General features: G+C 38.3%; 1 protein-coding gene across 2 annotated transcripts; it reads right to left on the bottom strand.

Moving 5' to 3' along the window:
* Nucleotides 1–16,904: 16,904 nt before the first annotated feature.
* Nucleotides 16,905–183,699, bottom strand: nrg3b (neuregulin 3b). Of its 2 annotated transcripts, XM_068305567.1 has the most exons (9): nucleotides 182,534–183,699; nucleotides 97,565–97,700; nucleotides 41,406–41,479; nucleotides 36,265–36,291; nucleotides 32,085–32,187; nucleotides 29,998–30,124; nucleotides 25,206–25,315; nucleotides 21,193–21,375; nucleotides 16,905–18,123 (listed from the first exon to the last, which is right to left on the bottom strand). In XM_068305567.1, the coding sequence occupies exons 1-9, from the start codon at nucleotides 183,441–183,443 to the stop codon at nucleotides 17,361–17,363; spliced, it is 2,433 nt and encodes an 810-aa protein (XP_068161668.1). In that variant the 5' UTR covers nucleotides 183,444–183,699; the 3' UTR covers nucleotides 16,905–17,360. The 2 variants fall into 2 exon arrangements, with proteins under 2 accessions (XP_068161668.1, XP_068161669.1); XM_068305568.1 differs by lacking the exon at nucleotides 36,265–36,291.
* Nucleotides 183,700–230,604: the final 46,905 nt, after the last annotated feature.

Genomic DNA, 230,604 nt, shown 5'->3' with positions numbered 1-230,604 from the left:
TCCAGCCGTGATTAAGGAAACAAAATTCTGTATTTGTCAATGAAATGAGAGGAAATTAGGAGCAAAATCTGTTACTGTATATTCGAAATGCAACAGTCAAACAAATGTAGAAATGTAACATTTGTGTTTTTCATGTGCAGGTGCAACATTTGTTCTGGAGATTTGGATGTATTTGAGATCATGATTGTGACCTTAAAAACCAAAATTTAAACTGACTTACATTCAATTAAAACATATTTTTCATTCATATCCAGAACATTTTTTATTTTTCTTCCTCTTTGCACCATTGGATAGTTCCTGTCATGTGGAAATTTAATAGCCTTCAGAACGGTTACAACAGGGGATCTTTTTAATGAGTATAACAACATCAATCATTACAAGCAGTTTTCAGAATTTGAGAGAAATGATATGATTCCTGTGATCCTTAACTGCTTTTATTTATCTGTTATGATGGTGGTCACCTCCTCTTTCCAGTTATTCCAAAAGATATTAAAGTTGCTTAATGAAATCAAGTCTGTCAGACTTTTTTGAACATAATATTTTTGTATCTACAGCAAAATTGATCTGAGAAACCGAGTAGACTTAATATCTGATAATGTTTTAAACCCTGACAAGGTTCTGCATCGGCAAATTGGAAATTAAAATTGATGTTGAAGCAGTGGAAAAGTCACTCCAGTCTGCTAGACAATGACTCCTTAACCAGTGTGCGCACTTCTTCATTTTCAAAGTATTACACTTTTTCTGTCAAATCTGTCAAGCATTTCTTACAAAGGAGGCTCTGTGCTATGCGCACAGGGTGCTTTCAAAGCTTCCAGAGTCATTCTCCATATAACCCGATTAGAGGCACTCAAGAGGAGGATTGCACTGTTTAAATCAAAGACATAGTGGAGGGAGATAAAAAAAAAGGCATCAGAAAATTTACCACAAACTGCTGCAATGTAGCAAGAGATTGGATATGACTGCTTGGTAGCAGTCCCATTTTAGTCCAGGATTTTTATTTTTTTATTTTTTTATTAAGAGTTGATTTGGGGGTAACACTGTTGCCTCACAGCAAGAAAGCTCCAGGTTCAATGCCTTTCTGTACAGAGTCAAAAGTAAAACTTTCACTTCCATCATATCAAATTTGTTCATTTATGAAAAAAAACATTTTTTGGGGGGGGAGATCATTCCATCCAAAACCATTTAGTACTTTTTTCTTGACATGTCCTTATAACCATTGATTTAAGCAGGGCTTGTATCTATTAATTGACAATTCATAGTATCTAATGCTTCTGGAATTTTCTAACAAAAATAACTACAAGGGACTACAAAAGAGAAACAGCTGCCATGATGTTTGGGGTGAGAGCCTCCTGTTGGCTCTGGCTCAAGAGTGAGGACTTCAGCTGGAAGCCTGGATGAGAGGGACAGTTAGTTGGCCGCCGTTACTGACCTGCCAACTAGAGACTGTTTTGGATAAGGGTCAATACACTTGGAAGGTTGGATGCTACCTGACGACCTCTTCTCCAACCCAAGGCTATATTAATTTAAAATGGTGTCAACACAGCATCTCTGCCTCAATTAAACTTTTCTGTTTAATTATTTTGTGATGTTTTCAGTGGTTTTCTTCCCTCAAATCAATATAGACATTTCAGCTACACCTTTGGCCTGGTGTTAGTGTGCCTGAAGTAAGCCTAGAGGCTTTTGCTTGTCTGCAGTTGACCAGTTCTAGAGGTCTAGAGCATCTGGCATTCACCTTGAGTTTACTATTTCATGACTGTGCACCGATAATCCTCACTGTTGTTTTAAAAATGAAGAAGGCCGGAGGGAGAAATGAAATCCTTCCCTTGTGGGTCAAAATGTCCTACTTCTAAAATCATAAGAAAGTTTTATTTGTTCTACTTTTGGGTCCTCCCTGTGCTGGTTTTCTATGTAACCTTTCTTCTTGCACTGTATTGAAGTTCCCCCTGGTTGCTATAATGCCCTGGGCGTTTTCAGGAATCATATTTTCTATTGGCATATACACTTTAAAAATTTCTCCCTTGTTGTTGGCATTACTGTAATAAACCTCCAAAAATCAACTACATATACTTGAATTTCCCACTCTCATTTTATTTTATTTTTTATATTGACCTCTTGACAGGCATTTTTCTTGCAAAAAGAGCTATTGCACATTATAGGTCCTGTAGTTCAAACAGACCTGTTTTTTTCTTAAAGCCTCAATTTCAACACCTTTTACCTGAAATACAACACATGCCTGATCTGATGGTTAAATAGTATCATTATGATTAATCTTTCATTATTTAAATGTGATTACTTCATGTTAACTTTGGATATTGTTACACTCTGTGCTAATTTTTTTTTGATCTTTCCAGAGCAGCACATTGGTGCATCAACTGTACCTGTAATTCAGAAAGTCTAGGATTCACACTCAAGACAGAACCCAGCAGAGTTTCAGTGCTGCCCTTCAAGACTTTTTCTTTCCACCACCACTTCCACAGGTGACTTTCTTCGGCCCCCAGCTGACTTGACGGGGAGAAGACAATGTCATTAAAACCGCTGCATCTGCTGAGGGAGTGGGCAGGAATGCAAAGTATCCTGAGATTTGCCACTTAATGTGACAAGGGCATTTCAACACCTGACACAGAAAAGGGGACTTCAGCCTAAATAGTGGTGCATTGTGGGCCACGCTGTGAGCTTTACCTCTAAATGCTCTTCAGTTGTCTCATCAGTTTTTCTTATACCTTGTATTCCCTTTGTCACTCATGGTCAAGGCAGCTCTCTTTGGAATCAGAGTTTTGCCCACATGCCTGAAATATATGTGTGAGGTAATTACATGGAAAGTCTGTACATATTAGGCTGATACTGAAAATAAAATCTGTTCTTTCTTCTGGAGAAATTAAGAAATCTTATAGTTGTCTTTATGAGTATCAGCTCGCCTTCATGTAGGAGTCAGTCTTGCAACATGTATGTGTATAGCAATTTCTAAATAAATTAGACATGAGATTAATATACCTTGCTGTGCAACAGTCTTTTTTCAAAAATAAAAGAGTAATCTTTGTACTTCTTGCAATGCCCATATAGTTTGTATTCTGATTGATTTGGCATTGCCTCTTTTAATTTTGCCCTATTACAATAAATATTCCACTTGCGTTCTTCAGATAAAGTAAAATATAATAATTGTTTTCTTCTAAAATGTCAAATACCACAAAAAGCAAATAAACAAGTACAGTAGAGATGACTTGAAAGTGTCTGCGTTTGAGTAGGTGTATTTTACGTGCCTTGTTAGATGTTCCATCTTCATACCATCTACTGTTGCTATGGTGATCAGTATGGCAATATGACTTTATATCAAGCTGTTATAGCATTGATTGAAGGTCCCTGTACATTCTGTCAGTGAATGACAATGTTAACTGTAGATTTGGTGTTAATTATGTGTTTATGAAAATGTATTCCTTAGACTTAGATTTTCTAAAATTAAAGCAAAGGAGTACCATTATTATTTCCCATATCTTTTGAGATTATATCACACTTCTTTCAGGAGATTATTTGCTGCTGCTGTGATCTAAAGCATGAATGACTCTGAACCTGACACATTCTGTTAACAATCTAGCTGTGCTTGTACATTAATGTCCTGAAAATTATTGGTTAATTTTGTATTTTTCAAAATTGAAGTGAGTTCTTTACCATTTTTGCAGACTGATGATCTGAGAGAATATTGATAGCAAACTCGCTGCTGAGGAATTTTGTTCCCTAGGAGCTCACACTATGCGGCCTTGCTGCTATTCCATATGCAACCATTGCCCGAGGGCAATGTCATTCTAGGATAACATGAAATTGGCCTCTCTATTGGCCTTCGTGTGTGTGTGTTTCTGTGTGCGTGCGTGTGTGTGAGTGTGTGTGTGTGTGTAAGTGTGTGCCTGCCCTGTCCATAAAGAGCTTCTTGACAGTGTTTACAGAGAAACAGAACTGGAAACAGAAATATGTACATCCCTTATGGAATCTCTGCGGAATCCCTCTTTTGTCAATATTTAAAAGGTAATGTTGATACAGACAGTGGTCATGTGATCCTCATAACCATTATGTAGCTGGACAAATCACCATTGTTCAAATTTTAGAGCCAGGAATAATATTTAACGAGATAAGATCCAGAGAAAGACCCCTGAAACTACTGAAACCAGAACATATCTGAGCCAAGGCCTCCGTAATATAAATAAAGCCTCATTCAGTTAAAAAAAACCCCCCAAACAAACAAAGAAAACCCCTCTTTATTTATGAACTTGAATGATAGCCTCTGGATTCATAACAGCCACTATCAGTTAACAGTTAACATTGTGTATGCATTTCTATCTAGCTTTAGATCTCACTAACACTTGAAGGCACAGTAAAGTCTGAGCAAGTTGTTTAAAATTATTTCTGTTAGGCTGTTGCCATTTTTTAATTTAATTATATTGTATTTAAATTTAAATTACATTAAATTAACAGTGCAGCAACCTTCAGGCAGAACCACTTTTTTGGTAGTTGGTAACCCCTTGTAACGTGACACAAGTCTTTTGAATGAACCGGTAATCAGTGGTTGACTCATCATTCCCTTAATTTCTAGATAGGTTTGGTGACTAAACATCAGTGCCAGCTGATCCAAGTGTTTTAATGTTCTTTCATCTTGCCTGTGCCAGAGGACAAGACGATACTGTTCTGGTTGGGAGCAAGACCAGTTTCAACCTGAGAAAATAGATCCATTTGAATGAAGAGAACCGCGGATGATGGGACTCTTTACATTTACATTGTCAATTCTAATGAACATTTTGTCATTTTGTCAATTCCCCAACGTATCCAGCAGCACAGTCTACAAGTGTGCAAGCATCCAGCTGAAGAATGACGTTGAACCCACCCTGGTGGCCATTAATGGAAATGCAGTGCTCCATTTGGCTGCAAACTCCCATCTGCTTCAACTGCTGCCTTGCTGCTGGAGCATAAGGCTGGAATCAATGCTCCACATAAAATGATTGTTGCTTTTATCCACAGCACATTTTGTAAGCCACAGACCTAACCCCAAGATATTTGGATCATTACTTAAAATAATTAAAACAATTGTGTTCTGCATTATTAGTTATTTCACCTTTATTAATTTGTAATAAGTCTTCTACCAAGGAGTCCTGGCCAATACAGATGGCAAAGAATTACATAATACACAAAGACTAGGCCACAAAATATTATACGAATGACACAGTACACACTCAAGTACACTTGATTAGAGACGAGTATAACAAACTAACAGAGATCTAAAAAGTTCTAACTGGTGCACCTGTAATGAAGCGCAGGACTGAGTGGTAAAATACATCTAGTTGAGCTGGAGTGCATACAAATTATGTCACCATAATCCGACACTGATACAAAAGTTCTCTGCACTAACCTTTTCCTTGCTGAATATGGAAAAAAATTTTCAGTCTAAAGAAAAAAACTTAACTCGGGTGTTTTTTCAAAGGCTGACAGTATGGAGTCCAAAAGACAGCTTATCATCCAACCAAATCCCAAATTTGTAGGATGTAGTATTGCACTGCCACCCTGCACAAAGGTAGACCTGTGCTTGCCTCAACTCCCTACCTAGGTTATTTATGTAAATGGAAAAAAATAAAATGGGGTCCAAAACAGACCATTGTGGGACACCCATTACTTCTAATAGCGACAATGTGAAATTATCTAGTTCTACGGATTGAGTTCTGCCACGATGTCTAATCCCCAGACAAGTCAATAAATGATACAACACAAGACTTCTTGTTATCTGAAGCATTTCTGTTATCATTTGTTACTGAGGTTACAGCTGTAATTGCACTATGGTCTTTTCAGAAAACAGATTGAGTAGGATTTATAATCACGCTGTCAGTTAAAATGTTTAAGTTGCTCATTCATGGGTCTCAAAAAGTTTGGCCAGGACAGACAGTTTAGAGATTGGACGATAATTGTCTAAGACAGAAGGAGCTCTAGAGGTCGGAGTTGAGTTTAAGTAGGTGAACCTTTTTGAGATGGGAAGCAGGTGGCTGTAGCAACAGGTGACCAAAATGAGTGGATTGAGTGGGAGTAAACCTATTCAATACTGGAACTGGGACCATTTATTAAATTAACAAGATGATAGCAACTAAAAAGTATTTAAGGCATCTGTGAAAAATTCTTAGATGACTTAGTTTACTCTATCCAAATGCCAACAGAAGGTTTGGTGAATTTTCAGCAAAATATTTGTGGAGGTTTACATGAAAAAAAGAATGGCAGGATTCACTTCAAAAAGAGAATAGCTCATTTATTTTTAATCATAAAACTCCCACAAATGAAAGCCAGTATAAAATGAGTACTGTACATGGATCACAGCTTAATTTGTCTCTAGGATCCAAAGTAATTTGAATACTCATTATTTACACCAGTTAACAAGTTGACACCTAGATCTAAAAATATTTACCTCACCATGTGTTTGCCTACTACCTGGAAACTCTGGAGTTAATGTTTATGTACTGTACATGTTGTGTTGGAGCGTCACATGTTAATGTGCTGTGGTATGTGTGAGGCCAAGAAAAGAATGGAGCAAAGGAAAACAAACGGAAAGAGGAACGATGACATTCTGATCCATTCTGTGACGCTAACATCAAACCAGATGGAGTGGTGTCTTTTCTCATTCAGGAACTCAGTTTTTTTTCTGTTTCCACGGCAACAATTGGGAATTTCAGTCGGCCTGTAACAGCCTAATATGTGTTTCCAGATCACAGAGTACATCTCAGATTACATCTTCTTCGCTTATTTTTGCTCCTGGTTGATTTTATTTTCAACTGACAGCAAAGCTGAAAGAGTTGGCCTTAATCAGCTTTCAAAGATCAGCTTTCAAAGTGCTAGCATGAAGACTTCCTAATTAATCAAAATCAATGCAGTGAATTGTGAGGGGTGTATTAGGCTCCCTGCTGTCAGCTGTCACAGTGTCACACGACTTAGTACAGTGAAATTTGTCAGTATCTGTTCAACTCTCATGACTTGATTAAAGAACTACCTAAGCGAAATATAGCATTGTCAGTCATTTTGCATACTACACAGGCTTTGATGGCCCTCATCTTAAACCCTGCAGGACAGGAATTGAGTTTCCTCTGGAAAATAAACCCATGCTGGTTGCTTTCATGTTTGTCAACAACCCCTAGGGATAATGTTAATGGCAGAATACTTGGAAAATGAAGGATAACCACCTGAATGTTAAAAACTTCATCCTAAGTGTGTAACGACTTACAAATGTTCATTTTCATAGTACATTGGGGTAGCTCATAATGAAGGAATAATGCTGAAATAAGTATCTCAGAAATAAAAACAAGAAATACATTAAAAATAGAGAATAAAAACAACATTTTGAGGTGACAAGCAGTTTTGGTCCCTCAACCAAATCATTGAAAGATTTGAGCTTTTAGAAGGGAAGTCTTGTATCTACATTGTTTTTGGAAAAGATTGTTTGAAAATCTATCCTGTATTTAATAGACTAAATTAATTCATTGATAGGGCACAATAGATATGGATTCTTAATAACTTAGTAACAAATACGAACTGTTGCGATTAATTAATAAGGATATCTCAGCATTGAGAATATCTGAATTATTAAATGCTTGGTTTGTGTTGTCAGAGATGAACTTTGATGTCTGTCATTTTCTTTTAAAAGAATTACTAAGAATTTAATGGGCTAGTATCTCATTCTACATGTCTTCAAATATGCTAAATAAGTTTTCACACCCAGGTTCAACTTCCTATACCATAAAGAAGTAGGGGAATATCTCTATTTTTTTTTTCTTGTGTATCATCTACTTCTTTGTGTCAAAGTCTAAAACTATTTCAAAGAAAGAAGGTCTCCTCTGAATTCACTTCACCCAGAAAATTAAAGGGGAATCTTATTAGCATGCACTTAATGGTTGCATCATTAGTTTAACTGAATGAAGCAGACGGCCTGTTTCTCATTAGTGAATCATATGAACGATCTTCACTTGGTACAATGTCTGTATTACTAGGAAAAGCTGGTGTGTAAGTGGTAACATGAGAGCAAAAATGAGTGTGTCTAATTCTGTGTATTATCTCAACATCTCAGCATGAGTTCAAGGTGAAAGTAAAAGCTATGAATTCAAAATTTTAGCTTATTTTAATTTGAAGTAGATGAGGCCCGTGTTTGTTTGTTTTTTGGAGTAGGTATATTTTAATGTTGAAAGAGATATTAGTGGAATATTTATTTTCATTTGCATTAAAAAACAGCTGTAATGTCACCTTTTTTTAGTAAAAGGCAACAAGACTGCACGAAAATAATAACTAAATTATAATGTGTGAAAACCTCCAAGGTAGCAGGAATGCACCTTTGCACAGACAGAGACCAGCAACCTTAGGGGTGTAAGAGTCACTCAGGTTAGCCTGCCAGGCGCCACTCTATCTGACAGATATAGACAATACCCCAACAATGGCCAGTGACAGTCAAGGTACTTGGCCTGTTTGGGAACTTCGTCCACCTATCAGCGAGAACCATGGAAAAATGAGGGATACCCCCTTCCTCAGCGTGGAGAAGGTCACAACTCAGCGAGTGGAAAGTGCCCATATGGCAAGGGGGATGTGTATACCTGCTGCTAAAAATGCATGCTTGGTTACCCCTGTGATCTAATGGGGCAGGTAGAACTGAGATGTTGGTCTACGTGGATGTTCCTGTGCAAAACAGTCAGGAACCATGCTGGTAACCCTGGGTCAAAATGTATGACACAACTGGCTGAAAAGGGGCAAAGTGGGTGCCTTTCCGGGTCCAGTTTCCCTCTGTTTATTGGGAGGATAGGTCACAGTTGGGCTGCTGTAAAAAACGCATGGAGAAAGGCACTTCTACACCATAATTTGTGAAAGTACTCTCCAAGCAGTGTTAAGACAGACAGTTCCAAGACTCTCAAAGGGGTCTACGCTGTGGTGAGTCAAAACTAACTTCCAAGGATGCCAGGCACGGACTCTAATATGACCACAAAATGCCAGAATCTTTGTATCTCCAAAATTGTGCATTGATGAGTCAACAGTCCCAGAAAGCCTGAACTCCTAACATCAAAATCACTTTATGTCCGAAAGTTGACCAAATTTTAAACAATTCCAGATTTTGTGTTTTTTTCCTAAAACTACAAACTGCTTCATTGGGGTCATAAGCTGTGTGTGTCATCTTATCGATTGTACAAAGTTGTGTGATTTGTGCTGTGGTGTTGCTGGAATTGTGACTCAGTCAACAAAAAAGGAATGAATTTTATGGAAGAAGGCAGCATGTATTGCATTGTACCATTTGGGTTTCTCTCTGTCCATGCATGGTGTCACTCCCTGTTGCCTCTCTTGGACTGATTTGCTGGGACTATGGTAGTCAAGGTAAGGAGATAGGAGTACTCTGGTAGTTTACACTTGCAGAACTTTGTATTATTTATGAGGACAGCATTTGTAGCTGCTACATGGCAACACTCTGTTTGTGTGCAACGGCTGTCTACTACTCTAGCTATTAGTTAATAAAAGAAGTAAATTCAAGAGCACAGAAACACACAACACAATTTCCTTTGCTGTTCTGTGTCATATCTATTGTCCCATTATTGCCAAATATGTAAAAAAATGCGATGGCTCATATAAGCCATTGTATTATAAAAATTTGAGAAGGTCTGGATTCCATAGAACACAGCAAGGCTTTTACATCCATCAATATGACCGGTATTTAAAGATGTCTTTTGATTTTTGTCCTCTTTCATTTTCACATTGTGCTTCTTCTTTTCTCTGGAGATGATCCTACCATTCATCTTCACTAATATCACCTGCTCTAGAGGAGCGAAGCCATCAGTCATAGTGGTCTCTCATGGGAAGAATGAATTAGAAGCTCATCTTATGAGATTCTTTGACACATCCTCTATAAAAGAAGGAGAGGGGATTGCAGTGTTGACATTCACTAACAGAACTCACTATCAAGCTGCTGAAGTAGGAAGGGAGCTTACTTCTTCCTTTCTTTCCAACTGATCCTGCACGATCTTTGCTTTCAGCACTCGTAGACTTGACCCAGGCCACTCAGAAGCTAAAAGGTGTCAGAGCCATATTCATGCAGTTACTTCTATTTTTCAAGTTCCACATGGTGGAAATGAGATTTCTTTTTAGACCTCACAGGCCTTTGTCTGACCTACATTACACATGAGTGTAATCGACCACCGAGCCAACATAAAACCAATTTTCACCCCAGTCCTTATTTTTTCTAAAAGTGCTTAAAAATCTGGTCATCACTGCTGAACCTGGTGCAGAATTCTTTTTTTTTACTCTCCAGCAAAGGAAAAGCAACATTCAAAATTGCATTTGATGTGATAATGGCCTGATGCAATGAGGCTGCAAAGCTTTGATTCATTTCTTAAAATGGATCACTTCTACCATCATTATTGCATTTTTGCTGCGCACAATCACATCTGCAAGTACATTTTTCATCTGTATGAGAATATAGTGTTAACTCAAAATCATACCTTTTATACAGTTTCATAAAATAAATTTGTTCAATTAAAAAATATATACAGCTATACAGTGTAGGGCAACTCATTTGTACAGTACTGTTTTGTTTCAACCAAGAAAAACTGATGACCCTGAAGGGCAGGGCAACTGATGGAAATGAATTAACTGGCTGGTAATCTGAATCAGGGCAGAAAAATCTCTCTTAATAACTCTCTCCTATTCAATCGGTAGAGCAGGAAGACTGACAAGAGTTGTCAGGAGAGTTTTTCCTTAAATAGACAAGAACAATTCTCAGCAGTTGGTGAGTAATCAGGACACTGCAGAGCAGGTGAAATAGTTAATCTACATACAATTAGGAACTATTAAGGGGAAAGGCCAAGGCATGATGTAATCAAAGCAAAATATTAGCTATGGGTCGTATTTCCAAATGCCTTAGAAACACTTTTGCATGTTCCAGATTAGAACTAACTCCATGCCAGCTGGTGGCAGTTGTCTCTATTCTCTAAAAAAATGAAGCCAGAAAAACATACGGCAGGACAGCAAATATATATTGTTGTGTTGAAGCACTGTTTTCCAACCATTTCACCCCACTCTTGTGCAACACTTTTCAGATGGTCATGCAGCGCTGACAATATTTGTGCTTTGGAATGATAAAGGAAAATGAAGAAAAACCTCTCATGCAAGTGCTGTCTTGATTGTAGTGTCATGCTTGCTTTCTCACTTCTGTTTCCTTCTCTATTGAACTGATTGGTTGTCAGCTAAAAAATGAATCAGAATGATTTCTCTCAATGATGAGCTCTGTTGCCAATATAAAATGCTCAATCAGCCAAAAAGCCGCAGCTGGGAGATGTCTCAAAGACTGGGGCCACAGACACTCAGTGATTGGCCAGGTTAGTCTCTTGCCATGACACTGCTTAATTAAATAGTGATACATTCGCAAAACCTTGAAATATAAAGGGGATTTCTATTTACAGTAGTTAAAATTATAGTGACCTTTATGAGCAATTCTGATATTTCTGGAATATATGTTAATTTAACTGAAAGTTAATTTTGCAGAATTTTGCTGTGCCAAAGTGAAGTCTGGAGGTGTAAAGATCAAGATTAAATAATAATCTTTCTACTGTAATGAACAGCTTTTCCCTTGGATGATTCTTAATAATGTCTTAGAAAAAAGTAGAATTGGGGAGAAAAAAAATAATTTCTCTTCTTTCGCTCAATGTCTTATGAACTTTTTTGCACTTTGCACTCAGCAGAATACTAAAGTGACAGCCTGTGCAAAGGATGTCAAGATGCAGATATGAAAAAAAGTTAGAGGTCAGGACTGCAATCTGTCTTGCACGCTGACTTCGGAGTCACAAGGGAACAACAGGCCTTTGCCTGTGAATATCCCAGTAATCATAACCTTGCCTTTGGGTTTACAGTATACACTGCATGTGCTGTGGGGAATCCACATAAAAACATGAAGCATGTCTTCTTGTCAGCAGTTTAGTAGTGTATAGACTACAAACATTGCAAAAAAAGATCCAAACTTGAGACAAATGTTTTGTGAAGAGTTTTTCCTAGAGTCTGAAAGGATTTGATTTTTTTCTTCACTGTACAAAAACAAGATCGGTGTAGGTTTTTGAAAAAATTGTGTGTTATTTAAGTACAGCACAACATGAATACATGGACAGATCCAGGGGCCGAGCCAGAGAGGCACTAGGCCCCAGTTAAAATCTGCTTGGCCCTGAAGTGCCCCTGTTGTGTCACTTATCTTTTGTAAATGCAGAGTATTTTCACCATTTCGTTGTGTTCATTTGTCTCTTTCTGAAACACCTACAGTTGTGCTCCAGTTTCATCTCTGTATGCTTGTTAAAGTTTTATCTAGGTATTGATCCAGCCTCTTTTCAAAGACACGAACAACATGCACCAGCTACTGTTTTAAGATTTTCTACTCTCTTTATTTTATTTCAATTTCTTTGCTCCTGATTCATAATGTGACACTTTTAGAGGTACTGTAGCATCACTTCCTTCCACCTCTTTGGGCCATCAGCAGGTATAATTAGCAGGTTTAAGATAGTTGTCCTCGTGGTATACTAATATTTTCTAATGCTCTATAAAAAACAAAGACCAGGTCAGGGTGATTAGACTGTCATGATGTAATTATTTGATATTTTATTTTTCAGCATGACGCTGAAAATTCTAAAATTTAGCATACTGTTTTTATGCCTGAAATTCTGAATTTCAGAGGCATCTCATGCTTTTCTGCTTGTGTCATATATGCAGGCAGATTCAAAAAGTGACAGCACTATTGAGACCAGCATCTTGGAATTTATTCAGTAACTTTTTAAATTACCCTGATGTGTTACCTTTGTTTGAGCTCCTGTCCATTCCATTGATAAACGACCAGTGGGTTTTATTGTCCTGTTAATCTCTGTGAATCTAAATCTCATGCTACATGAGCTGATACACTGTAAGTGTTCCACAGTGGAAAAAATTAGCTCTTGTTTCGCCTTCATAAACAGTTAACCATAACTGCCATTGGATCTTATGAGATATTTCCAGGGCAGCGATGCTGGAGTTTAATGGGGGAAGGAATGAGCTGTCAGAATAATCATTGTCCAGCAGCCACAAAGAAAGAAACCTCTTATGTTAAAAGCAGTGGCATTAAGGCCCCGACACCGCAGACACAAAATTGGTTTTGACCTATTTTGGTTGATGTAATATGAAATATTTTCTAATTTAAAAAGAAATCCTTTCTCATTTTTGTAACTAACGAACTCACACTACAAATGGAGAAAAACAAGGAAAAAATGTTATAGTAATGTTTGGTGCAACTGAATGTAGGGTTATACAACAGGGTTTTGAGCTAACATTGTTTCCTGAACATTCTTTAAATGACACACTGACGGACAAGCAGACCAATCCGCCCTGTAAAACCATTGCTGTTTTGCACAGTAACAATATTTTATGAAAGAGTCTTGAACAGTGCAGAGAGAGTTAAATTTATGTCCTTCATATGCCCCAAAAATTTCACCTCTCCTCCCACACTGGACAATACAGCTAGTGGATCTGTTGCAACATTCTATTTTTGCTGAAGGTGAGAAGCACAAAGGCAAAGCAAAATCACAGATGTTTAAAGCATTAAACATTCATCAGCTTTAGAAAGAAGCCATATCAATGCATCGTGTAGACAAAATACCCAGCCATTTAATGTTACTTTTGGATCTTACAAGTGGAGATTATGCTTGAATTAATACATCGGCTTACACATTACCACAGCAGTTGTCAGGTAAAAAAACAAGCAAATTGTATTTCATTTCAGGAAAGGAATGTTCGCATGTATTAACACCACCATGGAATATGGTAAATATCACCTGATGTCCCATGTCACAGGGAGCTGGTGAGAAATGTAATCAGACATCAACATCGGTTGGGCTGCATTACACCTGCTGGCCTGCTGGCCTCAAAATCTCCATGGCATCTGGTGGGGAATCTCATTGTCCCTCTGCACCTCTGGCATGTGAGTATGCCTTTCTCACTTATAGAAGAGCATCAGTATGTGTGCAACAGTCCTTAGAAAGATAAAAGAGTCAACACTACTGAGAATTAATCAAGTGGCTATCGCTCCACCCCCTTTCAGATAATGAGGACACCTACTTTTTATTCTTTTTCTTTGTTGTGCGAATTGCAACACCATTACAAAGATGCTCTCCTCCACATTGGTGAATTCCAGCCTTTGTTATCCCCCACCAGGAAATGGTGAGGTGAAGGATCTAAGAGTTGGTTCCGTCTCTCCCATTTGACATGGTTCATTTAAATTTTAAACCTGATTCACAAATAAAAGTATTTATTTAAAGAACTGTCTTCATACAACCATGTACTGGTTGTGCCTTTTGTGTTGCAGTTTTTTGGCATTTGTTTCACCTTCAAATGATAAGTTCCATTTCTTGTCCTTCTTTCAATGATTTTATTATGGTTAAACACAACCTTAGATGTGACCTGATTTTAACATAATATAAATTCTCTTGAAGTATAAGTCTTTTAGAAAATATCTGAGTGCCCATTCAATGAGTAACAATGTGTCATTATAGATCTGTCTTCGATTAACTGAACCTTGGCTGCTACTCATTCCCAGTATTCTCTTTACAGAGTCTCAATTACAGTAACAGTGTCAGTTCAACAATTCATTGTGGCTTCAGACAGATCTTTTCTTGGTTCCTTTGCTCAGTTGTCAGCAGGAGAAGCCAGCCAGCAAACATCAAGCTTAGGCATATTTTGAGTAGTGTTTTCAGCATACAGCACAAGTTGTGATCAAAGACTGATCCCTTTCCTTTCAGTTTCACTCAGCTTCTTATTAGTGCCACATAGTTTCCAGATTTTATATATTTTAAGCTGCGTTTTCGTTCCGGATATCTGCGTTGTCGTGTGGACAGAAGGCGTAAACGCAACAAAAAAGTGGCGTTTTAAAAAAATCTGTCATCGTGTGGATGGGGCCTTAAGCTGATGGTGACCTGTAAACAAAGAATTGCTTATTCAAACACATTTACCATATGGGTCAAAGTAACCATCAATTAAAATTATGTTTAATGGCCATCCGGAGAACATAAAAAAAAAAACCAAGACTGTGGGCCAAAGGCAGGCTGTCAATAAGCATCTGTGGCCCTCTCCTTTGTCGGTGTGTCCTGTGCAGTTGGCAATAGTTGTCTTTGCATTTATGGCCAATTAGACATGTTCTTTGGCAAGCCCACTGGTGTCACTCACTGGAGTTGATCAGTTAAATCTGAATCAGTGCTAGAGAAGAGAAAATGAGAGTCAGACACTGCTCCGTCGAAAAAAAAAAAAAGCTTCCCTTTCTAACTGCTGAAATTACCACCATCAGCTGGTACGGAGGGAAATTCCTCACAGAGACTTACATGCCAGTTGGCCACTTAGTATAAGAAATCTTCGAGACGCATTCAAATGTAACTTATAGGCCCCATCAAAGGCTAGGTGAACCAATGGAAGCTTTGTTGCTAGTTTTGCACCGTTTTGTGTTTCCTTCGTCTCTGCCAGGCTTTTAAGCTACTTAATTCTCCAGAATCCAGAAGCTAAAGCGTAAGTGTGAGATTCTTATTTTCCGGTGCAAATTTGTTGTGAATCTTTACATTTGTCATTCAAGCCTTGGTGCTTGTTGTCTTGTGTTTGTTTTCTTGAGATTTCTAGAAATGGTTGTTGATCCTACAAATGAGACTTGACTGTATTACATTAGCTTGGTCTGTTTCCCATCAGCTCTTTGCATTTAATCTCAGTCAATGACAATGTTGCATGCAACAAATATTCAATCTCAGTGCTCCTTGAAATAGACTGGGTGTAGAAAAATGCTGCTAGAATAAACAACATAATTCCTTCAGACATTTCCTTATTTACTGTTTTGATGAAGAAGGTGGGAAGCTAAAGTCTACCATTTCCCATATGCAGTCGGGTTGAGAACAGATTAGCAAGCATTGGATGGCCTCTCGAGCACCGCGTGCAAGTATCTGCATTCAAGATATTTCTCCACTTATTTATTTGGGTTTTCCTTTAATACGGCACATATGTCTATTTGCACACCTTCCCTTTGTAGCCATGCATTGCAGGGTAAATACAGGATGTAAATTTATAAACGTAAAATAATAAAATTAGTGAAACGTGAGAATTCTGTCAAGCAGATAATCATTGTTTAAAAACCCCTTAATATTTTCTATTTATGGTAATTTTGTCTTTCTTTTGTAGCATGCTCGACTCAATTTGCCCCTAGGGGTCAATGGAATTCATTTTAATCTTCATAAAAACATTCTTATAGACCAATATATTTTTATTGTGGAGAGTAGTGATGAAGAAATCCAAGTACTTGCCCATCTGAAAGTATTGAACAACTTACCTTACCAGTGAAAACCAGAAACTAAGCGAACACAAATATGTTGAATGAGACTTTAAATGAGGCGTAAAGAATGAGCTGTATGATAACATGCCGCTGTGTTTCAGATCCATCTACAAAGCTCTTGGTCATTGTTATAATGCAAGGATCTCCTGTCTTTGGAGCCTCAGGATTCTCTGTAAAGTGCATCTTGGGAAATAAGGAATATATAATGAAATAGCTTTTTTCTTACTTATGGAATCTGTTCCATATCATCACTTTAAATAGTGTCCTCTTCTTATTTTGTTCCTTCAGGTTGAGATTCAGGTTTTGAGAAGAACTTAATGTACCTTCAGTAATTGGTGTATCCGTCAATTGTATTGTCACCAAGATGAGGGAAAGACTCCATGCATATTTTATGTCTGATGTGATTCGAACATTTCTGGCAATTGTATTGATTCTTTTGTGAACTGTACTTCAGAAAACAGTTTGCTAATACAACATCCAATATTTTCAAGCTCTTGTAATCAAAATGAGATTGAGATCAACAAAGCCCTTAATTAACACTGTTATGTTAGTCTTTATTTTGTCACAATTGTTGTCAAATAAATATACGTCTATATGACATATATTATATGACATATATAATTTTATTTCTTTACAATAGAGAAACAACATAGAGATGACACACTATTTTGGTTTCTAAGTAGAAGCTCCATTAAATAGTGGCATGTTTTTTTAATACACTGTTTAAGTCAAGCTCCCACTCCCCAAGTCATGTCTCTGTTGATTGAGTCACATTTATTCACAATACTTGTGTTTGTTTGTCTCTTTTTCTTTATAATTTGATGTCTTTTGTTCTTGTCAGTATTATTTTTTTCAGCAGTTCTATTTGTGTTCTTTCAAAATCAACAGCCATCTGTTATTGGTCCTTGTGTCACCACAGATGGTCCCACCTGCTAACCATCGTGTGCCATCAGCAAAGGTATACAGTTATTGGAAACACTGTCTTTGAAGGTTTATGGAGTTAATCCAATCAGCTTGAAGAGGGCTTGGCATAAGCATTTCCAGCTTTGCAGCTGGGTCCTTTGGTGGCCAAGGAGCAGTTTTCGCCTCCATACACAGGGGATGTCTGACCTTGGCTCTGTCCCTGGGCTTCTCTTTGGCCTGCCGCCTCCGGAGCTCTCGTCTCACTCCCTGTGTGAGGAACTCTCGACGAATATGTCTTGGATTTCTCCTCTGACTTCTGCACAGTCCCAGCCTCGAGGATGTTTGTGCCACTGCGGAGGACCTCGCTCTGAAACCAGGAAATTTTCATGGGGCTTGAAAGGTTTTTCTGTTTCAATTCCTGTGTGAGTTTCACTTTGATTTCAATTGAGCATGGTGTTTGTACATTGCTGAGCTTCTTCTCTGACCCCGGTGTAATGGTGGCGGTGGTGGCGGCAGCAGCAGGAGGGGTAGCACTGTTGGGCATAACACCAGACACCAGCACAATAGTTTCACAGGGGGGAGAAGCAAAATTGCTAATGGGCACCGCTGTCTTTTCAGCCAGCATGGGGCGCCACTTGAGGAGCCCCCCTTGGATTCGGCCACATTTGTCCATATTCCCTGCCTCAGGGTCACACGCTTGGAGTGATGGGATGATGGGCACAGATTGTGTGCGTAGGGTAGTAGGAAAGAAGGTTGTTCCCTTATCCAGGCGGGTGCAAGGGACCTCGGTCCATCCCTTTCTGGATGTGAAGTGAGAGAGCGAGGTCCTGCTGAGGAGGGAGCCGACTTTCCCGCTGGCAGAATCACACCTTTAGGCAGAGGACAGAATAGAAATGGTAGGTTGAGAATGAGATACCAGACATTCATTTAAATGGTGATATGTCCTAAGAGATTGAGTGATGCAGCACACAGATATTGACATTTTCTTTATGACCCAGTGCTGCCTTAATTTTCAGAAAACAATTATCTTGCACCAGTAAAACAATCTTATTTCGGTAGTGTCTGCCAAAATATTGTGTTATTTTTTATAATCCTGTCTGCATTATTATTGTGTGAGTGTTTATCTAAAAAAATCCCTTCTCTTGTGACTTAATTACTAAAGCTTTAAGGCTTTAGCAACACAGCTGCTGGATTCTTGAACCTGGCCTGTAGGAGCATGTTGAAAAATTGTGTTCATAGTCACATTAAAACTTGTCTGACAGACATTTGATATGATATGTAAGTTCCTGTCTGTAAGTTCCCTGTGTGTCTGTATTATTACATGATTATGATTATATTAAGCTTGTAAGGTCTCTCGTTCAGTGTGAAAATAATGCAGTATTGCTTATCCTGTCAAGTGGGTGAGTTTGCATTCGTGCTGAAATTGCATAAGAGTTAATATTGTTACAAAAAGTCTCGGTTCACATTGAGAATCATCCTTGCACAGCCCTAGGAGACAGCCAGTGTTGTCAGCCTTCAGAGACTGTTTGTAGCATAACCAAGTTTAAATGATTGAATTACTCTCCCAGTCCTCCCGTGGTATTAGAAGGGCAAGCTGGAGTTAAATCGAGCAGATCATAACATATCTAAAAATAATTATGACAGCAAATTTTACTTCATTTCCGTCCTTATCTGCGATGGGTAAATACAGTATATGTTTTGACACTAGATAATGGAGCAGACGATACCCTGTAGGGATTTGTTGTCCTAAAATGTTAAACTTTGTAGAATATTTTCATGTTTGCGCCTCCATCTTTCCCCTCACTACACTCTCATCATCTCAGCACAATCTTCATTCTTTCCTCACTTTCCCCTCTCACGTTTTCTCTCACTCTCTTTTCCATCTCCCATTTCTCATTTCCAGAGATGAGAGGGTGTATCCATGGCAACAAGGGAGAGGTAGTGGCTGGAGAAGGAGGGGGCTGCATGCTTGGTAGGTTGTTGTGTGGCTCCTAAGCAGAGAAAGTACGTCATTTCACCCTCTTGAAGGCCAGAAAAATATGTTCCACTGACGGATTTGTGAGGGAAGGATCAATGGCCAATGATTTTAAGTTGTGTAACTGCACAATTTCAATTGTGTCCCCAAAAAGAGAGAGGATATTTTATTTTAGCTCTTTTACTACATGTTTGAACCCTGTTTAATAGCTTATAGCTGACGGAATTTACTTTCAAAAAATAGTTCTTAGTTTCCTTATTAGAATATTTATTGTTCTGCCGATGTGTGTCCTTTCATACAGAATTGAGTGTATTTGCATTAAGAAGGAAATAGTTTTGGCTCCTGTAGGATCTCTCTCTGCACTCTTTTGAAAGAACTGCTGAGCTCCATGGAATTTTGTTTAAAAATGTAAATTATGGAAATAGGTCACACAAAGACTTTGGCAGCTTACAGTTTGTCTTATATGTCAGTCTAAAACTCAATCAGTTTGGCATGCTAATAGGAACATTGATAGTCACTTTTAAGTGTTGTGGAATGCACGAGGGACATTACTGCCTTCATGACAGATGTCTCTGATAACACTGTCATCACTCACGTTGCACAGGCTGAGAGCAAATTAGGCTGTTTCTGAGTCATACGTTAAACAGAAACACTTAACCCAAGCTTTAAGAAGTTTTTGTTGGCATCTGTAAAATATTTCAATGTTGTTAGGGTTTAAAAAGACAAGCGAGTAGAGTAGCTTGATTTTGTATATAGAATCTATACACATGCACAAAGTGAAGCTGCTCTACTAGCTTGTAGACATGCCTGTTCTATACTACAGAACAAGCCCCTCAACGAAAGGCGTACGATAAATCTGTCTGTACCTTCGGTAGGAGCTACATCACAATATATCTTATTCATAACCGAAGAAAATGATTGTACTGTTAGGAAATAATGTTCAAAATGGTCTCTACATGGATCATCTCCTTGACGACACTGGCTGAACACTCCTCTTTAAAAGCGGTGCTGAAGAGTATTTCACACCAGGCTGCTGTTTTTTTTAAATCTATGCCAGTAAAGATCATCAGACTGTACTTTTCAGATGTATAAGTTATTCCAAGGCTCTCCATAGCCAACTGCCATGAGGAGGCTCTGGCAAAAAAATCTTTCCTGCTTTAAATGCTTCCTCAAACAGCAGTAGGGACTGCGCTTTGCTTTGGATAGCTGTGAAAATTTGGCAAAGGTCTGTCCTTACTTGACATCGAAGTGAATTTTAGGTAAATTAAAAATGTGTAAATGCCTGAAATGAATCCTTTACATTAGTACTGTTTCCCAAGGAGTCTGGCTTCAACAACTACCATATTTTTAGTTTGTATGTGACAGAAAATCACATTTATTTGACATATCATCCAGAAAGCATGCTTAAGCATTAGCCCAAATTTAATTACAAACAAACAAACAGTATATATATATATATATATATATATATATATATATATATATATATATATATATATATATATATATATATATATATATATATATATATATATATATATCATATATGATTATATCAAAACAAAAACAAACATACATCCTCATTCATTACAAGAACCCAGTAGCTCATTTGGTATTTTAGGCTCAGACTCATATCTTGGACTTCCCCTAAACAATGAGACGCTGGCATCAAGTGCGTTCTTCCAATTAATTGTGACAATCCGGTTGAGGAAGAACTCAACAGATCTCATTTATTTCCCTGGATCAGATCGCATAAGCTAGTTCAAAGATTTGAACTTATAACAATTGATTCACACAGTAATTTCACCCAAAATTATTATTCTGCCATTCTAAATTAACCTCAGTTAGTCCAGGGGCTTGCATCATTCAACCAGCTATTTGACCTCAACATAGAGGGGACAAAGGGAATTTTCTCCTCCGGGGTTAAGCCAATATGACAAAACTAATAAAAGAGACATTTCACCTTCCTATGGACTCCACGTCTGTTGATCCTTCCTCCTGCAAGTGCTTGTAGGCATGGCCAACACCCCTGGGTCCATCAATGAGATTAGTTGTTATTTTGTGTTTTTCTCTAGGAATCGGTGGTGTCCTGAAATAATTATTCTCTCTCCGTCGTTGAGTAGGACTGAGTGAAAGGGAACTACTCCTGTAAACAGAAGGGAAACATAATAATGGTGATGAGGGAGTCAACACCAAATAGTTTTACAGTACATTGAAAAAGCTCTCATTAACGATTTATTGTGCATCACATATGTCATCCCTTGACCAACAATGTAAAATGGACTGGAATGCATGTCTTATGTATTGAAATTTAGGCCTTATATTGTGCATAATATTCTCATTCATTTCTGTGGTAGACTACTTCAATAAAGTTCTTCTCTGAGCTTAATACCAACGTCATCAGGCTACAAGGCTCCCCAAAACAATGGAATTAGTTAACTGTGGGATTATGCAGTAATTACTGTGGTAGCTAGGTGTGTTAGTATTGTAATATCTATTAAATACCACAAACAATGTACAGATGATACTGAAAGTTGTTGGTTTTACAGGTATTTGACGTAAACATGTTGCCTTTGTGTAGCTGTAGAATAAAAAACAGGTTTAACCCAAAGACCAGTGTGATTTATGGAGTTACAGATGACCAACTAAGCCACAGCGGCACAAATCTTGAACGTCTTATAAGGCAAATACCTCTGAAACGAACCATATGTAAAACAGTGCCTGTGGCTGCAAATCTACAAAGACATGCTTCACCCATCCACACAAAAATATTATTTTCTGATACAGTGCTGATATTTTTCTGGATGTCCTGCAGCTGTTGGAATGGAAGTGAAATAGGTTGAAAGCCAGTTTTAATAGAAAATAAGCACCCCCTTATTACATCCCGCTTCAAAGCAGTGATGTATTGTGATTGTCAGTGTTCGTGGGTCTGTTCGGTCGTTTGGCCGTCATCCGTTAGTATGACCACCTAATATCTTCGCAACCGTTGCAGATAGAAAGATTAAACAAAAAGCACATTACTCAGGCGGCAAAGGGGATGGAAATGAGATGATGACCTTGACCTTGAGAAAATTCAGGGGCAAATTTTAACTTTGGTACACTCAGGAACCGGATAATATAGAAAGACTAGTGAGAAAGGCAGTGTGAGTAAGACCATAGATTATAGCTAGTGTTTTGATCAACGACAGTAGGTCAGAGCACAAATTTTGATCTTTGACTTATGCAAGTAGGGCAGGGTAAAATTTCGAGTTTAGGTGTATCACAGGATGTAGAAGTCTCTGACTGCACTAGTTCTTGTTCTTGTTGAATTTGACTCCTTAATAATGTGTATGTTCTTTAAGTACTGCCACACATTGTAAAATAAGAAGTGATAAACTTAGTTTTAACACGAGTCGAGATATCTAATCTCATTTAATCAAACTGTAATTCCTTTTAATTCATAGAGTAAATTAATCAGACCACTGAATGTTTGGTAATTGTTAGTTCACTGGAATGCTGTGCAGAGCATATTCAGCTGTAATAATTTCCAAATGTTTGTGGCTGCGGAACAATAAGCATGGCTAATGTTGGCTTCAGTCTTTGCCAGCAATAGCTTTTGTAGTGCGAGGTGGTCTAAAAAGTTGATGTGAATAAACCTGAATTTTGTTTTCCTGGCTTTTAGAATGTAGATTTTTAAAAAAATTAGGATTGACAGAACGCTGGAAAGATTGAAATAGGTTTTCGTGTGCAAAATTACCAGACTGCTGTAATTTTGCAACATCAAACATTTAAAGACTAAAATTAAAAAGCAGCTGCGTATCTATTGATTCCTCCTGATTTTGAATTTTAAATGTGGTCGATTGTGACTGTAATCCAGCTGATTCTACCCGGTTCTACCTGTGTTGAGGATTAAAATTTTTAAAAAAGACTGGGAGATGAGCATGAAATAATTCAAAAACATGTCACATTAAGAGATTTCCTGGGTATGTCATGTCTTGTGTATCTGTTTGAAAAACTATGCTCAGAATATTGATCGTCACAAAATTCCTCTTAATCATAACAATGGAATCTTGATGATGAAAACAATGACTGACCACTGGTGGTGTGATGATTATACGCTGAGTCAGTTCATTAAGCAACAGAACAGAGTGAGTTGTGACAAGAAATTGATAAGGGATGTAACCTAGATGAAAAATGATTGATCAGTTTAACCTAACACAATACGTTGAAGGCTACACAGAGAGAATTTTTTGTCGTAAAATTTAGAATGCAATTAAGAACCATGAACCATATGACTTAAACCCTAAAGAACCCACACCCATTTATCCTTACAGGAAAATAAGGATAAATGGGTGGGTTATACCACTGACCAAGTGGACTATATAAAACACAATTCTGATGTTTTTTTCAGAATAAATAAAACTCACTTTTATTATTATTATTATTATTATTAGACATAAAGCTTTATAACGAAGAGACGGACATTCAAAGCGCGTGTCACACTGGTGTCACTGTGGGTCCTCTCGGGTTAAAAATGTCTCATTTGTGTCTACACTAAAATGCTCAACAAGAAAAGCTTATAAAAGTTTGTGTGCTACTATGCCAACTAAATATTTACTCCATTATACTTGCTGAAGATCACAGTGTTAGCCTTGTCTTCCAAGTATTCATGGCCTTGCATCTAAATACAACCTCAACGTGTTCTGCTCTTCATCTCCGGCTTATTTTCTGTCATTTCCAGCTGCTGAATCAATCTGCGTACGCTCATGCACAGCGACAAAGCCAACGCTACACAGGTAACCTTTCGCAGTAATATTGATGGGCCATATTGATGTGCTTTTATGGGGCATTTCTCCTGATAGTTCACAATGTGGTCCAGTTTCTCAGGTCAATAGCTGAAAGCGTCTCAACATCATCCATCAAAGTCTCATTCCTCTCCCTGCCTCCTCAGACTCCAGGAATAAGCTCAACAGATGATTGACTGTCAGCTGCCCTCCGTGAAGCACCTGCCCGCCGCTGTGGAGAATAAGGAGTCAGGATGATGTGGCAAAGTCCCTGAAGCCACACATGACAATCTATAGGACACACTTTGCTCTGTGACACAGCGCTGGCCCATTAAATACAGACTGACTGCTGCGTCAGTCGGGTTTGTCACCATGGTCAAACACACAACATTTCCACTTTTACCCCTTCAAACAGCACTGCCTCCTTTCACTTACAATTAAACCTTTTTATTGCTAAACATAGCAATGTAATGCGACTTGAAATAACCGTGCCCTGAGTGAGTATGCTCAGGGAAATAAATGTGTTCCTGTGCGTTGCCTGTCTGAATGTGTTTTATTGTAAAAAATGTTTGCACCCATATAATCAAAGAAAAACGGAGCTTTTCTGTAAACATCCCAGATAGGGACACCACAGCATGCTCTACACTCTCCTCCCTGTGTTCTTCTGAGTATTTAAAATGGCAGCATTTGATACTGACTGCGGTAATCACAAAGCACAACCGCTTCTGAGATCCCTTGGAGCCAAATGTTAATTTAGTTGAATCTTCTGTCAATTGAAGGAGGTAAATGGAAGAGGAAGTTTGTTGAATCAATGTTTAACTCGTGCATTAAAATTCACATCTCCTCAGAGGATGTCTGCTGTTTCTTATATGCTCTTCCCCATCAGAGAGCTAGCAGTCTTTTCAGAATCTGCATGAGTAGACATCTATTCATTCTGAATAATTTACTGAGCATGTCATGTAAAATAAAGACAACCATTGCACTTCCCAACAATGTTGAGAGTTTTTATAACACAATAATAGTCATTTATATATGTGATTATTCATATAATCACTAAAAATCTTACCAAAAACCGATCCGTCTATTATTTTTAGGTCTTTATACTCTGCCAAATTGCAGGATGATTAACATTTCTCGCTCGGCTGTCTCTCATGTGTGGACAAAGTGAAATACATGAAACAGGGTTGGAAATAAAAGGCTATCACTTTTTCACCTGAAGCGTTTTCCTTTAGACCGTGCTCTGCTGAGAAGAGGCGGGGCAGCTGGGGATGCGTCTGGTGCCATGCTGTCGTCCTTTGCAGATGATCCATGAGAACTACAGCTCTGCAAGAAAAGAGCAGCGCATATGGTAAAACATGGTAATTTTGACTTCGGGGCTTACTCTCACACTATGAAAAGTCAGTTTACCTTGGATTAATTTGCCATAATGGTCAAAATCAAAAGCAAGACGTACGGGTACAAGACATTACGTTTAGTAGAAAAGGAAATAAGCACAAGTCCTCTCTCAAGTTGAGAATCTTCTCTAACTGACTTATCCTTCTCTAGTCAGGCAGAGTTTCTTAAATTACACTTTACATTTTAAACTGCAGATTAGGAGGGCACACATTGTGAATAAACTAAACCATGGCCTTCAAAGCACTAAAGAATGAATCCCACACAAGATTACATTAATGGTTTCTAAAAAAAAATCCCCCCTCAATTCTTTTCCTTTTTTTCTTATCAAAATGAACACCATTATCTGACAGCAGGGCCCAGACAGAGCTCTAGAACAGCAATCATGAATACCCCAAGAACCCCTCCTGTAAAACACAAAGTCATGAGATAATTTTGCTATTCCACTTCCAATACTTCCTGCTCTGCCCTGTCTGTCTGATTGTACATCATTAAAGCAATTTCATGTGACTTAGACTTAGAGCTGGTTCAGGACTCCTATGCCCGATAAGCCTCTTTTTCCTCCCTTGCACCCCTGACTCCCAGAGGGAGCTGTTACTGTTGTTCAATAGTTGAGCAAGACAACAGGATCATTTTCGCCACCCTCTCATGTAGCCTGCGGGTGCAGCAATTGCTATAGCAAACTCTCCTGGAGGATGATATCAATGTCAGGGGATAAAATAAATAGCTTGTGGCTGACAATGGTAGACCTGCATGGCATAACCCATCTGACTTGTTCCCTCCTATCTCTCTTTTACCTTGTTTTATGCCACTTGTGAAAGCCTTGGATAAACACAATGCAACTTGGATTTATATCAAGGAGAGGCAAAGGGAAAACATAGAAGCCTGATGGAATAATAGGAAAGTCTACATAAGAAGAAGAGAGGAGAGGCTATGCATTCAGAACAGCATTAATCCTCCTCGGATTTCAATCCAATCACAGGTCCTGAACTGCGAATAATGGCGTATTTGACCATTCTTCTTGAAGGACATGCATTGAGCCAGCATCAGCACAAACCATTAGACAGAGTTCACAGTTGAAACAGTGTCGTCCCTATGAGCAGCTGCTGCAGACGACAAAACACAATTTTGGCTTTACCTGCTATCGAAATGTTGATCAAATGTTTTGAAATATACAATGGCATGTACATTAGCAGAGTTTGTAGGAAATGACAGCATTATTAATTTTCAAGCACCACTGGGTTGTCCTTTTGTCAATCATGGAGATAAGAACAGAATCATATCATCTCTTGAATGAGTGGGTAATAATCTCCCTCTAATTTCTGTTCATAGTGATTAATTCTATGAAAACATGTTGGCTTCTGCTATTTAAAAGTAGAAGCTATTTTATGAAATATAACTTTAAGAGACCACCCATTTTGCAAATGACTAATTAGCCTATTCTGTACATCCAACAGCATAATCATTAAAAGACACACATTTTTCTATCCCGGGCGGCATTGTGGCACAGTGCGTAGCGCTGTTGTAGCACAGCAAGGCGGTTCCGGGATTGTGTCCCGCTCTGTGTGGAGTTTGCATGTTCTCCCTGGGTCTGTGTGGGTTCCCCGCCTCACACCCTAAGACAGGCTGGGAAAGGCTCCAGCTCCCCTCGATATGCGCAAGTGGATGAAGTGGCTTGAGAAAATGAATGAATGAATGAATTTTTCTATCCCAGTTTTGGTGTTTTTGGAGTAAATATTTTTGTAAAGAATCACACAATCGCAGTTCATATTATGACCTTAGAGGATTGTAAAATTGACTTTGTTGTAACAGAACAAAAACTATAAATGTTCTGAGATCAAGTTTCTGTGGTTTGGTATGCAGGGCTTTATTCTGTGGCCCTTACCATTCTCCATCCTCATTTAGAATTAATGCAGTATGCTTGCTGGTAGCTTTGCTCCAACTGCTGCAGGTGACTCAGTCTCCTCTTGGACTCATTCTAGACTAGTTATTTACCACCACACTGGCTTCCAGCTGATGGGGATAGAGTTTCTGTGTCTTGCTGCCACAGTCTGTGTGCCCCTATTCCTTCATGTTGCTGTATGTCTCTTGCTTCGCAGGGTGTCATGAGCATGGAAGCTATGTCTCTTTAATTGAGCTGCAATTCTATTGCAAGAGGCAGAAGTGTGATCCGATTCTCCAAGGAGGAAGGGTTTAACTATGACATTCCTCTGTTTTTTGGATGCATTCCCCTTTAAAACACCTTAGAAGCAGTAACACTATCATATGGCTTCTGATGCAGTGAGTTGCTGGAGTGTGTGAACTTAATATGGCCATTAAAAGCTAGAACTACAGATGGAGGAAGCATATGCGCAATGTCTCCAGATGTGTAAATATGCATAGATTGCCAACATGAAAAGGTAAGTTAGAAATGTGGTATGAATCAGAAAAGCTACAGACACTGGAGTGGTGCATCAATGAGTGATGCACCATGGTATAGAAGAGACTGACCAAAACAGACTTGAGTTTCATCATGCCCACTGCACCTGTCTCAACAGAGGCAGCCATTTGTTTCCAGCTCACTGTGCTCATCCTCTACTTTACTGCCTCAAACTCACACAGTGGAAAACGTGGAGCCTTGAGCATTATTAAAAACTGCAGATCTGCTCTTACTTCTGCAGCTTTTTGCTTATTTTCCAATTCAAACCTACCCTTGAAGTAAAATACTCAGGGAATTTACATGAATACACCACACACAGCACATATCTTTTCCCTGGATGGTTGAAAGCTGAGGGAGTGGGTGGAGAGAAGCAGTGGTCTGGGGTCGCTGTGTTAAATCTGTGGAAAAATAGGTTTCACTTGTTTATCTTTCCTTGTTTGTTTGGCTCATGCCCCCTACTGTGAGCTCATAGCTACAGATCTTCTACATTCCACCTCATGTTTTCTTCACACTAGGCTATTGTAGCTCATGTTTTTGTGTTGCTGTGTTATTACTATCTTATATTTTTGTCTTGCTTTCCTTCAGGCTTCCTCCCCATGTCCAGCTCTGAACATTTTGTACATGGTACTTGGGTTCCACATTACGAGGACTCATATGTTCCTGTCACCATTCTCTCACAGCCATTGTGTAATTCGATAGCAATGGGACGTTAGGCCTCCATCCAACTGAAAAAACCCCGCCAAAACTTGGTTCTGATGTGATGTGAGCTGTTAACATCATGCACTGCCTAATTCCATATTTGAGTTTCTTTTTTTTTTTTTAATTAAATACTACGCCTTCACAGCAACAACATTTATACCAAATGTTGTACAACTCCTGAGCTGTCAGACGTACACACACATAATGTCCAACAACACGCTCAAAAAGCTTTCAGATTACTCAAACTGCAGTTCCGTGGGTGGGGTTTGCTTGAGGGGTGTTTGTTTCCGTGTGTGACACCAGACACTGTTATATTATTAAAGAGCCTCAGTGAGGGCTACATTTGGCAAAGTACTTAAGCAGGGATGACAGAGCAAGGCTGATCTTGAATGAGAAATTTCAGACAACTATAAAATAGAAATGCTCTCAAGCTGATGCAACACACTTTATTTGTGACTACTAATTATGCTCGCTACCTACTATTTTATTTTTTGCAAGCAGATGTCAGTGAGATCCATGCAACTTTGCAGAGGATGCGAAGGATATATTTACTGTATTATCTTGCAATGTGGGATGTGACTCTCTCATAAAAGAAGATTGCAACAAATGGAAAATATATATATTATGTGAGTATTTTGCTAACACTAAACAAAGAGAATCCATTCAGCTAAGTGCCAATACATTAGGCACACTTTCACCTTTACAGACACACATTAGTCTGTAATTACCTGGTGACTCTGTGGAGGGATCAGCAGCATCAGTGTCATCTAATTCCGAATGTCTAGGTCAGTTCTCTTTCCTGCAGCGTTGTGGTGGCTTCTAATTTATTTTAAGCGCCTTGTTTGTTTTTATGTTTACCCCATGCTGGTTTAGTTTTACTTCTTTCTCTTAATGCAAGAAAAGAGCTGCTCAAATTAGATTTCTTTCAACATTGGCTCATGAAGTTTCTCTCCAAAATGTCTAAGGGTGTCTTTCAACTCACTTAGTCAACACACACTTATTTTTATTGCGAGGAAAATGCATTTAGCAAAAAACAAACTGAAAAAAAAAATACTGTACTGTATATGTCATACTCTCATCCAACAACAAATACAGTCTTAGCATTTGAGTATTTGTATTAGTAAAATACTGCAATCCAGGTTTAATGGTAGTTGTGAAATGTATTATTGCTGTGCTTGCAAGGGTTGTGACATGTTACATATAATTTCCAATCTGCAGTTTTTCACAGCAATCTGTCACTGTGGAAATGACAAGCAGATTTTCCCTCTACGATACATGATTTATTTATTTTAAACTATAACAACACTTTCTCTTAGCCCCATGTCAGATATGAGACTGAACAGAAACCTTCAGCCACTAGAGAAATTATTAGCAAACACTACATACATCATCCTGTCAAAAGCTGTGTTTCTAGAGAAGTATTTCACATATTAAGATGAAACTGATCATGACGAGAATTAAAATTTGACTGGGAATGAATCAGAAAAACATCAACCTTTTGGAATTGAAGGTTGTAATGAAGCCTGGGAGTGGATTTAGACATGAGGCCAGAGGCGTTGATGCTGCAGTCCCTCAGGCTGCGGGTATCAGAGAAATGAGCTTGGAGTTTTTCCCTGTGTCTTCTGTGGATGAAAGCAGATCAAAAGAATAGAGAGAGGTTTTGTCATAACTAGAATAAAGATGATGAAGTAAAATTAGAACAGATTTTTTTACAAGACAAAAACAATATTCCAAGGGTACAATCTAAAATGTCAGCTGTATACTTCACTTTAAACCACCATAAGGGCAGTTCCTGCTTTCTGTCCAATGAGACTCATTTTCTACAACCCACTTTGTCATCTTTTATACATATACTTTTGATAAAGCCATGCAACGGCAAGGTATGTCATCATATTTATTGATCGGTTACCCTTTAATCTCAACAAGAATGTATTCTTCCAATTGGGTGTGTGCACGCAAAAAAACAAAACAAAAACAGGACTGTATCTGAAACATATGCTTAGATATAAACTATTTAAACTGCCCATTCAGGCAAACATTTCACTTTACACATTTTCAGTGGAGACAGGCGAGTATATTGTTACAATGACAAAAGATATGAGAGGACTTGTGATTTGTCTTATGGCAAAGGAAAAATCTGTTTATATTTGTCAAACTTGAATTTATGAGCATTTTGAAAAGGCCAAAGTGACAATTATGTACTGGTCAACTGCAACTGAACAATGTATTTTTTTCCCCTCGAAACTATAGAAGATGATTTGATGGGGGGACAAAAAAAGGTTTCAAATGGTTTCAAGTGAATGAATATTTATTTTTCCTCAGGGGTTTCCCATCTAATAAGGATTTGTAATTACCGTATATATTATGGTAAAACATGAATTATACCGTGAAGTGTACAGTCCACAATCAGATTAGAAATGTAGTCAATATAGTTAAATATCCCCCTCTTTGCTGTACACCTTGTAGAACCCCATTAAAGAATCCTTAGGGTCCCTGGAGCCCACTTTAAAACCCAGTGGTTTAGATGATGTTCAAACATATGTTCCAGTAACTGTCACAAACAAGTGTTGACAGAACTGGGTAGGTGTTGATGTATCCTTGTATTTGCACGCTTTATAAATAGTATAAAATATTGTTACCCACGTAGAAAAATTGCCTTCCCATCTTCTCCCATCTTGTTTGTTTCTTTTGGATTAAACATTGATTGGATTAAAAATTGATTATGTAGACTTTTGGATTTAATTTTTCATTCATCATTAAAATGTTAATTTTTAGATGCTAATATAATAATAAAAATAATTAACTAGACTTTTCTAAAAATGTAATTAAATAGAATATAATGAACCCAAGCAAAATGCTCTGTATATTTTTCTAATGCTATCAATGTCTCATTCAAGTCTATAGAGTTTGTTTAATTACACTCACTGCCAGAAGGGGGAGGCATACGTTCTGCGCTGTAGCTTTAAGTATTAGCAGATGCAATCTTTTACAGCTTCAATGGCAAACAACATTTAAAGAGATTCAATTTAACAGGAACCCTTCAGCTTGGATCATATACATTCATTTGTAGAACCAGGACTCTGCTGTCTTGCTTGGCGCTACACAAATTAGACCACTACCATGCTGAAAATAAAAGCTATTTTTATTTATCAGGCCCAATTCAATCAACACGTCCTACATTAACTTCCCCTCTGTGCCCTTCCATTCCTTTCCTATGTCTGTATTCCTTCTTTTCTTCTACCCTACAGCGAGATCTGACTTCACCAGGTTGGTTTCACGCTGCCCTCTTCCAGTCGCACGCATGAGGCTAATGTTTTTAAACTCTAGCCTCATCTTTGTTTCCTTTTTTTTTCATGAAATGTTTTGTGAGACACTTGCTTGCTAAAACCACTTTATAAATAAATCTTACATGAATGTCTGTCTCTCATGGATTCTGCACAATTCAGATTTGATACCCTGCAAAAAACATCCTCTAGCTGACTCACACTTAGAATTTCATTGGGCCCCATGCCATGATAGTAAAGTGCTCTTTCTGCACAGCCGGGGGCATACTCTAATGTAGTGCTGGCTGGCATCACTCACTTGTTGCGGCGGTAAAGAGCCATACATGCCACTCCGAGAAGACCGATCCCTGAGGCAATGCTGAAGATGGACAGCACCTGCCTCTGGTAGGTGTCACCACTCTCTGTGGAGGAAAGGAAGACAGTTCAGGCAACTGAAACGCTACTGTATCAAAAAGACTATGAAGAAGAAGAAGAAGAAGACATGCATCAACGTGCTGAACTAACACAAACGGTGGATGGATATGCACACACAAAACCTCGCAGAGAAATGTGCCCACAATCTGCATTAGCAATATCACTGTCAGTAAACGTCAGTGTTTGAACTGCGATAGGGAGATTTCAGACTCAGGCGGGGCTCGGTGACATGTGCTTACTGAAGTGTGATAATCATTTCGTTCAGACAAGCCCAACAGGACATTCTGTTGGGGCATTTGTATGTAGTGTATGTGGGTCAGGATGCAGAGACTGATGGCGACAGGGAATTAACAGCAAATGAATGCACCCAGAGCTTCTTGTCAGGCCCCTGCACATCAGTAGTAGAGGCTTAAGGTTGCAAGCAGCTGGGACAAGTAGCAGTTGATCCTTGAAGATATCCATCTGACTGAGCCGCTGGATTGTGGAGTTGCACTGCTTACCTCGGTGTGTGGTGTGTAGAGTGTGATGTGTGGGGGCGTTATGTTGATGCATGTGTGGGAATCCCACCAAATCATATGATGATCAGTTAGACCACGCAAACCCTGCACCTCGTGATGTGTAACTAATCCGCAACCATCCTCTGTGGAGAGTTACAAAGAAGCTCTACTATCATTCACAAACATGAACACAGTCTCCTGTGACATCTCTCAATCACTCAAACCCCCACTGTGTAAGTTCTTGTCATCTTGACAAGGGTTAAGTGCAGAAACACCTCAGAGCAAACTGTCAATGACCTTGAGGGGTTTTCTGAGGCTTCAGTGCTGTCACCTGAGAACTGTCCCAGGTGGTCATCATTATCTGTACCTGTCTAAGGTTTAGCAACTCTTTTTGTTTTTTTTGTTTTATTTAGTTTATTTTTTTCTGGACATGTTAATATAACAGACGTCATACCTTCATCACATTTACAACATCAACAACAACATCCAAAAAAAAAAGGGCTGACGGCTAGAAGCAAATAGGCTTGTGAAATTCCCATCCCCCAGAATAAACAAACATATCTCTCATTACAATATGTTGTCAACAAACTCAGACATTAAATGTTTTCAACCAGTTCATCCATTGAATTTTGACAGACGTTCATACTCTTATCCACTTCCTTATGTTAGTCTTTGTCCTATAACCCAGAGCATGACCATCTTTACACTCTTCCTAGGAACAGCAAGGTTTGTTAACGTTATAGATAGTCAAAACAATAAGTTGACATTACCAGTGTTCTTCACAAGAATATCATGATTATATTCACTTTTCAGTAGACAGTGTTTATCCAAGATTTAACCAGTTTGTTACAGACACTTAAAGAGTTACACATGCTACTATATTGTAAAAAGATATCAACACGGTCTTTAAAGTCTCAAACTTAATATTATCCCTCCAAGCAGAAATCCATGTCTTTTTGTTCATTAATTCATGTTTCTGACATTGATGATGTTGAATGGTTTTTTCAACTGTTCCATGTAATACTTTATGTGTCCAAAATTGGTGTGGAACTCCCACTATTGAAGTGATTCTGTTCCACTGATCTTTGGTGTAGTAACAACTCTTGTCCATCTTTATTGCTCGTATTTCACCAACTCTTCTGCACTCCTGATCACCATTGTTTTCATCTGCTCCAGGTCCTGGAGTTGTTTGTCCAGTTGTTGTCGATCAATCCTTTCTTCTTCAGTTGTCGAGCTTTTCTATCGATATCAGCATTCTTTTTTTGAGGATCTCATTAATGTAGACATTTTTTCCTTTCAGTTTGAAGCCTTGTTTCAGAAGAGCAATTTTGTGTTTATGATTCTGGAATGTTAGCAGCACTGCAGGTGTTCTTCTACCTCCAGATGGTAATGGGTAACATGTCTCAATCTGGCCCGGATCTTTAGTTATCTCCTGATCCCTCAGCTGAGAACTCACTTGTTGCTCCACAGACTCGATGTCAGTGCTGTGCTCAGTTCAGTCTCCCCTGGCGACAGCATGTGCGTAATTCCTCGGCTTGATTTTGATGCCATTGATGATCACATCTTTCATACGAATGCGTTGTTCCAAATCATCGATTCTTTGTTGTCCCTGTTATAAGGCAACTATTCTTCGGTCTTTTCATCTATGTCTTTCCACATTTTCTTTATTTTGTCCTTCATTTCTTCCATGGCATCTAGCACCGGTTTTTGCTTTTCTTCCAACGTTTTATCAAAGTCACTCCTTATCTTATCTAAGTCACTCCTTAACTTATCAAAGTCGCTCTTTAACACGTCTTTAACTCTTTCATAGAAGAGACCATCTGGTCTAGAGTATCCTCCGATTTTCTTCTTCCTCTTGTCCTGGGTTTTGTATCATTTACTAACAAATTTTACTTAGGTAAAACTTCTGGTTGGTGGACTCACCAGTCCTTGACCCATTCTACAATTTGCCACCAACACATCAGTTGTTTTTTTCAAGCGGTACTTTCGCAGATGAAAAAGAGAGGTAATAAGTCACTTGAAAATCTGTGACCCAACAAACCCTGCGCTCTTTACCATCTGTGAAATGACACCTCTCATGTCTGAATCACTGACAAGTATTGGAATGCAGAGCACGACCTGAGGGAAGCCTCCATCTCTTTTGGTCAAAACAGACATTTCCATTCAGTCTGAACATAAGAACAGCTGTCTACAAAGCTCTGCTCAATAGCAGGATGGAAAACAAACAACATGCAGTGTGTTTATAAAACCATTACAGTCTTTTCATGGCTGATGCCTGCAAGGCGTTCTTGAAATGAGATGTAGGAGCATTGCGGAAACAGGACAAACTGAACAGCTTCAGTGACACTGTCTCAGCCTTGTCATATTAACACAAGGACAAAACAATCCCATATGGCAAGCTACGCCACAGCAACCTATCCACAGACAACTAGAAATAAATGCTATCATGAAGACCATGCTAAAGTATCCATGACAAAATGGAGTATTCAGCCTGAAATGCATCAGGGCAAACCGGCGGGATACGCAGCGCTTCAACTGATGAGCCAAAGAATGCGAGAATATAAAAAGACAAGATCATATTTAGAGCACTCAATCCCACTTCAAACAGCTTTGTTCTATCCTGACTGACTGTCTCAGACTCAGTCTGTCACACATTGGACTTATATAACAACTATCAAAAGATTCATTGCAAATCAGAAGAGGAAGCCATAATGGGATGCAATGAATAAGCAGTGCTTACCTTCAAGCCCCCAAAACACTATCTGTGTTACTGCCTGTCATCTGCTATCAATCGATCAAACCCATTCTCATTTTCTTTGATGCATCCGCCCACCTGCAGTAGCATTCTGAACTAATTTGGTCACCAGATTGAAATCACTGAACTGAGGAACGTTTGTGTGCAGGATGGGCTTCTTTCTCTGAGTGTCTTTCTCCATCCCTTCTATTTCCAGAGTGGGTGCAATGTGACGGTGGCATTCGCCATCTTAATGGAAAACTTCACAGCATGCAGCGTTGATTTTTACGTATGCGCAGAACTGAGGCAGAATGGGAGGAAATGATGGCAGAGAGAAAATGAGAAATGCTGCAAATGTGGTAGAGCATGTTCTTGGAGACTGCTTATTCCTCTGGACAAAGAATAGTGTGTCATTATTTCAGAGATTATCTATATCACGAGTTATCTACATAGTTTAGATCACTTCTTATGCACAGTCTGGTATACCTCAAGAAACAGATAAACATTTTTCACAGAATTATCAAGTGGCAGAAACTGCAGCTAATCAAATACACAATAATGTGTGAGTGAAGTAGACATAAATTTACCCATGGACTGCCTGTCTTCATTTCTCTGTCCTCATTACATCACTCCTCTAAAAGTACTGTTCTTCATGCAGACAGAATACACCCAATTCACCACCATGATGTTTCCATGGCGACTGGTCTGCATTAATATTTTCCAAGGTGAGCGGCCTTGTTGTGCTAGATCGTAGCATTTTGTGTGGGACGCTTTGTGGATGCGATATGAGAGACTGAGCACTGCACACACGGTCAATAAGAAAATTGTCTTACCCATAAACTCTATCCCAAGTTCATCTGCTGCTCCATTCACAAGAGGGTTGCATGGGAAAAGGAAGGGGTTGGTCAAAAGAAATAAGAGGGGGGTGAACGAGGGAGACAGAAAGAGAGAGGAGGATACAACAGTTAAAACATAATGGACCTCTATCTTACTCAGAATTCACCTTAGGGAGACACACATGCTGTAACTAGACCATAAAGTTGGTTCTGACAGCTTCCTCTGACACGGCCCTCTCTCTCTGCTGCACCAGGTAATGAGCCAGTCAGCCCTGCATGTTTGGTATGCTTTTCTGCACACTCTTTTCACACAGCCTGCAGTGGCTTTGTATGAGAAGAAGAAACAACAAAGATACGGATGCTAAGAAAATTAGAAGGGGATCATGAAAATACAAGTTTAAAATGACATATCACATAGCTTTATGCCATGACTTTGTGTTGCACAGCCCTTTTATATTAATTTGAGCCCAGGGCATCACTGTAATTGTTGTCTGTCTCTGAGCATGGCTTTTCAATATTCACAAGCTGGTTGCTTTGAGATGTGCCACATGCATGCACCACCATTAACATGTACTCTTGTCTACATGTCTATGTCTTTTGTGTGCACACATTGACATACACCCGCTGTCTTTCTGCATCACACACACAAGCAGACACACATACGGCCTTTCGTCATGCAGTTAAGTCTACCCGACCAATCCCATCACTGGGGAAACAGATAAAAAGGAGCACTCATGTTTTTTCCACCCTGACAGTGCCCCTTTTTCATGTCACTGTAATGTAATCTCATTTAAATTAAAATGAAACCCTCACTAGTAATTGCTTTTCTGACAGAGGTGGTCTGAGTTTTAAATAGAACGGGACTCTTGACAGATTATTTGTGGGGACACACAAAAACACAACTAACAGCAACAAAAAAACAAAAAACAAAAACTGTCCTTGTTGCATGTTCATTGTTCCATGAGAAAATTCTTCAGAGCTCTGGGTATACGAGCTCGAGGTAAAAAGAAAAAAAATCACTCTGAGGTGAGATTCACACATACAAAACAACAAATGAACATTAGATGACAGTATTATAATAATTGCGCAGGATTATTTTACCCTATTAGGGCTGCAATTTGGGGAGATAGGTCTTTTTAAAATCAGTTTTAATGTGAATTATCAAAATTGAAAATTTACTTTTCAAAGTTCTGACATTTACCAAATGTTAGTTTTATGGAGCAGTTTGACCTGCAAACACTCAGATAATTAAGTACAAAGTCTTGACTTTACTTACTGCCTGATGAGACTAGGGGATTTCCACAATTACCAGAACCTCATAAGTTGAGATAAGATGAGGGAAATTAATTCATGTTTATATTCAAACAGGAAGCAGGTGTTACTTAACATTCAGTATGTGATAAAGCTCTCTATGCATCATGACATACATTTTCTGGACAGACTGCATTTATATCCTGACAGGTGCACACAGGCATACAAAATAGTAAGATTCAAAAAGTCTGAAAAAATTAGTATTTATCAGAGCTTCTTGATTGGTCACAAACTGGTGATTAATTCAGCTGAGCTAATCACTTGTGACCGGTGGATGTTACACTTTCTGCAGATAGGTAGCAAATGCTTGGCAAGACCAAAAGAAATGAATGAATGCCATATCTGATACTGATGTTGCCTGATTTGCATTGTCTAGTCAAGCTTTAGCTCAGTCATTGCCCATGGCAGTAGCCAGCACTTTTCAACTCTAAATCGCTTTGGCTGTCACATCTTGTGCAGATGATGTCATTACAACTCTGATACACATCCCATCCTCAAGGACTGTTGTGCTTGGTGACATTTGCCAATCATAATATGAGCAGGCATTCCAATCCTTCCTAATGGCAACTCAGAGCACCATGGGGACCTGTTTACGGTGTCTTACGGCAGCCTTGAGGAAGTTTGTAGAATACCTGTGCATCATGTCAGATGCTCTTGGCCCGATTAAGAGGCTGAAATCTTGTACGGGTGGGAGAGACAATGACGGGAGTGAATCAAATCCTTAATCCCCTCCTTCACTCGGGTGAGCAGGGACCTGGGGAGCCAATACGCTTCTCTGTATGTGTGTCTTTGTGTGTGTTATTGAAACAGAAATACAGCATAACTACTTCCTTTAAGCCTAATATCTACTGGAGATAAAATTCCTCCATGCTTTCTTCTTTTGAAATCAGCTGGGTAAAGCCAACTTGCTTCCCTTTCCTTTTCAATCTTCTACCAAATATTTTTCCTGTTTTGTCCAATGTACAAGTGTCTCTACTGAATACCATTATAGGGATGCCTGAAACTCCCATACAGCTAAGGAAAACTAAGTCTAATTCTTCACCAGGCATAAACTAAATCGCATTCTTCCAATTCTCCTATACCTCCAATTAAAGACGCATCAATTTCTGGCTCTGCAATATCTCATTACTGAAGCCAATGTTCTTCGGAAATTTCAAAGGAAGGCTCCTTTTCTTTTTGCATTTGTGTTTTTAAGATGTGATTCATTTGTCTCTCTGGCTTTGTGAGAACATGTATTTGATCTGTTTTTTGAGTGGCTTGCATTGTTACCACAAACACATAGGATTAAGAGGCATGTGAATGTTAAATTGAATGGTGCAGAATTAAAAGAACGATTTTAAATTCTGATTACAAGAGACAACCTAATACAAACAGACACGAACACAAGCATTAAATAAGTTACACTGTTGGCTGACCCACTTATGGTTGTTGTCTGTGTGTGCATAAATTTGTGTATGTTATGACATGATTTGGGTTTTGAAAGGATAATCCCAAAAACCCTTGGTTATCTGGGTAAATTTTAGATTACTTGGTATCAACACAGATCAAAATAGGCTTCATTCTGCTCTGAAATCTCCCATAGTACATGTATCTGTTGGTGGCTGGATATGTAGAGGCCTAAAGATTGTTTTCTGTGATTCACATGCAATTTTGTACACAGCTGTCAATAACAGACTGTCAATACAAATTTCTCTATCTAAAAACAAAGGTTGGATTTGAGGCAATGGATAGACACTACAAAACTGAAAACACATATTTCTTTAAAATACTTTGAAAAAGCTTCAGAATGCATTTTTGGTTAATGTATAGCCAATTGATTATCATTATTATTGATTATTATGCCCTTTACTCTTATTCTTCCAATATGAGACAATAGAGCAATGACTCAATTGAAGCAGAACAACTTCTGCTTCTATTCTTCTACTGTTGTAAAGTATATGTATGAATATGGAAATGATTCACATCTATTTACATCTAAGTATTCTGGCATCTCAACACATCTACATGTAGTATTTCTACTCAGAAACTTTCAGCAATTTTTGACTGCTCACACAATATCTGTATATACATGTATACTATACAGTGCACCGTCCTTCCTCGCGCTTAATGCGTTCCGGGAACCACATGCAATTAACAAATTCTGTGATAAAGCGACAAACTATTTATCTTATTATTTACGGTAATTTAAACTCTTATGAACCTTCCCCATACTGATATTAATCCACCTTCTATCTGTATTACCTTTTCCCACACTTTTATCAACTGTTTAAAGCCCTTTTGTATCTCCAGTCACAGTATCACGTGACTGCCTACCAAAAATCTGCAATGAGATGAAGTCGCGAGCGTTGACGCACAAATGCGCGAGGGAGCACTGTATACTATAGTTCTAGTTAAATTTCTTTCATTGCACAATGTGTTTGTTTGCTGCAAATATAACTTTCTATTTTAGGAGATAATGCTGTTGTCTGAGAGATTCATCCATTAATATGCAGGTGTCCTTTTCCAATATGTTCATTAAAACATTTTATTAGCTAAACTCTATGAAAAGGGTTCTCACTGGATATTGGTATATTTAATCCACTGACGAAATCCATTTAAATTTTCTGCCTCAGTTACTTATTTATTTTGAAATAAGGAATTCACTATAATTCTTCCTCTAAGAGAGTTTTCAGTGCATCTACACAGTAAATTTACTTTTTGAGTATGTAATTAATGACAAATGACAAACAGAATATTTTTAATATACATTCACAAGTAAAACACACATAATTAGACAAAGCCTTTAATTTTTTTTAAATTGTTTTGTGAATTTTCAATTCAGTAAAAAGGCACTATATATTTATGTGCTTCTGATGATGCTCTTTTTTTGTGAAACACATTGATATTTATCTCATCTCGAAGGAGAAAATAAACATCACCTGATCTTGACACATGGGGAAATTGATGTCTACCAATAGAAGATAAAATAAATCTTATTGTGAAAAATGCATGCCACGAGGGAGCATGAAACATCCTTCATGACACCAGCTTGTGATCCCATTAATGGACTCTCAGCGGGCCTTGCGGTATCAAACAAAAGACAATAGAAGTTTTGTTTTTTATCTGACTCTACTTCTGACTTTATTAACTAAACCACATGGTTGTCTCAAGCATCCAAAGACTACAGGTGAATTTTTTTTTTTTTCATGAACAATATGAGGCCAAATTCTTTCTTTCCTTTGAGACTTAAGCAAAAACAAGACTAAAGATGTTAAAAAAATTAAGTAGATGTTATATTAATTGTAACATTTGAAAGATGATTATGTAGTCTCTGATACAAAGTGTCTTTTACGTTTTATTACTCTGATCATCACCATATGCATATTCACATGAACATACCCACATATTGATGTCAATCTATAATAGAGAAAAGAATAGGAGAAAAATCTTGAAGCATGACGAGAAATATTTCAATCTTTCAATACACCGTGCAAGTAATGAGAAGTGCTTTTTTAATTTTAGCACACTGACATTTTATTTATTTTATTTTTATTAATGAGGTAACAGTAAACTGAGAACCAATCATTGTTTATACCAGAGACATTGTGATCAAAATTGGTTTCTTAACTGTGCAACCCATTGTTCTTGCCCTGAGGATGACACAAAACTGTGCTGTAAGGGTTAAATATAATACCAATTTCAGTCATGTGACAAATATTTATCTTGCTCACTGATAGTAAGGGATTTTCCCGTGGGATTGTAACATGCACTTTCAATTAATGTGATTTCACGCTGCAGACCAATATACAACAACTGAGGGATGTAAAAATAGAAGAAAAAAGACGTACTTGGATCTGACAAGATAGCATCTGTCTTGGGTACAAACTGGTCACAGCGCAGTCCATGGTAGCCCTCCTTACACCTGCAAGGAGACAGGAAAAAGAGACAGATGTGAGATAACACAATACGATGAGTCAAACCGAGCAAGAAGTAGCAAAGTACAGCATGAACTCCTGGTTGGAGAGACATACAGATAAGAGAAGTTGAGAACAGGGAACCTAGAAAGAAGAGTGACTGGCCGGTAAAATGGGGAGTGCTCACTGAGGAATAAGGTGGTGGAGGGAGATACACAGAAACCATCGAGAGAAGAAAGAGAAGCAGGGGAAGATAGTTGGGCAGGCCTAAGCAGTGCCTGCAGCCTCAGCGATAGCACATGACTGACAGGAATGCCAGGTCCTAGGGGAAGAAATTGGGGAACTGGGATGGGAGAAGTCTTGGCATAAAGTGAGCAGCTGAAGATCTACAGTGGAAGGGAAGCTGCCATGGTTGGATCACTCATATAAACAAAGTCCTGGCAAAGTACGGATATATGCCTTCCTTGTCAAATAAATAACCCTGCATTGTTGACTCCTGCAGATCCTTCAGCAACTGTCAAGAAAACATCCGATGAAACTATGTTGTCACAAATTTTGCTACAGGTAATGCAATATATCAGACGGTAAGTATGCCACATATTAAAAGAATGTTTTAAGCAAACCAAACAGGTGGATCCTCTCGAAGTAAAAGCAGCTGTTAAAGCTACAAAACGATTTTGAAGTTCTCATCAATCAAACTTGTTTTTTCTCAATCCTCAGCACAGTGTGCCCTCGTTCCTCACGGTTAATTCGTTCCAGGAACCACACGCGATTAACAAATTCCGTGATAAAGCAACAAACTTTTTATCTTGTTATTTACAGTGATTTAAATGTTTATGAATCCTCCCCATACTGATATTCAACCACCTTCTATCTGTATTACCTTTTCCCACACTCTTATTGACTGTTTAAAGCACTTTTGTGTCTCACGTAAGTCAGAGACTCATGGAACTTAGCGCACTTCTGGATGCCGTCAGCCAATAGAATGCGCGTACAATATCATGTGACTGCCTACCAAAAATCCGTAATGAGGTGAAGTTGCGAGCGGTGATGCGCAAATGCCCCTCTCCCTCTGCAATGGCGGCCGTGCTGTGATCACATTCGGACAACTGATCCACCCCTGAGCTATTTCACAGCTTACGGGAGACAGTTGGTAGATTTGCTCTGATGTGTAGGATTCATCCTAAATTTCGGCATGAGGGAGTGATGTGTCAGAGTTGTCTATTTTTCCACGATTACATCAGTGTCGTGACATCTTTTAGGTAAACCTGTGGGATTTACGCTCACACATTGTCCATCAATATCTGTCCTAACATTTCCAACAGCGTCACCCATCCCACGCACAATGTTAGGCATAGGGATGAGTGACACTTAGAAGTGATGATTGTATTTTTTTCAGACTGGATTGACCTGGTTGGGTAAAAAAACAAAACAACAAAAATAAAACACATCTAACAACAGTTAGTTTGTTAATTAAGGCTGGCATAAGAATGAAAAATAACTAGATGTTCTTGGTTAACATTAAAAACTGCATTATTACTCCAATAGTTCCTTGTATTTCACTTAATTATGGGCAGTTTCTTATCTGTCTTGCCTTTTCTACACACAGCATGGAACTGCACGTTCCACGAAAATGAAATTTAGTACACGGCTCTCTAATTTCATGCTGCCTCAAGTTTATGGTAGCACTAATGCAGCCGCATCTGTGTTTTAATTAGGTGCAATTATTTCAGTTTTCGTCCGTTTGGTGATTTTGTGGCTTGGAGAGAAAAAGCTCCAGCCATAGGAGATTGAGTGTCATTGGAAAGACTGTGCTGTGAAGATTAGGTGGAAAGCTCCAATTTTGGTATTTCTTGACACAAGACTGAGTTTGCATTTCCATAAAGAGAAGCTGCCTCTTAGCATAAGACTCAAAAAATTCATTCAATAGGACATTCAGAATTTCCTGATGAAGCTTTTACCCTGTATTGACAGAATGTTTTGGCTATACTTTGGCTACTCGATTTAGCAGAAATATAAATACAGCACTGATATGGCAAAAACAAACAAACAAACAAACAAACAAACAAACAAGCAAACAAACAAACTCTGACAGCAGACAATGACATCATCATTAATTAACAATCATGTTTCTGTCTACCTGGTAACTGTACGCTCAAACTGTGAAAGCACCCGGGTGTCAGATTTAATGTACATAATGTATATTTGTAAGACTGTAAATTTAGCTGTCCCTTTTTTCAATAAAACATGATCCCACTATCTATCCATCTACCCAAATACCCAACAGAGGATAAAAATATCTGCTTTTGTTTTGGGGTACTATGAAATTAATTCCTTTCTCATTTTCCGATCCACTTTCAAATACACATTTCATCCATTATCATGATGAAAATAAAGAGTACAGGCATTGAAATTAAATTTAATGATGAAAAAAATGATTTGGTGGGTATGTCAGATAGACTGAGGCACGATCACTGATTTGACCAATTATTTGGTAATTTGTAGCTGCAAGAGCTCTCTGTGTGTTTAACTTGTGGAGCTTATTTACTGTACGATTGACATGCGAAAATTACCCTTGAAACAAACCTTTGGAAACAAAGCCAAGCTCTTCCTTCATATTGTCCTTAAATAATGAAAAAAAAAAAAAAGAACAAGGCAGTCAGAGACTGCAACATCCCGCGGCACTCCTGAATTCAAGATTTTACCCTGACCTACACATTTTTAAGCCTCTGGCTTCCTGAAAGTGTTTTGTTTTGTGATTATATCTCATCAGGTTTCAGAGATGTGTACCTAAAAAGGTAAAAAGTGAAAATTTGACCTTAACCTAATTTTTCAAGGTCAAAGTTGTGATGTAATTTTCATCTCTTTGTCTACCTGAATATAATGCCTTTTGTTTCGTCTTTCTATCTTATCCGGTTTCTGAGATATGTGTAAAAAAATGAATTTGACATTGACCTGGTTTTCTTAAGGTCAAGATCGTCTCATTTTCATGCCCTTTGCCGACCAAGTAACATGCTTTTTCTTTCATCTTTCTATCTGCAACAGTTGGGAAGATATTTGTTGGATGGACGAATGGATGGACGAACACACAAACACTGACAATTACAATACATCGCTTCACGAGATGTAGAAATATCTTATAGTAGAGGCAATCTGGGAAATAATGAACTTTATTCTCTCCTTCCTTGCAGACTTCTAGCTCTTTGTCGGCATGGGGAAAAAATTGTAATTGTGATATTCCCCAAACCCTCTTTCAAATCCTTACTTCACACACCCACAAACATAAAATTGGGTAAGGATTTGTCATCGTAGAATACAGAAGAGGTGTGCACTGACAAATGTAATATTTTGGGATAAATTTATATACTGTATATCACGTTTTTGCTGTTGCAAATGTGTTGTCTTTTCTGTTTATTATGTTTGACTGTTACTTTGGCAGGGTGTCTCTTGTAAAAGACACATTATATTTTTTCATTAAATCTCAACAAAAAATCCATCCTTAATAAAGGTGGAATGAAATGCATTAAATAAATAACAACATACAATTTATTAGACAACTGCCCTTAGCTGGAAATAGTTAGCTAATACACATAAAAAACATTACGTTTTTTTATTTTAAGTTCATGTGAGCATAATACAGATTTAGTCACATGTGAGAACTTGATTTTGGTGCATTAGTGGACCAGGAGAGTGTTCTTTAATTCCACAATATGGCATCGAAAAAATCAAGTTTCTGTGCTGAACAGCATTAAACTTATTTAGTGAACATACTGTAAATCAGTGTGCATCTTTAAAAGTAAAACAACAGAAAACAAGACAAGTCAATGATTTGTGATCCAAATAAGAACAGAAAAATTATAACAGCAAGAATCCATTTAAAAACTTATCATTAATCACTATCACAACAGCCCATTAAAACAGAATGAACATTTCATAGTGAAATGGAATATGCAGAAGAACATGGGGCCATATGATGCGTAAAGCGCCGGTCCAAGTGACAGATTGATATCAAATTAATTACCAAATTAAAGCTGCTGCCGTGGAAGATAAATCAAATCAGGGGCCACCGTGGAAGAGGTTTAAAATGTAGGAAAATCCCAGGAGAATTTGGAGTTTAATAATCACCTTAAAGCTAACATTAGCCTAACATGACTGTGTTAACCTTTTGTAAGACAAATCAAATGTATATCACTTTAAAACAAGGAGGATTCAACCGTTTGAACTACTGATGCTTATGCTATCTCAGCTATAATGTGTAAATGTCGCATCTGTATGATCGCAGATAAAAACAGATTCCTTGATTTGGTATAAAAGACAAACACCATCTTTCTTTTTGTCAATGTTCCAATCTGACTTAAACAGCCAATCTCATCCTGCAATGTCAGGGAGGAACCCTGAGGCGACCACTCAGCTTTCAAGGGTAAATTGCCTCTCCCCTCCATCACTTGGCTCTGCCCTACATCACACCTTCTGTCCCTGGGTGTGAGTTGAGACGCCTAGTTGATATTCTGAATCACAAACCCGAAGGCAGAGTGGCGGTCTGGCTATCTGTTTACGTCTGGGCTCCCTTTCTGTTTGTCTATCCTCCTACCATCTTTGTTGCACTGTGAAACAAGCTCAGCCATCCCTCAATGAGATGCAAACAATGCTTCGTAAATGTGTTTGTGTGAACATGGCGTCAAATGCCTGAATGAATGACAAACAATGGGAGATAATGGTGTGCTTTGAGGATGTGGTCGGGTGTGGATCTCCGACGGGATACGCAGAAGAACAAGAGCATGTATTTATGTATGTGAGTTTTGGTGTGTTTCAAGAAGGGGAGAATATCTGAAAAGTAGTCCAGATGTTTTTGTGGATTGGGCACATATGGCAGCTTTCTTGATTATGTGCACCCTGTCCTGCAGCCACATTGTATGTGAGCAGAAGCTATAGAATCTGTGCATGTTTTCCCCCTACTGCTTCGAAGCTGTCTGAGAATACCCAGCTGCTTTTACACATGTTCCAGTCGTGGAGAAAACATACCTCTGAGTCTGGAAGATGATGGAGGGGTGTGGAGCACTGCCTCATAACTAATCACCATCCTGCCTATTAATTAGCATGAAGAAAAATGGTGGATAGCTTGAGAGCAAGGGGTGGGAAAAGAGTTTCAAGAAGGAGGGAAGGGTTTGGGTTATGATCGTGTCAGGCAAATATTTAATTTACCTTCTGACACCCATGCATATTAGCTTCCACATGTCCTGTGAATTAACTTTATGAGGGCTATGAAACAGAAAGGAAGAATCACAGCTTGCTGGAAAAGAGACATGTAAGAGCACATAAATACACATACCAACTTGAACTCGGGATTGACTTTGAATGAACAAAGTCACCTGCAATGACACAGGGAACTCTGGAACAGAGTACAGTCAAAGCATAGTAAGTTTAGCTCAAGTTAACAGTTCATGATTTGCTTTGGAAATAGTAGATCCGGTTTTAAATTTATCTGAACACTTTAAAGCCACAGCTCAAACGAAAATGCGCATTTTGTTGAGGAGACTGAACTTCCTTGTCTGCCATGGGAGGTAGTTTTAGTTTTAGTCTAGGATAAGAATTGGATTAAGGGGAAAACTTTGCACAGGAAATAGTCAATCACACTAACTTTTTATAAAGCTACAATGCAGTTTTCACAGCTCACAGTTTCTTCAACAAATTAAACAAAGAAGATTTAATATACTAATCTGTGAACTTTAGAGAGGCAAACGTTGTAGCCTTTGGAGAACTGGGCTCATATGCTAACTAGCTCCTGTCTGTCGATTCATATTTACTGCATTTATTGAATATTTTTATCCATTTTTTTTCCCAAACTATTCCTTGAAAATATTCATGCTGCCTTTTTCCCACACTCTTATCGACTGTTTATAGCACTTTTGTATCTCATGTAAGACCAAGACTCAAGGAACATAGCGCACTTCTGGATGCCGTCAGTCAATAGAATGTGCGTACGATATCACGTGACTGCCTACTAAAACTCTGCCATGAGGTGAAGTCGCGAGGGTGCACTGTGTATATTAAAACTGATGTCATTATTAAAATAAAATCATAAAAGTATTTGAATTGTTGAAAAAATAGTTTGTATTATTGTAATAGTCTAAAAAAATCTGATATTTCATTATAAAACAAAATTTAGTGAATATACTCTTTGTAGCTCCATATATTTTCTCATAGGCAGGTCTCTTTTTTTGTGGCTTGAAATATAAAATTCTGACAACAGTTAAGTGACATAAATTATTCTGACTGAGGGTAAATACTTTTCTGAAGTCACTTTCAGCTTTGTAGAAAATCCAGTCTTTGAATGGAACATTTTGCCTCATGTAGTTATAAAGGTACTTAATAAGAAAGGTTAAAGGATGGTTTCTGCGTCACTGTCTGTCTGAAAAGCCCTCAAACCTCAAGATGTGATTGATCTTGGTAACATGTGTATGACTAAAATGGGTCAATCCTGAACCGTGGGACAAGGCTATCCCTAGCCTTTACACATTAGCTCTTTTTGCTAATGTATAATATAATAATAATTTGGGTTCCTGGAAACAATCTTTAAAAGCCATCATTAATTGGTAGCAGGGGCTCCCATCAACCACAACAGACACATATATTGTAATACACCAAGTGTTTTGATATATTTATTTAAATTTACATGCTAACTGGTGCAATTCTCGTTAAGAATTACAGAATTGGATGAAACCCCTAATTCCAACAGCCTGCCCTGCATTTCTCACATAATGGAATCCTTATTTCCATATTGTAAGCACAGCCACATACGGTTCTACTGTAATAATTAAATGTTGAAAAGATTTAATTATTTTTTTTATTAAAATAATTAAAAACTGTAATATCCACTCCCTTTAGGGGTCGGAGGACACTGTACTATTGCAATTTCAATTTTCTCATTATTGAGATACAGCAGAGAATGTAGAGTACTGTAACTTCGTTTTCTTAATCAAGTATTTAAATGATGACCATCAGGTGGCTGAGGACAAACAATCCTGACTCACATCCTTTTTAAAGAGCATTTTTTTCCCTTGCATTAATTCCTTTAACGAATGAGAAATGTGTGCAGAAATATACTGCACATATACGTAAGCAGCCACACAGCCATCCCTTCGTTGTCCTCGTATCAAAGCCTAATCAGCGGCGGCCACTTCTCTCATTGTTACAGATGGGTTGTGAGGGAGGAATAAGCAATTGTATGTTACAATCTGTCTGAATTGTTCGGTGATTAAAAAAACAACAACATTTTAACCAGTCTGGATATTTCTCCCAAGATAGACATTTTTCTATCTGGCTTTTGCAGTTGTACAGTGCTAATATATGGCAACCATGATTCATACCTTGGGCACGTTAGATGAACATAATAACGCATGTGAGGTGCTTATGAACGTGAGTTTTATGAGGAAGCTGCATTCACACAGAGGAGGTCAAGAACAGGTTAACGAGGCAAAGCTATAGAAATCTGATCAATGATCACTTTTCTCACTACCGAAATAAATCATGAAAATAAGAGTAAATAACATGTGAATATAAACATAACAGCAGTTAAATAATTATTGTCATAAATTTATTTTGACTTAATTGTGTTGTAGACAAAACAGAGGACATATGACAGAGCATTAACACCGTTGTTTCATTTGCATGGCATATGAAAAGTGTGAAGCGTGATATAAAGTGCAATAATATTGTGATTAAAATTGAGATTGTCTTTCAAACAACAAGCTGCAGCTATTGCACATGTAAATGCAGTTAATTAGATCTTCATTAGGCCCCTGATTAATGAACGTGTTGCTGCTGGGCTGTGTAAGGTCACATTGTGCTCATTCCTGCCATAAGGTTCTATTATTATTTGGATCTTTTCTTGAATGCATTTTGTTTCTCTGGTGAACAATGTTTAAAGTGTATTGTATTTTTTTGAGATCCGCCCGGGTATAATTGCTGCTGCAATGTTCCCCTTTTGTTGCAGGGATCATTACATTTTCATCAGCTTAGACAGTAAACAAGGATGGCTGCAGCCATTTCATTCATCTAGATGAACACATACAATTTTGCTATTAATTTTCATCCCAATAAAACAGTGAAATAACACTTTCAATACAACACAAAAGACCACATAGAGCACACAATGTCCTTGTTTGGCGTGTGCCTTCAACTATGCCACGAGACATCATTTAGATCTTAGAGGATGAAGATGTCCCAGCTTTTGTTTTCTGCCTTGCAGGGTTAGTATGGGAGACTTGGAAGCTGGCGCTGCATCATGCAGGAGTGCACACTAGATCATGACGGAGCTCCCTAGCTGCGAGTCTGTAACAGGTGCTGTTTCAAAAGACTAGAGATAAAGGGGGAATAAAAAGGGTGAGGGGAGATGGACACAGTGAGAGACGGGTTGGGGGGCTGCTGAAAGGGATGTATTCCTCTTCATCTTCAGAGATTCCTTTTTGCTTTTCTTCGTGTGTGTGCATGCATGAGTGCACAAGTGGAAAAGAAAAATATTGGCAGACTGGGAAATTGCTTTCTGTTTTTCAAGACAGTAATACTTTAAGCTACACTCTTTAAGAATATGAATGGATTTTACCAACAATCCATGCAGGTAAAATATTCAGAAGATTCCTTCTTCCTATCTGGGATAATACTAGACATCTAGCTTGTGTTCCAGTAACCCCTACAAGTCACATTTTCCTGGCATTTTTTATTATTTTCCTGCATGTGATTCATCACATGCAATGTTTTAGTGTTGCCACACTGGACTGAGAGAGCCAGTGTATACTCTAATGTGCTGTGATGTTTTTGCAGTGGCTTTTATTATAGTGGAAGTACAATGGAGCACTTATGGCAAAAATAAGCTATCATCCATCAGTGTGCCTTATGCTGGTTATCCTGTGTGTTCACAAAACACTTGTAACACATAATCATTCAACTTGGTCTGCACAGCTTGTGAATTTTTAAACGACTTTAAACCCTTTTTATATGCTTGGATATTTAATTACCAGAACCAGAAATAATTTAAATTTTTTTTTCTGGTTTGTTTTTTTGTTTTACGTTCTATTGTATTTTTAATCATTTATTGTATTTTTATTGTCATTGCTTCATGCTTTAATGGCCTATTTCATTTTTATTGTCAAGCACATCCCTTGCTGATTATAAATGTTTTTTTTCTCATTCTCCTTGTCTGCACTAGGATTACTACTTTTATACACAAGAATCAGCAATATGTTTCTTTTAACAGTACATTGTGAGTCTGCTAGGTGATTCATGCCACATGGCCATGACTAACATCTTCTGTATTTATTTTTGGTAAAGGTTCGAGATAAAAAAATAAAGGGTTGAACTTCTGGCGGTGATTGTTAATCAAAGAAATCACATATGTGTACAAGCAATACTAATCATACTATACTGTAGTTATTTTTCCATGTCTGACCTAGTTTAACGGTAACCAACACTGTCCCAGTTTTTTTATTTTCATGCTGGGATTTCCAGGTTGATAAAAATGAGCTGTATGAATATTCTGGCAGAACTCATCAAGACTAAAAACAACGCAAAGACCTCATGAGAGCGGCAGAAGCAATATATTAATGAATCACCAGCCATCTCTGTGACCATTATTCATTAGCTGTCCTTTTGCAAATGTCTGCCAGCCACAACATAGATTGTTGGCTGCCTCAAATATGATTCAGCGAATTGTAGATTTAACAGGGGTATTTGAACTGTACCTTGAGAAAGAATAATGTGATTATTAAAGAGGAATAAAGAAAAATGGCTAGAGAGAGGGGAAATTGCCCACTAGGGTCCCTTGCTTGTCAACAAGGTGTGTGAAAGCCTAACCTCTTTGATATCATTTACATGATCCTTTAGGACATGAATGAACAAAGACGCAACTGCCAGGACCAGAGAACATATACTGTATGCATAACTTGCTACTTATAAGTGTTTAAGTGTTGTTGTTGGGTTTTTTTGTAAATTAACTCAAACCTCTTATTTTTGTAGGTTTGAGAGGAAGGGTAAATTTTGACAGATCACCACAGATGACAGAGTGGAAAATTCTATGCACAACTACACATTATAAGCACACCTATGTGTGATATAAAGTCACCAGTCCACCCAAACTCTGTGTTTCAACTGTGAGAACAAATTTCAACACAAGGAGAACATAAAATCCCTCAATAAAGGTCAAACGTCAAGGTTCAAACCACAGAACCTTGCCGTGACAACCAGGACTTGTAGGTGTTGTAGATTACATCACCGCAGAATGGGGGGTGTGACCTGAATAATTCACCTCCTTCTGGTGAGTAAGTGAAGATGCATGTAACAAAGCCTTATGTGAACACAAAGTGTTAAAAGGGGCTTTTGTCTTTGAGATGATGATCCTCCCAGAGTAATGTAGATCATTGGCTTGTCATATAGAGGAAACATGACTTGAACGCATTTAAATCTCAAATGGACTCCAATGCCTAATGGCTTACAGAGCTGAGAGAGAACCCACACACTTTTCACATGCATTTGCTTGACATCATTTTAAATATGTTAGAAATATGTGACAAAAGAGACGTTTTAAGAAGTGATTCTATATGACAGCCATTTAAATGTGTTGAATTATTTCAGATGGAAAGACCTCTGCATACTTACAGTCACGTTTGCCTATGAAATCTCTACCCCCGTAAACCGCCTTTATTAGTCTAAAGCTTCCTTAATTTCCTTTTCATGTGAACAGCAATGAAGTGGTGGACAGATAACTGAGAAGCATCCTTCTAAATAAGCATTAAGCACTGTAAATTCGCAAAGTGGTAAATGCAAATTCAATATAATAGGATATGAGGGATGTTTTGCTGCAGACTAGCAATTCAGTCTTAAAGGAGATGTCATTTAAATATGATTGGACTGTGATTATAAGATGAGAATCTCTGAGGAGTAAAAGTCACACCATTCATGCTGTACATACTGTATGTGTGACACTTGGCACAACCTATCAATTTAGTTTCAAAGCCTGTTATTACTGACTGTTAGGACCAAAACCATTACCCTATGTCATGTAATGTAAGTCTACATTTCTTGAACCCATTGTCTCAGGGTTCTTTATTTCAACAAGTCAAATGCTCCACCTCTGTAGGTAATCTTTAAATGGATCTACTGCTGGATGGACATCTGCTTAAAAGCTGACCACTCACATTGCTTTCTGATGTTTTATTCTCCCAAAACTACAGCATTTATCATAGATATATTCATCAGATTGGTGAATACTAACAGTAAACAAAGCTGGAAAAAGTTTGCTTGATTTTTTTGTCTCTATGTCCAGAGCCACATTCCCTCTTGGAAGACTCCTAATAAAAACGGTGACGAATATTACTCTGTGGAGGTGGCCTTATCAAAGCAGCTTTCAACATCTGTGTGAGATTGCTCAGTGGGTTGAAGCATGTCTAAATCTTTTTCAAATTCTAGTTCACAGACATTTCTTATTTCTTTCACCTATGGAGAGCCTTTCTATCTACACTTTTAAACATAAGCTTCAATAATAAATAATATTGAATTCTATATTTTGTAATAAATATAATATTAATATTAACATCTATTAATAGCTGTATTTTCAGTGAATAGTACAACCTCAGCTGTTTGACATAGTGCCTTGCCCGAAGATGTTAAAACACTGACACTGTAAATACCCTCAAGACCAGCAAAATACCACTATCATATACACCGGATTAAGCTGTGGATTTTTGCATGAACATCAATGATATTAGTCACGCTCAATTCCCCGCTTCATGTCTTGCCCTACATAGTACAAATCTGGCTCTGTTTTTCTTTAGGTATCTGGGGGATAATTTTGCTCTGTGATGCATAACAGAGTGCAAAAGCCACGGCGCCACTTGGCTCCAGGTGTTTTCACCGTTCTGCATTCATATTTGAAGCTCATCAAATAGGTCGAGTTAACTTTCTGTTTGTCAGTAGCTGAGATGTTTCTATTGTTTTCCCCACATGGAGACTCATCCAGTATTTTGTTGCGACACTGCAGGATAATTCAAACTAAAAACAAATTGTTTTAAAATAAGTAAATTGTGCTTTGTTCTCATTGTTTTGGATGCGGTCAGCATCTGCATCTCCATCTTAAATTCAGTGTGCTACATTCTGCCTGATGGAGTTCAAAACATAGCAAATTCTAATGGCTCAAATGGTAACTAAGACACACACACACACACACACACACACACACACACACACACACACACACACACACACACACACACACACACACACATTAGAGGCTACAACACAGTTGAGGGAGAGCTTTGTCTGTAGATGTCTTGAAGCGAAACCCTGTGGCTCACCTACACTACCAACAGTAAAAGATGGATCATAGGGCTCTTTAACTACTCTCACACTGTGACAGAATTTAATGAGTTATATTTGTGTATTTATATGTGCACTACTGATGAAAGTGTACATCTTAAAGTGACTGGCTGCACACTGCTACTGTGCCTCTTGTATGTTGAATAGGGTGTGTTTACTTCTGAAAACTGCCAACAAGTGCAAGAGTTTCAGAGGAATGTGCTCTGATAGAGGCGACTGGAACAGCTTACGCAGCGCCCAAACAAGTGTCTAGGGAAGAAAGAGATTACTCCCATTGTGATCAATCTGAGTGTCTTAGCCAACCTCTCTTGGATAGTCACATTTCTTCACGCCGCCATACCATTCCATGTCATACAAATGACTGCCGTTATTAACTCACATTTTGCCTGTAGTCTTTATAGTTATGTATGTGCAGTTTCTCACAGTATATTACTCTCTGAATGCATCCTAAATGGTTCCAATCATAAGCAGCAGGAAGGAGGCAACGCATTGTCATAAAACCATGATTTAGTTCGCTTATTACTCATGCAAAAGTTCCTATTGATCAATGTGAGACTGGTAAACTCAAATGATTGATTGATGCAACGACAGAGTGACATCTGTGGGGTTCACACACCTTTAAGAAGATTTAAGGAACCTTTCAAACACAGACATTAATTGAACTGGACATAATGAAGTAGCAGCAAGGAATATGAGGTTTCTTTTTTTGTACATTTCAACCCATCATCCACAGTACATTTACATTACAGTACAAATACAGAGAGTTTTGATTGACTAGCTGGTTCATTAATACTCTATATGTATGGACAGTACGAACAGATACATTAGACAGTTTTAGATTTCACGTTCTAAATTAAAAAGAACCAAATGTTTTACAACTTTGAAGCCTATGATTGTTGTAGGCATCATGAGCCACATGCATCACTTTTTGCGGGCAGATCTGCTTAATCATCAATTATTATTCCATCCATGACACCTTAGAGAAACAGAAACCAAAACCCAAATTTAATTTAGAATGCAATTCATAAAAGAGACAATTACCACAATATGCCCAAGAAAAAAGAAATGCACACACAAAATACAAACAAAGGAACACTGCCTCCTCCCACATGCCTAGAAATCTGAATACACCATTGTTCTAGCTACAACTTGGATCTAATTATAAAAATTTCAATCAGTAAGTTTAATCTAAGATGTTTTTCGACCAGTAAAATTATATCTGCTGTTAATGTTTTCTGCTTTCCAGAAAAGCATATTAATTCCGAGACATTTTTTCATTTCATATCCTACTTGAAATATCCCACTTAAACTGTCATTGGGCATTTAATATTAACCACATTAGAAGTAGGTCAATGGTTTCACACAGCAAAATAATATCAGACCTGGGATCCAGCTGGAATATGCAAAAAAGATATATATATGTTTTTGACAAAATAATCCACTGAAAAAATTAAGGGATGGATTTTCACATTTAGAATTGAAAAATTAAGCCGGGGAGGAGAGTTATAGCTGTGATGCTAATTAGAGAATCAAGCCAGAGAAATAACCTCACAGCGTCACTGCAGATGTTGACCATATAGATTTTCTGTGAGGAAGTTGATCTATATCTTTGCTATACACTCTGTAAGTACCCCAATATTTTATGATTTACCTATTGGAGAGTTTTCCAAATGAGTAAATGCTATTTTTTTAGTTTTGGACAGATATGAATTGGTATTGACTAAATTCTAATTCAATTCCTTTCACTGAAGCTGTTAATGCCAGCAAAAGATGCACCGCCTGTCAAGGCAAACGTAGTTGTGGGACAGAAATAGATGACCTCTATTGCTTAAATTACCCTTGATCCTATGCAGCTTTGTCAGTGTGGTCTTTTCTACTGCTAGACTGAGGATTCTTTTCTTTTTTGATTATTATAGCACATGGTGGAGACATAGTGTAATTAACTAGAAAAAATGTTATCTATTGCCTTGAGTTAAAATGTAGCAAATGTGGTGGATATGCCATGGTTGTTTCGCAGTTGACATGAGAAAGCAAAATTCCGACTATGCATTTATCAGTGAATGTGTGTCCATGTTTGGTTAAATTGACTATATTTGTCTTTGTCACAATTTAGAATCATGGCGAAAAAGAGAACATGTAAGTGAAGGATGGTTGAGTCTGAGAGCATAGAAAACATCAACTTGGAGTTCTTCAATGTCAGTCACATTCCATCCCCACTGATGTTGGCTAATTAGATTTTCCCATGCTCAACAAATCATGGTAATAGGGAGAAACACTTTACAACTCAACAGCCAGCTGACGTCTACCGATAGCATTGTCAAGAGAATTGGCTGTGCAGCTTGCTAAAGTGGTACAAACAGGAATCAAGGTGATATTACAGATACAAGTTCAGTTTACATACAGTGACAGGTGTTGCGGAGGAGGCTGGTCGGCTTTAATTGCAAAGGATTCAAAAGAGATACAATACATTTTTTACAGCAGCTGGTGCCAGCAAGGATGTATGGCATGGCTATTGTGGTGCTGCTGAGTGGTAAAAATGTTCCACTGTTGTCCTCTTGGCCAAGATTTCCTTATAATTTGGAATCCAAAAGGACCAAGACGATTCTTGGCTAGCTTTTTATAGTTAGCTTTTTTATAGTTATTAGAGAGGATGAATAAAAACAACAAAAACAATGCAACCGTGACTCAAAAGAAACAACTAATGATGATATTTTACACCAGTAGGAATTTTTTTATTTGATGCATTTTCAGTTTTAGTCCATCCATCCTTCCATCCATCCATGTGCACACACACATACACATGCACACACACATTTTTTCAACGAAACACAGCTCTACCTATTAATTGTTGTGGCACAGATTCTTGATAAGCCTGAAATTTGTAAAAATGAAGGACTCTAATCACTTCTGCTGCTTCTGAAATGACAAACACATCTGCAAAATCAATTTGATTACACCCATAAAATAACCAATTTCATGAATAAAAATCAACGTTTTGTTGTTGTTCAGCTATGAAACCAGCAATCCCCGATGCACACTCTATCCTGCCTTATCCTTTCAGTTTGAACTGACGCTAATGCAGAGATTACACTGTGGAGTAATCAAGGATAACCTTTAATGTTTTATCTCTGTAGATCAACCCGCTTCTGGTGCTGACACAGTGGAACAGTGCACAGTCAGATGTTTGATATCGTACTGGCATCAAAACATTTGAAAAGACTAGTTGTTTCTGCTAAGTTTCTAGTACACATTTATTAATCTCATGCATTTTGAAGTGAAGCGTTTGTAGCGTTTGCTACAGTGAGCTTTGAATTAGAGAGCAGAAGCACAATGTAGGATCCTCGGAGGCTAACTTGTTTGCTTGGAGGACTGCTGAACACAGCGATGATTCTGATGAAATCAAGTCACTGTCATATTCAAACAACAGCTTAATCAAAAGCCACAAAAAATAAATAAATTCTTATTTGGCTCATTAAGTTGTAATTTGAGTACCAATTGAAATTCTGTCACTTCAATTAGAACAGTATGAAGGGATCACTGTCTTTCCTTTATTGTTTGTGCTTCTATATGTGTTATCACTTCTTGAAACATTTACCCATTTTTTGAAAATTACTTTAACTCTGGATATAAAAGTCTGATCACGCTAATCCAAACACCCTTACTGCAGTGAAAAAAAACCAAACGGACCAATTTAGTGACAGATATAAATGATGAACCACTGAAGGCAATCCTTTGCTTTCTGCAGAGGACCACTAGAAAATGTCGTCACTCCAAAGTGTTGCTTCAAGTTCAAAGTTCAACAATTAATGTCATGAATTAAAAACCCAAAAACCTAATTTTCATACATGACAGCCTTAGTTTAACAGGTAATATAATAAAGAGTGACTGTTATCAGGGCTGTTAACTGAGCAGAGCTGCACAGGTGAATGTATTCCACTCCTGACTTCTCTTTGATGAAAGCAGCAGGAGCCTTCTCACTCCCCCCCTCTTACTGCGCTGTCAAGCCAGCGTGCTCACATGCGGCGCTTGCCAGCAGAGAGGACACTGCTTGTTAATGGCAGTGAGCTGGAAATGAGTCACAGCACCTTGTCACGTGGCTGATCTGAACCCCCCCAATGGTGCCCGCTCCTCAGGAGCTAAAGAACATAGCTATGCTCGCTCTTTGACATTCACTGCCGCTATCGTGACTGCTGTTCTCATCAGATTGAGGGAAAAGAGCAAACGTGCACCTTGAGCGAGATGTGGAAAATTGAACTGCAGGCGCTAGCGAGAGAATAGATCTAGTAGCTTTTGGGCCAGATGATTACATTATGGATATATTGAAAAGGCCATTACTCATTTAAAATTCTCCATGATTGGCAACCCAGCTGTGAAAATAAAGATAATCATGTCGCCTTAAAAGAGTTCCAGGAAATTGTTTCCATCAAAGAGTCATTGTTAATAAATTGATATCTCTTCTTGAGCAAAACATGGAAAACAAAAACTGTGACACTGATAATCACCGTTATTCTAGTCACCGTAGCTTAAAATAGGTCATAATGATAACCTCAAGGTAAATAGAAAAGTTTTTGTTAGCATATACAAAGTTGTTTGCAGTACAAACACAGAAGTTGTGCAGCAGAACTTCAGTGATGCGTTGGCGTGCTGAGACTATACAAACATGCATTCTGACACAGTTCATTTGTCTCAAATGGCTCTGTTTTCAAAGGTGGGTTTTGGAAATATTTGATATAATGAGGTTAGATTACACATTTTTCTAGACTTTTGTTTGGAAGATCGAAAGTAGTTTTTTGAGTGACTTCAAACCCTTGAAGAAAAGTCAAGCTCAGAGAAAAAAAGACAAGTGCTAGGATATTGTTGTAACCTAATTAATTGTATAATAAATGTTGATTAATAAATTGCTTCTTACACTGTTACACTCAGTTGAGCCTACTTGTAATTTGTAGTCACTTGTTTCCATGAGATGAACTTGTGGTGAAATGTCATTTAGCTCGTTGATGAAACCACATCCTATCAGTCTGATTTCTCTCCGCTCCATTTAGTCTATATTCAAAAATGAAGTCTGGAATAATTTTAACCACAAATGATCTTCCACCAGGTAAAGATGGGGACATATGCCTGCATTTACTTAAAAGGGATAAACAAATCATCTCCTGTCACATACACACATATACACATACATGAAGTCATGGTTTTGATGTATATCAATATATACTATATACAGAATTAATAATTAATGTATTAATTCCTTAGCCCTACCTGCAAATCATGCAAACAAACAAACAAGCATGAAAGCAAATGAACAAACAAAAAAACCTCAGCAAACTGCATGCATGTCTAGAAAATACCATGTTTGTTTAGTTTTGATCATTCCAGTTTAAAGCAGATGTCACAAATCCAATCTAATCGAAATCAGAATCAGACCATGTCATGTTCTGTAGCGGCGGTTGTGTATCAGGAAGTAGTCCACTTATTGGAACATTGGGGTTTGATCCCAGTCCCCTGGGATCAAACCCAGGGACTCTCCATATAGTGAAGAGTCCCTGGGCAAGACACCAAACTGCTGATTGTTGCGGATGTGTAGGTTATTGTGTGAATGATTATCGCTTGGGATACTCATGAGGTACCTTGCATGGTAACCTCTGCCCCTACTCCTGTGTGTGGAGTCATAATATGCTGGTAGACAAACTTATTTGCATTAACACAATAAACACAACACTCTCTGTCAGCTCAGTGTTACCATGGTTCTGTCTTTAACTGAGGGTCAAATGTAAGAGCAAACCTGAAATACACATAATAAACAGCCTTATGTTGTCCTTCCTCTCCCTAATCACATGAAAAAAAGCTGGCTATACAATTCATGTGTTTGTTTTGCTACTGAAGCATGCCACACTTTGATGCCATGCAAAACATTTACCAATAATATGGTGACACACTGTCACCACAATGTAGCCGCAAGAGGACAAATGTAGCCGCAAGAGGACACAAGCCAGTGTCTTATTGTGCCGGTCCCAAGCCCGGATAAATACAGAGGGTTGCGTCAGGAAGGGCATCCGGCGTAAAACTTTTGCCAAATCAAAGATGCGAATCAAACATATGACTTCCATACCGGATCGGTCGAGGCCCGGGTTAACAACGACCGCCATCGGCGCTGTTGACCTACAGGGCGCCGGTGGAAATTGGATTACTGTTGGTCGAAGAAGGAGAGGAGGAAAGTGCGTTCGCTCGAAGAAAGAGAAGAGAAACACCAACAGTATAGGACTAAGAGTAGGGACGTTGAATGTTGGAACTATGACAGGAAAAGGTAGAGAGTTGGTTGACATGATGCAGAGAAGGAAGGTAGACATACTGTGTGTACAGGAGACCAGGTGGAAAGGTAGCAAGGCTAGAAGTTTAGGAGCAGGGTTCAAGTTGTTCTATCATGGTATAGATGGGAAGAGAAATGGAGTAGGAGTTATCTTGAAGGAGGAGTTTGTTAGGAATGTCCTGGAGGTAAAAAGAGTGTCGGATAGAGTGATGAGTCTGAAGCTAGAAATAGAAGGTGTGATGGTCAATGTTGTTAGCGGGTATGCTCCACAGGTAGGATGTGAGCTGGAGGAGAAGGAGAAATTCTGGTCGGACTTTGATGAAGTGATACAGAGCATGCCTAGAAGTGAGAGAGTTGTCATTGGAGCAGACTTCAATGGACATGTTGGTGCAGGAAACAGAGGTGATGAGGAGGTGATGGGCAGGTTTGGTATCCAGGAGAGGAACGCAGAAGGACAGATGGTAGTTGACTTTGCAAAAAGGATGGAAATGGCTGTAGTGAATACTTTCTTCCAGAAGAGGCTGGAACATAGAGTGACCTATAAGAGTGGCGGTAGGAGCACACAGGTAGACTACATGTTGTGTAGACGGTGTAACCTGAAAGAGATCAGTGACTGCAAAGTAGTGGTAGGCGAGAGTGTAGCCAAACAGCATAGGATGGTGGTATGTAGGATGACTCTGGTGGTGAGGAAGATCAAGAGGGCAAAGGCAGAGCAGAAGACGAAATGGTGGAAGCTGAAAAAGGAAGAGTGTTGCATGACTTTTAGGAAGGAGTTAAGACAGGCTCTGGGTGGTCAGGAGGTGCTTCCAGATGACTGGACAACTACAGCTAATGTGATCAGGGAGACAGGTAAGAGAGTACTTGGTGTGTCATCTGGAAGGAAAGTAGATAAGGAGACATGGTGGTGGAATGAGGAGGAACAGGAGTGTATACAGAGAAAGAGGTTAGCTAAGAGGAAGTGGGACACTGAGAGAACTGAGGAGAGTAGACAGGAGTACAGGGAGATGCAGCGTAAGGTGAAGGTAGAGGTAGCAAAGGCCAAACAAGAAGCCTTTGATGACTTGTATGCTAGGTTGGACAGTAAGGAGGGAGAGACTGATCTATACCGGTTGGCAAGACAGAGAGATAGAGATGGGAAGGACGTGCAGCAGGTTAGGGTGATTAAGGATAGGGATGGAAGTCTATTGACAGGTGCCAGTAGTGTGATGGGAAGATGGAAAGAGTACTTTGAAGAGTTGATGAACGTGGAAAATGAGCGAGAAAAAAGACTAGAAGAGGTGACTGTTGTGGACCAGGATGTAGCAAAGATTAGTCAGGATGAAGTGAGGAGGGCATTGAAGAGGATGAAGAGTGGAAAGGCAGTCGGTCCTGATGATATACCTGTAGAGGTATGGAAGTGTCTAGGAGAGGTGGTTGTAGAGTTTCTGACTGGGTTGTTCAACAGGATCTTAGATAGTGAGAAGATGCCTGAGGAATGGAGGAGAAGTGTGCTGGTGCCCATTTTTAAGAACAAGGGAGATGTGCAGAGTTGTGGCAACTACAGAGGAATAAAGCTGATGAGCCATACAATGAAGTTATGGGAGAGAGTAGTGGAAGCTAGACTAAGGGCAGAAGTGAACATTTGTGAGCAGCAGTATGGTTTCATGCCAAAAAAGAGTACTACAGATGCAGTATTTGCTTTGAGGATGTTGGTAGAGAAGTACAGAGAAGGCCAGAGGGAGCTGCATTGTGTTTTTGTAGATCTGGAGAAAGCTTATGACAGGGTGCCCAGAGAGGAACTGTGGTATTGTATGAAGAAGTCTGAAGTGGCAGAGAAGTATGTTAGAGTGGTGCAGGACATGTATGAGGACTGTAAGACAGTGGTGAGGTGTGCTGTAGGTGTGACAGAGGAGTTCAAGGTGGAGGTGGGACTGCATCAGGGATCAGCTCTGAGCCCCTTCTTGTTCACTATGGTGATGGACAGGCTGACAGACGAGGTTATACAGGAATCTCCATGGACTATGATGTTTGCAGATGACATTGTGATCTGTAGTGAGAGCAGGGAACAGGTGGAGGAGAAGCTAGAGAGGTGGAGGTTTGTCCTGGAAAGGAGAGGAATGAAGGTTAGCCTCAGTAAGACAGAGTACATGTGTGTGAATGAGAGGGACCCAAGTGGAAGAGTGAGGTTACAGGGAGAAGGGATCAAGAAGGTGGAGGATTTTAAGTACTTAGGCTCAACAGTCCAGAGCAATGGAGAGTGTGGAAAAGAGGTGAAGAAGCGTGTACAGGCAGGATGGAACGGGTGGAGGAAAGTGTCAGGTGTGATGTGTGATACAAGAGTTTCAGCTAAAATGAAAGGAGCAGAGATGAAGATGCTGAGGTTCTCTCTGGGAGTGACCAGGAAGGATAGGATCAGGAATGAGTACATCAGAGGGACAGCACATGTTAGAGGTTCTGGAGATAAAGTCAGAGAGGCCAGACTGAGATGGTTTGGACATGTCCAGAGGAGAGATAGTGACTATATTGGTAGAAGGATGCTGAGTTTTGAACTGCCAGGCAGGAGGCCTAGAGGAAGACCAAAGAGGAGGTTTATGGACGTAATGAGGGAAGACATGAAGGTAGTTGGTGTGAGAGAAGAGGATGCAAAGGACAGGGTTAGATGGAGGAAATTGATTCGCTGTGGCGACCCCTGAAGGGAAAAGCCGAAAGGAAAAGAAGAAGAAGATGGTGACACACTGTACATACGCCATTAACTCTGTTGGTCAGGTAATAGATAGCCTACAACACTGTTTACGCAGATAATAGGTAAAACCCTCAGGCTCCTGCATCTACATGTTTCCAAGTCTAATTGGTCAGCAGACAAAAATAGACTAGCTTTGATTAATGAAAGCAGGTATCTTTCCACTGGTGTGCCAACATAATAAATCTGTAGTTAATTAATGAACTTTCATGCATTACTTCATAGAGAAGAAAAACAATGATTAACGGGAATGAAAACGTAAAAATGCAATAGCACAACTGATAATGCATGGTAATTAAATGGGTAAATGGCAATTACCAGAAAATGACTGCTGATTAAATTAATCAATAATTCATTTTCATTGTGTTATGACTCAGACTTAATTATAAAATGTATTCGACATTATATTGTTAATCTGATTGTGTGAAGAAATGTATTATTTCTACCTGGTCTTCTATATGTAACACAATCCTATTTCTGATTCACAATTACAAGCCTCCGCAGCCATAGAATGAGTCACATGACACAAACTATTTTCTTTCCTCTCTTAGTGGCTATTATGGTTATTGTGACTTAACAATGCATGTCTATATTGATGCATAACATCAGAATGACATGTACAGTAAATAGATCCATATCAAAGCAATCACAAATCATGAGACATGAAAAAAAGTTGAGTTGAAAATGATTTGTAGGTTTAAGTTTGAAATCAGGATAAGGAAAACCAGAAAGGACTGGAATTTAAAAAAAGTGGATCAAGCTGCATTTAAGCAGTGGGTTGGTTATTCAGGGGTTGATCTACTTTATTGTAATGGCAACAGATTATACTAACATTTTCAACTAGTTCCAATGACCTGTACACTCCTGTGCAGAGGATGCACAATGTTTTAGTGAATTTCAAACTGCTCAAAACAAACTGACAGCATTTTATTTTTGCATTTAAACTGGAGAAATCCTGCTGCTCTGAGGACTTCACCAGTGCTTTAATTATGATGGCAAATTTGCCATATTTCAATTGTGACGATCTGGGCCCTTTAATAATACAATTAACAGCCTGTTCACTTCATCTTGTTTATACTTGAGTGAGAAGTAGCCTCATTGATGACATTCTACCCTTGTTTAATGAACCAGTAAAGCAAAAATAGGCACGGAGCTACACAGGCTGACTGTCACTTTGGCTGAGTTGTTCATTTTGTCGAAGCTGCACTGATCTGTATTTTTATATGAAAATGGGTCATATCTATCCATCTGTGATAAGGGTCGCAGCTCAAGTTCAGTGACCCAAATTTATTGAGATGATGCCTAATAGACAACTAGCAGCTAGCTGTCACTCAGAGCAATCAAGCCTTTAATTATGCATAACCTTCAGCCTAAATATACTGTAACTCAGAAAAGGCAGTTGTGTAAAAATTCAACATCTGAATAATTGAAATGAATATTGAAATTTGCTTCTTTTTTCTTGCAATCATCTGTAAACATTTATTTCTACTGTATATAATATGGCTCTATGGGGACTGACCTGATTTGAGCATTTCAGTGTTCAGGTTTTGGCTCCTGAGGGTTCTGCATGGCTTGCACTCATCTACTCGTTTTTCAGCAGCAGCATGGGGCTGAGTTTTAGTGACAAAAATCTATCAAACACCGTTGAGAAGCAGACAAAGTTAGCTTGTTGCTGGCGAACATAGCTAAGCTTTTAGCAAGCTAAAGTATTTTTCCATGTAGGAAAGAAAGTTAAGATTTAAAGTGAGCTACAAGTAGAGTGTATATAGAATTGAACAGAATGCTTTTATTATCATCATACAGAAGTATACAATGACATTTAAACCAGATTTCCATTTACTAGGTTGTAAGAAAAGACAATTAAATGTTAATAATGTTCCATTCATCTTAAAGAGATTGAAACTTTAATCCTAAAAATGCAAAATAGAAATAGGTAGCACTGAACACAATTACAATGAGGTACACATCATTTTGAGGTGTTAGCAGGGAACAAACAAGAAAATACTCCTGTCAAGTCATGGCCATCATGTGAACATTAGCGAAACATTCATGACATTTATGAAACTTAACTATAATGGTATCCTATCTTGAAATCTCAGTGACCTTTTAATTACAAGTGATGCATGGCAACACTATGATCAACACCAGGTATCTAATCAGATGCAGAGCAGGTGACAGGCAATGAAATAATTATGTAAATTCAGAATTGCATATTCAACACGTACTGAACTGCTTGAAAGTCAAGCGGATCGTCTTCTGACCATGAAAGACCAAAGGAGAAAATAATAGTCACTATATGGAGAAAAATTAGACTGAAAATCACTAACGTTCACTAATGTTTATTAAATGATTTACAAATGAGAACTTGGATTTACTAATGTGTACAATGATTTCTAACTAATCCTGGGTGCTCAAATTAATACTCTATGTACAGATGTTTAACTTTAAAATGGGTAAACAAATTATTCAAATGTATTCAGATTGTGATGTATGAATTTGCCAAGCTGTTGCATGCGTGTTCAAACCAAAATAGAGACGGAGAGAATATGAATTTGCATACATTTGTAATTCTTATTTTTCATTCGTACATGGTGGGAGACAGGATTACAACTTTGAGACCAATTTTCCTCAACATAATCATTCCTTCAGGATAATGCATGAGAGCAGGTGCTAAGGTAAGTTATTTAAAATGACATGGACACCTGGAATCTAGCACTTATTTTATATAACTCATTGGCAAAAAAATAAAATAAATGAAAAATTAAAAAATCCATGTGAAATATTAATTTACCCATCAGTGTGAAGAAAGTGAAAGCCTCCAATTACAATCAGGGCTTCCTCCAAATATAGGCTGGTGGATGTGAAGGCAAATAAATGATAAGAAAAACCTTATTAAATACAACACTAGTAGAAAGTGTCAAGGGACTTAGAGGCAACTCAAGAAAATATGTGTTCCATATCTTCAAATGTTGCAAATGTTTTTAATTTTATTCTGACAGAATGATAGCACTGATGTGGTGTCTCTAATTGGGAGCGCAGATTCAACCGACTAATTCTGTTTTGTTACAAGATCTCAAGGAAGCCCCAGATGTCCCTCCATCAACTCAATGTCCCGAGGATGTCCTAGGTAGCTCTTATCAGTACTTGAATACATCGCCTTGCCAGCCCCCACTACAGATACAACCCCTCAGTCACCTTAAAACTAATGGCACACTGCCCACCGTATCAGTGAAGGGGGCCTTCAATCCTGACAGAGCGTGAAGAGAGGGAGAACAACAAACAATAATTTATCCAAATAGAAAGGGATACAATTGATACTACAATATTAGTAATTTAAAGAAAGACTTAATTCTCTGCCACAAATGAAACTGACAGAATTGGAAAGAACTGAAAGAGAGTGGTATGTAGCTCAAAATGTATATGTAAACTCCAAAAGTCTCATTTTTATGTTGATATTTTGAAAATTAATAAAAGATTCCAAAAATACACTTAAAAAAGTCGTTTTATAGTAACTCCCAATGTGTACTGTTTCTTACTGTTAAATTTTCATGTAGTTATTGCCGCTTGTATTTACTTATTCATGCCTTCATATCCTGTTAGGGAAAAAAACTATAAAAATATAGATTAAACAAATGCATTTTAGGAAAAGAGTATAACATATAAAAAAACCCCCAGTTTTGTTCAAGTTAAATGTTATATCAAGTCCTTTTGGAGAAAAAATGTTCTGATGTTCCTACCCTCTGCATTCACACTCCTGCTGAAACCAAACTAAACCTAACAACGAAAGTAAAGCATTCCATAATCTGCAGGATTGATAAAAACAGGATGATTCCATGCATGTTTGTGCTGGTGAACTCTAACTTTAATGTGTATCTGCTTCTCCTTGACTGAAAAAGCATTGATGCATGCACTTTGTGCTTGTTTATTACTGTGTGCTAATGTGCCCATGCCCATCGTGACTGATCTCTCCCTTTTTCACAACCTTCCTTTCTGTGGCAGAGAACCTGCTAATGAATAATTTACACCGCTGCTAACATCCTCAGATTAGACAGAGAAAATTGTTTCGGGAACACATGAATGTTTAAAGACGAGTCACTGAACCTCTGTGGCGTCTGGAGGGGCCTTGATGGTGTCATTAATTTGTGCCCATCCTGCTATCAGGAGGTTGAAACGACAGCATGAGTCTCCATGCAAATTTGTGAGAGAAAATAAAAATAAAAACACTTTTGACTTGATTCGAGGAATCATTTGTTTCTGAGCTGATGCCCTTACAGGCTGATACAAAAGAGAAAGAAGCTTTACGTTTCAATGAAAAATGCCAAACTGCTGTCATCAGTGAAGAGGAGCAGTGGGTAGGCGGGTGAATTTTTAAGCCACCTCTTAGCATCGTTGGCAGTGTGTCTGCATGTTTTGGCAACAGTACATGTAAGCTCTGCATACAAGGATTCACCGTGCATGTCCATACTGGGCATGTGCACACAAACTCTTATCGCCATCTCAGTACTGTGCATGATATTTATATCAAAATAACCAAATGAGAAACGAAATTAGAAAATAAATGTCGCTAGAAATGTTTTCATCCTTCACATGCTGATGTACTGCACACAATACCCTCATGGTGAATAAAAGAATTATTGACACACAATGCATTTTTGTCTGCTAAGTCAGGTTGACTTAATTTACAAAACAAAGTTTCATACCAATCAGATGTTTCCTTTAAGATGAGCAATGCAGTTATATTTCCAGTGCGAATAAGTGGACGGAGTTGTAGCAATCTCAGTTTTTAGCGTCAGTGTACAGTTCTCAAAAAGAAACCTCTCATGACTTGGTTGTCTACGTTGCACTTGCAGCAGCAACAAATAGCCCTACTGTCTGTTTTTCTTAAGAGCTTGCCTCCTGAACTCAAAAGGAAGGAGTTTTCTTTCTGGCTTTCAATTGTATCTCCAAAGCCAGAGTGTCATTTCCTGAAAGCATACTGATGACAAGATCATCAGAACCCTGCACATCACCCTAAGAATTCCTTCATGATTTCAGCGGTGCCTACCGGCTGAAAGAAGGTTGAGAGTATCTGAGAAATGGTTAAAACTTCTGCAGGAGGAACTGAGGACTACATATTTTATTCAAAAACTTTATTATTTGTGTTCATTCTGTAGTGTAGTGTATGTTCCTTAACCGGCTGGTGGGGATAAAGGGAAAAAAAAACTACCTGATGAAACACAAAGCACCAAAAGCAAAGGAAAAAGTAGGGAGCCAAGACACTGCACAAGAAGAATCAGTGTAACTATTGGTGTGCTGCAGCCATAATACCACTTGATTTCCTCTCAGTTCCTCTTTGAACAGCAACAATAAGTACCATTATCTATATTAATATAAATAATAAAATATAAATATAAACTATTCATAATCAGGTAAATGTGGTATATTTGTTTTAATTGTATTCACTGTCACATTTTAAAAATTAAAAATAAAAACAATAATTTGACTGTGCTGGAATGATTCCAAGGATGAAACACTGCAGAAAAGCATTTCTGTTGAAGAAAAAATATTGACTTATCTGTAATGGTGTGGGTTGTGTTTGTCTGAGACAGACAATAATGAAAAGTAATTACATCTGGTCGTGGCTACCTTCTAAGAACTAATTTCTTCTCTACATCCCATTTGGATTGTGCTTAAATATTCATCATTAGAAAACATCCCAATTATATATATTTTTTGTCTCAGAATGTGTGATAAACAGACAGCTATAATAAATCACTGAAATAATAAGTGTCTGTAAAAATACATAATCACTTGATAGGCCATGCATATGAGAGCATTGAATATGGTTTCAACCTCATGTTTAAAATATTTAATGGTTCATTATATTGTAATCATCCATAAAACTGATGCATCTGCAGTTTTGCTGGCGTATTTTGAGGTATAAAAGCCATTTGAGAAAACTTCTTACAGTAAACTGAAGATTAGATTGAGAAAGATCAAATATTATGACCTCATTTGTCTCACATGACTCTGGAAACTGCTGCAGACTCACTATTTATGCATGAAATAGGCACACACAATCCTCAATTCGGTAATGGTGTGCTCAAGAGTTATTTAAGTTCCTTGTGATCTAATATTAAGTCTAATCTTTCCTCTCTTGATTGCATTTAATGACAGGCCTGCAGACTGCTTTGAAGAAGGGCAAAGTTGTATAATCATTGCCGTACCGACCGCTACAGAAAATCAGTCATCTAGCATGTGCAAAGAATGATGTGATAGAAAAACTGGCATTTTTCTCAAAATTGAGTTTTTTTTTTGAAACACAACTGATTGTATAAGCTTATCCCTACATGCAGAGACGTGCTGACGTGAAAGGAAACAACGGGCAAGTGAAAGAAGGATTTAAAGATTAAAAAGCAAACTTCTGCATTTTCAGAAGTTTTTGTTTTTCGAATATTTGCTCTTGGGTTTGTAAATCAGCCTCTCAATGGTCAACAGTTTACATCTTTTCTCACCCATAAAATGACTTTTTAAAGTGCAAATATGACCATCTACTTCCCAGAAGGTAAGCCACGTCTACAGACAAGCTTTACTTTTTACATAGGAGATTGGCAGGCTGCCAAATGAAATGGGTAAATATAATGAAATATTTAACAGATTTTTTTCTGTAAATCTAGCTGGCAGACATGATGAGAGAAGAATTTTGAAAGATTGGATGTTTCGTCTAGCTGTGAAATGCAGCTAGCTTGTGACTTTTCGTGGCTGTAATGCTTTTCCATCTGAAAAATAAAGTAACAACATAATGTCTTGTCAGTCCTACTTCCAGTCAGAAGTTTGGACCGACAGAGAGAAAAGGATAAGTGGCTTCCTGGTGTTAAACGTTTGCCAGATTACATAACAATAAAGGATGAACATTGTAAACCTTCTAATACAAGGGGATATACTCTTGATGATTTTTATTTTCTCTTGCATATATAAAAGAAATCCTGCAAATTACCAAACACCAATTTTGTGTGTAAGTTCCTGTGATCCATCTCACATCATTACAAATCATGCAAAACAAGCAGGACGTTATTGTCGCAGATATGTGTCACATCTTGTAGAACAAAGAGATCCTGTCACAAGCGTGACTTTGAAGCTATGGATTTTTGGGTCAATTTTCAATGCAGTCTGAAACTGCTCCACTTTAATACATCCTTGGAATAGCTTAAGATAAACATCTCACTTCCTGCCCTAAATTCAATGGCATGACAACCCCATACTTGTGAGAAAAGCGGAGCAGTGAAATCTCTTCCTTAAGCAGGACTAAATGTTCAATAAGTTTGACCCGGGTCATATTTAGCTGAGCCTAACCTCAATAGCAGACAGAAAAAAAATCCTCCTGAATAACCTCACCAATGATGAGGATAATTAGGATGACTGGAATTGTTCTCACCCTGAGGTTCTTTTCAATACAAACTGTCTGTCATGCTAGCAGACATCCACAGACATTTCCACATACATAAAAATCAGATTTTGCTTGCAGTTTTACTGTATTATCAATATCAAAAATGAATGGCGCCAAGTTGAGACAGTAATTAGTTTTCTGTATTTTCTGCTCGAGCTCAGAACCCATGTTGCACATCCATGTTGAGATGCTGTGAGAGGAAAAATAAAGTTAATGAAGGCATAGATGTTGAGGTGCGTCACCAGATCATTAACAACAAAACAGCCATTTGTGTCGGTGTTGTTGATAATCACTACATTGTATTTTAAGTATCCTTCATTCAATATTACATAAAAATGGCAAGCTAATCAGAAGATAATTCAACAAGAAAAAACCCCCCAATGTGAGCGATATATTTTGTTCTTTCAGCATCTACAGTAGAGCAAAAACAGTCGGCAGAAGGCATTGACTTTACAATTTCATTTCAGGTTTTATGATCTGCAATACTATTCAGTGACTTTACAGTCCAGAATGAGCAGCATCAGCCTTCCATGTCACTCAGATTTTATAGGAAGAATCAAGGAGCTCTCTGTGGCCAACCCAAACTCCCCTGCATTGTATTGATCTGTCACTGACATAACGGTAATGCAGGACACTGGCACTAATGGAGAGTGATAAAGTAACTATAAACTCACTGCAACTCACCGGTGCATCACTGCAAATGTGGGTAGCAGGAAACAAGAGCAGCAGAAAGCAGAAGACAAACAAATAGGATTCTACAGTTTTTATGTTCTCTCCATAAACGCAGAGTCCATTTATGGATCGTTGGTGAGGATGACAATGAGAAAGCATTTCAGCGTAGAAAGCAACAAATGTAAAGTGAACAATTTGGGAGGTTGACTTTATGGTGCCCGGGAAAACCATGAACTCAATGTAGTGTTCTCTCTCCCCGTGGTTCCTAAATACACACGTGCTAAAAGCTTGGTAGGGAAAAATACTTGGTTGTAATGTTTGTTTCCCATGCCTCTAGGGAATTTTTCTAAAATGGCTAAAGAAAGCCAATTACTTTTATTTGACTACTTCTACTCTTTCACATTTAGATGCATGTAAATTTTAACTGCAATTATACTCTTCTCATGTAATTTTCCCATTAGTTCTCAGAGAAATGCACCCTCACAAATAAACTTAAAGTGATTTAATTCAACTGTGATATGATCCAACTGCTTTAAGGCTTCACTTACTGCTGCCCATCCAACAGTATCACTCCAGAAATGAAGCTCCTGCTATATTCCTCTGTACACTTACTAGCTGATTCTCATATGATCCTGTCATTCACATCCCTCAGGCATGCTTACTTTCCTGCTATCAAGATCTGGTGCTGTCAATTCAGCTGTTCTCCTTATCTGGTCATATCTATCTAACAGCATAGTGACACAGCTTCACGGTCACTATCAACGTGCTGCTGTCATTTTAAATCCGATTCTCTCCAACCATTTCATTCTGCCCCTTACCCTTCATCTCACCATCACTGGCAAGTCTTTGCAAGACCACAACCTTGATCTTTTCATCAGTCTCATCAGAGCCATTGGCCGCCACCACCGGTGTGCGGACTGCATGAAGCAAATATGCTTTGATCACAATCTCCCTAAGACAGGCTGACAGACTAATTATCACGTCATCTGCTGCAATAAACATCTTTATTTCATTCAGTCATCTCTCCCAATTGAAATACTAATGTGATGATAATTGATCACAGAAGGAAGCCAACTTTCAAACATACTCTCTTTGCTGTCGGGCAAGAGTCTTGCTGAAGATGTTTTCCTTTCTTTGTTGAGTTGAACAATCATCACTCTTATCCTCTGGGAATGAATGTCACCATACATTTATTGCTTACAAGATTAGGGCAGTGGGAGAGGGCTGTGCTAGATGACACACTTGAGGGTTCACGAAGTGTATGTATGAATGTTCACACTGTATGTGTGAAACTTCAAGTGTGTGAGAACTCTGGAGAACTCTGATATGTTGGGTTTTTTTTTAATAATTACTGAGGTTAAGTGAATGAATGAACAAATAAACAGATGAATGAATGAATGAACAAATGAATAAGTGAATGCTCCAAAAGTAAAAGGTACATAGTCAACTAAAAACTGCAGTGAGAACAAAATATTTGACTTTTCCATGGTCTTTTGTTTCCATGGAAGACAACCACCAGAAATTCTGGCTCCTAGAGTTCCCATAATGCAACTCTTTAGCATTTTCATGTTGAACCCAAAATACTATCTAATGCTCACAGTTTTCAAAGCCCCCACCTCCAGGTTGTGACAAAGGCATCTGTTAAAGGTGATAAAGCCACCCACCTCATGACATCAGCAGTCATTATTTTTTAGTGACTCTGGAAAACTTCCCTCAGAGATAAAGAAAGTGCTTAAAAAACATTTTCCCAGTGCTGCTCATGAAGATTAAACGGGTCTTTATGTGTAAAATTTGTGGCGTGCCCTTTTAAACTCCAGTGTATGGTATTTATCTGGATCTATTGGCAGAAATGAATCTTAAGTTTTCATTAATGATCACCTGGAAAATGTAAGAATACTTGTGTTTTTGTTGTCTTGTAATGTCTCTTTCATATCTTCACAGATGGAAGCCCTGAATGGACAAATCAAACTGCAGCTCTCGAGATACAGAGACAGATACAGAGATCATGATGAAGGTGTGTTTACACTGGAGGTAGATAAAAGTGCGATCCATCTCCTCCATATGTTTACGGATGCCTTCCACCACTGGCTGAGATGCAGAGGAATGTCACCTTCCTGACAGGCCTTTTTTTCACAGCCATCGTAGGTTCTCCTGCATGCTTGAAAAGGAAGGATGAGTTACAATCCAGTTGTAACTGCATTCAGAAGAAAGGCTGAAGTAATCATTGCTGCTTTTAGGATGGTGAACATTATGCTACTTCTTGTTTTTTATGTGTAAATACTGTACCTTCCACTCATTAGTCTCATACAATGACATTTGGATGAGGTTATGTCATAAATGCTATTTACAGTTTACAGAGTGTGTGTGTGTGTGTGTGTGTGTGTGTGTGTGTGTGTGTGTGTGTGTGTGTGTGTGTGTGTGTGTGTGTGTGTGTGTGTGTGTGTGTGTGTGTGTGTGTGTGTGTGTGTGTGTAGGTGGCATGTACTCTTATTGTGCCCTCCAGTTGCATTATTGCATTTGTTGAATGTGACTTGGGATTATGCTGACCTTGGCCTGAACATTAGAACTGTCATCACACGAATTGGACCTCAAAGCCAGCAATATGTATTCAAACACAAGCCTTACAGAAGCTGGGATTGATAGTAAATTCTTTAGGTATTCCAAAATTTCAAATCCAACCTTGACCTTAGCATTGAGGAGCCATTCGTATTACACAGGCTTTAATTTGTTCAGCAGTACCTCCAATCATTCAAACACTACAGTCATTCATATGGTATTCATGCAAGAAATATAAATTTTGTCCTTCAAGTATAATTTCTAACAGAAAGACTGAAACAGGAATCATGTTGAGTGAGGGCTCAGTTAGAATCTGGGCTCTGGTTTATAATACACAGCTTATGAATTAATATTATGTGAGTGCGTAAAATAAGAGATTTTAAAAGACTGATTTGGTTTATGACCATTTTTATGTAGAAATATTCATACAGTAATTACAGAGAAAATCAAACTGGCTTATTCAAGTTTTACTTAATGATAAATGATTGTATTTTAGTAGAGGACGGTCAGCAGTTAATTGCAGTTTTTATATATTATATTATAAGCTGTAGGTAGTTGTCATTTCCCATAGACTTTCTGCAAGTCTTAAATGGGTGGCCAATATAGATTCTATTAAGATGGCGAGGCAAGCTTTATTTTTTGTCTAAAGTGTTCTGTCAGACTCTTTAACAGCATTGTAACATTTATTATAGTGTCTATTTCTTTAATATGTTTAACTCCCAAGAGGCCTAACTTCAATTAACATCATTCTTCACACTATCAACACCTAGTAGAATAGGTAGTGATATCTTTCCATGCTTTTTTCTGCTGTCCTTCCTACTTCCATTTCCTGCTCTTCACACTCTTCCTCTGTTAACCATGAAAAAAACCTAAATCGGTATATCTGTCCCTCACTATTTTGACCTTGTCTATTCACCTACGTCTGTACTTCCCTGTCAATCCGTCTTACTCATTGCTGTCTGAATCCTGAATCCAAATTGAGTGAACATGAGCTCAGTGCTGAATGAGAGTGGCTGAAACCTGGCTTACCTGATGACCTTGATCACTCTGATCCTAACTTTCTTATTGACCCTTATTTCAGCTCCTGTATCATTCCTTCACGTGCACATCATTCCTTTATTGCTAAAGCCAGGGGTTCCAAACAAATAATTCTCTTCATGACTCTTTGCAAAACAATCCTCTCATTTATGAGGATATCTACTTTGATGAGGAGTTTGATGACATTTGAAGCTCTTTCTCCTAACTAGCCACTGGTCCTGTCCTCAATTCCCCCCCAATTCCCTGAGAGTACTGACTTTGGTTTAAATTATCTCTGTCCTTTCTCCACAGATGAGGTCCTGGGGCTGATTCACAGTCTTGCCACTTTTCTTGATTGCTATCATCAGCACCTCTCTGATGGTAGACCGATTACAATCTGCCTTCGCGTCAACTGAAGTACTGCTGTGGGAACACTTTACAATGATGAAACTTTACAAGCTCTAAAAAAATGAATCCATATCATTTATATGCTTATAATGTAAACCCATCTGTAGTAATATATCAAAACCATCACACTTCATTTGAGTGTTAAGAGAGCCAAGGAGCTGATGGAACGTCAGGTCTGTATAAGGTTTATTTTTTTTCAACACAAGTGCTACCCATCAATACTTCAAGAGTAGCAGGGGTTCATTTTATTTGTGCTGAAAAGAATACATGATCTTTCAAGATAAAGACTGACCTTGATATTAGAATATTGGACTTGATGTGATTGAAATACTTTTTTTTCCTGATGGTAGTCCTATCCTGCTGTCCAATTTCTTGGAAAGCATTTCAGTAGTTTTCGTTTAATTCTAGAAAATATACAAAATGCCACAATCTTAAGAAAATATACCTATTCATGCAGTCTTCTGGTTTCGAGCCAACAAAGCCACTATTTTGGTTCACTCTCATTGCTCCATCAACCTATTTTCAGCAAGAGATTAACCTGCTTTACATTGACTATTGAGGAGAGGAGAATTTTGTTTCCCCCCAAAAACCCTTAAACACATTCCCAGCTAGAAAAAAATGTGTGATTAATCATATTACAATTACATGGCAAACAAATGATTACCATAAAAATATTGAATTTTCACATTTCATTTATATATTGCTCCAACATAATTCAATAGAAATAGAAAGAGTTACTTAGTACGTACACTTTAAACACAGTAAAGGGGTATTTACTACACTTTTATTTTTAAACATTCAATATTTGTCTGTTTAAGTCACTGTACAAATGGTAATCAAAAAAATCCATTAATAATCTTATAGCCTTTGCTAATATTCTACAAAGCATTTTATCTTTTTTAAGGCCCCTTTTCAAAAATATTGAAAAAATTAGACTTGAACCATGGCAGTTTCAGATGGAACATTCTCAACGGTCTACCTGAAACCTTAACAACTGTTATCAGCAGTGAAACAAGATTGAGAGAGAGAGAGAGAGAGAGAGAGAGAGAGAGAGAGAGCGAGCAAGAGAGAGCGAGCGAGAGAGAGAGAGAGAGAGAGAGAGAGAGAGAGAGAGAGAGAGAGAGAGAGAGAGAGAGAGAGAGAGAGAGAGAGAGAGACATTGCTTACATAAGACATGGTAAAATGATCACACACCCATCCAAGCAGAAATTTACAGGGAATGTCAGTGGCCTACGGTGAACATGGACCAAACCATAACCAACCAAGCCGAAGAGCGAACACCAGGGGCAACCAGTGACTGGTTTGTCTGGCTGGGGTGTGTGTGTGTGTGTGTGTGGGGGGGGGTGTTCTCCATCTTCAAGACAAGAATGAATGCTAGACCACTACATCTAAGATTATGCTTTACTTTCCAGAGGTCAGTAAGATATGTTCCACATCATCACAACCATAGTCATCAGAAGTGTATGCTCTTTCACACATCTGGCCAAGACTGACGCAGCAATACCATATACAAAACATTTTTGCAAAGCTACATATGTTATGATTGTGAATAAGCTAATTAGAAACTATGCATTAAGTATACATTAAAAAAGATTTGCACATGCAACTCCTGATTTATTTAAAATAAATAAATAAATAAATAAATAAATAAATAAATAAATAAATAAAGATTAATAAATAAATAAATGCAGAGGCTATTAAACATTAACTCCTTGCATTTGCTTTTGTGCTCTATGGGGCTTAAAAAGCATATCCAGAAAATAAATAAAACACCTTCTCACCTTCTGATATACAGAACTGGCTGATTTTCCACTTTATTCTTGTTTTTCTCTTCTGGTTCATTTACCTCCTGTCCTTTGAGACACATTATGCTTTCATGAGAGGCATAACTGCTGTCAGTTTTATGTCTGTAAACCTTCGCTGGTGATTTTCATTTCCTGATCAGACACCTCTTACTAGAGTGTGATGAATTCGAGGATGTAATTTTTTAATTTTTGTTTCACATTCATGGAATAAAGTAATCAAGCTGGTCTTAATGCCTCACCCAAACTGTATTCAGCTGCATGTTGATGAAAAACAAACATTAGCAAACAATATAGTAATCTCATCTAACAAGCTGCAGCTACACGCTTTATAAATACAAGAAAGTGCGCTGGTTTGGGCACACAGTCTAAACATATTCATGCATGAATACAAATTTATGCTGATCGTTAAACTGCCACCCTACAATAGCTTTGTTTTCTGTTTACACTGTTTCTGTCACATTCATTTTCTAATTTTCATAGTTCCACACATTCCAATCAACTAATGTTTATTTTAACATTATTTGTATCACCAGTAGCGGATCTAATCAATTTAGTGAGATCTTTCCGTACACTACCTTAATGAGAGTGAGAGGCTTTTGAAGTCATCTGAGGCTTTGCTATCGCACATGTGAAAGTGTGGAATCAACTTTGTTTTCAGACAAAAAGAATAGTCAAATGGGCATGAAAAACAAAGATGTATAACAAGCTCCAACAAATTGGAGCAGAAAAGTGTCTGAGCATACAGTATAACCATGGAAACTGGACGTGTGTGAAGCACTTTGCAATACAGGGACCATCTGTAGGACGAAGTGGAAGATACACTGTATGGCAGAAGATAAAAGAGACTGGCTGACAAGGTGGGAGTTAAAGTGGGTTGCATGTGGATTGAATAAATGGAGTCTGGAATTATGATTCCTTAGCAGAGGGAGAAGCTTACCCGAAGAGGGTTTTTGTTTTTCCCTCCATTTCCCTCCATACAGCAACGAATAATCCTGCAAAATCCATAATCGATATGCACATCTTCTGAAACTCAGTATGGAAGATCAAGAGACAATGGGTTATCTCTGCGTTAATGTGCATATTAAAGCCACATATTTGCAAATGTCTGCTGTTTATGTGTTTGAGCAGGCTTTTATACTGCAGGGGTCGGCTCCCTGGGATCCTGTTTTTCGTAGTCATCATTTAAGATGTAAACACATTTTACTTTGGATAAAACTTCACAGCAGTTTCATACCCTAGGGTAATGCAATGAATGTAAGTGAGGGTGACAATCCTGTAGAGCAGAATAACACTAAACTAAAAATTTTAACTGTAGACTAGGGTCAAATCTTTTTGCTTATTAGTCAAGTGTTGCCAAAACTAGTTGAGGACGAGATTAAATCAAGCGGGAGGAAAAATCCAGAAATGAAAAAAAAACTTTTCTGCTGTGCGTTGCAGTTTGTAACAGATCCATGGAGGCCACAGATATCATATAATTGAGTTCAAGATTGCAAACTGGACTGTTATTTTGAGATTAGAGGAATGCCAACTACTGAATGCAAATTCAAAGAACCCCCCAAAAAAAGGTGTGGAGAAATGTTTTGGTGAAAGGTGCTTCTTCTTACAGTTCAATATTGTGCAATTTCTCTTAGAAATTGGATAATAGCCCTGATCATGACTGATAAAATTGGTTTTACTATTGGCTAGCATTAGTAGTAGTAGAATTGTAACATATTGCACTGGCAGAGTATTTACAGGTGGTTTCAGTAGACCTTAAAATAAAAAAGTAAGCTTTTATGGACCTATCACTTGGGAATTCCTAGATATGCGTTATTTCCTTTAAGCATCATAATTGTACAATCTAAGAACCAACAGTACAAATATTTAACTTCTAGGATCCAATGCAAACATTTTCGTCAGCACAAACCAGTTTTCGGATATAGATATCACTGTTTGTTACGCATTGGACAGTACCATTCCTAAAAAACTTTGAAAAATCAATGTAGTAAATTTCTATTACAGTAGTGAATAACGGAAGACTACTGTACATGTCGCTGCGGTCAAAAATATGACATTAGAAACATCACAGTATGCATAAAATACACATGGAAAAAGCCTCCCTGTTCCTTGAATAATTTAAATTGACTACTGTCACCACTGTTTTGCTGTGCTAGAATTTGATATCATACACTTTGAAACGCCATGCTGATAAATTTTATGGAATCCCCTCCTGTGCCCTCTTCCTTTGCCTCAGGTTTAGTATAGCCATGTTCCAAAACAAGGAAACCAATCATGACTGTTTTATCCACCTATCCATTCATCTTGAGGTGCTGATTGAAAAATCCTGATTCTTATTGTTTGGACTTAAGGAATTATATGCTAATTGGGTTCCAGCTGAGAGGATTTGATCTCATGATACTGAATGCCAGAGATTTTTAAATGAGATGACAATAAAATGCGTTAAAAAAACCCAAAACAGTACTCAATCCCACAGCATGTGTATGTGTATCAGGAAGCCGATCATTTATTCATTTATTTTTGGGTAAAAAGTGATATGAAATAAATCATAACCACCTTAATAAAATGCATTCTGTGTTAAAAGGTATTAACAAGCGAAAAAATTCACAGTTATACTCATGACTCTATGAGAACACATTTATTCAGTTACTGAACTTAATGATGGATAAGGCAGAATTACTGACCATCTCTGATCTATTATGAGCTTCCCTCTTTCCACCAAGATGTGTTTATCCAGAGGATCCAGCTGAAAACTGAAACTATAATGTTGCTTTACAAACCATTGCCTTCTCTTAGATTAATATTTGGAAGAGATGTCACAGGCTTGACCTTTGTTGTAGATTTTCCATTTCATCAGAAACTGAAGTACTGGGATAAAGTGACATTTAAAATTTATGTCAAGAACACTGATGGAGGAATAATTTTGTAATAATATAGACAGAAAATATCAATTGTCTCTAGAAATTCAATTTCCAGGATTTTGATGGACCTCTAGTAAAACAGACTCTTGATATCAATACTGTAATACAGGTATGTTTCCTCTTAATACACACTGCCAGGGGCACTATGACGCAAAATATTTGATATTAACAATAAGTCAAACGTGATTTCTGCAGCAAATCCTACTGAGACACAAACTAGTTGGCTACTTTTGCTATTTGTTATTTATTTCACAGAATCACAATAGCTTTTATCCACACTCATAAAAGACCCATTTGGAATTGCAGAAGTCCTTCTAATTACAGTGGTACCTCTATTTACGAATGTCTCGACATACAAAATTTTCTATTTACGAAACGCCTCAACAGGAAAATATTGCCTCGAGTTACGAAAGAAATTTCGAGTTACGAAGGTAAAAATACAGTATGGGCTGCTACTCGCAGCTCCCAAAGGTTCTTGAAAACAACATTCTTGTAGCTGCTCTGCCATTGGCTATTACCTAGCATGCTGGCATCCCATTGGCTAAGAGGGACCTCTGTGTGTAGCTAGATAGATGTTTATGCAGCGTCCTCATCATTCAGACCTCGACCCATGACGTGTTCTGATAGTTTTACGTAAATATATAACTTTTAGAGTATTTACTATGGACCCCAAGAAAGTGACAGAGAAAAGAGGAAAAGAAAAGATGAAGAAAATAGTTTTTTTGTCCATACAAACAAAGCAAAAGATAATAGAAGAGCATGAAAAAGGGATGCGTTTGGTTGATCTCGCCAAAGAATATGGCCGTAATGTACCAACAATTGTCAAGTTATTAAAACAAAAGGAAGCCAAAAAACACCGGAAGTTTAAGGCATTGCGTCGGTGGAATTCACTCTGATGTTCGGCATGGTGAGGCAAGTAGCGCATGAACAAAAGAGAGCAAAAAAAAAATGAGGACAGCAGTTGAAAGGTAAATGACCATCATTATTATTCTTTAATCTATTCTTCGTTTTTTACATTATGCACAACTCTCATTTATTGTGTAATCATCTAATTGTAAAATGTATTTGTTACATGTTTTGATGCATTTTTTGCTTTATAAAACATTTATGTCTGAATTTTGGGGGCTTGGAACGGATTAAGGCATTTGCATGGAAAACGCGTCTACTTACGAAATTTTCTACCAACAAAATTTCTTCCAGAACCAATTAACTTCGTAAGTAGAGGTACCACTGTGCACACTAAATTTGTTGAAGTGACGTTAAGTCATCGTGCAATTGTTAAGTAAAGCTTTGAAGCACGGTGTTAATTAAAATTTAAAAAACAAAATTTATTGTGAAAATACCAAGCAGGGCCGTCACCATCATTAAAATTTGTGTTACATATTTCCTCCTACATCAACTTACAACACAGTTCATAACTGATCTCTCACTATGTAACTGGTGTGTACTGTGAAACCAAACCCATGTCAGTAGTTATGGTCACAAATGAAGCATACCTGACAATATGTATTTCTCACTACTATGGGTGCAGAGTATTTTACTTACTTGAAAATCCAACATAACCAACAAGAAAAATGCTGCTGAAGTGTGCTAAAGTGTCAGTGAAAGACTTAAAACTGCTGGCACAGGATCAACCAGCAGAGATAAGGGAAAAATATAATTTTAAGAGATGGTTGTTGGTGGATTGGGCAGATTACTGAAAGAAGATTAGTTTCAATAGTGGCAATGACAACTTATTAGTCGGAACTGAGAGCTGTGAACCAGGAAGCCCTCATGAATATATCCTCCCAGGCTCAGGTTTCCCACTGACAGTAAGTCACATTTTTCCCAATATCCCTGAATACCCAGTGTGTACGGCAAGTTCCGCACTTTTAAACACATTTTATTGGTGGATTCAGTCTGGATTATCCTGTTTAAGATGCTAGAAGTACACAACAGATCATCAAGTGTCTGTACCAATTTGAAGTTTACCAACTACTGTATTTATGAAACTTTCCCTACAGAACAATTCAATCACTTCCTACACGCACAGATGGTGAAAACCCCAACTCTGGTTGCATCGTTTCCACCACGTTTGTGTATGGCAAGAAATCAAATGAAATCCCAATTAAAACCTTGGTTAAGCAAAAGCAAGATAATCTGATAGTGTACAGGCTTTATAGATTCATGCATCATCTTGATCACCTTAACTGACAGATCCAGATGATGAAACTGCCGGCTATGACATAATGCACAGGACTTTGAGTTGTAAGGTCAGTCTTTCTTACCTGACATAACTTTGTTACTGTTGGTGTTACAGCGGAGGTCTTGACATCAATAACTGATCAGGTGATAGATCATCTTACTGACATTAATGTACATTATTCTCCTTTTCCTAATCATTGCACATGCAAAGGAGTGAGACAAAGAAACCTGTGAAATTTGTGATGTGACTATTTTTTCAAATACCTAAGGACTCTAAAAGTTTCCTCTTGTGGCTTCAAGATTTAAAAAGCAACTGCTGTTTTCAATCTACCATGACATTAGGCACTCTCTTTCCCCATCTTGTTTGGAACTTTAATTTTTTGCATCTATCATTTTAAAACAAAGTTTTAATTGTTTTTTTAACCAGAAAACTTTTATTTAAGTTAATAACTTCAGTTAAATGGATCAGTACACCATCTTTCTGCAAACTGTCTATGGATTTTTATGTCAGCTGAGGTAATTGGATCATTGTTCTGTCCCGTCATGGCTTTATTTGTCTTCTCACAAGTGCACAGACATTGCTCTCTTTTGAAAGCTGAGATGCATTACGCAGTTAGTATTTTGTGTAATTAAGTTCAGCATGATCAGTTTCACCTTGATGATCGTATTTATAGACAGCTAAATCAGGAGAGACCAGTGGATAAAGTAATGATTGTTTATTACAACAAATGATATGTGATAATTACTCTGTCAGAGAGTCTTTGGCAGTTAGGCTCTTGGTGGGAAATTGAGATCAAAGGGCGAGTGTCTTGTGTAAATGGCAAGATATATATATATCCATTCTAGATACTGGTGGTGGTGGATGATGAAGTTGTGAAATCTGTGGGAGAATCATGTTTAAAAAGACAGCAGAATAATTATAAACTGATGCTGAATGTGTCACTACATTATTGAATGGAGGTGGCCATTGAGCAGCTGATGAAAACAGCACTAGCAAGAAATTAAGACTCAGCTTGCATAAAAAGTGTGGACGACAGGATGTTATGAGAATGAACTTTAGACTAAGTGTGCAAAGGAAAGGTCATTTTGACTGAACCTAGCTTTATCAGTAAAACATTACTCCTCTTTACAAGTTACCATTAACCTCAAACATGCATTCACACATCAGATTTCTTTTTTGACACATTGGCGACATATTGAATTAAGAATGTTTTTCACAAAAACAAATCCAAGAATTGACACTTTGTGGTGAAAACATATTCATGCATGAACTCATTTAGATGACTGCTAACAAGGTTGAAATTCAAACTTCCCCAAACTCTCAGTATTCATACACAAACACCAGCTCAAAATATCAACTAAAAGTATTCAATAACATTTGGGGGGGTATCGCTCATTTACATACATTTGCATGTTATTAGCACTTCAAACCTACGAACTTGAAAGACTTTCCATGAAACTACACTCTAATGTTCCTGTCTCTATCTCCCTCTCTCTTTGGCTCTGTCATGGTCCTTCTCAGGTCTCTCTCTGTCTCACACAAGTGGTGATTAAGCAAGCTCGAGACATCAATTAAGAAAGTGTAACCTTCTGTTCAGAATTATAAGAGCTTCTGGAATGTTGGAATCTATGATGCATTTTTTCAAGAGAGGGAGACAGGGAGAGAGAGAGAGAGAGAGAGAGAGAGAGAGAGAGAGAGAGAGAGAGAGAGAGAGAGAGAGAGAGAGAGAGAGAGAGAGAGAGAGAGAGAGAAGAGAGAGAGAGAGAACTTAGTGAACACAAGCCAGTCTTGAATTTTCTGGTGTTTTGACAGATAAAGTCGGGCCTGTACTCAAACAGAATCAGTCCAACTTTACCCTGATTAAACCCTCCTCACAATCTGAGGGGAAAACTGAGTAGGAATCTTGACAGCCCTGATGTTACTATCTGGTATTGTTTGGCATTTTACACCTCGTGTTTGGCTTGTGGATGTGGCAGGGACGATTATATTGGCACTTTCCAATCTCACCCACGGTCCTCCCTGATGGATAGACAGCCAATGTTGACCACATCTTTCCAACCATTTCCTCATTCAAATTTCTTCAATTTCCTCACAGGCAAGCTGGCTGACTACCAACAACTTTGATATTTTTTGGACGATGAACAGCTGCTCCTCAAGAGATTACTGTACAGGATACGGGGCATGCATTGTTTTCTCTGAATAAAAAAAACTTGAAATGAAATGAAATAGTTTGAATTAAAAATCATGGGAAGAAAATTTGTGGAGATTTTTAATGTGTTTGAAACCAATTTTTAAAAAAAAAAGAGATTTGAAAACTCTCAAGAGGGAATCTAGCTTAAGTAAGTTAGACTTGATCTATTTTGAATTAATTTTAAATATGTCCTTCTTTGAAGCTGTCTATTGGTGTAAAAAAAATAACTTAAAAAATCTATTTCAGTGCTATTTCTAAGAAAGGCTTTCAAATGATCTTTTTCTGTCCCTGGTGTTTTACTTTACATTGAAGCATTCATGGCTTTGCAGTCACTTTTTCATTTTTGCATTTAGAAGGCTTATGCTTAAGTCGTTCAATAATGTTACTGAAATATTCAATTAAGTCATTCAATTATTCAGAAAATTTAAATATTCTATTGCTATCATTAATTTTACAATGTAAGAATGTGTGAGTGCACTAATGTTACAGGCAGTGGACATGAGTAATAAAGGAAATACAAGATTTATCTCCATCTAAACGGCCTTTTCTCAAAATTATTACACTTTACAAACTTTAAACTCAATTTGTAATTAGTGAACACACGATGATTCATAATCTGAGTACTAATAATATTAATACAAACAGCAGTAAAAAAAGACACATTTATTTCAGTATAAACAAACAGCAACAGTATTATAAAAACACAAATCATTTGAAATTATAATCATTGCTCTGGTTTCCAAATAAATTTTCATACCCACTGAATTAGAAATGGATAAACTTGACATCATTCTCTGTTTGAACAGGCTTGTCTTTAGATTCAAGACTTTTTTTGCGGAGAACAGGAAAACCCCAAACATTACCACTCCAGGGAGTCCAAGAGATGTCAAGACAATTACAGATTTAAATACTTACCATACCAAATACAGTGATCCCTTGCTACTCGCCGTTACTGCATTCAAGGACCATCCGCAAATAATGAAAATTCAGCAATACAGCGACAAACGATGTATTTTTTTATCTAAGGTAATTTTAATTTTTATGAACCCTCCCCATACTGATATTAAACCACTTCATATCTGTAATTACCTTTTCCCACACTCTTATTGATTGTTTAAAGCGCTTTTAAGTGTTTCATTAGTACATGGAAGTGCGCTGCGTTCTGTGAGTCTTGGAACACAGTGCACTTCCGTGTCAGCCAACAGAATGCGCGTACGGTATCTCGTGACTATCTACTAAAAATTCACAATGAGGTGAAGCCAGGCATCTTGAAGCGCGAATACGCGAGGGATTACTGTATTGTGCAGAGGTCAGACAGAGGGTGAAATATGAGGAATGAGCATGAGTACCCTGTCATCAGAGCACACTGGTATTCACTGGTGTTGGGATAGCAGCTGGCTTTTCTTTAACCCATATTATCACGTTCAAAATAAAATTAAAATATAAAACATCGAGTAAATGTGTTGTGTGATGGGAATCGTAAAATTCACACAGCAGAACACTTTCGGTCTGGATCTGGAGCTGATAAAAAATGTATTTAGTAGTGGATCAAACTGAATATTAGTCCTAAGTGTTTGCAGCGTGAAAGCACTTCATTGGATGACAAGTACTGTAGTTGTAACTGGCTATAATCATCAGTTAACAGATATTCAATAGAGACATGTTACTTGAAAAAAAAAACCCCACAAGAGTTCCTGACACTGCTGATTTATTATCGGTGGAGGAGTGTAGAAAATATGGAAAGGTGTGCCATTCCATCAATAAAGGTGGTGCATCTACCAATGACAGAGATAGCTTCCCATATGAAAATAACCTGGATGGTATCCTAGTCAGTTCATAGAGAACATAAAAAAATAAAATAAAACAACTGCCACATTTCATTAAAAAAAACAGTAGTTCTGAATTATAAAGGTGGCATATGTCTGAAAAATATATGAGTCAGAAAATCTACCCCATTATCTGGAAACTCTCCTGATATGCAAATTTTTGACTAAAAATACATATTTAATAATATTTCAAATAACTTCAGCAGCGTTACATAGAGGTTGCTCCAGTCTTGGCAGAACAATATCACATATGCAGCTACAAAAGTGTATACGTATTTAAATCCATCCACATGTAAATCTGTCCCTAGTATCATAATCAACTTTCTGTCAAGTGAGAATGGAAAGCCTATCGCATGCAAGACTTAACAAATGTTAATTGTTTTTGCCATTGCTTTTCCAGTGCCAGGAGATACTGCACATGAACTTATTTTCAACTTTCAATGTGAACATATTGATGTGGAATAAATTGTCAGTCTGGGGATGACATATATCCCTATTAACTAACTAACTAACGCCACCACGACTTTGAAGCACCCTTTCATGAGACATACAAAAACATACATACATTGCACAGCTTTCTAAAAAGGGGTGCCTGAACTGGAATTTGCATATAGATAAGATAGCTTAAACTTCAAGCTGTGCACACAGATGACAGCCTGCTTATTCAGATTCACTATGTTTCCATTAGATATACGTGAATCACTAGTCCCTGCTGGTTTAAAGGTCTTTGTAATCATAATCATGGAATTATTGGTTCTTAAAGAGGAATACAAATGTATCTGTGGACTAAATAAATAATGAAAAATCAGTAATTTAAAATGGTACCATCACCTAACCAACATTTTCCTGTGCAATTCACTAGATTTTTATCTATTGCAGTGGGTAAAAAAAACAAACCTTTCCATAAAACAGTATTATAAAATTAAAAGAAACAATTTACTAAAATAAATAGTAATAAATATTTAATGAAATAAATAGCTTATGTGTACAATGTTATTGCACAAATAGAATTTTTTGCACAAAAAAAGCAAAACATTAATGCTGCTTAGTGTCAGTGGCTTTTGGAATTTTTTTTGTCATTCTTAGGGTAAAAATATGACAAAATGGATGGAAATCGTGTGACCTTTAATGTAAGGTACAATTCAAGTGGCTTTAAAGTAAATAATGGCTGTTTCAGCTAGTACACACACACACACCCATTCATTGTCCCACTATTACTAAACATCTATCTGTATTGACCTACGAATATTTATCCCCAGTTTGCTTGTTGTTTACCTGAGAACATAAATTAAACCAGTCTGTCGCTTAGTAATTGAGCTCAGCCTGAGACAGGTTGAGGTGGAACGATGGGATTTCTTTGAGCCTCTCTCTCTGTCTCCTTTCATTTGCTACTTTACTTAATTAAATTCTAATTCAATCCAGGAGCCTTTCCATCAATAAACATAGACAGTTCTCCTGGTGTAATACCAAAGCAAACCCTCCTGTGTAAACATGTTGAGAGGAACAAAGATGTCAGAAAAGCAATAAAGAAAGAATATGTCAGCTCATGTCATGATGAAATATCACCCATGTTAAGCCCCAACAAATACACCTATTGTTTCTAAAAAAACATTTCAATTTTCTATCTTTTGTTCAAGTGGTAGCATATTTCCTGATTTAATACTCAATCGGCCATCTTGTTTTCCAGCTAACTGATCTGTTTATCTTATTTGACGTCCTCCCGAGGATGAAATACACAAGCTGCAGCTCTGATAAAGCTCATAAAGATCCTGCAAATACTGGCCAAGTCTTACTGGACTTCACTTCTGACAGAGAGAAAATGTATAAGCGGGAGACATGGTTTGGAACTAGGTCTGATTTGGTTTGAGTTCATGAGAAGCACAGATGGAAGAAATATCATATTGGCGTTATGAACATGCTAAAATAGAGCAGCAAATGTTAAATTAAGTCTTTTGTACCAGTATCGATACAATCAAGGGAGGGCCCTCTGGTGGAATGACAGTGTTATTTTTTCCTTTTTTTTTTTTTTCCCGTTTTTCTGTGTCATAGTCCACCCTGCACTCAGGGAGATTGTACCATCAGATATCACTGAGATGAGATCCTCCCTTGTCTGCCTATTAACAAATCATTATATTTCATTACCACGACCCACTTAAAATATATCCCTCTTTTGTCTGGTGCTCTTGTCCTAATGACACTGCAGCAGATATAGCGGCTCTACGTGGGTCCCTCCTGAGACCCCATCTCCATAAGGTGATTACAGAGATATCAAGTCTTCCGCCTGAGTACATTCTGTGCATGAGCTTAAACATGCAGCTACAGCTTTTTCTGCATGCATTCACTGCCGAAAATATTCTAAATATCAGTAATGAGAAGCAGCTGTTATCCTTCACTAGCTGAGCTAAAAAAGAAATGACATGTGAAGCGCTGAAGGCAACAACTGTGGCTGTGCTGTTGTCTCCAAATCCTACGCAGCCTCTTTGTGGTGGTTACATAAAGTAATGACACAGCCATTACTTTATTGAAAGGCTTTGCGGGAATTTTGCGAAGGGGAAGAGAAATCGGACGGAGATGCTGTGCTTCCGTATCTGTGGGTGTGTCTGTCTTCTTGTTTATCATCTTCTTTAGCTTTAGAAGTGCTGAGACATACAATGACAAGAGAATGCTATTCTGTCTGGTTGCTTAGAAAAAAGGAAGTTCTCTCTTTTTGTCTGTGGACATACAGTATTTCCATAATGACATTGCAGAGGTTGAACATATCATTTCAATGTACTGAGACTAGCTCTAGCCTCTGCTGCTGAACATTTCCCATTGTGGTCTGTATGAACAATACAGAGCCAGCTTTGCTAAGCGAGCAAAGGAGTTTTAAGTGCTGGCTATGCCACCACCATTGAGCCCCCTGCCCTTTAGTCCTAGTAGCTGATGTCAGTCCTACAACAAAGAAATTGCCCGTGGCTAAAGAGACTTTTCTCTATTGACCACCATAATAAAGTAAATTATTAGTCGTTGTACTAAGAATAAATTAGATTTAATAAGCAGCTTTCACTGCTTTCACACAGCCCAAAATCAGACTTTTTGTATGTGGCATCATCCTATGCAAGTAATCCAGGAGGCAAACACGTGGACAAGGAAGAAAGTGGGAAATTATTAAATTATAAAGTATGAAATTAAATTTCATACTGGTTAATGGAATTATGTAGCAATTTCTAACTTTTAAAATTCAACACTGAGGAACTGTAAAATTGAAAGTGCCATGCAGGAGATGCAATATAAATTTTTGTGCTTTGCTGGTGGCTGGAGAAAGACTGGAGGGGTTAACTTTGCATTTATAGTAAAACCAATACGCTGTATTGGTAGCATACATGATCATCATTGGCTTTAAAATACTCGCAAGACATAACCCATTTTACAAGAAGACAAAAATCACTGTCACATTTGTTAATCTTAAATTGTCTCTGAATTATTTAAATAAAAAGCTTAATGTGCCAACTGTACTCCACAGTGAGTTTATGGGTCTGTAATAAGATGCTGCTAACAGGTAAGCCGGCTCCCATGTTTATAATTGCATTGCATTCATAAAGCAGCCGGGTGGTGTTGAGGTGGACACGGCCCATTGGCTTTAAGCCTGGACGTCTTCCCAAAGCAGGAGGGATCAGCAGAGGAGCGACAGCAACGTGGATTAGCGTGGCCTGTCAAGGTCTGACGGTGCGGTGACAATTTAATAGCCAAACTGACTCCCCACAGAAAAAGAGAAAGATGAGGGGAAGAACACGCAAAGGGAGAACAGTGGTTGTGGTCTTCATTTATAGGATTCATTTTGTCATATCAGAGTCTGTTAATACTGCTGTCTGCGCTGTCCTGAGTCCTGGGAGAAAAACACAAGCAGACAAAAGCTCACAGGCACTCTCAGCCTATCCCTGGGCTTACCTCAGTGGATTTTCACAATGGGACAATATAAAATTGGATTTTTAAAAGTTCTTTCATGAGAATTCACGTTAACTCATCAGAGTAGATGGACATGTCCCTGATGGCATTCACTGACAATGCACGCAAATACACATACACACGTACACACACAGGCAAACACACAGCAGTAAGATAGCAAACAAATGGATTTGAAGGAGCAGACTTAAAAGAAATAAATGTTTATTTAAATATTATCTGATTTCTTATGTCAGCACAGACGTGGATGAAGCAATGAAAGAAGAAATTTATGTAAAAATTCCCAAAAGCAGTCATTAATATCATTAGACAACTATTGTAATGTCAAGCTCATCAAACTCAATGTCCAATGTAAAGGATGGACGACAACAGAATATCTGAGTCCAACTGCAAAAGCAGCCACGCTATAAGTGAGTCAACAACTTTTTTTTCCCTGCTTCTGGCCTCACACTAATGAGGGAAGAAGTTACCATGGTAATAGTAGACATGAGCTACATTGAGCTTTGCCAGGCTTCTAATGTGCACAGAAGCACAAAGGCACACACACACACTCTCTCTCTCTCTCACACACACACACACACACACACACACACACACACACACACACACGCGCGCGCAGACACTGTGGATTGTGATTTCATCCTCATCCTCCATGATGAAAAAAATAAAAGCGATTCCATTAGAAATACGAGGTTATTTAAAGGCAAACATTAAGTCTGATGTGCTCGTCTGTAAACATCAGTATAAAGAACAGGAAGACAAGTCTTCTGGTTATGCAAACGTCTCTCATTATTAACACCACTAGTCATTACATTTGCTTTGCCTTTAACAGAGCTTTTATTAAAAGACCTTGCAATTATACTTTTTACATCAACCATTTTATATCGAATCCAAACATTTATTCCATTTGATCCCTTTACTTTTTATCCATACTGGGTTATCTGATCACATTTACATCTAACTAATACCAGGACCGCTTTATTAACACAAAGGCATTTCAATATTCTATTCTTCTAGAAGTTAATGTGGTGTCTTCTTTATATTACAATACATTATAATTATTGTGAAACCTTGTCCACTTTAAGTCTACAACAGTAGATTTTTATTGTTATTCTATTATTTATTATTAACTAACAGATAAATCTGAGAGTAAAATACTCAAAACCCATTATAATGGATATGCTGGGTACAAAAGATGAAAAGGTACAATTCCCATTTCTTCTTTATTTTTCCTCTATGCCAGTGCGGTGCCAAGCTGTTTTAACTGTACAGCTAACTTGCAGTGTTTTTGCATCATCTGTGCAACACAAGCCAGCATGTTGTGGATGTGATGCTTAAACAAGTTAGGAAACATTCTGTTAAAACCAAGCAAGGCAGATCTCTCCCTTTCACAAAGTCTTTTCTACTGGAATAAAGAAGGATTATGTTGAAGCATAAAAAATATTTTCGATACAACCGATCCTGTGTGAAGTGGAAGATGACATGTCATGTGAATCCATTAAATATGTACATGATTGCTGCACCAATAGGGTGCACGGCTTCTTGTCACATGAATGTAATGTTCATTCATTCTGTGTCAACAAAAAACAACACAATGCTGCATTTGGTAGTCAGAACTGCAGTGCAATCTCTTTCCATTGAATAAATACTACATTACCATCCAACCGGCTAACCACATGCTATTGAATTGCTGAGCACTTGCCAGGCCGATATTGCTGAGCCCTCGCACCAAAGACTGCAAAACCTGCAATGACGAACAGGTCTCATATTTTCAATCAATAACTCAATGGATTGAAAAAAATGCAGAGATCATGTTATTTGTCTGACTTAGCCATATCATCAATAAGGACCGAGATGAATGAAGGGCTTCCATGCAGGGTGATCAATTACAAAGCAAGTCATTTCCATAAGATATTACTTGAGGCCATAAGGTCCCATTTTCACTCTAGCTATTGAATTTAAAGCAGCAGAATTTTCCCCTCAATATATCACCAACACTCCTGTAAATTCAAGACTTGGCATTCAGAGTTAAACATCCATTAGTAACAAATAACCTATCTAATATTTACCGTGATTCAAAATGAAAGGAACAGAACATATTATTTTAAATTGATGTAAACTTTTTTCCTTTTTTCTCATTTTAATTTTATATTTTAGTCATCCCTAAATATACATGTGTGTTCTTGTTGTTTGCTGATTCAAAACCAACACGCACAATACTGGAAGGTGTAACTGCTGCATTGGCATGTCCCAGCAGTCTGCTGCAGGTTATTTTGTCGCCCCATATACAGACAGTAAATTCCCACACTAGGCAACAGTTTGAGTAGGATCACAGTAGCATGTGTTATGTCTTACGGTCTTAATTTAATTTGAGGTGCCGTACATTCACCCATGGCCATTCTCTACCTCTGGCATGAGGACATATTGTGCTTTCCCCTCTGGGAGAGGCTTTAGTGGAGGCTCTCTTCCAGTTTCGATGTGTTTGAGTGTCATGTCACTGAACAGAGAAATAAAATAAGAGAAACAGGTGATGTGAATGGATGTGACGGCCGACTCTACTACACCTGATGATAATGTATTCCTCCACTCTCCTTTTTTATATATATTCATACAATATATGCAATCTGCCTTTGTGCTTTCAGTGAGTCTGACATCTCAGAGCCAGAGGAAAGTGTGTCATCATTTTAGTCTCTCAAAGTCTCCTTTACTAACAGACGTGCACATTGGAAACATGCCTCTCCTCCACAAGGCTATTCATATGCATCTGTATAAGTTATTATTGAAAGGTACACATGTCTTTCTGATTTGCTGTGTGACAAAGGATGTTTAATATTTAAAATGGGACTGTATTTGTGGATCTGTATCATATGTTTGCTGAATTGATATTTTCTACAGGGAATCCGTTAACAGTGTTCCTGGGATGAGGATTCGATTGGCATCAAAAATGATTTACGTTAATGTTTGTTTTGCCATACTATTTTTACTCATCTGAGGGTCTACTCGATGTAATAGTGTTTTTAATCTCTATATCTACAGGACATTAAATGACTAGCTGCATTTTAGAATGAGATGCAGGTCAAACCACATTTATGTTATACATCTTCAGAATGATAATAATAATGACAACAAATTTAAACAAGGCAGTCAGAGACCGCAACATCCCCCGACACCCCAGAATTCAACATTTTACCCTGACCTACACATTTTTGTGCCTCTGGCTTCCTGAAAATGTTGCTTTTTGTTTTGTGATGTCTCATCAGGTTTCAGAGATGTATACCTAAAAATGTATACAGTGCGCCGTCGTTCCACGCGGTTAATGCGTTCCAGGAACCACATGCCATTAATGGATACCTCGATAGAGCGACAAACTATTAATCTTATTATTTACGGTAATTAAAACGTTTATAAACCTTCCTCATACTGATATTATACCACCTTTTATCTGTATTACCTTTTCCCACACTCTTATCGACTGTTTAAAGGACTTTTGTGTCTCACGCAAGTCCGAGGCTCACAGAAAGTAGCACACTTCCTGATGCAGTCAGCCAATAGAATGCGCATACGGTATCACGTGACTGCCTTTCAAAAATCTGCGATCATTTTCAAATTTTACCTTGACCTAGTTTTTTCAAGGTCATCATCTCATTTTCATCCCCTTTGCCGCCCAAGTAATGTGCTTTTTGTTTCATCTTTCTACCTGCAACAGTTGTGAAAATATTTGGTGGATGAACGGACGGACGAACACACAAACACTGACATATCAATACATCACCGCTTCATGGGATGTAACAAGGTAAATACAAATTCTAAAACATCTCACATTGCTCACATTAAGTCAGAGTTCTATATGGAAAAAAAACTTTCATTTCTTTTTTAATTGAAGATGTTCAAAAAATAAATAATTTTAACCCTTGAAGCAATGATCAAAAACACTGACCAAGGATACTGTGATGTAATGCATTCTGTTCAGTACAGGGTATTATGTAGGAGTTGGGAAGCTGTTCAGTGCTGTGGACAACAACAATTAAGGATATACTACTGGCCCTATATTTACAATAAACACTAAGTTTTTTTTAAATATTATAAATATACATACATTTAGGTATTTTTAATATTAATTTTAATAATAAATGGTCTTCCTATATAATAAGTATTGTAGCTAACTTTAGCTAGATACAGCAGAATACAGAATTAGTGCATAACACCACTGGAATGCACAATTTACTTGAGGAAAATATTCTTGATTTGGATAAAAATATGTTTAACAATTCAGTTTTAAGATGTTTTTTTTTACCTGCCTGGTTTTCTATGAACAACAGGATTTAACACATATCTCTTGGGGTACTAGGAGCATCTGCTCCTCCTTCTGCCACTTACAATTTATGATGACAAAGAGATGCAGAGATAAATGAATGATCCTCTTGGTGGATCAGACAAGGGTATGACAACAGTAATAATGGCTGCCAAATATATACCCACTGTGGTGGACACCCTGTATGAAAAAGATAAGGAGCTATAGCACTGCTGTGGAAGTAGATCTTAAACTCACATTTGCATGTTTATTTTGGGAGTCTTGTTAGTGTTGGCAAACATGAACATCCAGTGGAGGGGAGTGAGAAAAGACATGGAGAGCAAAGGAAATGTTTCACAAAACAAAAATAGTGATTTCCAAGTACAAAACTATGTTCTCATGCAATGACTGGAGTGCTTAGAGAGTCACTACACTATTTCAGAGACAAAACTGTCAAATGATGCAGAAATAGGAAAGGCATTATTTTTTGTATGTAGATCAAGTAGCATGTAAAAAAAATTATCACATCGTAATAGAAGAAAATCAGTTTTAAGATTTGATTTTTAGCCGAACTACAACTGCTCAGAGCTACCGAATTGCATTTGGGCCTTTCTGCCCTGTAGATGTTAGAAATCCTTAATACAGACTGCAGATTCAATTTTGTCACTGCAAGTTTTTTTTCGAAATCTTTCACTGTTGTGATTGCTGTCCCGTAAGAGTGCTTCTTGAAAATCACAAGCACGCTTCGAGTTCCTCCGAGCAGCAATGACATTCAACAGCATCAGTGTGGCGGTGATTTTTGAATGAAATGGTATTATTTTTCTGACTTATGACTCCTCTCAAGCTGAAGAAACAAGCTTTCAATAAAATTATTCAAAAACCTGTAATCATTCTTTCACACGAGAGGCACTAAACTGGAGAAAAGAAGGCAGAATCCCATTCAGGTTCTCCAGTCTTTCCTTGGTTTTGTATGCAGTCAATTAACTGCCACTAATGATAGCCAGGAGCATTATTGCTGCAAGTCCTCCGGGTTTCTCGGAGCTACTGTCGCACAGGGGGGATATTCCAAAAATGTTTCATCGGCCAACATAAAATGACATGAATCATACAAGCCTCCTTCCTTCACTGGCTTATTCCCAGACTGTGAGCTGTCTCCATTCAACAAAAAGATACATCATATTATCAAAGATTTAAACTGTTTATGGATACTTACTTCTAAAATTGTCTCAATTCTGCACACAATAAAATAAATTCAGGGACTGTGAACATTTTTCCAAACAGTTAAATTATCTTGTTAATCATCTGTGATTGATAATAAATTATGTAACTGTTAAGACTTCATCGTCAGTGAGCGTTAATTACAGTACTGTAAAAGCATCATTCCCTCAGTTTTGTTGTTGCTTTCTTAAGTTCATCATTCACTTTTTTAAAATACTGACTCATTTGTGAATAATTTATGATGGAAGACGTCTTTTATATGAAGATTTATGCCCTTTAATTCAAGGTAAGTGTACTAACGAGATGTTTTTCCATTCAGCGGCAGTCAGCACAACTGTTCCCTAAGAGAATTTTTTTCTTCAGCATGCAATTTTAAAGTGGTACAGAGCAATGGCAGATTTGAGGTGGATGGTGCACAATGTCACGAGGGGGAGTAGAGATTATGACATCAAAAAAACAAAAAGGTGAACATCCCAAGTGACAACTTGGATCTACTGTTTCGTAAAAAATTTTTACATCTTGTGCAAGGGTTGGAAGCCACACAATCAACCAAGCAAGTAAAAGGTTTTCATTTATTTAAAACTCAAACTTCTTTAAAGTCCCAATTTCTTTTTCATAAGTTCAAATGTTCAACAAGCTCCCGGTTAGTGTCATTTAGAATCCCTCACCCCCCGCCCCCCTCTCCCCAGTTAATGCAGAGCAGCTGCATCACACAGTCTTAAGTAGATGCAGTTTGCTGATTGGACTGTATTATTCTGCTAAAGCTGGAGGGGTGTTCACAGGATTCTCGTCATCATCACAAAGCTCTTGAAAGAAGGGAAATTTCTTCTCTCCCTTGTAATTGATTATATACAGTGGTGGCCAGTGGCCAGGATAACTTATATAACCATACAGGCTAGAGATGAAGGCATGCATATCTTTGTTAGAGGAGCAATTCTAGTTCTTAGTTTGTTTAATGTACTGCTTATACTCATGTATGCTATTGATTTAATTCAAAGCTATTCTTTTGTCACATACCATGGGTCAATAAAAGCCTTTTTTAATTTTCTTAATTATTTAACTTTTATTTGCACATACAAACATAAGCATGTTAGGGCTCTGTTTTAGTGCTTTCCCACCATATTCTTATACATATGTGGTTTCTGCAGAACCAGCACCTCTTTATTGACTAATTCCATAGGAATGATGGCAAGTATTATGATTGAATATGGTTTTAATCATGATTGTATAACTTTGATTAATTATGGGTAATAAAAGTTAAAATTAACATGATTATTTCCAATTTTTACCTCAATAAGGATTAAAGAAGGATTATTTCATTTTTGTTCAAATGAAGCATTCTTTGAGCTCCTGTCACTGTTTTACTGTTTTCTCTAGGTTCTCCACCAAACAGACATTTCAGACACTATAAATTGAATGTCTTACCCTAACACTACATTTCACATTTGAATTGTAGCTGTAAGGACAGAACACATTTAGAGCTGGCAACGAAACATATCTCCACCCGCGTTACCTTAGGAGATGTTGGTTATTTATGAGAGGGGAGGAGTGGTGTAAAAACAGTGGAGGCACTTCAAATAGTTTTTTAACCACTGGCAAATGAGTTATGTTTTTCATTTTGGCTCTGGGGAGGCTCGCTTGTATTTCTGAGTGCTGTAAAAGCAAAGTTTGACAGCTTTCTATTGGAAATATGAAGTAACAAATCAAGTGGGATAACAGACACGGGTATACAGGCTTGCTAAGATTTTCTAGAAATTAGATTCAATAAAATTAATCAACACCATTGATTCAGTGGTAAGTTACATAATGAGTTGTGTCAAAGTCTTCTAATCTTCACAAGGTTCACCTTTATTTACTCTTTAGGGCACTAAGGATGTCTGACTTTTCTGAGTAGAACAAAAGCAAAAAAAATGAAAAGGACAGAAAGAAACGTTGCTTCAAAGTTGCATCAAAAGAAGCATCTTGAAAGAGCCTCCTTCTTTTACAACCATTAAAATGTGTCTCTTACCAAAGACTTCATATGACACAGCTTTTATGTACAGGTTAATACATGAGATGAAGGGCTCTCTACGAGACTGCAGTCACTGCTAAATGTTTTGTCAGACCACATTTCAGACAGTTGGATTGCATTTGCTACCCACATGTTTCCCAGTTGGATCAGGACAAAAGCTTTTTTTTCCCATTTATTTGTCTGTGTCATTGTGTAGATCAGAGAATCACACACACAGACAGCCCATTACACTTACCTGCAGTGTCTGTGAACCCCAGCCACGGTTTCAATGATGGAGCACTCTCCCTCATTTAGACAAAAGGCCAAGTCCTTGTCTTCCACACATGGTTTGAAGACCTCAGAGCGCAGACTTGGAAGAGTTGCAGCCACCGCTATCAAGAGACAGAGAGACAGATTCAGTTTGCATCGAATAAAAAAGTTGGAGGGGAAAAAAAGCTTATTCTTTTAACCTTATCTTTAATTTATTTAAAATGCTAATGGATATGGAATGCCAGGATGCTTCTGCAAGCTCAATTTTCTTCTATAGTGATTTCTTTCTTTCATGCACCAAAATGACCACTCTCCCCAGATAGGTGGGGAAGACTTCCTTTCCTTCGTTTGATTTCTAGAACACAGGATAGCCCAGGGTACAACTTTCTTCATTACAGGGTAAAATTACCGTTTTCCATTTGAACAATTCTGAATTGATACAATTGAGAAAGTGAGGTAATGATATAATACATATAACTGACTTCAATAACATGCTTTATTGAAGAAATACTGTCAGTATTGCTTTTTGCATGTGTTGTTGCATGTGCTTCTTTTTAAAAAAAAATAAAAAAATAGGTTTTTATTTTATGCATCTAAAGGACATAATATCAAGATCATACAAGCACACAATGACACACACCCTCACACAAGTTTACAGTAACAATCAGAAGCTCTTTCACTCAATTACATAGTCAGGCATTCAAAATTGGATTGACCGGTATTACGCTCAAAACCTCGCCAATACAATTGGATTACACATCTGATTCTGCTGTCATCCATTTATATTATGCACACGCTCGCACGCAAGCACGCACCGCACGCACACGCACGCACACACGCACGCACACGCACACACACACATTTTTGAATGCTTTGAATGCACACATGCAGACACAACCAAAATGTATTGTGTGCTGCACTCCTACTGGTTTCAACGGTCTGTCCAACTAGAATCACTTGGTGTGATTCTAGTTGGACAGTCGCTTGAGGAGGAATAAAAACTCTGTAATAAGAGTGTTGTGCCCAAGTGTCCAGTTCAATCTGTGTTTATGGCTGCTGATCAATAAATCAGTGTGCTCTTGATGTAAGGCCCAAGAGATCACAAGCGATCAGATGTAACACAAAAAGATATATGTGATGCTCTTGGGTCCAGCTAAGGCTTGGCTGTAAAAGTAAAAACTTTGAGAGATATAATTTAAACCACTTACTGCAGGGGCTCATATCTTCAGATATTTATGGAGTACTTTGTTTTCTTTAAAATATATATAGGGAGCTGTCTAGTTTTTATCCATTTCAGTGTTTGTGAGTTTGATTAATTCTACAGTCAGATCAGTGTAATGCATTAGTTAGTAGGTTTGCATCTTTAACCCTCTAGGCTTTCAAATCCTCAGAATTAAATCTTGTATAATTTATACCACAAATTACCAGAATGGATCAGTCTAAAGCTCATCTATTCCAAGATACAAGTTTAATAATGAAAATAGAAAACAGCATTCTTCTTGGTACGCATGTCCCTGACTATAATTATCAAGGTGTTTTTAAAGTCCCTTGTATCTTTTATTCAGACAGTGATAGTAGCAGTGACCACATGTGAAGAATGGCATGTTTGATGTGCAAAGTTGACTTTTGTAATGTTAGGTAAGTGGTTTCAGTTTAAACACAAAAGGCAGAGCTGTTCTGACATAAGCAGAAATTGATTTTGTGCTGCAGGCCTATCTTTACATGTGAAACCCAAGGTCACGCAGATACAAAGCACACTTTTAGTACCTGCATTACAAGTAATCTTTTCTGTATGGAAACATTGAAATACTTCTTAGATAGATAGATACTTTAATAATCCCGGAGGAAATTGAACACTTGTCACCCGTTATTTCAAACGTCTTGTAAAAACGGTCCTTTGCAATTCATTATTGTCATGTTATTTACAGCATAAAAAGTAGCTCAAGCGCATTATCGTTCGTCTCGTGCTGCTGACAGAACAAGGCCACTGTGTTACCAATGACATAGCAAATTGGGAATTGATGATGATTTATTGCATCTCCATGTTTTGTTTACAACAAGAGGGACATAGCTCACACAAAACTCTGAAGCACATCATAGTACGGCTCCTTCTTCTTCAAATATGGGGTGGATCTTCCATCCTTTCATCCATCCATCTATCCATCCATCCATCCATCCACCCAACCATCTTCTTGAGGGCGGCAGTAGCTCAGACCACTGGGCTGGGGACCGGAGGGTGGCCAGTTCAAGGCCCATGAGGACTGAAATTTTCCGAATGTGAACTAGCAGGGGGAAGGCACCAGCTCATATCCTGAGCACTGCTAAGGTGTCCTTAAGCAAGGCAATTTCCCCTTTAAAAGTTGCTCATTGGGGCACATCAGTAAGGAACTATGCCCAGTATGTGTCACCAGCACATCACAGGGCCACATGAAACACAACCAACCACCCATACACACACTCACAGGCACAAACATTTTGGAGTAATCCTTTTACCTAAAGTGAAGACATACAGTATAACCCAGAGAGGACCCACACAGACCAGGGGAGAACATACAAATTCCACACCCAAAAATAAGTGATTTGTAGAGCAGCTGATGTTTGAACTGTCCTGTTTTTTAAAATTTTTTATGTAAATAAGTGCCTAAACATACAACACATTTTAGCAATAACCTCTCAGTCAAACAGCAAAATAAGGGCTTTTCTATCCTTTATAAGGTTAGGTGTATACAAAAAAGGTCTGTGCTTATTACCTCTCAAAATATCTGCCAAAACAAGTGAGCCTCTCAGGTTTAGCGCCACTCTTTTAGCTTTGTTGGCCACATCAAAAAATAAGTCATCTTCAGATATATTTGGCCTTGAGCACTACAAGCTGTCAATTTCTTATGGGTTCCCTTTTCATCACTCTGACAGGCAAGAAAGAGTAAAAAAAAAATTAAAAAAATCTGCAGCTCGGCAAACACAACATGAACATTTTTGAAACAAGAAGCCATCAAGCTGCTGAAGAGATTTTGTCTTTTAATAGTCCTCATGCCATAAAATGTTGCATGTTGCAGAGAGGAGTGGTAATAATGTGACTGTGTGCTTTGATACGTTTTCTATAGTGTGTTGTCATTTCTTCACTCTCAAAGGACTGACCCTTACTAGATCCGGGTTTACTGATCCAAGCAGTCAAGCCAATTAACAGAACATGACAGTTTTTGATTTTTTCTGTTCTTTTGGATTTCAAACCAGTAATGAAACTTTATCACACTATTAATACATTAATCTTTATCTTTATTACTGTGGTAACAGCTGATAAATGGCGTGTCCTTTGCTGTTAGCAATTATAAAGATGTAATGTCATTAATAATGATGACAAACATACACAATGCCATTAGGTACACTTATCAACACTTTGAGAGAAGCCTTTAACTAAATGACACCCCCTCGATTTGAGCCTCTAGCAAACCTTAAGAAACTGATTGTTAGGTGGCTTTAAAAAATACATGGTGGAAAATGTGTTAATAAATGGAAGCTGCAGTGGGAGTGTGATTCATCCTGGTCTCTTTGAAATCATTTTCACGTCTCTCACTCTCCCCATTGCACAAAGGCAATCCAGATTGCTGATTCCCTTGGTAACTTTCAATGAATACACTGGCTTGGGATCACAGATTCATAGGATGATCAGACTCATCTGAGTGGCTAGTTCTTAGCCACTGTTGCTACTGTCAATCACTTTCAATGTTATTGGAACAGGATAGATTAACTTAATCTAAAATATTTTCAAATGTCACCTTACATTTTAGGGCGGCACGGTGGCGTAGTGGTTAGCGCTGCTGCCTCACAACACGGCGGACCCGGTTTCGAGTCCCGCTCTGTGCGGAGTTCGCATGCTCTCCCCGTGTCTGCGTGGATTCTCTCCAGGTTCTCCGGCTTCCTCCCACCTCCAAAAGCATGTGCTTCAGGTTGATTGGCCGTTCCAAATTGCCCGTAGGAATGAGTGTGTCTGTGTGCACGGTTGTATGTCTTTGTGTGTGGCTTCGCGGTGCACTGGCGTCATGCCCGGAGTGTCCCTTGCCTCACGCCGTATGCCGCCGAGATAAGCTCCGACTCCCCATGACCCGCTGCGGCGGATATAGCGGTGGTAATCTGAAGATGACTGACTGACTGATTGACTGACCTTACATTATGTCTGATCGATGAACCATCAAGCATTATCATCAATGAAAAAGACAAACCAGATTCAAAAACCATTTCTTTGTACAGTAAAAGTGAATGCCCAGTTCTAAATAAAGTATGTTTCCTCATGTGCTGCAGACCAATCACAGCACACCAAAAATGGGCCAGAGTCTGCAGCCAGATATCTTGCTTTACAGCAGAGCATGGATTTGTGGTATAAGATGTGTTCTGTGTTTACAGCAGCTGCTGCAAACTTTGATCAGTTGTTAGAAGGACACAATTCCCCTTTAAGGCACAGAGCACGACATTCCTATAGCTGCAGCTTTGATGCAGAAGGTAAAATAGTAATATCATCAACTGGGATTATCTTAAATGGAATAAATGATGAAGATTATTGGCAGTGGCAAATATCACCTCTGGTTCATAGTCCCACTTTCAATTCTTAGTTTCAATGCTTGATTGCTATCAGCTGGTACTTATATTGTGGTTAAGTGACAACTGTGTTGTAATTTTTTTTAGCCTGAATTCAAATGCTATTTGAAAAATGTAAAGCATGGTCTCATGTAAACATTACCAAAAGCATGTTGTTTTTTTTAGATATACAATGCAGAACTGCATGTGAACATACACACAATATACATATGCAGTTCAATGTACGCAGACACACTGCAGACATGGAATCCTTGGCACAGAAAACAGAAGAGACAATTCCATTTACAACTGTACCATTTCCCAGCCATAGCTTCCTTCTAATGTGCTCATTAGCGTTCTTGTGCTGAGCCTCATCCCCCAGGAGACAGTGGTAGGGAGAGAACTGCCTGTGTTTACTGCAGCACACATCAAAGACAGCCTTACTACGTAAAAGGAAAGTCCTGAGAGAGCCTGCCGATTGCTTACCCATCATGCACTGCTGCCTTTTGGGCAGGACCATATTGAGAGAAATATATAGTGTAGTGAATATGGAAAAGACTTAGTCCTGACAAAGCTATCTTGACAATGGTTTGGAAATTACTTGAACTTTTTGGCTTTTTATTTCATTGAAGTAGCACTTAAACTGCTGCTGCAGGAAGAGAGAAGGTTTAATGACTGGACTAACCCTCATCAAAACGAGAGAGAACTATTACTTAAATATTACACTTTCTCACCATTTCAAAAAAATGTCGACAGTAGGAATTTCAAATAATCACTCAAAAGAAAAAGAAAGACTAAATAAAACTTTTCAACACTTTTTGTGTGCACTTGTCTCATAAATATGAATTCAAAGCAGAAGCAAAAATATCAAAGACAGAACTTAAATTATACAAATCAGCCTTGATAAATTATTGAGTGCCATTATTCTGACTGCCAAACAATATTTCGAGACGACTACTGTACAAACAAACATACAAACATACGGTTTATTCAACATTTTGAGAACCATCTCCTGAATTATACCTTCTGACATTGTTCCAAATGTTAAACAGTGGTAAATCATCCATGGATGTCAACATAGAAAATCTGGTCGATATCCATGTTCATTTATTTAAAAACTGCTCTTGAAATAAATTATATTTTTTTATTTCAAGGTTGTGAAATAAGCCATAGTTGTTCCCATATGTCATTTCGTCTATGGCATGGCAGAAAAATCTGCATTATTACCAATGTTCAAAAAAACAAATCTTGGGGATGGACTGCTGACATAACTACAGTATATGAACCGACAAAAATCAATTGACCACTAAGACGAGCTGAAGGATAGCCAAAGGTCAGAGAAAAAAAGTGTAAGACTTCTTTTAGCCTTGAAAATTTGATGACTATGATGATCAATAATGTATGTATTCAGGCACATTTTCAGATCTCTCTTTATATTAGAAAAATATCAAAGACACATAAACCTCTATATCAGTGAGGGAGAGGTGGAGCAAGTGTCTTAGGTTCTAGTGAATCAACCTGTCACTGATAAACCAAGAAACGACTGTATTTTTAAGGAAACATATTTCTGTATTAAGCTAACTTTTACAGAGGAGCTATAGAAAGCATCCTGACAAGAAACATCACAAGTGGAGTTTCAAGCACATCCCAGAACAGGAGGGCTCTGCAGCGTGTGATTAAGACAGCCCAGAACATCACTTGTACCCATCGACTGAGCATCTGCGATATCAGTGAGGTGAGGTGCCAGCTCAGAGTCCAAAGGGTGCTAAAAGACAACATCCACGCCAGCCACAGCCTGTCCACCCTAATGCCATCTGGCTATAGACGTAGAAGCATCCACAACCACAGCCACAGACCACAGGGAAGATTTCTTCCTCTGAATACGAACCTCCAGAACTCATTCTTCACACTTGAAGAGTTATTTTTGTGAAGGTGTTAAAATAGTCTCTATAGAAACTGGATCCTATGATTCTTATTTTAATGTCAAGCCTGTACTTCAAAGTAAAACTGATCACCGAGACAGAACCCTTCAAGATAGTTCCTGTCCCTGACTCAGATAAATAGAACTTGACCTGTGGGACAGTTGGTTAAAGGTGGCAGTCACCTGCCTGTAAACAGGGTTAAAGACTGTGTAGCCTTGGTCAGCATGACAACCATTTGATAGTTGACATACGTCAAGTACCATCGCTGTCCTTCATTCTAGTCCAACTGGTGATGTCGGCCTTAAAGTGCCGGGCTGTGACATGTTCTTTTTGGATGTTCAAACAAGTTGGTATGGAACATTTTTACCATTAATTTTCTGGAGATTTGTAAGGTGCCATAACTAGGTACGGTTTTCCTTTTAGAGCACCTTAAGAGTATTGTCGTTATCTAATGGCATCACCACTGGAGTACTAAGAAGGGCTTTTGAAGTTGCAGGCCAAAGGCAGTAGGTTAATAAAGACTGGGGAAAATGAAACATCCAGTGAAGCTTAAGGGAAAATTTACCCCCTAATGAATAGTTTTGATTATCTATATTATTTCCTGACCCCTTGTCAGTTGAATCCTGATTAAAATTTGGATTACCATCCTACACACAACAAATAAGCCCCTGCAGTTCCAAAGCCCCTCCCTTCTCCTCTCAAATCAGCTCCAAACAGAATCATAAAGTGACCTTGAAATTCCTCTTCCCAACCCACACACTATAGTGCAAGTGTTCTGCAGCCAACAGCCTGCATAGTGAGTTGAAAATTCACCTGTGTTGTGCTCTACCAGAAGGGTCAGCTTGTTTTTTGTTTGAACTATACCTCTGGTGCAGGTGCGATGTGTCTGCACTGTGAGAGACAACCTGCGTATTAGATAGCAGAGGCTGTACAAACACCATGAGCTGAGACTCAGACTCAGAGTTTGTAATGTTTAGCTGAACGAAAGACTCACATGAAAATGCAGTCCTTTACGAAGAAAAGATAACACGTCACAGATGCTTTGTTTTTTCTACTCACAAGATCTTTAAGACAATTACACTGGAAAGGAACATACTTTATTCAAGAGCAGGATTTAATTCATCACACTTATAGTATAGATGTGAGTAATGACAAGCTATTTATAGACCTATAAATACGGCCAATTTAGATGCTACAGGACACAAAAATGGTTTGAGTTGAGGTCTCTGTTACTGATTCTTATTGTAAGATGATTATTATGAAGGCCTTTGAAGATAATTTACTGGATGGATTTCTCAGCAGTGGTAATAATGCCATGATGACATCCACAGCAACTGTGGATCACAATGTTAGTGGCTTGAACAGAGGAAATCGTGACCGTTACCCTTTGTAAACTGAGATTAAGCAGAAGTGGCCCAACCAAGACCCTTCTCTACAATACCTTTATTTGTCTCTTGAGAACAAAACAATGGTGGCACAAAGCTGGTGCAGGGTTCAGCAAGTGAAAGAAGCAAGATTTACAACACAGAAGTATTCCTTTGTGACATTTTACATCCACATTGAGAGGTACTTTGTGAACATGGTGGTTGGTCTCTTAGGTGTTAGCTGCTAACTGTCATCAGCTGTTTTTGAGTCTTCGGCTTGTTAGGAAGCATACATATAATGTGTTGACAGTACATTAAACTCCCATTCTGCATTTTGTTCGGTTTCAGCTGATTTGGATCTGCACCAACCACCCCATCCTAACCCACCCATGAACATGCTATTTGAAAAGCCTTCTGCTTCTTCAGACCTGCAAATCCTGCTCTTACAGTTTTTACATAATTTTGCTGTCAAATATCACTGACTTCCTATTTCAGCATGAAATCAATAAAGACGTTTATAAAAATGCTCCAATACAGAATAACATTATTAGACACAATTTTTCTTGCGCTAATTTGTCTTCACTTTCCATATGCAGCAATATAGTACAAGACAGATCATTTATCCTGATTCATTGATTCAAAATTGTGGTGCAATTATAACAATGTACCACCAGGAGGGGAAAAATGATGTTAATATTTATAATTTAGGTGATGAAAACAAACCATTTTCTGTTTGTGATGCCTAATAGATTTTTTTGGCCACATTTTCTGCTAGATTTGGATGTATTTAAACAACTTTCCATTGAATGTCAAAGCAAAATGCAATATACATCACAAGAGCTAAACCACTTTGATGTGCATGTCAGAATGGTCATGAACATACACCCATTAGCTCCTGGGGGAAGAAATAAAAGCTGTTAAGAATGGGATGAGTGCCTCAACATGTTTCAGTTCCATTATCTCCATTACTTATGGAGCAAATACCAGAGAATAGGCAGCAACTGAAGAAATAAATTTTAATTTCTGAAATTTATATTTAATGAGTGATGTCATTTTAGTACATTTATCAGAATTTGACATTAAATTCAGATTTTTGGATAGGACATGTAGGTCATGAAACCAAAATTAAACCTTGTGGGATTTTTGCTGAAATATACATACCTGTAGTGTTGCATATAAGGAGGAACTGTGCATTGAATAATCCATCGCTTTTTACAAAAGGGACACAATGCAAAATTCTGCAGAACTGATGCAAAACACAAAAAGACCCATGCAGGTGTGCAAAAAAGTATAAAACTTGCAAATAAAGTCAATATAAATTCCAATACAAATATGCTTCAATCGTCACAGTAAGAAATTAGAAAGATTAAATCCAAAAAAATTAAAAATGCTATTTATTTCATTTTAAAAACGACTGTCTATGCTCTTTACATAACAACCAAATAATTACATTTTAGTTATTTTTCATAAAATGCTAATTTAGAGATGTGATTAGATTCTACCAATGCTGATTGTGTATTTGTGTGTGTGTGTGTATTTGCGTGTGTGTGTGTGTGTGTGTGTGTGTGTGTGTGTGTGTGTGTGTGTGTGTGTGTGTGTGAAGGAACAGCATGTGCCTATCAAAACATTTTATTTATATTCCATGAAAACTCTTTGTTAATTAATTATAATTTATTAACAACGCTTACAAACCATTTATCAAATATGTCATTTGGCTTGCATGTTATTATGAATCGAACCAGTGCTGATAGCACGTTTGGTTCTGTCTTGGCAGTGCCTATATTTAAAAAGATGGCATAAAAAATTAATCCTGGGGGTTCTAAAGAATTATGCTTTGCCGACAGAAGCTGGCAGAGATTGGGGTGCGCTCAGTGCTGAATTGTGCCTTCATTCACTTTCTGTAACATCTTCACTGACATGCTAAAATAAAAACTGATAATTTTTTTCATGCTGATGACTTCAGATGCAGTGTTATCAGTGCTATGATCACCCTGCAGTTGTGTTTAAATACTTCACTGGGAAGAAAAAAAAGATTTTATTTTCCTTCCATGGGTATTCACCATGCTCCCTCTTAATGCCTGACAAACATATTTGAATTGGAAATGACTCAAAATACAATTTTATGCAGCACTCATCCCTAGATGCAGTTTTGCGCCTGCAAAAAGATGAAACGGTAATCAGAAGAAGGGAAGAAAAGCACAAAAAATATAGGGAAAACTGTTTAAAACACAGACTGTTCTTTACTTGGCCACTCTGGGTAAATTGATAAAGATTGCAAGTCATTTTGATTGCATTATTGGTGCTGATTCCCCCTATTTTCATTCTGCCTCTCTCTTGTTTGGCAACCAAACAAGATGCAGACAATATTTAAACCTGAGAGGACAGCAGGAGAGGAGGGGCGATGTGCAAAGCGTGAGAATTTGACAGAAAAGACAATGGTATAAGAAATCTTTGCATCTTACACACACAGCAGGCATTCTTTCCCTCCTGTGCTTCATTGCCACACTCTGCTCCTTCCCTGCTTCTCTTCATCTTCCTCATGGGAATATTGCTAAAATGCAACATCAACATGCATTCATGTTTAATGGGGAAGAGACTGAGAGGAGTGGGGCTGAATGATTGACCTATATGGACCAGAAAGTGGCTTCCTGTCAAACAGTTGATTAAAATTCCTGGGACCAAGAATGCAGGGTGTGATGTACGGCGAACAGGTGGCGTGGGTTTAATATGCATGAGCGGACGGCTCCTGCATCTGCAGATTGGCCTTCACTGAGCTTGCCTGTCTGCTCCCTTGGCAGCTCTCTTGGCATATGGAGGTACTAAGGGCATACATGGGCATAACTGGTCTATTTAGTTGTTTAGCGACTGATGAGATCAGCGCATGGCATTTGCTTTTTCTCCTGGTTCTAGTTTGCTTAAAAAAATAAAGATGAAGGCAGAGTAGGGCATTGTTCTCCTGTACACTTTATTGATTTTATATAAACAGCAGGAAACATCAAAAGAGAGAAGGATTAGAGGAGCTGGTGTAAAAACTGACTGAAATGGGGTTTAGGACTTGGGCTTAGTGGAGGGAGGATGTGATTAGCCCCTACACCTTCTCAACAACTGATTCTGTTGATAAGAAAAAGCTTGTACAATATTCCAGATTTTGAGGGAGGAAAATTTAGCTTAGCCATTGTATATCTCATGCCATGCATTATTTGACACATAAAATGTGATGGAAAAAGATTTGGCTGTGCTATTTCAGGCAGCTGTATAGAATTAGATTCATAGGGTTTAGTGTTTGTTTGGACGCAGAGTGCTATTTTTCAGCTTTCTTTGCCCAAGACTGTTTGTTATTTTGGCGATTTGATGTGTACTACAGTGCTACAGTGTTAGGAAGTGTGTCACTGGAAACACAGCACTGTACTATAATCTTTGTTCAAGGTTTTGTGCAGCCTGCTGTCCAACTACAGGTCATCAGGGTATTGAGCCATGTCCACATTCTATTATTTTTTCCCATGCATTAATTTGTGAAGGCACAGTCTTAGAGGCTCATCCAAAACCACAGTAGCCCTTATGTTCATTTCTGCCTTTCCATTTCTTATTTGTTATACATCGTTCAACCAACACACACATCTTGTGGTGCAAATGAACAAAATAAATTGCGCTGTAGAAATTACGGTAAAAAGCCCTTCAAGGAGTTTATGTTTTCACCCATGTCTGTTTGCTACCTGCTAGCAGGATTATGCTAAACCGATTTCCACAAAACAGTGGTGAGGGGGGGGGGGGGGTAAAGTTTAAATAAAAATGGGATTGAGAAAGATTTTGCACCACTGTTTAATTATACACACTCCACGGGGTACCAGTTTAGTTTGACCATGTCTCACATTACTGATAAATTTGCAGCATTTCTTTTGTTATTATTTATCCACAAGTCACATTTACTGGAAAAAAAAACCCAACTAAACGACTAAAATACATGAATTTTTATTTACTTTCTTCATCAGCCTAAAATTGAATTATGTGTAGTCAGGACTGCTTTGCTATCATTTTCTTTTCTTTTTTAAAATCTTTTTAGGACATGTCTATGAACATACATCTCAGAGACTCAAATGATAATTTACTACCAGCTAACTTTATCGGTCGATAATCCATTTATGAGTGTCTAAAAATATTATTATGGATTATGAGGTGTGTCGTGGGGATACAGAACATTATTGCACTTGCAAACGCTGACTCAAGCACTCTTCTGTAACAGCCAGTGAGCATGTCAGGGCCTCCCTCTAGAACTTATCAACTCTGTTTTCAGCCATCTGTGGTTTGTGGTGTATGTTGTTTTATTTATTATTTTGTACGGTGTGATTTAACTAATGCGTTTTGCCAGATCACCAGAACGTGTGAAAGCTTTACCCTTGTGCAGCCAGCTCCAGCTGTCTGCAGCATGAAGTGGTATTGGTGGGCTAAATTAACAAATTTTGAGCAAATGAGAAAAGTTTGAACGAAAGAAGTTTAAAAGAAATTGTCTTTTAATGAACATTATGTTAATCTGAATGACACACATGAAATACCCCATATCAAATTAATCTATTTATCTTAATAATACAGCTTACATTAAGCACACCTGCAATTATTCTTTCAGAGACAAATCAGCAAACACAATGAATGGACTAATTGGATTATGTTAATGATAACTAGTTTGTACAAAAAAAAACTCACCAGGGGACAATGCTTAATCCCAATTATAAATCCCTCCGACTGCTTATTTGACGGACAAAGCAAAGCCCTGAAGTTTGCTTCCTCCTTAAACAAGGCAGAGCTCTCCTGTACTCCACTCCACTTGATACAGTCATCCATATCTTCGAAGTCTCTCCCTTTCTCACACAAACATGCCAATAATAGTAATGGTGAATTCGCCCTGGCATCATTGTCCTAAAGCTCTACGAAACTAAACATAGGCAGATGCTCTCAAAGGTGCAGCGGGAACATGATTTTATGCCTTTCAGACAGCTCTGCTTGCAGAAAGACAGAGCTCTGATCCAACCACAGTCTCATGGGTGGCAGAAATGACGCAAAGGTTGTGGCTTGGCCTCCAAGGAACAAGCATGTCATTGGTATTATTAAAAGGACAGACAGTACACTTACACACAACTGATGATGTGATGCATTTAAATGGATTTAGCAGGTAACAATCACAACAGCAACAAGATAGTCTCAAGTTGTATTAGCAAAATGTGGACCTCTGGGCTTTACCCATAATGAAATGCCCCTGAATGCATACTGTTTAGAAAGCATCTGCAAAGTTTATGGAAGCGGTTGCCATAACAGTAATAATGCACCGGGACTGGCAGCGTCTGCCCTATTGCTGGATCAGTGAAATCCTGTTTAGCCACCCTGTGGCCCTCAGGGAATATTTGCCATCTAATTCCAGCCAAATCATGGCCTGTTTAATGCCTCACCACCTGCTATGTTCATTTGCATGCTTGTGCGTGGGAGAGAAAAGAATTCTTTGTTCATTTATCCGCACGTAAGTATGTGTCTATATGTACAAGTACATATCATGTACAGTATGTAAGTGTAGCTATGTGCATTCAGTGCAAAGCAAAGGAAGACGTGACGACTGCAGGTGTATTTTGACCGCAGGAGTGACCTCATCCACTAAGATAAAACAGGGCTGCAGTAGATCTCCTCCCACACACACACACACACACACACACACACACGCAAGCATACACGCATGCACGCACTCACACACACACACACACACACACACACACACACACACACACACGCACAAACAAGCTCAATCTTGTATATTTTCCTACATTGCTTAATTTTTCTACATTTCCTTTCATTTCAGCTTACATTCTGTTTACTGAGTGATGACAACCACATACTCTGCTAATTGGACAGCTCAACATAGGGATTTCATTTTAAAGCAAGTCATCAGCATGAGTGTACGAAGTGATTAATGGTGATGATTGCACTAAAATTGGCAGTCAATGCCAACACAGGGACTGTTATAGACCCTGTAAAACATATTGCTCTCTTCCAAATATTCTTCTCCATTATCCTCGATGGCCTCTATCAGAGGACGCATGAAAACATTAAACCTGACGGGCAAAAATGTTGTGAATGATGGCTAGGTTCTCCAAAAGTGGCTCTGGTGCAGAGCGTTCCATAACAGATGTATTAATCAAAGATGTTTCCTTTGGAGTCATTTGGGTATGATCAGAATTCAGCCATTTCTTGACACATCAATGTTGCCTCTGCTTGAAGTGACAAACTCACTGAATGCCAAAGACAAATATCCTTCACCGACAAGATATTTTCCCTTTCAAATTATTGCAAAGCACTTCTTCTTTTTCTTTGGTTGCGGTTAAATTTGCCATGTTAGAAGATAATGCAGGTGCTGAAAACCGAGGATAGAATATTCTCAAACTGAAGCATAAAATAAAAAGATTTGAAAAGCAAACAAGCAAAGCTGTGAGGGTCTGGGGATTTTTGCAAGGAATGACAACAAAATTGCAGCTGCATTTGCTCCTGACAACTGTAATCACCTTACACGTTGACCAAAAATAGAAAATACTTTATCACAGAAGAATAATTAGTCCACCACGATCATGCTGTAATTTGTAATTCTTTTCGAGTTATAATGTTGTTTATGAAAAGTATTTGAAATTACAAAATGCTTAACTGGTATCAAAAGAGTGAAATAATTGTGTTTTTAGTTGACTTTCATTATATTTTAACATCCAGAGCAATTTACTGAATAATTTCATGGAATAAATATAACTGACACAAATTTCATGAATGCGAGACATGAATGTTAACCTTAGTAATGAGGCTATATCAGTATTAATGCAGGTTTTTCAAATGATACAGCACAACTTAATTTATTTTAATGTGTATTGAATGAGTCATCACTCATAAAATCTCAAATAAAACCACTCATGCACACATTCACACCTTCAGTCAATTTGGAGTCATCAATTCACCTAAATTGCATGTTGTATTCTATGAGGAAACAGTACTATATATATATATATATATATATATATATATATATATATATATATATATATATATATATATATATATGTATATATATATATATGCCCTATGCTGTTACTATGATGACAAAATAATTAGAATCTAAATCAATCCAAGCCTACATTGATTAAATCTAAGAATACTATGTCGATATTGCCCCATTACTGAGGTTAACACTGAAAATGGCATTCTCACATTGTCACTATTGAGAAATAGGAAAGCAGCAGAGCTTAACAAATGACAAATCACACAGCACACCTTAATCCAGTTATTCCACAATGGAGGGTGACATTACAGCTCTGATGGCAGTATGCATTGAGAGTTCAGTAATCTTTTCTTTCTACCCCCAAACCACAAAAACAACTATTATCATGAGAAAATACCAATGAAACCCAAAGCTGTCAAAAAATGATGGTGATTTTACTTAATGGTTGATGTGGCCTTTTCTGATGTGACAACTTCTTTGCTGTGATGACGAAAACCAGCCTGAAGTCTTTATTCTTGCTGGCGTTGATTTCTGGTGCTTGAACCAAACTTCTGTCAGGACCTCTGCTTGTCACGATTAATATTTTCACTCTAAAAGTAGGAAAGGTCACGTTCCACTGTGCCAGGTTTAAAGTGTGGGTATGGCTGTATATTCAGTGAACCAACAACCTTAAAAAGTTGCTGTTTCACTTTGATTTGCTGAGTCATTTCTAGATTTTGGAGAGAAAAGAGTGTTTCTATTATTAGCTTAAACTAAAACAAGGACCACACCTTAATGTGTAGAAGAAAAATTTACTTCAGAATTTACAAACGTCTGTGCAGTGTTAATGGATGCTTAGCCCCAGCTGATTCCAATATCATTGGTTTATACTACTGACAATTTGACATTTGTAGCATATGGAGTGCAGTGGAAAGGCTTTATAGTTTAGCAAGCAAGCCAGATGATGAGCATTGTTTGAATCTGAAGTCCTGCAACAGAGATAAAATGACAAAAAAATGTTTTGGGTTGTTGAGTTAATTGACTGATTTACTAATGTCCAATTTTTAATGTTTATTTTCCTGAATATTTGTAATAATGTAATTGAAATTAATTAAGTAGCATTAAAAACATGTGTTTCCAGTCTATGCTTTCAATGCAGCTTGTGTCCCCTATAAGACGTCCTCTGAATGTCACCCATGACAGCCATCGATGCTGAGCATAAGTGAGACAGAGGAGCTAGTGGAGAGTTTCTAACAGAGTCTCTAACACCTGTCACCAAAACGCTCGAGGAACGGGTGATGATAGATATAAATAACAAACTGGTTGGACTGACTGGACCAATAACATAGAAGCATTATAAGACAGAAGGATGAGAAGAGTGCTCTGCTTGGAAGGTTTCGGTCTTTTAGTGGATACACTTTTTTGGATTCTGTCAAACACTGCCAGCTAGCGCCTGTGGGCTCATGATGTTACAAGAAATTCTAGGTTCAGGAATGCTTGCAAAATTGCAGAATATCATCTGACCTTCTGGAGGTGGTGATACTGATTGGGAAGAAAAGAGCTGGAGATACTGAACATAAACTTACTATTCTTAAAAAGAAAGTACTGATATGTTGGAGCATGGCAGGGTGTCTGCAAACCATTTGCAATATAATACAGGCAGACAAGGCAGTGGTTCTGACACAAACTGCATCACACTGGGCCAATTATCAGGGTGATGAGACAAGATGACTTTTTAGTCTGGATTCTTTCCTTGCACAATGTTATTCAACTTTAATTAAACAGAAAGTACAGGCACATAACTTAAAGGTCATGGCATAGACCAATCTTCTTGGTGCTGTCTTGCAGGTAAAATCACAACACCAGCTTAAAAGTGGGACAATGACATTTTAATGCCATTCTTACTATGGTTTAAACAACCCTCACTTTCATTTTCAATTAAGACATAAGTTTACAGATTCATTGCTGACAACTTTAACTACCTCTTGCACAGAATATACTGCATTTGGTCCATGTAGAATTTTGTAGCTGACAGAGGATTGTGACAGCACTTCATGATAATACTATAAATTACATATTACATTGAACTTAAAAAGTGCATGACCAATCAGGGAAAAATCACCATCCATGACAACAAACATCATCTTCCTTGCTAGGTAACAAAATTAAGATATAAAACATGGACATCAAACATATCCCTGACATTATTGAAGCTTATAGCATGGTAGACACATGAGTATGACTGGTGAAAAAACCCCCCCCACTGTCAGTCATTCAGCAATCGATGGCATTTATTCTGGGTTCTAAGGATGATTTAGTGAATGTTAAACACAGAGAGAACACGAGAACTGCCAGATGATCGTCTGTGGTCTCATGATCCAGAATGCTCTTTCTCAATACCTTTATTTGCCAATATTTAAAATATGCAGTTAGTCGCTCCACAAGTACGTGCTATTTTAATAAGCTTTTATTTACTCTCTGGATTCCATGCTTGAAAATTGCTCTGGGTAATACTCATTCCATGCTTTCCAATTTTATTTATTACTTCAAACACACCAACAAGTTTATGTACGTACACCGAGCAGAGAGAGAAATCAATCTATGCACACTGAAAGGCAAAGCAATGACTCAGCACAATGAAATTTACGTCATGCTTATGGCTATTGTAGTAATTCCACACATATCTGCCAGTGTGGCTCATAGTTTTCAAATATGGCATACCTTAAAAAAGTGTGTGCAGTTTTAAGTGAGGCAGAACCTTGTGCATAGACACACCAACCTAGCCCTCTGCAGCCATCAATTCACAGCGGTGAGGCCAGCTACAGCCTTGCCCTCTTCCTCTCTCTCCCACTGTACCAGAATGAATTTCTCCCCTGAGCTGATGGGCTACGCTCTACTGCAACCAATCCATATAATTAGTCCGTCAGCAATGTAAACCCCTGGCTCAAGCTTCCAGTCCATTTCAATATCAGGTGCAAATACGATAACGGCTTCATTCCAATGTGAAAACTTTACTCTATTCATTTGATGAATTGTTAATTTTTTCCCACCAGGTGGTTAATCACAACGTACAACTTGCTATGTTTCTGTTGTATTGCACAAATATCTTCTATCAGGGTTAAAAAGAATCTTTTTTTCCTCTGCTTCTCAAAATGCTTGATGTGTCCCGTCTTCCTTTGGGTTTTATGATGCATTTAGTTTCTCATTACTAATAAATCACCCATGAGCATTTTAAAGGGCATTTAATATCGGTGGAGGCACAAACTAAGGTGTACGCCCCTCACAACTTTCTCCTTCCCCATTTTTCAGATGTTTCACAATTTTTTCCTTCCTGAGCTAATTATGTAGGGTTTTGACGGCTGATCTCACCCCATATGGCGTCAGCTCTGCTAATCACTGCGTCCTAGAGAACTGTGGCGTGACAGCCTGCATGTCAAAATCACCATCAAAACGGTGAGGCGTGGAAAAGTAAGGGAGGGGTGGTGAGTGCAATTTGTGAGTGTGAGCATGTGTTTTCTTTTTGTTTTGTTTTTTGTTTTTGTGGAAGGCGGGCTAGCGAGGAGAAAAGAAAAATTAACCAGAGAAAACAAAGTTAATGAGGCATGAAGGAGGTTTCCCTCTTTTGTGTTTAGGAGAGGTAGTCATGCCTCTTCATTTACCATTTCCACCTCACCAGTAGGAAGGATGGGAAACCAAAACCTCACGGGTAGAAAAGTCAGGCTGTAACAGGATTCTGTGTGTTTACTTGGACTGCTTGTGGTTGTTGACTGAAGCAACACTCGACTACGCAGGCCTCACAAACCTCTATGTTTGAGCAGATATTAACTCGCAGATTCCATTTGCATTTTCCCTCGTCAACTGGATCTACATCTGACTGCAGAAGGAAGAAGCCCTTTGGGATGACGTGTCAAGAGGACATCTCATGCAAAACATCACAGTATCAATGTCTGGGGCTATTATAACTACAATGACTTACCTTCTGTATTGACTATCACCCAGGGAGAGACAAGTAGCCTCCGTGTGCCTGAGTCCCATTAATAAACATATATTATTTACTCTACATACGCATTTAATAAAGTAATCCCAGTTGGCGAGGGGATGCCAAATACTTATATTTCTTACAAAAGGCTCAACGCAGTTTCACATTATATGTAAATTACGCTGAATCACAATCAACGCAACAATCAAAGATGCATGAGGAGTAATTCCAAGACAATTGCAGCTGCCTGAAAATGTAAATTCGGAGCACGTCTTGCAAATGCTTTATTTAATACTAAATTGCTTTCCCGCAGGTGCATTTCTCCCCGATCCTCAATAAATTTTTAAAACAACGACATTGCAATCATCATCCTAAAGGTGTCATCTCATTACCATTTAGCAAGAATAATACGTATGTTGTTTCCTTTATCAGCTAGTGACCATGGTTCCCCACAGTTGCAAAAGTATGTTTAAAATTCAGAATAGGGTCAGCGTTTGAATTAGGTCCGCAATGTTTCTCATTTTCATAGTTTTTAATGTAAGGCTAAGAGTTTGATGATATTTCTTTCCTACTGTGTCATGATTATTTTGTTATTTCCTTTACTGTCCCACCTGCTTTTACATGTTCCTTATACTTCAGTAGATGTTATCCATATTGGTTCATTTTCTATGCTTTTCCTGTGTTCCTACTCCATCTTTTTATATTCTGTTTACCTATTGTTTTATTTCCCATCTTCACTGGTCTATCTTTAATTCATTCTTCAGGTAAAATTTCAAAACTTTTTTTTGTATGTCTTGAACTTTCATCTCATGGGAGGTTTGAGCAAAATGAAACATATTCCTTCCATCAGTACAGATGCATTTGTAAATTCCTATGGGTCTGTTCTGCTTTCAACTACCAATGTTAGCAATTGTGGTGAATACAGAAAATTTGCAATGAAAATATGCCAAAGCACGTTTACAGTAGAAGTACATTGCAAGCACACTGCGCACATCCTTACAGTGACTTCATACTGTGATAAATTGCTTGTGGCAGTTTCCATCTTTAGGCTGTTTCTACATGAATAATCATGAAAGTCTGTCCAGCCTCGCCTTTCCATCTCCCGAAGTGAAGCTTACTGAAAAAAGCCCAAGAGCTGTACACTGATAACATTTTAAATGCTAGCTAGGCAAAACTCAAATGACACAGTTTATTCAGAGTGCACCGAGGGTTAAAGTCTGACTGAGTCACTATGGCTCATGTCAGAAGGCCTTAGACTTTGTCACTTCACGAGACACACACGCCTAAGGTCAGTGTCACTACCCTGCCAAGTGTTGACCTTTGATCAGTTAGAGGAGTGCTAAGAATTGCCAAAAGGTCTCTTTGGGCATTTCGGAGCACGGGAGAAAAGAAACAAAAACAGCAGCCTTTAACTGTCCAAACAAGTGTTCCTCTATTGTAGCTGCATTAATATGCCTTGTCCACACTAAGTGGAGTAAGGACAACATGAGTCTGATGCCAAGTCTTTATGATAGAAGAATCAGTATAGCAGCGCACTGAAACAATCTGCCCCTGCGTAGGTGGAATGGAATTCAAAGATTTATTTTTTGGTCAGAGCATTTCCTGCAAAGCCTCTGAGTTGCTGCAGTATGAACTTTACAAGAGCAAAATTACGCACTGGGCCAAGATTATGATAGCATCACTGAAGATACCATTTTTCTTGAAATGGATTTTAAAAAATGCTAGTGCAATGGCATTGGTTAGAGGAAAAACAGAGGTATCTATTTCCCCTCAGATGCTGTTCAATTCCCAGTGCACATAATCAGACCAGTTCATGTCCTGTCGTCCACAACACCCAGGAAAGTACATTATTGTGTACCACGCGCTAAGAAAATTGTACCTCATGTATTTGTTGAACTGAGCTCTCTGCAGGACTTGATTAAATTTAGCCTTGTGCATTATCCTCTGTTATTGGTTTGTTATATAAGAAATAAATGGATGTACTTTTGACATTGATCTACTTTTCAGTGTTTGGTAAAAAGAGAATCTCATAGACATTACTTTCTCTGAGCAAAAAATAAATTATCAGGAATAAATCATCATCTAAATAATGTTTGAAAGAGCCTGGCTTAAATGTGATAGCATGCAAAGAATTAAATGCCATAACCAGGTTTCCTTGACATCTCATGCTAATTACTGATTGCGACTTCAGTGTGCTTTATATAGTGGGTTTTTCTCTTTCCTTTTTTTTTTTCCTTTACTGGTACCACAAATGCACTGGTAAATATACTGTGCTCCTATCAGAGGTTGGTCTTGACCAATCGTTGTTTACAATAAAGTGATGTTGGAAACAAAAGTCAGCAATTCCTGTTTTGGTTTTTGTCTCCATTGGAGAGCGAGGGGTTAAAAAGTACAGAAAAATGCATGTGACATTACATTTCCACAGGCATAAAAAGTGGGGAAAGAAGGAGAATGAAAAATACTGAGGGTGGGGGATTGATGTACAAAAGAGGCAAAAGAAGCAAGGCAGAGAAGAAAAAAAGACAAGACAGATTATAGGGAAAAGACTAGATTAGAAAGAAAGAAAGCAAGAAGGAGAGGCAGTCACAGTCGGTTTGCCTCATCTCTGTGCGTATCATCTGGCTTGCAGGGGGAAAATTACTGTACCAGTTCCCCAAGGCCCACAGTGACTTCCTTAACCACTTTAATAAACTGGAAGAGCGTGATTGCCCAGACTGTGCTGCTGTCAGCGTGTTAATTAGACACAGTGCTTTATCAGAGCTGGCCACTCATGAACCAGTCAAGCATATTACTATAAATGGTTTACTATCATCTCCCAACTAAACATTAACTTATATATATAATCTTAATCTTAATTAATCTTAATCTTATCTAATCTTAATCTGTCACTTAAAAAAATAGTATGTTGATGGATTTATGAAAAAGAAAGAAAATAATACAGCCTGGTATAGCTCAGTTCGGATGTCAATAGTTACGCAGCAAAAAGCATGCATTATTAAAGATGTATTTGTTTTAAAGAATGCACTTCAGTTAAATGTAGCTTTTGAAGCACTCTGTATTTTTTGCAATCCCCATTCCCAAACCAGTGTTCTACCTCATTATAAAGTGGATCCAAATTACATGTCGGCAAAATTTGTTCATTGGTGCTTTTCTCACTCACACCTCTTTTTCCAAACCTGTTACTCAGCATATGTTTATTAATCCTTTTTATTTTCACTTCGCTAATTAAAGACAACATTTTTTGTGTAAGCTGTCAGCCATCTGCAAGCAGTGTATTCTTCCACAGATCAGTAGTGACATAAATCATTAATTTATATGTTTTATGTGGGTGCAGAAGGAGCATAGCAACATGAGAACCAGATTTTAGTAGCATGGTAAAAAAAATAAAGACTTAAGCATCTCTGTGTTGTGTGTACTTTAAGTTCTGATCTATATGAGGCTAATTTAAGCCTTTAATTAATGTAGGATTTTAGATTTGCCAAAGGGGAAGGAAAAGATAATGCTTAGGATAAGATCATCTTTGATTAGATCAGGCAAATTAGTCAGTATACTCATCCAGCTGTATATGTTCAAGTCTGACAAATCTGGAAAGAAAACTGAGAGACCAGGTGGAGAGAGAGAAATAAATAAATAAATAAATAAACTAACAACCTCTAAGCTGCATGGTCATTTTGCTGGTTTTACACATTAGAAATAGAAGCATAGAGTATGTAAACACTGCTTAGAGCTACTTCATATTGTTGGTGATAAATTTGTCATCTCCAGCCAAAGAATATACAAAGGGTGGTGGGGAGTAGAGGCAGTGTTTATTCACCCTGGAGACAGTAAATATAATAATCATCTGTAGCCCAAGTTTATTTTTTATTTTTTTCACAAAAATGAAACTAGGCTGCTGAATAATTTATGAGCTCTGAGCGCACGTCACCAACTCAGCATTTAGCTTGAGGAAAGTGTGGGCAAACTATGAGAGGGACACTATTATTTCATCTCATATGTATAATTCTGTGCTGAGTAAATTTAAATTTCACATTTTAATAAAGGCAGGGAAGCTGCATTCATCTCAAAATACTGTATGTGTTTTACTTGAAATTCTTGAGGACTCTAGTTCATGTATCTGAGAGAAGTGAGAGGTTTGAAAAACTTGCAAATATTATTATATAAACAGTCTTATAAGAGAAAGTTAAAAAAAACCCATTTCAATTCAAGATACTTTTGGATCTCAAATATTTAAAGAATTGAAACCCAAAAGGCTTTTAAAATAATATGCTTAAAGCGAGGATGTGATCCTCGTTCAAAACATATTATATGTTATTATTTTATTATAATTTGTGACACATCCCTCACTCACATCTACTGTACACACTCACACACTGATAAATGTGCGTATTGGTAATTGCTTGACAATGTAAGATACTGTTGACCTTTACATCCTTAAGGGGAGCAGTCCCGAAGTCGCAGAGTGCATTAGACAAAATACATAGAGATTTGACACAATGAAGGATCGACCTGGGAAATGAAAGAGAAAATGAATCTCACTGAAGTGGGGAGTATAGGCAGAGGATGCTGGTGTGTGGCATGGCTTTATCTATTTCTGAAAGCTTCTACCTAAGTGCTTGCCCTTGAGCCCATTATTTTCCATACTGTGGACGAAAATGAAAGATAACAGGTCATGAGCAAGAAACCTGATTGTTCAGAAGGACAAATTAGTGTCTATCCCATGCACAATTGCAATATGCTCAATAAACATACTGTCTACAGATAATGGGAATATCTTCAAAGAGGGGGAAATTAATTTACGTTAAATCTGATGCTGTGCAAGCTCGGAAGTGTCTTTCATTTGAAAAGGATTTGGAATGTGGCAGTGATAAATGCAGCTACGCCTTCGATCTATTTCCCTTATATTTCTCTTGTTTTATACTAACAAATAAAGTCTTCTTACATGTCCACATCTACCAAGCAACAGATGAAGGATTTATGGAAGTCTGGAAGAACTACAGATTTTTATTGAAATTCCAATTCAATTCCAATTCAAAAAACTTTAATAGTACCCAAGAGGCAACTGAAAGTATATAAAGCAGGATAGGTGTTAATCATACAGTGTAAATGTAAACAGTGTAAACATTAACATAAATGATAATAAAATAAATGTTAGTATATATACAATATTTATGTTAAATAATAATTCAAAACCTAGTTAGTTTAGAACCAAGTGAGTTAGTTCAAAACCTAGTCAGCACAAAACCTAGTTAGTTTAGAACATAATTTGTTCAAAACCTAGTTAGTCCTCTATAATTAATTATATCCATCCTCTTTGCTTATCATTCTTTCGTCCCAGAACATTTGCTGGTAGATTTTGTACAACAGGCTTCATAAACAGCACAAGAGTGCACAGAAATGCAGTTCAAGTCTTTCCAAATAGTCAAGAGATGGAGTCAGGAGCGGACTTGCGGGTCATTGTGGGTACATGCACTCGATTAACCCTTCTTTAAATGTGACCTGATCCCAGCAAATGCTGGTAGATGAGCTGTGGAGATACAAAATTAATTGATGAGGTGTGAGGAGGAAAAAAGGCCAGCTAAGAATAGTCATCCCTTAGCTTCAGAGTGCTGCAAATGCTTGTGGTTTCCTTTTTAGCTGTTTAATTTTATTGATGCTGCATAAAAGACAGAGAAGAAGAAGTAAATCTCCCGTGTCCTTGGTTCTGTGAAGGCTGAGCAGCTTTTACAATGCTGCTGTTAACGACAATTTCTGAACTCTGAAAATCTTATTGTCCACATAAAGCTCAGGCCACATTTGTACCTACCCCATTACACATTGTTGTTTAGCATTGGATGCAGTTATTTTAACATGCCTGGTGAAATGAGCAACAGCATTTCCAGAATAGAACAACAACTATTAATGCTACATACAAGTACAGCTTAAACCTTGGAGACTCAACCTGATAGCATACAGTATCCAGGACAAATGTTCATACAGTTGTTAGAATATGATCTGATTTGATTTGTTTGGTAGAATGAACTGTGTACTGCATTATACATTCAAGTAATTTGTCTACAAAACATTCATTAAAGCAAGATATTCATTTCATTGAATTTCGCTGCCTGTTACAGCCTCTGAAAAGACAAAACACATTGTCATCAATGTGCAGGCTGAAGAAATTACTGAACAAATTTACTGAGCGGGTTCTGGCTGAGAAGAATTTCACTAATTAATGAAGGATGATGGCTGCAGTATGCACACATATAATATCTTTAAAGTGAAAATGTCATGCTACTCTCAGGGTTCAGCTGAAGAATTTGAGACCCTAACATTTGGATTGCTCTTTCCGTTAATCTGTGCAAAAAACGTCCTTCACGACATAATCACACAATCAACTGGTAATTAAAATGCATGACAATGGCAAGACAAGGCTTGGTCCTTAAACAAACATCGAGCTCAATGCCCCATGAAACCATAAACCACACTTCAATACCCAATCAGTCATAAACATTAATTGTGGCATCTTTCATTTGACATAAACTGTAATTGAGCATAGAAATGAGTTTACGCTAAGGGGCTGGGAAAGAAGCTTATGATTTCCGTTCATGCTGTCTCAACGGTTAAGATGTTGGGATCAAGAAAATGTGGATCCCTTTCTGGTTTTATATCAGTGTCACCTTTTCTTTGACTCACCGAGTGACAGAATATTTGCCGGTTCAACACTTGCTCTGTCTGGATGTACCCCCCAAAAAAGTGTCTTTTCAAAACATTCCCTCAAAAGTGATACTTCTGCTCACAGGGAGGGTGAGATATAATCTCACTGTGGTAGGTGATGACATTGACAAGAGAATCCAGTCACTCTGATTTATTCAAACAGAGTCGGAGCAAGGGATATCTATAGCTGGAAGTGTTGGACAAAGGGGCTGATTATCCTCGGGACTAGTCAGAACAAAAACATCCACGTATGGCTGGATGATGTGATGTGATGCCTCCTCAAGGCCACAAGGATACAACAGACAGAGTCATGACCTGGATTCATAACCCCTGGCGACAGCGAGCGTTGTATTGTTGACCAGGAATTTTTCTAGTTAGCAAAATGATGTTCATTGAAATTGTTCTTGTTTATGCTTCATGTTTTGAACATGATTCAGACTGACTGGTAGCTTGAAGAGATTCCAATTTCAGTTTTCTGTTGGAGGGCATAAATAGAAAATGAACAAGAAATAATACTCTCTCTTGCTCATTCATTTAATGTTCATATATGGGCAGCGGTAACATTTCAAATGTTATTAAACTAATAGGAATTATAGGTAAGAAAGTTCAGGTTAGAAATAGAAATAGATCTTTAAAATAAAGGAAAAGGTATAACAGATAAGAAAATCTTTAAATAAGAGCTTTGCTAAACCTTCTTCCTCTAAATATTCATTCAAAACGGAGCTGTGAAGACGTGCAACGCACTGCAAATTGTACTCCCCAGTGTGACACAAATAATGATTGTCTTAGATTCCGCCGCAGGTAGAGGAAATTCACAGGGCTTCACCTTTTACAGATGCACCATGTTTGCTTTTTTGTTTATTCGCTGTTAAAAACAAAATGTTTTCCTGGGAGAGCTTTGCTGAGTGACTGCACATGGAAACATGATTTCTGCACGTGTTAGCAACTAAGTGTGGAGAGGCTTGTTTCTGCCTGGAGGATGAGATGGAAAACCATGAGGACTACGTTGGCACGATTTGGAAATTGGAGTGTAATCACAATCCTGAGTGCTAATAAAAAAAAGGGGGGGGGGGGTGAATTTGAGGAGCAAAGACTGAATATGAAACACACTTGGACTGATAAGAGAGTGTTCTTTCACAGAGCAGCTATTTTTAAACCATGACGTCTGATGGCGAGCAGGGGGTAGCTTTCTTTAATGATGCCGCTCTGGCTTTTTGACTAGAGTCAGCACCTCTGCTTCAGATTGCACGGGGTAGAGGCCAAGAAGGAACAATGTGTGCCGGGCTTTGGCACAGGCGAGCGTCAGCACTGCCAACACACTTCATCCATCCACGCTGGCAGCCGTCTATCATTCACACTCTGCGGTAGGCACATGGCGTCTGAACACATCACAAAGCAGAGATTACTTTTGCAAACACAATATTACAAACACTGCTATGTAACACCCCGCCACACCTGGTGTGTGCACTCGCAAATATGCTGCTCTTGTTCCTCGCCTCAGCTCCACGGTCAGCTCTCTGCTATTCTGGTCACTGCTGCCATTGTGTCAATGGGCTTGTAGGTACCATTCTAAGTCATAGAGAAATTTTGAAAGCTTGCCAACCAATGAGTCAATATTCTCTTACCAAAAACCACTTCAGACTTGGCTGGTCGAGGGTAAAGAGTCACTTGACTGCTTTGAGCTTGTATTCTCTCTATCTATGCCTCTCTCTCTCATGCACACCCACAGTTGCTTTTTCTACAATTTTTAATGGATTCAACAGAGAGGTTGGCTTATGCACAAGGCAAATAAGTACATTGGACCATTACCACCTCCTTCACAATAACCATCAATATGAAATAATTTGGTACCGAAGTTTCCTGTGTGCTCCCATGCGTGCTCATTATTTGCCTCTTATAGGATGGAATTCTGCTGCTCAGCATCAAACAAATTCACCAAGCACGTAGTAAATATGGGATACTTTCTTTTGATTTGAAAGAGGGATGCAATTTGTTTTTTTTCATGAAGGGATTTCTACATTTGAGATTTTCAAGGTTTTTGTGGATATATTTGAGAATATAAGCAAGTGACATTAACAGATAGCAAGGAAAGATGGATGAAGATACTTTTATGGAGACACATGGATATTAATTGCCAGTGCCTGTTTATCTGTACCATGCATGCATGACATGTTTTCCTTCTAGTTTTTCTATTACAGTATTGTTTTTCTTGCATATTTTTTTTTCTTCTTGCACCCAAGGTTGTGCTGTCTCCCGCAAATAGTTATGCCGATCATTGTATTTTACAGTAAATTAGAACCTCTTGTCAACAGGAGAGCTCAGAAAATCATCCAAGTGTGGAAGTAAACAGATAAAAATGGCGAGAAATTGCAAATCAGCTACAGATCATGCACCAGTATCACTACAAGACTGCACAAGCCTGCTTCATGCTTATTAGTAAAAAACTATTTAAATGCCCGGTATCTCTGAGTGAAGGAAGTAAGTAAATCTGAGGGGCTGTCAAGTGTATCACATTCTTTTCGACACTTCCAGAAACTCAAGAATCCTCCACATCCTTACTCTTCATCACCACTGCCAGCCCACTGCTTGCGACATATCATTTCTCAGAACAGCTCATCTGCCCTCTTATAGCATCAACTCCTACATATCATAAGATGAAAAAAATCTCTGGAGGAGAAGAACGCTTGTCCAAGTAGCACAGAAAACTGATAAATCTTAACGGACGGATTTATTTCCCAACATTCTCTCAGATCACTTGCTGTTTGACATCTGATTCTTAATGAAGTATGATTGTTACGGATTCAAAAAAGACCTGACATTCATCGTGTTCACTGGCATTGTTCTTTTGATACAAATTCATCTAGATTTTCACAGTGTGAATTGTGCATGTTATTTTACGTGTTACATGCAGCAGCGAACACATACGCATGTGTAGCCTAAGCTTTCTACTGTAAGATGAGACTGGTCCTAAAGATATGCACTGTGGATGTGCCATACAGGTTGAGAAAAAAAAATCACATTTAAAATAAATGTGAAAGTGATTAAATGTGTGACATACACTGCGAGTCTTTCAGGAAGGCTGTATCACTTTGTTCTTTTCTGCAAACAGAATTTCTCATAATAAAATACATTTTGTGAATGCTCCATGAGCAAAATATTGCTTTGTGCTGGAGGCCTCAAATACAGATTTTTTGCAGTATTACTAGTTGTTTTGAACATTCAGTAATGATTTTGTTCAGCAATCTTATTGTGAATTGCAGCAAGTGACTCCATCCACGATTCAGTATTTCCTATCAGGCTTTGGTAAATAATGTTGAGCTCTGTCAATAGCACGGATGTCCATTTTATCTGTGAGTGAATGCAGGGATATGTCTAGAACCCCCTGAAACCCTCACTGACATACTGTGATTAGCTGACAAGTTGACTGACAACACAAATGCTAGATACTTTTAGCGCTCACTTACATGCAGACAGAATGGTTATACTTTAATAATTTAGTTGTTTCAAAGGAATACATGTTCTGCATTGTTGTTCTAAGGGAAGAAATATACTCAATGCCTTTTTCATGCCAAGAGCAAGGAGTGACATTGAAGGCTGTCTAATGTCTGTGCTGAGAATAGGCCCAGAAGGCTAGATACTGCTTAGCTTGGGTTAATACAATCTTTCATAGCAGAAAGATATAAAGTAAAGAAATACATCTGCCTGCAAGTTATGGTTGAGGACATGTTGCATTCAAGACAACTATAAACTTAGGAATAACAGTTAGAGAAATTCTGATCTGAGAAATAGACACTCAACTGATCAACTCAGACAGCAATAAGGATGACCTGATGACTAGCCATATCGTTACCCATTCATGGATAGACGGACGGACGGACGGACGAATGATAGATGGATATTCAATATTGTATGAGCATTGGTTCATGTGTTGAAGTGTCATCATGGTGTTCTGTCTTCATAAAGATAATAATAATGAAAAACAACATTTCTTTACATTGGAAATGATACCTTCACTGCACCAGCTAATTAATGTTTGTCAGAGATATTAAAATCCATATTCCTAGAAGAAACAAACACACAAATGCATGTGTGTACACATACACACACATTAGATTTCCTGAAATAGAAATGACAAGCATTCAAGCATTTTAAAATCACTTCCTGCTTTTTTTTGAAAGAGAATCAGCAGGGAGGCCAGGCTTAGTACTTTTACCCTACAGGCCAAATTTCAGATGTTATGTTCAAAAGCTATGATGGTCCAATTGATGTTTGTTTTGTTTCAACTCCGACATAAAAAAGTCAAAATAAATACACCAATCTTTATGTGTCATGAGTCTGCAACGAGAGCAGACATATTGCTGGATGCTGCTTTTTTGAAAATCACTTCAAAGTGCCTGAACATGCGTTCTTACACTGGGTTACTGACATAAAATATGAAAGGCTTAATTCTCAAAAGCAGAAGAAACACAAAGCCTCATTTAAAAATATAACATGAGACCCAGTCAGTGACTGCCATCTACATCTGGAATTGCCTGTTCTGATGGGACTGTGCATTATGTGTTTACCAGGCGTTGGGGTAAGGGCTACAGAGTGGAAGCTGGAATAATTGAAAGAGTGATACTATAATGAAGAATGGGACTTGTTTTTTTTAACCAATCCGATTCAGGTTTTATTGTTGAATTTCATATGCTTGTCTCCCCACCCAGGTTATTCCACTTCATTTTTTTGACCTAATCATATTTGTTCATCCGTGGTTTGCTTACAAAGAGCTACGCTCAAGAAAAGCACAGTTTTGGCGGTTAAGAGCATTTGACCGATAAAGACTTGTGCTACGACAGTGCACCGCTGTCCCATTAGTCGAGGGCAGGTTGGCACAACATCTAACTACGGAGATGGAGTACAAATCCATCCATGTTCTCCAGACAGTGATAATCCCCACTGATCTCCTCTCTGTCTCTCCCCCATCCTCCCAAACCATCAGACAATGGAGAGGGAGAAAGAGAGGCAGACACAAAGAGAGAAACAGGAGAAAGTCGGCACAAGGAAACTGTAAAAGACAGTAAGACAAAAACACAAAGGTTAGGAGCGACAACATTTGGCAGAGAGAGTAATATGGACTACCCAGCCTGGTATCAGTCTTTCCCGTGATGTCACAAAGGCTCAATGCTCTGACATGATGCACATGATATGCTGAGGAGAGGATAATGCAGTAATCACAGGGGTTTGGCTGTCGTCACAAGGGGATATCTAAATCCCTCCTCTACAGCCAGTGGTTGAGCCCTCTACTGGCTTCTCTGAGGGATGTACCTAAGCAAATTCAATCGCAAAGGATAGAAGAGACACTTCTAGGAATAATTTAGAAGTCCTTTAATGCAAATAAACATAAGTTCTTGCTCAACCGGACCTTCATCTTTTTTTTTCAAAATTGGTTGTAGTGTTGGGTATAAGAAGCCTTTATTTCCTGAGTTATACATCATACTTAATTTGCTTGCAGCAAGCTTTATAAAATGACAAACTGCAAAGTCTTTGTTTGGATGTTAGGGTGGGATCTTTGTATTAAAACAAGATGGCTGATACAATCTGCTAAAATGGGCTTCCTTAGGTTAGGTTAGGTTACGTTAAGTTAGGTTGTTAGCTTAGAATGCCCCCCTGACACCACCTACGAGAAATATTCTGTACAAGTCACCTTGGTAGACCCATGACACACTGGCACATTCTCTGCTGATTTGGAAACACCTCACATTAACCCAAGAAATTCGGGAGAGATGACTGAGGAAAGGTATATTTGGGATTCTGTGGTAAGACAGCGACCCAGGCTGGATAAGTGGATGAAAACAGAAGCTCCATCAGGTGAGGTGGAATCTCATCAGGGTCCACAGTGAAGGGAGAGGAGAATAACAACATGTCCTATTCGATAGCGGCAAAATCCCTAAAGCGATTATTGAACTCACCAGTGAGAGACGGATGTCTGCTGCATACTGCTTCATTTGCACACCCGTATCACCAACCATGAGCCATGCATTTCCACAAAGCTGGAAATGTATGGCTCTGGGCTCCGTTAGTGACAAGTGTCTCTGGAAAAGTTGTAGCTTCGTCACAAAGGCCTTGATTTGTGCATCTAGTTGACTCACTGCTGAATCTTTTCCTTGAAGGCTAGCATTCAGTGCATTCAGATGTTATGTCAACCCAAAAAAAAAAAAAATCCAAGTCTGCCCTCCATTTGGTGTTTGATGGTTTTTCTATCGATTATCCCATTACAGACAAAAACTGTCCAATTTACACATTAAGAGAAAAAAAGTGCAGTATGGTTCTCCTGTGGAGACACCTCACATCATTGTGATAAACTACATCTCCATACTCAGCCTGTCTTTGAGTTCCATGTTTCCAACATCACTGCTCTCGGATAGATTCTTATATGTATGAGCATGTACAAGTATTAACACCATAAGGATTAACAAGGAAACACTCTCTTGGCAAATCAGACAGTTTTTTTTCAACTTTCAGTATAAAATCATTATAATTTCCACCTTTCCTGGAAGCTGCAGCTTCACCGTCGACCTTCCAGTTGAAGGGTCAGAGCAAACATCATTCGCACAGCTAAGTGTGGGCTGCGAACATCTGCAGAGCTCTCTGGAGTGACGACCCTTCCCTAGCAAGAGTACCAGCATCAGCAAGCTCTGTGATTGGTTCATTCTTCTTCTTTGAAGGATTATGGCAGTTAACAGTCATGTTGCACGAAGACCCCCTCCATGAGTTGAGCAAAGGAACTGCGTGCTCAAATTGGATGCCGTATTGGGGGCACATTTTTAGACATAAGCCCGGGCCACCTCAGGCTGTGATTGGCCTGCGAACCGTACTTTGAAGAAGCCTGGTTTATGTGTTCAACTTATAAGGACGCTGTATGAGTGCTTTCATTATACCACCTCTGGAAATCATTTGTAGCACAAATGTGTATATATATATATATATATATATATATATATATATATATATATATATATATATATATATATATATATATAAAGTCTAAATCTGTTTTGTGTTTCTACCATGGAGTACTCCAAAATGTAGGTAGGAATGTTGCTGGGACTTGGGAGACCCTTTCACTTTTCTCCCTTTCTGAGACTTTTCTCAGTTTTGAGAAGGCATTGATTAACTGACACACTGCCTACATTCCACTGTAGGCAACAGTGGCAACAGCCAGACTGAAAAACATTCAAACGGCTAACGTTTTTCTCCTCTATATTTATTTTGGTGGCTCGCCAACCCAACCGATCATCTATCTTTGGAGAAGCGCTGACGCCTAGGAACATTCAGCAGCAGCAAAACAATAAAAACGATGATACAGAGGTTAACTTTCCCTCTTATAAATAACTTAATCATTACGGCCCAGCTTTTTGCCAGCATTAATCTGGTCTTTTTACTTTTACTGTAATGGACAGCAGCTGCCATGGACATATACTAGATGAATAATCAATGAAAAGACATTATCGTTGAACATAATCTAGAGTCCAAATTGATGTTCATTTTCAGCAAGTGGTTTGCAGCTGCTGTGGCTGGCTGTCTATTGCTATTCCTGCCAACTGCAATTCTTTGTTTTTGTGTTTGAACAGCATGAAACATTACCAATAAGGGATTGAAATCAACACCATCTATGACACCAACTGTGGGCACAATTTGACTGTTAAGAAAAGCTACGCATGTTACTTTAGCGAGTTGAATTCACTCTGATTCACCAAGAGAGACAGAGAGAGAGTTTCTCAAAGTGTCTTTCATTCCTTTGTTTGATCTCTTTCTACAATCTGACTGAATCCATTCCTTTTTTTTATCCAATGTGAGAATTTTCTAAGTCTTTATTCCTCCAAGTTTTGCTGCGTGATGCGATGCAGGATGCCGAGGATTGAAACAGCACAATCCGGTCATTTTTGTATTATATCCAGCCCAGTACACAACAACACAACCGAGACCTTCAAAAGATCAAAAACAGGGATTCCATGTACCGCTACTTTCTTGATTAAAAAAAAAAAATCTTGTTTTTCTCAAGTACTGGTACACTGCTGCTTCCAGCACACCTGCCATAAGGAATCTTCTGTACAATCCTGACAACTAAAGCGAATACTTATTAATACTTATTATGATCCACTAGCTATCACAGCTATTCCTGTAATGTGGTACAATGGTAAAATGTGTAAGCAGCATGTTTTTTTCTCCACCTGATTTTTCAATGCATGCTCTAAACTACTCATTAACTAGACTGCATAAAGAGAAAACACATGACTAAGAGTGTGTTTGCTTTCCATATAGATGCTAGAATTTCACATTTCTAATATGAATAGTAATGTCACATTTCTCTGTTTCTCTATTGTTGTTCCATTTTTGTTTTATTTTTTATTTGCCTGACTTTTGGCTGAGCTTTTTCAGAGTAAGATATCACCCATCCTAAGCCACTGAGTAAGCCGTCTACGGCAGAACAGCTGGCGGACCCCACCACAGCAACATTGGCTTAATCTCCAATCCCTGGTAGCTGATGTGCCCTCTACGCCTCCCTTCCCCCCATCTTTCAATGTTCAATTTCTCTCCTCCAAATTTCTGTCTTACTTCATCGCCCTGAGTCTCTGAAAGAATTTTCTATTTTCCTTAAATGTTTTCTTTCTAAGTAATTAAATTGATTTGTGAACAGAATGCTTTGTTTGAAGGTCTAATGTTTCGATGTGAATTGTGATTTCCTGTATTACATAAAGCATTTTGTAATCAGTTTTAAGAAGGGTGCAACAAAAATAATGTTTTACTGAATTTGCTAACTTCTAAACTTTTGCTAATAAAAGCATCCTTTAAGCCAGTACTCGCAAGACTTAAAATTAAATCCCCATCCGTACTTTGCCACTTTTCTTTCTAAAATGACTGTGTTTGGAAATGACATTTGACAAGTCTGGAATTGAGTCTGTTCACTTGTGTTTGGTGCCATTTTCTAAATTACACTACAGTAACTGCAAAAAGGAGCATTTTGAATGGCTGCGAGAGATACTGGATCCTTCCTGCAGGCAGTTTGCCTTTGTGACTCTCTATTCAAATCTCTCTCATGGCATGGCTGACATTGCTTAAAGCTGTGGGATGGAATAGGGTCACAATACAACATTTGACAGCATAATCAGGTACACATCTAATGAAGTTATTCCTTTTTTCAGCACTACTTGGCCCTAAAGAGCATTGCATCTCTTCTTCTATATCATTGCCTTAGGCACAGGCCAAGAAAGGATTGAGAGGTTCAGGTTAGAACCAGTGGGAGATTAAACTTTTATAATTATGAGAGGAACAGAGACACTATTAAATGAGAGGGGTGACTTTTTTGTCCTTTTTTTATTATAAGAATGTTAGATTTCACTGCCTGCACAAAAAAGACTGCAACAGCTTTGGAAAGCCTCCAGAAGTGCTGCTGACGGAAAGAATGAGACTGGCAGGGGAAAAGTGATGTTGTCTTGCCTTTTTTTTTGACAACAACAGATGTTGTAATCCCAGCTGTATAACAGTGAAGGCACATATCTGTGGTCGAGATGATGAACCGCTGGCTAGGGCTTTAAAACAACGCTACTTTCACAAGTCATTGCTTTCATTGTTACCATTTTGCAGTCGGCTCATGCAGATGCTCTGTGTAATGTCGCACACTTAGTAATCGCAGGATTAAGACCACTATAACCAGGCACCATCATGGTCTCAATCATGCCTTCTATTTGAATATCACAGCTCTCACAGAAACATGTGCATGAGTATTCTGCACACTATCTTAATGTGTAAATCTCAGATACATCTGCTTTGCAAATCTAATAATGTCCACAGTCAACAATGTATATTTGTGTTTTCCACTGGATAGCTGATCAGCCATAACCCCTACCATGAAATCAGTACATTATTAGTACATTATTACTCATGAATCTGCCCTATTTTTTCTGTCCTATTTTTCTGCTGTAATGACTAATGACTGTCCAAGCTGAAAACACTCAAATTCATCCAAATTTTAATCCCGCTACACTCCCTGCATTTTGATTGACTGTGAAGTTAAACAGGGAATGTCAGACATGAAAAAAGAAGAGGGAGGTACACTAAAAGACAGCATGACATAGCGGCCAAGAGAGAGAGGGGAACACAAACATTATTTTTGGCAACCTCTCCAAGCATCTCCCATCAGTCACTCTCATTACCATCCAATTGTGAGAGGAAGGCTACTCCATCCGGCATTGTGGAACATAATCTGGCAGCTGCAGCATTTTAGGACATGCCAGTTCTTCTCCACCAAGCCAGGTCGGCACTTTTTTACCCTCTATTTCCCTCTATTGAAGCCACTATGCAGCCTTAAATTGTCAAAACTGTGATCTGTGTTTGCAATTTTAACTTTATGACTCTATCGGCATTAAATGACAGCTGCCCTTTTCAGGTCCAGCTCAAATCTATTATGATATTTATGTCTTGAAACCCATTTAAATGTCTTTAACACTCTAAAATTGTTTTCAGTGTTGCTTTTGAATTATTGTTATGATTCTCACATGTGATCCTTTGGTTCATTAGAAAGTGCTTACCAGTGACTGACTAATCACAGCAAAAGAACAATATGTTGCTCTTAAATGAATAATCAGAAATTTAAAAAAATATGACTACAAATCTGTAGCTCAGTGAGTAAAAAAATGTGGATATTATATTCTTTCATGCCCCTAGATAATTAAGATTCATTTGAGTGAGTCATTTGACTTCCAGCTGCTCCACTGGAGCTGCTCAGTGGCCAACTGTGCAAGACTCAGTAATGGCCCTCATGTTATCTTATGTTTAACTGCATGCATAAAAATAGCCCTTCACACTACCATTTTTACATACATACATATACACATACACACACATGAAAAAACAATTGTAAAAATGTGCAGAGAAGAGAAAGCACACAAGCAAAGACTTCTAGTCTTTCTCACAGTGGTTAATACTTTTCAGCAATGTCTAATAGAAATGACTTTCTTTTTTTCAGGTTTCAAGTGATAACTTGAAGTGTTAAGAATTGCCAGCAAGGTTTTGTCCAGAAATTAAGTAAATGAAAAGTACCTGGAAGGAGTTGAGTCACAAAAGATCATGGAAAAACAGCTCTGCATGAGTCAAAAGCTTTTTTTTTTTTCACTCTTACTCATCATCTCACATATTTTATCATCTGGTGTCAGAAAGATGTTGTGCTGCTCTGGCTTTTCATTGTCCCAGCATTACTGTGACCCAATATGACAGTGGCTGTCTGTACTTATTACATCGTCTAATCACGGTGAAAGGCAGAGGCAAACATGAGTAGTAGAGGTGACATGTTGTGGGAGAAGCCTGCGAGTGTTTGCTTTGCATGAGTACGTGGTGATATGAACACCAGAAAAAAATGCAAGCACAACTGCCAGTGATGATACCTGCTGTCATGAGAATCATCCTGAGCATTATGACGATGGTGAACCTGCCCCAAACGACATCTACGCACTTATATCTTCTATGTAATAAGCTCCAACCTCATAAATCATTAAAGCTGAAAATGTGGATGCTGTTAGATATACAATAGTAGGCATTTAGTTACCATGAGGAGAAATTCCAGCTAATTTTTTCTGTGCCATGAATGCAAAACAATTCCATTGGAAATTGAAATTCTAATGGCACTTTAATAGTTGTAGAAAACCCTTGTCAAACGGCACGATACCACTATGTACAAAGTCAGCTGATGAAACTATATTCCGTCAATGTCACATTATCAAATACTATCTAGATAAGACAGAAGAGAGTGTGGAGCCTCTTTTCTTCTTTTTTTGCATTGATGTTGCAGGGCTAATTTAAATATCCACTACCTTTCGAAATCTGCTCATGGTGCATTATAGTTTAAAGGATTAGAATCTTTTTTGCAAAAGTCTCTAATTGATGTTTTCAGAAGTTGTTTATTTCTGTCTTCAGATGAAAGGTCTGTGCCAAGGCAAGAAGTTTAACACATTAAAAACACAGAAAATCTGTGAAATATTAATAGTTTTGAACAAAAACTTTACTGGTGTTTTGGCAATAAATTAATAAAGAAAACACTATTTTTCTTCCACACCATCCAAAAGAATCATAGTCATTGTGCCACTTATTTTTTCCTTGCGCTGACGTGATTAGGGCCTTGCAACACACCTTTGGATATCAAGGAAGAGAGCATCTTCCAAGGATGTCTGACCAGCTCTGAACTGATTAAAAATGAAGACGCTCGCTGTTAATAAGGCAGTATTCAGCTCTAGAGGCTCATAACCCGATAACAAAGAAATTGGTATGTGAGCCAGTACCAATTCAGAGGAAGGTCATTGTGTGGGTGTGTACATTTTTTATTTGCTTAGTCTGTGCACACAATCCTCCCCATCTCTTCCCTAAATCCCTTCTGTGTATTTTCTCCATGCTCATCTGATCTGCATGGCCAAGCAACAATTTGCAATTCACAGTGACTAAAGTTCCTCAGATAAATCACTGACATAATTTGAAATGCTTTTTCTGAAAAATCCGTTTGTCATCGTGCTCTCTTTCTGGCATGACTGGAAACCAAAATTCAAAATAAAAAATAAAACTAAATATCATGAAAAAAAAAAAAGTACAACCCAATAGGAAGCAAAAGCCATTGGAAAAATCTCTAGGGAACATTGTTTCTGCAATTTCTGGCTACTTGAAGGGGCAAAACATCCATCATTTACTCTGTAACTGAGGATGACCTTGATAAGAAAAAGCCATTTTGACTGGCTACAGGCTCATGTCCAAAGCTGCTAATCTTCATTCTGAAAAAAAAAAAAAATCTCAAACTGTTGCCTTCCTTCTGTGATCAGCAGCACTTCCTGAATCCCCCTGAGCAAGAACTGTATCTGATCACCAATCCTGCTTGACATCTAAATGATGAAGAGTTCATCTTGACAAATCAAACTGGGACAAAGGGAAAGGTATTGACATCCTGTGGGGCACTGTAACATGGTTAGCATAATGAGTTTTATGTGCACCACTCCTAAATGTATGCCAATACTCTGTGTGACTGAGCATAACTAATCTTAAACCAATTATGCCGACCAGGTCAGTAACTTGGCACATTGAAAAAGAGGTTATTACCGCATTTATCAATGAATACGATAATAACCTGTCTTTAAATCACTGACTGATGTAATTAAAGTGAACTGGTTTAATCACACGAGGGAGGGTGTGAGCATGCAGCCAAGCTTAAACAATCGCTATTCAGGAAGCTAATCTGCAGCTACACCTATTTCACATCAATGTTCTCTGACCAGGAAGGAGTTTCACTTAAGCCTTTGATTGAGGCCAGTTTTTATGCTCACAACTAACACAGTGTGAAAATGGCTCATAAATATTGCAAATACTGTATACCAAATCCATTTTTATAGACCAGTTCAGTCCACCAACTTCCCAAAGTTCAGCTGGATTCAACTATCCTCGTGTTCTCGATTTGCATGTTAAGTGTGCTAGCAGTTTGGTAGAGCCTGTGACACAGGGAAAGGATCCTGCAATTGTAACACTGTGCATGCTCTGCATTCAAACAAGCACCGGAGAGGTCCTCTCAGCACTATCTTGTGTTGTGCATTATAATGATGAATTCATAACAACCCTTGTGACAGTCTTTGAAAATTGCTCAGAATGGTTTGACCCACATTATTTACAGATGGCAAGGAAAACATTGTAAATATTTAAAGGTTTCAATCAAAGGTATTCACATGTTCCACGTTGCATATATACAGATAGAATTAACACACTCCTGGTAATGTAAAAAAATAAAATATAAGCATTTTCCTAGTTTTTTGAATATGCTGCCCAGGATCATGCTTTAAGAGTTGTTGCGAGAGTTTTTTACTTGTTCTTCAGTGTAATGTTACATATGCAATTTTCATACATCTATTTAATTCACTTACATTGTAGGTGAAGGAGAATTGACACTTCAATGGAAACTAGGAGCAAAACAGAGAAACAAAAGGGTTGACTACTGAATTAAGTCTTGATTGACCTGTCAGAATAAAAAAGTTACATAAGTTCCTCTAGTTAAACAAATTTGCGGTTTTTGAGGTTACTGGAATGTATCTGCTCACTGGGCATTTATGTCAGCTGAAGAAGAGGAGCAAGTAATGAATGCATCTGTTCATTAGAACAGCTCTCCTCAAGAGCTTTTGTCTTCTTTCTCATGCTGGTGTAAAAATGCCATTATTTAGCTATTTAGCCAGCTCAGCATAAAGACTGAAAATAGTGGAAAGAGATAGCATATAAAACTTCTGACATAAAACAAATATGTGAATTTTCTGAAAATGTCTCCAGATCCCTTAAAATAATTGCTGTCTTCCTAAGATGCTCAAAGTGTATTTATGAATAAAGTAATGATACTTGAATACTTTCCCTGGTACAATCGATCAGACAGCAGCCAGCTGATTCAAAATGCTGCTGCTTGGGACCTCCCTACCTTGAAGCTGGGTTATTTCATTCCAGTTCTCCGATTCTTACACTGGCTTCCTGACAAAAAATCAATTTCAAAATACTGCTGCTGGTTTGTTAAGCCAAGTCACATTTCTGATCTTCTGCTCCTTGAAGAATCATAGAGACCCCTTATGTTGTGCGGGACAGGCCTGCTTTTTGTCTCCAGAATCAAATATAGAGAAGCAGTGTTCACTTTTCATGCTCCAAACTCCAAGAGAACTGCAGGTCTGGAAGAACTCTATTGATTTGAATAAAGGTTGATGAATACTTGATGATTTTTTTATTCATTACTGGATTCTTTCATTTCTTTCCACATGCCTTTAATCTTTTTTTTGTTTGTTTCATGTGTTGGTGCCTGGGCGGCAATGGGTAGCGCTGTCACCTCACAACATGGCGGGTGCGGGTTCGAGTCCCCCTCTGTGCAGAGTTTACATGTTCTCCCCGTATCCGCGTGGGTTCTCTCCAGGTTCTCCGGCTTCCTCCCACTTCAAAAAGCATGCACTTCAGGTTGATTGGCCGATCCCAAATTGCCTGTAGGAGTGAGTGCATGTGTGCATGGTTGTCTGTCTTTGTGTGTGGCTCCACGGTGCACTGGCGTTGTGCCCGGAGTGTCCCCTGCCTCACACCCTATGCCAGCTAAGATAGGCTCCAGCTCCCCGTGATCGCTACGTACGGACAAAGCGGCAGAAAATGAAAGAATGAATGAATGTTGGTGCTTTTTATATTTGTAAATCATTTCAATCTGCCTTGCTGTTTAAATGGGATATGTATTTACGCTCGCTGTGTTTAGGGGGTGGCTCGGCGGTAGAGCAGATGTCTCGTAGACGGACCGCCCCAGCCATCGGCGGATCGAATCCCGCTCCCACCATGATGTCACCAGGAGTGTGAGCCGACAGTGGGAGGCATCAACTCACCTCCCAGCCACTGCCAAAATTGGGGCGCGTTCCGAAGCCGCTGCCCATCCCCCTGCCTCCCTGATGTGTGTAGTTTAATGTGATTGTACTAACTTCATGCTTACAGGCCCCCTTGTGTGCTGTGTTCAGGGGGCCTGTATACTTGTCAAATAACCGAGTGACTTTGTAATTTCCCCACGCAGGGATCAATAAAGTATACTTCTTCTTTTTTCTAACTGCAACTTAAAATGTTTGAGATTGTCAAACGTGTTAAAGAAACATTCAAAACAGAGAATGATGTCCGAAAAAGACTTTATGAATGACACTCACTGCAGATAAGAAGAAAGGCAACGAGGAAGGAAAGAGCCCTGAAAGGGGCAGAGTGCAGTGTTTAGGTAATGGCGTGTTTACAGCTTTTCCTCAGGCTATGTCCACTCAACAAAGCAGGTACATAATGAGTCTACTCCCTAATTTACTCACCTCTAGCCATGTTAACAATTTAAGTGATGGCAAAGATGTTTTCCAGCAGAGTGCAGGTCAAGAGATACACTTTTCAATTACAGGAAATAGTACAGTAGTCATGCTTCATGTTTGTTTTTCCACCTGAAAAGGCAAAGTGGGTTTTCAGCTCATAGCGTGCAAATGTGCAGAATGCTAGTACATGCGCAAACATCAAAGTAAAGTGTATCTATCTCTGTGTTCTTTAAATTTTAAAAATGGGCCTGTTGGATAGATTACATACAGGGAAGGAAATATGTGGAAAGTCATCCGGGATTCATAAAACCCACATCACATTGGGTTTAGAAACAGGGAAAATTGATTTGACAAGGTACCATTGTGGCAGACCCATCCTTGCACTGAAAATCCTCTGTAACTCTCATATCTGTCATAAGACTTCCTTATCTTTGAACTGCTCTCGTGCAAAATTTAACAATGTTTAGTCAGACAATCCTGCTTTGTTTGGACAGTTCAAGCCAACTTTGTACTGCAGCACAAGAAAATACCATTTTAAAGAATTATATACTGTGCATCTATAAGATTATTTTTGATCTCTTTTAGTCATTAATTCCTCATATGAAGCAGATTGTTAGATTTCTGCCTGGTCGTCTTTGTTGCTATAGCAACAGGGTGTTTTATGTTCCTACCTGCGTACTAATTTCAAGACAAGAGAAAGCTAAAGTGCAAACATGTAGGAGATGCTTTTCGTAAGCTCCTGTTGGACATGTTGATAATGAGCTTTGGTTGCATATCCAGGGGCAGAGTGGGAGAGTGGGGCTCCTTCTCTGCCCAGGAGTGAAATGATTTGGTTCACAGACAAACAGGGGATATGTTTGGGAGGTCAGCCTGCAGCGTAGGTGAAGGGTATTTCTGAAGCTTGGAGCAATTAACAAGCTCAATTATGTAAAGACTGCTCTCAAATTGTGACTGGAGATTTCCTTAAAAAAGAGCTCACACTTTTAATTGCCTTATACTCAAAGACTGTGCATCACTCCTGCTCCCCCAGTTTACTCATAAAAGATATACATTTACCTGGTACAGTCTCGGACTCTGTTGCTGTCAAATAATGGATGGTGCTGGAGGTAATATTGAAATGCAAAAACAATAAAGTCTACAACCTGTGCAATATTTATTTATCAGGGCGAGGTCTAGGTCAGAAAGTGTCTTTGAGCATTAGCAGGAAAAAAGTCAGCAAACTAATATATATGATGCAGGGGAGAAGGTGTTTGCAGGAAGGTTCCTGAGTGGAATGACTGATTGAAAAACATATATGTGGTAGCTGTGGGATTCCACAAATGTTAGAGTAAGTCACGTAACTAATTACGTGATGTGACACACATTCACATATACAGTATATATAGTATATATATATATATATATATATATATATATATAGTGTGTATATATAGTGTGTGTAATATATATATATATATATATATATATATATATATATATATATATATATATATATATATATATATATATATATATATATATATATATATAAAAATCCTTTATTTGTCCCACAGTGTGGAAATCCTATGTAACGGTGATAATGCTAGTGATTTATTTCTGAAAAAAATAAAACAGGAAAACTGGTTATGGGCTGTATTTAAATGATCTCCAGCACATAGTACTAAGTCAAAGACAAAAACTTTTTTGTGTATTCAATTCGCTTTTCCTAGAACACAACCTTGGCTTTAATAAAGCACATAATTGAGCCTGTTCATGATTTCCAGGTGTGTTTTTGATATGATAAACACACAATATATAAGAGTGATCACCTCCAATTCCTTTGAAAATATGAATTAAAATATCCGTAGCATTACCCCACTAGCATAAATAATTTACGCATCTATGCTACCTGTGCGCTATGCAAAAAAGACAGTGGCCTAACAGATTTTTTTTACAGTGTCCTAAGGACTGTGCACACACTGTGGATGTTAATAAGATGGTAAAACATGTATTGATATTAGATCCTGTCTTTGTGTTTAAAAAAAATCTGTATGTATGATAAAAATATCGCACAAATAATTTTAGTACTTTTGTTGCATATAGCAATATGTCAATGATGCCCTGACCACTTTTCAATTTAAGACCACCTGACAAACTGGCACACTGATATGGGGCCACAATTACATTTGACATGTTATAAATAACACTGCACCGTGCGCTGCTTTCAGTTAGGGGTGAGACAGGGCAATAGCTATTACCCCTGGAAGACATAATTATTACCTGAAAGCTGCATAAATATCTAAGAGGGCTTAGGTTATCTTGAGTGAAATATCACAACACATCCAAAACCCTTGCCTTATTGCACTATATGTAGAGTAGCCATTACCTGTTAAGCCAGCAGTGATCAAGTGTATCAGGACTGGCTGTGATGTAATTATTACCTGCTGGGTTCTGCTTTCCCCTGCCTCCTCATATATGTTAATGATCATGCCACAGGGAATTTAGCCTAAGCAGTTCATGTGCAACATACATGTACAGTAAACTCATTATGCTTGCAATGTGTATACACGTCAACATCAACAAAGCTGTAAAACATACAACCTAGAGGATACACCCTCACAAAATGCAACACTCAGTAATTTATCCATTATGTGCACACATGGTGTGAATGTGCAAATACTACCCTGAAGCCATCAACCTACACATGCAGCATCGTAGCTGCAGGCTTTCTCCACCCAGGGACTCCAACTGTGCACAGAAGATTCTCCCCTCCTTCTGAATCACATCACACTGATTCAAAGAACCTGCAACCAGCTTTTCATTTCACACAATTAGGTCTGAAGTTACTGTTTATTTAAGAAAAAGTGAATGCCACCGCAGTCACAGCTAGTAAACATTTAACTGTGCTTCATGCCGACTTCGTAGATGCAGCATGAAGTCATATAATTGCTTTATTTATGTGCTCTTCATATATCATGCAAGATAGAAAGACAGAAAACAGGATGTATCTAATGCTTATTAGAATTTAGTTTCACTCCTGGCATAGATCTGACTATATTAGATTGTACAGCTGTAAAATTATTATTTTTTGATTTAGTATTTTCTCCAAAATAATTCTCTGTCTTTTATTACATGAATATAATAATATATTATATAAATATAATATAAAGTATTATTTTCAGGTACGGATTGTTGGGAATTTCTATTTAACCATGGAAATAACCGCAAAATGCATTAGCTTACACAGACATAGATAGCACAACACTTAGTCCTTGTCTACCACATGGTTGTCTAAACATGGAAGTACAGAGCACACACAACACATAGAGAACTGATACACAAGAGCTTGAGTCAGGCGACTGGTGAGCTCATAAGTTCTCAAGGAGAACTTATGGCAGACACCATCAAGATCATGGTCAATGAACATTCTAATGGTGAGCTCATCCTTCAAGGAGAGTCTAACCCAAACTCTATAAAGATGACGTTCAACAAACATTCGGGGCTCTTCTCCAGAAGTTTGTTGCTGCGTCTGCTGGAGAGCCCAGTGCTGTATCCTCACCAACTTGTAAACTGCTGAACTTCTCAGTAAACCTGGTTCGGAATACAATTTGTCTCATCATTGAAGATACACCTCTCAACCGAGCTAAAGAACTAAACAGGGTTTTGTCCAGAGCAAAACCCTAACATAATATTCAGTCATTTCACACCTATATTATTCTTCTTCCACATTCCAAATAATCCAAAACAATTTCAACACGTTTCAAAACATAGACGGGCAAGAACTGAATGTTAAATGAATGAAATACATCTTAAAGGAACAAGAATGCTTGGATTTCTGTGGCTTCTTCTTAATTGCTTGGACATGTGTCCACCAGACAAAATACCACATATTCAGCCTGTCAACACACACAGGCCTCTTCCACAGCTTGCAAGCTGTTTCAGTAAAACACAAATTGTTCTTTTCTCCTCCTTGTAAATTTTGGACAGCTGGAGGTGACAGTGTTGATAAGCTGGTATTCTCTATGTCGGAGTACTACATTTTGAACGACTACTGACTACACAGGCTAATGTTCTTAAAATTGTAGTCAAAAGATTGAATGTTGGTGTTATTAAAATAAAATTACAATAAAAATTTAGTTTTTTTTGTGCTTCTCAGTTTGCGTTAACCCTGTGACAACCATATTTCCTGTCCCATTCCTCAAACATTGAATCAGGAGCAAGTCACCTAAGAGACTCTCTCATTTCCAACCGCCTGATGGGGGACATCAGGTATCTCACCTCCTGTGAGTACATTAACCCGTTTAGTTGTTATAACCAAGCCCCCCAACTGATCCATCCAATAGTAACATGGGTTGTTGGTTGCAAAACTGATTTGTTCACATGACTCACAGAGTGAAGGCTGCTGAAACTGGTCAAGAGATGCCAAAAACTATATTGTATATGGTTGATATCTGATGGCGGAGACCCCCAACCCTGTTTAGTGATGATTGACTCAACCCTTCTTTCCTTCCTCTGACCCAAGGAGCTGGCTCATCCGTATATTGTAATGCCCTTTTCAAGCCATTACTGGTTTCCCCTTCAGTGCGTTCATGGTCTCACATGAGGTTCTTACCTGAATTAGTTAGAACTGCAGAGGCTTTTTAAATGTCATGTTTCAAACCTAGCCACTTCTGATTCAGCCTTTGAGCATTATCATGTCCAGTATGAATGAGAATCTACACAAGCAAATGCAAATCATTGGATTGAGAAAGCCACATTTATATCATAGTTTCATTGTTCCAATGCAAAAACATACAATGCTGCCCCATACCATTTGAAAAACTATATTGGTATATATTTGTATATATATTTGATTACATTCCCGGCTTCAAAGGGCACTAAACTGAAAAGTTGAATAGGTTGTTCTTAAAACAACAATTTCTCATGGCCAGGTAATTTGTCTAAAAAATTAGGAAAAGCAAGGCAGATTGTCTTCTTGCAGAACATAAATAAACAAATAAATACTACAATTAAACCAATATTAAACTTATGCGCTGGAGCCTGGCTCATCCTAATCAGGGATATGTAATTTTTTATAAATATCTGTACAAGTCATGGTTCTTTCAAATTCCTGTTATCTCCATTAGTTACATATACTTTGCTTTACACTTCCTGTACATGCATTTTTGTCAGTAAAACCTCTATCTACATGTGTTATTCTATGTTCTTTTTGCACTTTCTCGCTCTTTTTGTAGGGGGATTCTCTTTTTCATGTTGTCAGTGTTTTCTATGTGTTCTCCACATTTATTTTCCTCCAACGCGTATGACTGATCACTGCCAACTTGTGTTCTCTGCCTGAACCAGTCTTAATCAGTTCAGTGTATCCTCACCGTCATTCTCTGTTTGTGTGCTTTGCCCTGTGTTGATGCACTAAGGTTCTCTTCATTTGTTGTTCCTTTTGTGCTTTGGATTTTGTTTTACCTCTCCTTGAAATTACTGGATTGTGTCTGCTTGGATTTGAGTTTTGTTGTTTCTAGACAGCAGACATTGCCTGCCTCTTTTAGTCATTAAATAAACCCATCCATCTATGGATCCATCCATTCATCCATCATCCATCAAACATCCATCCATCCATGACAATGAAACTGTAAAGATATCTGAAAAGGTACAGTTGGAAAACAAACCAGATTCCCACCACTGAACTAGGAGCAGTATCTGTGAAGGGTACCCACCACTAAATTTCACTTGCTGTTAAGCATTATTCACAAAAGGGGCTTAACGAAGGTCATGTATTTTAGCAGTAAATGCCAAATATTATGCAAAATATACAAGAATAAGAAAGAATGAGAAAGAAAACTCTCTTTTTCAGTAGTTCTACCTACAACAAAATAGTTTTTGTGAAGCGCTACTCAAATTTGAGGCCAATTTGTGATGTCATGTTAAGATTCAACACCACACCCACTTACAGAATAAGGTGTGACTTGCCTCAACCTTTTTGAATGTTAATCCACCGACACACACAGTCTATGATCAGAGGAGATACAGATCTCAGATGTGTTTTTTAACAAGAAATGTCAGGAATTATTTTAGTGACTTCAGGACCAAACATAAAATGGTTGTTAGGAGTTCAATATTGGACCTTTAAGCAAGCTTTTACTTTTGTGCTGGTGCCATGATGATTCACATGCATGGTAAATGGCCACATAAGTACATTAGCAGACAAAACTCTTTGATCACAAAACAGTCAATGACCTCAGACATACTGCCCCTCAGTGCTTCAGTGACAAACGATGCACCCACCAACCAGAACTAACCAGACAAACATTCATTTAGGCTTATCCACAGGCAAATAGAGGACATGGCACTTTCTGATTACTTTATATTGACTCTTAGCCTGGAGAGTTGGAGTCATAAGAGGCGTCTCTAACAAAGTTCCACTCCAGGTCTTTTTTCTGAAAACCACATTTACAGAATAAGTTGTTAGTTAACCCAGATAGAGTGTAACTCTCTTTGTTTTATCGTAACATTTATCTCACGTTTGCTCACGGGAACTCGCATAAAAATGTAACATAAAAATATAGTAACAATAACTGTTCTCACATAAATCCATAGTTCGTCATGTAAGCATATAACATAATTATCAAACCAAAAGAATATTGTTGATGCGAATCTCTGCTGACAAGTTTCCAAAGTTATAGCAACCTACAATACTCAAAGAACTTAACATGATTTCATTTTGTGATTAAATGATTGTGAATTGGATGCATGATTTTAAACCATTTCTTAGCTACATACTTATTAAAGATAATATGTGTTAATAAGTACTTAGAACAGCATCAATTTGTTTATTGCAAACAAGTATGCAAACACTCATGCACACACACACTTGCACGTGCACACACACACATGCACACACGCAAACATACACTGCTTTTTACTATAGGAAACATGAAGCACACTTGTTCTGGACAATTCTCATCGCCAGTCTTGGGGATTTATTTTGGGAGCGGGAGCAGTTTTTTAAAAAAGTGCTGTCCATACATCCATCCATCCAGTTTGTAGAACAGCTTATCCCGTGTTGTGTTTTTGGGGGAACTGGAGTCCATCTCAACTGACACCCTCAACAAGTTGGCAGGTCATCGCAGGGCCACATGGAAGGTACTACCCTTCACACTGAACTGAAATCAGTAGTTTTACTGAATCAATCGATACATTTTTATGAATTTGTACTTATTCTGAATTTTATGCAAGATACACGTTTCACAAAGCGAGATCCACGATCCAGTGGGAAAGCTAATGGATTCTTCTTATTATTATTTTTTGTTTTGTAATATTCAAACAGAAATTGGAAACCACTAGTGGTTTCATGGTTGCAACGGGCAATGATCTATATTATCCTTGACCAGTTTTAGTACATCTTAGTGGAGTTGAACCTGGGAGCTATAAATACATAGGGGCCTACAGGGGCCTCAGGATGCCCTCTGTTGAAACCACCTTTGATTACTGCCTTTCTGACCTGCTGACACTTTATTCAAACCTGCCTTTTAGATGCTGAACTTGTACACCAGCTCCTGCTGTCTACACACCTTCCTTCCATCACATTTTCTGTCACTAAATAATAGATTATACTGTGTGGGTGCGTGACTGTGTGTATGAATGTACAGTATATGCATGTGTGTGCTTGTCAGAGAGAGGGATTCTGAGTTCTTCCAGCGATGGTTAAAGCTTTGATGGGACATGCTTGACAAGCACTTTTTTTCTGCTCAACATAGCAAGTACCCTCCTTCTCCCCGCCTACCAGAGTTCAAGCGCACACTGACATAAGAGTTTCTTTTCAGTGTTATTATCGGCATATGCCTGCACATACCACGAGCTTTCCATTTTATGTGGATTTATGAATCTAAACAAAGTGGTGGTGCAGTTTTTTAAATGGATGTACGGACTCGGCATACGCCTGGGAAAGCCATTCCAAGATTTAAAACAAAATTTAGGAGATTTGAGACTATTCTGGCTGCATACTAAAAAGGAAAAAAATGTGGTAAAATGGAGCCTACACACACTAACTGGAATGAACTCACGAATCCTGCATGCTCAGTTAGATTATGTCAATGTCAAAGTGGCAGACAAAGACAAAATGGAAAAAACTGTAACAAGCTTATGAAGATATTTCAGTGCAGTTATCAGAAAAGGGACAACACGTAGAGCAGCAAGAACATCTTCCAACATCTGAATTACATAAGCCGGCAAATTAATCTTACCTCAGGCAGTTTTTTTGCCATACACTGTACAAATGGTATCAGTAATCCATGAGTGACTGCAACCCTACTACGTTAAAACTTCACTCAAAGCTATTTCTTTGTTCAGGGCATTCTAATTAGTCATGAGCTGAGATTCCCTTTAGTTCACAATACAAGCAGTTGTGGCTTTAGCATAACGGGGAAAAAAAGATTTTCAGTGTCACATCTGTGAGCCTGATTAGATTTATTTGAAAGTCATTCGAAAATTAGTTCCTACCGTTCAATGGTTCAAGCAAATTCTGCTCTCAGTTTTCCCTTCTCGAACAAGGATTCTTCTCCATGATTGGAAATTATAACCAAAACCTTTTATTAAACAAAGCAATAGGATTAAAAATCCTCTGAACCTCAAGACTAAAAATCAGTCTGCTGTAAGATTGCTCCAAAGGGGGGGAGCTTCATTATCTTATCAAATACATTTATCATGCAGCCAACATGTGGGCAGTTAAACAGGAAGATAAAGAAGAATTTCGGCTTCTATATGCAGCAGCAAATATATTGCTTGGAAAATGCACAGGTATTCATGTTACTTTTACGGGAGGGTATGTATGGGAACTATGATAATATTTGCCATACTGTATTGGAAAACCAAAAGCTTGTCTTCTCACTTCAATAACTCGCAGACCTTTTTAGATACAAGGACAATATTATGAAAAAGAACATTTATGTTTCCTCATCTTATGGTTTAAGGGAAAAGAAACATTTGTAATTAGTTTATTCTTCATGATTAACCACTGGAGTCATTCCAAGGTTCCAGCTTCTGGATGATCAACACCTGCTTTATGTCTTTAGTCTGAGTATCTTTTATGTTGTAGCATCAGACAATATACTGTAATATCTATAATCATCCATCATCTAAGGCTTTAGATTTTCACCCACTTAACTGGTCTATTCCAAAAATAAACAGCGGAGTAATCTATAATGAAAGCAGTAGTGGCCCTAGAGTATATCCGTCATGACATTTTTATTGGTTTCTAAACTTTTTTGTTGTTGTTCCTGAAAACAAATGTGTAATAATTCCAATGAATTGTAAAAAATTGTCCAAAAGAAAGTCCAGACATTCATTGTCTTTCTCCCACTGTTTGCACTGTAATCTCATAATTGTATTACTTCAGTAATTCATTGGCTCCGACTGTCTTTCAGGTGCTGCACATGCATTATGCAACATTTGTATTTGGCAGCGCTAACAGCTCCCTGCTTTGTTCTGTGTGCTGCTCTGCATGCAGCTTACATTACAGGACATTAATATCACGGTAAAATGTGCTTATTTTTCAGTATGACAGTTTTACTTCTGTTCTCCCAACAGCTCAGGTTTTTTTTAAATTAAATTTTATCATAGGAGTAGCAAGTAAGGTAGGAGTAAATCTGACAAATAAAATGCAAATAAACAATGAATTAATTTTAAGGGAGTTCCCTGAAGACATATACAGACTATATTGTTAGTCAGTGCAGCTGTATATAATAAGTCATCTTAGCTTCATTGTTATGGTGTGTGTTTCATGATTAATGCATCAACACACACAAGATTTACTTAAACCCCTTAACAACTGGGAATGATGAAAAAATAAGGCCTTATTGTTTATTTTAATGTACAGCAGTATATATTTATACTATGTGTGGCTTTTATAAACAGTTTACTTTAACAGATATCTCTTTCCCATGAGGCATGAGAATTTGAATATGTTAACCGATATAAACTAGATTTAGGACGAAGTCACTGTGCCATATTATGTGTGAAGAAGATGGAGGTACGTGCTCGCCTTTATCACAGACAAACTGTGACAAAAGCAAAGAGTGATGCGCTACCCTTTCAGTGGTGGTGAAAAAGGCCTTATGAATAATTAATTCTGGATCATGCAGATGAGGGTCTGACTGCTTGATGACTGCAAGAAAAGCGAATGGATTATTCTCTGAGTCACCCACCGTGAATTCGATACTCACACACATAGCTCCCTGCTCTCACACAAGGTCACCATGAGCTCAACAAAGCTGCCGTCTAAAATTCTCTAGATGTATTCAAAGAGCTAACCCTGACTTCTACATATACTGCATTCAGAATGCCTCCTTTAAATTGAATGGGACAAGCAGAAATTTCTTAGTTGGTCAAAACACAAATACAACAGATCTTATGTAAGAGTTACAGTTGTTAGAGTTAGTTAGTTTGAGTTATGATTTCAGTAGAACATCAGTGAAAGATCCATTTAAATTTATTCATTAGTGCTAATAAACATGTATTCAACTGGGTTTTTTTACAAAGTATTTCATTACTCAGCTGAACATTGCATTTTATTTGTAATCGGTTTTTTAATAGCGCTCTGCTTAGCTCTGTAATCTAGTACCATTGTCAATCATTACCATAACAGTGGTACGGGTGCGTGGCAACCATTTTGACTGAAGGCCACGCATCTGTTGCACGGAGATTAAGGAGGATCAGAAGATCACAAATGCTTTCAATCCAGGTTTCACGAGGGAATGAGATGACATATCTCAGTGGAACTTGTAAGTTTTCATAGTGTATCCCATCCTATCTCCCCCTCTGTCTCTCACGCCCACAGGTCATTATTGTAGTTAGGTTTCTTCGGAGGGACACTTACAAGTCCCTCCAAAGAAAAAAATGCAACTGGACACATGAATAAACTTTCCTGGGAGCCCTCTGGAAAGCTGCACATTTTTCAAATGGTTTATTACAACTAAAGTACAAGGAGCAACACTCTAAACACTAAAAAGTGTTGTAGCAAAGCCAATACTGTCCATGTTATCAAAAGCTGAACACTTTACAACAATCAAGACTTATTGCATCCTGGCATTGTCTAATGCAGCAATTATCTAATGTGGGGGGGAAAAATGTAGTTTTGGCATCCTCTGAAATACAGCGAAGAAGAGGAGGCCAGACTTTGGCACAAACACTGTCATCTCTTTTTGACTAAGCATTTTGGCTGCTAGTTCTACATGAATATACCATGCAAAAGGGTTACCAATCCAGCAAAAACAACAAAAAATGAGAGTTAACAGTGCTACCTTTAATAAAAATAAAAATTCCATCATAACATATTCACAGAATTGATGTCTGTTTCTTTGCCCTGTCCTTGGAAGGGATTGGACTCCTGCTCAACGCTGCTTAAGCAGCATGAATACAGCACTTACACAGAAACTTAAAGTGCTGGGATGGAGTCCTTTTCACAAATGGTACCCTGCCAGCTCTGCAGTCCAAGCAACTGAGCTGACTGCAGTGGCTTTAGTCTTGCATATTATTGTGTTGGTGTATTTGAACAGGAAAATCCAGTCCAGATGCAGCAGTAAAGATGGCTTGTGCAAAGTAGAAAGAAGTTTAATTTAAGGTGTTTCAACACTGAGGAAAAGCTGTGCAGCGAATTAACTGTTTTATTGTTGCACAGACTAAATACGTGAAGGTATTTTAGAATACAAATCCCCTTAAAATTTAAATCACAACCTTAAAAAGCAACTTTAGCATTTAAATAGAGTAAAAATTACTACGCTGGTCATAATCCCTTCTTTGACTTTATTCTCTGTAGCTCATTTTGCATAGATCTTTTCACCTCTGGTTCTGATACCTGAAGCACAAGAACTTTGCTATATTTTAGAAAATCTCGAAATTTTCGGAAACAAAGTGGAAACAAAGAGACCTGACAGACACTTTTGAGTCTTTCTTTGTCTGAATTCGGCATTGGTCACAAAACAAATCCTTTTCTCTTTGTTGCTAGCTAATTTCTTTGTTGGCTCAGATGTTACTGTGGTTGAAAAGAGTTCACCATGATGCTGCTGTATCTTTACAAGATGGCGTTGTTTTACAGGGACACTCAAAACAACTTTTGATTTCATTTTATATTTTCACCTTGCCTTGATTCTTTATGTCCCACATAAATAAAAGAAGAACACTGCATTGTAAATCGCTGCACTTGGGGTGCGACAGTTTATTCTAATCAGTTTCTTTCCAGAAGCATTTTACAGGTGAGGTTTTACAATTACCATTTTACCATAGCATTCTGATGGAGTAGTTTGGCCTTTGTTGCTCATATAAATGAGATACAGGATACCCGCAAGGTTGGTGAGGTCATTACTGAACAGGAGGGGTGAGATCAAGACCAGGAAATTATTTTGAATTAGAAATGAGGCAACTAGGAGGTATTGCTCTGATTGGCTTGTTCAGTCAGAACATTATGGCAAAGTACAACTGAACCGAGTACAGTGGCTCGATTTAAACTGGCAATCCTCAATCAGGAAGTCCTTTCATCCTATTGAGTGGGGCAAAATCAAGACTTCACAAATAGAGGTTGGAGAACTAACACAATTCATCATGCCACCGATCCTCTTTGTGAGGAAAAGATGAATAGAAAAAAGCTATTGACGTTAGCAACAGTAGCACCATAACAGCTTTCTGTTATCAGCAGAAGTAGCAATCAGATCAGAAGATGAGAAAATGACTCTTGTGTCTTTCTTTGACCAGATTTCAATGGCATACAGTGGAGGAAAAAGCAGTAAACAAGATCAGAAGGGCATATGATCAGAAAGAACTGCATACTGACAGGTGATTATGCCTTTTCTCAGGTCTAAGTTAGGTTTGCAATTGATATCTTTCTGTCCTGTCATTCTGAATAGAGGAAACACGAATGTGTTGTGAACCAGCTTGACAGATAGAAATGACATAGATATAAATATATCCATATAAAAATATAGATAAGTCAAAAACATGTTAAAATATAACCCAGATCTCACATGTCAATACTGTATATGAAATTCCATATCCAAATAACAATGTATAGCATGATGTAGTCTTTCATTTCTGAATTTAAATATACAATTACAGAAAAGGAATTGTTTTTTCTTCTCACATCCTGAATTTTTATCATACAGCATTATGTTGAACTATTCACAAGTCAGAAGTGCAGTAAGGATAAATGAAACACAGCCTGATCCACTGGTGTCAATGTCTGGCTGAATTTCCAATATGGCCGCAATTTTATGAGGGTGTTGTGCAAATGAAGAGTAGCAAAGAGTCAATTGGCCCTGTGCAAAGGGGCAAGCTGAACTCCTGTGCTTGCCATGGTGACACTAACTGCCATATGGATTAGGAATATGGAAGCCATATTGTCTGTCCTGTCTACTATAACCACTATCAATGGGGGGGATATGGAAAATCTTCAAATTTGATTGTTCCTGTTCAGATTTAGTCAGGTAGCTAGTTAATCTATTGGCACTTTTGGTGTGTGTGTGTGTGTGTGTGTGTGTGTGTGTGTGTGTGTGTGTGTGTGTGTGTGTGTGTGTGTGTGTGTGTGTGTGTGCGTGTGCGCGTGTGCGTGTGTGTACATGTGGGATAGACAGACAGAGCTAAAGTGAGTTTTGCAAATGAGACAAGTGAAATGCATGAGGCAGTATTACGGACAACTGCCTGTGTCATTATCTATTGTAGAGGTACACTGTGAGTGACCAGGTCTTCATTTGACAAGCAGACCATACAGCGTGACCACATAAATCTCAAGCTTTGTCTTTGCACTACAGATAATTTATTCATCCAGAATGAGCTTGAATTAAATAACCCCATTCCTAAAATCACGCAATATATTATTCAACTGTGATGTAAAGCATACCTCAGGCTACATTCTGTTATCCTTTCGATTCATAATTAAAAGTGACCTGTATCCTGCTCTAATGTGAACATACAGTATGTCCTCTGGAAGGACAGGGTTATGCACATTGCCGCATTTTTGCATGAGTCATTTGCATCACACACAGCACAAAAGGTTATGTTTGTCAGACGACTCACGATATACAAATACATGCATCACATTTTTCTCCAGGAGATAGCAAACATTTCAGCTGGATTGTTGCTGTTCTATTGTGTGGTTCCCCTGGTTTATGATGACGACACTCAGAATATGCGTACATGCAAAAAAGCTGCATATCTGCCTATCTGACTGCTCTCGAGCCACAAATCAAATATATGAATAAAAATGTCAGAATCAAATGTGAGTCAAATGTGATTTGTTAAATTCACATTTTTTATTTTTGCAGACCTCAGAGAAAATAGATTTGTGCCACATCAAGGAAAAAACACCCGCTAGATTGGAGGAGAGGCCTAAAGAGAGCTGGCATTTCCAGCCTTCTTATTTAGCAATCAGAAATTGATTCAGCTATGGCTCATCCTCCTGACTTACCTCTACCGCTACTGACAGCCTCCTGTGCAAGAACAGGAAAACACACACACAAAAAGTCACAAATAGGTCATCCCAAGTGTTACTAAGCCCATTAGGGATTCAGTCTAAGTGCTGCTATATTTCATACCAGTGAGTCAGCATTAAGAGTAACAGAGACATAGTGCTGTAAAACTAAATGGGACACATCCATCATAGTGTTACTTTCATTAAGCAAAACTGGGATGAAAAATGTTTCTCGAAAAGCATTTAAAGAGTAAGGCAAGATGATGATCGGATGGCCAAAATTTAGTCTTGATAAAAAAAGTAAAGAGTATGATTACTTTAATCCATACATAAAGGGAGACAAAATATTATAGGCTGGGTTTTTTTGTTTTGTTTATTAGAATTCAAGTATCTGTTTATCAAATGATGCCGTTCCCTTCAGTGCCAGCCGTGGTGGGATCTGGTCCCCTTATGGTCACATGCATCGCTGCCTGTCTTAGCGACATTATTGTGGAGAGTGAGCGACAAAGCATGTGATAGGACCCAATAGACGGCTAATAATGTCTGGGTGGGGCAAAGCCACAGGAAACTCTGGTGGAGCCCGACTGATGTGCAAATTACCTCCAATCTGATTATAAAGTGGAAGTCTAAGAATAAGACTAAGTATAAGACCCACCCAGTGCCTGATTCTTGTGTTTTGCAGCTACAGGTATAGCTATACCTCTTCATATGGAATAGCTGTCAATTGGGAGCAAAATAATTACAACCTATTCTGAGAAATTCAATGGGTGAGAAGCTGTGGTTTACAGCACAAATCAGAATACAGTCTTTTTTTTTCTAGAGGAATGCCATAAATTAAGATTTATCAGACTAGGCATCTTTAACAATTCCATATTTTGAAATCAATCAACCTGTTTTGAAGTAATTAATTATAAGATGAATGAGAATAAGACTAAACATGCAACAAAAAAATAATTTTTACTATAATGACCGCCCTGAAGTATACAAAAACTACATAAGATAAAAGCCTTTCACACACACACACGCACACTCACACACAGTTATGTCCATAAATCTGCCGAGGCTTCGAGGCACTTTTGAACAGATATCACAGGTGAGTGTGTGTGTGTGTGTGTGTGTATGTGTGTGCGTGTGTACGTGCGTCTGTGTGTCTGAAGATGGCATTTGACATCAGCAGACGATGAGCTGAAATAGATGACATCAATGACTGTGTTCACGCCTTTGCCTCTGTTTTCGGCTCCATTTCCTTCCTCATCTCCTCAGTCCTCATTCTCCAGCTGTGAAGCCATAATAGTCCACCATTACCTTATAAATGCAGCTAAAAGCAGCTTAGCCGAGTTGAAGAATAAGGAGAAACAAGCTGTCCAAAGGATCTCAGAGAGAACTTTCACATTTGTTTTGTGTGTTATTTTATGTGTTTGTTCAGATTCTGAATGAACAACATAGCTGAAAGGCTGGTTAAAGACTGTGACAATACAAACAAGGCCATGGGACAGAATAAGGAACACTACCCATGGTAGTTACATTTTTCCACATTCTATTGTGTCAAAAGCATTAAATGCTTTAATAAGAATCATAAATGAGTCGTAAAAAAGGCTTCTCCACCCTCCTAATCATCCCTTAATTAACCCTCCTTCATTAGACTGAAAGTTTAAAAGAACATTTCCTTCTCCTGTAAATCTTTTCCAAACCAAGCAAGTAATGGCACAAACTTCAATTATCCTGTTCATGTTGCTGTGGATTGTATTTTATTTTCCATTTGTGTTACTTTCCGTGACGGATGCAATCAATCTATCATCAGTATCGGAGCTCCAAACCTAATCAATCCCTGTCAAGCTGGAACACTTCAAGTTTTGATATCATTTCCCTGTCCAATATTTGTTTTCTCTGTACATTGTAAATCACTCCTTTCTCTGTGGAGCATCCTCAGCATTCTAACAATCAATCAAATCTAAAATGTAGGGAAGAAAACTGCAGAAAGCTGTAAACACAACTTAACAGCCTAAAGTTCTGCCACTGGTTGATATGGACCATTTTATGTTAAAGGTTGTTTGGTTTATGAGCTCTGCCTTATTATTTTAACTCATTACAACTAATGACTTTTGAAGCTAAAATTTTTTGTTATCATGCTTTAACTTTAACTATGCAACACGTCTGTAAAAAGTCATATTGGTTGACGAGAAGATTTAATCTCTATTTGCACACGGTGGAATCTACAAGCATCATATGCCTGACTTCATTCCTTCTTTTATTGTGCATCAACAGAGTTATTGCACAATTTGGATGCCAAAAAGTAGCAATATTTCACATTCTTCTTTCATATCTGCCATGGAAACTACTAATGGAATAAGAAAGTGGCAATAACGTGACGAAGAAACACATAAGTCAGCGCAACAGCAGCCCTGCGTCACTTTAGTTAGGCAAAAGCCAGCTCGGAGATAAGAAAACAGGTGAAAGATGATACAGCGTGGGTGAGAGATCATTGAGACCTAACATATTTCCGGTACTGCTTCAAACGCAAATTCTAATCATTTAAATGCAAATATATTACTTTTTGTTAGGTCACACGGTCAAGTGGAAAAATAGGAGGTGTTGACAACCTCTCAGGAGTAAAAGGCCACGAGGTGATTAAGACCTTGCCTGCAGGAATGGTGTGTCTGAACCTGATCACTTTCACTCTCCTTCTGAGCAGAACATTATCGACTTCTAAAAGGTCAAGTCATTGCTGGTGTAAGGAAAGAAATGTTCAGGAAGGATGTCATACATCCATGCCAACTTCTTGTACTCTGTGATCTTTGACAAATCCTTATTTGTATTTACACTAGCAGAGGACTAAAAATTAGTGAGGACTGTCAACCTGTGAACAAGGGCAAACACTGCATTATGAGAGCCTCTCTCAATAGAGTACTCAGACACGGCTAATATGGCTAATTAATGAAGGTGAAATGAGAGCTCAATGGCTTCGAGCGATGTTTCAACGATGTTGGCAGTTGAAGAAGCAGAGCTGTTCTTCATATTCATCACAGCTGCTGAAATAACACTGATAAATTTGGTAACCGCAAAGCTGTTTTCTAGGGATGTGTTTGAAATGGTTGATCTTTCTCCTGTGGATTCCTGCTGGTTTGTATTCAAGGGATGTAATTATCTAGGATTAGATTACACAAGGGATTCCGTGAATGCAATTAATGGTGTGGTAAGATAGATCTAAGCAAAAGTCTATCTGATTTCCAGTAATTAGTGAAACATTCAACGAATGCCGTCTAATGATGAGTGTTTTTAGCGAAGCTAGCCAGCTCACGGTTGGTGGCTTCAGTCACGGCAGTGCAGGTTGGGTATTCAACAATTCTGAGGCCTTTACTAAGAAACAAGGTCAATACACACACTTTATCTGCCAATTACCTGGCTTGACTTATCCTAGCAATCGCAGTCACTCCAAACATTCACACAACACTGGTTATCAGCTTGGTAAATTCAACCAGTTTCCCAATGGAGGTACGAGTATGTGCACATCAAATTGGTGGTGTTTACAGCAGGATAGGCATTCAGCGTTACCCACCAAATACATAAATGTTCCAGATAAATGGATACACACAATAGAGATCTCTTGCGGGACATTGAACGTATGACGTCTGTGAGTGAAACTGGCCTCACGGCTGAACCAGCTGATAGGGGAATGTCAGACCGTTAAGATGAGAAACCTGTATGCAGTGCGCCCTCGAGCATTTGTGCATCAAAACTCGCGACTTCACCTCATTGCAGATTTTTGGTAGGTAGTCTCGTGATACTGTATGCACATTGTATTGGCATCCGGAAGTACGCTATTTTCCATGAGTCTCGGACTTGCTTGAGACAAAAAGTGCTTTAAACAGTCGATAAGAGCATGGGAAAGGGTAATACAGACAGAAGGTGGTTTAATATCAGTATGGGGAGGGTTCATAAATGTTTAAATTACCGTAAATATTAGGATAAATAGTTCGTCATTCTATCGTGGAATTTGTTAATCACGTGTGGTTCCTGGAACGCATTACCCGCAAGGAACGAGGGCCCACTGTATCTCGTACAGATGTTCATCTGGAAATGCAGGGCGGTTTTGAAAGCCCCTGAACACACTTGCGCTTTGGAGGAATCCTCTCACCATCCATGCTCCAAGATCAATAGGATCTTCCCCAAATGAGGAAGCCATTTTCAAAAACAAATGATAAGTCTGTAGATGGTGGTTTACTTGCTAAGCATAACTGGCTTTGGACCAGGTTAGCTATTCAGTAGCAAAGTGAGCCACCATCGTAGTGCTGAAAATTCAGTTAACCCTGAAATGACCTTGCTCAGCTTAAATTCAGCTCTTTAGTACAGGCCACTGATGACTAAAATGATCATTTTGTCTTTTCTAACACTGGTGAGACATTTTTTAATCAATCGCTTGAGGGTTTTGCCTTAAATTTATTTATTTTACAGGCATTGTAAGTTGGCAGAGGAAGTATTTTAATAGCTTTTGCAAGTTTGCACAAGCAAATGTTGCCAACTTTATAGTGACAACAGTTAGAGGTTTACATTAGATCATTGATATGTTAATAAATATTGATATCATGCATCCAAATGAAATAAAGAAAAACTCATTTATTTGTGTTAAATCCATCATGGATAAATCATTATTTATGTGTTATTTATATAACAACTATCAAACAATGTGTCTGAGGTTCAAAACGTTATAATGAAATTGAATACATTAAAATGGATTCATTGAATAATGGTTAAAAGATGACATCCAACATAAACATTTGTAAGAAGAAAAGGTAGGAGAAAAAGAGGACAACGAGTGAAACCATCAATTATAAAACACTACATAGCAGCAGAATAGATGGCTCAAGCTTCTATTTTTCCCAGATCCTATGAAAGGTTGTTCCAGAAGCTAAAAGTAAAGTCAAGGCCTGACTTTAAAGGAGGAGGAGCAGCCAAAGCAGACTCCTTGCTTAATGCATTAGTTCACAATGTCTTTAGCTGCAGGTGCAGATTACACAAATGCTTGTTTGGAGGAGTTCCATCAGCACAATCATTCCAGATGCTCATGTATGAAAAACACTCTTTCAAACTGGAGATAGAATTATCCTTCCCATTTTTTACCAAAAACTTCACTCAATGAGACAACCCAGCTCCCAGAGTCACCAAATACTCTCTAGAAAAAAACACAAGCACAGGCACACATTCAAGCATCTTTCAATAGCTGTGATTCTAAAAGAACCTCCTTTCACAGATTAAATGTGCCAGCTTTATTTTCCCAGGAGCACACAACATCTTTTTGACAAATGTCTTTCAGGACGACTGTGCAGAGCATGATTCCCTCTCAATATAGCTACACAATACCCTGACTGTAAAATGCTGTGATATATGTGACAAATATTCTTCAGACTTGACTTGTACTCTTCTTGTTTTCATTAAGGGAAACTGATATGACAGTGCTTTGGAGTATGTCATTTAAACATGGCCTTCATTTAGTGCTCTGCCTATATTCCAATATTAAGAAATGGAGACAAATGAACTGTGACAGAGGGACAATTACCACTGCTAAGCGAACTATTCTTATTAAAATGATAACTAGCTATAATTGAGAAAACTATGACTGCATGACAGAAGTGCATTGATCATTTCCAACATCTCTGTGTTAATAAGATCAAAGATATTGACACTGGCTCAAGAGCCTAAGCAATCTTAACCACCCAGAAATTGTCCATGACGACAGCAGCAATTTGTCTTTGGGTTCAAGCCAAGACGATTGTGAGAAATCCTGGATGGCAGTGCTCAGAGATGTGTGTGTCTCCCCTTGAAGTCTGGGGCGATAAATGGCTGTGCACGCTCTCAAATTAAGATGCACAGGCTTGTATTGCAATGGAAATGAGGTGTAATTGATATAGGGCCATTCCCCTAAAAACACAGCATTGTGCAGCTGCAGCAAAAGAAGAGGTGCAGAAAGATGTGAAAAACATGAAAACCCAAGGTGTTAGTCATTACATTATCGTTTAAGAACTTTAAGAACATACAGTCAGTCAGGCAATTGATTGCTCTTACTGAATAAAACATCTACTTTGAAGCACAATTAGAACCCAGTAAACCCATAGAAAATATTCTATACCACAGGTCTTCAGAATAATGGACCGGCCAACAGCACTCCTGTAATTAGGCCTGCTGTGGTGTGTCATTTATTTACTTTTCAGAAGCAAATATTCAATTTCTACAGCTTTTATTAAAAAAAAAATAATTCATGGATTACAATTGCCATGGAAATTGAGTACCACTTTCTATATGCAGTATTTATGGTGTAGCAACACCTATAATGATGCACTTTTATGGGCTTTACTGCTGCTACTGATTACAAAAAATAACACAGATGCAAATGGTGTAACTGGAATTCTGACAGTTTAAAGCAAATTATCTGAGACAATGTTTAATCAACACCAATGTCTCTGGAGGAGCAGATTTGTTTCTTCTTATTTCCATACAAATTATACCTAAAACAGTAATATCTCCAGTTGGAGAAGTTTCATATTGAGTGAGGAAATGCAAACATGCATTACTAATTCTCAGTTCTGTCTCAGTTTTTTTTTTTAAATTCTGGATTTGAAAGCAGCTACATTTTGAGGGGTATATGTAGTTGGCTAACAATCAATTCAAATACATTTACACTCATATTCAGTTGATTTTGTAAGGCCTTAAGTTTGACATAGCACAAATATCCTGGAATACAGTCAAGATATCACAACAGATAAATAGGGGAATGTAATCATCTTTTATTGAGCATAACTCAAGTTATCAGGAGTTCAATATGAGGCATATGGATGTTTGTAAGCCTTGTCTTGCATTCTGATGGCTGGAAATGCCTTTTGTTGCATACTACCTTACTGGAACTAAAATTACAAACTGAAGCAGCAATGGGGCTTTTACAGCCCCTAATGGATGGTTAAGTGGAGTGAGGAGTCAGCAATATGACAGTGGTAAATAAGCAGGGCAGCCAATATAACAGGTTTTTAAAAATACAAACCACTGAACACGACCACAAGACGTCCTTGACCATGAAATCATAAATGTGTGAAGACAGTGTTAGGCTGATGGGCGTACTTGTCTGTGAGACTGGTCGTGAACGTGTCACACGTACACTTATATGGATCACACACACACACACACACACACACACACACACACACACACACACACACACACACACACACACACACACACACACACACACACACACACACACCTAGCTGTACTCACCAGATATTTTTTTGGTCAGGACATCTTAAAGCTAATTTATGTGCTGTCCAAGTTAATGAGTCTAGTTGCCAAGCAGCATGACTTGAATTATATTACCAATGTTCCTCTGGAATATTAGTGCATCCAAACATCACATCATACAAACACATCAGGAATCCTAGAGATTAGAGTCCCTCAAGAACAGGGAAAGAAAACGAACATTAAAAATTGCAAGACAGACTTAAACAAAAAAATAAAACTATTAAACTCGCTTAGCATGCTACAAACACAGCATAGGCTCTTCAGGCAAGTGTTAAGGCTCCCATTCCATTGCTCATAGTGAAAGGAAAACCCTTTGGAAGTTGGTTGTTATTTGTAACAGAACTCGTCAACAACAGCTTTGGAATTAAGAGAATGAAATACTGCAGCCAATAACACATGAAGCACAAATGTGTTAAATTGTCTCGCATTCAGATTTAAGCGACCCCTCCTTCAATTCTTAACTGCTCTGTAATGATGAGGCCTGAATGTGCTCATAACCCCTGTGAGCACCTGCTACAATAGATAGTCTATTACCGTTACCACACCGCAACCCTAATGGCTGCCACTTTACATCATTATGAAATTACCTCCAAATGCACCAATGAATAGAGTTAATGTGGATCTCCAAATACAAAGTCTGTCGTCCGATGTCATTGTGTTGAGCCAATGAGGAGTTTAAGCCACGGAGATAATGATAGTCCTGCCCATCATATATTCAGCATCACTGAATCAATTGTGTATGTTGCAAAATAGCCCACAGTAGCGTAAAAGCATTTTGTTCCTTTGCTAGCCCATCAGTTGTTGTCTTGAAGTCTTGTTAGAGAGTCATCAGAGTGTTCCCCAGATGGTTGGCCCAGATGTATGTGGCATCCCCTGACTGATCTATCGGTAAACTAACTCGGCACAGACCCAATTATAAGGGGTGAATCTACTCCTGGAATATACAACACGGAACTCGCCTTTGTTTGCAAAGCACCGGCAAAAAAGTGAGGTCTGAAAATATTCAATTTAAAGCCTCCAGACAGGGCTGCTCTGACTCACCGCTCTGATCAGCATCGCTTCTTTTGCATTCACTTTGAGAAATAGGAATATTATTGACTTGATGGAAAAGCAAAAACAAAAAAGAAAACAGAAAGAGATGCATTGCATTTTACTACTTTAGTGCCCCCATTCCTGTCAATACGGGCATGTAACTGATGCATAACAGCAGCTTGATTGAACTTGTGAAATCTAGTTGCTCCACTGCACTGATCTGTTCGGACAATTTGCGTTCACTCCCCAAAGTGACAAGTTATGACAGCAGAATAAAATGTCTTTTAGATGTTAAATTCTTTCCTCACTGTATCCCTTAACCAATCGTCTACTTGTCTGTTTCTGTGTATAATTTTCAGTCGGTACATCATAACTACAAAAATAAAATAAAATCCTACGTAATGGCATCAATAGTAAAAAGAAAATATTTTTGTTCCATGTATTTAATTTTATAGAGAGTGAGTGAAGATATCAATCTGATAAACTTTACAAATCAAGCAATTTGTTGCAATCCAACTTAAAAAAAACAGTGATACAACTTTGATTAAGCTGAAATTAGGCTCCTTTTCTCTTTTTGTTTTGCAAAAACATTCTATTTTGATCTATATTTTGTTCATTAAGATCTATAAAAAATAAGGGGGGCAGGTTACAAACATTTCTTGTCAATTATTAACTGCAATACAGACAAACCACAATTTACCTCTACGTAACAAGTTATTAATGGCCATATTTATCAGACTGAAAGAAGAAAACCTCAATTTATAAGTCATAATACAATTTAAAAAATATACAACAAAAATATTTAGCTTTAATTTCAAATCACAGTAAGTTGGTTTGTGTTTTAAGAGGTCGAGAATAATAATTTCTAAATTATGAAAAATCCTAAGCATTTCCATTTTTCTCCAACTGTCAGTAAAACAGACTGTGTGATGTTCGGACATCTCTTCTTGAATTTCGGCTGCAGCATTTATAGAACTATCTGTCCTTTTATTTTCTACAGTGCCTCTCTTGTCATTCCTTTGCAGTTAAAAGTTAATGCCACCTGTCAAATAAGCAAAAGGTGGTAACACACATAAATAAACGGCAACTTCTCTGGCCTTTTTTGCACATATTTCCTGTGTGTTTAGTGAACGTACAAGGTCATATTACGTACACCATAATAAGATTAATCAAAAAGAATCAGTGTGACAGGAAAAAAAACTACATGTAATAGTACAACACTATATTTTCTAATATTTTCAGATAGGCGTGCATGTTTTTGGATGAGGTTAAATTGGCAATCTGTCTCATTCTTGGACGAGAATCCGGCCCACTGTATAATCTCCACATGCGTGTATCAGTTTAAATCAGAACCTTGGCAGCTTGTTGGGCATGAAAACAGATTCTCCTCCACCTCCATCGTACCACCATGTACACTCCCCTTGTAAACACACACACACATACACACACTGTACTAAGAGTAGTGTCATCTGGTCCCTTCAGCATGACTTCACTCAAGCATCTTTAGTGTAGTCCAGGAGAGGCCACAAGAGAGGAGAGGCTGCTGTCACGCACATCTGAAAATCTTTGATCACATCCGTATGCTTTTAAACATTCATATGCCACCATTAGCTTGTGATAAATTGGCTTTGAAAGGCAACCACAGGGTAAGAGCGAGTCTAGGAGGTCAGGGAATTCTCTGTCCCATGCTTTGAGCATGCACTAGTTTATTTTCCAGAAAGCCTCAAATTAGATCAGATTCTGACAGTTCCAATGCTCGCCAGGCTGTTTCCAAGATGCTTAAAACTTCCTCTCCAAGCCTTTTGATTCCAAATTACATAGACATGAGTGACAGAATTCTCATTTGATTCTAGAGAGCACCGGTTAGGTTCATTACACCTTCCCGATTCGCTGTTTCATGTTGCATCCCATCATTCAACATCTAAAGAGTGTTTTTGCTTTCGTCCCATCACAAACAGAGACTTCTTCTGTTCTGAGAGGCAGACAGCCTGCAAGTGCTTGTGTCAAAGAATGAATAATCAATGAAGGATTTACTTTTTTTACTGAGAGCACCATACAACTATGGCCAAATGAATGTGAGGTAGATATTGAGTAGTGTGTATACATTTTCAAACTACAAAAGAACATCATATATATGGAAAACTAATTCTAATGTCATTCAAAACAAGATGATTACTAAACCACTAAAAGTGTCAGTGCGATGTAACACACTAGTAATCTATCTTGAATTTTAGTAACAAAGCAAACTTAAAAGAATCGCAAAAAATTTATATAAAACAAATTCTCTCTGATCATCTGCACAGTAGCATATTTCCTTTTTCTTACTTTTATGGAAAACTGACATTCCCAAAACAGAATAGCATCTAAATATAATTATCTCAGTCGCACATTAATAACCAATAAAACCATTTTATTTTTGCAAAAACAGCTATGCTGTTTCAAAAAGGTCTTTGCTGCTCATATCTATTGAAATTAACTTTTCAATTATCTTTTTATTTAATGTTTTTTTTTGTTAAATTCTTTAAGCTGCTGCTTTTCCAGATTAATTTCTAATGATCCCACACTGAGATATGTGACAGCTAATTGGATTAGAACTCATTCAGTTGATGACGCAATGCATAGTTAAGTCAGCTGACAGAGTATTAGCTTAAACATAATCTTTTCATTTTCCGGCTAGGTTACTGAGTTCGACAAAACACCTAAAATCCTCCCACGTTACTCTACTCAAGGCATACCTGTCCTTTTTTATCCAATCTGTCATGAGTACAACAAGAACACATGCTTAAATACCTACGTCGCTGAAATTACAAATGACTAATTAGTATGGAATACCGTGTAAGCCCACATGTTGGATATGACCGGCAGCAGGAAAAGAAAATGGTGCTCAAAAATAATTAAGAGGCACAGAGAAAAAGGAGAGAAAAAAAACCCAGATGTGGGCAGAGGCAAGATTCAGCAGGGAAGTCTTGGCAGAAAGCCATCATTTATCATGGCTGTCCATTAATGTTTGCTAGTTCTATTTTTCTTTAAATTGAATTCACTTTCTATTAAATCACTTTAACGCAGGAACTTCAGCCCAAACCAATAGGATAAAAGAATCACAGTTTAAATTGATCTGAAAGTGAATTTAGTCTCGCCTCTGTTATGGTCTCCAAATGTGCTGGACTGACCTGAATCAGAGATGTATACACAACACATATGGTGTAATGTAAAATGCGTTAGGACACACACACACACACACACACACACACACACACACACACACACACACACACACACACACACACACACACTTTACCCTTGTATTGAGGGATGCTTGCAGTGAAGGTCACATTCAATAATGAATTCAGTGAAAAAGAGAAATTAAAGAGACAAACTGTTCATGCACACATGGATCCACACATACACACACACACACACACACACACACACACACACACACACACACACACACACACACACACACGCATTCACGCTCATGTATGTATGTGTCCCTGGACTCTCTTCACTTCAGTGCAATGACGATTGGATCTCTCCACTGGACTGACTCTACTTCTACACTGCTATTCCACTCAGCAGTGTGAGAAATCACCTAGTCAGTCTAGGACTATTACAGAGTAATTGGCCTTTTAAAGAGGAGCTCCACCATGTGAAACAGTGTAACTTTCGTTGCTCCTTTCCCAATTTAGTCCTCTGTCTTCGGCCCTGCATTTCTCTTCATTTCTGGCATTAACCACCCCCCTTCTCCAGCCAGCTGCTCTTGGTGTGTCTCTGTCTCTCAACACCATGTTCCTGTTTCATCCCTGTCTTCTACTGTCTCTTGCTGACCTCTAAGAGCTGCCTCCAATAGTATTGTAGCTGTCTTTGTTACAAGACTGAACTGACTGCTCCTCCACTAGAAAGACCAGGTTTATCCATTTTTTAAAAAAAAGGGGGTGAGGGGGTGGAGGATGTAGAATTAATAGGACAAGATTATTACTGGTGAAAGTGTCACTGGTAAAATGCTAAAAGAAAAAAAAATTACAAGCAATTATGACGATGATGACATCTGGCAACTTTTTGATTATTATAAATGTTCAGAGGACCCCTTTTTTTGTATTTATCAATTTCAAATGATATGACCTGAGATTATTTATCATTTCTCAGTACTTCATTCTAATTTACATATTTGGTTGTTTTTTCTGCTGTCACATTGAAAATCCTAAAACTAACATCAGCCCATGAACACACTTTGTTTCAAAGAACTGATAATCGTTGATTTAGAGCATTTTTTGAAGGCACTTAAATGCTTTTTACATCCACAAAAGAGAAATCACAAATTATTTTTCCACACCTGGATTATTTGGAATCAATTTGGAATCATTGTTTCAAATCTGGGAGTCTTTCCTACAAAAAAATTGGCTCATCTTGTCATGTGTGAATTCTGCAATCCAGTTTGCAGTTTGTTTGTGGTGAAACAAAGCCAATAAATCACAGGATTTGATGGTAGCAGATTTGTGATTTTAGCACAGCTGCTAAAGCTAAATAACCAATAAATTCATCTTGCCTCTTATTCAATTGTAAAATTATCTTTTATTATTATAATTATAAATTATTATTGTGCTTGTGACAAGATTTGTTGAGGCTAACATTAGACAAAATAACATAGTTCTGCTTCAGCAAAAAAAATAAGACAAGTGACATGGTGGAAGAGGGAGAGGAAGGAAACAGGAAACAAGGGGGAGGGCATGTGTCATCAGCACATTAGCACACCATTTGGCTTGGAGAAAGGCAAGAGGCCTCAGGGGGAGATGAATTGGAGAGGTGTGTATGAGTGTTTTTCAGGGGGGTGGAGGGGTGGAAAAGATTGAAGCAAAGGAAGAGAAAACATTTTAGTAAGCATGCGTGAGAGAGTGTGTAATGAGAGTGTGAGCTCCTGTGTTACTGTGTGTCTAGGTGTGCACGCCTGCGCTTCTGTACATGTGACACATACATCTCTGGAAGCAAAGAGGAGGGGAGGAAGGAAGAAAACTTCAATCTGCAACGAACAGCCCCCGGGCACTGAGGGCGGGGACAGATGAAAAATGACACTTTAAATAGTATTCATCAACCAAACACAATAGCAAGAAGAATTTGATTAAAAAAAACTAATTTAAAAAAATGCAGAATGCACCTGTCAGCACGAGCTGCTGATTGAAAAAAGATTGGAGTAGCAGGAGTGGCTCAGGCACCTAGGAGACCATGCTTTGGAGGATTGCCGGGTCAGAGGGACAACCAGGCCCTGACCTAATATATAGCACCATGTGTTGGATGTGTTAAGCTGCTCTGGGTTGGTACATTATCACGGTTAACCTGACCTGCACATGTAGCAAGGTAATAGATGGGTGTTAAATAGAATAACATGGAGATGGTGCTTGAAACAAAATGGTCTGAGGGGTGAGTCACTTTGCTCCCACGTACTCTGCTGTTGCTCAGAATGGATTCAGTCACACAGCAAGATTTTAAAAACAGCAGATCTATATTCATGATATCAGAACACTTGAAAATAAATTGATAACAGGTACTAAGCATGATGCACATGCTGAACTGATCTGATAAGTAGCAATAGGTCCAGTATGAATCAATTAGTCTTAGTGCTCAGCCAGCATATACTTCCAGTCAGACTTGCAGGTAATATTTGCATGTTTCATTTTCATTTTCATTTATCTCTGTTTACTATAAATATTACTTTTTCAATAACGGTGTTGCTATTTCCAAATATAATAGAAAAAAAAACATCTTGAGATGGACCTGCAGACCTGAAGACTACTTGAAAACCACTCAGCTCTTTTCAGACCAACATCAAAAAACAACTTAAGCATTTATTTTTATGATCATACAAGGCAATAAGATGCTAAACACTTTTCACTTCAATGTAAATATATGAAGCTCAAATGGATGCCTTACAATATACCCTGCTCGTCAAGCTCCACACATGGTTTGTCTATTCTAATCTTCTTAGGTAGGATTTTCTTTGCCACAGACATGCTGGAAACCTATATGGGCAGTGATATATAATACATTGAACTCTTAAGCCTGGATTGAAGTCAATGGCTCAGATGAAAAAATGTGATCACTTTTGTAATTTTTTTTTTTTATATATTAATGCTTAAAGGCTGGCTGTTTGACCTACGACACTTTTCCGGTTAAGGTGTCAAAAGCAAACGGACATGTTGTTCATCCCATCTAAAATGAGACATAGATAAAAAATGATACCAGTGATAGACAAAGAAGGTCAGCTGTAAGGTCAAAAGATTAGTGTGAAGCCAGACAGACAGAATGAGAGAAACATGCAATATCCCCACACACACAAAAACATTCAATCCACCATTCATTTAGATATGTCTCTTAGTCATGTATCATTTCTTGTCACAACGAGTAGACAGAGAATTTTTGGATGGGGTAATCTGCCTCTCATGAAAACACATTCATGCTTTGAGCCAGAATGGAAGACATAAGGAGAGTGAACAAGAGTAAAAAAATAAATAAAATTCAAGCCCACTTCTCTTAGCCACAGAGAGAGAGAGAGAGAGAGAGAGAGAGAGAGAGAGAGAGAGAGAGAGAGAGAGAGAGAAAGAGAGAAAGAGGGGAGAGAAGAAGGAACAGGAGAGCAGTAATACGTTTTCATCTGAAATATTAAAGCCTCTGCATTAATCTGTCTTCCCGCTCCCCAGGGTGCTGGTGAAGGCTCTCGCTGTCCTCGAGTTCCCTGCAAAAAGGACAGAGACTACCTCACCTCCTCTTAATCTACAGGCCAGCTCCCAACCTCTCCTCTCATAATGGCTATTTAAGTGTTTGTGAGGGAGTGGGCTGTATGCTGTGGCTTTCTGAAATGGGTTGCAACTAGTGGTCACATTTAAAATTTCTCCATTTTTCATCACACTTGCTATTTTTCTTATCTGGTTTAAGAAACTTTTAGTGGGTACATCCATCAGTTGGCAAGTCCCATCATTTTGACATGATAATAAAAGTTTGCTGGTTCCACCCACTCATATGTGAGAATTTGCTAATGTGATTAGTTTATCATTTAGAACTGGAAAGCAATAATTATTCTAATGATCAAGTAATCATTTCAGTCTATGCTGAGGAAAACAAAATGTGAACAAAAAAAAATTCTTATTTCAGATTTTCTCTTCTCTCTGATTGCTATTTTGTGTGCACATAAAAGAAAAATGATTTCAGACTTTGCGATGCTGTTCATGGCCATTTCTTTTTCACTTTCTGGAAATCAAATTGAACAAATAATCAACAAATCAATCAATAATAATAAAAAAAGAACCTGGAAGAAAGTAACTTGCTATAGCTTGAAAAGCTAATGTTTGACATTTTGGGCTCACACATTTTGATTATTACACTAATAACATATTTAAAAAAATATTAGCATTGAAAAAAGTCAAATGTTGTCTTTGTTAAAGGGGTGAATACAGTTTCCTGATCAGTACCTCTCAGTCGCAATAGTAATTTCAACCCCTAATGGCCACTGTGAAGTGATCAATTTTTAACGTTCTCCACTATAGACTTCATAAAAAAAGCAGTTACTAATGAGCACTCTCTCCACTGCATGTTTAGGTCCATCAAAGGCTGGAAGCTTTTAACACCTCCTGTAAATGTACTGCTGGCACCTAATGAAGGTGGTGGCACCCATCGAGCCTTTATCTAGGCCACCAGATCCACAGCTGGACCCATCTGGCTTTGCTATCTCCGTCTACGTCTCCTGCATTTATCCACATGTACACACACACACACCAGCTGTTGTGGATTACCAAAGAACAAGTGCGGGTCTATTTTCTGACTTATGCCCAGTGTTTTATGGCCTTATCCTGGATGTGACCCAATACAAAAGCACCAGCTTGCTTATTATTACTTACTATAATACTGTATGCTTAAGTTTAGAAATACCCTGGTGAGTGAAACCAAAGGAAAATGCTCTTTAGATGAATTGTTATGCATAAAACCAACAAGCTTTGGCTGCAAGTTAAGTACAAATATCATATGGCTGCGTTAAACGAAGCACCTCTTTTTTTTCCATCATGAAAAAAGCTGTAAATTATACCATGGGTTTTTTTTTCTGATCCATCCTTGATAAAACCACTCTGTTTGCCCTCACCACCATCTATCTTAACTCTTTCCCTATATTGAGCTCACATGCTGACCCTGGCGTCTTCCTTCAACCTGATTGCAAGTGATTTCAGCTTAACCTTCATTATTCTCTGCGATTTGACTGTTTCTAGAAGCAATTCCTGCCTCCTCCGCGCTAATCTGCCTGACCCACCACCCCCACCCCCCAAACAGTCCAACACCCTGAACAAACTCACACTCCTGCTGCAGATACAGAAGAAATACGGTCATTTTGTAGAACAGACGGTTTAAGAGTAACAACATGCAAAATACTCACTCCGGGTACCCAGCTGAGGATTTAAAGCTTAACTTCCTATGAAGGGAAGAGAGTGAAAACGACACACTGAGGCAACCCTGCGAACAGCTTTCCCACAACAGTAATAAAACATTCTATCATATCCCAGAAGCATCCCTGACTCCAGCTGGGATCAAAGACTTTACTTTTATGAGAGGAGTGGATATTAGTGCCTAAAATGTCACTGTCGCTCTTGCTCAGAACCCTTCTTTCCACTCCATTAATAGTCATCAAGGAAAATACATAACAGGGTTTGGTGTTTTGGTTAAACTGCAGTACTTGACAAGAGAACACGTTTTTAAATGGGGAGGTCAAAATTGTCCCATCAATCTCTCAAGAAATCAGTGTGATGATGTTGATATTGTGACTTCAGCGTTTGGACAGCGATGCTCTTGTTCTGGTCGTACTCCTGTAATGACGTCTCTGACATGTATTTTATAGGGTGGAGCACTGTTGTTGTGGATTCAATGATTCAGTGCATCACACGAGATGGAGGGTAGAGACAGAGAGAAAGATGTCTTTGCCGGAGGATTGGGGCGGGGGCTTTCAATGCATAATTCACAGAGTTGTCTGATGGGTTTGGGTGTTAATGTGATGGATGCTCTTTGGGTCCCGTGAAGATTTAGCATTCTTAAACCTTGGATCTCTTAGGACATTTTGAACATGACCAACACACTAAAAGTCCTTCAGTGATCTTTTGATCCTTTGCACACATATGCATAAACAGCACAGGGAAATGTGGCTCTTAGGCTCTTTAACATGATTGTAATTGGCAGCGGCTCTGCCATTAAACTTAGCAGCCCAGTAGGCTATGCACTGTACAGTTACTCTGCACTTATACCCATTCAGTCAACTTGCAATGGGTAGTGAAGCATGCATGAGTGTCAAAAGCAATAAAAACACCTGACAGACTTAAATACAAGCCTAAAATACTGCATAATACTGGCAGGCATGCTGGCTGATAAATGTGTATACTTTCCACTGATTCCATTAGAGAAGTGAGGTAACACTAACAGCTGTAGTTCCACTGACTGCATTTGTAATTGAGTTTACTTAAACAGAAAAGCACAGCCCAATACAAAAATGAAATAAATGTCATTTCCAGCCTCTCATATATTATATATATATATATATATATATATATATATATATATATATATATATATATATATATATATATATATATATACACACATATATATACACACACACTGTATATATATAAAGGCAACTGTGCAGAGCCAAGTGTGTGTACATTCAGGTTAATCAGCATCCGCATGGATCAAATCCACACAGCAGAGCCATGTAGGCATGTATGACAGATAAGGGGGATATGAAACACACTCTTGAGTAAGTGCTGGGCACAAGCTTTTGTCTTGTTATCTACAGGAGTGAGTTAACATTATCCCCATAGATAAGGTCTTACCATGCATGGATTATAGCATGAGACAAGACATGTGTGGCCCCAGGAAAATAACACGAGAGGACCTTAGCATGGCCCTGCCTCCATCTCTCTGTCTGCATTGTCTCTCCCTTCTTGCTTTTCATCAATGCCATGATCAGCACACCTGGGGCTTCTGACACAGCGTTTGAAAATAACGCCGTCTGCTGTAACTTCATGAGGGACACTGGGACATCCTTCAGCTGAAATTGAATAATCGGGGAAAAGAACAATGATCTAAGGAGCCCAAACAGGATGTCTCTGCTCCTGTTTAGATGTTTCATTAATAACATGGAAAAGGGTGCCGTTCTAAAAAAGGTACCACAAGCTACAATCAGTTCAAAGTCACACAGCAACCATGGACGAGGTTCGGGTTCATGAAATTGCACGAGTTGAAAGGGAAGCTGTCTCACTAAAACTGCCTCTGTTACAATTTCTAAAATATACAACAGATTTCATCGTTTACCTTAATTCTTTGTAACTGGTTTGCCATATGTAATCATTAAATAATTTAGGTAGATTTTGCAGTAAAATAACTATCATGCTGCCTTGACATGGTCAGTGTGTTCCATCCCATACAATGGGCTCCAGGATGTCTGTTCTGTTATCTACTGCATATGATATTAAGTCTACATTAGAGAACCCACTGTTAACAGAACAATGCCGATTATGATTCAACCTCATTCCCATTTTTGATTGTTCTTTTATCTTGTACTGTATTTTTGCCACCATGGCCTACAATGTTCTTAAGGAATACCTGCCACTTTCAGGAGCAGAAATTTAAAAAAATACATAAAAAAGCTGTAGCTTTCATTTTTCGTTTTCCTACTTCTAAATAACTAAGAAATCCACAATGGAGGATCAGACCAATCGTGTACAAACATGCTTTCAATGCTTAGAGCTTAATGACACATGAAGCCATTAATTAATTTAATGCATTACATTAAGTCAACTTCAACACACTTTCTAACTTCTCTTTGATCATAAGTCTAGGAGCTGGATGATCAGGTTCATCCAAAAGCCTCCTGGTAGATTTTCAAGCACAGAAATAGAGCTGCATAATAAAATATCCCACTGGAAGAGTACATTGATCAGTCACAACATTAAACCCAGCAGTAGGTGAAGTGAGTAAGGCTCATCATCTCGTTATGATTCAACGTTGTGCTGCAAAATGTGCTGCTCCTTTGACATGTACCCTCTGCCCAAACATTATTGCTATACCCCTTCACGGCAACAGCACCCTGCTGCTCTGCAAAAATTGTGCATAAATGGTTTGAGAACTGTAACAAAGAGTTCAAGGTGTTGACTTGGCCTCAAATTTCACCTTACTCAATCCCATCAAGCATCTGCAGCACGTACTGGAAAAAGGTTTGATCCATGGAGGCAACACCTCTCAACTTAAAGGACTTAAAGGATCTAGTGCTAATGCCTTTGTGTCAAACACCGAAGGAACCCTTCAGTGTGTCCAGGCATCATTGGGCCAATGCTGCTTTTGGCAGGAAAGGGGGGCCAGCATAATGGGTGTTGTTAATAATTTGAGGGATTGCCCTATGTATTGTGTATAACACAATTTACTACTGTGTCCCAAAACAGTGTTTTCCTCCTTTAAAAAAGATTCTGGATGGGAGGGTGCTCCTTGGGATCTTGCTGTCTCATTCAGGTTTATCTTGGGAGCTTTTTCTTAAATGGTCTGGGGGGAAAAATTGCTCAACAGGTATGCTTTCAATTTTCAGGGTATCATCTGAGACATTGTCAAAGTCATGTGTTAGTGGGAATAAAGCACATGGAGGATTTACTATGTCAGTCAGAAGAACGGAGCTATGAAGTAGGAAATTAATCCACGAATGAAGAAAAAAATAATACTTTGAGCGAATAAATTCTTTTGAAATGAGGTGACATTTTTTTTAGTAAAATTCCAGATTTTTGACTTTAATTGTAAGAAAAAAACAACCTGTTTTGACATATACTGTAAGGTGCAAGGACATGTGAGCGGAAATTACTATGTAAAGTGCTTATTTGTAAAGATGTGACTGTATATCTATGTAGTTGTAGGGTTCAGTTTAAAATGAAAAAGAAACTGAAGGACTTCAGAAGTTTCCCTGGAAGTGGAACACAATTAATTATAATCATGAAATGCCCTGGGTTCTTTGTCCCAATTTCCTCGAGGAGAAAGCAGTGACAGTGGCTTATGTGAAATGATGAATGATAGTCTTATCTCTTCCTGTACACTCTTAAGATAAGAGTTCTCATTGGTCGGTGTTGTCGGTGATGTGAACTGAAAGAAGGAAGCTTAAAGAAGATAACTGAGAGCAGAGAGGTAAGAGGTGCCCCTAAAATAGAGGACAAGATGATGAGAGTGAGAAAAGAGATATTAAGTGCAGAAGCATGAATAATGGTGGAATGGAAATGAGAGAGAGCAGTGACCCCAGTCTGCACCTCCAACTCCACATGCTAGAAGAAGCATCTCCATCACCAGGGCACCATGGCACATTTTCTATCACTTGGGGTGGCAGCAGGCCACACACTGCAGTGAATCAATCCGACTGCTGCATCCTCCGCAAGCCGCACATTCCTCCTGGCTTCTCATGATCCCAGATGCTATGTGCCAAAGCAGGGCTAGTGAGAAGTCACGTTCCACATGCTGCACATACCTCTGTTTGAAGTCGTGTCTGAGCACACAGTTTAGCGGCAGAAGTGTCAAAAACTTAAATAACAACCATTAAGATGACCTTGTTGGGGGTTTTTTTGGTTGTTAAAGTTCATTCTCTCTTCACTGTAACTTTAGAATTTAAAATACGTAAAGAATATAACCATAAATACAGCATTCATAATACTGGATCATAAATAGGATGTTACGATAGCTAACAAAGACTTCAGAAGGCTTTAATCTCTCAAATTTTTCATATTTCCAGTTGAATAGGTAAGAACTCAAGCTGCTAAAGACTCGCATCATACATGACACTGCAGCAATGTTTGGAGAAAGATGCTGTTAATATATGCAACACCTCGCACTAAACTCATAGCCAAACCCATCCCAGATCTCCTATCCTTCACTTTTCCATGTTATTCATTTGCAAGCGCAGAAAGGACCAGAGACTCTGTAGGGTCCATAATTTAATATTGGGATCAAACTGTCTCAGATCTGATATGATGGACTGTAATCCTCTCACGCTTCCATGGCCACATGCAATACAATATCTCAGTGCCCTGATCAGCACTTCACTGTGTTTTCCTCCCATGAATGAATGAACAAATGAGTGAATGAAAGACTTCAGCTTTGTGGAACACCGGCCAATACTAATATCAATTGCAAAGCTGCCAAAAAGCAGCATGGCAGACTTGTGGCTAAGGACGCATGACAGCATGTGATTAAAAGGAGTGATTGAGTGATCACTTCCACAGCAGACAGACAGACACACACACATGCACGCACTCACGCACGCACACACACACCTACCAGCAATGAAACCAGTCTCTTAATGTGTTCTCTCCTCTCCATTTCTTTTGGTTTAAATGTATATAAACCAAGGAAACCATATTCATAATCACAGACCAAAAATATTTTACTGTTTACTTTCAAATAAGATTATTTTCCTCTGGCAAAGAACACCTATATTTCTTTGTGTAACTGCTGGGCTGCATGCATGAAAAGGGAATGATCCCAAAGTAAATCTACAGTTTCAATGACTTTGTTTCTAGGAAGCTCTTTATTATGAAATGTCTCTTATAACTACTGCTGCGTTTCCCCCTGAAATACAGGCAGTGGAGGCCGACTCCCAGACAGTAAAACCCCATACACTGTTTCTGCCATTAGACCACTGAGTATGGGACATCTCAAGCACTTTATAAGGGGGAAGTATCATCAATTATTCACACTTCCGGCAATACATATTCCACATGTTTCTCTTCCCATTAATATTTCAGCCCCCACCCGGTCGCCCTGCTTCTCCTTCTTCTCTCTGCCACCTCCCGGTGGACATTTTGTCTACATAAATCACACAATGACATTAAGAATCCCTAAGATGGCCTCAGTCAGTACTTACAGTAGGCAAGAGTCTCCTCGACCGATCCATGAGTGCCCCAGCTGCTGTCGGGGAGTCAAATGGCACTCCAAGCGTCAAGTAAACTTCACAAGATATCTATTACAGCAGCAGCAGCAGCAGCACACTATGAGGGCAGTCTGTGATAACATCACTCAATATTGCAATGACAACATAATAAATAAACAAATACTGAAGTGCCAACACTAGCCCTACTTTCTGCCCTTTGGTAGCTTCAGTCTCAACAAACTTGACATCTAATTGTGGCCATGGTTGTGGTTGGGGTCTTCCAATTCAATTGCAGAAGGATAAACATTTAGAGAACCTGAGAGGAAGTGTTTCCTCTGAGACTAAACTCCAGGATCAAATGTAAAAGGAGGTGGATGACATGCAACAACACACAAAGGCTTCAAAGTCAGATGTTGCGCTAGACTCTAACTCTGGACTGGACCACTTTTACAAAATTGCACATTTTGGTAGGAGTGTTTGGGTCCAAACCAGAAGCATACTGCTCAATGTAAATGCTAGACAGGGAAAGAAACTAGTGCAGCGTTTCGCTTCTTGTTGTGTAATGGTTTTGAAGCTGCAAATGATGATTGTTTTATTCACTTAATATAAACATGTTTATCTTGATCAATAGAGGGTGATGGAAAAGCCAAATTTGTTTTCCAATGAAATCCTTAATTTATTCAGTTTAATGTTATTGAATGCAGACATTTGAGAGGGTGGAACCAGGGGCTGCTTGCCAATTTTGCTTGAAAAATTAATTGAAAGATGAATCAATTATGAGAACCGGTAAATTTGTTGCTTGTTATATGCTCTCCCCCTGCTGGATAGACGATGTCTATGTCCTCATGATTCATCCTGTGTTCTCCTCTGATCCTCAGGTGGAGGTGATTTGCACTGATGGAGGGAAAATCCAATAAAAAAGAGCAACAGAATGACATCCAGTTTTTCTTTCTCTTCCACCCATTGGTCTCTGATGAAGACTAGTCCCTCTTTTAATTTCTTTTGTTTCTCTAGTGGTTAATTAGTCCTATTTTCCCTTTTTATTTTTAGTTTATGTTTTTTATTCTTGGTTGTGATAGAGGGTTATTTCCCATTCCAACAACCCTTTGTAGGCTAGTTTGGGTGGCCATCAGGTTGTTTGTTTTGTTTCCAATTTGCTTTAGGTTGGTATGACTTTTTTTTTTTTTTTTTTTTTACTAAACCCCAAATTTTTTTTTCCAGTTGAACTTTGCAATAATATATGCATAACATATAACACTGCAGCAGATTGAAAGTCTCCACTGATTCAAAGCCTTTTCGATTAAGGCCTGTATAAGATACGTCATGAATACATTGTGGTGACAGGATGGAAGTGAAAATTCCAACATGGAAAATACCTTGAGGGTAAATTTGCATAAAAATAAGTGATAACAACAGAACGAGTTCAATGGTGGATTCAGATATGTGAAATGCATGGCCCAGACTCATTCACTCAACTGTGATGAAAATCAGCCTTTAACTCTCAGCTGGATCCTTTTTCTAGAGCACATGCTTATAGTTTTTGACAGCCCTTGCCCTAAAAAAAATCGGCTTTTTCCTTTTCTTTAACACATCCTATTTCTGTCCTTTAGCCCCCCACCCCCACCCCCTTTTCTCTCTTTTAACTCTGCTTACTTGGGGCTCTCTTCCATATTGATTCTGTGTGGTTCACTGGTTAGATCTTGGCACCAGCTATGGAAAGGGCATGGGATCAATTCTCTCAATTTTTTCAAGCATTCACTGAGCTGTCACTCCATGATAATTTGTTCGTGGGTTTACCCCACTGAAAACACATGCTGTGTTTCGTAATTGGTGCCCATGGATGTCAAGTGTTTCTACAAGCTACGTGTTCAGGGCAATTACTGCACAATGCTGCAGCTTCATTCATTCATATTTGTGTAAAACATCCACTTTTGTTTTTACTGCTAGATAAATCTACCATTATGAGGACGGTTCAAGTGTGTTTTAGAAAGCTGTCTGATTAATTAAAGCTCTTTGTTATTGGATCCCATATGTAGATTTTTGGCACCAAATTAAATGTTAATGAGAACCATAGGCACAATGTCAGAAGAATTACACATAGTGTAGCATGTCTGAAGGCAGTTTTGCTAAAGCCTCCACAAGGAATGCTTATGTGAATTATTTGTTTCTGGTATTGTAACATTAATACATGCACTCTGTGGAAACTTTAATAACTCCCTGTTTGACTTCAATAATTAAGTTTCTTTAAAGTCATTTAAATTAGATCTTTTTGTGTAAAGAGGCCACCATTGGCTGACAAAGTCACATCTGTGTTGCAGTCATGTCAAACAGGTATTTCCTAAGAGCAAAGCCATATTGTCTGTGACAGCCTCTGGCACCATCACTACCACGTGGGGGGAAAAAAGCAAGTCTTTCTTTGAAAGTATTGCTCTTTGAAAGTATTACTCGCTATATTAACACTGAATTGCACCATCGAGCTACTCTTGAGGGGAAGAACAAATGTGTAGGACTGTAGACCAACAAGTCAAAAGCCAAGGCCAGGAAACTGTTTGAGTTAAGTTGTTCATTACTAACTTTGAGCCCCAGATGATGGAGGCTGAGACGTGAAAGCTTGCCTTCCAATTAGAAAGATATTTGTAATTCCGTGCAGCTGCACACACACACACAGTATGTGGAGGGAGCCCTGCTTGGGCCAGCCTCAGCTAACAAGCAGAGCGCATCTCAGGAGAGACAAAGGGGTCTCAGAGGCAGCCTGGCAAATGTAGCCTGGCCTCTCTGGGAAAAGGGAGAAAAAGAGAGAGAGAGAGAGAGAGAGAGAGAGAGAGAGAGAGAGAGAGAGAGAGAGAGAGAGAAAGAGAGAGAAAGAGAGAAAGAGAGAGAGAGAGAAACTGAATTTATTGAATTTATACTTTTGTTTTAAATCCCCCTTACACGCTTCATTGGTCCAATGTTAATGGTTTGTGTGGTCTTCATGTACCGTCAGGAAAAACAAACAGAACGAAAATTACAGCTTGTATGTCAGGAAAGACTTTCTATTTCAGTTCTTTTTTTGTGTGACATCAGAGGAAACGGCCGCCCCCCTCTGTTTTCCTGACTGAAAAATAAAATCAGCTGACAATGGCTGCATGGCTTTGACAGTAACTATGATCCTAACCTCTTACTCAAGTTAAATATACAATTGTGATGCTGCCCTGGAATTCATGCTGACATTGGCCTCTTGTTTGTGCTGCTTTCACTCTGAGATGTCGTTTATTTTTCATCCACAAATCACTGTAACTGAATGTCCATTAGTTACATCTGTTTAATACCTTAAATACTGTGCATTAACCTGACAATGTAGTCTTAAACATGAACACAGAAGTCATTTTTGAAAAGCCTCTTATGTCATAGGGTAGAAAAGTCATAATAAAGTTAACAATTCATGGAAAACAAAGTGATTTCAAAAAATACTTATCCTTGCACCATATCCACATTCTTAAGTGGCGGAGGGGGCGAGCTGACAAATTAAACCCATAGGGAGAACAGAAATTACACTTATACATTTTTTCAAATGCCTTCAGTGCACAGCTGTTTTAATTTAATGGCCATTGTTTCAGTCAGTTGATTTACAGAGGCCTAGCTGCGTCTGGCTCTCACAAGGGTGATGAGTCCCACCTATCAAAGACGATGACTGTCTTGGTTGTTTCCCCAACTGGGGACACAGCCACTGATTCAGCTGAAGAACAACACCAGACCTTTGACTCACATGGGAGAAATTTTAATGTGGCCGGCCATTCACAAGTCTGGCCTTGGGTTCGTGAGATGTGGATGGAATCACAACCACACTTCAATGAGAAAGATTTTTTACTACCAAAAAGAGATTGGAATGGGCCCCGAGCCAACCCAGCTTCCCCTGGTTTCCCAACAGGAATTCATTGTGCTGTTCCATTCTCCTGTTATTTTACTTCTGAACCAATGGGGTTCATACTTAGAGTGGAGTGGAATACATGGTATCTTAAAATTAAAAAAAAAAGTTTGATTCACGAGTATGAGCACACGTGCTACATGTGTGTGTCTTTGTGATCACAATTGTGATGACTTTTCCTGTGTCAGCCCACTTGCTCATTGAGAAGCTAGTGTATAAAATAAGATATAAAAACACAAAAGCAGAGCAAAAATAGCTGAGGGTATACAATGACGCAGATAGGGGAGAGTAACAATGGGGAAATAGGGAAAGAAAAAAGAAAAAACATAAAGGAGTAGGTAAAATACGTCATTCCCAATGGACAAAGAGGATCTTTTTTCCAGGACGCAAAAAATGAATCTAGAAGCGGACAGAAGGAGCAACAGCAACGGGGGGGGGGGGGGGGGGCTTGTGTGGTACTTCCTGCTGTATAGATGATCTGAAACCTGAGACTGCACATTGCAACTGCATTAGTGAAAAACCTAAAATAAAATATCAGACCACTGTTAATCAACCAAGAAATATGCACCTGAAGTGATGTTTTACAGAACATTTCATCATCAGCTTGGACATTTTTCTTTGTAGGATGCATGTTAAATATGCTGCATTTGACAAAGCATCACCATCTGTCTTGATGCATTGCCACTAAATTGAAACTCCCAAGTCAGCAAAAGACATAAAAACTTTAAAAAGTTTCTTTGTGCAGGTTAAAAGAAGCAGTGAGGAGACAAAAGAAGAACCTACAATTTCAAAGAAAAAGAAAGCTGCAAAATACCAGTTTTTATGCTGGTGATACTATTTTATTTTATTGTATTTATCCACCACATCTCATAGGCTGGTCCGTGAAAATATTATCTGATGTTAAACCACTCCGTGGTGCAAAAATGGTTAGGAATCACTATTGTAAAACAAAATGTACTCTGCAAACAAAAAACAGCCAGAATAGTGGATCTTCTCAAATTTGACCCAAAACAATAATGTCAGTATTAGTTATATGGTAGAGTAGTAAAGCAGCTCTAAATATTTCAGATTTAATTTAAAGAAGCAGCTGACTGACTGCAAGTTCCAGTTATTAACTAACGGGTTTAATTTTGTGTGAATTGACTTGATTTAGCATAAAAATCTAAATGTAAGCATCAGCGATTTTATGCTAGTTTGATTTATTTTATAAATTCATTTTAATATACAATAGATTTACAGTTGTGGTTTTGCACAAAAGACCTATCCGCAAATCTTTTCTGATAGGGAATATCAATGAATACCGCAAATTCCATCAGCATTAATGACTTTTGCATGTCAAAAACCTCTTCATTCCACATTTCATTGAAGGCTTGTGTCATATGGAGACTTGATGGCATATTTCAGTTAAAAAAATACTTGTGTATCTTACAAGCACTTTTAATAATTGAGGGTGTTTCTCATCGGTATCCATTGTTGTTGGGCAAATTAAAGCACACCAAATCCAATATTCTTCCAATCGTATGGATTATTTTTGTTACAGCTGAAAACAATGGTTTAATAATCACTGTCTAAACCTGCACTGCTGAAAATATTTCCCCCCGTGGTAAAGACGAAGAAAATTGTGTCACTTGATCACTGTTTGCCTGTGGAATCAATGCCATTGACGCACACAACTGATAAACGAGAGGATACTGTGCCCTCAACCGGAACTGTTGTCCAAACATATGAGCCGTACCAGAAATGTGGAGGAATTAAGGTTTCAGTTTTCATATTAACATGTCGTCACTGGCCTGTAAAACCCTTCACAACAGGAAATGTACCATTTAATGACAAGATATGATGGTACTTCTTTGACTCCAGCTTTAGAAACCTATAGGGTGAATATATGATTAGAAATAGATCATGTTGTAAATGAAATCAATAATTTACATTTAAAGTTTCTACAAAATTGCTATATATGTGTATACAGAAGTAATTTATAACACAGGATTACACTGGCATACACGCCTGAAGCACATCTGAAATAAAAACCTTTTGACAACAACATCATGCATAAATAATCAAGAAGCTTCCCTTCTTTACACTACACTTAATATGCAAAATTCACAGCTCCCCTGCATTATATACCCTGTATCTCCCTCGAGCTTTCATCCCACTCCATTTGCCATCTTGTTACTCACCTCTTCCTTTCTCAAATCTCCTACTTTTTTCTACAATACTTGCTGTTTTCCCTTTGTTCTTCTGCCACACTTTAAAGTTTCAAACTGTTTTGTAAAGTGTTTATTCTCTTTTTGTCTCTATTTCCTATTTTGTTTCCATCCACCTGTCCAATGCAGGTTTATTTTCATCCCTGTTTCCATTTATTTTATCCTCTAAGCCTGTTTCTCTCTCGCACGCCCTCAGCATCTTCCCACAGTGTGAACGCTGTACCTGCGACACTCTGCTCCCTGCATTCTCTCATCTAGATGACATGGTGGTCCAGCAATATCTAATTTCTCTAGACAGGAGGTGAGAACTAACCTTTCTCCCACTTTGACATCACGCAAGCTCCTGCTATTTGTTTTCATAACACAAATATGTCGTCCTTAGTCACACAACACCTCGCAAAAAGCCCCAACGTCCCAACTCCATCAGATGAATCTAAATGAATGCAATTCATTGCCTTTATTTGAGTAGTGCATAGAGGGAAAAAAATGCCTCTGGAGGTGAGATTTGTATCGAATTAATGCTCAAACAACCGATAAAGAGGAGAGGGTGAAAACACAGAGTATCCCCTGATATCTGTCTGAACTAATGAATATGATTAATGTTAAGCTTTTGGAGTACGCAACTTCCATCAGGGTATTAAAAAAATCATTTATATTCTCATCCCACGAGTCATATCAAAGCATTTTTTTTACCTACAGATGCATTCTGATAACAAGTAGCTATAGTGTCATAGCATTGTTAGTGCTTTAAAGAAAAGAGCTCTTATTACGCACTCCTCATTGGCCACACCTATTCATGGAACTTACGTGTTCGGAAACGATGGTGTGGGCGGGTAGCTGGGCCCTTTCCTGGACGTCCGTGATTCCAGCGTGATGTGGGCTTGACAGGTGACGCAGGCTGGGATGTGGTTGGCTGAACCTTGGCAGTGGTCTTCATGGTAACTGTTGTTGTGGTGGGTGCTGTGTTGGTGAAGGTAGGAGAAGTCTGTCCTGGCTTTGAGTTGGCAACTCCATTACGTCCATTATTGGCATTGCTTCCTTTTCTGACAGTGCTGCGAGGGGTGACATCTTTACCACTGGGTGGTAGGGTGAGTCGGGTAATTCGAGTGGTGGATGTGGTTACCGCAGTCCCACTAATGTGCGTGCCAATGCGGTTGTGAAGGTGCGGGACACGGTTGCCATCTCCATTCGCATTGCTGCCATTGGCTGAGTGGTTTGCCGGAGGCCCCGATCGAGTTCTTGGCGCTGGGGCGGTACCATCCGCAGCTAGTGGCGTGGTAGTCGACACCATTGCTGTGGTAGAGGCAGCTGAAGTAGTGGTGGCTGTGGAAATGTCGGGCCCCTTGGGCATGGCACTGGGTTTGGAGAGAAATATAGGGTCCTGTCCAATGCTACCTTTAGGATCCACTAGATCAGTGGGGACATAGTCCTGGACAGATCCCACCACAATCCACTTCAGCAGCATGAGACTGAGTCCCAATCCCACGAAGCCCATCACCAGGGGCACGGCACATAGCCACGTCTGCTGGCGAGGCCACACAGCACAGGGGCCAAATCGGAGTGGGCCTGGTGCTCTGGGTGATGCCTGTTCAGCCCCTGGCTCCTCGAGCGTCATGGCCGCCAGAGTGCTCGCACCTGAGCGCTCACTCATCCTGTGGGAGCTTTTGGTCTCTTGGGTGTTCAGGTGGAAACAGGTGGTCAGATGACACAGGGGCATATACTAGGAAGGGGGTGTGGCGCAGAACAATCACTGGACATCTTAAGTAACCTATGTAAATCTAAACGCACAAACCTAAATGCACAGACATGAAACATGAACTAATAAAACACACACCCGAGGACACACAGCCCCCCACAGTCAGTCAGCCTACCACAGATTAAATACGACACAGCATTCAAATGCATACACAAGTAGAATAACCTTCACTCCATTTGGAAGAAGACCAACCAAGCACAAGCACAAGCGTTCACGCAATCACGCACAAAAAACACACACATACAAACCGAGCGCACCCAGGTTATGGACAGTTGAGAGATCCAAAAAAAAAGGGGGGGGGGGGTGAGTGAGGGGGGGTGTCTCACTGTAGTTCAGCTCTAACGAAGCGCTGATAAATCCCAGGATGCTTCACTCCCTTCTTAAAAAAAAAAAAAGCAGACGTAGAAAAAGAACAGAGAACGTTATCGATCCGCTTCGAACTGGAGATGTAATTCCATGCGCGTGAGTGCGCGCGTAGATCAACAAGCCAGCATTCGGCAGCACCCTTCACCACTCTCAGCTGGTTGATCATCGGCCACATGAGGTCCTTCAAATAAAAACCATCGATTGTGCATTTATTCTTTCAGGTTAATTTCATCTGACATTTTATACATACGGTTTTAGAGTTTCCGTTTTCTCTTGCATGTATCTTTGTCTGCTGCTTCAAGTTTCCCCTCAAATAGCCCCCCTCACATGTCCAAACCCAGCGACCCTCTTTTTCACTACAGCTGCCGGTAATCCAGTCGAGATTTGAGAGCCTGTAAGAACTACCGAAATTGAAACCAGACAAGGCTCGGGGGGTGGGATCCGATGCGATCTCTCAGTGAGATGAAGTGGTCTTGGCAGTCGTGGTGTCCGAGGGAGAGGACTACATCCAACTGATCCACATCCAATCTCTACACCGACCACCCAACTCAGATTTTCCCGGAGTGACAGCCGTGCGTCTCCAGAGCTGTCAGTCTGCGGTCCGCCACTATGATGATGATAATTCCGGTGTCCGTGATGTGGGAAAGAAAAAAAGAAGCGTCTGTGATTCGTTTACCTTCGCTGCATTCCCACAGTGGTGCAAGCAGCAGAACGGTAGATGGAGAGAGGAGAGGAGGGAGGGGGCTGCTACTCTGAAAAAAAATGATGCGGCGGCTGTTCTTGGAGGCTGCAGACGGGGGAGAGACGGAGAGAGAGAGAGAGAGAGAGAGAGAGAGAGAGAGAGAGAGAGAGAGAGAGAGAGAGAGAGAGAGAGAGAGAGAAGAGAGAGAGAGGGGAAAGCTTGCTCAATCCGCGGTGAGTGATGTGGGTTTCACGGCTCCTAACCCATCCGGCGCTCTCCTCCGGTTTTCCGCTGTCCACAACACTCCAAAGTGACGACTAGCGACTGGACCGTCTCATCCACCAGACTCCACGGATGTAGGTGTGCGGTGACTCTTTCATAAGCGAAATAAAGAAATGAAATAAAGATTATGGTGGGTTGCTATAGGTAGGTTGTGAGAAAACGAGAGAGAGCGAAAGAGCGACGGCTAAGCTCTGCACCAGATGCAGATATGAGGCACAGGGAGGAGGCGGTGGCGACAGCCGAGCGCGCCACACACATACGCGCGGCGCACACATACGCGCGGCGCGGAGGGGAGAGGCGATGCTACAGACACACCCCGGGGAGCGGTGAGATAGAGGGGATGGGAGGAGGAGGAGAGGAGGCGCCGATCCGATGTCCTCCACCAGCGGCACACGAGAGCACAAAAAAAAAAACTGAACACCTGGTTTGTAATTTTTGGGTGAGTTAGCGCACGACTTCAACTTCATATCTCGGTGCGCAAGAGGATGAATTCGTTCTTCTGCGGTTCACAAGAGGAAGACATGTCATGGGAACGCAACTAGTGTGTATGTAGTCAAGAAAGACGTAGTGGTTTGGTGTGTATTTGTGACAATCCCGGTGCACACCTGCTACGTGTGGGAAATTCACGGTGTAGTCGATGCGCGTCCCTGGAAACAGGGACGCGCATCACCAAGAGTTAAACCTACTGTGTACGAGTTTACCTTTTCAAATGCGTCCAGAATGATTTTCGAAGTGAGCAAACGAGCACGATATGAGTGCATAAATCTTCATCTACATTATGCGGTGATTAGTGTCAACTAGCAACAAGCGCAAAAGGCAGTTGTTACTCGTTTTATCAATTCCCTTCTTGTTGCCGGTTGTGCACACACAGTCATCATCGCAGACACTTCAGTTACATTATGCCATTCAAGTGTGATTTCCCCCGTTGTTACATAATTAATTTCTATTGTTAGAATTGTGGTAATCCTAAAAAAGCAGCTATTTCGAAAAAAAAAAAAAAGCTGCAGCTGCAAGGATAATCAGACGTTTAGATAATTAGGTCTGATAATTGTGTCGAATTTCGTCAAAGGGGCGTTGGGTCTTTTGCTGTGTGTAGAAGTAGACCCACAAATACCGGTTTCTTGTTTGTTGCTTCTCCGAGATAAGAAGTGTTTTCAACATTAAAGTATTTCAAACTGCAATGGTTATATTTATATGGTTAGGCTGTACTGGAAAGTATTTTCTAGAACAGTTCAATATTCAAGGTCTTGCAATCACTGCAAACGTATCCTAAATCTCATTACTTATTGACTTGACTGCTTGTCACTTATGGCAAAAGAAATCCGTTTTAAACTCTTTACATTCCCTGAATCACTTTAAAATGATGCCATTTTAAAGACTTGATTAATTAAATTGTTTACACATAATAATTAGTATTATCCCGAGGTTGGTTTTTCAATCTTTTTTTTATTAATAAAAGAAAATCTCCAAATTGCTGCGCTTTGACATTTCCTTACACAGTCATATTTCTGTCACATCTTTAATTAGGGAGTTGCTAATGATGAGTTTGACTTCACTGTTTACTGTTGGAGAAGTCATGCCCCACTGTTTGTACCTGAGTATTCTCTCCCTGGAATTTCTTCATACCTTTTTTTTTTTTTTTTTTTACCCCACTAGCATTTGAAGATAAACAAGAAGAAAAAGGGGGGGGGGGAATTACGATGACCGAGAGATTTATTCAAAACATTGAAATACCGGTTCAGCTTGTGTAATCATGGGTTAGGATGAAAAGATTTGGAGAACTGCTCTGAAATAGAAATGCTCCTAAAATACAATGGGAAAGGAAATGACTGCAGTCAGTCAGTGAAATATTTCATATTTAACAATGTTTTAACTTTTTTCTCAATGACTAAGAAATTAAGCATCACAATCAATTCAGATATAACCTTAAATAAATTCATAATGAGACATTACATAGAATTTTTCTCAATGTTTTACAAGTAATTGAGGATCCAAGGAACCAAGCTGTTGCAGAAATGAAGTTGTCATATACTGTACTGCATTCAATAGTGTTTAATTCCCCCAACAGGTGATTCTAACTTAATGTTTCTGGTCCATACAATACCATTTTCTTGAATGAGGAGTGGTGACGTCACTTCTACTGTCTGGAGAGAGTCATTAAAGTCTGCTCTTTCGACAAACTTCCAAAGACATTAGTTACAGTTCATCTTGTTTGCCATCTCACTGATCCACACCCACTAGCGCCGCACCCAGACGACATTTTATCTGTGACACTCCATGAATGAGTCCAGTGCTACTTATTTCTTTGTTGTAGTTGGGCCACTACAAAAGCGTACATGATGTAATTTATTCTGGCTAATACATGTCCAGCAGGCCTCCGATGGCCTGTTTTCCACACCAAGGCTGTCAGCTAGATCAGTGTGCCCCCAGAGCAAGAGGTATTAGTTCTACAGTAAGTAATGCGTGACTTTTCACATTTGCACCCTTCTCATAAAGCTTTTATCATCCTATATCAGCCCTAAAGATATTCAACTTTCAGGAGCATTCCAAAAAAAGCTGCTGGCATGTGGTTCTTTTGCTCACCTACGATAACAGGCACTGTCCATTATTGTATTGATTATTCCTCTGCATGTTATTAAAGATCAATTTCTCTGCCCAGTGCTGGTGTCTGCATTTGAGGATCTCCAGGGAGCCACTATTTACTAAGACCAATCAGCACAAACTGGGATCTGTAACCTTGAGCAACATCCAGGGAGAAACACACACTCCTTTTCTTCCTAAGGTGAATGTTGAGAATGGTGTTTGTGTACATGTCTTCTTGGACATCATCTGGGTCTATCCTATATGGAACAACCTCAGGGGATTTTTGACTATTCCTCAAGCTACCACGGCTGACAGAATTTTACACAGCTGTGTGCTTTTCATGTAATTCACCCTTGTGGCACGACCCCAATCCAGGAATGAAATGTAGGATTAGTGCTTAATAAGGCTCATCAGCTTCTACCAGTGGTTCACTGGGAAATACAGTGTAAGCTACTATTACTATTTCCATTAAAGTATTCACTAAGATTCATACCTTCTGCTAGTGAACGTTAGAGGCATAACAGGCTTTCAAAAAGCACAAATGAACCTTTCTTCTGGCTAAAGGAATGATTAGATGGGTCTGTTGGGAAGGCAGCACTACAAAAGAGACCACACTACTTGACAGAGTTGGTGGAAGCTGATTGGTGGAACTCTGCTTAGTTAGCTTAGGTGGCTAAACCTTGTTACATCACCACATAACTCCACCAGTACAAAATAGAGATGATTTGCACATTTTATCAAAATATGTTTGTTGCTACTGACATTACATTCCCTGTCTGCTTTTCAAATTAAATTTATCACTACAGAGAAGGTGATATTTTGAATTTTTTCCAGATGCCACCCAAATAATCAAATTTGGTTCTTTGATAATCTTGAATGACCATAAATTGCATATTATTCTTCAAATATATTTCACAATTGACATTTTTCATGCTGCAGCGATGTGTACCTATCATCTTTTATTTTCATGTTGGCAACTTTACTTTTAGAGATGCATCCATGTTATTTCAGTCTGTGAAGTAGACAAGTCATATATACCATACAGACTTCAGATTTTGCTGTCATGGCTATCTTGCACTTTATGACTTGACTTTATGTGCAATATTAACTGACACACTGGCGTTCATTGTAAATGGTCCATTATGGCTGTGAGCTTCCATTTCTTGTCTTCTGTCAGCCAGGACAAGTCATAGTGGTCACTATGGGTAGCTTTTCCAAAGGTATACATTTTGTTGTCAAGCTCATGTCTCCTCATACAGTTTAATTTCACTCACTTGGATTGGGCTGCACAGGATTGCCATCTCTTCATTGGTCCTCAGATTGACTGTAATTCCTGGGGATTTCCCTCTGTCATGCAGCACTCCATTTTTTCCCTCCTGCCCGTAGCTTAGTTAAATGAACACATGGGTAACAGCAATCAATAGAAACCATGTTGGACTGATGGGCAGCATCCAATCCAACCACTTAACAATCCCAGCTCTTCACTAATACGATCTGGTGTCATGCCAATGTGTGTAATAGACCTACATCACCACTGTGTCAGTGCCATGATTTGCCTCATCTGTGCATGAAAAAAAAAGTCAAAATTCTGTGGTCAAGCTAGCGATACAAAATATGCAATGTCCAGTTAAACTTTCAAAATAAAGCTTACAGGTATTTAAAAACTAGGATATGGTCACGGAGTACTAAAGAAAAGGTACTTGACTAAATTCCGTGATGCACGTTAATTACGTTATGTACAACCCATCTGAAAATCCCAACTATTGCATTCAAACTGGCATGTACTTTTAAAACTTGTGTGAGGCTAAACTTGGTATTGACACAGTCGCCTCTAGAAAAATAATGAGTCTGTTTCGTGGATCGACTTGAGACAAGTGTAACTAATAAAGCATATTGTCAAATACTGTAGGTAAACATTAGAATTGAGGGAAAATAGCTGTTGAGAATGTCTGTGGTCTTACCAAAGAACAGGTAGGACCATATACAAAGATTCATGTCTTACTGTCTTGTGATTTCATCCCACCATTCATTTTTAAATTCCCGAAAAATCACCCTTTCTAGCTGACTAGTCCAATTTTGCCACAAAATGGGGAGTGGAGAGAATGAAGTCCTGTATTTGTTGCAGCAAGAGTTTCAAGGCTCAAAACAGAGGTTGTAATAGATGACAAAATTACCATCCATTAGAGAATTCATTCCATTTTAGAATTTTCGGTGAGACACAAATTGATTTTGAGCATATGAGTACACCTCTGTAAGGTAATATCTGCCCTGAGGTACTATTTTTCTAAATTATATTACATTGTAATGATGCACAAATGTTTTCAGAAAGTGATTACAAACTACGTCACTGTGCTTCCGTAATAACTGTATTGCTTATGGCATCAACATTTTAAAAGCGAGTCTGCAACCATCTTATCAGAAGATGCCGCAATAACATAAATGTAGCTACAATTAAATAATCAGTCTCCAACCAGAAACATTATACAAATTACTAACATCCATTCCATATTGTTGATGCAGCTGAGTCATAAGATTCAAAATGGAGTCAGATTTTCTCATCTGTTATTGCCAAAAGCAGTGGACCTCTACGATAACGTTCATCATTCATTTACGAGGTTTCTCCATCCTGACTCGAGGAGTTGGAGATTGAAAGTACAACCTGTGCTTTCAATTTTCCAGTATTAGCTGTGATGTGATTTGCCCATATTGAAATTCAACTCCAACTATAGAACAGCTATCTGGTTTCAGGCATTTCTGTTTTATCAAGCAGGAAACACAACTGTGACTTTTAACATGAATATCCGAAATACTCATGTCCCGCATCAATGAATCTCATCCCGGTGCTGTTGATATGAGGGTAGTGTTTTTCACAGGGTTTTTATTAGCAACAGTATGTCAATAATGCCAAAAGCAATGGTTAACCTTTGGTTATACAACAATAAGAATCAATTGCTTCATCAAAAGATGAAATTAAGTACTCAATCTGGTGGCCATGTGCTTCTATCCATCCAATTGCAGCATTTGTGTGTGTTCATAATCATTATATAGGGAGAAGGCTTAAGGGAAATGGGTTTTCCAGTAAGAAAGACCACCCTCAGTCTGAGACTGTTCCTACAGAGGAACACAATGGAACTACTGTCTACATAGTCTTATTACATGGTACAACAATAAGCACCTGAAGCAATCATCAGCATCAACAAAAGCAAAAAAATTGTGGTGTGCCATATGTGTACTCGTACTCATGGGAGAGTTCACTGAGAGAAAAACAGAGTGAAACTTTAGGTATTCATTCACATGATTTTCCAGTAAAGCTGATTCTGATAGAATTTGGAAGTCCTAAATTCTAAAATGTGGACTCTACACTCACATTTTCAACTCCCGTGGAACAAAAACGCTACGCAGTCCCCACAGTTTCAAGGTGGACATCGAAGATTAGTGCCACCAATTCAATATGCCACTAAATATGAAAAATGGTGACAATCTCTTTTGTCCCAGAGTTATGGGTTTGAATAATGAACAGAAATGTGTTTGTTGTAGAACTTTATAGTGATGTTCAGTTAGGGAGGCAGGACCCGGTGATTTAATGAGAAAACTCCAGACAGAGGCTGAAACCAAAGAGAATCCAAATTGCAGGAAAAGTCCAAAATTATTAAATCTGAAAAAATAAAATACTAGAAAATAACACGAAAAACCAGAGGGGGGATTGTCAAGTAATGGGACAGGCAATAACAAAAGAGCATAGGTGATCTGGCAAAGGAGGGAAGGAACACTTATTTACACAATCCTAACCTTAAAAAAGAAAATGACAGGTGGGGCAGGGATGAGAAGAAGACAGGAATCAATGGGCAGGTAACCTTAAACCTTAAAAATCAAACAAGATATAAGGAAATGAACATGAGAATACATTTACAATAAAAAACAGTGACACAAAACCCAGAAACATAATTCTGACAATGATCTTTTGAGATGTAAATATATCTGGCACATTGGTGAGGGATCTAGCCAGAGGGAAATGTTTTTAATATCGTGTCTGATCCCAAGTGACTCAAGCAGGTGCTAAAAGGTCATACAAACCATTCCAGACCACTGATTGGTCAAACAGAATCATTTCTGCATAACTGCACATCAATGCCAGACATGCACAGATGTATTTCAGAGCTCAAATCATTGGCACAAGCTAAACAATCGAGCTACTTTAGCGAGAGTCTTCTTTTTTTTTTAATTGCATCTGCTGTTTGGAGAAGGTGCAGACATTCCTGTTCTTGATAGCTGATGAGTGGTTTGTCCTTCAGAGCTGCACCACTGCAGTTTCAAAGTGCGCCCATGATCCCCAATGAGGTACTCTCCCATAATGGAAAAAGTCCTGCAGAGTATCTGAAACAGTATTGAGTCAAAAGCTGGTGCTATGTGGCTTCAGCCTGAAGCAACACTGACAATTCTCCTTGACGGGCTTCTAGTTGCTGAAATCGCTAACAGGCCCCTGGTGATAGTCCACCTGACAACACCTGCCAGAAGTTGAGAAGAGATGCGTGTGCCTTATTCACTGGCTATTTAAAATATTTTAGACAGCTCTCATGTCTCTCTAATAATATGAAGACTGTCCTCCACTGTCATTGTATTCCATATAACAGTAACAGTATAAAAATGTGTACCACGGGAGAAAAAGGATGGTGTACAGATTAAAGCATTGCAAGTTTGGTGTTCCACATCACACCATTTGTTACTTGTCACTTTGTAAAAGTAAATGAGGAAGAACGAGTGCATGCTGAACAAGGTATGGCTAAGTGAAAACAAAATGTGTGTGTAGTCATGTGATAAGGGTTCCTGTATAAATAAGGTAGGTGATGACAGTAACCATCACAACACCAACGGAAGAATTTCCTCCTTTTGAATGCTCACCCGTGGCCTTTCAGTGAGCAGTCTGCACGTTTTCCATCGATGCGTGATCTGCATAGCAGATCTCTAGTAGCATCAATATGTACAGTATGTGTGCACTCAGCAAGACATCACTTTTGCTGACGCTGAACTCCACAGTTAACATATATAAAGGAACAAGTTGCCACACATTTTGCCGTCACCTGCTTTACCTCTGAATAACCCTTGCCCCTGATTCAGTGGGGTTGCTGAGAACTAAAATACAAACAACTTAGAGGTTCAATGCCGTCTCTCTGGACTCTTATGGCGTTCAAGAAATCTAAACATTCACACAAAAGTTCTGTTAGTGTGATACGAGACAGGCATGATATTCAGTGAAAATGGTGTTTTAGAACTACATATTTACTTATTCCTTTCCTGGCTGCTCTAGTTTGAAAGCTGAATTCAATCCTGCAGGAATCACATGGGAATCCAGAAAACCACAGCAGTCTCCAAAAATGTCAGCATAACTTGACGCAGGGACTTGATAGATTGAAAAACTATCTTAAAAGTGAATTTCTTCAGCCTTGGGTAAATTTCGATCCAGGCATAAACTAACATTCTCCTCAGAGGGTAAAGATAACATAATTTTGCTCTGATTGGGCTATTTCTAAATGATTCAACAGCATGCCTCCTGCGAGTTAATTATATTACAGGATCTTAACCTGGGTTCATTCTCTGACAGTTCGAAAAATTAAAAGAACACCTTGAAGTTAACCGGTTTCAGGAAAACCAATAGATCAAATAATACATACCTTGTCTCTGGAGTCTTGGTGGTTGATGTTAATGCTCACTCTGTCATTGGCACTATTATTCAATCTGTAAAACACAATAAATCATCTAAAGATTTGAGAGGCAATTTAATATCCAATACTTTTCTTATGTATCTTTAACTGCGTACTGGGAATACTTCACAGTCCAAGTTATTACCAAAAGAAGAAGAAAAGCAATTGAATTAAAAATATTTACGTGACCCAGCTCCTTTTAAATTATCAACCCTTTAAACAGATAATACTTTTACCTGCAGAAAATACCAATAGTGTTCTCCGCCTGCACCAACAACTATGATTTTCCTGCCACTAAAATTGTAAATGACACCCTTATTACCTGCTTAGTCATACTAACCCGTAGGAATTTGGCTTGATGGCCGACTACCACTTGGAATTCATATTCAACAGTCGACTTAACAAAACAAAAAATCATGCTGTGGAATTAAATGTCTCATCTTAGGTATTGTGCATTCAGAGCACACGTCTGACATTCTGTATTGTCATTCTGACCCATCGAAACTTCACCCCTTAAATTCTGTGTATCATAATAAGCTATGCTTTACCACTGAAGAGAGATTTCATTATCGTTTTCCATTTCATTTGGATGCATCGGCTTCTTTAAAATCAAGGAGAAAATGTCAACTCATTGTATTCATACATAAAGCGCTATTCCTTCTCATCTACTGCACATCTTTTTCTCTAATTTGAAACTAAACACTCTGCAATCCAGTAACTGCTTAACCTTAGATACTTCTCATGTGTTCTAATGTTGGCAGAATAGCTACCATATTATACTTGAAAGTGGAATGAGCTATAAACCATCAGTATACCAAAGTCCTCCATCCCCTTTGGAGAATTTAAAGCTCTGCGATTTGATGTGTTTTATGATTCTTGTAATTGTTATAAACTCCTTGTTATGTTGTTCCTGACTGCCAATGGTGTTCCTGTGGATGCTTCCCCTTCCTGGGTGAGATTAAGTGAAGCTTTAAAATGCTGTAAATGTTCGTTCTCATTGTGGACTTTTACACACAAGCCCACAGACTCAGCAAAGTAAATTATTTTTATATTGGGATATACAGTACAGTCTTCTAATGTGTTTTGATAACATGGCTTTTTCTAATGCAATGGCTGAATGATGACCATCTAGATAATAAGTGATAATCAGTGACTCTTAAACACCTCATTCATTTTCTTTAGCATCAATAAGTCAATGCATTGACATTTCTTTAATTGATTGACCAAGAAACACCATGCTGATCTCCAAATGACTTATTGATTAGAGCTCTAACACAGTTTTGTGTCTTACTCAAAGGATGAACCTTGTTCTGGGGAACGTCCTCACTGGATTGGTAATTCTCTGTTCGACCGTGAACAAATATATTTCCTAAAGGCAGCATTAGCCTCTGTCTTCTGCTGTTTTCTTACTGCCTTTATCTTATCTCGTGGTGAGAGAAAGGAATGATTTCCAGAACAATATTTTACTTTCATTCACAATCCAAATCAGGCTGATATCTTAAACCCTCTATGACAGGCAGGCAAAAAGCTTTACGTACTTAGAGCCACACAGAAAATAAATACATTACATACAACCTACAATTTTAGATGAACTGCATCTTAAATATCTCAGTTTCAGATTACGAACATTTCTAAACAAAAACAAAAATTAAATATATGTTATTAACTCAATACAATGCACGGGTGTCATGATACAAAGCAGTCTTTAAATGAAACATCTCACAAAAAGGTTGAAATGGAGGCTTTTTGGAAAGGTTTGCATTAAATTTCTCACCATTTTGAAAACACTGACTGAAAATTGTCATCTGTGAGGTTAGGGCCCATATGGAAAACACTAGAGGAGAAGTTCTCATTCACAGTTTGGTCAGACAAACAAAATCCACAAAACACAGAAATTCTCAAATTGTCCAAACGAAGCATGTAGAGGGTAAAAAGCAATCTGAGACAGAACCGAAGGAGAAGCCGACTTAAAAAGCCTCGGGTGAATGAGCCTGATCAGGCACAGGTGTGGAGATGAAGCACAGATGTGGCGATGAGGCTCCGCCCACAGATTTGGCCCCGCCTCCTGCCACGCTGCAGCACTGCAGAGCAACATGACAAATAATACTGTACCTAGCAGATGGCCATTTAAAAACCCAATTCACTTCTTTCATCCTAAGTGCCATTAATTCTACAACCAAGCACCATACAAATATGTTTACAGTATTTTTTCTTTCTGTGAGAATAAATTATTATTATATTTTATTCAATCCATTGCTTGATAAAGCATCACACATTGCACTATGTTGATGGCGTGTTCGTGTGTGTGTGTGCGTACGTGCGCGCGCCTGTGCGTGCGCGTTCATGTGTGTGAGAGAGAGAAAGAGAGACCACTGTCACATTGTCATGATAGAGAATTAAACACATGAAATGGTGCTAAAACAGTGTTTAAAATGTTAGGTTTGATCCAGTTTCCATGGAAACCTTGGATGACTTTCCACCAGAGACTCAAAGAGCTGAGCATCATCACAAAGAAAATATGTGGTATACCTGTCCTGCCAGTCAGAATGCAGTGCTGATTAGTCTACAGTCCCTGGTCTCAAACATTCACCAAGTCTGATATCATTAAAGACAGAATTCAGTGTTTTGTCAATGATTCAACAGAAACGGGATGAATATCCTGGTGTAAAACATTTATGCGGTTGTTTAAATCCAACTGGCAACACCATCGTGGCTTTGCCTATTTTATAATCTCTTTGAGGCTGTAATTAAGCACAGCAGTGCCTTGTGCTACATCCTAATTTCAGTATAATAACATGCTCAAAATGTCAATGGCAACATTTAATTTTTGGCAGGACCTGTGCTTAGTTTTTCTCTGAGTAAAATGTTTGACAGAAGATAATATGACCATTGTACAGGTGCATCTCAATAAATTTGAAAATCATGGAAAAAATATTTTTTTACAGATTCTGTATACATTTAAGGTTAGGTGAGTGGGTCAGTCAATCAAGCACAGTGATACCATGGTCAGCAAACCAATTCCCAGTAGTTGTGGTGCTGATGGCAGCTGTCAAATCCTGCTGGAAAAAGAAATTAGCACACCCAAAAAGTTTGTCAGCAGACTGAAGCATGAAGTGCTCTAAAATCTCTTGGTAGATGGCTGTGTTAATCTTGACCTTGATAAAACATAGATGATTGTGACACCAGAAGACGATACAGACTCCAATCCACTGATGACTGTCCACATTTCACACTAGACTTCAGGCATCTTGGACTCTGTGCTCCTCCACTATTTATTCACAATCAAGCCTTTGATTTGCAAATGAAATTTTTTAAAGAAGTATTTCACCTAAATAGAAGACTTTGCCCTCTGACATTGTCACTGGCTCAGGAGTGGTTTGACACAAGGAATACAACACTTGTGGAGCATTTTCTGGACAGGTCAATAGAGGTGGCTTTTGATACTTTGACACCAGCTTAAGGCCACTCTGTCAAACTCCTCTTAACTTATGGAACTGGCTTTGTTGATAATCATCTCAAGGCTGTGGTCATCCCTTCTGCTATTGTACCGATTCCTACCACATCGGCCCCCTTCCATTCAACTTTCCTCCTGGTGAAGGAATAGCACCAGGAGGATTTTCCTGCTTGTTTTCCTTTAACATTACAAGATGGTCTTATCGTATTATACAATATGTATGCCACATTATATTTAGACAAATTATGTTATTGCGCAAGACATGAAAGTAAAGGCCAATGAACTGTACTTTCTCACCTGGGTCCCCATGTGTGGGTGTCTTACTGTTGCACTTGCATGTAATAGAATTTAAATAGGTATGCTAGCCAAAGACTAATAACACATGTTATTTTTCTTATACTAAACCATTTTGCATCAAGAAAATAAGTGTCTTTAGATACAAATGGGCAGTCCAGCTCCACATTTCTGAACTTATGGGTTATGGTTAGAGTTAAAAGGAGGTGATGGTCTTTTATCAAAAGGAAATGTAATTTCCAACAGAAAAGAGACAATTTTCGTTTCCTGTAAAACAAAATCACAAAGATGAATGCAACGTACATGATGGCTGTTTGCTAATAAAGTGCTGCTAACGCAACATGATGGAAGGCACACTGGAAACAGTATTTTCTACTGTAAATTCATCAAATACAACATCACTGACCTAGGGTTACCTTTCTACTTACCATATTTCTCTGATGTCCGGGATGACATGTCAGACTCATCCTATCTGTATGAGGCGTCTGGGATCATAGGGGTATGACCAGGTGAACAAAATTTTGAAAAGGCACTTGTCATCAAGTGGGGTTTTAAGATTTAGGCAAGTCAAATCCACAGCCAGAAAATCTCAGATCAGTAAATCACTGTGATGTGTGTGACATAAAAGATGAACAGAAAAAGAAAAATAATATATTACTTATCCATGTGATGCCAGAAACTTCAAACTCCTCCAGTTGATAGCATAAAAGTTTCTTCTTCTCTCAACATTTCTGCTCACACATTTTCAGCAATTTTTCTTTCCACTCATGTATCAACTACTTCAAGGGACATGTTTTCTCCTGGATTGTTATGTCAGATAGATCAACTCTGGTAAAGTGTGTTATCATTTACAATCAATTTCAGCTTTGCTTTGATGGATGATTTCATTCGGTGTCAGAGGCTTTCTTCCTCACTGGTTTCTCAGTTTTTCATGTAATGGTTGCATCACACACAAAGTCAATGAAGGAATTATTGGAGCATGATCTATGACAAAGGAATCATTTCATCTAAAATGATCATGACAACTTCTCACATATGACAGCATCCAATTTGAGAGTTAAGATGTGAATTTCACAATGAAATATGTAACAAAGAAATCTTTTAGGAAAGCCCCTCTATCAGTAGTGCATTAAAGATCTAGGATCTTGCATGTAATATTGTATTTTTATAGATTTCCTGTTTGGACAGTGTTAACAAATACAGCAAACAGTATATATAATGTAGGAGGAGGTTGGGGAGATTTTGCATTTGATAACAGAATATCAGTGCACTGCTTAGTAATGCCAAATCATTGTGGAGTCAAAAGCAGTGAGTGTGGAGAAAACAGTATCTGACTCTGCATCATAACAATGTGGTCTTGACTACCTGTCCACTCCCTGCCTTTGTGCTGACTCTGCTATCTCTCCTCTCTCTCTAATTCTCTCTCTATCACCATTCTCCGCTCTTTCTCCTTATACTCTCAGTTACAGTTTAAACTCAACAAAACATCATATCTTATTAGTATTCATGGCATGATGAGTACTAGAAAGATAGGTCAGAATCAGCAGAGTTCATTTTAGCTCAAGAAAGTAGTGCATCCCTGGGATGCGCTTCAACATCCCAACTTGACGTTTATGCATCCCAAATGTAACAGAATATATGGTAGAAACCGTATTCGCAAGGATTGAGTTTTGTCAATAGTACAATATAAAAACTAAGTAATGATTTTAATGTTAATTTTAATGATTTTATTAATAACGATGTCATAACTGTTTCCACAAAAAGGAAAAAAACAGGAAAATTACATATTAGTTTTATCAAAATGTTACAGCCTGGTAGTCATTCTTTAAATAAAAAAAACATTTTAAGAAATAAATAAAGATGTAATAATTTTTTTTTCCCTTTTGCTTTTCACTCAATAGTTTTCTTGCCTTTAATTCATATATTCTCCTGTGGACACTGCACCAAGCTGACAGAGCCTTCTCCACACACATTTTTTGTAAGCTGCATTTTGTCTTTGGTGCTGACATTGTGAATATTTTTGTTGAATGGTGCATTTTTTCCCAATATTATATCATAGAAAAAAGTAGCATCAATTTTTTTTATTGTAAGTATTTACAGTATTTATAGTATTTAACGATCGTGCGTCCCTGTAAAAAAAAATGTGCCTCAAAGCCGCAAGGACGAACGCAAACAAGAACACTGAATCAGTATTACATTATGACATATTCTTATTCTCACTTAATCTTCACTCTTTTGCTGAAAACAAGAATATTTACAAACAGCTTTTTTTTGGTCAGGTGTGATATTGCTAATTTAGACCCATAAAGGAGCATGTTTTCCCCTCTAGGACTGCTGACTCCCCCTGTGTTTGTTCAGATCATTGTGAGCTAAGTCTCAGGAGAGGAGAGAGGGAAAATATTGTGCCTATACATGATATCAAAACGCACACTGTCACTGACTCTGAAATGAAACAAGTACACATATATGAGGTAAAGATCACAGATAAAACAATGTTTCCTTCTAGGACGCTAAAACAACCAGCAATTATTTATAGTTACTCTTACTATCTATTCTTTTGGGAATGGTGAGATGAAGTCTAGGTGGATTAAGGTGGAATAAAAGTTCCTCTTTCCAGTTCAGGAGACAGAAGGAGCATCTGACAGATGCCGTGCATGTGCAGGTAGGTTAAAGTAAAAGGTGTGCATGTGCAGACACTCATTTTGCACATGCACATATACAGACAGATGTAGGACAACAGACAAGAGACAGAAGCTTTTAGTGACTGAAGCACTTTGCTTTACCAGGAATGTGAGGATGAAAACAGCACTTTGGAGCTAACCTTGAAGCATCAAGCAGTGCTGTCTTTAGAGTATGTTGTGAACAAAGACTACTAAAAAAATTATTAGACATGTAACCTGCAAGTAAAATTGGCTCTTCTTTTGCCTCTTTATTTCTACGAGTAAACGTTCACACTTTAATTTGACAGATTATTAGAGAGGATGGGGAAAGAGGATAGAAGAGTACATTTGTCCTTCTGCACTCCATTTTTAACACAGCTTCCTTTCACTGCAGACTAATGCCTTTATGAATTACATTCAAGTGAACCAACACACACATACCATTCTGCAGGACTCTTATCTCAATGCTGTGGACACAAGGTGCCTTACCATCAGAACTGAAATCTTATTAAAGAACACATTTTCTTCTGTCTCAATTATCAGTGGGATATACAGAAGAGTTTTTCCTGTGGAAATTGACTTCCTTTTTCTTCTTCAGCGTTAGTAGGAAAACAAACAAAAGATTTATACCGATAAGAAGACAACCTACAAAACACAGTCTGACTTCTATATGTTTTTAATGTCGAGACTATTACATGTTTTAGATTAAGATATTATCTGAGAAAATCACAAAACACAGGTAACAAATGAGAACAAGCCAAGATATCTATCAAATTTCTAATAATTTGATCAAAATAAGGCAGATGGTGACACATAAATCACAGATCAAGTTTTTTCTTCTTGATTGAATTTAAAAAGAATACCTGAAACTAAACAGATCCAGCCTGTATTGTATCTGAGAAAAGACACATTGAAATATCCTCATGCCAAATGTAATTGCATCTTTAAAATTACTCCTTGTGAGAATTTCCACTTACATCTTACCAATTTTCCCCTCGGGCACTATAAAGTTTACAGTTAATGACTCCTTCTCTGGTATTCCTTGTATTTTTTTCCTTCTCTTCATTTGCAGGTTAAATTTGTGATGACTACGTTTAGGCTTTGATTTCCTTTTCAATTTGTGGCATCAGATAGGAGCTAAAACTCAAAACATCAAGAAAACAGACTTATCTTGTAAGTCTCCCACATCTCTGTGGCAGGAGATGTCATTCCTGACCCTCAGTTGCCCCATTCTCCCTCCACTTCTCAAGCCTCCCCAAGGTATCTCTTGTCTGTAATTCACATCCTTATCTCTCCTTGGTGCTTACAGTGAGGTAGACCACACAGACACATGTTGAAGGGCCAGTCACATCCACACATCTGAGTGAATTATTAAAATTTCCAAGGGCAAGAGATACATGCAACCTTTTCCTGTTGCGTGAGAGGAATGGTTGGTCAGGATCACTCATCTCAGATTCGACGGTCATGACCAGACAAAAAATTTAATTTGTTCTCCTATCTGATTTTATTGTAAAGGCTGTAATAGTGACTCTGCAATGAACTTGTGTCCCTCTTACATGAATGTCCAATGTAAATTAATGAAATCACAATGAGCAGCAGATTGCCCGGACTAAACGGGCAACATTGATCATATTTATTCCCATACTTGCAATAAAGCGCATGTATGTGCAGAGGTGTTGACACAAGGCAGCAGAAAAGGACAGGCAACAGAAACATTTTCTGAGCATCACAAATACCAGAGCTAAAGGTAACAGGGTGGAAATCAATTACATGGTTGACTTACCTAATTGATATCCACCTCAGCATGAAGATAGATAGCACCATCTTCCGTGAAAAAGGGGACTATTTTGCAGAGGCAAGGAATAATTTATGATGAACACAGAAAATGCTATTTAAGTGCATCTTAAGCAGTTCTGTAAATTGATCATTAAAGTGAAAATTTTCCCAAGCAAACCTTCATTCAGCGTAAATTTCTATCAGTACTCAGAGTCAGACATCAATGATCACAGTCATATGGTATCTGTAGCTTTCTTCACGCGTAAGCACTGATTTACTGCTGCGAAGCCAAATGCCATCTCAAAGTGTTTTCTTGTATGTGAAGGATAAAATTGATACAGCTACATTTGTTTTTCAGTGACACTTAGAGGTTTGATAAAGTGGTGTCATTGGTTCAGTCTAAGTTTCAGTGTTTATGTTCCCAAACAGAATGATCTGATCGAATTTTTGAGTGAATCTAGATGCAACATCTTGGCACTAGACCTCAAGTTGCTATGCTATTAATGGATAAATGCTACTCGGGACATTGAAGAGGCAATGTGATATTTCTATTCAGGAACTGTTCATGTAAACGATTCACATCATGGATGTGCGAAGAATTTGACATGTTAATACTTGCATATTACAAGATAATTGCAACTTTTGTATTCACTATCATGAGACATGTCAAAGCATCTGCAAAAATCCATGGAATTGGAAAAATATCTCATTCTGACCATTTTTTTATTAAATGAATTGATTTGAAAGACTGTCTTACTCAAACATGTAGCTAACCACCATCTTGTGGTACTTTCCATGATCAAATTTCAAATGCAGTTTGCTCCGTAAATTAAAATTAAGTCAATGCTTCTGCTGGGACATCAAGTGTGACATATAAAACTCTAGACTAGCTGGCTTTCTGTGGCAGACTGCCTCATCAGATGTCTGGGTCCAGTTACACTGATACAGACACCCCTGGACTGATACAAACCTGGTCTAATTGATCATATAAAGATGTCTTAAGGCATACTTTTTCTTTGAGGTCAGATTTATTTCAGAAGCTTGGCTTGTGTGGCCTGTTATCACAGTTAAAAATGGACACTATGGACATATTTTACCATCTTCCTGCTGATGCTATGCCTGGAAAATTGTATTTTGTTGAGCAGAGAAACTGAATAGCATCAGGTTTTCAGCTTAAAAATACATTTTGAATAAAATGTTATTCTTAAATACAGTACTACCGCAGTTTGTAATGTTAATGTAAATTAATGTATCCAATAATTCCCGAAACTGGGAAGGAGATTGCAGAGTAATATTAGCATACAAATATACAAACACTAACATTATTTCTTCATTCATTCATCTTCTTGAAGATGAGACAATCTCCATTGTCTCATCTTTGGGTGCTTATCCAAAATAAGGGTCACAAGTTATGCTGGAACCTATACTGTTTGGACGCAGGGAAGAGGCGAGGTACACCCTGGATGAGTTGCCAGCTCATTGCACATAAAATTTCTTGTAATGTAAATAGTACACTCATGTTACAAAAAAATATAGTGCCCAGTGTATAGTGTCTTATACTTCTAATTTATCCAAAAATCAGTCAAGAATAAGTAAGTATTGACAATGTATAGACTGTACGGTTCTCTAAAAGAGACAAAACAAAACTACGTGACATTTCAGTCGCTCTTGATGGCTCGAGGATTGGTTCATTTGAACGATAGCTTCCTAATATCTAATTTAGATTCTACAAGCAGATCTGCCAAAAGGTCATATTAAAATTTAAAATGTTGTGCAGAATTCTCTGTGGGCAGTGTTTAAGGTAGTGTCACAAATCTGAGTCCATTAGTAAATCACTGAAACTGTATCATTAAAATTTCACATTTTGACTGATACAATGTCGACAGTTGTATAGAAACAAGGACGCCACATGGATGTAGTTTTTTTATCTTGTTTTATCTCTACCTTACACTACAGCTTCCCTATTTGTGCACAATAGTAAATTGTTTGAGTGTGAAATAATTAGGGTGATCTAATCAATTAATATAACAAACTAATCCAAAGGCAGGCACCTGGGACTCATCCTTCTACTACTTTTAAATTGAAGGAGCAGTAGCTCAACCCAGAGCTCCCTCCAGATGTCTGAGTTCCTTGTCCTATCTCTAAGGACACACTTCATTCATTATTTAAAATAAATTTAAATAATTTGTGAGCTACAAAACAATCTTTTAATGTCAAGGTTATTAGGAAACAACATTAAAGACTGATCTTTAATCATGTCCTCTGAGTCATTGCAACAACAGAAGTTGTGAATGACCTTTTTGGAAGCGGTTTAGACCAGTAATTCAGTTGGATGTCACTGGTTCAGTCCAGATTTTGTATAGATCATAACAAAGATCCTTCTCTCTGTTGTCTTTGTTTATTTACACCGAACAAACCAATAGCAGTGTACCATGACATTGGCATTTCTCTTTAGATAGGACCCTGGCATTCTACAAGTGAAAGAGGAGTGATGGCCAAGATAAGAACTTCAGCATCCAGTGTGACATTTAGATACACATTAAACAGGGCTTTAGAAATGGCAAAAGCAATGATTTACACTCCCTTTTACATGGGGGTTCATAGGGTAAGCTGTTTCCTCAATTTGAAGACATTTTTAAGTTGATTTTCATCTGCTTTGTGTTAGCTGCTAAACACTGTTACCTACTTTTAAAACCCTTTTTTTAATGACAACATCATATCCTTTCAAAATCAAAAGCAGTGAATAAAATCCCAGCAGAGAACATTAGGGGAATGCTAATAAACTCCACAAAATCATCCTATGGTAAATGGACTGTACTCATATGGCACAAAGTGTTTCACAGCAAAAGCTGGCATTCACTCAATCACACATACAATTGCAATGGCCACACATCAGATAACCATTCACTCCTCCTCAATGGAATCAATGAAGCAGTCATTGGGAGCATATTGACACTTTGATTTTGAAGATTGCAGGGGTCACTGACCAAACTAGTGACCTTCCATTGGGTGGAAAATGCCTTTCTCTTCTGATTTCACTCCCTCTTTTCAGTCTTACAGGTGTCTAATCATTCAGTTCCCAGTTAATCTGCCAGTTCATCCAAGTTGCTTTATTTGTTGGTTTTGCTACTGTTGTATTTACATTTCAGTCCAATGAACCTGATACCAGTCAGCCTGCCATACTATTCAACATGTAACATTAGTAATGCATTTCTGATGCCACCTGCACTTGGTCTAAATTGTTGTTTTCTCACATGATTTCTAATGGAAATAATCAAGAAGTTTTTCAATCAAAAAATTATTTACTTTTACCTTGAAACTTTGTGATCAGTTTCCGTGGTTTATGACACAACATGAATGAGGCACACACAGACGCCAACACTACTATATTAATGTATATGCAACTCATCCAATAGTGCCTCTGTTCTTCTTTTGTTAATAGACAAGTTGGAGACACTCCTTTTTAAAAAAAACAAAACTGGCATTGTTTTGATCACAACCAGTCCATCAATGTGATGCCAAATGCCTTGAACAATCTGCCAGTTATTTCCATGATTTCTGTTCACATTGGATCATTCCATGAGAGATTACTTATATCCAGTGCCAATGCTGAAAATATGTGCCATTTAACAATGTGTACAGTAATAGTATAGAAGTTGGGGTTGTAGATTTGTTCTCACCTGTCTTTTGCACACAAAAATACAGTTCATGCCCCCTTACCAAACAGTGTTACATTAAAAGATAAAGCATTGATATCTTCATTTGAATCTGCACCACAATGCAATTGCAAAAATAAAGATGGCAATTCTTTGAGGACTAACAGTCTGTGGAAACAGTCAGCAAACGCCTAAAAATGCCTCCTCCCACCTGGAGGCCACAGTCTACAAGAAGCAGATGGAAAGCTTCCGTTTTGGGATTCACAGATTAACAAGACAATTTTAACAATGAATGACTGACAGCTGACTCCCAGTCCATGGTTAGAAAACCGTCAGTTTCCAGACAGCAGTGTCTATCTCATCACAGGTGTAGTAAAAAAAAAAAATTAAAAAAAAAACTTAACCCAGAGGGCAGAAAGATGGTGTTGTTAACTGCATAGGACAGCAGACTCAAATGACAACTTGCAAACAGTTATAGCACTGTTTGAGACTCATAAAACCTGCTATTCCCTGATCTACAACTCTATTTTTTCCAACAGGTTGGAGCAAAGCATTCTGGGATTCATCACACAAATCAAATGAAATAATATATAGAGCCGACATTTCAATTTCCCAACCTGAATGAGTTCCTCTTCCATACAAATCCAAGGGATGAAGAAAACAAGGGCGCTCTAATCTACTAAAGAATTATTAGTATTTTGGGAAATCTGGAGGTCTTTGTTTTATGACTGTGACACAATACACCCGAAAGGATAAACGCAACTTGCTTCACATCATGCTACATTATAAAATTATAATATATTATTGGTATCACAAAGATCTCAAAAAGCCATACCTGATCATAGACATTTTTAATGTTATTAGATTCCATTCCAAACACGTTATGAAACGTAAGTGAGAAAAGAGTACAATTCGGCGACATATTGTGCTTTTTGGTTTACTTCAGTGTGTTATATTGTTTCTTTGTGAATAAAATGGCTGCAAAGGTACAAGTCTAATCCAAAGTCTAGACTAAAGAGCATTATTCTTTCTTTCAGAAAGTGCTTCACGCATCCAGTCATGCTTTCTGCTTTTATTGTTTTTTTATAAGGGATCACAGCGTTTCAACACCTTTAAGCACAAAAGTGGAAATTATTAATAAGGGACCGCAACTGCAAATATTTTCCTGCTAGCTTAATAATAAACAAACGTGTGTGTGGAACTGGGTGGAACAAGTAATGTCTTTGTATGTGGCAACTGCACAATAATGTCAGCAGGTATGCAATATTAATGATAAAGGGCAGTGATTGTTAGCTGATGACCCGTAGGTCACGCTTAAACCCGTAAACCTTCCCTTCTGGCCCGCCAAACATTAATAAATTGAAAAAAATGCCCACATCTAACTTTACCCATAGCGGGAGACCCAGTTAATCCTGAGAGTGACTGTTAATTAGCTTTTCAACCCTTGGCCATGAGCCAGATAGTCTGTAATTTATAGTTCATCTGCTCAACAGAATATGATTATTATCCAGCTTTATTCTCTATACGCATTGGACCACCATCAGACAAGATGGCTCCTTGGCTAGGCCCTGGAGCTGGGAGCCACACACTGGCTGGACTGCTAACTCAGGAGTTGTAAGACAATCACAAAGCTTGTTGTCGGCACGGCCAGGAATGTTTTTTCCTGTCTTTTTTTTTTTTCTCTTCATACTTTTTGAAATTTTTTTTAGATAGGACTCATTTGTAATGGAACTGTGGGTTTCGTACTGAGCATTCAGTGTTGATGGTGGGGGTCTGACTGGTTAAGTTTCAAGATACCATCATGTATATTCCATGTTTTTACAATGCTGGTCATACTGAGCGTGAGATAATTGTAGTTTAAGACTCCTGATGTGGTTTTATCGCCTAACATGTAATGAATAAAAGAAAATCAGTATTAAAATTTGACTCTTAAAAAAGGATTCATCAGAAAGACATTCAGTTTAAATGCCATGTCTGAGAACATTTTGTATAGTGAGTAAGATAGGCCAATACAGGGTCAACACTATTGTTATCAAAGGCCATATAAATATGATTTTTCCAGTAATATTTCCTTATCTGCTTTAAGGATTAACCTTGATTTTTAAAATGAAATCGAAGTATTAAGATAACTCAAAATTGGCTGTACGGAGTTCCAATTTTGATGTGAGAGATTAAGGCTTTTGAATTATTAATAATTGAGTAGTACTGAATTGCTGAATAAATTTTTAGTAAGACAAAATAAATCAGCTTGACAAAGTGATAAGAAATTGCATACTATTATACTATAGGTTGGGATGACAGTGATCTGAGTTCATGGCCTTTTATTTAAATATTTTTTATTATACTGTACGTACTTGATTTGATCAATTCTTGTGATCTGTGTAAAGACAACATCTACATGGGATATTAGATTTGACTCCATGGCTATGAAAAGGCTACCTTGTCTGGAGATTAGAGTTTCTTTATCCAAAGAAGAATCAACGCTCTCTCTGAAGACCAAATCTCAACTTGAGACCATCAATTGTCTGTTATAAATTAATACATCAAGTGTTTAACAAATCCTGGCATTTTGGACAACACATTACCTCCACAACCCCCAGAGAAAGACTGCAGAATATAATAATCCTCTTTCCAAAATACATTACAGCTTTAAGTAAGATTTCATCAATAAAGAGGGATTGTAACAGTGCCTACATAGTGTGTTTTGTTTCATTTTGATGTTGATATATATTATATAATATTGAATTTAATCTCATTTTAGAGCAAAACCCTCCGCAATCTCTCGATTGTGAACATTATGATCGCATATCTAATCTACATTTGGATGTAAAATATGTCAATTTTCTGTATAATTGAAAAAATGTCTATAAATTCTATGAGTGTAGTTTTATGCACCTTTAAAGTTGGTCTTGACTAAAATGCTAATAACACCAAACGGCTCCGCATTTACAGAGCCAAGCAATGTATACCAGATAGTTATCACCAGGTTCCACCCATTACAGGTTATAACCTTTCTTTTTTGCTAATGGGTCATGGTTTTTGGTAAGGGCTATGCTAAACATTTTGCATTACTCAGAATTAGGGTTGTAAAAAAGCAAGCAGTTCCTCATAGTCTACATTGATGCTAACAACTAAGGCAATGTTTGGATTTGAATTAAATGCCAATTTAATCATATATACTTGCTCAAAAAGATAATCTTCTTCATATGTGAAACAGGTATGTTTTCCATGTTCACTAGTTTACTATGGTTAATAACTGCTAACTAGCAACAAACATAAAGTCAAGCTGAAACTGATTGGAAAGCCATTAACTTTGCATTTTGCAGAATGCTCAGACACAGTGAAGATCTGCTGGTAAACTTACAAACATTCATGGTTAAATTGTTTTAGTTAGATTGTTTTCATGGTTAAAATTTCTGTCATGTTCATATACCTGTGAACTAGACACAAAAATGGGAGTATGGCTATTTGTCCAATTAATGCATTAGATCTGTAGCTGAATTAATAGTTTTTGTCGATGTCCTAGCTAAATTAATTACGAAAGTTTTGGTCTTGTGGTTCTTGAAAAGCAGGGCCCAAATTAAAACATTTTCTCAACTCAACATTGAATTTTTCAGGGTCATGAGGTCGAAGAGGAGCAATTCAAATTGTGTTAAATGGAAGCATTGCACAAGCAAAATTATAGTATAAAAATCAATACAAATGTTGATAGGTATACAAAACACAAGATATAATATGAATGTAACAACAGTAAAGATAGGAAACAATTATGATTGGACATGTATGTGGTGTATCACTGCCTGTGTGCACCCACACAGGCAACAGCATATGCACTAATCACATTCACTCACCCAACAGCACCTGAGTAATCTGCAGGAGAATAAACATAGGCACAAACTACAGGTTAGGAGCCCTGTCGATTCCAGATCGAGTATGGATTTGAAAACCGTCAAATCGTGTGAGTCATTGATAAGGACAGGAAGATTGTTGCAGAGGTAGAAGGCATAAAAGAAAAAGAACCACCCCCACCCCCACCCCTACCCCAGCTGTTTGTTGTATAGATTTCACTGCAGCCATACAACCAGAGACCACAGTTGGGTTTAGAGGTAGAGAGTCAATAAGTCATATAATATATTGAAGGGGCATGGACGGGTAATATCTTGTAGGTCATAGGCTAAGCAAGGGAGGCAATCAACATGCACAGATAGAAGGCAGAGGCTTTGTTTTCTCATTTGCATCTATACTGCGGCTGATATGTGATTAGGTCAGATTTTGTGTGTTTTCAGTTTGGGCAGCTGTATGCTGTCAGATAGATCCAAGGTCGATCAATTTTCTAGATATATTTCATGGCATACTGGGACTTCTGATTATCTGACACTGTTGCTTACATTAACATTTTGAACCTCATCCATGCAAGTATTGTCTTTTCTGTTTATTTATACCAAAAAATATCAATATCATGGCTGAATAACATGTTGCTAAACAAGTGGTCAAATCTGACCATATATGCAATGAAATGTGATGAAAATGAGATTTTCTGTTTCCTGCTACCCCAGTTATAGTAGTAGTGACCCTATTTTCTCTTATCATGACATTTAGGTAATGAATTACTGTCTTTTATTTCACATCAAACTGCCCAGAAGAAGAAGAACAGCAATAACAAGAACAACAGCTTTATAATTAGAAGAATTAAATCTGAAGCAATCCTTAATCACAGAGAATTTCTTTCTGATAGGGATAGGGTTAAGTACTGCTATATCTCATGACAGCTGTACATTATACATATGCATTATTATGTATGTAAATTATACATCATATTTTAATCCTATTTAAAATAATCATTTGAAAATAGGGATAATCTTGAAATTCCAACATATCAATTTCTGTTCTGCTTGTGGTTAGCATGTTATTCAGTTCATTGACTCATCAATTCATTGTGATTCTACCCATATGGAACAATGCTCTCTCATCATAACTTTTTTTTTATTGCAGAGGAAGCTGGTCTAAACAGTTATTCATTGGCAGCTTCCAGTCGAGGCTTGACCTTAACTTTTTTATGAGAAAGTTTGTTGATTCAAGAAAACTGATCTTCATATCTTCATCATCTACATCTACAACAGTGATTCCTAACCTTGTTGGAGGTACCGAACCCTGCCGGTTTAATATGCTCACTCACCGAACACTTCAGTAAAAAAACAAAACAAAAACTAAGACAGTGCATGAACTCACATGAAATGACCTACCTGCAAATCAGTGTGACTTCTGCTGTTGTTATTGACAGACCAGTTCAGATATGCGTGGCTTCATCTTGGCAAGTGCTACTCTTATGTCATTTTCTCAGTAGTTTATTTCTTTTGTTTTCCATGCAGCTTAAGGAAGTGTTCCTTTATTTTTGCCAGTGCAAGACTAGAGTTGCTCAATTTGGCATTGCAAATTATGCAGAACGCTGACTGCCATCACCTTCCGTTATACAGTACATGTGAATTCACGTTAATAATAATAATAATAATGGATTAGATTTATACAGTCCTTTTTTGGACACTCAAAGACGCTCTACATTGGATCCATCATTCATTCACTCCTCATTGATACTTGGTGATGGTAAGCTACCTCCTATTTAGCCACAGCTGCTCTGGGGCAGACTGACGGAGGAGTGGCTGCCAATCTGTGCCTACGGCCCCTCTGACCACCACCGGAACAATCACACACATTCACACACCAGCGAGTGCCCCACTGGAGGCAAGGAGAGGAAAGTGTCTTGCCCAAGGACACAACGACAAATGACTTGGCAGGAGCAAGAATTGAACCGGCGATCTTGAATCACTGGACGACCCGCTCTATCATTGAGCCATGGCCGCCCGTTGTACATATTCGTGCGACCACTTTCTTTTTTTGCTCAACATAGTTACTATGAATTAAAATTATAAGGAAGCAGTCAGATGATGTACCATCATGACAGGCATAAATCGACTACTGAGTGTGCACAATCCCATGTAGAACAGGTAGGCTAATCGGTGTAGCATGATCACCTGCAGCCAGTGATGGCTGCAGCGGACGTGTCATCACGAATTGACACAATGTGTCAAATGTACACACAGTGATTTGTGTATGTTCACCCGACACATTGTGTCGGGTGTTTTGTCTTGACCTCCGTCTCCACCGAACCCCTGAGACCGACTCACTGAACCCCGAGGGTTCGATCGAACCCAGGTTAAGAACCACTGATCTACAGTATATCTTCGTCCGGGCATTCAGAATTTTAGCCTGAAATGTACTTATACGTTTCCTGTAATCTTTCTGATAAAGAAAAAAAATCCATAATAATCACACAATGTAAATAATGGAATCCCTGACAATGCCAGCTCTTTGTCTGCATTAGAGATGTGCTCACCGGCATTATGATTACATGCATCTGAATGATCGTCCACCTACCACCTACCTGGATGCTTTCTTAGATTAGACATGCATTTACATTTTACATTCACATAGATAGCTTTAATAAATAATGAATATCAAATACTCTCCTTTTTAATGACGTTTGGACACAGTGTTGTTATGTCACAGTCACATTGAACAATTAATCTCGTTCTTCATTCCAATACAATTCATTTTGTCGTCTGTCTTGGGTCTGCAGATCAAAAGTAATCACGGCATCATCACAAATGCTGAGTCAAATACTATGATTACACTCAGTATTTGGGATTGAAAATAATACTTACTGCTAGAGTGAATGTAGATTGCACGCAGTGTGTTACATCTTAGCCGAGTGAAATTGGAACTTAATGTATGCATAAAAATGGAATACATTCCTTAGGCAGTTCCACAAAGCTGTCTGCACTGATTATAACCATTGGAGTGTTTTAAAACTCGTTTCAGAGGCTTCATGGTATTTTAAGAAAGTTGAATGCAGTATATCAGTGTAGCATTTGTCCCTGGAACAAATTACTAGACAATGTGGTCGGTAGATGCACAGTGTTGAAAATCAATGCTGAAACTGTGCACTTTTTTCATAAACAATACTAACTGTTATTGTTGTTGTTGTTATTGTTGTTATCCATATTTTATTGTTATACTTGTTATATATAGAGAGGGAAGGCCACTTTTAAGTGTTGGACCTGCCCAAGGTTTCTACCTGTTACAAGCCATATTACTTTATTGCTGTTGCCAAGTGCTTGCTGATGGGGGATCACAGATCCATTTTCTCAAGAGGCAGTAACATTGCCTCGGGCAGTGCATAATAAATATATTACATAATGCAATGTATGCTTCATAAATTGTTCATGAGTAGCTTTATATCCTTAATCAGGTACTACCACATCATAATATATTTAATTTTACCGTATACGCTTCAAGGTCTTCACAAGGGCAGAAGACCACATAGGAAATAGCATTCATACATTGGGTTTTCCCTCAGAAAACAAACAAAAAGAATTTTTGGAAAGAAAAGGGGAGGCTTTTGATGTGATTACATGCTTTTATTTCCTCCTTCCAGTGACAAATTGAAATGAAGTGATCTCTCATGGTGATAGATGAGAAAATCATTGCCCTGCTGGGTGATTTCCTTGTTTTATCTCTCATTTCAAACACCACAGCAAGGAACTGAGCAGGGTACAAAAGCCCAGTTTCAATTTTATGTGAAATCCTACAGTACTCTTCTGTTTTCACACTGAAGGAAACTCCAGGATGATGCCCTGTGGTTGCTGAAGATGAAGGTTTAACCACATGCAGCAATAACATCTCACCTGACCTGGAATTGTTGTCCACATCTTACTGAGAGTAACATTTTCAAATCTTTGTTTTTAGAAGCTTGTCCTGTTTTTACCTCCATCTCCATCTGTGTGTAAATCTCTTTACATAATTAATGATGCATAACTTCTCGCCAAAATAGTCACTGTGATACACCTTCTTATGCCATATATTTCAAAATTTCATATTTCATAAATTAACTTATTTTCATCTTCTGCTCAGAAGCACTCTATTTTCAGTAATTGCACGTCTACAGCTTTTTTTGATTTTTTGCCACTGAGGCTTTTATGCAAGGGGTAAGGTACACTTTCTCTTCGGTCTGGTTGTTTCCTTGAAATTTTTGACACATTCACTTCATTTGTGTTAATGGTGCCAAAACTAGACTTAAGGGCATTGGAGACACTCTGCTCACAATTTTAATATGTCCAGTTTTGTAACTTCACATCTTTGGGTTTTTTTTTGGAATTTTTTTTTTTCTTGGGGGGGGGGGGGGGGGTAGAAATCAACACTGGAAAAACAATATGTTTATACATATTTTTGAGTCACATACTAGATCCCCTTAAGTCCCAATCATAAATTCAGCTCATAACCAAACTGTAACTCGCAACTTGTAACTGCTGGTAAATCACATTTATTTATTGTTACATGTATGTTTGTGTACAAATATTTAAGCATGTTTGTGTGCAAAAACATGTACACGTTGGCTGTCAGAGGGATGCAGAATAAAGACATTTTAGACTGGGATGATTCAAAATTTGCATATTTTTAAAGGTTGCCTCGGATGAAAAATGTTAAGAAACTGTCTGCATCTATCATGCATATCAGGCTAGTTACCTAACTATCTGACTGGCACACCATCCTATCTGCATTCACAAAATGATTGTATTGACTAATGCCTATTCATTGCTATTGGGCACAGAAATTCTGACTCAGGGTATCTTAATCGCTCTCGGCGACTCCTTTTTCACACAGAGTGAAGTGTGATGCATCCACGTGCCAAACTGAAACACAGACCCTTTACTCACCAAATCCTGTTTTTTGTCTTTATTTTTTTACCGCCCCTAAGGGAACCTGTTGGGCTCCATTTGAGCTGAAGAAATCAGCACTCCTTACAAGGATTTGATGCAAGTTTTTTAGAATGCGCGGCCTTGCTTGAACCCACATCAATTTGCATGAATGAGACACTGCATTGCAGAGCTGGTTTTACAACACAAAGCACATTTGACATTCTGGTGCTTTCTTAGCTTCAAAGAAATGGCATAATCATGCATCTCCACAGTTAAATGGGATGATTGCTGCCTGCTGTATATAATCAGTGGGTAAACAAATAAATAGAAATTAAATTCTGGATTGTAACAATGAACATGGAATAGATTATAGGTTTATGGCTAATTTTGACACCTTGGAGGAGGGTACACATCTTGAGTATTTTTTCAATTTCTTTCAAAATTTGTTGAAGAAAAGAATTGGAGCATAATAAAAGAAAAGTAATAGAAGTACTGTAGAAGACTAAGAACACTTGCAGGGTGGTGAGATTTTTAACTCAAATAAATTAAAAGACAGCAATGAGAAGATATGAGGTGTGATTTGAATTTCACCCCTACGCTATGGATGACAATCCTCTGTACCCTAGATCTTGACCTTAAAATTGTCCTTAGGCTTTCTACTAGAAGTATTGTGGTGGAGGAGGGCCAGTGGGAAGCTGAGTAATTCTTCAAACCCCAAGCATGAAAAGAGGCCAGGCTGCAAACTGCTGTGGGTGAGCCGGGCAGCTGCAGGGGACATCTAATGCTCCTGGGAGGAAGACACTTGCTAGAAATGTGGCAAACCATGATAGCTTCAGAGCAAGAGGCATCTGCCCATAATGTCATAATGTAGGAGGATGCTGAGGGACTGTGTAATTTAGAAAATGAACAGAAACATAGACTTTCACTAACACAGTAACACCCTAGTTGAACAGTATTCAAATTTATGTAATATGCAAATACCAGCCCTATAGAAATGTTTCCCACACATTGCCATCAAACTTTTCCATGTTCTTTCAAGGACCAAAAATCAGTTTCTTCAAACTTGTACACAAACAAACGAACAAACAAACAAACAAACAAAATAATCCAGGTGTGTTCTGTAATATTGATTTTGTGACACCAAAGGTTAATTTTGTATGAATAAACACACACACACACAGAGACAGACACACACACAAACACATATGTAATTGGATAATTGTAAATAATTATACAATATATAAATCTTTTATACTCTAGTACTTCATATGAATTAATAGATTATATCAATTTAGTATTAAACACGCTAATCTGTCACTTAATTTCCTGTATGTATTCTTAATACATTTGAATATTTTGAACCTCGAACATTTCACACAGACTTAATGATTTTAATCATTTCTAGAGGACCACTTAAAGTAATGCTTGAGATCAGACTGTCTTTTTATGCAAAATCCCTTAAACACCTGAGTTTTCTTTCAAGCATTGAATAAATGCACTGTTGACTCAAAAAATAGATGCATAAAATGTTTAACGCATCTCAAACTGTTGTGGCAGAAGCAAGTGATGACAATACATTTAAAGTGTTAGATGCAGCTGTAACAAGCATACTATTAATTCCAGGCCCTGCTCCACTTGTTGGTATCCCTGTTTTTACTAATCTGAAAAATTGTTGAATTGATGTGTCATATCTGTCTCTTCCTTGGCACAGGCCACTGTTGCCATAGTGCTAAGATATGTATGCGTGCATACAAACACACAGTATCTACATACCTATATAGTAAATATATGCACTGTGCATTTTCCCTCTGCTACAGAATTTAAAGCTGCTATTTTGGCTCACTCTGAATAACACTTTAAAAGGAATTGGATTAACCTGGAGACAAAAACAATAAAAATCTATCTAACTATCTATTACCTCCTGTCTCGGATGTCAGCCTTCAGGCGACAGTGAAGCTTTCCCCCTTGTTATCTCTCTGGAACAAGGTTTATCCAGGGTCCACAAGTGGAAGTAACACTTGTTTAAGGCTAAAAGAATTTTAATATAAAGCATGTAATTTCTAAGCCATTCCACGAATCTTATCAGCTGTCCCCACCTTTCTGTCCCTCCAAAGGACATGGAAAGCTTTGTTGGGTGACCAATGCACTGTTAATTTAGAAACGTGTTATTATAGAAATTTGAAGTGTCAGTGATTTGACAAGCCTTCATTTTGTACATCATTCAACATTTTATCAGCTACAGTAAAAAAAAAAAAAAAGTCAAATGGCCGGAGAGATTGGCATGTATGTAAAACACAACCACAAAAAAACAGTTTCAACAATTTAGATCTTTAGGTCTGGAGTTGCCATAGCTGTACTCAGATTGCAGGGTAATAATGCCAGATACATCCTCAATCTGAGGAGGCTCACATCAAATGAAGAGAAAAAAATAGTGGGTCTTCTATATGGGGATGTTAACTCTCAACATGATATTGAAACTTTGATTGCAAATCCTTATAAGCATACAACGTGCAAATATCATTAGACAATACTCTCATTCATGTTGATGCTTTGCCAGCTTGTACAGCCACCAGTTTTGACTTCTGACTTCATTCCCTCCAAACAAGAAAGAGGGGGTTAGGAAATAAAATGCATGATCATGGCTGCTCTGTACATTTTACTTCTCTGTCCTGCAGCTCAGCTCTCTCTCTCTGCTTTGTATTTACTTCCACTGCATGAAGAATCAACACACACAGAACACTGTCAATTCAGGATGTTCATAATGTTTTTACTTGCTGCTGCTTTTGATTGATTCTGCAGGTTATTATGCAAAAATGTCAGTACCAAACTATGACATGTTCAAAATGTATTAATCTATTACTGAATGGTCTCAATGATGTCTAAATGATGATTAAAGGCAATTGGATTTTGTCTATCAGTTAGTGAAGCTCCATCAAACTTCCTCCAATTTAAAATGTGCCTTCAGGCCTTCTGGTACAAATGTGAAACTTTAAAAACTGCTACCACATAACTTTTTTTTTTTTTAAACGAAGTTAACAAGCAAAGTAAATGCACAGAATTGCATGAATAATGTCAGGAAGGGTGTCCGTATTGTACTTTCCATATGCACTTCTCACCATTGTGGAAAATAATTATGACTAGGAGAAAGGAGAAAAGAAACTTTTCACCACAAGTGAGGATTACATATAAAGGCTTATTTACGCTCAGCATGAAAAACGCACATGAATATAGACCGAGACCTCCGTTGCTCTATGTTTAGTTCCACATTCATTCTTGCTTTTTAAAGCTTATACTTGCAGAGGAAAAAGGGAAAAGAACCTCAAATTGTTAATATAACTAGAATTAACATATGTGGGCACATGCCTACAGATATGACACAGAAGGTATGTAATCTGACACTCAGACCAATGTTGAAAACAGAATTTCCTTCCCTTTCAACATTTTTTGTTTACTACGTAAATCATCACAACTTCCATTGTCATATTTTCATTGTTGTTCATGAATACATTAAAGCTAACATAAAGGATTCATGGTTTGTGTGCATTGGTGGATAGATTGCATGCAAATGACGTTTCTTTACATATGTAGAGGAACTGTAAATAAACCATAATTCAGTTCTTATTTCAATTCACTAACAGATGTCTGATGCATATGGATAATCTTATAAATGGCCAGTAATGCAATACAACTCCATCCAGCCTGCACAATACCACACACATATTTTCATAAATATAGTACTTTTGTGACTCCGTTGGTATAATATAAATAGCAACACGTCTATTGATTGTAGTCATGAGAGGTGAGAAAAATGTTGTTTGGTTCACATTCAGAATTGGGATTTTTGTGGAATGTATCAAGGGAAAGGTATTTTGGAAGAGAATGAACGTATGCCCTGTTCAGATAGTCAGAGTCGCAAATTGTTTGAATACATTTATAATAATAATACAAACTGGAGACTAAACTCTTCATCAAATCCAATGGCAGTAATTCCTAGGAGACGGGAGTGCAGTCTGATAGTAAAATTTTCTTCTACTAAATTGTTATCAAGGGGCTTATTAAGTTTAACCTTTTGGCCCATGAGATTAGTAAAAGAATAAAACGTCTGAAGTGACAGATCCAATACTATCAGACTAAAAACTTTCAATAAGTGGAACAGTAGGAGCAGCTAATGTGGCTAAGCTCATCAGTAGACTAAGAAAAGAAAAACTTCCCTATGTAATTCCCTATGCATTCCCTATGCATATGTAAATCTTTTTATATACGGGACATCTTTCATATGCAGATAACTGACAAAAATCGAATGCCGCCCACATTTGACATTTCATACAGGTGTCATGATTCAGCAGGATAATCATCTCCCACTCCATCTGTAACACTGTTGTAGGAGAGGAAATTGCATGCAATGTCAATGACCCTCTTCTTCTCCTTTCGGCTTTTCCCTTCAGGGGTCGCCACAGCGAATCAATTGCCTCCATCTAACCCTGTCTTCTGCATCCTCTTCTCTCACACCAACTACCTTCATGTCCTCTTTCAGTACATCTATAAACCTCCTCTTTGGTCTTCCCCTAGGCCTCCTGCCTGGCAGTTCAAAACTCAGCATCCTTCTACCAATATATTCGCTATCTCTCCTCTGGACATGTCCAAACCATCTCAGTCTGGCCTCTCTGACTTTATCTCCAAAACCTCTAACATGTGCTGTCCCTCTGATGTACTGATTCCTGATCCTATCCTTCCTGGTCACTCCCAAAGAGAACCTCAGCATCTTCATCTCTGCTACCTCCAGCTCTGCCTCCTGTCTTTCCCTCAGTGACACTGTCTCTAGACCAAACAACATCGCTGGTCTCACCACAGTTTTGTACACCTTTCCTTTCATTTTAGCTGAAACTCTTCTATCACACATCACACCTGACACTTTTCTCCACCTATTCCATCCTGCCTGTACACACTTCTTCACCTCTTTTCCACACTCTCCATTGCTCTGGACTGTTGACCCTAAGTACTTAAAATCCTCCACCTTCTTGATCTCTTCTCCCTGTAACCTCACTCTTCCACTTGGGTCCCTCTCATTCACACACATGTACTCTGTCTTACTGCGGCTAATCTTCATTCCTGTCCTTTCCAGGACAAACCTCCACCTCTCTAGCTTCTCCTCCACCTGTTCCCTGCTCTCACTACAGATCACAATGTCATCTGCAAACATCATAGTCCATGGAGATTCCTGTCTAACCTCATCTGTCAGCCTGTCCATCACCATAGCGAACAAGAAGGGGCTCAGAGCTGATCCCTGATGCAGTCCCTCCTCCACCTTAAACTCCTCTGTCAGACCTACAGCACACCTCACCACTGTCTTACAGTCCTCATACATGTCCTGCACCACTCTAACATACTTCTCTGCCACCCCAGACTTCCTCATACAATACCACAGTTCCTCTCTCGGCACCCTGTCATAAGCTTTCTCCAGATCTACAAAAACACAATGCAGCTCCCTCTGGCCTTCTCTGTACTTCTCTATCAACATCCTCAAAGCAAATACTGCATCTGTAGTACTCTTTTTTGGCATGAAACCATACTGCTGCTCACAAATACTCACTTCTGTCCTTAGTCTACTCTTCTCTTTCCTATAACATCATTGTATAACTTAATTGTCATCAGCTTTATTCCTCTGTAGTTGCCACAACTCTGCACATCTCCCTTGTTCTTAAAAATGGGCACCAGCACACTTCTCCTCCATTCCTCAGGCATCTTCTCACTATTTAAGATCCTGTTGAACAACCCAGTCAGAAACTCTACTGCCACCTCTCCTAGACACTTTCATACCTCCACAGGTATATCATCATGACCGAGTGCCTTTCCACTTTTCATCCTCTTCAATGCCCTCCTCACTTCATCCTGACTAATCTTTGCTACTTCGTGGTCCACAAAAGCCACCTCTTCTAGTCTTTGTTCTCTCATTTTCCTCGTTCATCAACTCTTCAAAGTACAGTACTCTTTCCATCTTCCCACATGCAATGTCAATGACCAAACTGGCAAAACTATATAAATAGGGCCAGGCAGTTTTAGATGCAGTGGTGAGTTGTCCTTGAAGAGGTGGTGCTTTTAAATATGTTTTTGATGCTTTTGTAATAAGAGTCTCTAGATGACTGTTATTTGCTGAAGCAAGACGCGCTTTATGTCGATGCGCCAGCCCATGACTGGTGTACAGTGTCCCATTAGCCAGCTGCCACATCACGATTTCACACAGCTCTCATTATGGCAATAGTGCTGGTAATAGTGCATACATTGAAATTCAAATGGCATTGCCTGAATTTTTCTGTCTATAATAGATGACTACACTTATCAGTGTCGGAAGAATGAGTTTGTGAGTATTTACCAAGGTATGGTGAGGCTGTCTACTTTAGCTCTTTAACCCAAGGAAACCCACTTGACAGACAGCATGAAAACAAGACCAATCCAGTAACCAAGTAACGCAGAATCCCCAAGGTCAAAGAAATGGAAGCAGGGCGACGGAGATGAGCCAGGAGCAGTCATGCAAACAAACAGAACAGATGTGGTTCCTCTGATTCTGATCAATGGCTGTAGCTGCTTGTTCTGCCAACCAGCCAATAAAGCTTCTGCAAAAAAACATTTATTACCTAGTGTGAAGTACAATTAATGAAGTCTGAAAAAAAGTCACCACCTATGAGCCTTCACTGACCTCTACAGGTAACCATGATTGCTCATGTTTCTTATTGTAGCCATTGCCATTATCTTTTATCATGAATGTTACTGATACTACTTTGAACTCCTTTATTGATTGATTGACTGAACTTGGTAAGATATCCCAAGCAATATTTATTGGTTATACTTAGTGAGATATCCCAAGTGATAAGACACAGAGATGTTCAATTTTGAGAAAGGTCAGAAATGTAATTTAGAGATATTGACTTTTCTTCTTCTTTAACGTTTGCATATTAATGCATGAAAAACAATCATAATTCTGGCTCTAGGCAACTGACAAAAATACTCAGAACGTATAAAGTCGCAATCAGCTGAGTCCAAGTTGATTCGGTGACAGCTGTCATTACTGGTAATAACAAGTACAGAGAGCAGTTTGAGCTATGCTGTTAAATACAACAGAAGGTGTATCTATTTACGGTGCAATTTTAATAAAGAAGCCAGACTGTAATTGCCTTTCCCCATCATGCCATGAGCAACACTCATCTGATTTTCTGCTGTGCAAAGCATGGGTAGTTTTCCAAACAATATCACGGAACGAGTTGGTTATAAAGCTGCAGGTGTGTAGCCTGGCACCTGCAATGATTCATCCTCTTCAGTTTAATAGATTGAGGAACGGCATTCCACACCAACATTGCAGACTTGTAACTTTTCCTGTGAAAGCTTTACAATAAAATCCACCTCATGTTTCACGGGTTGAATGATTTAAATTTGATGCCAGAAAGAAAATTTCATTTTCAAATAGCACCAATATAAAAGTAATTTTGTAATACCACAAAGAGAGAACAACATTCAATCAGCATCGAAGATTAATACATTCAACTCTGTGGACAAAGAAGGCTTCATATTGAAAATCCATCATATCTCTCTCCACTGAAAAGCAATCCAAGCTCAAGTACCCTACTGGGCTAACATAAAAGTACTAATAATTACTTACAAACCAGCATGGAGTGTGTGCATTTTGCAAGAAAAATCAAGCATGTTTTTAATGCTTGTCTGCTCCATATAGTACAAATACATAACACAAGGGTACTGACAAGGGTTACATATCCATCATCCATGTGAATTAAACATCAGTTTTCTCACATATTGCATCAAAAGAGATAAAAACAATACTGATATAACGCTGTGTGGGTCTGCGGTGTTCTGAAACTCTGAAGCAACCAATTAGAGCACTGTCTTAGGTCACCTGAGTGCCAAAAGTTAAGTTCCTCTTCATACTGTCTTTTCACGGAGAAATAAACCTAATGCAATTTGGAAATAACTGTTTTTGAATGCTGCCAAGAGTGTTATTTAAGTAAACACTCTCTATTTCATAATTATTCCATCTCCTAATTAATTAACGTTTTTACGCTTGATATTTGCAGGAGGGGTGGCATAAGGATGCCTCATATTCATGGACCCCCACTGAATATAAACCTTTAGTGCTTTCTTAATATTTTCTTAAACATCAACATAAAAGCAGTATAATTCTTAAAATGGATTTCATTCTCGAGACAGACTTTAATTCATTGCTCTCTAATTCCTCTATGTGAGGTAGTTTGATCACCCTGACCTACATTGTTTGACAGATGAGGATGGAAAGCCATACTTTCAGATTACTTTGAGTCATTTCAGACAAGCACGGCTTTTTTTTTAGGCTATCACAACTTTATGTTCAAAGCTCACAGTTTAACAGTCAGGTCCATATCTACATTAGAGGAAAACCACCGTACAGAGAATCAAACATACACACTACTTAAGCAGTCAACCACTTGCATTAATTAGCAATTCTTCCGATTGGCTTACTGCCAAAATGGAAGCGCTCTCTGCAATCAGGCATGAGTAGTGAAATTGTCAGTGACTGAAAGGAGCGATTGCAAAAAGATAATTTGGTAAGATTACAGGTAATTACAACATATAAATGCTTTAGAGCTGAGTGATTTTTTTAAAAGCACAAATGAGACAGAAATCAAACCCCAACTCACCTTTTCTTGTGTTTTGCAATGAAATTGTTCCATTGTACTTTCATAAGGCTGATGCTAACCTCCCCTTCTGCTTTGGTTTCCATTTATCATATGTGGGTTGTATCTTCTCTTTATATAGATTTCATTGCTGAGACATCCTCCCTCTCGCTTCTCCACAAAAAAAACACAGAGCTGACAGCTCGATTAAGCCGTCTTCCCCTTGATAAAGTGCACAGCAGAAAATGGATAATGATCCAAATATCATCAGCATCAAAGTGAAATGCTGGGTGTAACGAGCTAGGTATTTATTAGTGACAGTATGAATGACATGATTGCATCGTGATGAAGCACTAATTCACCAATCTGTTTCCCACTGAGGTAATTCACTCCTACTTTAAACATTTGTGCATGAAAGGCTAATAGATAAGATGTAAAGATTATATAGGTGAGCAGATGCGCGGCCAGTTGTGAAAGTACATGAATGAGAGAAACAAAAACAACTTAACCTTTTAACCCAACAATATGATCCAGTTCTTCCATAACAGCTTTTGCAAAACAAAAGGGAAAACAGAGATTCCATTCGAGTTTCTGTCGTTGAATTATGTAGCATTTCATCTTCAACAGATTTTTGAAGAGACTTGAGAAAGAAAACATGCTTACATTACTAATGAAAAGAACATTACTAATGGGGTTTCTTTATAGTTAAAACTACAAAAGTATTCTTCTTAGTTGATAGTTGATTAGATTTTATAAACTGCTAAACAGTTAAAATGTCAAACGCTCGTGTTGCTGTAAAGCAAGACCTCAATATATCAGTCTAGATGTGTCATTGTTCTGTTTTCCATGTGCACACAAATAATATTGCCTATCATATACAGTAAGTACAGGCCTGCATGAAGTCGATGGTGTTTATGCATCATATTTAGATTCTGAATTATATGACACATTCCCCACAGATCTATATTCTCACGGTTTTAAGGTACATGGCTGTGGTGCTGCACACAAATGGGACCTGATGAAAATTCTAGCTCACCAGACTTTTCTAAAAGGACAAACATGGAAATCACAGTTTGTACTTGTAATATTTCAACAGATTGTCCAATATAGGAGTAATTTCTTCCATAATGGTTCTTACATATTTTGCCAATTTTCTTAGGCAATTTTCTCTAAGTTTAGATCCCCCCCTCCAGTAAGAAGTATTTTTGAGTCTGACATGATAAAGCTGCTTTCGCATTAATTATTCATTATTTAGAATGTTTTCTGTTCCCACTGAAAAAGAGCTGGGTCTAAGAGCATGATTGTGATGTAGTAGTTTTCAGAGCCAATTCTAGCCTGATACCTTGCACATACTAATGATGTGAGGAAACTCGAAGCCTCTAGTGCACACTGATTGCAAATGGTCTTTGCAGTGAAGTACGAGACATTCTCAGCATTTAAACCCGTGTAAATGAAATATTTGCATTTATATACATTCTTAAATTATGCAGAACAAAGGAAATAGTGTCATTTCATCTTCTTCAATTTGGCAATTATTCCTTTTTTTCTGCAACAACCGTTTTTAACACGAGAATATTTTTATGTATACCTTAAAACATACATGGTGGAGTTTTGTCAGCCTGACCCATGCATATACTGACTGAAATGAAGGGAGAAAAAAGATGAAACGTGGTGTATTTGCATTATGAAGAGTTTAAAGATTCATGTTGGCCTGAACTGCATGTACTGGAAGGTGGAGGAAATTCTCAGTAAGCAGTAAGAAGGAGAACACACAGACAAGAGGCTAACCAGACACAAAATAAACAAGGAACAAGATTGCAATTCAAAACCACAAACATCTTGCTCTGATGCTGCAATGCTAACCACTAATACAACAAATCTAATGGTACATCATTTAAAGCTGTTTTCACACATGCAGATGCTATCGCTGTGCAGGAGAAGCATAATAATTTGTAAAATGAATACTAATTTCAATGACTTCATGTAAAACAGAAGTCATTGGGTGTTTGTCCCTCTCTGTTCAAGCTTTTTGCAAAATCCGTGTGACTGAGAGAAGTAGAGAATAAACGGAAAGGGTCAACATAATTACTTGTTGAGCATCAAGCTGTGTTCAGCTTGTTCAATGCCAGGCTGTAACCAGCAGGTCCACTTCCACTACTCTGCTAGCTATGCAAGCATTTTGATCAGTTGTCAGGTCTAAATAATAATGCTTCTGACACCATGCCAGTTTACTACATACCCAAATTGGCCAGTTGTACCTTCATGTCAGAATAATGTAGTAATAATGTAATGTAGCAATAGCAATAGTAAGAATGTAATGTAGCTGCAAGAGGACACAAGCCAGTGTCTTATTGTGCCGGAATACAGAGGGTTACATCAGGAAGGGCATCCAGCATAAACTTTTGCCAAATCAAACATGCGAATCAAACCTGTGACTTCCATACCAGATCGGTCGAGGCCCGGTTTAACAACGACCGCCATCAGTGCTGTTGACCTGCAGGGCACCGGTGGAAATTGAACCTGCATGTCAGAATAGCTCTCCATATGAAATTACCGGATAATAAAGAAATAGCTTAATGGAGAAAATGGCTTTATTGCTTTCTTTCCATGTCAGTGGTGGATATCACTGCTGGAATTTACCAAGCATTTGACTTGGCCATCTCAAAGATCAAGTTCTAAAAATTAACTTTTGAAGCCTAAATAATTCAACATTTTATTTCTACAGGTGACTTCTATGTTGTTAGTATTTCTTGGCAGCAACCATGTGCAGCATCTTGCAGGAGTCGGCATAATAGCAAATAAATACTGAAAGCTGAAGAAATTTTTTTTAATATAATTTCTCAGAAGCAGGCTTGCTGTTTTTGCCCTGAATGTAGGGTCTTTATGAAAAGCAATGCTAAACCTCTAAATATTTAATGAACAATCAGAAGAGTAGTGTCAATGTATTCATCTAAATCTAAGAAGGAAAGTAAATACACATTCTTTAATGAAGCAGGCACAGGAATAATACACACACACACACACACACACACACACACACACACACATATATATATATGTATATATACAGTGAAGTATTAGAATGGATGAACTCTCTCTCCGCTCCACAAAGGTTTCATGAAGTGACTGCCCACTGTAGATTTGTCATATTAAAAATGAGGCTATTCAATTATTGTGCATTAAAATCTATCAGGGGACAGCATCTAATTATCTATGCTATGCTGTATACCAAAGGTATGAAACTGGATTAATCATAAAGCCCTTGTCTCTACTTATGTTACTGCTGCTTATTTCCCCTAACAGCATCCTGACTGACCTGCATCCTCTCATACTTGTATAATGTTGGCGCTCGATATGGATTTCCTGCATCTTTTGACCCTCATTTCATATTAGAAGGTTGAAAAGGAAATTAAACCACAAACGCATTGGTTTCAGAAATTAAATGTAACCTTGTAGATACATAAAATCTACACAAAGCTATTGTGGTAGGTTTAAAAAAGACATTACGATACAAGAGTGGAAAAAGTTTGTCTCACACAAAATATCTTAACACATTGGCTTTTCTAATTCTTTCATCACATCTACTGTACTTAGTGTACAGCCAGATTTTTTCCCCTCTATTAAGAAAGTCATGTTCACACCAGTGTTTCTTTGTTTTCAGAATTACACCACAACTGTTTTGTACATGAGACAGAAAAGAATCCATTGGGAGTTTATTCACATGTAGAATTTTTTTAACCCATTTTCCATGCAATTTCCTCCGGGATTAATAAAGTATCTATCTATCTATCTATCTATCTATCTATCTATCTATCTATCTATCTATCTATCTATCTATCTATCTATCTATCTATCTATCTTTGGCATCGGCAGAAGGGACTTTGGACCAGTCTTGTCAATCATTCATAAATTTCTTGACAGTCTACCATGAAACATGTTTGGATAGTTGTATATATGCCATGAAAGAAGTCTTCTGTTGCACCCTTTATCATTGCAAGATTGGGCTTTTATCAACATTTATCCATTAGATTCTAACAAATTACAAGATGGATTTTAATTAAATTTGGTGAACAAGCAGGGCCAAAGTACGAACCATTGAATTCTGGAAGTGATCCAGATAGAAAGTTTGATACATCATGTTTTCCCACTTTAACAGAGCGATGAGGACAGCCTTTTGGTGGTGTACAATTTTGAGTGTGGTAAGATTTAATCAAAAGGTTTGTTGTTACTTGGCAGAGAGATGTGCGCTCTGCAGTACTTGTCTAATAATCCCAGGCATCAGTTTTGATCATTTGTAATTTCAGACATTCCCAGCTGCTTCTCCTTCCATCATATTTACCTCCATCTTTCCTTTGAGACCAAGAGATGGATGTACATCTACCATCAGGATCACTGGCCCAAAATTTTCACATCCATCACAACAGTATTGTCAGAGGGAATGTCAAAGCTGCTGTCTTCATAGGAAATGTGCCTCACTTTGTGCAAGCTGCTTGACCTACATATGGCATGTCGTGTTTTTAAGTGACATTAGGATAGCAATTAGATCTGCACCTGTCAGACAGTACTTGCTTGAAGGTGTCCTTGTGGATGTGGAATTTCAAAGGCATGACTGTCCCAGAATGTATACTGTATATATTTATGGCTGTGCAGGCTTGATCTTAAACTCCAACATAGAGCCCTTTCACCACCTTTTTGTCAAGATTAGATTTAATAACCCTTGTCTAACAATCAGCAACCTTTTGCACTTAAAATAAAATGAGCATGGTTAAACACTACAAGACATCAGATGGACATTAGTCTCAATCATTCCTGAAAAAGTATGATTTCACATATGCATACATCCTCCTCTTTTGAGATGCATACTCCTTAACTAATTTGGAGATCTACTCCCAGGCAGGTGATAAGGAGTTGTAATGGAGGAGAGACTGGCTGCAAACAGAATGCTGCACGTTCCACCGTGGATGGCAGCACATATAAAAAAGGCAACCTACTCGAACAATCTTTCGCCACAGGTGGAATGAAGTCCTCTCAAATAAGCTCTGGTGACCTGCCCTCTCTAACCTGTACAGTCAATAACTGGCTCCAAAAACCCCTAAGCCTACAGTCTTAGTTTATAGACCTTTCAGTAGAATTGCCTCACTTTTCTCTTTTCATGCCTGGGGATGTGGGTGTTTCTCTGAGAAATGTTCAAGTGGCAGAAATAATCTCATTTGTTGAAGAAAACCACAAAGGAGGATGCTAAGGAGCAATTGTTCTGGCTGATTTCTGTTGGATGGGGATCATAAGATTTTAATGCCATTATCTCCCTGCGAAAGGTAATGACATCCAAATGATTATTTTGCCGCCACATTGCACACACAAAATGCAACCATTGAAAGGATCCTGATGTAATCATTTGAATCGTACACCAACAATACCTCAGACAACTGGTCACTAAGGGCTTCAGTGAGAAAATGACTATATACATTGGTGTAGTCATTTGCTGAAATATATTTTTCTTCTGCAACAATGAGCTGCAGCAAATTCGCTGGGGCAGTCTTTAGATCTTAGTTAAAAGACTGACCTATTACCGCCATGTCGAATGTCTGTCAGGTCACTCATTGATATTCATTGTATTGCTTTCAGCCATGGGATTAAGCTTTTATCACGTTGTTTCTCTACTCTCTTTATCATCTGATTCACCTTTCAGTCGGCCTGCAGCAAAGTCTGTTATAAACTGCACATATTGCAGCAGCTCTGGCTTAAATTAAGTTTGTCCAAAATAAAAATAGTGCTGTAGACCATGTAATCATAACTTTAAGCAGGTTGTGTTCTCAATTTTAAGTTCAGGGCTCTATCCTTGTCTTGTATTTGCTGCTCAGTAGGTCTTTGTATTTTTACATTCACTGGGATTGGATTGCTTTTACATATTTGAGTGGAATAACATCTGGATATGAAGCACATTAGTTGTGGAAGTGCAGCTACAGATGTTTCAGATAGCTTGGCATTTAGTATCCATCCACACTCTAACTCAAACATGAATGCAAATACTTTATTCATGTAAGTCATTTATGCAACATTTTCACATTCACATACTACTTAAATGCCCAGACAAATCTGCAAGACCGTGTGGGTGTGTGTGTGTGTGTTTAAGCTATGGATCTGCTCTTTTCCTGCCATTTCAGTGAAGCAGAGCGAAGGATAACTTTATAGCTGCTGTCATCACAGGGGGTAGACCTGGTGGAGGCTACTTTCTCCCGATCACTTACCGACATAGTCACACTGGAAATGAATAATGTTCTTATATCTTAAATGATTTCAGCTCTTATCTTGGGAGAATGATTCATTCTTCATCATTTCATCATCTGGACACACTGTGACTCAAACCACCTCAGGGGGTGGTTTTACTTTCAAGGACTCATTTGCCCTTCTTTATACGAACAACAATATTTTCGATGGCAACAAAAAATTTCACCAAAAAAAAAGAAAAAATGTGGACAGACAACAAGAAGAATTACTGCCAGCGAACTGGAGGAATCTGCACTGTGACATCCTCAAGGCCAGACTTTAGCTGACCAAACCCCTGACAAAGATAAGAAGTTTAAGTAACTGCTGCTTCATGTATGGAAGATTCTTGCAGGCTGTTCAGAAAAATAAGAGGATTGAAAGACGGAGAGAACTAAACACGTGTGGAATGCAGAGATGTGAAGGGATTGTTGCCTGCGGAATTGAAGCTATAGGAATAGTCATTATGGCAGGTTTAATGGGGGTCCTTGAGCAGTAGCTTATTTCCAATGGGAGCTGAGAACTATGCACTAAATTATCTTTTGAAATAATGAACCACTGCGAATGTGTCAGCTTCTTTCATGCAAGAGGTTTGACAGCTCTGCAGTGCACCCTCTACACTCTACAGATGTCCTCATCATCAAACCACCCAATTTCATGTAAGTAGCGGACTCATATATGACTGCACATGCAAAAGCACCAAAGATACAGCAGGAACTTTATTAATATTTTGAATGTAGTGTGGCGTCAGTGCAGTTACTTTGGTTACTGAAAGTGGCTTTGAACAAAGACTTATGCTAACCTTGAATCACAAACCTGGCTGAACAGAGTTCAGTTTGATCTGATCAAAAGAGACCACAAGATGCATGTGGAGGTGGGTTGTAAATGCAAGGTGTGCTGTAACTGCTGTATTTACAGATTGAAGCTTAAAGTTTAATAATGTGTGCTCAAAGGGAGAGCTTATTCATGTTCTCTGAACGGATAAGACATGACAGTGTGACAGCCACCTGGAACTGCACCAAGACCTGACATTGCATATGTCACCAAGGGGTTAACACATCTCCAAGACACCATTATAGACTGAAGACAGAAAAGCACAGCTGATACAGGGCAACGTGCTGCAGGGTTCACATGTCAGTGATCACGACTCCATCTCTTTAAGATAACCCTTCTGGTTGCACATTTGATGGTTTCTTGTACCCGTATGCTGCAGCGATGCACACTAAGCAGACTACCTCTGCAAGAACCATCATTAGCTCTGATATCAATTAATTATAATGAGAATGTGGGCTGGTCTGACAGCCGATGAGAAATTCAGGTAAATGGCTTTCATTTGGGTGTGTTCTACCTTAGTGTTATAGTAAATATAAAAAGTCTAGCAGCAGTGCCCAGCAGCCATTACAATTATAGAGAGTACGCTCAGTGCAGACTGTAATATGGGAATGAATAAGATCTGACAAATTATAGGTGACTAGAGGTTAAGGAAGTGGTCAGACCATTATGCTAATATGACTCGGATCAAATGTCACACAATAACAATAACCTTCAACAAATGACTTGTTAGGTTTTGACAAGAGGGGCTGACACTCTAGGGAGAGGACATAGACTCTGGCCTTTTAATTTGATAGAGAGTGATGATATGGTGTGGGAGCAGGCCAGGGCACTGATGATTATTTCTTTTTCCCTGCCCCAGACTACAAGACACCCCTGTCCCAGCCACCCAATGAATGTCAAGTTGATTTCCCAAAAATCGCAACACAAGACAATTTTTCATCATCATTGTTCAAAGATAGATAACCAAAAAAATTGTTTTAAATGCAATTTTCCATTAAGTGTCTCAGAAACGTTTTACCTCTCTTCTATCTTATATGTGAATGTCGGTGTGAGGATTTTTTGGTTTTATTTGCTGCCTTCCAAAAATGATCCCTTCGTATTTTCAGTCTTCCCTTTTGCCTTCCCTGCACTCTCCCCCATATCGCTCTAATACAAGATACAT

This window comes from Antennarius striatus, chromosome 21 (genome assembly GCF_040054535.1).
Source record: "Antennarius striatus isolate MH-2024 chromosome 21, ASM4005453v1, whole genome shotgun sequence".
Classification (NCBI taxonomy): Eukaryota; Metazoa; Chordata; class Actinopteri; order Lophiiformes; family Antennariidae; genus Antennarius; species Antennarius striatus.
The sequence above is the reverse complement of the archived record's forward strand: the minus strand, read 5'-3'. Positions and strand labels throughout refer to the sequence as shown.

Excerpts from the sequence above, each read along its gene's own strand:
- nrg3b (XM_068305567.1), bottom strand. The coding sequence starts at position 183,443 with ATGCCCCTGTGTCATCTGACCACCTGTTTCCACCTGAACACCCAAGAG. Across the intron at positions 21,376-25,205 it reads TCTAAAGGAAAACGCTTCAG|GAGTAGTTCCCTTTCACTCA; the intron begins GTGAAAAAGTGA and ends TTCTGTTTACAG. Across the intron at positions 18,124-21,192 it reads GACGTGGAGTCCATAGGAAG|GTGTGATTCTGCCAGCGGGA; the intron begins GTGAAATGTCTC and ends CTCTGCCTAAAG.